The sequence below is a fragment of the Girardinichthys multiradiatus genome, chromosome 22 (assembly GCF_021462225.1).
Source record: "Girardinichthys multiradiatus isolate DD_20200921_A chromosome 22, DD_fGirMul_XY1, whole genome shotgun sequence".
Classification (NCBI taxonomy): Eukaryota; Metazoa; Chordata; class Actinopteri; order Cyprinodontiformes; family Goodeidae; genus Girardinichthys; species Girardinichthys multiradiatus.
In genome coordinates, this window is record NC_061814.1 from 16,108,250 (window position 1) to 16,337,718 (window position 229,469).

A 229,469-nucleotide genomic window follows, 5' to 3' on the forward strand; every position below is an offset into this window, starting at 1 on the left:
CGTGAGCACATGCAGGAGGAACTATTTAATATTTTATTTCCAAGATGACGGGTAAAAATCATCACTTAGTAGAGATGATTCTTAGAGGTATGATGCTTTATTAGAACGCAGGTGCAAAATACACCAAGCTTTCATCAACCTAAAGAGCAATACAGGCACAAAAAAACAACTACAGGTGGGAAAGACTAGAGCAGGGATGTCATTGCTGCTCACCTGGATTACGCTCCGCCACCAGGAGAGAGAGAGAACAGCTGTTCCACTCTATCGATCTAGCAAAGCTTATCAAGGACAAAACTGATATAGTGAACCTGAATATTAGTTTTTTTAAGTGTTCTGTTTCCGATTTTTTAAGTTTACATGTCTGCTTATTGGGGACTTGTTCAAAAGAGCTCCAGTTTTTGTTATAACAAAGGCAGGTTTAACATTTATGTTGATTTTGTATTTATTTAGATTGCTTGATCACCTTCACGGCAACATAGTTATCTTTATGTTTGAGGTGAAAAGAATAAAATGCCTAGGAACTAAATGTTCAAGTTAAGGAGATTAAATTAAATGATAAAATCCCACATTGTTGTTATTGTATATTTTTAATATTTACCAGATGCTCTATTTTTCTCACAACATTCCTACACAACTTGTTTTTGTTTTTGACTAGATATTTCCAAATTTATTTATGTCAGCTGTATGTTTGTTCATGTGTAGCACCTTACCACCAAAGCAACACCCTCGTACATGTGAAACACCACTTGGCAATAAAGTTTTTTTCTGATTCTGATTCTGATAATGGCCAAGAGAAAGGAACGGGACCCACGGCTTTCAGAATGTTCACTAAAGGCCAATCAAACAAGTCTTTTGAGGGTATGTTCCTTCTAATTTATTTTTTACCTGTCCTGTAAGCAGCACTTAGAATTGTTGTCTGAGTGCCAAGAAGAAGCCCAACAGATTCACCTTAACAAGTAGAACGTTTTGGCTTTTGCTATTTTAGGAGCAGGTGGTCTTATCACTGAGCTAAAATAATTAAAACAGAACTCAGAAATATCTCTCTCAAGCAGCAGGGGGGAACTTTTATTCTTTAAAAAGCGCACAGAATCATCTTCATCAAAAATTCCAGAAGTCTCCCTCTTTCAGTCCTTAAAGCGCGGCTTTTTATACAGATACAAAGCATTGGTGTGTATTTGGGTCCTCTTGACCAATTGAAATCATTATACTCATTTACGTAAACCTTCTTGGCACCTACAACATTGCTTTTCTCTGCTTTTCCGGGAATATACTCCTGCCAGACATCTGGAAAACATCAAGTTGGCGTACGTGATAGTTTATAACAACATTCTCATTACTTATCTGGATGCTGAATTCCAATGTCACAGTGACCTGGCTGCAGTCATGAGATTTCCTGGCTGAACTGCACTAACAAGCTCATTAGTCTTTCCTCTCGCCAAGAACGTTTCCCTAATGTAATCTGTTTCCAGACAGGCCTATTTCCTTATGCACAGAACAAAGAATTCACAGAATTCATCTTATAATGGTAAACACAATAATAACACTTTTAATCTATTCAAACACAGCTTTATGCCTCCCCCCTTAATTAGGTTTTTAAGCTAATTAACAGCTAAGAGAGGTCCTACATTCATATTGTAAATATCCTGTGAATATATGGGATGTAGTTAAGTGATTAAAACGAATATAAATGTGAACGATTATGGAAGGTAGTGAAGATACTTTATGTATAAAATTAATAAGCACCTCTAAATGATTGTTCTTGTTTAGGTCTGAAATTTTGGGTTCAACTAATTAATTAAGGTCCTATTTAAAGTTCCTATGCGCACATTATTTTATCTGTGTTAGACTATGATAAACTAAACCTATTCACTAATTAGACCAAATCCAGCTACTCTGTAGCTCTTCCCAAAAGTCTCCTTCAGGAACACATCTCATCAACTCACCCATGGAAAACATCCATGTCTGTCAAACTCACAAAGTATGTGTTGATGAAGGGAACCTTCAGGTCAGCTTAGGACCTCCAGTCAAAAAACCTACCCGTCCTAAAAGGCAGGAAAAAACATCTGGAGGCCTCAGAGAAATCTCATTCTCGGCCAATCTGAACAAGAGATCTCTTTTGAATCTAATACGTATCATTTACATTTATTTTAAGGACCTTTCATGCCAAACAGGTCCTGATTCATCATTCCTATTCACCACAATATTTGTAACAGAAGACATTGACCATGTTGAAACTCTGGAGCTGAATATCACAAGAATGGATGCTCCCATTCTATCAGAGTGCATAAACAGCTTGAAACAATTCAGAACATTAATCCGACATAAAGACAAGCCTAAAGCTATAACAGACATGGAAAAAACATCAGTTAAATTCTCAGCTGAAAAACAGTGTAATTCAGTCTCTGTCCTTGGTCTTCCTGGAACATACTTTAGTCTCTTAGATTGGTTCTTTTCAACTTTATTGTTCTGGCATCGCATTTATCCTGGTTCAGGGTCCCACAAAGTCTTCATGTGTCCATAGGTCTCTGAGTCCAACACTCAAAAAGGTTACTTGTACAGCCAGTCTCTGGATTGGTGTCATCCTGAGAAGACAGAGAATACTGACCAGTATCGTGCTAAGCCATGACATTAAATTACCACATGTCTAATTAAACATCCATCGTCCGTATATAATTGTATTCTTGTTGTATCCATAGTCCGATTCCTGTTTGTGCCCACTTTCACGTCCGATTAACTGCTCCACATATTCACTTCTAAACTATACAAAACTCTAAAAAATTAAAGAATATGAAACCAACTAGTTTATCTAGTATCAAAACTTAAGTTCTGTAAAAAGGACTCGTACTCGTCGTCTTCCGCTTTATCCGGGACCGGGTTGCGGGGGCAGCAGACTCAGCAGAAATGCCCAGACGTCCCTCTCCCTAGACACCTCCTCCAGCTCCTCTGGGGGGAGCCCAAGGCGTTCCCAGGCCAGCCGAGAGACATAGTCCCTCCAGCGTGTCCTGGGTAATCCCCTGGGCCTCCTCCCAGTGGGACGTGCCTGGAACATCTCCCGAGGAAGGCGTCCAGGAGGCATCCGGTATAGATGCCCGAGCCACCTCAACTGGCTCCTCTCGATGTGGAGGAGCAGCGGCTCTACTCCGAGCCCCTCCCGGATGGCCGAGCTCCTCACCCTATCTCTAAGGGAGTGCCCGGTGACCCTACGGAGGAAGTTCATTTCAGCCGCTTGTATCTGGTTCTTTCGGTCATGACCCAAAGTTCATGGCCATAGGTGAGGGTAGGAACGTAGACCGACCGGTAAATCGAGAGCTTTGCTTTTCGGCTCAGCTCTCTCTTCACCACAACGGACCGGCACAGCGCCCCCATTACTGTGGCAGCCACACCGATCCGTCTGTCAATCTCCCACTCCATTCTTCCCTCACTCGTGAACAAGACCCCGAGATACTTAAACTCCTCCACTTGAGGCAGGAACTCCCCTCCAACCTGAAGAGGACAAGCCACCATTTTCTGGTTGAGCCACCTCAACTGGCTCCTCTCAATGTGGAGGAGCAGCGGTTCTACTCCGAGACCCTCCCAGATGGCCGAGCTCCTCACCCTATCTCTAAGGGAGTGCCCGGTGACCCTACGGAGGAAGTTCATTTCAGCCACTTGTATCTGGGATCTGGTTCTTTCGGTCATGACCCAAAGTTCATGGCCATAGGTGAGGGTAGGAACGTAGACCGACCGGTAAATCGAGAGCTTTGCTTTTCGGCTCAGCTCTCTCTTCACCACAACGGACCAGCACAGTGCCCCCATTACTGTGGCAGCCACACCGATCCGTCTGTCAATCTCCCACTCCATTCTTCCCTCACTCGTGAACAAGACCCCGAGATACTTAAACTCCTCCACTTGAGGCAGGAACTCCCCTCCAACCTGAAGAGGACAAGCCACCATTTTCTGGTCGAGCCACCTCAACTGGCTCCTCTCAATGTGGAGGAGCAGCGGTTCTACTCCGAGACCCTCCCAGATGGCCGAGCTCCTCACCCTATCTCTAAGGGAGTGCCCGGTGACCCTACGGAGGAAGCTCATTTCAGCCGCTTGTATCCAGGATCTCGTTTTTTTGGTCATGGCCCTAAGTTCATGGCCATAGGTGACGGTAGGAACGTAGAACGAACGGTAAATAGAGAGCTTCGCTTTTCGCCTCAGCTCTCCACCACAACGGACCGGCACAGTGCCCCCATCACTGCGGCAGCCGAACCGAACCGTCTGTCAATTTCCTGCTCCATTCTTCCCTCACTCGTGACCCGAGATACTTAAACTCCTCCACTTGAGGCAGGAACTCTCCAACCTGATGAGGACAAGCCACCCTTTTCCGGTCGAGTACCATGGCCATGGACTTGGACGAGCTGATCTTCATCCCAGCCGCTTCACACTTGGCTGCGAACCGCCCCAGTGCATGCTGTAGGTCTTCGCTAGATGGGGCCAGCAGCACCACGTCATTTGCAAAAAGAAAAGACAAAATCCTCTGGTCCCCAAACCAGACCCCCTCCGGCCCTTGGCTGCGAACCGCCCCAGTGCATGCTGTAGGTTTTGGCTAGAGGGGGCCAGCAGCACCACGTCATTTGCAAAAAGAAGAGACAAAATCCTCTGGTCCCCAAACCAGACCCCCTCCGGCCCTTGGCTGCGCCTAGAAATCCTGTCCATAAAAGTTATGAACAGGACCGGTGACAAAGGGCAGCTCTGCTGGAGTCCAACATGCACCGGGAACAGGTCCGACTTAGTGCCAGCAATGCAGAGACCGGATGGCCCCTAGTAAAGGGCCCCCGATTCCATACTCCTGGAGCACCCCCCACAGGGCATCACGAGGGACACAGTCGAATGCTTTCTCCAGGTCCACAAAACACACGTGGACCGGTTGGGCAAACTCCCATGAACCCTCGAGTACCCTGTAGAGGGTATAGAGCTGGTCCAGTGTTCCACGGCCGAGACGAAAACCACACTGTTCCTCCTGAAGCCGGGGTTAGACTATCGGCCGGACTCTCCTCTCCAATACCCTGGCGTAGGCCTTACCAGGGAGGCTGAGGAGTGTGATCCCCCTGTAGTTGGAACACACCCTCCGGTCACCCTTCTTATGTAGGGGGACCACCACCCCAGTCTGCCAATCCAAAGGCACTGTCCCCGTCCGCCACGCAATGTTGAAGAGGCATGTCAACCATGACAGCCCCACAACATTCAAAGACTTGAGGTACTCAGGGCGGATCTCATCCAAACCCGAAGCCTTGCCACCGTGGAGCTTTTTAACCACTTCAGTGACTTCAGCCTGGGTGATGAAAGAGTCCAACCCCGAGTCCCCAGCCTCTGTTTCCACCAGGGAATGCGTGATGGCAGGATTGAGGAGATCCTCGAAGTACTCCTTCCACCGCCCGATAATGTCCCCAGTTGGGGTCAGCAGCTCCTCACCCCCACTGTAAACAGTGTTGGCGAAGCACTGCTTCCCCCTCCTGAGTCGCCGGACGGTTTGCCAGGATTGCTTCGGGGCCAACCGGTAGTCCTTCTCCATGGCCTCACTGAACTCCTCCCAGGTCCGAGTTTTTGCCTCTGCCACCGCCCGGGCCGCGGCACGCTTGGCCCCACGGTACCCGTCAGCCGCCTCAGGAGTCCCACAAGCCAACCACAGCTGATAGGACTCCTTCTTCAGCTTGACAGCGTCCCTTACTGCCGGTGTCCACCACTGGGTTCAGGGATTGCCGCCGCGACAGGCACCGCAGACTTTACGGCCGCAGCTACGGGCAGCAGCATCGACAATAGATGCGGAGAACATGGTCCACTCGGACTCTATGTCTCCAACATCCCTCGGAATCTGGTCAAACTCTCCCGGAGGTGAGAGTTGAATACATCCCTGGCCAAGGGGTCAAAAAGGTTACTTGTACAGACAGTCTCTGGATTGGTGTCATCCTGAGAAGACAGAGAATACTGACCAGTATCGTGCTAAGCCATGACATTAAATTACCACATGTCTAATTAAACATCCATCGTCCGTATATAATTGTATTCTTGTTGTCTCCATAGTCCGATTCCTGTTTGTGCCCACCTTCACGTCCGATTAACTGCTCCACATATTCCCTTCTAAACCATACAAAACTCTAAAAAATTAAAGAATATGAAACCAACTAGTTTATCTAGTATCAAAACTTAAGTTGTGTAAAAAGGAGATTGTTGTAACTTCAGGGTCAACCCAGGCCAAAATAACAACCAAAACAGATCTGCCTTTTATGGTTAAAACTTACCTGATAAAAGAAATTTAAACCAAACACATTCATCTTACCTTCCTAAATTAACAGAAACAGGAGAAAACGTTGTTCAACAAAAATGGCAGTTAAACCCTTACTAATCTCCTCTTAGTTATTACATCATACATGTTATCCAAGCATTAGACGTTGGGGGCCTTGTTCAGATCATAGTCGTAACAGAAGTGTCATATGTAAATTGGGTGTCGTTGCATCGGTAGCATCACCTTTTCTGTATTTCCTTATTGTCCTTTTTCCTGTATTTCCTCAATGTCCGCCTTTATCATAGTCCAATGCGATGATGATATGAAACGGGGGTGTGATGACTTTCACAGCAGTGCTCAAACTCCAGCCCCGAGTACTTAGAAATCTCACAAAACAAAATAATTATGAGCAGAAATGAAACTTTGAAACCAAATTCAACAATGTAAATCTTATAGATTAGAATTGTGCTGCAGCAAATATACAATACATGAGGTTCTTAAGAAATAGAATAAATGGTCAAACCATTTTCAATTCAAAAAGAACAGTCTTCTAAAAGCTCTCTTAACGAGAACCCAGCCTCCACTTCAACGAAGGGTAACGTTCTGTAGGGCAATTTGGTTCCCTCTCATCACCTGTACTGATAGAGAAATCTGAACTGCTCCTTTTAGCAGTGATAATCAATTATATTCACTCAAGGTTTTCATGCAAAAGAAAGAAACAGAAGTTAGCAAGGATGGTTCAAGCAATCACCTTTTCCCCCGGAAGCATGCTTAGTGCCATTCTACCTCACCCTATCAGCACAGATATTGTTCTAAACTATGTATTGCTCAGACATTATCCTGAAAAGAAATAGATTGACATTGCTAACTACTGTGTTGTTGTACAGTAAGTCAAAATAAGTTGAACAGTTTTCAATTTGATCCATTGCCTGAAAATGATATTTCTGGTGCACATTTCATTAACATTCAGAAATTAGTCATTTTATAAAACCGTGTGTGACCTCACCTCATGTGTTATTCTATTCTTAAATCGATCTCACAAACTTCTGACTTAACCCCCCTTTGATCAGACAGATATATCCTAACATTTAGATATGCTATTCAGGCTTCCCCGATGAGCTCAGGTTTCCCATCTTATTCGACTGAAGACATGAGCCTTGTCACTTTTTTACTTCAAATGGTCCTCTCACTCACAGTTAAATAACGTTTCTTTTTTTGATATTAGATGGTGTTTTTGTAGATGAGAGATGCATGTTTGAGATGATGCATCCCAGTTTCTGCTATTTTGTTAATTTATCAGATTTCAGCTGATATTCTATGGTAAACTCGTTTCTGTAAGCTTTCAGCTGGAGACGTCAGCTTTCAACACTCAAAGTTTTCTTGTTTATTTACATTCTGTGTCATTGGATGTTTGAATAATATTGTATCTCCATGATACAAACTTAATTTAACCACTGCTTCTCTACTAATATAAAAAAAAAAAGTTTTCTTTCAGTTAAAAGCTGGCAGCCAGTACCAGAGATCACAGCTCTGTTAAGGTTTGTTCCTCCACACATTCTCTTATCTAAAAGACAAGTTTTAACTTCTATGCCAAGTGTTTACCCCTTATTCCTCTGTATTTGGGGTGCGAATACTTAATAGAGTCTGCAATTTTGTGCTTTGTCCAAGGAATGTGATGTTTGGCATTAGAGAGACAACGCCTGGAAGTTCTCAAAACAGAAGATAACCAATTCTAAAGGGAGGCAGTTCATTCCTCCCTCCTATGATATAAACCTCTTAGTTTGCTGACAGTGTGAGACTTTGTTTTATAGCCACGTCAAACACCGCTGCTCCATGATTGGATCTCTGTTTTAACCTAACACCTTTTTATGATCATTATCCTTGAAGAAATCTTATAATCACTAACCCTTTGTTTGATTTTGTGCATAAATCATCGTTCGTTCAGCTTTTTTCCCAGTTCATTAATTTCTCAAAATAAGTTGCATGTTAATCATATTGATTTTGCAGTTAGTTCCAGGTGGTGGTTTGTAAGTAAATCCTCAAAAAACCAAATAAATAAATACTCCTTTGACCAAAGACTCAGAACAGCCAGTTCTGTCGTTTGAAAAACTTTTCTGTTGAATTTTATCCACTAAAAGCGTACTTTTACGCAAGTCACTTCCAATCTAACATCATAAACAACTATCTGAAGTTGTGAAATGTTTCTCAATGTTCCACAATTCTCTTCCTCAACATATTTTTTGATGCCTCTAATCCTTAGGAAAACTAATGTTTGCTAACACTGATGTTTTTCAGCAATCTTACATTCAGCACAAATACTTAAAAGGGAGAAAAAGAAGAATATTCAGAAGTATAATTCTTTGAACCAACTTAGTAAACTGCTCACAATAAGTCCAATATTTCAAGTGATCCATGCCTAGTTTGCTATTTAGTCTGCTTAGCAACTGAAAATTGTTTTTAATTATCCCTTCATTTACTTGTTGTCCTAACTATGTGAATGCTTTACTTTTCAAAAGTAATCGACACATGGATTGTATTGTAGGAATGACTCACCGGTATCCCTATGGCCACCTCCAGTTTCAATTAGATAAATCATGAGGCAACATTACGGTTGTTTCTGGATCTTACCTTCCCCTATGTAACACAGCATTTGATAACATTTGTCTGTCTTCCATTGGAACAAGGTGGGTAGAATGCAAAAGATTAGCAGCTTCTGAAACAAAAAAGAAAAGAGAAAACGTAAAGCAATACAGTTAGTTATTTGTTAGTCAGATTATAAATGCAACTCATGCAATCAAACCCTGGGCCTGTTTGTGTCACCTAATAGTGAGGCTGAATCTGTTCCACCATAAAACATCTCTGGTCCCATAATGTCCATTTGTGTCGCTGCACATAGTTCATAGTTGATAGTTTCAAAGATCATGTTAACGTCGGACTTGTGCCTATTTCTTATGTAGAAAGAACAAAGTAAAGAAATTAATTAACAACGAAGCTTTGCAGAAATTCACATTTCTTTTTATATTAAAAGAAGATTCCCATAAATAAATAAAACATTAAACAAACAATAAAGGATTCAAATTAAAATGAAGATAGTAGTTTAAAATTGAATGCAAAGATATACAGGTCCTTCTCAAAATATTAGCATATTGTGATAAAGTTCATTATTTTCCATAATGTAATGATTAAAATTTAACATTCATATATTTTAGATTCATTGCACACTAACTGAAATATTTCAGGTCTTTTATTGTCTTAATACGGATGATTTTGGCATACAGCTCATGAAAACCCAAAATTCCTATCTCACAAAATTAGCATCTCATTAAAAGGGTCTCTAAACGAGCTATGAACCTAAACATCTGAATCAACAAGTTAACTCTAAACACCTGCAAAAGATTCCTGAGGCCTTTAAAACTCCCAGCCTGGTTCATCACTCAAAACCCCAATCATGGGTAAGACTGCCGACCTGACTGCTGTCCAGAAGGCCACTATTGACACCCTCAAGCAAGAGGGTAAGACACAGAAAGAAATTTCTGAACGAATAGGCTGTTCCCAGAGTGCTGTATCAAGGCACCTCAGTGGGAAGTCTGTGGGAAGGAAAAAGTGTGGCAGAAAACGCTGCACAACGAGAAGAGGTGACCCTGAGGAAGATTGTGGAGAAGGGCCGATTCCAGACCTTGGGGGACCTGCGAAAGCAGTGGACTGAGTCTGGAGTAGAAACATCCAGAGCCACCGTGCACAGGTGTGTGCAGGAAATGGGCTACAGGTGCCGCATTCCCCAGGTCAAGCCACTTTTGAACCAGAAACAGCGGCAGAAGCGCCTGACCTGGGCTACAGAGAAGCAGCACTGGACTGTTGCTCAGTGGTCCAAAGTACTTTTTTCGGATGAAAGCAAATTCTGCATGTCATTCGGAAATCAAGGTGCCAGAGTCTGGAGGAAGACTGGGGAGAAGGAAATGCCAAAATGCCAGAAGTCCAGTGTCAAGTACCCACAGTCAGTGATGGTCTGGGGTGCCGTGTCAGCTGCTGGTGTTGGTCCACTGTGTTTTATCAAGGGCAGGGTCAATGCAGCTAGCTATCAGGAGATTTTGGAGCACTTCATGCTTCCATCTGCTGAAAAGCTTTATGGAGATGAAGATTTCATTTTTCAGCATGACCTGGCACCTGCTCACAGTGCCAAAACCACTGGTAAATGGTTTACTGACCATGGTATCACTGTGCTCAATTGGCCTGCCAACTCTCCTGACTTGAACCCCATAGAGAATCTGTGGGATATTGTGAAGAGAACGTTGAGAGACTCAAGACCCAACACTCTGGATGAGCTAAAGGCCGCTATCGAAGCATCCTGGGCCTCCATAAGACCTCAGCAGTGCCACAGGCTGATTGCCTCCATGCCACGCCACATTGAAGCAGTCATTTCTGCCAAAGGATTCCCGACCAAGTATTGAGTGCATAACTGTACATGATTATTTGAAGGTTGACGTTTTTTGTATTAAAAACACTTTTCTTTTATTGGTTGGATGAAATATGCTAATTTTGTGAGATAGGAAGTTTGGGTTTTCATGAGCTGTATGACACAATCATCCGTATTAAGACAATAAAAGACCTGAAATATTTCAGTTAGTGTGCAATGAATCTAAAATATATGAATGTTAAATTTTCATCATGACATTATGAAAAATAATTAACTTTATCACAATATGCTAATATTTTGAGAAGGACCTGTATATGAAGGTTCCAACCAACAGCTAATCTGCTTCTGAACTCATAGAGACTGTTCTGATATCAGTTCTTCAGCTTTTTAAGGTCAAAGCATCAACAGCGAAACATTTCTGTTAAATACCGAGTGTGTTTCATAGTAGTAATCTAACCTGTCTTTTAACATTATATATATACATCTTCTCAGGCTCTCCTCTGCCCCCCTTTGAATGTGTCTTAGTAAGTGGGCCGTGAGCTATTTTACAACTTTTGACTTTGTTAGACTCTTAATTCCCATTACAGTTTTTGCTAAAATGCGGTATAAATTTGTTTAAAATGTCTGGTTACTCTGAGCTTTTTAATTTGTCCCATTTTAACGTCTTGGATATCTTATATACCTTTATGAAGTGAAATGGTATTTATCATCTAGTTGTAGCTCAAAAGGCAATGAATTCATTGCCTTTTCATTTGCCCACAGACTGCTGGAGATAGGCACCAGCTCCCCCGCGACCCACTATGGAATAAGCGGTAGAAAATGACTGACTGACTGAACCAGTAAAATAAACAGAAACATGATTCAAAACTTGAACAGTGAAAAACATAAGGAAAAAACCCTGAAACCAAAAACCAAACAACCCTACATTTTCATTCAATATATGTGCATCTTATTTATGATGCGCTAATGTGTTTCACTAATGCAATACCACGTTGGCCTCCTCAGCTCATGATTCCTTTATACTATAATAATCATAGGTGTTGGCAACAAACCTCAAGAAGACTCCGTGCACGATGGCAGCTTCTAAGTGATTTTCTATTTTTTATGTGGCGTCCTGAATGTTGTTAAAGATTTAAAGTTCTTCACATAGTGTGTGTGGTGACAGTCTTCCTAATAGAAATATGGGAGGAATATTCACGTCATTATAATGATCAGCACTGAGCTGTAATTGAGCTTAGTGCAGCAGCTAGACAGCGCCGTCTGGATGTGATGCACACATTGTAGAACTAAAGGGGTTCAAGCCGACAACCTTTTTATTTCAAGTCAGGTTTGAGCCACTGATGTCATTGAAGAAGTTGTTGGTTTGCTGTAATTCACTACAAACATCCCTCATGGTGTGTAGACGCAGTCTCTCTTAGCGTTTTTCGACAGGAACCGGTTCTTTGACTGTCACAGCACCGTTGCCATGGTTATTTGGACACGTGATGGGTGACATCCGGCTATTTATACTACTTTGCATATGTATCTAAGGGCGGAGACCAGGCGGTCCAGGTGCCACATGCAGCTACGTCAAATCCACCACAAATTGGGATGTATGAAGGCTTTGAGCACGGTGACATGTCTACGCACAGATTCAAACATCTGATTTTTTTTTGTGCGCAGCAAGTCTCAGAATTTCTCCCTACTGCAAATGTTTTGTAAGCTGCCCTGAGAGATTTCTTGAGTCGCCATGGAGTACAGTCGATGTTGGAAGGCAAATAATAAATAGTTTAGAAATCTTTTTACCAAAAAAATCTTAGAATGGGACCTTGCATATCTACTCAAGCCCCTTTTCTCTGGTACTCCTGAATAAAATTTACTCCAAAAGATGCCATCAGAAGTCGCCTCATTAGCAAATAGAGCCCATACGTTTGTGATTTAATCTTAGAACAAATCCAGCTGTTCTTTGTTACAGTGAACAAACAGCATCATTAAGATCAAAGGGCACACCAGGTCACAGATAACGTTGAAAGAAGTTTAAAGCAGCGCTATATGAAAATTAAGATTATGACACCACTCCAAACCTACCAAGATATGAGCATCAATCTAAACTGTATATTATAGTGATGTCATTTTAGGAAAATGACATCACTCTAACAATCATACAATTATTAATACAGAGATAAGATAAACTTTATCATCTTCTTAAGGGAAAATTAAATAGTTTCAGCAGCAGGACAGTTTAAACGTGCACCTCCAGTAAGGTAATTGTAGGAAGGATGAATAAATAGTATAAAACAATTATGAATAACCATAAATAAAGAGTCACAGGTGTACTGCAATCTCCTCTCCATCTTTTGATTGCAGCAGGTATCAGCGCTGCTCACATTCCAGGCTGGTGCTGAAAGCAGAGGGAGCGATGCACTGATCTGCTTGGCAATGTGCTCCCAAGTCTGCCTCTTTGTTCCCTTTGTGATTCTGGGACCAAATCTACCTTTCAAACCTCCTCTATTCTCCACCACCAGCTGTGCCAGGGGGTGTCTAAAATCAGTCTCTTTAGGTGTTTTATTGCAGTAACAACTATTCAGCTATGAAGAACCAAGAACCGAGTGTTACCTGTTTTTTTGTGCTCTCATTGCATCAATCTGAGGCTCAGTGTACTGTGGGTCTTTGCCTGGATCCTTCATTTCTCTCTGCTCACTAGGGTCTCTGTGAAACCAAGGTTACTCCAATGTATTGAAAACAATTGTGCTCTTTTATACGAGCTAAAACAGAGAAATGTGTTGCTACCTTAGTGGGAAAGACTTGTTTATAGATTTTCTTCCACAGATCTTTTGGGGTTTTTTGCATGTAGAGACATTATGTCCACATCTGTGGTAGGAGGTGACCCTAGATATCAGGAAACATTGTTTTAAACACAGTGTCCCATAATCCTATTTATGCAAACAAACTGTACAGGAGCATCTAAATTAATTAGAATATTATCGAAAAGTTCATTTAATTCAGTAACCTAATTCACTAAATGAAACAAATTATTTACATTAATGACACACAGACTGACGTTTTCAAGCCTTTATTTCTATTAATTATGGTGATTTTCAGCTTACAATTAATGAAAACACATTTAAGATTAAAATATTACATCAGACCAATAACATAAACATTCTATCTACAGAAATGTGGCTTGATGAAAAGTATGTTTAATACCTGCATAAAGGTTGTCATTTTCAAAAGGTACTTTGAGTCTGACAAGCAAGCTTAATTGGAACGCATATTCTAATTTACTCAGATACCTGTGCCGATATTTCTTGAACTTTTTGAATGTTGTCACTTTGCAACCACAAACTTCAATGTATTTGATTGGTTTTTATGTGATAAACCAACACAATGTTCATAAAGGGTAAGAGAAAAGAACAGGATACATGGCTTTCAGAGTGTTCACCTGACACCAATCAGTGACAGCTGCAACATGAACCAATGAATGAATGTTTCTTCTAGCTTTGCACATCTACAGAACCCAATCTTTTTTGCATAATAACTCAAGCTCAGTAAGATTGAATGGAGTCTCTCTACCCAGGCCTCATCAACATCTGCTGATAGTACTTTAAAAACATTCAGTATGTAAAAATAATTAATACTGCCAGAAAAAGGTTATAGACTTCAAACATAAAGAGCTTGTTCTGACCCACTGGGTGTCACTGTATATGATTGTAGTAATTCAAGGAGTAAAAACGTCAGACACAAATATGTTTTGCATGACACCTCAGTATAGTCGTACTCGTCGTCTTCCGCTTTATACAGGACCGGGTCGCGGGGACAGCAGACTCAGCAGAGACGCCCAGACGTCCCTCTCCCTAGACACCCAATCCAGCTCCTCCGGGGGGGAGCCCAAGGCATTCCCAGGCCAGCCAAGAGACATAGTCCCTCCAGCATGTCCTGGGTCGTCCCCTGGGCCTCCTCCCGGTGGGACGTGCCTGGAACACCTCCCGAGGAAGGCGTCCAGAAGGCATCCGGTATAGCTGCCCGGGTCACCTCAACTGGCTCCTCTCAATGTGGAGGAACAGCGGCTCTACTCCGAGCCCCTCCCGGATGGCCAAGCTCCTCACCCTATCTCTAAGGGAGCGCCCGACAACCCTACGGAGGAAGCTCATTTCAGCTGCTTGTATCTGGGATCTCGTTCTTTCGGTCATGACCCAAAGTTCATGGCCATAGGTGAGGGTAGGAACGTAGACCGACCGGTAAATCGAGAGCTTTGCTTTTCGGCTCAGCTCTCTCTTCACCACAACGGACCAGCACAGTGCCCCCATTACTGTGGCAGCTGCACCGATACATCTGTCGATCTCCCGCTCCATTCTTCCCTCACTCGTGAACAAGACCCCGAGATACTTAAACTCCTCCACTTGAGGCAGGAACTCCCCTCCAACCTGAAGAGGACAAGCCACACCTTTTCTGGTTGAGTACCATGGCCTTGGACTTGGAGGAGCTGATCTTCATCCCATTCGCTTCACACTTGGCTGCGAACCACCCCAGCGCATGCTGTAGGTCTTGGCTAGAGGGGGCCAGCAGCACCACGTCATTTGCAAAAAGAAGAGACGAAATCCTCTGGTCCCCAAACCAGACCCCCTCCGGCCCTTGGCTGCGCCTAGAAATCCTGTCCATAAAAGTTATGAACAGGACCGGTGACAAAGGACAGCCCTGCCGGAGTCCAACATGCACCGGGAACAGGTCCGACTGTGTGCTGGCAGTGCGAACCAAACTCCTGCTCCGCTCGTACAGAGACCGGATGGCCCCTAATAAAGGGCCCCAATTCCATACTCCTGGAGCACCCCCCACAGGGCATCACGAGGGACACAGTCAAATGCCTTCTCCAGGTCCACAAAACACATGTGAACCGGTTGGGCAAACTCCCATGAACCCTCGAGCACCCTGTAGAGGGTATAGAGCTGGTCCAGTGTTCCACGGCCGGGACGAAAACCACACTGCTCCTCCTGAAGCCGAGGTTCGACTATCGGCCAGACTCTCCTCTCCAATACCCTGGCGTAGGCCTTACCAGGGAGGCTGAGGAGTGTGATCCCCCTGTAGTTGGAACACACCCTCCGGTCACCCTTCTTATGAAGGGGGACCACCACCCCAGTCTGCCAGTCCACAAGCACTGTCCCCGACATGCAATGTTGAAGAGGCATGTCAACCATGACAGCCCTATAACATCCAGAGACTTGAGGTACTCAGGGCGGATCTCATCCACCCCCAAAGCCCTGCAACCGCTGAGCTTTTAGACCACCTCGGTGTCTTCAGCCTGGGTGATGAAAGAGTCTAACCCCGAGTCCCCATCCTCTGTTTACACCAGGGAATGTGTGATGGCAGGATTGAGGAGATCCTCAAAGTACTCCTTCCACCGGCCGATAATGTCCCCAGTCGAGGTCAGCAGCCTCCCACCCCCACTGTAAACAGTCAACCACAGCCGATAGGACTCCTTCTTCAGCTTGACAGTGTCCCGTTCCAATTCTCCACAAGAATGGGAAAGGAGAAATCCCACAGATCCAGAAGAGATCCCATTTCAGTCAACTTGATGAGTAAAACACCTTCTATAAGAGAAAGAAGGGATCTCTCCTTACAAACATTATTGCAGGGATGTCAAACTCAATAACAGACATTTCATTTTTTCTGAACTTTATAACTTTTGTTTTGGGGAGCATGTTTGGCATCATTTCCAGACTAGCAACACGTTCTTTAATGTTTGTTAAGCTGTGGAAACTCTTACAACACATTAGGATGTACCTCAGTAGGACATCTGGATCATCTGGATGTTTGTGTGTGCTCTCTTCACCTCATAACCAAAGAATTTGGAGATCTTCCTCAGCTTGTCATCATTTGGAAAAGCAGAAAGATTCCTTATTGCATCTGAATCTCCCACAGTCAGCTTGTGTACTCCCATGTTGAGCTGCGGATGTGATGCATTTTGGGATATGTAGTGTGATTGGTCAGGGCCTATACTGGCCGTCCATAAATACTTGAAAATTGTCTCGTGGGTTGGATACTGTTGCATTGTGGGCAGGATGTGGCCCGCGGGCCTTGAGCTGATTTAGAGACCTCAAACATAAAGAGCTTGTTCTGACCCGCTTTGTCTCATAGTGAGGGAATCATTCATGATTGTAAAAACCTCACAAATATTTTTCCATGACACCTCACTATATTTATAACAGTTAATAATGTGTTACATGCTATATGTCAGTGGCTGAATTGTGTGTCGGGTTTCTTTTTTAAAACATAGCATTTTGTATTTTTAGTTATGTTATTTTTTGCTGGTAATCTTTGTGTAGCTGTTCTTTAAATTCTATAATAAATGCTTCATAAACATCTTCAAGCTTAGATATTTTGTTTTACTTCTTGTTGTTTTTGATTGTCCTCCATTTGCCCTCCAGCGGTACTCATCTAATATTTAACGTTCAGAACCTGGATCTTTTAGATTAGATAAATTCTCTAACTCAGCATGAACTTCTCATATTTTGTATAAAGTAGCCTGCTCTATAAAGTACAGAAATCATGCCTGAAAATATTTGGGTCATTGTAAGAAAACTGAACCTGAACAGAAACCAAAATAGACAAGACACAAAACCTTTAATAAACATTACAAGCTAGAAAAGGCCCAGGGCCCGTATTCGCAAAGAATATCAAAACTAAAAGTAGGTCCTAGTGACGTCACTTATTATTTAATAAAGTATTAAAGTATTAATATTAAATAATATATTCATATTCACAATCACAACAATAGCATTTGTATTTTTAGTTATGTTATTTTTTTATGGTAATCTTTGTGTAGCTGTTCTTTTATTTCTATAATAAATGCTTCCTAAATATCGTCCAACTTAAATCTTTTGTTTTACTCCTTGTTGTTTTTGATCGTAGAACTCATCCAATATTTAATGTTCAACTTGGATCTTTTAGATTAGATAAATTCTCTAACTCAGCATGAACTTCTCATATTTGTATAAAGTAGCCTGCTCTAAAAGTCTAAAGAATGGGACCATGCAGATCTATTCAAGCCCATTTTCTCTGGTACTTGTTAATAAAATTCCCTCCAAAAGATGCCATTAGAAGTCGCCTCATTAGCAAATAGAGCCCTTATGCGTGTGATTTAATCTTAGAACAAATCCAGCTGTTCTTTGTTACAGTGAACAAATAGCATCATTAAGATCAAAGGGCACACCAGGTCACAGATAACGTTAAAAGACGTTTAAAGCAGCGCTATATGAAAATTAAGAGTATGACACCACCCCAAACCTACCAAGATATGAGCATCAATCTAAACTGTATATTATAGTGATGTCATTTTAGGAAAATAACATCACTCTAACAATCATACAATTATTAATACAGAGATAAGATAAACTTTATCATCTCCTTAAGGGAAAATGAAATAGTTTCAGCAGCAGGACAGTTTAAACGTGTAAGGTAAGGTAAATTTAGGAAGGATGAATAAATAATATAAAAAATCTGTTGATATTAATTTAAAAACGTTTCATATATAAAAATAATTAATACTGCCGGAAAATGGTTACTGTAAAGGATGTTTTAATAATAAAAATCTTTTGTGATTTGTTTTTAGAAGAACCTGTTTTATTAGCAGGAGAATAAACAATTATTATGGTTAACAAAAAATTCATAAATTCTGAAGATATAAAAGAAAATGTAAACAAATGAAATAAATACAGCAAAATGTTCGATAAATGTACATAACAATGCATGTGTGTAATAAAGTTATTTCTTATGTCTCCAGCTCCAGTTCTTTCCATGACTTTGCTGCATTTCTTTTATACTGCTCCAACTCCTGAAAAACAGATCCAGACAAAAAGGAAATAAAGACATAATGCTCTTGTTGAAGAAAACATGGAGTTAGGCCAATTTCTAAATCATAATTTTTTGCTCATTTCTGACTTTAATAAAAAATAAAACATGTTGTTTAGACCAGCAACATGTGGTTCACTAAATTAAATGCAAATGTTGAAAGGACAAAAAATATCAAACCGATTTTTGACTAAATTAGTTCCTATAATTTTATCCAATATTTTCATATGAATAATCTTTTAATTCTAATAACATCATACCATGGTAGGTTTCATTAACACAACATAACTATGCATCTGTTATATTGCCTTTTATATATTTATATATTATATTGACTTTTTCTAAGTCACATCATATATGGTTCAGTTCCAGAAAATAATGAGTTGTTATCGGGTAAATGTCAGTTGAAGATAGTGATTCTTGCAGATTGCTGTAGTTTAACAGCCACAGCGGAACAATCGCACGTTGACAAGAAGATAGATAATATCAAGTTTCACAGATATAGGAAATTATTAGAGTTATTTCAATGACATCATTATGGAAACACTGTAACAGAGAAGCTACAGCAGGGCAGAAGGTTACTGTAGGGCATTGACAGATGGCGTGATGTATAGTAAAGAGACAAGTCTAAGGCTTATTTCAGTCAACTTGATGAGTAAAACATCTTCTATAAGAGAAAGAAGGGATCTCTCCTTACAAACATTATTGCAGGGATGTCAAACTCAATAACAGACATTTCATTTTTTCTGAACTTTATAACTTTTGTTTAGGGGAGCATGTTTGGCATCATTTCCAGACTAGCAACACGTTCTTTAATGTTTGTTAAGCTGTGGAAACTCTTACAACACATTAGGATGTACCTCAGTAGGACATCTGGATCATCTGGATGTTTGTGTGTGCTCTCTTCACCTCATAACCAAAGAATTTGGAGATCTTCCTCGGCTTGTCATCATTTGGAAAAGCAGAAAGATTCCTTATTGCATCTGAATCTCCCACAGTCAGCTTGTGTACTCCCATGTTGAGCTGCGGATGTGATGCATTTTGGGATATGTAGTGTGATTGGTCAGGGCCTATACTGGCCGTCCATAAATACTTGAAAATTGTCTCGTGGGTTGGATACTATTGCATTGTGGGCAGGATGTGGCCCGCGGGCCTTGAGCTGATTTAGAGACCTCAAACATAAAGAGCTTGTTCTGACCCGCTTTGTCTCATAGTGAGGGAATCATTCATGATTGTAAAAACCTCACAAATATTTTTCCATGACACCTCACTATATTTATAACAGTTATCATCTATTTTTTATTTAAATGCTCTTATTATGTATTGCCTGTTGATGCTTGTTTTCCTTGACATGGAGGACATAGTTCAGGGACACACACCAAAGCTAAGGGAACAGAAATATCTGATGAGTACAGACTGACCCACTTATGACTTAATACATCATCTACAGCTGTACATTGTGTCTAAAAATCAATCTTAGGCTTTTTTTTTTTATCCCTTTAACTGCCTGGTTGACCGCATTTTGAGTCACTAAATTTCAAAGAAGGGAGTGTCTAACTTAATTCAAACTGATCTGTGCCGTTCAGTTGAAGTATGTAATGCTAGGAATATCCACAAGAGAGCGCTGTGGCCGTAAATGGTAGGTTCGTTTTCCCCCACCTCAAATCAGGAAGTCAAAAACAAAAATATTAAGCATGGCATCATCACTGTTTTTGGTTAAACTTTGAAAAGTATGGATACTTTTTTGACATATTTTGGTGATAAAGACATTACTAAACAGAATTAAGTCCCTTGATGCATCACAAAAACTTAAATTATATGCTTTTTGGGGTTTTTTCTAAACGTGCTTGACCACATGGTTGTATTGTCACTTCATGGTATGGGCAACTAAAACTGACAATTTGCAATGAAAACAACTCACTCAAACCAACTAGTTTATCTATTTCTGTAAAAACTCATTAACTGTTAGTACATCATTAATATGACAGAATCTTCATATTCTTTACTTTTGTTGCTTTACAAGTTGATCTAAGTTACTAAGATAAAAATAAAGAAAAAATATAGAAATCCTAATGATTTTGATACCCGTTAAACTCAATAACATCAGCTGGTGTACTAATAATACTGCAGTTGATAAAAGTTGTGAATTATAATTTAATATTTTTAGCAAGTTTCACAAGATGGACACTAAAACGTTCAACTGTGTAAGAACGTTTTCCTCTGGCCCTCGTACCAGTAAATCCTCAAGACTCTGATGCTGACCTGAGTTATAATGATGATGACCCAATACTGGATCCTGATTATCAGCCCACACAAGCAGAAGATTCCAGTGAAAGTTCTGAATGAAGAAAAGGCTCCTTCAACAAACAGATCATCTGTAAAGCCGCCTCGTAAGAAGTGCAAAACAGGCAACCCCCCTAAAAACAATTGTTTTGGAGAAAATAAAGGGCACTTCAAACCCAAGTCCCTCCTCAGGCCCACACCAAAGTATAAGAATAATCTGCAAGCATGAAGACCAGTGCATTGGTACCATATGACCTAACCGCACTGGTGAAGCTCCTTTGATGGCAGACAAAGAACTAACAAAAAAGGGCTGTGGAGCCTATGTTTATCAGTATGCTAAAGGGGTGATGGCAGTAAAATGGTTTCACAACAAATGTGTTAACCTTCTGAGCGATGTTTGTGGGATCATGCCTCTTTCAACTGCCAACTGGTGGAGCAAACAGTCTAGCAGAAAGATCGCTATCCCATACCCATCAGTCATCCCGTCTTACAATCAGCATATGGCAGGAATTGATCTTTCTGACATGCTGGTATACCTGAACAAGACCCCAGCTAAATCCAGTAGAAGGTATATTTCCCTATTTGGATGCATCCTTGAGCTGTCCTTTGCAAATTCCTGGCTGGTCTAAAAGAATGACTGTGGCCTTCTGTGCCAGAAATTGATGTCTCTCAAAAGCTTCTGCCTAGCAGTCGCCCACAGCTTGAAACAAACCAACAAGCCAGTATCCAAAGTTGGGTGACCAATATTCACTTGTTCCCTCTCAGAGAAGAAAGGATACACCCCAAGACCCTCACAACCAAAACCACGACCAGATGTGCACTATGATAATTTGGGACACTGGCCTCTTCATTGTGACAAGCAGGGACGATGCAACCTACACCCTAAGCATGTATCAAGGTGGAAATGTCAGAGGTGCAATATTTTCTTGTGAACACAAACCAGGAATGCTTTGTAGCTTATCACTAAAACTGAATTGTATCTAATGCTCAAAAACAGTAGTGCTATTGAACGCCAATGAGGTGTGTTGAGTTGGAAATGTAATGTTTTAAGATGTTTGGCACTGTTTGTCAAAGTTGAAAAGAAATCCAACACTACTGGTTCAATTCATCTACCACAAATGTGAATCTTGTACCTCAAAAATCTTAATGTTGTTGCCCCACCACGAATGAGACTGAGATTTGGAAGAAAGAAATATAATTGTTTGCCACTACCATGTTTAGTTTTTTATTACAAAAATGAATGTTTAGCACAAGAACACTTAATAAGACCTGGACTGAATGTGATCATTTTGTGCTGTTGCAGTTTGTTACAGATGCAGTCAAGGTGAAAATGTAAAAATGAAAGATTTCATTGTTTTATGCTGTATTTACCTTCGTTGATGTGGAACAAAGCAATGTTCTGTGGCATATTACTACAAATAAAGTATATCCAATGCCGTGGATACTTTTTATTTTTTTATTTATAAATGAGCGTGTTTATGTAACTTTTTCTACTGTTTGTGCTATTTGTTTGTAATTTTGTACTTTAACAATTAAGACACATCTCGACCATTTGTAGAGGGCAATATTTTAAAATGAAAAGGGTATGATATAGAAAACAATCATTGGTTTTTGTTATTAGTCACCCAAGGAAATAAGAAATGCAATAAAATAATTTTTTCAAGGAGTGTTTCTTGGCGGGGTAGTTGAAGGGTAACGACAACCGAGTGTGTTACCTGGTCTTTTTGTGCCCTCATTGCATCAATTTGAGGCTCACTGTACTGTGGGTCTTTGCCTGGATCCTTCAGGTCTCTCTGCTCACCAGAGCTCTGTGAAAACAAGGTAACTCCAATGTATTGATAGAAACTGTGGTTTATTTTAAGAGATGAAACAGAGAAATGTGTTGCTACCTCGCTGGGAAAGACTCGTTCATACACTTTTTTCCACAGATCCTTTGGGTTTTTTGCATGTAGAGACATTATGTCCACGTCTGTTGTAGGAGGCGATCCTAGATATCAGGAAATATTTTAAACACAATGTTGGATGAAGAGTTTCTGTAAACAGCAAGTTTTAGGTTCTGCCACAGATTCTTAATTGGATTTAGGTCTGGAGTTTTACTGGGTCATTCTAACATTGATCTAAACCATTTCTTTGGAGCTCTGTTTGCATCTTTATGGCTGCTAACTTACTGCAAGGTGAACCTCTGCCCCAATCTCAGGTCTTTTGCAGCCTCTAACAGGTGTTGTCCTGTATTTAGCTCCATATAATCAACTTCCCACTAACTCTGACCATATGTCCGGTTCCTGCTGAAGGTAAATATCCATACAGCATTAAGCTGCCGGCACCATGTGGTTCCCATGGGGCTGGTGTGTTTGGTATGTTGTGTGTTGTAGTGTACTCCTAATAGTTGTCCCGCTGGTGGGTTCTCCCACCTAAGTTGGGGATCTTTGCAGCTCCTCCAGAGTCACCAATGGATCCTTGGCTGCTTCTCTGATTATTGCTAACCTTGCTCGGCATGTTGGTTTAGATGCACAGGTGATTTATAAGCCAAACCTGCTTTATATATCATTTTTATTTTACTTTACAATTATGCACTATGTTGTGTTGGTCTACCACATAAAATCAGATGAAATTCTCTTTTTGTTTCAAGAGGTTTGAATACATTTGCAGATGTCTCAACATCTAGTGTTTGTTTTTAACGGCACACAGCTTTTCATGTACCGCAGTTCTTGTTTATTTTAAATGTAATGCATTATTTGGGCAGGAGGTGGTGCTGTGCTCACCTATCTGGCTGAAAGAGTCAGCGCCAGCTGGAATGATGAGAGGTTTACTGTAGTCACAGGACACAGTTTTCCTGACATATTAAAAAAAGAAAGGAAACGCAACTGAACTCAAAACATGTTGCTATTATGATGTTCTCTGCTTTATATAACAGCTGACAGAGCATTACGAAACCTAATATTTGAAAGAACCGAGTCTGAACAAAAACTGAAATGAGAGATTTCATAGAAGCAGGCATATTAGAGCTGCTACATTAGATATTGATACTTGAATAACTTTTGAGTTTATAATTGATTAGAGGCCAGTGAAAAGGGTTATATGCAAGATTTACATGTGAAGAAAGACGACTGGAAAAAGACACTTCTCCATATCCTACAATTTTACATGTGAAATTAATCTTAAATCATAAAACCTTCTTGCACTCATTGGTAATTTGCTCCTCACCCTCTGTCCAGACCAAACGCCAGATCGGAGAAGAAGCTCTTGGTTTTTGACATGAGGCTCTCAGATTTAATGCTAGTAAACTGATGAAAAGATCAGACAGAAAAAAATAGAAAGAAAAACTATTAATTAGCAGATATAAAAAAACAAAAACAAAGTCCTGAAGTCCTGCTGATGGATATACAGTATGCTGAAGTTCACTTACGATCAGAGAGGCTGTGTAATAGTGGGCAAGAAAACGAAGGGTTTTACTAATCACTTTCTTCTTGTCAGATTCAAATTCCTGCAACATAAATTGACTTTCACCTTAACTCTGTCACACAAATTAGATCAGATTGTCATTCATCAAGAGGTAAAACTGACTCCAATTTTTATTTTCACTGTATGCACACGAATCACTTTAACTGAATAGAGTTAAAATAAAACATATTGTTCAGTCACTATAGGACAGTTCACAAGGTTAACACCGAATTGTGTGATTTACCTGAAAGAGGTCATATTTGCTGCCAACGATGAGCAGTGGAACAGGAAAGGGACTGATCAGCTCTCTGTCCTGTTGAAAGAATAAGTTCCATCTTTTGAAGTGAAAAAAATGACTGTATTAAAAATACAAAGACCAAGTGAATAATATGGAAAACCATAAAGATCTCAGGTCGTACTGGGTAATCTCTTGGTAAGACCCGAGCTGCTGAGCGAGCAGCCTTGTACTGTTGGGCTCCAGGTTTGAACATCTGTGCGTTAGAAGAGACTTTTTCCACCTGAGCTTGTGCTGCATGCAGAAGTTTCTCCATGGTTCCCCACAGACCGTTAGGTTTAGACAGGTCCAGAACGAGCACAACAGAAAGAGAGCTGAGAAAAGACACGCATCATACTCCTTTGGGCAGGATACATTAAGGAAGAAGCTCTGTTAAGTACACAGAAATAAGGGACCTACCTTATACTGACTAGAGTAATGGGAATCTGGATGAGGTCTGAAAGAGATGTTCCTCCTCCCAGCTCCCACAGATGGGCTATATCCTTGGGCTGAAAAAGGAAACCATGAGAAGAGATCCAATTTCATAGCATGCAGGTAGCATGTGATTTATATAGGCTCATATGCTTCCTACATTACAGTAGCCGTTGACTACAACTGAGCATACATCATGTTAATGTTAAACCAACCCTTTACTAAAATTATTCCCAGTGAGACAAACCATTTAAAAGGAAATTTTTAAATAACAAAAGTTAAAGACACATTTTTTAGTATTTACACTAAAATCTGCTTTAATTTGTATCATAAATAACTTTAAAAGAAAGAAAGAAAGTTTTTCTGTTGCACTCAGATAAATAGTTTGAACTAAACCTTTAAAAACTTCTAAACTTAGTTAGATTCCAGCTCAGTTTTACATCAGCTTCCTTGTTCATGCTCTAATCACTAGCTGTTTTCAACCCCTCATCACTTTTAAGCAGGCGATACTGAACAGAGAAATACTGTAGCTGCAGACAAATAAACAGCCTGGAGAACAGTGCTTATTATGCCAGGTAACTAAAGGCTAAAGTAAATACAATTTAATTGCGTTACACATAAATTATTATTTGTTTTTTAAGCAAACAAGAAAAACCTTTGGAGCTGAATTATCAATATGCATGCTTCTTTAGGAATCTCATAGAAGAGTCTGAGAGAGTCAAGGAGCAGTGGGCTTGGCTTACAGTGTTGTGTCCCCTGGCCCTTCTGCCAAAAGTATACTCCAGTGCTAGAGTTGGCTTCGGTGGCTCATCCCTTGTGGGGAAAAATAGGAAAATAAAGATATTTTGCAAAAAAGCTGTAGATAGAGTAAAAGGTGTTCAAGATGTTGTTTGTAAAAATAAAAAAATAAAACATTTCATAAAGAAAGCATTTTCTAATTTCCATTCCCTTTTACATTTTACGCACTACTAGTGTTTGTATCTCAAATGAAATACCTCCTGAGCTAGCTAGTAGCTACCATAACATATCTGCACACAGAACACTGATGTTGACCTCTGAGTTGATATTTGACCTCTCACCTCTCCAGACATCTGAGGAGAATGGACGTTTTACCCTGAAAAAGATTCATTTAAACGCTGTAACTTAATTGTTTGGAGGTTTTAAACTTGTCTTCAACATTAGAAAAGCAATGAAATGTTCTGACATGATGCTGTACAAACCCCAGCCTTGCTCCCCATTAGAAACACGCTCCGTTCACAGACAGTCTCGCCTCCGTCCCCATCTCCAGCTCCGCTCTCCTGACTCTGGACCTCCGCCGCTGCCAGCTCCCAAAGCGTGTCTGAGCTGAAAAATATGACGGAATAAACTCAGGCTGTTCCACAGAAATAGTCTGTTATTTCTAGGATAGCTACGCGGAAGAAGGAAATTCACTCTTTGGGATGCTCACCTTATTTTTGCCATCAAACTGAAGAATTAGCCAAGAGACGTAAACGACCACAAGCGTTGCCAGAGCAACACCACTCTTTTTCTTTGCGTTCAAGGCAGATTGGGGAACTACCTTAAGGTGCATACCGCCACCTACCGTGCTGGAGCATGTAAGGCAGCAGTCAACATCCTAAGAAAATCTATACTTTGCAAAAAATAAAAAGATTGTTTTAACTAAAAACTCTTGCCCCATGTGTTTCTCTTAATTCAACAGCATTCGGGACACTGATTGTTTTGATTTAAATCTCTTTCATCTTGCGCTTTAATCTGTTTCTTTCAGTGGAGTATTGGTTAACTACTATGATCTACAGGCATAACAGTGACTGCAGTGGTGGATATGACAGTGTGTAATATTTTACTCATACCCGAATGATTAATGATGTAGTCTATTTAAAAAAATTTGCATTACTAATATTAGATTGTTGTAGGAATGTTTAGATTTATTCGAGATTCATTCTACTTCTATTAACTTTTATTACGTTCTAGAAACAATAGATGAATTAATCCCACAGAAAATCAAGGTTGTTTCACACTTGACTATAAGTTGTGTTACAAGTGCCAAACTGTAAAATTAACCAAAAGAAGGAAAATTGCTAAGCTATTATTAAAAAGTATGTAATCATAAATTATGTATGTTTCTAAATTTGATACTTAGTCTATCCCTTCATGTTTCCCTTAATTGCTATACTGATTGTTTTTTTAATTTACACACAATAAATGCACTCTTTATTTACTGTTTGTGGTAGTTTACTGTCTTGCCTATGACCCAGTCCCTTTAGTTTCATAATGTAAAAACAATATAAAGCATTTGCACTGATTATACTACTTTAAGCTGAGTTTGTTGTCAAGAGCAAGTGGTTCAGCTTGTATTAATACATTAGTTTTAGACCTCTACACTGAACTGTTTTATGTCTGTTAAATATTTAAATTTATATACCAATTCTGTATTGTTGTCAGTGTATGATACATTATAATTTTGCAAATCCAATAACCTATCATTATTAAAAAACATTTCTCCATTGTCCTACTTTGATCTTTCAGGAGAAATCTCACATTTTTAAGCCTTTAAATGTTATAACTAAAAACCAAATAAAATTAGATCTCTTTATTTAGAAAACATATTCCATACAGCTTGTAACAAAGAACCAAGGGTCCAAGCATCAATTGTCTTTTTCCAGAATCAGCAATATAATTTTGCATCAGCCGGCCTTAATTACAAGCAACTAATAGCATCAGCAGAGCACATTTTATAACTGATAAAATACTGTACATAAATTATTGCATCAGGTTTACAGCAGTTTTTTTTTAAGCCAGAATGCTTAAAACGCTGTTTTGTTATATCCATTAAACTGCAGATGGAAGTGATGGATGAATATCTCACACAAAATGAATAAATAAGAATGGTCATGAATTTTTCCTGGGTTCATCACAATAGGGTACATTTTCCAGAAGGAGGCCCTCTCTGGGTCGAAGCACTGTGAGACATGAAAAGGGAAAAAAATGTAGTAAATCAATGGGGAGATCATATCAACATGTCAAACATAAGTTGTCCAGCAACTACGAGGTGCAAAGGCAAGGAGCATCTCATACAGAGCTTGTTTTCTGCAACATGTTCCACTTGAAGCACCGCCTCACGAAGAACAGTTTCCACATCTGAGCCCATTTTAATCATCTGTGAAAAATAACAAAAAGGAGATATATGAATATGAAAGACTAAGGAACTCTATATATGTTTAAATATTTCAGATCATCAAACTAAATATAATTTTAATGATAACCTGATTGATACAGAGTGCAATTTCCAGATGATGACTTCAATTATTAAGGGAAAAAAAGCTTTATAAACCAACTTGGCCCAATGTGAAAAAGTTAATCCTCCCTAACCCTAATAACTCACTGTGCCAATAAATAGTAATACGTTTTTACACCACAGTGGAGGAATTTTTAAGCATGAGCATCCAAACTTTGACTAGGCCACTCTACAACCTCGGTTTTGTTTTAATTGAGCAATTCAGAGGTGGGTGTGTCAATGTTCTTTGGATTAGTGTCCTGGATAACCCAAGTGTGTTTGAACTTAAGGTCACAAACTGATGACTGTACATTGTCCTTTAGGATTTTCTGCTAAAAAAATCATGGTTCCGAGTGGCCCAGTTCCTGAAGCAGCAAAGTAACCCCATACCATAGTATTTCATTTATTTTCCTGAAATGCTGAGGGGAGGCAAACCTCCTAAACAAATCCACTTTTGTCTCCTAAGTATACAGAATATTTTCCTAAAAGTCTTGGAAATCATTTAGATGTTTTCTGTGTTCTTTCTGGCCAACAGTGGTTCCGGTCTTGAAACTGGCCTCTCCTTCTTATTATTAATAACTGATGTAAGTGAGATTTGCAGTGTTTTAGATGTTCTGTTTTTGTGACCTCCTGGATGAGTTATTGATAAGCTTTTAGATTTATTTTGGATAGGCCAGCCACAACTGGGGAAGTTCATCACTGCTACATGTTTTCTCTGTTTGTGAATAATAGCTCTCACTGGGGTTCACTGGATGCTGAAAGCTTAAGAAGAGACTTTGTAACCTTTCCCAGATTGATATTTGTCAGTGTTTGTTCAATTTCTTTTGATCAGGGCATAATGTCTTACTTTTTGAAATATTTTAGCCTACTTCACGTGGTCTGACAGTTTGTATTTAAGTGATATCTTGATTCTTTGGGTCTGGCAAAAAATTAGGCTTCGGTGCGGTTAAAATTTAACTCAACTTTTCAAAAACCATGGTTAATCAAAGCTAATTCATGATTTAACAAGGGTTGCAATTATTTTATCACACAGAGCGACGTCAGTTTGATGAATTATTTCCCTCATGAAAAGAAAATCATCATCTGATGGTATGAGCAGGAAGTCTGTTAAATATCTGACAAAAGGCTGGCTCATCAAGCAGATAGCCTGACTAATTACACAGCTAATATCAGCTTGTTATACTTGTCTTACTCAATAAGCAGCATAATGGAACAATTGTAGAATATTCTGAGCAATAAACAGATGAAAACGAGTAAATTTAGCCCGTGTTTATTCTATGTTTGCTTTATGAAGATAAAAAATAAAAGTTATAACAAACTTAATTAAAACTGCACTAATCAATGTCATAATATCTTCACAGCAGTTGGAAACGATTTGACTTTTTGTTGTAAGGAAAAGTAAAATATCATATAATAATTTGTTGCTGTGGACCTTCTCAATGTTTTCCTCTGACGTCTCGTTTTTGTTTTTTTTGAACTCCTCGTTGATCTTTAATCTCGCAGCTTTGGGGAAGAAAACCGAGAAAGCGTCAAATCATGTGATAACAGGAAAATGCAGCAGAGAGACATGCTATCCTGCTGTGTGACCTCACCTGTCAGAGCTCTTTCATCATCTCTGAATACATCAATTCTTGTTCTGTGCAGCTTTTTAAACACACTTAGGACCTGCATTTGTACACAGAAAATCGTTAACTTATGACACATTTGGCAGCTGTAAATTCAGACATTGTTACAGACGCTTTTAAGCAACTTAATATTTCCTGGTGACATTATTGTGAACCTATCTACATGGCTTAAAGAAAACGCTATTTCGGTATCAGTATGTTTTTAAACAATATTGCTCAACACTCACCTTCAAACGAGTCCCCATGTTCAGTTTTTCTGCCTACTTCCGATGTCTGTACGACGTTGACCAACCAGCGAACGATTTGGGATGACGCAATTTTGTAGCCAATCAGCGTTTAGCGTGCTTTTAGCGAGCTGAAACTGGATATCTGCTCCACCCCCTCTGTTGATCTGCGCCAACATGGCTGATGAAACGGCCAAAGCTCAGGTTGCCCAGCCGGGTGGAGACACAATATTTGGAAAAATCGTGCGCAAAGAAATTCCTGTTAACCTAATTTATGAAGATGATCAGGTATGCAGTTAAAACGCTTATTCACGAAGGATTTTAAATGCAACATAAGCCAGCTGCAGTTCACTTTCACTGCAGGAATGCTTGGTTGTCTGGGCTAGCTTTGCAGAAGGCAGGCTAAGACAAAGCATGGTGGTGGTATTTACAAGTCCTGAAAGTGAGCTGAAGTTTAATATTTGAGAGACTAAGAGATGAGCCAGTTATGAATTGAAAATTAGCGTGAAATCCGACATTTGTACACGTCTCTGTTTTACCGTCGCCCTATTTTTGCTGCAACCTGGTGAGGTTCCAGCTGGCTTTACTTGCCACTCAGTGTGCAATGAGGTCTTCTAGCAGCCTGAAGATCTAGAATGCGATCTTTTGTTATAAAGCACCATGATGCAGGTATTTCGCTGTGTGCCATGGTGTGCTGCGGCGTGTATCATCCTGAAATAATCGCAGATTTATATAAAAGCCATTACAGCTGGATCAACCAGTTTTATAGGTTTTCACTTTCATACATGTCCTTATGTTGTCATGCTATAATTGCTGTATCCATATTTGAAGTTAACCTCAAATTTACAGCTAAAAATAAACTCAAATTCTTGATCTCCCCTCTCTCTTTAGTGTGTTGCCTTCCCCGATATTGCTCCACAAGCTCCCACTCACATCCTGGTCGTCCCAAAGAAACCAATTGTCCAGCTGTCACAAGCCGAGGAAAGTGATGCTGCAGTAAGTTATGATTCTGAATGCTTCAATAGATTAAAATTTAAGTTAAAATATTTTATGACCACTAGAGGGAGGCATTTACAAATTTATATACAATATTTGATTTAAATGTATGAACGAACTTTTTGGCAATAATTTACACAAATATTTAACTGTCTGATAGCATTATTATGTAAATTTATATAAGTTTATTAAATTTTTACTTAAAAGTCTCATATATTTATTTGTCAACTTATTTGCGGAATTGTGGTACATTTTGCCACCTATACATTAGCTTTAGTATTTTTAATTAAGGTTTTGCTCTTGCAGTTGTTGGGCCACATGCTAATAGTTGCAAAAAAGCTCGCTGAAGAGGCAGGCCTATCAAAAGGCTACAGGATCATCATCAACGACGGGCCTGATGGTGGCCAGTCTGTCTACCACATCCACATTCACGTCTTGGGTGGACGTACTATGGGATGGCCCCCCGGCTAACCTTCGTCGTTTTGCACATTGTTCTGCGCCTTGCCGTGTTAACGTCCCTTGTCTGACATGAGTCCTGTTAAACAGTGAAACAAACGTGGCAATACTATGGTGTTAATAAAATACAAAACAATGCTCTTGAGGTTCTTGTCTTTTATACACTGGGCTGCTGGGGTCATTTTTGTTAAATGTTTGCATCTCGGGTCATGCCTTAGAAAACTTATATGTACCAAAAAACAATGGCCAGCTGTTAAAATTATGGAGAAGCTTAAAGCAGGGTTGGGTTATAATAAAGTGGCTCAAGCTTTAAACGTCTCATAGAATATGGAGGGTCAAAGGGGACAAAATTAAAAAAATTAATATATCAAAAATTAATAAATGTTACATTTAATTATTTAATAGAACATTTACCTATTTTGTGGTACATTTATTTATTTTGTAGGACATTCACATTTTATGATATAGTTATTTTCTTTTGGCCCTCCATACAGGGCTCTGTTCATCTATCATTTAAAAGTGGAAATTGTATGGCAAACCTGCCAAGACAGTTGGCCACCTAAATCAACAGTACTGGCAAAAAAGGAGGCAGCCAAGAAGCCAACAGGATCTCTGGTGGTGCTGCAGATTCACATCTCAGGTGGGATAATTTGTTGACAGGACAACTATTAGTTGTGCACTGCTGTCAGCCATAACAAGTCCTATTTGCAGTTTGCCAAAAGATGGGGAAGAAGGTGCTCTGGTCAAAGGAGACCGAGATTGAACTCATTTTGCCTAAATCAGTGGTTCTCAATCCTGGTCCTCAGGGCCCACTGCCCTTTATGTTTTAGGTGTTTCTCTGCTTCCACATGCCTGACTTACATGAATGGGTGATTAACAGGCATCTGCAGCACTCGACTGCATGCTGAGGAGGTAAGGTAAAAGGCTTGTACTTGTATAGTGCTTTATCATGTACTTAGCACACCTGATTCAAATGTAATCATTTAAATCAGGTCTGCTAAAGTAGAGACACCTAAAATATGAGGACAGCAAACCCTGAGAACCAATAGCCTAAATGCAAAATGCTATGTGTGGAGGAAAACTTAACACTACACATCACCCTGACCAAACCATACACATGGTGAAACATGGTGGAGGCAGCATCATCCTGTGGGCATGCTTTATTTCAGTATGGGCATGGAAGCTGGTCAGAGTTGATGGGAAGATGGATGGAGTGTCTTTTTTTTTCAAGGACAATTCTGGAAGACTTTTTTAAAAGAGTGTAAATGGCTTGAGATGGGGGCAGAGGTTCACCTTCCTGCCAGAGAACAATCCGAAACATTTAGCCAGAGCTACAATGCAGTGGTTTACATTAAAGGATATGTATATGTTAAAATGGCCCAGTCAAACACTAAGAATCTTTGGCAAAACTTGTATATTGATGTGTGCAGACAACATCAATCCAATCAGACAAAGTTTGAGCTATTTTGCACAGAAAAATGGGCAAAATGTCAGTCTGTAGATGTGCAAATCTGGTAAAGACATACAGGTCCTTCTCAAAATATTAGCATATTGTGATAAAGTTCATTATTTTCCATAATGTCATGATGAAAATTTAACCTTCATATATTTTAGATTCATTGAACACTAACTGAAATATTTCAGGTCTTTTATTGTCTTAATACGGATGATTTTGGCATACAGCTCATGAAAACCCAAAATTCCTATCTCACGAAATTAGCATATCATTAAAAGGGTCTCTAAACGAGCTATGAACCTAATCATCTGAATCAACGAGTTAACTCTAAACACCTGCAAAAGATTCCTGAGGCCTTTAAAACTCCCAGCCTGGTTTATCACTCAAAACCCCAATCATGGGTAAGACTGCCGACCTGACTGCTGTCCAGAAGGCCACTATTGACACCCTCAAGCAAGAGAGTAAGACACAGAAAGACATTTCTGAACGAATAGGCTGTTCCCAGAGTGCTGTATCAAGGCACCTCAGTTGGAAGTCTGTGGGAAGGAAAAAGTGTGGCAGAAAACGCTGCACAACGAGAAGAGGTGACCGGACCCTGAGGAAGATTGTGGAGAAGGGCCGATTCCAGACCTTGGGGGACCTGCGGAAGCAGTGGACTGAGTCTGGAGTAGAAACATCCAGAGCCACCGTGCACAGGCGTGTGCAGGAAATGGGCTACAGGTGCCGCATTCCCCAGGTCAAGCCACTTTTGAACCAGAAACAGCGGCAGAAGCGCCTGACCTGGGCTACAGAGAAGCAGCACTGGACTGTTGCTCAGTAGTCCAAAGTACTTTTTTCAGATGAAAGCAAATTCTGCATGTCATTCGGAAATCAAGGTGCCAGAGTCTGGAGGAAGACTGGGGAGAAGGAAATGCCAAAATGCCAGAAGTCCAGTGTCAAGTACCCACAGTCAGTGATGGTCTGGGGTGCCGTGTCAGCTGCTGGTGTTGGTCCACTGTGTTTTATCAAGGGCAGGGTCAATGCAGCTAGCTATCAGGAGATTTTGGAGCACTTCATGCTTCCATCTGCTGAAAAGCTTTATGGAGATGAAGATTTCATTTTTCAGCACGACCTGGCACCTGCTCACAGTGCCAAAACCACTGGTAAATGGTTTACTGACCATGGTAGCACTGTGCTCAATTGGCCTGCCAACTCTCCTGACCTGAACCCCATAGAGAATCTGTGGGATATTGTGAAGAGAACGTTGAGAGACTCAAGAACCAACACTCTGGATGAGCTAAAGACCGCTATCGAAGCATCCTGGGCCTCCATAAGACCTCAGCAGTGCCACAGGCTGATTGCCTCCATGCCACGCCACATTGAAGCAGTCATTTCTGTAAAAGGATTCCCGACCAAGTATTGAGTGCATAACTGTACATGATTATTTGATGGTTGACGTTTTTTGTATTAAAAACACTTTTCTTTTATTGGTCGGATGAAATATGCTAATTTTGTGAGATAGGAATTTTGGGTTTTCATGAGCTGTATGCCACAATCATCCGTATTAAGACAATAAAAGACCTGAAATATTTCAGTTAGTGTGCAATGACTCTAAAATATATTAATGTTAAATTTTCATCATGACATTATGGAAAATAATGAACCATATCACAATATGCTAATATTTTGAGAAGGACCTGTACACCAAAAGACTTAAAGGAGCTTCTACAAAGTGCTGACTCAAGGAGCTTGCAAAGCGTTCATATTGAAATCACATTAATTGAGCGGAGCAGGGAGAACACTTCCTGTTAGTCCGCTTTTGCGATCGTTCCTTGTGAAAAAATTAAAAGTCGGGTGTGCAAATGTATGAGAACCCAGGCCACACAAAGGATTTACACTCATTTGCATTTTGAGTTGACACATGATTAATTGCCTCAAGCCTAGAACAGCGTTCAGTCATTTTTCTACCGTTTCCTCCATAGTGGGTCGCGGGGAGCAGAGCCCGCGACCCCGCATGGTACTGAACTATGAAACCAAAATAGTTAAATTCAGTTTAGACTGGAGCAAGATCTCTTCGTAGCCAATAAGACGCCAGCAGAGGGACAAGTGAATATCTCTTTTTTATTAACAGTAAGAATGCAGATAGTTGAACAAATATAAAATGCTTAAAACATACACATAATATAAAAACAAAATAAATAAAATGATTTTCTTTACAAAATAAGAAAAAAAAAATTACAAAGAACACTGATCCAATGACATGAGTAGCATTTACAAAATATATCTAAATGTACCTAGCATTCACAGCCCCTAGGGTTTTTATTTTCTGAACATTAGGAGGGGAGAAAAGGGCAACGAAATAGGTTCAGACAAGCTTGGCAGTCACTTCTGATATCAGGTAGACCGATATCCTTAGTTTGATACAATCTGTCACTTTGTTGATGTGATGTGCACAAAAAAATCATTTTTTAGACAACTGCACCTTTTTTTTTTATTAATCAATGCCCTTCTATCATTTAAAATGGGCACCTTGAGGCATTTGAAATCAGTGTACAGTACAATATAGAAGGAGTGAAACAAACATGTATTCTAGTACCTAAAATCACTTGTTAGAGGTTTCTAAGTACTAATACACTGCTTTAAATTTTAACCTAGTCTACACACAGACTATAAGCTGAAGAGAGGTTCAGAAAAATGTTAAGTAAAGTTCTGCAAAGTATCTCCAAAAGCAGCCAAGTTGTTGAGAAACATCTTCAACTGTCTGAAACAGCTAATTTCTGTTTTTAATAAACAACTAAAAGGCCTTTTTGTGATTATGTGTTATTTCCATGGCACCTTATTAAAAACTAATCCCGTCAGCTTTTTCCCATGAAGATAATGTTTGTACTAGAGAGGCAAAGAAAATTATTATCTAATTGTAACAAAATTTAACATGGGTATCTAAATATATATTTTCTTGAAGCACCGGCTCAATAAAGTAGAAGTCCAGCCACATGTGACAGGACAAAGTAGAAGACAGCCAAATGGAAGAAAATTAGACCCTTGTTAAATCTGCTGCACATTCCACGTCTATTGAGTAAAAAGCTTTAAAATAAATTCACCTTCTACTGCAGGAGCATAACCTCACATAGACCATATTTTTCTGCAATGAAATGATGGACCCAAAGATTTTAATAAGACAAACATGCCACATCCTGTTTTAATTCCCGGTTCTACGATGAGTTACAGATCCTTTTACTACAATTATATAATTATATAATTATTGTGACCCACGGGATGTGGCAACAGGGTCTTGTACCAATGTTTCATAGGAATTGCCGCTCATTCTAGCACTGGTGATTTAGCAAAAAAACTATTATTCAACATTTTTCTTTTGCTTTTCAAATAAAAGGTTAGATTTTTAAAAGATTTTCAGGGTTAATTTATGCTACTGCAATCAAAGATTCATGAATTTTAAGGCTCTTACTTGGCCGCCTCTTTACGTGGCGACTGATACATGTGGAGGAGTCTGTAGGTAAGGACACAGAAACATATAAATTGCAAAAAAAAACAAAAACATTGAGATGAACTGTAATGTTTACCTTCCCAGAAAAGATTGGTTTGAAAATGGCCACATCAATAAAGAGGTAAAAACTTTGGTGAGTACTGAACCAAGCTGATACTTATGGATAAAACCATCTTGTAGTTGTTTCTTTTCATCGCTACTGTCGACACAAACTGTTTCCAGCTACTGGGACAGAAAAAGGGAGGGAAGGAGAGAAACAGGAGATAAGTGAATTCAGACGAGTCAAACCACGACGAGTTGATGGGTGGTTTGAACTTTTTATATGAATAAAATTCTGCCTGATTTCAGACATAATCTCAGTACTTCTAGTACTTCTAGGTTTAAACCATCTGAAGGTGGTTTCTCGTAACTGAGCTGGAATATTCTCTGCAGTCACCAGTGTACCTAAAACATGTTAAAGTCTTATTTTACAGTCCAGTTTGCATTGAATGAACTCATAAAAATGTGCTGGATAGTATTTGGGGGGAAAAGGTTTGATGCTGCTACAGGGGAGGTGTTTTAAGGCATGTCCTTAGAGTAGGAAGGGTCCAGACACATGAAGAAGGCAAGAGGAGTGAAGGAGGCTGTACACTCACAGAAATCTGTCCACTGGTAGCCTGCAGTCCACAAGGATGTCATGTAGGTTACTGGGAGCAAGCAGCTGGTGGCTGAGATGTTGTTATCAGGCTACCTGAATCATTCGTGGGTCAGGTTCTGCTTGAGGGTATAAACTTGATGAATCAGTCAGGAGGTGTAGAGAATCTCTCTTCATTTCTAACCAGGATTTATTTTGCTTATTGATATTATAGCCAGTAAAATGGTCACTGTTGGGTAAAAAGAAGACTGTACATCAGCCAGCCACCTACGCACTAATCAATGCTCATCTTTATTCAGTTCTAATCAGGGAATCCTCCTGTTCATTTCTGTGCAATGGCCTCTTCTCCACTCGGCCGCCTGCGACTGAAGGGCAGCCCTCCAACGCCTGTCAGACCCAAACCCACGATGCTTTCTCTTGTACTGCCCTCTGTGCTGGTGGTGGAGGACTGAACCCTGGTGGAGGCTGCTGGACCTCCAGGCCCAGGAAGGATTTCGGGCAGCAACTCTTTGGCTGGGCTGGTAGCGGAGGGAGACGTTGATTTGGCGGTTTGGGGCTTGGTCGGGGTGGTGGGGCTGCTCAGGCCGAGGCTGGTCAAGGCATCCAAAGTCCCATCTGGGTCTACCATCACGTTAATCACTGAGGCAAAGACAGAGAGACAATGAACATAAGAAACACTTTGTGGAAAAGCTAATGTCTGTGTTCTACTTATGATTTAACCTTTTTAAATGTTGTAATTTTTAGGAAAATAAGGTTTTTATTCAGCATCATCTGTTCTGTGTTACCTTGAAGCTGTTTCTCAACTCTCTTTAGTTCAAGCAAAATCGAAGAGATTTCCTAAAAACAGAAGATGACGACAAACTTTTAACTTCCATTTATATTCGACCCATGTTCTTCTTAAATATTACTGTTGAGATTACAGTTTTCTGTACCTTGTTGGAGGTTTTAAGAAGTGGAACGTCACTCTCTGACTTCAGTTTACTCTCAATTTCATCCCAGTTTCTGTCCTTGTCTTTGAACAAGATCCTGGGAGGAAAAAAGAAAACACAGAACCACACATTTGTATTTACAGTGAATCTTTCTCAACACAGAGCAACCAGATGGCATTATATTATCGCTGCAGTTATACTGATATTAGAATACACAAAGAACTCTGTTTATTAATTATGTCACTTCTAAATGCAATAGTTCACCCTGGATTTTGTTTAGGGATATCAGAGCGAAAGGGACTAAATACAAACATATGCCAAACTTTTCTATACCATGTAACATTTTGCCTTTCGCTTCACAAATGGTAAATGGACTGAACTTATATAGCACCTTTCCAGTCAAACAGACCGCTCAAAGCGCTTCACACTAGAGACACATTCACCCAATCGCACTCACTAACGCTCACACATTCATACACCGATACGCAGATCGGTAGGCTCGCTATTTTGAGTGGATCTGTTGAATGAAAGCTAAATAAAATACAATACATTTTGTGGAAATATAGAAACGTTTAAAGAACATCACAACATTTGCAAGGAACTGTACATAAAAAATAAATACCTGATCTTTCCTGCTGTTCTGTCAACAGAGTGTCTGATCTTGGTTGACAGCTGAGAGACTGAATGAAGGAGCAGGCTGTCCAACACCGCCTAACAAAACCCATAACGTAACAATTAAAGCATGCCATCCTGTCTATTTGGTGTCAGGTTTGTTGTTTGTCTGCTCCTCACCTCCTCTCGGTTCCAGGTGCGCCTCCTCAAGGCCCGTGGCTCCCGGCTGTCAGGAGCTCGGGGTTGGTGCTCCACAGGCTTTCCGTTGATCTCTGGCGGCTTGTTGGATTGGATAACTGGAGGGATCTTTCTGAATTTGAGGCTTTCATCAAACACTCGATCCACCAGCTGGGCAAGAGCAGAGAGAGACATAGAGGAGAGAAAGGAGGGGAATATACATAAAACGTTTTGCTCAGGTTTTTCTCTAGTTATATTTGAATGAGTTGCATAAAGATGTTACAATGTGTGAAACATGGGCTTTCAAATTTGTCAAAAAAAGGCTAAAAATTAGGAGAAACAAATGAACAAATGAAAGTGAGGCAGATAGAAGCGCATTAAGACCTCTCCTGGGAAGTTAAAGTTATGAAGCATAGAGGCAGTCATTTTTCCCCCAGAAAAACATGGGAAGAAATGGGAAAGTTGCAATGGAACCACAAGCAGTAAAGCAATAGAAGAAGAAAACTATGCACCTTTTTCATGCTCTCCTGTATGTCCGGCTGCATGGGACGTGCAGGGCCTACCTCTTCCCGGGTGTCGATGGCCGAGCCTGGGGTGGTGGCAGCTGTGCTGACGGTGGTACTCGGTGCGGTGCCGGTGGAGCTGACTGAATCTATCTCACCCGCCACGTCATGGATCTCACGAGCCAAGATGGCCAAGTCCTTAGCCAGGTCCTGGCTGATCCTGCGCACACAGGGGAATAACCTGTTAATCAGACAGGGTTCTTTAGGAATCAGGATGGATCTACATCAAAACATGCATTAAAGTTTAAAACCTGCAAATAAACCAATTTGAAGTATCAACTAGTGGATCAGTCTTGCTGAGATCAGTGATGATCAGTACCTGGCTATTTCTTCGCTGTGAGCTGTCCAGTCCCTGATGTACTCCTCTTGCTCTTTCATGCGGTGTTTGATGCCCACTCCGCCGGGACTCGGCACCACACCTGGTGCGCCTGAGCTGGTGGTGGAGCTGAGTCTTGAGCCACGGTGTTGGACAAGATGATGAGGCCGGACGTGGGAGCGAACTCCGTGCTTTGCAGTGTTCCGGCTGGAGCCGAACTCTTCCTCAGAGGTGGAGCCGTACTCCGGCGGCAGACGCCTCCACCTGCTGCTGCTGGACACTGGAACGGTAAGGCAAAGGCAGCCTCTAGTCAACTCTGCTTGGATCTGACAAATTCACAATGGTTTTGCTTTGTTTGTAAGCAAGTTCAGTGGAAACAAATTTAAGATTCGAATAATGTTCAGAAGTTTACGAAAGACTCCTCATATTAATACAACAAATAGGTTCAATGTATTTTAAAAACAAGAATTTGGTGCACGTTAGATTCATTATAGATTTAGTCCACTACAAACTGTGGATGTTTAGTTGCTATTTAAACTCCATACTTTATGCAGACACCAACAAGCTTCAGTCATAATTCTGCCAAGATATTTGAGCAGAAACATGTATAATACTGAGCCTGTATATATCGTTTTCCCCATCTGTGTATTACAATAAAATTAAACATGCACCCAGTTCTTGCTTCTAAACATCAGTGAAAATGTTAGCGTAATCCTTCCACCATTAAAAGCTCAAAATGAACATGACACTCAGCCCTATGATGAGTGTATGTAAACCTCTGACCTCCACTGCATGGTACATGCTTGAACTCCAGTTTACCTTGGTTTGTGAAGTGTTTTTGGGGTTGGACAGCATATGTAGCGATGGTAAAAATCACAAAACAAAGCTGCAAAAGATATTTTAAAGGTCTATAAGGCATTCAACAAAATGTAAAAGAAGCTGCATGTTAAGTTGCTTTCAAATGTTCAGACAGCAGCTCTGTTAGTCCAGCTCCAACACAACGAGATGATACCTTGCTCAGTCCATCTCTTCAGTGCAACGTGGGACAAAGTGTTACAGTGTGAGCAAAGCGTTTGGCTTATCAACACAGCATTAACAGGTTTAAGGGTGGGGACACAAAGATAACCATCAAAAGCTTGGTAGAGTTGGGTCATCATAGAGATTTTTGACAGGTACTGAGGCGATGCACTAACAGTAAAAACTGTTCTTTAAATCATATTTTATTTCAAACATATTCATTTTATAACAACGAATATAAATGTATAAACTTCCACTAAAAATGTTTTATGTTTTTGAAGAATTTTTCACAACTCTGATGAGAATTGTTTTGACCCAGGTCTGAGATGTTAAAAATACACACATGCACTGCACACGAGCAGTCCAATTAGACTTCCTGGTTCTGGTACCGTACCCATAAGCTCTTCCTCTGCGTCACCATCTGCAGGTTCCAGCTGGGAACATTCTGAACGATTGAAACCAATGCACAAGGATATGACAAGACAGTCCAAGTGTTTACTGAGAAATGTTTACATTAGAAATGCACAAAGAAATGGGCTGAACAGTGATTGGCTGGTCTGAAACTCAAATATGTGGCTTGTAAAATAAATAAAATCATTTTATTGTGAAATGACGTGTTTTCCCAATCAGTGAACAAACTACAATTAGAGCCAACAGGACACACTCTTTATTGCCGACACAGTAACTGAGTGAACAAGACTGTTAGCTATTTTCAGTATCAGTGAAGTGCTGAAAATAAAGTGTAATGGAAATTCTTTTATTAAGTGCTCCAAAGTGTGTGACCTTTGGGTTACCTCACTCCTGTGAACATCTGTGTTAGAGGAGGAAGCTGTAAAAGTCATTATCAGAAGTTTAATGGTTAAGGGCATTTGTTACGGTGATGCCTCGGGGAGAGTAGATGGTTGTTCCAAGGTGACCTTGTCACCTATGAACCCGAGAAGGGTCTGGGGTCATAAAACACAGACTCTTTGAAGTTGAGATAACACAGTCATGTTCTGGTATAAATACTGTGTGTAAATGTTGATCGGGGCTCTGTTTCACTGACTAACCTCAGTGACAGGGTCTTCAAACGCTGAATGCCTTTGAATAAAACTTATAAAGACAAAGTCCGGATTTTCTCTTGTTATGAGTCAACCTCTACCCACTTTGATAAGAAAATTCCACAACAAAAGTCAATGGAAGCATAGAGCTAGAAAGAGCTTTTTAAAAGGAATCTATTTGTAACGACATTTGGAGATGCATCTGGGGTTTATTCAGGCTGCGAGCGAGAGCAAGACTTTCAACAGAAAACAGGAAGGAAAAATGTTAAAGTAAAGTAGCTCTGTTTATCCTTTTGGAGCTTTCGATCTCTGAATATTATGAAATATGCTGGATTCGAAAATGTTAGCGGCCTTCTTAATGTTTCAGAGCTAATCTGAACATTCTCTAGTGAATACACAAAGAGATGGCTGATTTGCTACGATAGCCATGCTAACCACAAATAAGATACTAAAGACAGTTTAAAACGTCAACTCTGCAACCATTTTGATTTTGTTTCACGACAGCTTTATTATACACACCATGTGAGGTTCCCTCTGCTCAATATAGAAATAATAACCACTCACAGGAGGCAGAGTAGAAAATATATTTCCAATACTTACTGTATAATACTTAAAGAGAAATCGGAATCGGCTTCAATGAATATCTGCCAATCAAAACTTTATATAAACCAGAGATCGGAAATCAGACACAACGGTGTTGATTGGTGCAACTCTAGTTTTCTCACTGACTGAAAATCAACTATGGAACAATGTCATTTCTGGCAATAGACTGATTCAGTTTTTCTCTTTTTTTACTGAAAAGCCTCAGAGTTCAGACACTGAGTTTCTTTGCTCACCTGTGGGAGAACAGTATCCAGATGTAGTGGTTTTGGCTTTGGGCTCGTTGAGTTTTGACACACTGTTGGCTCTCATCCTTGACGTCAGTCGATTCTCTGTGGGTGTTGAAGAGCGCAAGCCGAGACGAAGAGCAGTCTCCGCGGACAGTCGGGTTGAAGAAGTGGAGGACCGGCTTACTGTGCACTCCGAGTCGCTGCGTGCCGAGATGGAGCCCAGACGGGTCCTCCGTGGCTGAGCCAGCATGTCCAGCCGTGACATCCCCTTCCGACCGGTTGGTGGCTTAGAGGTGGAGCTTGTCGTGGACACCTCGGAGGCTACAGAAACCCGGTCTGCATCAGCCAGATCTGTGTCAGATGTATCCCCCAGTCGGGCGCGGCGGAGAAGCGAGGCTCTGGTGGGCCGTGGTTGAGGAAGAGAGGTCTGCTTACTGAGTGAGGAGGCTGTTGCTGCCTGCAGATTTCGGCTGGTTTTGGAGGCACCACTCGTGGGCGTTTTGGAAGATCTGCTATCAAGTTTGGAATGGAGAATATCTTCTGAGCCTTGTCTATGTGCTGAGTTCCCCAAAGGCCCAGAATAGGTCTCCTGGTCTGAAGAAAGAATGTCAGAGATGGGAAAGGAAGAGGTCTGGTCATCGTCGGTGAGATCCAGAGAAGGCTGGCGCACTTTGGAGGAGGCTGAGGAGGGCTGAGTGGAGCGACGTGCATCAGTCCGGGTCGTTGCTTCAGCCGTTCTACCTTTAGCCTTCCTCTCCAAGCGTTCACGAGCACTGGCGTTTCCGGAGGTTGTCTTAGAAGCTGTGCTCATATTGCTCTTTTCTCGGTGCATGCTGCTAAGAGACCTTCGCTTTTGTATGCTGCCAGCTGCAGTCTTTCCCCCTGCTTCTGCAGCAGCATGACTAGCTGTGCTGGCTGTGTCCACATCTGATTCGGGAGATATAGACTCAGTCCGGACTGGGGGGCAAGGGCCCGTACCTAGAGGAGTTTTAGCACTTTTCTGGTCTAGTTTGTTCTCATCTCGGAGCTTAGCCTCTAGAAATGCCATGACAGCCTCCGTGTCCTTAAGCAGAGTAGCTGTATCCATACTACCCACTGAGTCGCTGCGCTCACGCCCATTATTGCCTCTGTCGATACGAGGGATGAGCTCTGTAGGGACACTTGAACTGGGCTTCTCGATGGTAAAGCTACCCTGACGGACAAGAGGCTTCCCAGATTTCTCTCCATCAGCTTCTCCTCCATTCCTCTCTTCTGACCTCTTCCTCCTTTCAGTGGTCCGGACAGGAGCCTTAGACGGAGAGGAGGTGGTTGAGCTTTGTTTCCGTTTGTTGGGCATTTCGCCGCCCTCCATGGGAGGTGGGGACTCCCCGTCTCCCTTGTTCTCTTTTTCCTGGGGCTCGGTGTCCTGTTTCTCCCCTATCTCGGACCTCAGAGCTTTGGGACTAGACTTAGCCCGGGGGTCATCCACTGGGAGCTGGGGGAGGGTCCTGCGTTTACGGTCAGTCAGACTGGAAGTGGATTCACCTTTGCCCAGGGGAGGAGCAGCAGACTCAAAGGCATCAGATCCTAAACAAAAAGAAGATTCAAAACTGGTTGACAAATTTTAAACCTTTTCAAAACTCTGATCCACGCAGTTTTGTTATCGGGTTTGGGTGAATATACCTCTTTCTTTGTGCAGGAATGTCACTGCTTCTGCTCCAGAACCTTCTGGGTCGGTCCTTGCTTGATTAGAAGCTAAACTGGCCCACTGAGAGACCCAGCTAGAGTCGCCAAAAACAGCCTGAGGCAACACAGAGAATAAGGATAAACAAAAAGCGTCCTTCATTCGGACCAAGGAGGTTTCATTCAAGCAATGTATTTTTTAGTTTACTGTAAAAACTACAGTTGTAAATAATTTTGGGTGTTTGCTTTTCCCTCCTACAGTGCTGGGTCAAAGGTTACATACTCTCATCATGGACATGGATAAAATAATAATTGTGGGCTTTGACGCATTACATGAGCTAATTACACAGTTGTTTTTCCAGGGTGGAATAATGATAAATATACAACTTTAATACATTTTCAAAACAAGAATTCAGTGCAGAAGTTGAATTTTTTTTTTTTGGGGGGACTTTCACTTATCTACCCAGGTTGAAAATTATCTATGCACCCTCACCTATTTTTGGATAAATATCACTTGAAAAGCTGCAGGCCCTATCCCACCACTGGTGTTGACAGTTGGTACAGTAGTTTTGAAAGCACAACTTGACTTGTTCCTGTCACCGTGGCCAGATAGATCCATCTTTCTCCAATCTGACCAGACAAATCTTCCTACAGGAGGCCTTTGGTGTGTCCATGTGGTCAATGGCAAATTTAAATTTAGAGCATCCTTAGCACTCAGTTCATGTTGATATTAAACTCAATTTCCTGTGAGCAGAAACACTGGAGTTGCAGCTGTTTCCAGCTCGTGGTCGACTTCAGCCTTGGTGCTTCCTGAACATTATAACATACTTTCTTTTATCTTAGATTAACAGTTTAGGTCAGATGGCTGAAATATGGACACAGTTAACAGGACAATGATCCCAAACACATATCAAAAATGGTTTTAGACGGTTTACATTAAGTAATTTCTTAATTATAATGAGGGCTCTGCCAATTCTGACCAGAAGATCCAACCAGAATTGCGTGAGAAGGTTGTTCATGCTACAAATAAGTGTGTTATTTCTGCAACTGTCTAACCATATATTAGTCAGGACTGTGTGTATATTTGAGCTTGTATTTAGGGGCCTGTGTGGATAAGAGAGAATTGCACATAAAAACAGAAAACATTTGTAATTCATTCAAACTTGTGAAAAACTCACTGATTTTACATGTTTTACAATTATTCCATCCTTGAATATGAACCTATAACTGGCACTATATTAATATACTGTAAATAATTCATCCAAATTAAAATCTCAAATCAAGTTTCCAGTAAAGCTAATTAAGACTTTGTGTATCACCTGGAAAGAAAGGAACCCAGATGCCATAAAAGACCAACTCAACAGACATTTAGGATGTCAGTGCAGATAGACACGGTCCCCTCCCTCTTATGAAACTGCCGGGAGGGTTGAATGTCTTTCCTCATCCCAGTGTGATCTAGGTCACTTACTGAGGATGAACCCTCCTCCCATCTGAGACTCCAGTGGAGTAAAGTCGTTGAGTCACAGGAGTAACGGACTTGCGTTATAAAAACTCCACCATTACACTTTGTCTGCTTCAACTGCAACAAACCTACTAACCCTGAGAAATACCAAAACTCATTTCTTTTAGGTGGATTTGTGTCATGATTCCAGCCCTTCAGCTCCACCTTGACTGTGCTGATTACTCATTGCCTTCACCTGCACTGGGCTGCTCCTATTTAAACAGCTGCTCGTCACCAGCTCAGTGCGAGATCGTCTGTTGCCTCTGTCACAGCTTTCAAGCCTTGATTCATGGTTCAAGAGAGTTTTTTCTGGTTATCTGATACTGCCTGTTTTTTGACCACAGATTTCTGCCAAGTCCTTCTGCTGTTTGGAAAAGTCCTGACCTCACGTTGCTGAAACCTGCCTGTCTCTGACTCTGTCTCTGGATTACTGGACTACCCCTGCCTGAAACCCTCCAGTGCTTTACCTTGGATTGTCTCCCGCTTCTGCATCTGGTTGGTGGAAATATTCTCTGTCCACTGTTTGTTCCTGGAACCCCCAAGACCTCCTGTTGTCCACTTCCCCTTCCTCCCCGGCTGGATTTCAGTTCCCTGATAAGCCTCCATTCCTGTCCTTCCTGTCTGACTGCTTCAGTGGAAGCTCTTCTACACAATTATTATTTTTTTATATTAAAACTTTCTGGCTACGTTTTGGGTTCTGGTTGAGTTGCTTCATCGTTACAGATTTGTACCTCTTTCCCAGTCTCTCCAGAGTCCTTTCCTTTTCCTTTTAGGTCAGACAAAACCAAGGTGCTTGTATTCTCCTGCACCCCGAACACCTACAAATATAAAAACCCTCTATGAATCAAGAAAAATTGGCAGAATATCATTGAATAATTCAAGCAAACCTTGCATTATGTATGACCTATGTGGAATGTAAAGGAAATACAGCAATTTAAAGAAACTTAATACTTTCATTATATTCCCTTTTTGATAAAGTGAACACAAAAAACAACATAAGTTGACATTTTTAAGCTCTCATCCCCGGTTCACTGATTATGTAAATGAAACAAACAGAAACAACACGAGCAGCTTATAAATGAGAGAGGGAGAGTGGGCAGCTGTGAGCGGTGTGCCAATTAGTGTGTCAGCTAATTACAGGAATTAGCGTAACAACACTTCCAGTTTAGAATCTAATGCATGCAGGCTCACACTGACTCAAAATATAGTGCAGTAATTATATGACGGCTTGTCCGAAGATAACACCTGCATTAAAAGCTTGAAAGGAATTGTGATATTATTTACTTTATTCATTCCGAGTGTATTTCTTTGGGTTTAATGGTCCAGAAAATGAATGGTTCAGTGAATGCATCATAACTAAGTGCTACCATGTTGGGGTAAAAACAAAACTCTTTGCTATAGATGCTTTTATCGATGAAAGAAGACTCCAATGTACAGTAGCTATTGTTAGAGAGGTGTTTTAAAATGAACAAAGGATGTCAGGAGATACAAGATGCTTTTTAAAAGGAAATTTCATTTTCGACAATATTTCTAGAGCTGTCTGTGGTTCTTTCAGACTGAGAGCGAGTGAGAGAGCAAGATAATCAGCACATAACAGGAAGGCAGAAAGGAGCAAAGCAAAGTTGCTGTGTTTTTTTATCTTTATAAACTGTCTTCCATGGAACATGCAATATTTCAAAATGTTTCCAGTCTTTTGGAAATCTCAAAGCAAGGCTACTGCTGAGTAATGCTAACTATGCTAATCATTGCTTAGGACACCTTCAAATGTCAGTGGCATAATCATTTTGTCTAGAGTTATTACTACAGATACGTCATCTTTGTTCCTAGTACAAATAAATGAACGCTTACGACAAGGCTGGAAAAACATATTTTGAGTGCTTTTCCTATTTTTACTTGTGTTGGAATTGAAATAGCATAAAATCTCAAATTTGCAGTGTTACAAAAACTACAGATCAGATTCTGTTCATGTGCTGCTTTGTCTCTTTTAGTTATGTTTTCTGTTAAGGGCATTGCTTTTTAAGAAAGGGGCAGCAGTAGGAAACAGATGGTTTTCATCCACCCCGCAGCTTTGCTTAATAAACGGGATGGTGCTCGATGGAGCAAGTCACTGCTGCTGATTACAGAAACATTAGCTGAGCCGATGGGACAGAAAGGAAGAGCGGTGGCCAAGCAAGGCCACAGAGAGATGACGGTGCAGTTTCAGTGGCAACACTAGTTTGTCTCAAGGTACTCACTAAACACAAGAGTGCAAACGAAGCAAGTAAAAGTGACTATTAACTCTGCTGTAGCCTGTTTGCATTTGCTTTAATTTTGCTTTTATAGCTACTGCAGAGTAACTTTAAATTGTGCACTTTTCATTTTACTAGCATACTTACCTTTATTGTCACAGTTTGGCAAAGACCCCTAACTAACCCCTCTAAACAAAAAGTAATTTAGAAGTGGAAAAACAAAACAATCAGAAGGATATAAACTGCGAGTATGTAGGACAGTTTAGCAACATCAGCAAACTGATCTTAAACAAATTATGATGTTATTGTTATCTTTAAAGCACAAAATAAAAAGTGAGATTTGTATCTGTTCCTGGTAAATGTAATTCACGTTATATTCACATCATAAAGCCACTGATGAAGAACATATTTTAATTGGATTCCTAAAACATCACATATAAACATAACTAATACAGGTGATATTTACAAGTACTGTGAAAAGTAAATTGTTCCTACCTTGTCTATCATGCGCCTGGCCTCCTCTTCTTCTGGGTTTTTGTTCTCCAGCTCGATAGTATAGGTCCCCTTATCGCTGTGGTCGTCGTCCGCCTCCCCCCCAGCAGCTCCTGGTCCTCTGCCGAGAACTGATGTGTCCTCGCTGGGAGTGGTGGGGCTGCCCGTCGCCAACCCAGTGCTAGCTGAGCTCCGACCAATACTCTGGTCCTCTGACCTCTGCTTGAGGAGCACGCGGGCAGCAGTTGGAGCGCCCACAGTAATTGTAGCTGGTATTGGAGCTGGAGCTTTACCTAAGGACAGAAAAGGAGGAATTGGCTAAACTCAACTATCTACACGGTGTACTAACTTTTTTTGTTCTTTAGTGTGAATTGAGACTTGCAAAAGTATTCAAAATCCATTAACATTTTTTTTTCCGAGTTACAACCACAAACTTCAGTTTATTTTATTTGGTTTTTATGATACAGACCAACACTAAGTAATGTAAACTGTGAAAATGAGGAAACTAATACATTGTTTTCAACATTTTTACAAATAAATATCTAAAAGTGTGGCATGCATTTGTACAAAATCTGGCCTTTGTGGAGGAGTAGCAGGAGGGAAGCCATTGTTGAAAGACGGCCATAATAAGCCCCATTTGAAGTTTGCCACAAGCCATGAAAGGGACAGAAAAATATATTCTGCTCAGATGAGACCAAAACTGAACTGTTTGGTCTGAATGAAAAATAATAAAACTTTGGTAGTGGAAAGATCATGCTGTTGTTCAACAGGGACAGAGAAGCTGGTCAGAGTTGATAGGAAGATAGATGGAGCTACGAACAGGACAATCCTGAAAGAAAGGCTGTTCAAGGCTTTAAAAGATTTGAGACTGGAAGAGAGGCTCACCTTCCAAAAAGTCCAGGCCTAAATCTAATTAAGAATCTGTAGCAAGACTTGAAACTGAATTGATGTTCAAAGATACTTTCTATCCTGTCAAGCTGGGTTTGAGCTATTTTGTCAAGAAGGGTGGGCTCTAGATTAGCGGGCAGAGACATACCTCCAAAGTCTTTTAGCTGTAATTGCAGCAAAATGCTTGTCAAAAACAGTACTGACTCGGGGGGGATGAATACAAATCCAAGCCCACTATTTATATTTTTCTTTCCACTTCAAGTTGACATTTATGCACTATTTATGTCTTGGTGTCTAACATGAAATCCCATCAAATACATCAGAGTTTGATGTTTTAACATCATAAAATGTGAAAAAGTTCAACGGGTACAAAAACTTTAGCAAGGCACTTTAAGAGGATTTGATTGTATCTGTACACCAGCTTACAATTACCTGAATCTGCAGCTGAGGCGGCAGAAGTTGAAATACTAAACACCTTAGGGTGAGAGGGAGGCTGAGGACACAGTCCTTCTCCACCTACTCCACCCCCCAGTAGGGGAGCAGTTTGGGAAAATGAGTAAGACCGGCGCTTGCGAGGGTTTTCCTCGTCGTAGAACTCGATCATGAAGGCCGTTCGGCTGCCAGTTGTTCTGGTCCCACTGACGGTTGTAGTCGTCCCTGCTGCTCCTCCGCCCAAGTGGTTGTGTGCTGTTTTCAGGCGTTCCTCGAGGGCGTGTCTATGGTTGGCGAAACGCAGACCCAGTCCGTTCTCAGAGTCACTTTGGGTGCCATCTTCATGTTTGCTCCCTACTGAGACACAAAAGAGACCAGATGGTTAATTCCATGTTTGCTTTTGAATAATAACAAATATCTGATTTAAAAAGTATACTTTCACATCGTCTCCCCGGCATTAAAAACACAGGAGGCAATTTTCAAATCTAAATAATGACAATATGAACAACACAAATTGTGTAGACTGGTGCCTGCTTGGATGACTATTTCTTACACGTATCATAAAAAAGAAAACAAAGGCTCCACCTGAGCAACAAGAAACACATGTTTGAAAACCTTCACAGCCAAAGTCAACACTAAACTCTCTCTGTGTCCTGAGGCCAATCACTCAGCCATCATGACAGATCCAAACAGCACAACATCTGGTTTACCTACCACATTACTGCAGCCTCACATGATGATGTGTCCGTGTTGATTCAGCTAGTCCTATCTGTGCTGTGCGGTTACAGCCAGTGTGCCACACTAACCCAGACATGCCACCCACACAACTACTGGCCCTGTCTAATCAGTGGCAGTCCGTGTAAAGAGGGGGAGGGGAGCAGGGAGATATGGAGGAGTCTGGGTGGAGGGTTAGGGATGAAGGAGGATGGGAGGTGAAAGGGGAAAAGGGAGGGTAGAGGAGGAGCTGTGCAGTTGGGGGATGTGTTAAAAGGGACAAGAGTGGATGGGAAAAAGCGCCTGGATTAAGTGAGAAAAAATACAACAAACAGACCCTGAAGGAGGCCCAGAGTTGAACATATTGCTACTTAGGTTTACAGATAACCAGTGCTGCCAACTAAATATTCGACATTCAGTGTATTCAGGGTATTGGAGAAGTACAGGGGTAAAACAAACATCAACTCTTCAAATAGCAAATAATCTATACATTGTTCTACATAACTAAGAATTACTGCTCTCTGTCACAAAATAACAAAAATCCAGTGTGACCATTGATTCAATCTTACAATGAACCTACTCCATCATGTGGAGTTTATTTCTGAAAGTTTTCAGTTATCCTAGAAAAATGGTTGAGTTATTACAAAATGTTACATCCAATCTAACAATAATCTTGATGAACCAGTCTTGTTTTACTGTGATTGGAGCTGGGTTGGAAAGTTTTCCACACACAGCCTTCAAACCTGTTGATCCGTCAAACTTTTATAATTCTGTGGCAGAGCTACACAGTAGATCAAAATGCAATTGTCATCGCAATATCAGTGTGGGCAATATCGCAAATGCAAAAGGCTGCTTGGATGAAATATCAGCTTAGATTTTTAAGCGTCCTGCATTCATGCTCTAAAAGTTGTTTCAATAAAACATATCTTATGTTTTATTCTATCTATATTACAAAAAGTAGATGGTAGCCGACGAGGCGTTGACCCCTGTGAGGTTTTCTCAGCAAGATAAGCTTGAGTAAAGAAACCATGGTCTCACTGTATTGCTTTGTTGACACAAACATTTGAAACCGAAATGTGTAACATGATCTATTTTGCTTTAAAACAAAAATATTTTTATCCATTATTATATCGCAGCCGCCTAACTGATGTTGATTATTACAGATATCAAAATGTTGTGCAGCCAAAGGTATGTAGAAACATCCGGAATGAAACGCTACTTCAGTCACAAGCAGACAATAACATTTAAGCCAGTACCTGCTAAAAACAGCAGGTCATTTGAAAAGATTTCTTTAAGCAGATGTACACAGAGATGGAATAAGCCAATACATAAACCGTGGCAAAAAGCATCTTATTTATTGCAGTAAGGTCAAAAACAACCAACTAGAGCTTTACAGCATACTAAAAGTGTCATTGCAGTATCAATATGTGCAAAATGAAAGAGTGCAATAATTGATAGGAAAGCATGGCACTTTGATAGAGCAATCAGAAGTTTCCCTAATATCATGCAGCTCTGCTTGTTATTTCTACTTATAAAATACGATTAGATTTTTTTGCACAAAATGCATGTAACAGAGAAAAATAACGGTTTTGTGAAATATAAGTCTGTGTAATAAACCTGATGCTACATCATGTGAAAGATATTTGTCTTTCACCTGCCCAATCCTGAACGGAGTTACAGTAATTCCTGTAAGGTTTGTCACCTCTGCAGCTCATTTCTCAAAATTTTACTCTTCCAATTTTATTTTATTTAATCCCTGTTCATGATGCAATAAAGGCTAAATCATCAAAACCATGAAAGCACAGGTGAAAAAACGAGCAAAGAAAACCACACAGAGAGTGTTACAGTAGGTTGAGCAGATCAGCGGACACAGACAGGAGAGGCAGGTCTTTCATTCAGTGTGCTGTGGACAAAGAAGCCCTTTGCAGGGCCAGAGGAGAACAGAGGTGTCTGTGAGAGTCCAGTGTATCGTCCCGGCCGCCCCACCATGAGTCACTCCATACACACACATACTCTGGACATGCAAAACAATGATGCACTTTCTTTACAAGCACAAACAAATGAGCAAGCATGCAACGCCAAACATACAATGTATTGTAGTGGGTCCAAGAATATAATTTAAACCAGGCTTTTACTAGGAAGGAAAATTATATTTTTTTCCTAAAGCGCTCACAGAACCAAACCATAAAAATACTTTGCTAATTAGAGACCACACATTTAACCTGGTGATCATAACAACCTATATATTGTAAGACAAAGGACCTCAAATTATTTAAATATGCTACACTAATGACCACAGCAGCTGATACATCATAGGAAAAACCAAGACAAGATCTTTTTGACAGAGATTAGAAAATAACTTACTTTGAAGGTAAGAAATTTAAAGCTTTGGCTCAGATGCCTGCTCTCTGCTCCCTTGGTGAAACTCTGCCTCTCGTTCTGCCAGGCACCACTAAGACACACCCTAAGCACATCTTACATGCCTGCACTCACACATGCTGCACTGCTTCTCTGCAAATAAGTGCTGAGCATGTCTCAAACATGCTCAAAGAGCAGACACGAAAGCAGAATATTTCAACACATAATTTACACACCTTTGGCAGACGGTAAAAAGCGTTCCTCACACAAGCTACTGCAGCCGCTGCACACCCAGACAGATGCTCACAGCTAGGATCTGCTCTTCCTTGCCATCATTCGCATCACTGTTACTATAACAACTTTCAACCGAAGGCATCTCTCTCTCCCTTTCCTACCTCATCGCCTCCTTTTCTGCGTATACTGCAGCCCAGGCACCAACCATCTCTAGCTCTCTCCTATTTTCTCCCCTCTGATCACTCACCTGTGCTGATATTGCAGCTAATACTGTCATTGCTTTTTTCAGCATAACACACCCCCAGCAAACAGCAAGAAGCACTTTCACTGTCAATTTACACTTTATCAGTCTCTCTCTGTTGTCTCCTTCATCTCTTCATTGCTTCAGTCTTTCTTTTCAACCCCTTATATGCCCCACTTCCATCATATTCTCCGCTTCCTTCAACTCGTCCATGTCTTGAAGTGAAAAAGGGAGTTAATCAGTTAAAAACATCACCACCATCCATCAAGTGAGCCAATCTGTCAGCCAACTGACACACCCGTTAGGTCCTAACTCCATCTAATAAATTAGCTTCCCTGTTGTTTCCTACCACCTCACAAATGTCTATGTTCTTCAGCTCAAATAGACCCCACCCACCCCTAATCTGCTAGGCTAAAAAGAGGCCAGAGACAACCCAATCTTCAATAATACTTGTTGGGTTTAAAAAGGGCTTGAACTAGGCCTCCGCTGTATGAGAGAATAGTGGTTCTGATTTGTATGACTCTTAGGCTAGAAGGGTCTACTAATTATTAGTTGGTGTAACACTAAAATCCAGGGTTCAAATGCTGCGTTCGAGTTGTCTTAGAAAGCACTGCATGGAGCTGGGAATAAAGACGGCGCTTGTAAACTTTGACTTTCCCAGTTGAAATTTTGACTTTAGGGTTGTTCTTGTTTTTCTGACGGAGAACTCAGAAAATCTGACTCCTGAGCACAAAGAGAAAGCAACATAAGTATTAGTAATTACGTATCTGCATGGCCCCAGCCAGAAAAACGTTATCATTAAGCAGTATTCTATAAAATAAACAAACTTGTACAGTAGTGGGAACCACAGTGGAAGAAAAAGCAAAGCTGGATACTATGAAGATTCTGTGAATCATGGAGATGAAGGAAATAAAGCACACACCCTGCACTATAAGCAAACCTTCTGATCGGACCTTCAGCTGGAAAGTTTCCAGTCTGTTGTGTCCTCTACTCAGACCTGGTAAACTTCAAAAACTGGCAGGCTAAATTCTAACTAAAACAACCTTAAGGGATGACATGTTGATTCTGTAACTGAACTGTAATGTTAGAGGTTTTTCTTTGAGCTTAATGGTATTTAAAAGTGGAGGTTTGACACGAGTTTGCTTAAAATCTGGGAAGAAGATGATGCACAAAGAGAGTCTTAGTCTTAATAAAGTGATAATAAAACAAATACTTGCCAAACAGAGCAAATAGCAAAACCAGCAAACTGGCATTAACATTGTGGGACCAGTACAAAGTTTTCCTATTGGTGTTAAAGGGAGTTCAGTCTGAACGTCCACAAAAAACTTGGTCCAATCAAATCAGTATAATGTGGACTGTTCTAGGACAGCAGCAGCACCAACACGGATTTTGACTCAAACATGCTCTCGGTCAAACTAAGTCCCAGGTTGCACTAATCCAAATAGTGGCTACTGAAAAAAGACATGCACACAGTTTACAAAGCTGTCGCACACCGTTTGGAGTTCTTCCACAAAAACCAGCAGAGAGAAACGACTCAGGAAACAAGTGTTGGCAGGTAAAAGCATCAAAAACACACACATGAAAAACAAAATGACAAAACTTGTTCATCTTGCATCAAATATAAATAGCAATGATGCCTTAAACATCACTGACTATTTACCCATGATGGAACAAAAAAAACCCCGAAGACACTTTAAAAGATCTTAAAATGAGGCCTTAGAAGCATTGAAAGAACACAAGTGTGTGCTCAACTTTGGATACAGAGGTCAAATATTGAGGCAAGGCTGTTTCTTACTGAATTGCAGAGACAAATAGAAACAATTCACCAGCTTAAAGTAAATATATATTTTATGATATGACGACTATTCTGGTAAATCAATTATAAAAACTTGATAGATCACAAAGCGGCAATATTGGAGAGAATAAACAAGAACATATTCTTAGTGCAAACAGAATGCAGAGGCCTGTAAAAAGAGAAGGACCTTTACCTTTGAGCCGTTTTAGGTGGACCGGGATGTCGCTCTTGATGGTCTTGCTGTCATCCTCTGTTGACTCGCTGCGCACCAAAGTGGGGTCATTATGAGCCAGCCAATCAGCTACCTTGCTCTCGGATGCCATCATGGCGGCCTGCAGCGTGGTGAGGTCCTTGCTTCCCGCTGTGCCCTTTTTGGTGCGGGATCTGTGGTGGTCCGGTGTGTACTTTGACACATGGTCTTTAATGGTAACCTTCCCTGGAGAGGTGTTGTCAAACTCTATGGTGAAGGAGGCGTGCCCTTGAGCTGCGGAGCAGACAGTGCACTTTTAGTGTCGTGTCCTGTCAACAGTAAAGCAAGGCTGCTAACTTCAGCACTTTTCGAACGTCGATGTGCAGAATAGTTGTTTGTTTTGTCACATAAAGAAGTTTTCTTTAAAGCCATCTTGGTTACAGTAAAATATTGCATGAAAATAAAATCTAATTACTGGTAATGTCACAAAATATTCTTCATTATTATTGCAAGGTTTATAGTAACACTCTCTATTAAGCAAATAGATATAGGACCGTTAAATTAAATATGAAGAAATGTGAATAAACTAAATCTAGATCTTATTTCACCTGCAGCGGTGTGGTTTTGAGTGGGCGAATCCTCGGTGTCCTTGGTGGGAATTTCATGAATGCCATTACTGGCCATGTGACCTTCCTTTGTGGGAATCTCAAAGTAACTGGAATCGAGAGCAGGGGATGCATGAAGGCTCTCCTCTTTAGCTTTCTCTCCTCGGCGGGCCTCTTTACTCTCTGAGTTTAGAAAATAAATAAATGTTTACTTATGACTGTCTTGTATTTGATTAATAATCTACAAAAACTGCAGCTTAAAAATCACTGCAAGGAAATACTACAGAAATGTCTATAAAACTAAGGTAAAAATAGGGGAAGGTCAAGTCAGACTTTGGACTAATTAAATCCAGTCTCATGTCTGGATGGAAAAGAAGGACCGACGGAGCAGGATTCACATCTGTCTCATTTTCACTCACTGTCACTCAAAGCATAAAGTGATGGTGAGGCTCTTTGAAACCTGCTTTGACTCTTGACAATGCAGAGCATTTATTTTCTCTTTTGTTCTCAGCAACAAACAGAACCTCTGATGGGTCTGATTATGATTAACGATACTTTCAGGAATTAAAGGAGCCATCTGCTTCATCTTTAGAAGAAAACACAGGAGCATGTGGCCACTGACAAATAGAGACAAGACACAGAGACTTTATGAAAAATGTAATCATTTGTAAATGTTTGTCTGTGTAATTCATTGTGAATTATACATGCTTATATTAAATTATGACTGGGCTTCTTGAGGACCTTTGAGACAAAACAGGATCCTTTAAAAAAAATGTGTCGTCTGCATGGCCAAGTTCAGATCAGCTTAGCTGAAAAAGAAAGAAAAGCTTTCTGACAAGGTTAGTGGTAGTCAGCATGAACTATTGAGCAATATTAGAAAGATCCAGAACATGGTTGAAACTGAAAGATGGGGGACTCTAATGAAAACAATACAGGAGAAAATATGGACCTTTTTATGACTGCTTTTGGTTACTTCTTGTTCCAAGTATTATAGAAACAAGATATTCATAATAATGCTTGTGGTGCTTTTTGTTTTATGAAGCTGAAAACAAGTTACAAAAATTATATGTAGACAATTAGGATTAAAGACGCAGTGACCAGAATCAGACCAATACTGCTTAAGCGGCCCCGACCAGGGATCAGCAGGTCTGAAACACAGTTTTAACCTTTCAAAACTGTTTGTGGGGTTTGCTGTGTTGTTTTCACTTTTTCTTACAGTGTGTGCTGCAAACATCAGCAAAGAAGCTAAGAGTGGTGGAGACCAGCTCTCTTCCATAGCCTTCATGTTTGTGCAATGCTCCTCTCTGAAGCGCAGGCAGAAGGAAGTGTCTATGGCCCGATTTATTTTTAATGCAAGCAGAGGCAGTGACGTAAGTGCTGTCAGAGCTCCCTGGGCATTTTGTTAGGTGATGGGCCATGGTGGAGAACACCCCATGATATCTTCACTTAAATCACAATGGACTCTTCTTATGCCCCCACCTCTCCATCATATTAAATAAGTACGTGTCCTAAAGAAACTGTCTTCAAAATGTTTTGTTTCTTAACGATTAATACGCTGAAAGTTGGGTGTGGTTGGTTGGAGGTGTGGCTGGAAGTTGGGACCATCATTTTAATGTCCTTTATTAAAAACTTGATTCTACATACAAATATTCAAGTTACCAATTGCCTGTTCAAATAAATTGAATCTGCACTCAAAGGTTACTCTGTATTTTGAATCCTGTTAAAGTATTGCTCTCAAAGAGCAATTTGAATAAACAAAAATTGGTATGGACAGAACAAAGGAAATAGGCTACATTTCTCTGATCGGTGCATCACCAATAGTCTTAATTAGGATTTTAAAACACATTCAAGCAGATTTAGTAGTGTTAAAACAGCACTGACGTTTCTATTTACTCTCTCTGCTTGGAGCATCAGGAATCCAATTAAAATCCTTTACAGGGGCTACATTCTAACACCATTCACCTTGTTCTATGAAATGACAATATCTTAACAAGGATTGCTCTTCATGACATTTGTATGAAGTGTTTCTATGTATGAGGGCCTCCATGAACCTCAAAGCTTATCAGGGAATCACCTCCAGTAGTGGATTTAAGAAGTAGATAAAGTTGAAAACGTTACACAGACCATTCGGGTAGAATTCAAGTTGGATATCTGAAAGAAAAACCATTTTATCTTGTATATAAATTAATTTTACACTGTTCCAGTGTTATCTTCAGCTACATACCAGACGACCAATATAAAATATGTTAAATAACTTCCAACAATAAATTAACCAACAGTGACAACTTCTCTCTTTTTCTAAAATACTTCCTGTTTAAGCAAGTTAAATCTGCTAATAGTTGTCACAGCAGTAACAAGCAGAAAGGCTGTTACAAAGTAAAAAGGGTGTCAGACTCACACTGGAGGAGGATTTTACAAACAAAAGGCATTTGAGCAACTATATGGACTTGAGAGCAATGCTTACCGGAGGATTGACCAATAATTTCCGCAGGGAGGAGAGCAGTCTGTTTAGAAGGGGTCTGTGTGTTTTAGGAGAAAAAATAGAGCCGGTGCTACGTTGTAACCTAATCAGGTTTAGTGACAATACATGGGCGGGTGGGGTGGGGGGAGTTAGGGAGTGGTGACAACAGCCTGCTTTACTCAGAGAGAGAAAAACACACAGTAAACCTAACTGGCGCACACATACTACAAACAAAACACACACTGAAACTGAGTTGTTTCCTGTCCTAAACCTCTCTCACTTCCCCTTCACTCCTAGCTCTGATATGAACTGATGAAAGTCCGGGTTATTTTTGAGACATGCATCATCGGATAAGATCACTTTTTAAAGTTGAGGTTCAAGCCGAATGCACAAATACACCGCCACTCTCCGGACAAATGCTGCTTTCCAGAACCAATCCAACATTTCATCATAAACACAACTGGGATTCTTTAGTGCTGCTAGAAGGCTAAAGAATTTCCACTCACCCGTTTTCAACACTGAAGTAGACAGCCCCATAACACTGAATGTTTGGAAACTTTCAGGGTTTCAAATCCTTCTCGTGTCCGAACATAAATTAACCTTCAATCTGACAGACAAAACTTTACAAAAATAAACAAATAGGACTCTAAAGAGCTAGATAACAAAGTCTTGCTTTTCAGGGCGGCCAAGATGATGCCCGGCTACCCCTGCAGATGTGCAGAGATTTGAGGACGCTTCGGTCTGCTGTCGTGTTTGTGCTATGATTTACCCCCACATTCCATCTCACCACACTGGTCCCCTAACCCAGCCTGGCACAGACTGATTTTGCCCCACCGAGCTGGTGTAGCCTCTAATCCTGATAAGAGGACCCCCCGACACTCTTCCTTCAGTGCTTGGGTCACTTCACACACTCATACGGGCTCTGAAAGAGGCATTGTATTCAGTTGGTTGTAAATGGTTATAAATGCAAGCAAAGCCTTGCTGCCCGTTGCTGCCTGGACACAGTGAAAGCAAAACTCACTGACATGGCAATGGTGAAGCAATCGTTTTACAACCAAAGAAAAACTATGGTACTTTGTAGTTCATGTATCTAATACTGATGAAATACCATCTGGATGGTTCAAAGTAAAATCTGCCAACACAGTGACTCATCTGGCCAAACAGCTGTCAGATTTTATTATTTTCAAATAATCTGACAACAAAAACAGTGCCGAAAAATCTTCACCCAATGATAAGCATGCAATAACATCACAGTGATCAGCTACAGTGCTGTCTAAGTAATCAGACTATAGACTGAATCCTACTAAAAGTAGACATTAAAAACAGTAACACTTTTCTTTGCTTGAACTCAAAAGCTTTGACAGAGCACATATTTGTCACTTTGTAGCTTGATTCTTTGCCATTCAATAAACTGTTCAAATCTGCAGTCTAACTCTCAGAGGTAAAACTCAAGAGTGAAATCATCCAACCCAAACATCTCGATCTCCATCAGCCTTTTGGCATCATGCTGCATTTGTAGCACTTCAGTCATGAAAATAGTGAAATGATTTGATTTGTTGCTTCTTTATAAGCAAATTCTGTTCACCAGTTCTGGTCATCCTAAAAAAGCAGGAACCAATTATACTCTATGAAAGCTTAAGATTCGGACCTACAAATGAAAGATTTTAAGTTGTATTAGAAAATTGCTTCAGAATAGCTACAGCTAGCACTCACATTTTCCATTAGCATGTTTCAAGGTGTATTTTAAAACATATTTTCACACTTGGTTGGTTACAAAAGATGAAAAATTCAGCTTTGTTAAATAGTGACATATTTTATCATGGGACAGAAGGACCATTTTACTATTTACTAATCATAAACCAGCCTGAAGGCTGAAAAACAAAAAGGACACATCAGCTTTCTGAATTACACGCAGGCGGAGCGCTGTATTTAATAAAATCCTAAACCAAGTCATCACACAAAATAAAATCAGCTGTTCAGATGCACAAACATTTCCCTCAAAACACACAAAACAATACCACCATAACCATGAAACAGCGTGTTTGGTTCTCACATTTATTGATGGTCCTGCAGGAGGAGGGAGCAGCTGCCCGTAATCAGACTGTCTGCCTTGGATCAAACGTGAGGAAGTCCCGCTGTATCCGCGGAGCACAAATATCCAATCTAAAACCAACTTTACCGTGATCAAAAGTCCGCAGTTATGCCCTTTAAAGTCCGTGTCCTTATTACTGCCATGACTGAGACCAAAACGTCCTCATAAAATTGGAACTTCTTCAGGCAAACTCTGGAGCTTTATCAGTTCAAACAGCAGCGTCTCTCCTCGCTGCTTCTCCTGCCACACCTCACCTGAGTGGAGCGGAGCCGCAGCTCCTAAAACGAGCCAGTGGAAAAGGGGCGTTATTGTCGCAGTTTGTGCCCGTACTGTCTTATTCAGCAAATAAAGCCAAGCCACTCTCTCGATTGCATCTGTCACTGTACACAAGAGACCACCAAAGAAAAAAATCCAAGGGTAGCTCCTCCCAACACGCGTCTGTCCACACTTTGATCAGACGCGTCTCTAGAGCGTTTTCCACGTGTGTCTACAGCATCTGACTTCAAAGTGCACAAGCGACCCACTTGAGGCGTTGGACGCCTTTTTGACGCTCAACTCGCGTTCGGTCTGAATGCACCATTATTACATGTGTCTCATGAAACAACACAATGCTAAGGTTGATAGTGTAGTAAATGGCACTGGTTTATTTATTTTGTAAATGTTTGACACCTTTATCGTTTGTAAAAGATCAAAAACAAGAAGTTGGCCCTTTTGAACTTTGTATGTATTCAAGCGTTACCTTGCTCAGCAACTGACTCATTAAGGTAACATTTATGGGCCCCATAAAACCAGCGTTTTTCTTTCTTTTTTGTTGTTTTTTTTAACCTAAATTAGTTTTTTACCACTTTTCTGAAGCATTGAACTAAGAAAGTAAAACGGAATTCAGACGTAAAATTCAATAAGACCTGTAATTTGGACTAAAAACTGAGTTGAGACGTGGCAATTGAAAGATAAAGAATGTAAAGGTACAACAAAAACTAAGTGTCAGAAGAAAGTGGTTTAGAAATTCAGCTCTTTTATGTTTCAGAAAACAGAGCCTAGAAATCCAAAAAAAAAATGTTTTTCTTTATTCCATTTTTATGTTTTTTTGGCGGCACTAGTGGCCTTTATTTGCGTTGAGGACTGAAGCTTCTCAATATGGTCTGCGTGTTTTACCACTGTGCCACTGCCACTAAAATCCCCTTTTCACACTTTTTAATATTGCCTACGAGCCCTAAGGGACATTCTTCCCTATTTAGAGGTATTGATCAAAGCATCTTCTGTATTCTGATTGGCATCAGGGTCCCTGACAAAACCCAACTTCCAATACCTGTTGCTGCTCCCCAGCAATCTTGTTAAAAATCATGGTATGTTTCCATGTGCACAAGTTGCAATACCTTATTATACGCTGTTATTTTGTCACACCATCATATCAGATTTTTCCCTTACAAAGTAAGTGTTTTTTCATCAGGAAACAAGAGACTTGTTGGCTGCTGCAGCTCCCAGGCTGTCTGTTATAATGACAATATAACAACCATGTTGGAGCAACATTTCTCCCTGTTGAGAAATGAAAAGAAGAAACTGCAGCATCTGTAATGTCACTGGTTAGTGAGTTAAGTCACTTGTAATACTGAAGGTTTTGTTTTACTGCAGATACGTGCATGTCATTGATCCTAAATGACCTGGATGTTGATACCTTGGCATCAGTATTTAAAATAAAAACAAAACAAAGATCCTGCTTTCTTAAATCACACAAAAATGTTAAAAACTCCTACCAGAAATGGAGCCCTCGTGTTTTTTGGATGAGGAGGACTTGGTTTCCTGTTTGAAGGAATTCTCGTCATCTGCATCTCCATCCCCCCACCATGAGGGCTGGCCATACAGTGGAGTCCCTCGAGGCAGAGCTGTGATGTCCCCTTGGATGAAGACACACACATTTTAACAAAACTGTGCAGACGGTTTGCAATTCATTGAAGATTTATAGAAGACTTTTCATTCTTTCTAAACCATGGTGCCACAAAAATTAACCCAACGAATGTTTGTTTTTCTTCACAATTTACATCTAATTTTTTATTATCAAACACTCTTCTCTCTTTCTCTGTCAGACACAAGTAGTCCAAGTATGAGAGGGATATTGCACTAGTAACGATTCTTTCAGGATGAAGGCTGAGAGGGGACAAACATTCTGTGCAGACTTCTTTAAAGCAGAGTTAAGAATGCGGAGGAAATAACATGATATCATAGGTTGCTTCAGTTCTTCTAACTTTCTTTCTTTAGCCTTCAGTTCTTTTAAGTCCTCCGTTATCTTGAACTGGTATGAGCTAAATCACAGTTGTAAACATAATTACAGATTCTGTTTGCCAAATTAAATGCAGTGAGGAGAACCATTTTGTGTAAAAGCTACAGAATGTGTATCATGAGGAATAATATATGCATGTAGCTTCCAGTAACCGTAAAATGACACATCTGCCTGGCAGACAGAGTAACACACAGATGGGTGTAATTCTGCATGTTTAGGCCCGAATGTGCTGATTGACCTGAATCCCTGCTACTACCCTTGGTGTTATGGGCTGCACCCACAGACCTAAACTTTTTTTATAGCCCCTTATTCCATTTTCCCTCAAGAGGCCCTGCCTTTTCATGGGTCAATATGAAACTGTACTTAAACTATCCTGCCTGCTTAAATTAAAATAAATACAGTGTTGGGGTTAAACAGAATAACTGCATGTTACCGTGGGGATCAAGCCCACCCCATGCTGGTCTAAGATAAAAATCCCATTTCATTTTACAACATTCAGTCTTTAAAAAGAAAACCTCTGGTACTAAAAACAACCTATGTATCACATTTAAAGAAAATTGGGCTCCATGTGTTGGTGTGCCAAAATGAAGCCAATGCTTCTGAGTTACAGTGGAATCCCATTGTCCCTCTACCTCCTGTAGCTCACCTCCTATCCTCTCGTCTGCTTTGTGAGAGTCCACAGGTTTAGCTGACTGATCTCTGGAGGAAGTGACCCCATCGGTTACTCTGCGCTCCACAGACTTCAGAGTGGCGGTGCTGGGTGACTTTGGCGTTTTTGTTGGGGTCTTAGAAGGAGAATTGCTCATGGTTGCTTTGGCAGTGGTTTCCCCGTTGGAAGGCTTCTTGCTGAGCTGGAGGCCACTGGTGAACTTTTCATGCTGAACGGAGATTTCATGTTAATAAATGAGATGCATAAACGTAACACACAACAAAATATGAAAGGGGACAGGTTTGGTGTTCTCACCTTTAAAGCCTCTTCAGGCACAGTGAGCTCTCCTCTCACCACCGTGAAAAGGTTGGTATGTAACACAAAAAGGTTAAGGAAATACTGACCACATTAACAGAGCTATGAAATACTTATTACATATGTAAACAGATTCAATTAATTATGAGTCTGAGTCATAAAATCGTTTGAAATTTGCAGGTGCATTTTAATAACCGTATTTTCCGCACTATAAGGCGCACTTAAAAACCTTAAATTTTTTCAAAAAATGACAGTGCGCCTTGTAATCCGGAGCGCCTTATATATGGATCAATTGGTTAATTGGTTGATCCATACTGGTTGTACACGGCGCTCTGTCAAAATGTTTCAGTACGACTGGTAAACTACAAAGCCGCACCGCTTGCAGCATTACGGCTACCGTAGTCAGGGGTGTCGCCGAACTAATAGCGGTAAACACCTGTACTGTGCTTACTCCTAGTCCAACACCACTTGTGTGTGTATAACGTTTGAATGTACTGTTACAGGAATTGCCTGAACTATATGTGATTAGAAGCTCAGTGTGTGGGGTGTATGTTTCGTGTGTGTATGGAAGATGTTGACATTACTCCTCCGGACAGAGGTGGCGCTGTGTGCTGCCGTAGCTGAGAATCAAGAGTGAAGGAGTGACGTCGGTATTATTGTGTGTGTGGGGTGGGTAGAGACGGCGACCGGAGCAGCGGTGTATGAGTCTGTAAGCCCTGTGTTTTTACGTGCTGCAAAGTCATTAAAAAGAACCCCGAATCTCGTCAACAACTCAGTGTTTTGATGCTGTTTCTTCATGTTCAACTCAGCAACGTATGAGTGAGGGAGTTAACCCCGAGGAAACTAGTAACTTCGGCCCTGGAGAAAGCGTCTCCCCTGTGTCATCAGACTACGGTCAGGGGACAGAAACAGGAAAGGTTAACAGTACTAACGTTTGATTTAGTGCATCAAACTGTTTCTTTTACGTGTTTACTGAATCAGGGAAAAGTTCCCTTTCACGTTTTAACTAACGTTTGATTTCAACTTCATAGACTCCAATGCATTCCTAACGTGCGGTTGGTTCTATTCAATAGAATTCTATGTAGAGGAGACCTTACCATGAGAGTGAATGGAGTTATCAGAACGCTGGTTTGTAGTGTATTAATAAAGTTTGACTGACTGACTTATCTGACATTCTCTTTAGCACAGCTCCATCTAGTGGATGCATAACGCAACCCCAGTCAAACGTTTGACTGCAGTAGCTTCTATTCTATGCGCCTTATAATCCGGTGCGCCCTATATATGAAAAAAGTTCTAAAATAGGCCATTCATTGAAGGTGCGCCTTACAATCCGGTGCGCCTTATAGTGCGGAAAATACGGAAATTACAAAATCTGTCAAAACTTCATTTATTTCAGTAATTGAGTTCAAAGAGTGAAATTAACACATTGTACAGATTTAATAAACACAGTGTCTCATTTTTCTAAGTTTAGATGATTAAGGATTACAGCAATTAAAAACCAAAAATTCACTGTCTCAGAAAATCTGAATATGCCTACGACCAATAAAAAGAAAAAAGGGTTTTAAATATAAAAAATGCTTCTATGGCCTACACAATCATGGAGAAAATTCTTAACTTGACAATTCCAGAAGACGGTCCATGCTAACCTCCACAGGCAGGGTAATCTGCTAAATGTTATTGCTGAGGAAGCTGGCTGTTCACAGAGGGCTGTATGAAACCATGTCAATAGAAGGTTTAGTGGCTGGAAAAAGTTTGGTAGATAAAGGTGCACAAGCAACATGGATAACTGCAGCCCTGAGATGATTGTGAAGCAAAGCTACCACACACAGATGTATCCAGGACATGGGCTACAAGTGGCACATTCCTTGTTTCAAAACATTCCAGAACCACTGACAATGTCAGGAGCATCTTATCTGGGCTAAGGAGAAAAAGTACCAGACTGTTGCTCAGTCGGAGCAAAGGTGGACTACAAAGTCCTCCGTTCAGATAAAGGTAAACTTTCCATTTCATCAAATCAAGGTCCCAAAGTTTGGAGGAAGGCTGGAGAGGCATAGAATCCAAGTCCAGGGTGAAGTTGCCACAGTCAAGTCATTATTTGGGGAGCCATGTCATCCGTTGATGTTGGGCCACTATGTTTTATCAAGTCCAAAGTCAGCACAGTCTTCTACCAGGAGACGTCATGCCTTTCTCTGCAGACACGTTTCATTGAGATGCAGTTTTTATTTTCCTGCAGGACTGAGCACCTGTCCAAACTGCACTTGTCTGGCCTGCAAACTCACCTGACCCAAACCCTAAACCCCTATGGCGCACTGTCAAAGAATATGATGAGAAACACCAGAGGAAACAATGCAGACAAGCTGAAGGCAACCTGTGCTCCCTAGACACCTTAACAGAACCACAGATTGCTCGCCTCCATGCCACGCCGCTCTGATGCATAGGGAGCCCCCTGTACACTGTAAGGTACAGTACATGGACATATTTTGTTCCAATTTACTGAGAAACTGAATTATGATCAACAAAATTTAAAGAAATAAATGCTAGAAATACATCACTTTGTTTAATGAATCTACATAATATAGGAGCTTCCCTTTTTGAATTGAATTACATAAAATAAATGTCAGTTTTTGATGATTTTCTAACTTACTTAGAATCAAGTGTATAGTTTTTAACAGTGTAATAATTGCAGGAATGAACTTGGCTCCCCAATAAATAATCAGAACAATGTGAGGCTCCACAAAGTAGGTGAAAGGATATCATATCCAAACCTCAGCTTGTCCTCCAACTTCAGTGTGATGTACATCTGCTCCTGAATGCGGACATCATTTACAAAGGTCTGGAGAGGATACGTAAGAGCAACAAAAATAACATTTGTGTATATAAACAGAAAAAGATAAACTATGTGGTACTTTACTAGTGATCTGGTCAGTTCACTTCTTTTGCCAATAAAATATTGAAAGAAAAGAAGAACAATGGTGAATATAAATCTCTCAGAGTTTTCAAGTTTGTAAATTTTCTATAAAAAAAACATGTCCTCTCTTTATTTTTCACAACATAATGGAAAATGTTATTTTGTCTTGTATGACTGAATCATTTTTAACCATTATACCAGTGCACTGAATCACTTTTGATTTAAAGAGCAAACGACAATGTATTTGAATCTATCAATGATTCTGGAGTTAGTTTTCAACAAAGCAAACTGTCGACAGGACTAAAGGGCCATGCACAATCTGACATGTTTCTCTTTTTATTTGAAGGTTTAGCTCCAATTTCTCCTTCTCCAGCACGCGTTCAACCTCTTTGTGCTATGCAGGCAGTTCAAATATCACCGACCAGCAAATAAAACTGTAATAAAACATTCCTTTCTTCTCTCTAGTGAAATAAAATCACAGCTTAAGACTTTTGGAGTTGAATAGTTTCAGAAAGAGAGAAACTGGTGATGGAGTCCAAACATTTTGCTGGCTAACCAGTGTGTGGCAAACCTCAGCACACCCACTGACTCAGCAGGGAAAACTTCCTCTGAATCTAGCTGGAGGATGGTTAACGACACAGGAGGAAGTGACTCCGGCTTCCTGTCTGAGAGCTGGAGAGGATGTGAGGGACACTGGTGGGCTCTGACTGAGTACGGATCACAACACATGAATGTGTTTGATACGTCAGCTGTAACCAACTTTTACTGAACTTTACTGTTACAGAGAAAGAAGTGTTTAAGAAGTACCCAACATACTTATTGGCACGCCTGATAAAGTTGTGTAAATAAGTCTTGATATAAAAAATAAAAACACTTAAAATTTTTATTTTGGAGTGGCATAATCTCACACTGAAAAAAAACCTGAAAATCAAACAATTTAACTGGTTGAGGGGAGAAAAAAGAGTCACATCAAAACTAGACACTCCATCAATACCTATTAATTGAGGTTTACCCAAAGCTTTCTTATTTATAAAGTAATCAGAGTATCTAGTGACTAATTAGTGACCCAGGAGTTCCTGATTCTCTGACTTAAAAATATGATGTGTGGTGAATAATGCTACTAAATTCAGCCTACATTTAAGGCCTTTACACATTCACATGTCTTTTATAACCTTCAGTTTGAAGCTCTTCATTTTAGCCTGAATCTCTTTAAGGGTTGACAACTTTAAAAGGCAAAGTCTGCTTTGATTGGCCAGATGACATGGGGTCTTCTCACCACTAGGTTCACTATTTTGCAAATGTATTTATGATTACGTTCTTATTCAAATAAAAGAAACTTATTATTTCTACTGAACTCGTTTTTAGTTCACTCCTGCTTCCCTTGATGAAACTAAGTTCTTTATTATCTGCATATGTTATCAATACTTATCAATATGTTATCAATACAAGGCTTTAAATATTGAACCTACAAACTGGATAAAAACAAGGAAGAACAGAAGGAAGGAAATAAGGAAGGACATAAGGACGGAGGGGTACACACATGGACAGAAAAAAGGATACAAGGGAATAAAGAATAAGGAACAAAAGGACACAAGAAAGGAAAGGCAGACATAACTGATAAAAGAAGGAATGACACAAGAAATGTACGAACAAAGGATACAAGGGAGGGAAGCAGTAAGGACAGATGAACAGACACAAGGAAAGAAGTCAGGTAAGACACAAGGTAGGATGGAGGGACAGAAAGAAGAGAGGCAGAAAAAGGACAGAGGGTAAAAAAAGAGGTGGATGGAGAGAGGTCAAGCCACAAGAAGAAGGGAAATGAAGGAGGTCAATAGGAAGTAAAAACACAAGGAAGAGAAAAATATTATAAAAATGTAGGACATGAAGTGAGGAAGACACAAGAAACTATATGAGGAAGGGAGGAAGTAAGAAGGGAAGGACACAAAGACGGAAAGGAGGACAACTAAAACAAATTGTTTAGAAAACTATGATCTTATTTTTTCTTTTTCCATATTTATTTAGACCTGGAAAATTCCATTAAAAACCTCTTCAGAGTAGCTAGGAACCGCAAATATCCATTCTGCTTCTCTGTGTTCTTTAACCTCAACCTGTGATCGCTTTTTGTTACTTTTATATTCTTTGTACTTTATTATGTTGTCTCTTACCCCGTTCAGGCTTCCCAGGTCCTTCACCTTATGCTCATCAGTCCCCAATTCATAGTTGATGACTGCGTGCTGCTTGTCGACGCTCCGAGACTTTAAACAACCACAGCAAACAGACGTGGAACATTATTAACCCGGTGGACACCGTCAGGAACCTTAATACAACCACAGTTATCCAGTCATGAAAAAAATATCTGTCAAGACATTCAACATACTCTTAATCTTAGCTGTTGTACCATGAAGTAAAAATGAAACGGCTATGACAGACTGAATGGAGCAAAATGTGCTCTGTTCATGTATTGTTCAGTTATTAGGATCTAATCTCAAGAATGTTGCTCTAAATTTAAATCCTAACATAACACCTTCACACATTTGCACATTTTTACACTCAGATAACAGAGATTCACAAAAAGTCCAAGGAAAACAGCAGGAAAATAAAACTGGAGGTGACAGTTTTCAAAACAAACACTGCAGCCTTCTGTTTCTGTGGTATGAGCCTCAGGTAGAAATGTCTTGTGGACTTTGGCAGACATCTGTCTCAGTCTCATCAGTGTCAAATAAGTAAAAAAACAAAAAAAACATAAAGAGGAATCCAATGACCCTGGATGATGAATAAATTTTGGAATATTTTGATGATATTCAAGTCTGCTTTAGGTTTTGTCAGCAAATATTTTGTCAGCAAATATTTTGAGGTGAGTCAAAGCCAAATCTGGGAACTGATTCTCATGTTTAGTTCCCATGTGACTCTTTCCTTTAACTACATTCCTCCCTCAGTCAAGCTAAAGCAAATTATTAAGATAAGGCTGGAGAGGAAAGGAAGCAACTATAGAGCGCAAACATTGACCCAGATAACTTCAGATCAACCGTAACAGAAACCAGCTGAGCAGCCTGTTATATCTCACGTTGTTGACAATGAAGAAATGTAGAGAACAGATGTAGGAGGTTGAAAAGTAAAAAGACTTGACTTGAACATGACCAGAAACCAACCAAATACAGAAAATGCTCTAAAGCATACTCAAAGATAAAAACACACACACACTTGCACTCAGAAATAAACAAACTTGTAACAAGTTAAACTATGAAACAAAGAACCAAAGACACTCAGATGAAAAAAACCTAATAGGTTAGGTACCAAGAAGAAGAAAGATGTGGACATAATTTAGCACAAAGACAAGCAAACTGATCAGCAATAACATACATGATCTGACTTCCAAGCAGCTGGCACGTCAAGAACGGGAACCATTCAGCCTACCTCATGTGGATTTTCCTCATGCTGGATGGGTACTAACTGGGCCTGGTCTTACAATCGCCTTCACTTATGGGACCCAGTTGTGCTCATTCAATTAAGATTGATCGGCAAAACTAGTCGGTCTCGTCTGGGTCTCTAATGGATATTAAGCTAATCAGTTCAACATCAGTAAAACCTCTGAAACCCACATGGGTCCAAATTTGTACCCAGAGTGAAAATTAAGATGGGGCCATTATGTACCCTGTGGACAATCCCATCTGAGGCTCTTAATTCAACCAATTTCTTACCCAAATGGGCTTCATACACAAATACCAGTTGGGGAAAGAGCGTCCAATGGGGTTATCAAGAAGAACAAAAGAAGCCTCCGTTTTCATTGGCCCTGCATGTGTTGTTGAATGGTGGTTTTATTGTGTCTTGAATTTGTTTGAATTTTCTAAGTAGGAGAAATAGGTGGTAGCAAACGCCGCACATTTAGCATCATCCCACTGTGACCTCTGCACTCCACATGACAGGACACAAACTACATGATACAGCCATCCAGCCTTATCCATACTCAAAATCTGACACCTTCCAAACTGCAACAAGTTCTGGTAATGGTGTCCAACGTGTCTCCAAGGAATTCTGTGTCTTATGACTTTAAGTCACTTTTGACAGGCTGCTAGATGGTCCAGCAACTGCCTGACAACACCACGGCTTGACTGGGTGTGCTACTTTTTATGTTATCTGCTGCTTGTTCTTGATGAGCCAGCTCCATGTGAATGGAATCATTTACATACCCATCACCAGTCCTTCTGGGTGCTTTACTTGTTATTTTGTGTATCAGGTGTATTTCATTTTTAAGTGTATTTCTCTCTACCCAGAAGAAACACACTGCATGATTTAGACAGCTCATAAAAACCAAGTCTGTGTATTTATTAAGTCCTTCCCTATTAATTATATGAATAAATCTAATAAATGACCTTAAAACACTGTTATATGTTTTTACAAATGCATGTAGAGAATCCATTGGGTAATCAATGTTAATTCATTTTTAAAATCTGATGCGTTTGTCAGTCTAAGAGTGTGTTTGTGTTTTATTTGGTGCGTGACACGGGGACCTTTTTAGGTTCTGCCATGTGATAAAGCCTTGGCTTACTGAAACGGTCACATGGGTATCAACTGCAAGCTGCTTTAAAAACACACAAAAGGCCAAGAAAATGTTTTATGTTATAAAATCCAAAACAAATTCCTCTCATCCCACGGATTAACTGGGGCTGGCGCAGAAACAGTGATTTTATTTAAAAATCTAAAATATATAAATTCAATAAACAGAAATAAGAGCCTTTTATTATCCTGAATGTTTCGTCGATGATCAGACGTTTCATACAGACACTGGGACCAGTGAAAGCTGTCAAATAGTAACATCCCTGCAGTTGTAAACACTCTCTATGCACAACGAATGGCTCAGTCAGATAAGATCTAACCCAAGAGGTATCTGCCCCACTTTCTATTATTAGGGCAGTGACCAGAGGTACACGAGTGTACACGTGGTCTCTGGATGTATGAATAGCTGCAAAGACATATAAAACACACACACACACACCTGTGTTTTACTATGAGGACTTTTCAGTTACTTCCATTCATTTTCCTTGATTTCTAGGGCCAAACCCTGACCCTCACCCTAACCATAACTCAATTCATACCCTAGTCCTAAACCTAACCCCTGTTTGAAGAACAAAATTTGGAAAAGTGAGGACCAGGAAAATGTCCTCAATTTGTCAAAACATCCTCACTTTGCGATAAAAATACAAAAAATGGTTCTCACTCAGCAGCAAGCACAAGAACACACACACACACACACACACACACACACACACACACACACACACACAGACAGATCAAAGTGCAGATACAGAAACAGACTATTTGCTAGAGCTTTATAAGCACAATGGAGCTGTTTTTAAATTAACTTTGTAAGTCACAAATTAATTCAAGTAGAAGCCTTCTCCGTGAGAAAAGGGGACAGCTAATAAATCATAAACAAAAACAAAAACTGTTGTGCTTTCCTGCCAGCTGCCAGTGAAGTGTCCTCACCTGCAGCATGAGCTCACAGTCATCCCTGCCTACGAAGATCATTTCCCGGGGGAGTCGATGACGAGTTCCCCCGCTGTTCACCAGGAACCAGGAGGTCACGCTCATCTCTGCACCCTGCTGCTGCTTCTTGTACACACCTCCTGGGACAAAGGCAAACAGAATCTGTGGGCCAATAAACATAAAGTTGTCATATACTCCACTGCTACTAAATCTCAACCACAGCAATTAGATTAAAATTTACAATCGCAAAACTTCTGAAATTAAACAGGCTGCAAATATTTGCTTTTGGATTTATTTGGTTTTTGTACAGGACTTAAGAGAGCAAAGATTCAGTGAAATAAAGATGAGCAATATAATATCATTTATGAGATATAAAGGGAAAAAAATTATCCTGCCATAATTCAAGTTAAGCTCAAGCTGATAACATTTGCCATTATCAACAGTATGGTTGGCAAAGTTACTTTTTATGTTTCTTCCTCAATTAAAAAATTCCATTGTCATTTCCATTAAGATAATGAATAAATACTTTGTTTTATATCTTTAAATATTTACTGGAAATAGTCCAGGGTCGGTATTCTTCATATGATCACCTTAATGAAAATCCCCACAGTTTCACAGTATTTACACAAAAAGTTGTATAGCATGCTCTGATTGCTTTTATTTAAAACAAAAAGCAAAAATGATTATTACAGCTGCTAAAAATGATAGCCTTCTTTTAGCCAGTTGACCAGCAGTGTGCAGAAACAGGTGAGGGAAGGGTAGCATTGCGTATATAGCCAAAAACCATCAGGCCAACATTTAGTCTGGCATCCCATATGAAAGGACTTTGAAAAGTCTGTATGAGATCCTAGTAAATTTAATTGTTAGAGCAATATTTTCCTCTTTAAGGCTGTATACTTTATGTATTGATAATAGTCTATCTTGAAAAGAATTATGTTGAAATTTTAAGACTATATTTCTTTTAGAACAAAAACATGTCGAGATTCAATGTATGCTGAACTAAAATGTGAAAAGAAGTTGTAAATATTGGAAATATATTTTCTTATCCGTATGAATTTGTATGAGTTTTAGTAAAAACCTCAGGTCCAGGTGATAGACCACAGCTGATAGACCACTGGCAGTACAACGAAGCTAGGCCATCCTGAAAAAGATGAAAAAAAGAAAACGTTTGAAAAATATATTCTCACAGGGATGAACATGCATGACACTTTTTATCTTATATAGAAAAGCAGCACAATCCAAAGTAAATAGTAAAAACTTGGATAGTTGCATCATAATACTTTCTCTTGCTTCACTTTCTCAGCTGGTTGCTGGAAGTAGGTTAAGTGGGAGAAACAGTTCTGTCTGTGCCTTCACACGAGCATTAGGCCAGCCAGTAAGGTAGATCCTTCCCTTTTCGCTAAACGCTCTGATGACTGCCAGATGTTCAAGGAGGAAGTGATGTAGGAATGTTAGCAGGCCTATATCCATCTGCACGTTTATTTTCCCTCCTCTTCAGACGAGCTGGAAACGAGGTCACAGCCAGCCCCTGTGACTTTCTAACTGCCCAGGCCTGAAACAACTAAAGGAAACAGATCTAACTTGAGCAAATGTTTTCAAACTAAGCCAAATTGTGCCTAGTGCTGTCTGTCTGACTAATTGGGTATAAAATATGGCAGCACTGGCACTTTGTCATAGCTAAACCTTCCATGCAGTCATGAGACAGCAAAAAAAGCGTCAGAGCAGAATGAAGAGGGCATTATACAACTTTCTGCATTTGATTAAACCTCTATGTTGAACTTTGTAAGCAGTTTAGACAAAAAAATCATATTAAAATAGAAATTTTAAAGCTTTTCATGGTCCTTTCTAGTGACAGTAAAATAACAGGAGCTTTTTCGTGAGTATAAAGTGCCAAGAAAAAGCCCATCAGAAGGAGAATTAAAGATTATTGAGCTAAGCTCTTGCTCTCTTGACCTCTTAAGTACTTAGTATACCAACTCAATAATCCCCGAGTGAAATTTTAATCAGCTACACACCTCACTTCCTTGCATGGCAAGGCTAAAAAAACCACAACTGTATCAACAGCTCTATCTAATGTAAAATGGATCAGCTTTTTAGTCCCGGTACCGCTCAGATTATCCAGCAAATTTATTCACCATGTGAAAATCAGATGAACACATTTCAGGAATTTTATGGAAAATTTGATACCACTTAACAATAACGAAAAAGAACATTTGACATTTAGAGATGCACTGATGAAGCTTTGCCTGGCCAATACAGATTTCCAGTTTTCCTTGATACCATTTAAATCAGTTAGATGTTTTTCTAAGGACTATATCCCATAAAGAGAGAAACGCTCAACAAGATCTTGGATGGGGTAGTCATTTCAAATCCAACAGAAAATGAAGGAATTACAAGATAATTCTGATTCATGCATTCAAACATATGTCAATTACCCTTATCTGATTTTTGTTCAACTTAAAAAATCAGAAACAAAATACATGTTGTTGGTTGATTCACATACAGACCATAAACACTGCGAGATCTTAGTTGTTAAACATTTATTGTAAAGGAAAAAAATTATTCTGATTTTGTTAGTATTTGGCCTGCCGATCACCGATCAGAAAATTGGCAGATGCTGATCTCTGGATGAAAGTACAATAATCGTAGAAACCGATTACTGGTATAAAAGTATCCTGAGGTTCAAAAAACCCAATTTCAAAACTGCTAAAATCTAATCAAGCCCAATAAATCAGTGTTCACAAACAAATAGCAAAACTGCAGTCTCTGTAACAATGTGAGATAGATCACAGAAATAGAAGTGGCTGTGCTGGATCCACTCTTCAGGCTGGCATTACACCACAGCTATGTGTGGTTTCCCTCCCAACTGTAAGCAAACCATCAGAGAGCTTGCCGACTAAATCACTGCAGCACACTCGCATGGAGAAGGCAAAGTTATCAAGACTGCGGTAGAGGAACTTCAATATGATACAAACCAGCCATTCAAACAACCTCTGACTGTCACACATGAACGATGTGGCATACATGGAGAAATGCAGAAGTTGGTCTGCAGAAGGAAACACAGCTGTGGGGAAATCTGCTTTAAAAATGCCTCCTACTATTCTCAAAGTGCAGCTCATTTTAAAACAGCTAAAGCCTGTAAACGTTAATGGAAAATTAAAAGTTCAAATGATATATTCTTCCTTTTTAATTTAATATTGGAAAATTACTAACGTTTTACTGGGCATTGGTAAATGGCTGATAAATGCTGCTTTGCTTTCATTCTACAATTAATTGTTTAAATTATAATGCAAGAACTAAATGTTGGCCTCAAATCAGTATTTTAAGATACAGTACTCGCCACAATTATTGGAGACTCTGATAAAGATGTTTAAAACCTTAAAATGAATTTATCTTTGTTGCTGTAGTATAATCTTACACTGTAAGATGTGTATAAAGCTCCAACAATTGAATCTTAGTATTCGCCCTATAACATTTCACAAGGTTTTCTCATACAGATGGAGGGATCTGTCCCCATTCCTCCTAGTGAATTATCTTATTGAGCACCTTTATGTTGATATGGCCCCATGTTTTAGTTCTTTATTGTGCTAAATAGAGCCAATGGCGACCCATTTCTTTAGTTTCATGGTTGGGGGCCACCACATTTTGTTTAAAATGTCCAGGGATTTCAGAGTTCATGATGGCATACAGTCAAGGTTCAACAAGGTCTCAGTTAAAGTCACGGTAGTTTTTGTAGTAGTACGTGACCCTAGGATCCCACACCAAGATTAACATACATCTGCTTTCTTAGATGGTATGTTCTTTTGTATTTCCCATTTTGAACAAAAGCCAGTAGAAATAGGACTCTGCGTCATGGTTAACATCTTATAAATTATTATGTCTAACCAATGCAAAAAAATGAAGTATGAATGTAAAAAATGTTCCAGTTGCATCATTAGAGGTGTTACTAACTGTGTCAAAGATGATTCTGTAAAAAAATATTATTTCTTAATATGGGACTACACGGATATATTCAATTTAAAATTCAAAATATTTCTGTGCGAGATTACGCTACTGAAATAAAAGATTATTTGCACATTTTTATCGGGGAAACCGATAGATGCGAAGAGCTCTACAGCTGCAAAAAGAGTAAAAAAACGTGCATTTAAGGGTCATACTTTTCACTTTGGCTGCTGTTTCAGCAACATTCATGCTGAGGCTAATAAAGAAAAACAATGACCTCACATTATTGGCAGGAATTTCCCAGCCTCCAGAGCTGCACTAATACTATCTCCCCACACAATCAAACTCTCACTGATGAGGAATGAAAGAGCGGGATTATTCCAAGATGACTGAATTCTTTGTGCTAAGGAGATAGCAGCGGAGAGACAGGAAGAATGTAAAACACTTCGAGTTGAGGACACTCATCTTTTTACCCACTGCCTGTGGCCAGAAACTGTTCCTAACTACAGCTAAACATTTATTTAAAAAATGCATCAACTAGAGTAAGGTTGCTCTATTATCACTAAGTGAAAATATAACAAAGCATAAGTCCTAAAATGGTTTGACCACTTGTTACATAGCAAGAGGGAGAGAGGGGATACAAAAGCAGGGGTTATTATAAAGTAGAGAAGAATAATCATTTATCAACCCTATTTAATCACTTTTACAGCCCGTTTAGCGTTAAGTTATATAAAAACCTCTGTTTTTTTTTTTTTTGTCCTTTTCAAATCCTTTCCCTCTATTCTGAAGCAGCCAATCACAACTGCTAACTGAAAAACAGGAAGTGATGTCCATATTTATGGTCATCAACTATAATGTGCTTTGCTGCAACACAGGCTTCTGCTTTCCACGGAGCATCTGGCGGCCGTTGTTATCCCAGCATGATGCAACAGCTGGGTAACGGTCACAAGCGCTCATCTGCTGTTTCCTATTAACTTTCCAGTTGCCACAGCGCTGCTACAACCCTAAAACCTGATTCATGCCACATCACAGACCACGGTGAAGCGTCACACACAGATGCTGAGCAAAACACAGAGAGAAAAAGACAGTGGAAGGGAGTTAACCAGGGAGACGGAGAGGGACGAGCACAGAGAGACGACTCATTCTGTTGTCACACTCATTTCCACAAGGTCTTATGATGAGAGCCATACTCAGCCCCTGTAGGAGTGGGGCTGGCTGTCTACATGGAAAAATGTCATTGTTACTACACTAAAGCTACTTTACAAATTCAGAATTTAAAATAGGTATTTGCAGGGATAATCTGTCTCATTTAACAACTCGTTAAGCAAAAAAAGATAAAAGCCATTGGAACAAAACTCAAGAGCTTACCAATTTTTTTTTTCATAACCGACACTATCAGGTGTTATAAGGTCACAATACACCTTCAACGTTGCAATTTTATTTGAGTGAAAAACATTGAACAGTGAAACAATACAAACTTATTTTCACGACACATAAGATTATGCTCTCAAATATAAACGAAACGTTTAGAGCATTGCTGTCCTAATTACTAAAAAAATCAGTTCCTTTAGTCTTTCATGTTTCACATTTTTAGACCTTCGCTTTCTGTATATATAAAATAGATACAGGTTTTGATCTGTGATTCCCTAAACCTAGGGTTATCTAACCCTATGACCTAGAGAACAAGTCTAAAACCCTCATATAAGAGGCTCTGAAGGCCACAACAGCAGTAAAATGGCCAATTTCTATTTTTTAATTGCTGTGACTAAAAAACTAAAGACATACTCTGATAAAAGAAGACATTCATTCTTCAGAAATTGTGATTTTCCTTTAGATCAGTGGTGTACAAACCTTTTACAGCGTGGGGCAAAAATGGCCATGTTGTAATTACTTAGGGGCCATCATTTTATTGTGAATTATTTTCTTTTTACATTCTCAGCAATAAATGAAACATGCAATGTCTAATGAACCACAGTAGAAAAGAACCAATCTTTGCAGGTTTGAAAAAGTGTCTCAGACATTTGCCTTAATAAAAGAAAGGTGTACAGTTTACTAACGTTTTGGGTCAAATTGTTTCTTGGTATAGAAACAGTTTTTACTCTATTCCCTGTCAGCTTTCCAGTAAAAAGTTGCTGGATATTTGTGGCCCTACTTACTATATTAAAATGAAAGCAAACAACATGACTTATATAAGAAAATAAACCTTACATTTTTCATTTAAAAAAATATACATTTGTTATTAAAATATCTCATCCTAAAGTAATTATAAAAGTGCAATCTGCATTAGTTTTATTTGCCATCGGGCCAGACTTGTGCCATTCTTGAACTCCAGTCGGGGCCCACACAAAATTATTTCAAGGCCCGCAAATGGCCCTCAGACTGCACTTTGGACATCCCTGCTTTAGATAATGGAATAAGGAAATATGTCTGGAAACTCAGAAATATTTCAATATCCTAAATGTTATTTTTTTATACTTATCCAGACTATCCAGACAAACAATGCAGTCTTTTTGCTGGCCGATACAGATTTCCGCTGTGAGATCAGACCAATTGCAATTTTCTCCCTAAGAGCTATAAAACATACAAACTAACTTGTGCTCATTTTGTTTGTAAACTGTAGGGTCTTTGATAGACACAAAACAAAGCGATAACTAGATTAGTCCCATCTATGCATCAAAAAATGTCTCTAACTTTATCTGATTATTACAAAACTCAAAAGCAAAAAAGTGCTAAAACTAACATGCTGTTTGTTGACAAGTTTCTGAAATAAAAAATAGTGGTCGTTCCTAGTTATGCAATTAATGAACTGGAAAACATTTATTTATTTATGGTGTTCTACCTACCCCTCATGGGGAAACTGGCAGAGTTTGGCCAGATGATTGGTCCCTCACCACTAAAAAGCGTAAAGACAAACAGCTCCCCAGCAGTCGGCCTGTTTCCCCCAGTATTACTGATATTACATCAGACAGCATTTTTAGAATAAAGTTGATAAATAATAGGCAAGGGACTCTGAATCAATCCTGTGACCTTACAGGGGGTGCAAGAAAATCTACAAACCCTGAAGATTTACAAAGAACAACAGATTTACAGTAAGACAGTGAACACTGAGCAGAAAGACAGACAGGCAAAGGCTTCACCCATCCCCTGCGGCTCTACAGATTTACAGACATGAAAGTGTACAACACCCATTGTACCTCTTTGAATGAGACAAAGAAATACTGGCCTGAGCTTTTCTATGGTCTGCACCAGGTACCTATCAGGCTACATTTTTTGCTTTAGTTGCTGGTATTGATTCACCCATTAAGGTTTTCATAATCCTGGTTTTAAAAAAAACTATTTCACATAGTTAACAGGAAATATATACTTATACTTTTTGTGACTATGAAATGATACCTGAAGTCTACAAAAGTACCGCCTCAGAATAATCAGATATCAATGTGTGGATTTCAGTGTCCCACACATTGCAGTATGTGTTAGGAATGAGGGTTTTTAATTTATTGAACCCCGAGTATGTAAATTACAAGGTTTTTGTTTGAAAGTGATAACAAAGAGGGCAATACACGTTCTTTGTCTAATTTTAAGAATGCAGAAAGGAGAATGCAATGATTACATTAATGTCCGACAGTCAGATTTAATTTGACATTTAGCGCAAATTAGTCTACTTTACAGTCTTATTAGTAAAGCACAGCAGAGGAGAGAGAGATGATACACCAACCAAAACTTTCTTTGCTGATTTCTGTTTTTCTTTCAAGTCTGACCTGGTGACCTGGCTTTGACCAACTTCTTAAACTACTTTAACACATAAAAGAGAAAGTCTCTTTTATAGAGGTAACCATGTTTAATCCAACAGAAATTTAAGATTAGCCCTATTTATACATCAAAGCAAATGTCCCTAACAATTATCTGATTTTTAATAAACAGACAAATCAACGTACATGAGGTTGGTTGTGTTGACAAGCTTTGCGCAAAGAGTATGGATATCTGTTTGGACACTGTCTTCTTTGCAGTAACTATGTCTGTTTAATTTCCCTTAAATCGTGTCACGTGTCTAAAGAAAATGCATTTGTAGGTGAAGCTGCAGAACTGACTGTGTTAGTTGTGTCCATGAAAAACACATGAAATGTCTGTCTGCCATCACCAAACAGCTTTTGGTGGAGGCAATGTGATGCTGTGGGACAAGTCTTGTCATCATTTCGGACAATCACAAGTCAGGGAGATATCATGTTGAGATTGTGCAGACATTGGCGATATTCTCTAAGATGTCAACAGAGTGAAGTCTTATCAGACACTACCTCTAGAATTTGGGAGTAGAGACAATAGCTATGTTCATGTGCACAAACGTTCCTGATCGGATTCAAATGAATACATCTGAATACACCATTTATATGGGCACAAAATCAAACAATCATGACGTGTGTTTGCATGCACCATCCTTTATTCAGAATAGAAGCACACCGACATCCGCAGAGTTGGGTGTGTGTTGGTTCTGAGTGTTCTGAGCATCCAGAATGGACCCGCGCCAGGTTCTGAGAGCAATTGAGGAGTTATTGCTTTCCATAATTAAGCTACAGGCTTAATGTGGCAACTGACCAGTTGTCTCCCTGTAATTAGGCGTCTTGCCACTAAAGGAGTAAATGTGTCGAGTTGACATGGGACACACATGCACAGTCAGGTCAGTTTCCACCGATCAGAATGACACCATCAGAACGAGTGTTTACATTGACGCCGTTCGTATTGATGATCAGCATTTACTAGCCCTCTCATTCGGAGTACAATTTAATTTCGACTGAACCGAATCAGATCAGAATATTTCAATTGGCGGGTTCACTTGACTTATTTTCATTCCGAATACTTGTCCATGTCCGTGTAAACATGCCTAACGAAACGTTCTGCCAGCAGTCCTGACTACAACCAAACTTAACACCTTTGGGTTCAGAAAGGACGTGCTTTTTGTGCCAGAGTGACCACAGCCATCCCACAGCAGTGTGTAACCAAACTGGTGAGCAACATGAGGAAGACGTTCTAGGCAGCAGTAGCTGTGTACGGTTCTCCCACACAGTGCTGAGGCCCCTGTTTGTTAAATGAATATATTGTTAAATTGCTACTATGTCTTGCTTCTTCAAACTGCAATCCAATTCACAACACATAGTTAGTCAATAGCAAAATAGTCTTTTTGATATTATTAGCGATGAAGATTTAGAAAGAGTTTCCTAGGCACATATCACAAACCTAACTCTGTTGCTCAACGCACAAATGAACTTTTTTAACAAATGTGGCAACATTTAAAGAGAAATAAACAGGTTTTCCAAAGGTATAAGATTCATTGACAAGATGCAGTTTTACCACAAAGAAATAATCAATCAAGAAAAAATTTCCTTACTTGTCATGCGAAGTATAGACTACAATTGGGAGTTCTTAGTTTTGATGTAGTTGATGAAAAGGCAAAAAACATCAGATTTTTCAAAATTTGACCTGATCAAAGCCATTAAAACTGGTGAATCTGTATTGTTTCCCTTTTAAAGCCATAAAATTCCAGTTTATACATACACAATATTTACAGCCCATGAAAATGACGTTTTTTCTTTAAAGTTATCATCATACTGACTCAATAAGCAGTTTAAAACTGATTGCAGTTTGACATCATATATACTGGAGAAGGATCCCATCCAGCTTCCAAATGGAGCTTTAGTATGGGAAGCCAAAGAAGGATTAACCAGAAGCAGATCCATTTTGGAATTTACACATAACATCAGTGGCAGAAAAAACTGCATTGTTTGCCTCTTTCTCTTCAATAAGTTTAATGTCCGAAAACATGACAACAAGTGTCAAGAGCGTCTCAGATGAGGAGCAAACAAGCTGCTTCCTCGGTTGAAGTAGGTCATGTTGCAAGTGCTGTGATTTTCTAAATCTGGATTTAGGAGGAGGCCGAATGTCACCACGCTAAAAAATAAAACCCAGAGGTACCACTTGAAGGTAATCATTGATTCTACAGAGCTTTTATTTCTGAATTCATCCTTATTTCTGCAGCTCCACCATGACTATGCAACATCATTTATCTCCAGCAACAAAACTGAACTACTATGAAAAGAGCTAATAAATTACTATGCTGTCAGGATAACACCACAAGCCTCTTTATACTTGGCTACACAAGGGTATACATAGCTTTTTGTGTGTTAACATGGCTAGTAAATCCAGCATGTTCGTAAAGAAAAAACTATCCAATGCAGCATAACCGAGCATATGGTGCAGGAAAGCGGTCACGCGCATCATATGAACAGTTGATGAGAGAAAACAAACAAGCAAACACCTCCGTTTAGCCAGCATCAGTCCTGTCTGCTCCATTGTTATTACCAAACACAATCCAGCAACCCCCTTCCATCCCTCCCATGGCCTTAGGACATAAACCCAACACATGCTCAGAGATACATGTGTTCAGACTGCCCTGCAGAACCACATTCACAAGCTGGACCATGAGGATTGTACAGGAATATTATTCCAAAATGTAAGAAACATTTAGCCAAAATGAAAGTACATATAAAGGTACTTTCCTTCTACATGTCTAGGAGGAACAACCCACCCTTTAAACAAGTGCTTGTGATGATAAAGAGATCATAAAAATTATATTATTGATAATCCATGGAAATAATAAGGCACATGCCCTGCAGCAAAGTCTCTTTCTCTGCATGTGATTCATTCTCTTCTAAGAGTGCGTGCTTAACATTTCTCCGAAAAATATACCGATAGGATACAATTTCTTTCCTAAAACCAAAGGGTAAAGAATATTAAGCTTAAAAAACACTTGCAAAGTCTTAAACTGAAAAACATTATACAGCTTTTGGCAACCCTTGTTAAAATGTGTAACAAAAATGTTTTTTTTGTTGCACTACCCTATTGTTACACTAAAAATCCAGACAAATCAGCTTTTTATTTAAGTTTATACAGTGACATATATATATATATATATTTTTTAATACCAGTGCCACAACTGCTAGCACTGTTACTAATATAATATAATATAATATAATATAATATATGGGGCTGCACAGTGGTGCAGTTGGTAGCACTGTTGCCTTGCAGCAAGAAGGTCCCAGGTTCAATTCCCGGCCTGGGGTCTTTCTGCATGGAGTTTGCATGTTCTCCCCGTGCATGCGTGGGTACTCCGGCTTCCTCCCACAGTCCAAAGACATGCCTGTTAGGTTAATTGGTAACTCTAAATTGCCCTTGGGTGTACGAATGAGTGTGTGCATGGTTGTTTGTGTGTTGCCCTGTAATGGACTGGCGATCTGTCCAGGGTATACCCCGCCTCTTGCTCATTGACTGCTGGAGATAGGCACCAGCTCCCCGTGACCCACTATGGAATAAGCGGTAGAAAATGACTGACTGATAATATAATATAATAGAAGCATTTTGTATTCAGACTCTGTTTTAAGTTGATCAAATTGTCTGGACACATTTCATTACTGATCCATGATGTCATGTTTACACTGAGATACAAATATAACATGACACAGAGGCCAGTTTCTCTTAACCGCTCTTCAATATGGGAAAGACCAGTCATTCAAGTAAAGCAGAGGTGTGTTAATCTTTCTAAGTCAGTAAATGGCTTCAACAAGATAGCTACTCACCTAAATTTGCCTATATCTGCTGCAGCCAGAGCAATAATATATATATATATATATATATATATATATATATATAAATATATATATATATATATATATATATAAAAAAAATATATATATATATATATATAAATATATATATATATATATATTTATATATATATATATATATATATTTATATATATATATATATATATATTTTTTTTTTTATATATATATATATATATTTATTTATTTAAATTTTTTTTTTTTCCACCGTGTCCTGCCCGGCAGAGTAGCGCTCAAAGTTGTTGTCTGAGTGCCAAGAAAAAACTTAACAGATTTATTTTGTTATTTTGCACTTTTTTATATTTGTGAAACTTGAATAACAGTAAATATGAATCTCTTTGCCTATTATTTGAATTCACTCCATAATTACACAGTTGGTTAATAAATATGGTTAGAATGGAAAAAAGAAGAATTTTCAAAATAATCAAAGGGATTTCACAGGGCCCTATATATTCCATTATTACAGGAAACTAGGCAATACATTTGGACCGATACGGTACTGATGCCTGGGAATCGATACCGGTACCAGTTTTCTGTACATTTGTGTGTGTTTATATTGTGAGGAATGTAAATTCATTTAACAATAAAATCTAAAAAATTTTCAATTTAACATATTTATATGAGAATATATAAACTTTAATGAACATATCAAAACAACCTCCAGCTGTTTGTATTGTAACATCTCAGTTGTTTCAAACAGTTCTTCTCCCATGTTGCTGCAGACGACGAGTCGCTAACGGATGCAGGCGTGCCGACGGTGCCGAATGCAGGAGCTGTAGCCGTAGATCTGAGGCTGATGAAAATTGTGCACTCTTCAGCCTTGAGAAAAATGTGGTGCTTCACCAAGTGCTTCCTCAGATTAGAAGTATTCCTGCCGCTGGCCTTGCACTTCGCCTCACAAATATTGCAGCGAGCGTAATCTGTATCGCATTTTGAAAAGTGGAGCCATGCTTTCGAGCGCTTTATTTCAGCCATGCTTGCTTTGTTGACGGTACCAGCGGCCACTGACGCTCTTGTGCGTGCAATGCTGTGTTCATGTCACGCATGGAAAATCGCCCACTCTTCCATTCCCTCAGTGTCACAATGATGCATTTAGGTACCGACACATGGTACCATTTGATTTTACGTGAACCGGTACTCAGTAGTACCAACCGAATTCGGTCAATACCTTTAAAAGTACTGAATTCATTACCCATCCCTATAGGAAACAGTCAATGTAGACATCTTTCACTATTATACATATGAATCGATGCTTTTTTTAAACACTTCACATGGAGCTTTTCCATAAAATGCTAAATCTGTCAAATAAGGACAGATATTCTGAATGCACAACTATAACTCTACCTGATATTTGTGATAGTAAACTGATTTTGCGTTATATTTAAAATCATGAATAGGATTGTGACGGTTCATTAGATATACATTGGCTGTGCTGAGTGCTCTTGTAGCTTTACAGAGCTCCTGCTGAGTTGATAATGACTGCCCGCTAGCGCTGTAACAGAAACATCAGTCTTTGACCGCCCCAGCCAAGAGTTGATTATGGCTCCAACATTTTTACCACCCAGAGCAATAGCCTTGGCACTAGCTAAAAATAGTGAACTCACTCCTACTGAAAGACACTGCCACTTAGAGAGAAAAAACAAAACAGAAATGTTAGCATAACAGGACAATCAGGGGTTGGCAGAGAGGAACATGGGAACAGAAGCGGCAGAAATTAAGATCAATATCTGCCGTGGAAAGCACAGCACATAATAAAGGAAACTCAGGGGGGGAGTAGAGACTGTTACACCCCGAAACAGATGTGAAAGTTGGTCTGCTTAAATTATTTTTATATTTAGAAAAAAATGAAATCTAGGAAAACAAAACTGTGACACACCCCTGATGTTCCATAACATGGGAGAGGCTGGTGATCATGGATGTAAAGAGTTTAAACTTCTCTTCTTGTTTTCTGATTTACTCATCACTTCTATTTACCCGAGACAAAGACTAATGAGTCTTTGATCTCTCTGTGTGTCTGCACACATCCAGGGGCATCACCAAGCTACCTGACTCCCATAACCTTATCAATGTTTCCACTCTGGCAGATTATAAAATTTACTGATATTTTTAGCCAAGGACTAACTGCTACAACATGTTTAAAAATGCCTTGAACCAAACAGAATCAAAAGAAATAGCAAGTTCCAAGCTAAGTTGTTTTTTAGTCACAAGTAATGCTTCCCTTGCCACTGAAGTAAAATGAACTCACTTCCTAAACTTCCTACTATACACAATAGGCATGGGCAGGCCGGACGACAGTCCCCAAAAACATCCCGGCTACACTGCAGAGCAGTGAATGAAGCTGAAGGAGATGGACGATACATGAATGTGGTCAACAGATCCGAACAAATCAGGACACTGAAAAGACTAGTCACACAATGAAAGCCCAAAGTAAAAAGAGATCGAGTCAAATTTGTTTACCATTAATAATCAGTACATCATCATCATGAGGTTTCTGGTTTTCAGTGGAAACAAGGAGCAGATGTAAAACTTTACATGCATAATAAAACCACATGAGTTCTGAATATTAGCTGGGATTCAGTGTAACTGGCATGTAGAGAAGTAGGCTGAAGTCTAGCTGGGACGAAGCTGCTGCTTCCTCTTTGAGTCCGCAGCAACAGTCCTGTGACACTGACAGTTTTCCTTTCAAATGCAGAGGCCTTTCGAGCCACATTTACACAGAAGGTTCTCAGGAGGAAAAAAGGCAGAGCAAAAGAGAATTTTGAAAGCAGCCTCCATCTGCACCAGGCAGGCTTTGAAAAGCTGCAGTTTCAAAACTTCCGGTCATACCATTCCTATGGTCCAAACTTCTTTAATGAGACGCGAGAAAAGTCACAGAGGGACTGGAGTTTAATCTGGCTGTATCATGGTCTCCAGGTTTCAGTAAGTTACATTTAAAACCTTTTAAGACCATTTTAGAGCAGTATTATTTAAATTTAAGACACTCATGAATTCCAAGAAAAAAAACAAATTTAACTTCACAGCTTAAAATTATTTTACTTATTTTGTTGCTCTATAAAGAACAGGAGGGCAAACGTTGTATATTCTGTAATTGCATTTTGTAAATACAAATTTACATTTACAAAAGAAATTGCAATTAAATTTGGTGCGTGTTTATATTATTGTTTAAGCCTAAGTATAAAAATCTAAATAATACATAAATGTTAAAGATTAACTTAACACTGTAACAATTAGGGCAATATGCATTTCACCAAAGACTGCGATAAATGTTAGCTTGTTGTTTCCTCAGACTTTCTTTGCCTGTATCTTAGTTGGTGACACTTGTTGTTTAATCCACCATAAATAACTTTTAAGAAGGCAAAGAGATGGTAAGGTGGTAAAGATAGAAATAAACATAAACAACATTTCAAAATGCCAAAACAGCAAACATCAGCCAAAACCAACCTTCTTTCAGTACCTAGTTGGACCTCTCATTATCTGGGGTCTATCTTTGCTATGAAGTCAAGGCAGAATTTCATTATTTGGAAGCGATGTCATTCACCAATATTATCGCATATGGCATGTTTTCCTAGTATGCGCAACCCCATGTCAAAATATGTTGTATTATTGTAGTAGCTGAAGAAAAATGATTGATTTTGTTTTTAAAGTAATAGCTATTAGATAATGTTATGGAGTTTTGTTTGAATTCTCGTTTGATACCCTGAAACTGTGATATTGTTGATCGTACTGGAGAATCTGCTACTGGCCCATGCTTCATCTGCACCGTCAACAGCTCACAACCAAAACATCTGACCTCTTGCAGCAGAGAAGGGAGGAGACTGGCCAAACTCTCTGATATGAATAAAGCTCTTTTTGGACACATTGTGCAAACTTTAATGACTTGCTTTAAACATATCCGTTACACAAAAGCTCTTACTATTTAAACTACATGCATAACAATGTGAAAGAAACTAATAAAAAGCATAATTATCTCTTTTTTTAAGTAAACTGTATTTATTAATGTATCATTACAGCTAAATAACCAATTGCAGATCCGATTTTGTTAATATTTCCCAAAGTTTTTTGGGATGTGATGATGGCTGCAAAAACCCAAGCCAACACAAAGAGTGGGGATGTATGTAGGCCATCTACATCTGCCCCACGAAAACAAAGCCTCTACATTAGAGGAGGAGGAGGGGATCCCACACCGGGACACATTCTGCAGTTTATATTACATATTGAACGAACTAATCATAAGATCCCCCCCTCATACACCTCCAAAGTATACGGGCTTGATAGAAAGCTGACTGGTTCCAAAAAGATAAACAAAGCGCTCAGTGTGAACGACCTTCATTGATGTGCATCTTGTCTCGGCTGCCCTCCGAGCGCCTACCGAAGGATGCAACTCATAGCAAAACAGTGGGCTAAGAATATAATATTGATCAGAATAAAACAAACGAGAGAAAATAAACGTGTTCAGGTTTTTTTTATTTTTTTTAACAGATGGAGCAGAGTGACGGAGACCGGGTCGCTTAACAAAGGTGGAGCATGGAGCCATCCAGCCAGTTAGCCGATAGGGAGTCCGAGCAGCATGTTTAACAGGATATTTCTCAGGCTTGCTGATGATATTCGAGCACCCATTTTCATATAGCTTTAAAGTAAGTAACTTTTCAGCGTGTCATCTCGGGAATGTTTCAATTGACACCGATAATCCCCCAAAATCAGGAGATGTGCAGAAGAAAAGCTGAAAACCGACTTTTTTTTCCCTCTCTGCCATTAACTCAACGTGAGCAACGGTCAGCTTTTAAGCTAAAAGCCGTTTTAAAGCTATTTATTGTACTGTTTTCCGAGTAGAAGTTAAGTCTGCGCTCCACTTACCCTTTTCTTTTTAGCTGTGTCGCTGTTGAAGGTGCGAGCAGAGCCCAGCCCTGGGTGCGCTGGCCTTCTCTTCCTCCGTTGCTCAGCAATAAGCTACTCCCCTGAAAATAACGGCGGGCGCGCCAAAGCGCAGGACAGAAGAAATACTGTTTCCGGTCGGTGCCTTTCAAAATAACACTGAAGGGAAATAATGCCGGGATTCTCTGAGCCAAGAGGTGAAGTAACAGGCCTTGTATCTTTATACAAAGCTAGTGGCGGTTCTTGCATTAAGGACCCCTCCTTCCATTGTTTTTACGCTTCTCTCAATCTGGTGATAGCAGTGCCCAGAAACATTTAACATTCAGTTTCTGTCTTTTCACAAATAGAGTAAAGGTTTTCATGAATCTCAAAATGTGTTTTAAACAATCTATGTTTTGTGTACATTATTTTAGTTTGGGTTTAACTATATAAGTCAGTATTTTAAATTTAATGTAGATGTGGTTAAATGTAGTCCAGACTCCTTAAGAAATATTAGAATAACCCTTACATGTAGTACCTAATTGCAAGCTTTAAACCCAGCTGCAATGCACTGTCATATTTTTTTTCTATGGCTTACACTGTGCACAGAAAGATAGGGGCATTCAATCTTCATCCAATTTACATGCAAATGAGCAACAGAAAAGTTGTTTGGGATCCAGCCAACCAATAACTCCTCCCTCCCGAAGTCTTGATGCCGTCTGACAGAATAGCGCCATGGGCAGTGAGCCACAAGGCCCACAAAAAACATTTCTGTGAACGACTAATCATGTCGTCACATCATTCCATACAATCTGTAAAAGTCATCTTAAATCCTATATCATTGTGGGTTTAATATATTGTTTTGGATTGGTAGATACTCATTTGTGAATGCTAATAAATATGACTAAATATATTTTAATTTATTGAGAATAAAAATGCTGTTTCCAGACAATAATAATTGCAATTTATGCTTTGTTGTTATAACAACTGTCCCTGGCTCTGATGCTGCTTCCCCAGCAGATGATGACAGAAGAGATCACACTCTCCACAACAGACTTAAAAAAGATATGCAGCATCTTGCTGGAAACATAGAAAGACCTGAGCTTCATCAAGAAGTACAGTCTGCTGTGTCCCTTCTTGTAGACGGCTTCACAGCATTTCCACTACAGTCTGTTTTCCAGATGAACACCGAGGTATTTATACTCCTCCTCCACCACCTCCACCTCTTCTAAAAAACGTAACCATTATCAAATAGGCTTTTTAACAACAGTAACTACATTAAACAGTCCAAACATGATGTTAAACATAACACAATACTGATTCAAACGAAGAATACCATGTTACATATGCAGAGCATTTATCGCTGCCCTCATTGAATGTACAGTGCCTCAATAGTACTGACAACAAGATGCGTGTCTTAAAACATGATGAGTCTTAAACACAAACAATGCAAATTATGTGGTCCCTTTTTACATTTGCAATCAGTATTAGTTAAAGTTTCTTGTTACTCTACACTCCTGAGAGAATTTCTCAGTCATTTAGTTTATGAGAGGAGAATTTTGCAGGGCTTAAAGAAAACCTATAGGATCTGTGCAGCCAACATAATTAAAAATAAAAAAAGGAAACATTGTATACTATTATTTAAAAGCTATAGAAACTGTTAATCTGCCTTAGAAATGTTTCATCAAGATTGGTTTAACTTCTTTGCCACTTACAAACACACTGTTAACCTTAAAATTTTACATTGTTTTGTACTTCGAGTATAGTTTGCCTTTGTTCAGAGAGGCCATGAATGCACATGCAGAATGTGCCATGATCAATAAAGTGGTCCAGATATGAAACAGCATTTGCACATATGTAACATACGTGATGATTTGAAATCTGTGAAATCTGACATAGATTTATAAGATTCTGGCTCAGAGTTTATCTGTTCTTTCTTTCTAGGTGAACTGACTAAAGGAGCTACATCCATTAACATTTACTTTTCCTTACCATAGAAAGTACTCCTGGATCAGTGCTTCTTTGTTATTTTTGTGTTTCTGCTCTGTTCTCTCAAACCCCCAGTCGGTTGTGGCAGATGGCCGCTCACACTGAGCCTGGTTCTGGAGGTTTCTTCCTGTTAAAAGGGGGTTTTTCCTCTCCACTGTCGCTACATGCGTGCTCAGTATGAGGGATTGCTGCAAAGTCAACTCCAGTGACTGTCCACTGTCTCTACATGCTCATCCAGGAGGAGGGAATGCTGCAAGTCACTGACTGGATGCAATCTGCTGGGTTTCCTTAGACAGAAAAACTTTTTATCCAATTTGAATAAATAACTATCTCTTACTGCACTGTTCAATTGTTAGGATTAACTGGAATGTATGTACCTGACTGTTGTGAAGTGCCTTGAGACAACATGTGTTGTGAATTGGCGCTATATAAATAAAACTGAATTGAACTGAATTGAATTGAAAGATTCAAGCAATTTTTATCAATAATTCTAATGCAATGTCAGTTTCAGCAGAAGATATTTCATAAAGCTAATATCAGCAAAAGCAGTCATGAAAAACTAAATTTTACTGTTGAAAAATAAAATAGATGATTTTAACTTCCTTTAGATGAAGGAATGTTCTAAAGTATATAAAAAATGTATATTTGTTTTCATCAAAATATTTTATGGATAAGGAGGTGGCTGGCCTCCTAAGAACTAAGAACTAAATAATACAAGGATTTTGACTGATGAATTGTGCAGCGTTTGTCTAACAGATGGTAATGTAGCTGACGTCACTGTTTGTACAGGCTGACTCAGAGGATTACAATGTGAGTGCATCCTTTAACTTTTCACACGTAGTCCCTATTTTATTTTGAAGCTAACTGTCACCATTTCCGGTTTGGTGTTTGTCAATACCCAGCTTGACCCAGTTCATCCTCAGCAGCAGTAGCGCCTGCGTCTACATTTCCAACCGTGGATGCTTCCAACTCAACCAGAAGCAATGTCCGCCAGAACCGGGTGGGCGGGTTTCCTGGGCTCAATGCTCACTTTCAGAAGGCTTCTGTGACTACAGCACCACCTTGACTGCACAGCTGGCAGTATGAAGCCAAGATGCTGATGCAGCATGAAGCGCAGGTAAAATTAATAGGCATGCAGAGGTGCTCAACTAACTACAAACGAAAAAGAACAGCTTACGTGACTTTAGAGAAATATTCATATGTAGTATATTTTATTCATAGTACATGGCACTGCAATTGGATCTTTATGATGAACGCATCCAAGAGGATAATATATAATGACACGTATTTTTTATTGAGAAGCATTGAGCCTTGCCAGCATGAATCAGCGGATTGTGAATTACAAAACGTAAATAAATGAAACTCCTGATCTTAAATTTTCTTTTGTGGTTATTTTTTCTTTGGAAATTTATGTAAAACATTGTATAGATGCACGATCGGGGAATATTTTGGTAATTGGATTTTATAATCAAACACCTCAACAATGGAAAAAACAAATGTTTTGGAGAATGGAGTTGGTGTCACGATCGCAATATTTCGCTCCCTAGAGGGCGCTGTTACAAAATGTTTGTGTGTACATTTTCAAAATAATCGTCAGACAATATCTAAATTTTCATTTCAGCAGTTTGATAATTGACATTGAGACGAGAGGACTTAAAGAGTTTTTCCCATCGTAATATAAATTTAGATTTTCTCTGTGTTTAATTTCCATGTACTTTACACAATCGATTTATGATTAGACATTACCATTTAAAGTACCAAGGGAGACCTATAGTTGTCAAAACTGTGATTCAGAAAGTGAGTAAATAATTTACAATAGAGATTTGGGTAGGCCCAATTCTGTTCTGTTATAGAAACATTGATTTCGTTTTTTTGTAATACTGATTTTTGTCAAGTAGCCTAGCCTTTATGTACTGTTATTTCATGGTATATGAGATGTTGTTGCCTCTATAATATGTTGTTTCAACTATGATATGACATTAAACATTGTAAACTGAAAGGTTGTGTTAAAAACTAATATTTTTCAGAAGCCTCTTTTCTAAATTTGTTTCTCATTGAAATGCTGTTGGGACAACCAAACCCGTAGTGTATGACAACAAACCCTTCACAAATGCAGGTTGTATTTGGCAGGAAAGAATTCGCCTTGAGGAGTATGAAGTTACTATATTCCAACCAGACACTTTAGGCTTCTGTTACACATCAAATTGTAATGATGAAGCATAGGATTGTTTTGGAATTTAAATGAATGTAAAAAAAAATGTGGCAACCAAATCTCTTCTACACAATGACATCCGTATAAATGCAGACTGTGGAAGAACCACAGTGCTGGTATTATTGGACCTTAGTGCAGCATTCGACACTGTTGATCACTCCGATTTATTAGAGCGCCTGGAAAACTGGGTTGGCCTTTCTGGTACAGCACTCAATTGGTTTAAATCCTACTTGAAGGACAGGGACGTTTTTGTTTCAGTAGGTAACTTTACATCAGAGACCACAAAAATCACATGTGGCGTTCCCCAAGGATCCATCTTAGGGCCCCTCCTATTCAATATCTACATGCTCCCCCTAACTCAGATTTTAATAAACAAAAACGTAAGTTATCATAACTATGCAGACGACACACAGGTATGTCACGACACACATGATGTCACCAGGTGACTGTGAACCCATTCAAGTGCTAGGTAAATGCTTAGAAGAAATCAATGCATGGATGTGCCAAAATTTTCTTCAGCTGAATCAAAACAAAACTGAAGTAATAATCTTTGGACCAAAGGAAGTGCGTTTAAAAGTTAGCACACAGCTTCAGTTAATACAGCTAGAAACCACCAATCAGGCTCGAAACCTGGGTGTAGTGATGGACTCAGACCTGAACCTTCAGAGGAACATAAAGACAGTAACAAGGTCGGCCTTCTATCACCTAAAGAACATCTCCAGGATTAAAGGACTAATATCTCAGCAGGACCTTGAAAAACTAATTCATGTGTTCATCTTTAGTAGAATAGATTACTGCAACAGTGTCTTCACTAGAACTAAGAAAGTGGAGCACATCACCCCGGTTCTAAAGTCCCTACACTGGCTCCCTGTAGCTCAGAGAATAGACTTTAAAATATTTATGTTAGTCTATAAATCACTGAATAGCTTAGCACCAAAATACATTACAAACTTGTCAGTGGATCAGCCACCCAGACCTCTCAGGTCTTCTGGCTCAAATTTACTCTGCAGAACCAGAACCAGAACAAAACATGGAGAAGCAGCTTTTAGTTCTTATGCTCAACTAATCTGGAATAAACTCCCAGAATACTGTAAAAACGCAGAAACCCTAAATTGCTTTAAATCAAGATTAAAAACTTATTGGTTTAGAGTGGCCTTTGAATGTGTTATCTAAACATTAAGTTTTCAGACCAATTTTCCTTTCATTTTCTTATCCATCATTCTATTCTTTTTTTTTTTTATTACCTCTGTTTGATTTTCTGTATCATTGTAATGTTTTTCCTTATGTACAGCGCCTTGAGTGCCTTGTTGCTGAAAAGCGCTATATAAATTAACGACTTTAGTTTTAAAATACAAAATTATTTGAAATACTGCGTGTTTGTTATTTTGTGTTAAATGGGATGAGCAGAAATGTACATTTGGTTTGATTTAGTTTTTACACTTAAAATAAAAAACATATGCGGCCCATTTTTTAATCATATTCTGACACCCTCCACCCTTCAACATGCCAAGCAAGGTTTATGCTTCACACTGTGATTTCACTGCTCATATATGGTAGGGTTGTGTTATTTTGGCATTAGGCTCACAATCCAGTAAAAATTTGATAATTTAAAAAAAAACTTATTCTCATCCAAACTTATACAAAAATTGGATATGTTTTTCCTTTAAATGCGTTTTTCATCTTTATTTGCTTTGTAGTAGCACTGCAGTCACAGTATACTATGGTTGCAGAAATGGGTGTCTTAAAAAGAATATCTAAAAACATGCAAATTTGTGTTTTTCCTTGCCTGGGATTCTGTTTTTCCTTAAACATGAACAGAAAATCAAACCAAATTAAAATTCTACTGATGTATTTTTTTCAATTATATACTGTGAATTTTGAAAAAAAAAATCTATTTTAAACTGATAAAGACAGGTACATCTTCAAATGTTCAAATCATATAGAGTAGTTTAAAAATATTACATAGTACTATGGTTATGAGGATAGGGTAAGGGGTTGGGTGCGTGTGTGTGTGGGGGAGGGAGGATAATACAGAAGTAAATAATAAAACCTAAAGTAACCTGAAGTAGGGGTCAGTCTGCAGTTATATATTTATAATATACCATTATATTATATTTTTCGATTTTTTTTCCAACTTTCACTATTTGTCACCTTATTTAAATGTTGATAATACAGTTACAAAAACGTTTAAACTCGAACAACGTAAAACTTAGGTTCTTGTTTTTCCATTTAATTTTGTGTATGAACCTCGCGAAATATTAGAATCAGGGGTTTTCATGAAAGAAATTTCAAAACCCTGTTGTTTTTGTCTGGCGCGCTGACGTAATGACGTTTCTTCCTTGTCAGCGTTAGAGCGTTGACTTTCTATCTAAGGACAAGCCGTAGGAGGAGCTGACACCTTTTAATTCGATATTTTAATTAGTATTTTAAACGGGAAGCCACATCTAAATAGTTTATCACTATTTTTCTATTTATGTATTGTTGCATTCTACATAACGAGTCAGTGATTTAATGTGTATTTGCCCCAATGGGTTTTCTGTCTAGAGGAAAACAAATATAGATATAAAAAACAGAACCCGGAACCCGGAAATCTCCGCACCCGACCTTTTGTTATTAGTAGTCCGGTAAATAAATCGAGCCAACCCATGTCCGTTGGAAAGCGGCGTTAGAAATCTGAGCAGGAAGGCGTAACTTCGTGTTTTGAGTAGCGAATGGACAAAAAACATGGAGGATCAGCGGGATGTTCAAACTTCCAAACGACACCACAGCTACAAATCTGTATTATCTGGCGGTTCTGCCATGGCTATGGAGATTAAACGAAAGAAAATACGACAAAGCTCTCTATTCCTACAAAAAGAGGTAAGTCTGAAGAAGCAGAGACACGGCTTTATATGCATCCCGTTAGGGTATTAATTAAATTGACAGTCAGTTGATGCCGGAGGGGGTACAAAGTACAAAGTGCAGTTTTTTAAACTATTCTAATAACGTTCGCATTTCAGCTTTCAGATTTTTTAAATTTAAAACAATATTGCCCTTAATTTCTTGTACTTTTTTTTTCCTTTAGAGAAGCGTTTAACGAAACCAAATCCGTACAGTCTGCTTTTTTTCTACTGCGTTACTTTGTAATGCGGTTCAAACTGATCTGATTTTAAGCTAAAAGGATGAAAAGACGCTCAAGGTTTCTGAATGACACACTGCAGATGGAAGATGACATACATTTAATAAAGAAGCAGATATCTAAACAGGTGCAGGTGCAAATGATCCAGCATCATTATTGATTGAAACACACGATATTTTATTTGACAGAGCATCTGCGAGGCTTTTAAAGGTCTTAAAACATAGTATTGAGAATCTGGACATATTTAGGACGTTTAAGCCTGAAATAAAGATTATTGAAGCCCTTAAGGTCCCAAATATGTCCAGATTCTCAATACTAGGTTTTCAGTTAATTTATTTCTTAAATCTGTGTGCTTGTTCATTGCATTAACAGGTCACATGTCTAATATTAGACCTTTACTGTGTTAACAAGTCAATTATTTGTTGTTCTAGCTACCAGTATAGTGAGGTTTTTATTATTCTGTTGTTGTCAACTCAGAAAACTCCTGCTCTCTTTTTCTTACAGCAAAACTGATGTTACATCTATACGACATTTTCTGTTTGTGGCTCATCCTTAATAAAGTCTGGCACATTCAATGTGAAAAAGATCATTTGAAGGCAACCTTTGTTCATTGTCACCGTGTCTACCTTTTCCACATGTGTTGTACCATATTATCAGAGAACCTCATTGGGTATATCTTGAATTTCATTTCATCCTGTCTGTGGGGAATATCTTGTTGTTTTTCTGTCCATTAAGAATACAAACATACAAGAGAAGCTTGACTTTGAGATGAGAATGCGTGAAGGGGCGTACAAGCTGCTGCTGGCTTGCAGTAAAAGGAAACAAGTTCTGAACGCCTCCAAGAACCTGCTGACCTGCAATGCCAGGATCAAGGCTTATCTCGCCCAGCTGCAGCGGAAAAAAGGGGAGCAGGACATGATGGGAGCAGGAGGAAGGTAAAAAGTTTAGTGAACGCTATGGTTTCTTGTAACGGACATATAAAATACTTAGTTGCACACTTTTAATACAGATTTTTAGGAAATGCAGTTAACTTAAAAAGAACTGAGTTGGGAGAGTTTTCATTTACATATTGTGTTGGAAAACTGCTTCGCAGACTTGCAGATGGTCATTCGCCATGTTCTGGGACCATTGCAGTTACTGGTAAGACTATTTCTGTTTGTTGAATTATTATGTGACACTGATCAAACTCTAGAATATTTAGCATGCCTTTAAGTTTTGACTTACTTTAAGCCATTTTTATGATTAGTTTAAGGGGTCTTCACAGTAAATATCAACTTTTTCCTTTCCTTTAACGTAGGCCTGCGTTTTCCTTTGATGTGGAGGGATTCAGACCATTTTAATAACAGAGGAAGTATGTTCAACTATTGTCTTAATATCCTATATTTTTCATATAATTTTCTCTGTTGTGTGTTTCTTAAATACATCCTGCTGCACCTCCTTTGTGTTTTGGTAGGCTCCCGTCGGGTGGCGGTGTTCTGTCTGATGCAGATCGGCTCTGAGGTGTTTGACACTGACATGGTTGTGGTGGACAGATCTGTCACTGACATCTGCTTTGAGGGACTCATTCACTTGTAAATATGTTTTGCATATTTTATTTCCCTATTTATAAACTTAGAACACAAGCACTTTGTTTTTTACAGGATGTTTAGTTGCAGCAGGAAAAATGTTTTTCAACTTGTTAGTTTTTTTTTGCAGAATTAAAAACCACATTTGTTTAATAATCACTTACCTATTTAATGATAGTATAGATGTGCATAGTTCAAATGTTTTGATGAGATGGTCATTCTTGCTCTGTAGCAATGAGGTAGTTCCTACGTTTGAGCTGAAGGTGGAGCTGTGGAGCTGTTCCCTGGAGGAAGAGCTCATTTTGTCAAACACACCAAAGAAACTTGCAAAGAAGCTCCGTAACTCCTTGGGAAAGAGTGCCGGAAAGAAGCTCTGCTCCCTGCTGGACATTCCAGATCCTGACACCTTCCTGCAGGACTACCCAATACCCTCGTAGGTATTTGTAATATCTAACAAATCCTGCTCCATCTCTGGGGTTTCACATTGAAATTTTTCTTTTGCTCCTTGGAATTAAATGGTTCGTAAGGGATTTTTCAACGGATCACTCCCAAGAATCCAAATAAGGCTTAAATAAATATGTGTGGTAGTGAATGCCTCTATATTTAGCTTTCAGATATTCGTAGATTATTTTGTGGCAGTAAATGGGGTCAAATATTTGTAGTCGGGTGTTCCCACATTAATCTTGTGTAGGTCAGAGGGAAAAAAGTTTACTGAAGTGTACTTGTCGAAATCAGCTTGGAGGGATAAAGTCTTTTTCTTTAAAAAGAAACCGTTTGAGCTATACAGTATGTTTGAAGAGTGCTAAACTCTGTATATGTGTGTTTTCCCATAACCAGAGGAGCCAAGTATAGCCTGCTGGCCTACACAACACTGGGTCTGCCTGATGCTGATAACAGCTTTCAGTCTCATTCCCTCATTGTCTACCAAGACGGTAAGAAGCAAAGACACATATAAGTATGGTGTGCATGTGTTTTCAGATCTTTATACTTCTTTACTGCTAAATAAAATCCTATGCAAACCGTTTCCTTTAAAAATCACCTAATCAATAAAAGGTATGAGTGTAATTTAATCATAGTATAAACACAGCTGCTCTGTTAAGACCTCAGGGGTTTGTTAGAGAAGGACCAGCATCATGAAGACCATGGAACATCAGCAAACAGATCATGGATACATTTTTAGAGATGTTTAAAGCAGGTTTAGATTGAGCACTGTTCAGTCATCATCTGATAATGAAGTGTGACACTGCTGCAAACCTGTCCACCTTACGTTAAGTGACAGACGACGCAAAGCCAGCATTAATCAGAGAAGCAGCCAAGCGGCTCGTGGTACCTCTGGAGGAGCTGCAGGGATCCACTCCTCAAATGGGCAAATTTGGGGACTGGATAGCTATCAGTAGTGTACTTGAAGAAATCTAGGCTTTATTGAAGCATGGCAAGAAGAAAGGCATTAGAGGTCCTTTTTGCAGTTTGCCTCAATTGATGTAGGGGATACAGCAAACATGGAGATAAGGACAAAATTAAACTTTTTGACATTCAAAACTGGCCAGCACTGTGCCATAGGAAACTAACACTGTGCATTATCGTACCTTACCTTAGAGACCAAGAAATGGTTTAGATCAAAGCATATTCATGTGTTAAAATGGCAGTGTCAAAATCCAACAGAGATCTCATCCAATCTGACTGAACTTGAGCTATTTGACAAAGAAGAATTGGCAAAATATTCAGTTTGCAGATCTGCAAAGCAGGTAGAGACATACAGCAAAAAACCTTTTTAGCTGTAGCTGGAGCAAAAGGTAGTTTTATAAAATATTGAATACAAATGCACACCACATATCAGAGTTTTATTCAAAATAGATTTAGAAATCCATGCAACACTTTCCTTCCACTTAATTATGCACCAGTCTGTGTTGGGCTGTCTCATTATATTCTAGTGACAAAAACTGAAGATTGTGTTTGCAACTCGACAAAATGTGAAAAATGCAAGGTATTAGAATACTTTTGTAACACATTATGTATTAAGGAGTGTTTATTACTGTTATTAAATGAAACTACATTACAGGAACAGATCATGTAATACTTTACTAATCATAATGAAATAAATGTTTTTGCCCTCTTTAGATGAGAATGATGCCTGATGTGTGTTATTGTGATGAGAAGCATTCTGTAAGTTAAGCCCAGCAATTACACACCTTTTTATATTTGTTTTCTCTTTTTTTTTTCATCATGCTCACAGCTGAGTGGTCCTCTTGGCTTCCACTTTACGGCAACCTGTGCTGCTGGCTAGTGGCACAGCCGGCCTGCATGACACAGAACACGATGAGCGGCTATTTGAGTCAGAAGGTGTCGTGACAGCTTTCATTATTACATCACGTAGTATGACTGAGTTCTGGTCTGGATTGTGCAGTCACTCTGTTTTTGTTACTCCGTTGATTTTTCAGCACAACGTGGAAGGAGTGAACCGTTGCTGCAATCTTTACTGTGTGCTGAGCGCTGGCTTTTTGTCCTGCTACTTCACCCCAGAAGAAATCGATGCTAAAGTGCAGCCCACTCTTAATGTGCCAATCAATAATGTAAGAAAGGGGAATATAAAACAGATATATGAGTTAAATGAGCTCTACTGTTTCTGTGTGGCCAGAATTATGCCAGGACCTTGTTTATAGGGACACAAACATGTAGTTGGGGTGGAACTTCCTGAGGGAAAGCTAATCAAGCATATATTTGACCCTAAATGTATGTTTTGATTGCGTTCCACAGGAAATTACAACTTGTGCACCCAGTTCTGGTTTATAGAAGTCCTTAAAGTTGTTTGTTGCTTTATTACTCCACATATTAATCTTTAAAAGTCCAAATTATTGACATTCATGCCAGAGATGACTCCATGTAAACTTCTTACAAGTGTTGTATCTCATATAGGAATAAACATTAAATAAAGCTAATTTCAGCCTATTGCAAGTTATGTCCTGTTTCTGCAGGAGACCCGGATTTGTGTGTTGGACAAACAGTCAGGCTGTCGGAAATCCAAGAGTTTGTCCATCGTCAACCCTTCGCCTGAGGGACCTCAGAACGTTGTGTTCACTGCCGACTCCAGGGAGGAGCTGGAGGAATGGATAGACTCCCTCCACCAGCACCTCTATGACCAAAGTAAGTGTATTAATGTGAGCATAAAATGTAAGAATTTATATTTAAATAACGTCAGTAACTTCATTAGACTGTCTGGACCAGAATAGTCTGCTGATACTTGGCTGAAATCTTCTCAGCGTGAAAGAACAGTAACCTTTATCACTGTCTCTCATCTCCTTCCTTGTTCATGACCAGGCCAGTGGCTTCACTGCTGCGACCGGCTAATGAAAATTGAGGTCGCATCACCACGGAAACCATCCCTTTTCCTCGCCAAGCAGGCCGACTCTGTTTACAACGACCTCAGTGAGTATAATAATTTGAGTTAGAGACTGAAGCGAGTTGCAAGGAAGCTGATATTTGGCTGCAGCTTCAACAGGATTTCTATTTCATTAAAATAAAACCTTCTATTGATGCACAAAATGTTTTCATTCCAAAGATGCTGCATGCTAATGAAATCCTTTTACATGCAAATGAGAAAACTAGAATGTGGGCTTCTATGTCCTTTGAGAGTTATTTTGTTCGCACATCAGACATAGAGGGGGGAAAAAAATCACAAATGGTCTATAAATGTTGTTCATTGATTAATTTAATATTTCCTTCAGGTATAAATTCACCCAGTAAGTTTGAGAGCATTACAGACATAATCCACAGTAAAATTGAAGAGACAGATGGCCGCTTCCTTATTGGGCAAGAGGAGAATAAGGAGGCCCCTAACTGGTCCTCTCTGTTTAATGGGTCCCATTCAGTGGTGGTGGAGAAGAGTTTTCTGTCCCAGAGCAAAACCTCCACCCCCTGTTCAAGCCCCAACCCCAACACCAGCTCCACACCCCTCAGCAACAAAAAGCGACGTGCTCCGCCCCCTCCTTCTGATGTAAAGCCTTATGGGGACCTTACCCGTCCAGCCAGACCTCCCCTCCCTCCTTCTCTGCATCATCAGCCTACTCCTTCAAACCAGGAGAAGGAGAACTCCGCTACTTGCATTTCACGTCCAGCTACAAGGTCCAAAACGGGCAGACCATCTCTAGATGCCAAGTTCTCTGCCATCATCCAGCAGCTCCAGCGAAACAACCATGGAGGCGCAGCAGCTCTAAACCGAAAGAATGCTCCCCTGGCCGTCCTCGATGTGCACCCACAGGGTCCGCCTCAGTTTTCACTACGGCAGTCAGATGACCAAAACCACAATCTCCAGATGCCCGAGGATGCAGCTGATCCTGTGTTTGTCCGAGCCTGCAGTGGTCCTGGTACCGGTCCTGTTCCTGCACCGCGCAGCAAACTGAGGAAGTCGTTCAGAGAGAGGATGAATCTCAAAGTTTTGTAATCTCAACCTTTTCCAAATCTTTTGCACACACTCAACATCAGCATGAATGTGATATTGAGTGGTGGTTTTAAACGATTCATTTGAACAGTTCTTTTTTTCCAAGATTAACTTGTAGTGTACAAAACTTGAGTGATTTTTAGGGAAAGAATTGGATTCACAATTGTATATATTATTAGTTTTCTCTACTATATGCAGGCTAAAATATATAGACACCTCACTAATATTTGAATAAATATGCGTAATACGTTGCTGAGAAAACACAAATCATGAGCAATGTTCCAGCATAATTCTGGCTGGAGGTTTGATGATTCCTTATCAGAGGGCCACACGTTGACAAAAGGATTGGGTTTAGGATTTTTTGACCTTTTATGTTAGCTTGGTTTCTCTATTCTAAAACTGGTTTCGACATCTTCCTGCAATCATCGTTGGAACACCCAGCCGTACATTTCATTCTTCTTCATTGTTCATTCCATCCCATGCAAAGCACCCATATCAATTGCAGGGCTACAGTCGCTCAGCATGATGCTGCCTCCATCATGTTTCACAGTTGTCAGTGTTCTTGCATTTTAAAGCCTTACCATAACTCCTCAAAACATTCTTCCTGTCATTGTGGCCAAATATGTCTTTGCCACCTAATATGAAACTTCTCTGAAGGGTTTTCTTGGTCACTACCCTCTCAGTCCATGTTGATGTAAGACTAGATTCGTTGTTAACAGTGACACTAGATTTTTAACATTTTCTAGTTTCTGAGTCTTGGTGGTTGATGAGTTGTTCCTAAACATCCTCCAATTTCTTTTCATCTGAAGGTGACGTTTAGGTCGGATAGTTTTAAATTTGTTGCTTCACAAAAATGTTTTGAGTCGAGATGAAGAGCACTGAAAAATAGAAACTGTCAAGCATGGTGGTGGAAGGATCATGCTGAGGGTTCATATCCCTGCCACTGGTATTGGTGCAGTTCACATAGTGGACACGACTGGATATTCAAACAGGATGATATTCCTAAATACAAATTAAAATTAGATTTAGAAATGAGAAAGTGAGCCAACATTATGCTTTTGGATATAAGCTAAGCTAATCAGCTAAACCAATTCTGCTTTGAAGAGTGGTCAAATATCCTGCCAGAATTATGTCACAAGCTTGTTTAATGGCTACAAAAACAAGTGGTTGAGGTGCAACTTGCTAGCCTTTAACCAGATATTAGTTGGGGTCTATGTATATAGGAGTCTAAATGGACTAGGGGAAGTTTACAATAGATTCCAACTTGTTGGAATGTTCCAATATTGTTTTCAAAAATCATTTAAGTAGTATTTTATATCAATATTTCAGCAAGAACGGTTGAAATGCCTCATGAGTAGTTTAAATTTCTGATCAAATTAATGCCCATGATCACTGCATGTGAACTTGTAGGTAGAAATGTATTTGTTCAAATGTGTGTCTGTAGCTGATCACTAGCACTAATTGTGATGTAACCACTTTATCTGATTCAAGCAACATTGTTGAAATCAGAAACCTTAATTGTATTGATTTGAAAGACTATTTGCTATGATGTGCTCATCACCCATTAACGGTAAACTTGGAAGTACTTTTTCTCAAATAGCATGAGTTAAAACTCCATATGGTGTGTTTACAGTGTACTGTCAAGAATAACCACGTTCATCTTCACAAAACTTAATAAAGAAAGTAGGCTACCCAATTATTTTAGGTAACATTTGAAACAGCTAAAATGGAAAGGCTTGTTTCTTTCCTTCAGCTGTAGAACATGAACTGAAAAAAAAACAAATGTAGTAAATGCACTTAAATTTAAGTCCATCCATTCGGGTAACAGCGGACAAGCCATTGCTTTTAGAGCTATTGACATATTCAATTTACTGTGACGACTTTATGACCACCACTGCTCATTTTAAAGAAACGCAATTGCGAGCCGTAATGTGACTTCTCCATTCCCCCTCAAGGTTTTTAATAGAATAACCTTGTTTTTTAGTGGCTGCCCAGTACATCTAACATAATTTTAACATAGCAGCCAATAAATGCTCTGAATATAATTGAATGAATGGGCATTTTGAGTGGCCTGAATAATGAATGTTCTTGTGTACTTGTTTTGAACATGCCTCATACTGCAAGCCCTTAAGTATTTCAGCCGTTTAATGGCATTGTGCTGAAGAATGGTCATCGTAATTACATGCAGAGTACAAAACATTGCTTTGGCTGAAATTACCTGAAGAGATGGGGCAGTATGAGGAAAGCTACAGTAACTACAGTTCTGTTATCCTACAAGTTCACTTGAATTCTCCAGAAAGCTTTGGAAGAGAAAAGGGAATATTTAATATTTATCAGTGTGCCAGATGTATGTTATGCTTGCTGTAAATCACTTGGTTTCTGGGCCGTACATTCTTGGAAAACAATCATTTTTACATTCCTTCAGAATCTTCTTGGCCATGTTCCCTTGGTACAGAAGAAAGACAGAAAAGTGCAGCTTTGCAGGTTTGTGCAGTGATAGAAATTGTTGCACATGGAACAGGAGTACTGGAACGCTGAATATATGGTTGATTAAGGTGAAAAGGAACACAGCTAATTAAAAAAAGTGTTGAAACATGTTTAATCGCTGCAATAAAAGTGGATATTTTTGTTTTTCTTATTTGACTGAAATGTTTTTTTATAGATGTTATTTTGTCTCTTTTTGTATCAGCATCTAGTAAAACTTTAATCTTGCATTAGTAGTGTATAGTTTTAATGCAATGTAAAATTATATATAAATCTCACTGTTGTCTTTTAAGCTAAAAGTGTTTTTTGTTTTTTTTACTGCTGATCTGCAATAAAATTACCTACGTTCCACCCTGGTGAGGCTGCTTTACTTTTGCTGAGCTCTGGATGTATTACAGAATATTTCTCATGTTAAAAGTTTACCAGAGGGTGGCAATAAAAGTCAAAGCACAGCTTTTATTGCACCCAAATTCACACGCCATAGAGATCCTACATGCATTGGTGCATTTCAATGCAGCAAATGCTCAAGAGGCTTCTCTGGCTTTGAGCCCCGAAATGGCCTGTTGTGAAGATTAAAGCTGGTGGAATCTCAGTGATAGTAATAGACAGTAATAGTGTCACACTAATAAAACCTCATTCTCACTCCATTTACTGAGGGAGAAAAGATGGTGATGTTAGCACACTGGTGTGACATAGTGCTTGCATTTTGTGCTGGTTTGCAAAATAATTTATACCTCTAAAACTTTTCACATTTCTTTTACAGGCACTACAGTGTATTTTGTTGTGTTTAAATGTGATAAACACAAAATAATGCATAATTGTTGAGTGGAAGCAAAATAATGGTTGATCAAGAGCTGGACTCTGGCTGGTCCATTCTTCTGATAAAATACTTCGATCCATACCTCTTCATTGTAGCTCTGGCTGTGTGTTTGGGTTGTTGTCACAGTTTGCACTGTGGTTAGTTCCAGCTAACAGCTTTCATTTATCTGGTGAGGAAAAGCAGCCCCACAGCATGATGCTGCCACTACCATGATTTTCTGAGATTAAAAAAGTAAAAAATAGAGTCCACACAGATGTACTGTATTTACTTATTAGGTGACTTCTGAAGGCAGTTGTTTGCACTGGATTTTATTTCGGGGGTATCGGGGTAAAAGGGGGCTAAATACAAATGTCACACGTCTTAGATTATTTGTAACAATTTTTGAAAAGAATGTATAATTTCCATTCCACTTGACAATTTTGCACTGCATCCTGTCAACATAAGATTCCCCAAATATACATTAAAGATTTGTGGTGGTGGCTTGACAAAATGTGTGTGTAAGAAACTGATGAAACGTGTACTGATAGTAAAATACTTTAATTAAATATACAGGAGGTCATATCATACAAAATGTCTTTATTTTTTGTTTTGCTGCCAGCTGGATGATTGGTAAACAGATGGCTATGGTATCAAAAACAGTTTCAGGATACACAACATAAAAAAAAAAAATCATGGACAACAAATAAAAAACAAAAAGTGTATCTTAAATCTTAATTTGTAGTGTTTCTTTGAGCCTAACATAAATAGCAAAAAAGGAACACGTAGTTTGTGTAACCAACTTTTATACTGTTCATTTTTTTTTTTTTTTTTACTATTTACAGATTATAACAGTTTATATGATAACAACCACGCAGTGATATCTACAGTCATATTTACACAGATAAGACAAAAAGAAGCAGGTTTTCCATGAGTTGTTCCCCGTATGAATGTTCTCTACAGGAGCCAGCAAACACACAGCAATGTACAGTACTAAAATCAGCAATGAATGTCTTTAAGTGTTCAGTAAAATCGTAGATGTTTACAGCTTTTTTTTTTTTTGTTTGTTTTAAACAGAAATGTTCTCCTTGTATTTCAGCCATCCTGCATTGCAATCATAGTGGTTGTAAAAAAGCCAGCGCAGGTGTTATTGTTGCACCTCGGGGCTACAGAGCATGACAGGCATACTTTATGGAGTCTGGTACCTTTTTTTTTAAATCACTGGTAGAGAAGATGTTTTGTTAAAGCACAAAAAAATCTAACATCGGTCTTTAGTTTCCTAATATTTTAAAGCCCTACCCTTTATAGTCTGGTGTCTCAAAGTGAGCCATGTTGTTTGATAATGTCTGCGTACTGCATTTGACACAAGAGTAATATTGACATTCCTACCCTGCTACAGAAGGTATACCTTAATGAGCGTAGTACTAACTCTAATCCAAGACTGTGAAAGGCACAGATATTTGCAAAGCAGTAATATCCTAAGTGACAACATTCCTATCAAACCATATATTAAAAGAGTCTGTTTGTCAAGGAAATGAAGCATTTCAAGTCAGGAACAAAAATATGAAATGCAAGGTTTTTTTTTCTTCTTTGTGGTGAGCATTCCACAGCAGACGGCTGCTTCATTATGCTGTTCCTGCATACGCAAAACAAGCTGCAACAGTACTCATCACAAAAATGTCCCGAGGTCAAATTACTTTCAGCTCAGAAGGTAAAAGTTACACCAGCCGAAGCCAAAAACATCCATGATTTGCAAACAGATCGAACGTGACAAAGGAAGATGTGTAAAAACAACAAAAACGAACCTGAACTTTGTAAAGAGGGACTCTACAGTACATCTGTTACACACAGCACCTCTGAATGTGGTTGCGATGAAGCTGTTCTGTGTTAAGCAGCGCCACAGTGGGTATTAACATTTATCCCAATCAGTCCACTCCAGCTGGATTTACTGTGGCACAAATAAGGAACAGAGTTCAGCTTGGAGACATGTAAACAGACACAACAGCACTGGCTGCCTGAAGAGAAATAAATGATTCAGCTGTTTTATTTTGTTTGCAATTAGGCATGGACTGGTTACTGGGTTTTAAAAGTTATGGTTTCAAAAAAGCAAACATTTTGTTGTACTGCTTCTGCAGTTTAGCGTCTTTTTAATGAGATGCCAAGGTGATCGAAATACTCTGACTTTTGTGTCCTACAGCTCTGGAAAACTTTGAGACAGCTCTGAAAACAGCATTTCTACATGTACAACATTCCATTTCATAAGATACTGATTAGGTGATCACCTGTGCCCCACAGTCATGTGAAAGACTAGTGGAGAGTATACCAAGATCCATAAAGGCTATGATTGAAAATATTGTTTATTGCACCAAATGTTGATTTCTGGACTCTTCCCAAGGCAAAAATATTAGTATGGTGTGGTTTAGAAAAATAAATATGAACGTTAACACTTTACCCTCAGTTAAACATAAGACAAGTTTTCCTGTTTGAAAATGTTTTCCATTATGAAAAATGCAGAACTGCGGTGTGGAAACGCTTATGGTAACACTGCAGTAAAACCATAGTTGCCCAGCTACGAGTGGCATGTCTGTTAATGTGCTGATGGCAGATTCTACCAGAGCAGATAGCCTGGCTAATTAACCAGCTAATATCAGATAGTTATACTTGTGTTACTCTATTTAGAGCAGAATGGCAAAAAAAGTATAATTTTACACTTAAAAACTGGTTCTAAGGTTTTTAAGTATAACCTAGGGTTTGTTGTATATTTTGTGGTAAAATCAAAATTACAAATACATATTACAGGCAAAGGGGAGCGTGCACCAGGTGTGCTAATTAATGCTCATCAAATGACCCCTTAAACACACATTGTGTTGAAGTGCGCAGAGAAAAAACAGATTACTGGACTCCGGCCTTGGATAAGCTTTGACGCTTATGAATAGAAAAGGTTTTAAAGGGATCATTGTGTCATCCTGGAGTGTCCTTCTGGGTTGTTTGATGGACCATAAAAGAGGCATGTTTTTTGACGGACGTTTTGAAGTCACTGATGTGCGTTGCCCTCACCTAATTAAAACTGTCACAATAAATGTAATAATTTAGCAGCAGTAGGAATAATGTTTTGCTTTTCTGTTTAAAATGAAAGAAATTAAATTACTTTTGAGTAAATACCATGAAACTGTGGTATTGTTACTCAAGCTAATCATCCCCTAAGAATGTCATACCGACCCATGCCTGCTTGCAGTTATGAACTCGCCTACAGAGGTTATTTAAGATGTTTTCTATTTCATTGTCATGTTATTCATAGTGTTATTAGGCAACAAAGTTTAGCCCTCAGACACAGTAAACAAACGGCTTTTCTCTGCTTCCCTCCACTTTTCACGTTCCAGAGCAACAAACCTGAATCGTGGTCACTGAGAGCGGCAAGCTGATCTGTGAGCATATACACACGAGCATTGTGCAAATAGGGTTACAAAAGCAACAAGATACAGTAAGTGGTGATAAAAAATAAAGAACAGTGCAAAGTCTATAAACAAAGGCATACACAGAAAAAATAAAAATAAAAAATGGAATTTGCAGTCTGAGTGATATTTAGCAGTTTTTCATCAGTAAAAGGTATGATCTAAGTTTTGCCACGACTTGAGCCACAATGTAAATGAAAATAAGCAGAGACCATTTCAACAATAAGAGTGGAGAAAAAAAGGTGTTCTCCCTCAAAGTCTGGTGCTGGGGTGTACCGAAGACAGCTGAGGTGGTGGGAGGGTCGAGAGAGGGTAGAGGTGGTGCAACAGCTCTCCATACAATGCCGCCCCACCCGGGTACCTGTAGAGGTGGTGGGGGCTGGGGCTGGAGGCTAGCAGCTGCCTGTGGAGCATCATGGAGTGGATGGCGAAGGGGGGCATGAGGGGGGACACGGCCGACTGGCTTTTCAGGTATTGCAGGCCTGGGTGCTGCTGGAGCCCATCCTGAGCGCCTGGTGAAACCAGGGTGCCGTGTGGGTAAATGCCAGCATAGAGTGGTGCAGTGTGGGGTGGGGCAAAGGTGGTTGCAGAGTGGCCCTCAGGGAGATGATTATTGAGGTGAATAGCGTGGGCTGGCTCAGCGGGTTTCAGCTCCTCAGGGTCACTCCGTCGGACCGTACTAGGAGGGTGAATAGGGGTCACCACGCGCACTTTCCTTTCCGGGGGGTCTTCGCTCTCTGCTTCCACCAGGCTCCGCTTACTGGGTCGAATGGGACTGTTGATGGACAGTTCACCTGAAGCTTTGGTGCTGGCAAATGACTGAGAAGTATCTGTTGAGCTCTGTTTGGGGGTAGAGGTTGTCATAGGCGACACTCTGCATGCCTTAGGATGGGAATCCAAACCGTGGTGCATGATAGGATAAGAGATACTACAGAAAGGGGGCTTGGAAAAGGACGAAACCCTCTGAGATAGAGGTTTAGAAATAGAAAAGTCTCTGGGTTCGTCTTCAACCTCTCCATTCTCTCTTTGTGTCTGAGTCCTGTCACTGTAGTGAGATCTGTATGCCAAGCCTTCCTGCTCCAGACCGCCACAAACAAAGCTTTGGCTGCCCTCACGCTCCCTGCTGTAGTGCTCTCTCCGCTCTCCACCAGCAAAGCTAGCCATTCTCTCTTGGCTCAGGCAGCTCTCAGTCTGTCTGTACAAGCTGTGAAGGTGAGGGGATGAGTAGCAGTCCCCTGTATAGCTCCTTGACTGAGCGACTGGACCTTGGAGGATTTTCTCCCCTGCGGTCTCTGCACCGTCCTGGGTTTGGTTTCGGGGGAGGTACGGCTGCCATGGCACACTTGTTTGAGGCAGAAGATGATGGCTCGTCCGGCTGAAAGAGTCTGACATCTCAGCAGCATTGCTCTTCTCTGACTGCCCTCCGGTGGTCTGTTGATGAGCCTTGCTGCTCTGTGCATGCTGGATCACTGACGGCCTGAATATGGGTGAGACTTCAGGGTTGCTGTCTGGTGCACCTTTGTACCTTTGTCCCACCACCTCTTCTTCACTCTTTATTTTCTCCTTTTCTCGATCACCCTGATGGAGAGAAGATGCAGCTGTGGGGGGTGGAGACTGAAGAGAAGAAAAGGAGTAAGTGTTGGACTCACAGACCTGGGAGAGGAGCTTCTTTTTGGCTAAAGGAGACATGACCCCCTGGTTTGCTTTGCAGTAGGCAGCTGTCTGTCCTGTGCCCTGGGTTGACTCTTTCTTAATCGCCCCATAGTCATCCTTCTCTGAGTAAGAATCTGTGCTCAAATCGATACACTGTCCATCCACCTGCTTACACATGGGCAACACCTTCCCCACTCTCCCACCGTGATTCTCAATGCAGTCTTTGACCTTGGAGAAGTGCTCAGGCAGAGCGACATGTCCCACAGCTTTATTCTGATCCCAGCGATGAAGCAGGTAAGAAGTTTTTGGAATGAAATGCCCCTCTGTTTGTTGTTCACCAACAAGCTTTGCTTGGAGGGCATCGCTGATGTGCCTCCATTCCGGTTGGGGAGAAGGCCCCGTGTGGAGGGAAAAACCACTGTGGGGGAGTCTGCAGTCAGATTCTTTGGGGCAGAGCAAGGACGGCTGCTCCACCGCCAATGACTCCTCTTTCTTCAGGGTGACATGTAACTCTTCCTCCTCTATCACAATTGGTTCGTCTTGAAGAGATGCATCATTTTTTATGGCTGTGGAGATTTCATGGTTCTCTTCTTTCACCTTTGACTCCTGCATGTGGGAAAGGTAAGTTAACATTTTATATATTGTCCTAAAATCTGTCAATTTGAAAATAACATTTACAGAAATGAAATAAGACACAGGATTTCTATGTAGTCCTGAAAAGGCTGGAAAAGTACTATCATTAAGTACTATCCAGGTTTGAAAAAGTATGGGAAAACTATTGAGTATGGAACAATAAAAATAGTTTTTTCCATTTTCTAAATAATAATAATACATCTAATATTGCTTAATAAGTACAATAACCTTTACTTTGATTTATTAATCTGTCATGTTTTATCCTTGGTTTGCCAAATCACCTCTTTATTTTAACATTTTACCCATCAGTATTTGCATTTGACTTGAATGAATGAAGACCCATTCAAACTTCAAAAAGGGCCATGGTTCTATCTGTTTTGCCCCAAGACAACTTTAAATTTAGGTTAATCTGTACCTGTGGTTCTTGAACTGGGTCTAAAATTCTAAAAAAAAAAGGAAGGAAACTATTGTTTTTAGGAATCTTAAATACATAAAAGTACCAGAGTTCAGAAACTGTGCTTTCGAGAATCTGCATTTAGTCTATATTCCATATTCTATTTGACAAGTCCAGGAGATCTATATAAAAAAAAAGCTAATCTAAGTTAGTACAGAAGCTACAAAAGGAGGAAAGTGGCCTCTATACGAGACTCCAAAATGCAGACCTGTACATAAAAATCTTTACCTAAAAACTATTCAAGAAGGTAAACAGCAATATCTCATACTCAACATGTTACAAAAATGCAGGAAAAAATATGGAGATGATATGGAACTTTGTAATAAAATGTAGGAATGCAGATACTGACCTGTGTTGGTTCTTGTTTCACCTCTCCTCTCTCCTTTTTACTCTCTAGCTTGGGGTGGTTGGGGCCTTTTAGTTTCTTGGCCCCTACTATTTTCACTTTGGCTCCGGCTCCAGACACCTTCTCTTGGCTGCTCTCCTGCTTCCTGGGCTTGGTCAACGGGAGGGGCTTGTCCTGTTCGCCTTTAAGGTGCCTCTCATAAGAAAGGAGGAGCCTGAAAAAGAATGCAGGAGATATGATAAAAATGGGTTATTCCACATTTATAGAGCATAGTTAGTAAATGATAATGTATTTAAGTATTAATGAAGCTGGTTTAAATGTAATTGCTAACCAAATACAGGGCATTACAAAGCATTCTCAATTAACTTTTCCACATTTTGGTGCAGTATGACAAAAGACTTTAATGTATTTTATTGTGATTTTATGTGACAGACTAACACAAAGTAGTGCATAATTATAAAGTAGAAGGAAAATGACACATTTTGTTTTGTTTGTTTTTCCAAATGAAAAGTTTAACTCTGATACCCCTAAACAAAATCCAGTGCAACAAATGGAGTAGTAATAGTTTATCTGCACGTAACCGCAGAAAGGTCAGGGATAAGGTGGTGGGGCCGTTTACAGCTTACAGGGTAAACTTATAAAACAATATCACAATCTTTACATCTCACTGTTGAACCAATAATCTGAAAACGAAAATGTCTGGCACAACTGCAAACCTGGCAAGATATGACCGTCTATTTGAATGGTGACGAAGTAATCATAGCAGCCGCTAAATGGTTCATAGTAAGAGGAGCAGCAGAGATCCACAGCTTAGGGGGTAGATTTTGTCAACAGGGCAACTATTAGCCAGGCAAGCCTTTAGCAAAAAGTCGAAAGAAAAAAGCAGTTCAAAGAAAGTTGGTGTAAAACTAACACTGAGTCTATCTGAACATATCATCCCCAGCATGAAACATGGTGGTGGCAGCATCATGTAGTGAGAAACCATTTCTTTAATGGAAACAAGGAAGCTGGCCAGAGCCGATGGGAAGATGGATGGAGCTAAATATTGGGCTACCGTGGAAGAAAACCTGTTGAACGCTGTAAAAGACTTGAGGCTGGGGTAGAGGTTCATATTACAGCAACAAAATAACATACAGCTAAAAAAGAATGGTTTAGATCAAAGCATATTAATATGTTAGAATGACCCTGTCAAAGTCCAGGCCTAAATCCAGTTGAAAAACAGTGACAAAGCTTGACAATTAATCCCATATGACTGAGCTTGAGCTATTTGGCCAAGAAAAATGGGCCAACATTTTAGTCTCTAAATGTACAAAGGTAGGAGAGGCAAACTCCCCAAAACATGCAACCTAATTGTGGAAAAATGTGTTTCTACAGTGTGGACTTGGGGTGCAGAACATGGATATATACCAGCCTAATCAGATTTTTATTTGTAAATAAAGTTAAAAAAAAAGAAGAAAAAAAACAATGTGTCTTTTTCTTTCTACTAAACAACTATGAGCTACTAAACGCTAGAGTAAATAGTTCTGCATGGCACTGTTACTAACTTACTGCTGCCTAAATATAGATTTTTAAATCACAACACCCCCCCACCCCCACCCCAAAAAAACAGCTGCAAGCTGGTGGTGCATTATATAGCTTGTTTTAAACCCCCCATGTTTTAATACCTGGAAAGCATTAACAGTTCTATTGTAATTAAGCTGGGCTAAGGGGAAACCCAGACGCAGATTGGAGCCAGTATGTGTGTGTGTGTTTGTGTTTCGTGTGTGTGTGTGTGTGAGTGTGAGAGAGAGAATGTGAATAATGAGTTATCCCCTGCTGAGAAAGATCACATTTGGTATTACTTTAACCTTGAAGGAACATTGAATGTGAGCGTGGGTAAGTAAAGTTACTGCGCATGGAAATGAAAAAAAGAAGAAAATATCTGCAAGAATTGAAATCAAATGTTTAAAGAAAGCTAACGGCACTTAATATCTCCTTCAGCATGCTAAAATGATTAGAGACAGGAGCCATTAAATTAGCCAAAACGATGAAAATATTTTCAGATGGAAGCAATATGCTTGGGTACTTAAGAAATACAATGGCTTCGTATGCTCACGTTTATTTAAATTTATACTAAATGATGGAGAACGCTATGCAGAATAAACATTTAACAATTTAAATGTTGTTATTCCTCTTTTAAATACATCCTAAGTCAAATTTCCTTGTGCCATGTTGTAACAAATGGGAACATTAGGATCTGGATAACTTAACACCCATGTGTAAAAAAACTGACATGAAAAAGCAGCAAGGGAAACTTTTAGACTTTTATTGCTCCGGGAACAAAATGGGAGTTGGCACAGAACCAGAAATAAGAAACACTGCAAAAGAACAAACCACGAGAGCTGAAGAGCTACAACGCTATAAAACATGAGTGAGTTGCTATCAAAAATCTTTTAAAATCCTCTGTCACGTTTTATGGAATAATCCATGAAAGTCACACAAGAACAGGACTTTTTCAGTCTCCTGAAAAGGAATAAGCCCTTGTAGTGTAACAGCAAGAGACAGTTGCACTATTCCTTTAAAGGGACATTCCAATAAAACAAACAATGAATCAAGAACTGTTTCACCTCTTCAAATGTGGAAAAAAAAAAAAGCCTCAGAGAGTTCAAGAGGCTCTGTGGGATTTTTTTTTGTTTTTGTTTTTTTTCTTCCTCTGAACAAAACTGCTGGCAGCAAAAGCGGTGAAACTACATTTCATACAGCTGGTCTGGCACCAGGCCTCAGGCCAAGAAAGGAAATGTACTATTAAATGTGACTTATTGGAGAGACAGAGAGCAAAAAGGTTGTGGAAGAGAAGAGAGGAGGAAAACAGACCAAACAGAGAAAGGAAAAGAGGGGAAAGGGGGAGTAAAGGGGAGGGGGGAGGGTGGGGGGGTGGATGAAGGCATGTTAATGAGTAGTAAGGATTACTGTGACAAAATCCTGAAACAGAGAAAAACATCTTGTCTTTTTAACTGAAGATTACACACAAAATGAACCTATAATAAAGTTTTTTTTATTCTGGAAAAGCTGGTATTGCTTAGAAGATAAACATACAAATCTGACTTGGTCCTAGGAAGGCTATTAAGTGTATATATAACTGGCCCCATTGTTAGCAATCTGCATAATCTGTGGGAACGAGATGGTTGTTTCGGCCCGGGTCAACTTTAAGGAATGTCAATAAGAACGCCTTTTATTACGCTGGCTCGGATAATGTAAGAACCTATCCTGGGGAAATTACCGGGGCCTTTAAATAGTTTCAAATGGAAACTTAAACTTAGCCAGAAAACCAGCTGCAGAAAGATCCTGTCATTGTTGTAAGCACTTTCTTTGCTAACAAACACTAGATTAAGAACTCTAGCTTGTAACTTGATTCATATGAGAGGCACTATTTATCTGCCAGTAATCAGAACCACCCAATCTACCCTTCGATCGGCTCTGATCTGCGATTGGCTGGTTAAATACTGAAAATTTAAATTTTCTGTTCATTGAATGCGTCAAATATTTTAGGTCTGCACAAAACATCTACTAAAAACAATGTGTAAATTGTTAATTGATATCCATCCTATCTTTTCCAGTTTGGTTGTTGACTCCGTTATAAATAACTGCTTATAGTATGCGTCTAAATATTGATTGCCAAATGTGCCACAATGTAATAAACAAATCATTTGATTATTATAAATTTAACTGTTTCACATCTATTGTAATTAAAATAAAAGTGAATAAATATATTTAATAAGTACATTTACCTGTAAATAATTTAATGTATCAGTAATTTATTAAATAGATAAACAATCAAGGTAATAAGATGGTTAATCAAAATTTGAAGCCATATGTTGAAATGAAATATATTTTTTCTCTATATGTATGTACAGTTCCTGTGCAATAGGGTACTAAGAAATAATTGAAACTGTCACTGACTCAACAAATCGATGATAAATTATAACTGGTAACTTTATATCAGTTATATTGAACATGTGTACAAGCCGTGCCCACTAATGTAAAGTTAATTAATCCATAAACCCCTGCAGCATGTGACCAAAACAAGTGAAATAAATATAAATGCTTTTTATAAATAAATGACATATTTACATAATATTATATTTATTTATTTGTTTAAAATTGTGGCACTTTTGGACTTATATATTTGCCTACCTATTTGATTTTTGTTTTTATTTAAATAAATAAAAAGTAACAGAAAACAAAGTAACAAGAACCAATAAGCCTTAATACAGCCCTCAGTGTGACAGATTGGAGTACTTTCAAGCCTTTCAAATATAAGCTAAGTCATGATTGTGCAACGTGATATAATAAGTGCTTGTGATACAAGACCACTGTGACTAGCAATTTCCTCCAAGGCTGAGCTTGGCAGCCAGCGAATAGGCTGAGGGAGCCAGGTGTAGCTAATCATTTGAGCCACTTGGGGGCGTACGGGGCCCTGACGGATTCCAGGAAAGAATTCATCAGAGCAGGAGGGGCCACTATTTTTATGAGGTCAATAAATGCTTAACTTTTCCTCCTGCTAATTTATTACCTGGTTGTTGTTTAAGCGACTTTTTTCCTCATGTTAATCAAAGGCAAATAAAACATGCAACAATAAGCTTAAACTGAATAAGACTTGTGTAATGAAGCTAAAAAGAAGTTTCTTCATATATATGTGATGCATTAGATCCAGATATTCACAAACTGTGCAGTTTATCAAAACACAACCGTCAGCAAATGAGATCAGCATAGCTGAAATAATAAATTACACATACACACACGGCACCTCCCCACACTGTAAAAAAAAAACTTGGCAAAAACAAGGTGACTTTACCAGTAATGTGCTCTCATCTGAGTTTTGTGTGACAGGAACAAGCTGTGCACTAAAGTCCACAAAATACCCAAGTCACCAAATAAGTGGAAAAAGCCTGCAGGCTGTTCCATTTCAACAGTTTTCCCTCCCATCCAAGCTGAAATTAATTTTAGCTGGTGTTGTGTTAAGATCACAACAGCTACTTCATGCATTACAAAAAGGGGCAAATAAACTATTTAAGGAGCTGCTGGACGATCTCCCGGGGCTGTAAGAAAGGCTCGGAGGAAAGAAAATAACTTACTTTTTACGAGCCTGTACGACACAAGAGTTTTACAAAAAGTCACATTCTGGTTCAACATGAAAGTATACAGAAAACAAACTGTTTCAGTGAAAGAGCAGAGCGATAAACAGACATTGTATTTGCTCCTTCTGCTCAGGATTCGTGCCTTGGAGCTCCTCTTTTGTCTCGGAGCCAAACCACTCGAGGTGACCCTCATTCATGCAGTTAAAACAGGAGGGCAGCCCAGGAATGTATGAAAACTTAAGTCCTTTGTCAAGACTGAAAATACCAGATTTAAAATGACCTCTACTGTTCCCCTGGGGTTTGCTCTCATTAGCTGCGGCTGCGGCAGTATGCAGTAAACGTTCGCCCTGGCAGGTGTGAGCCCAGAGCACCAACAGTGTAAAATAAATGTCCACTGATCTGCATAAAGGAACATTTTCAGTAATTCAACTATTAAAGCCCAATAATGTACAGAACCTGTCTCCTTTTGCTCTTTAAAGTGGACTTAAGCATTATCTGGAATGCTTGAACTAGAGTTTAATCTCAGTGGACTTCTCATACAGACTGCCACTGATACAATTTGTCCTTTCTCATTGCCATTAGGGATCAAAAATTAAAACAGACCATTTGATTTAATTCCACTGAAAGCTCATTGAAGTATTTTTCATACATGAAAGGCCTCCTACACATTTGTGTTTCAACATTTTACAGTTCCCTGTACTTTTTTAAGTATTAATACAAAACTTCACTGTGTATTTGTGGCAAATATTTTAAGGTGGGATGGATGGATGGATCAAAGGATTGAACTTATGTAAAGGGCAGGGAGTGAAATCTGGGAATTGAAAAATGTTTCCATACTTATTCACTGATGGAAAATATTTAAATCAAATTCCATAGTTTCCATAGTGAAGAATAAGCAGCTCTTTGGTTGCATTCCCAACGCAGTTGAAGTCCAGATTCATATCCAGTGATAGTCACAACAAAGCTACAACAAATTTGGCCGGGGGTTTGATCCGGACAACATGTCGAGACACTGTTTGTAGTGTTAAGGAATGTGGTCAGTCAGCACACAACAACCTGATTGCAACCTTTCTCTCTCCTTTCATTTTGCACAAGTGTACTCTTTATTATCGACACGTTTTTGCTTGTTTAATAAAATCCATCACTGTTTCTGCCTGTCCTCCTCCTGCTTGTAACGCAGAGGACATGAAAGTGATACTCTCACAACACTGCAATCCAACTATCGCCCTCTGCTTTTACCAGAATAATTGAAATCTGGGTTGGAGCTGATGCATTAAAAAAAAAGGCAAGCCAAAGTGTAATGGAGCATGTTTGATGTTTCTACAATACAGTAAGGGCAGTGCAGGGAGATGCTTAGTATAGCAGAAAAACCTACAGTCTCTTTCTGTTACAAATGTTCTAGAACTGACTCAAGGTTCCCCAACAATGTATTTTTATATGTGGAGAGCAGCTTTAGTGAATGCGGAGGTACATCGATAGCAAGAGGAATGAATAAAGGCTGAATCAATAAAACATTTAGTCAACTAAAATTGGAACAAGCATGCTTCTGTCTTGACTAGAAACACATATCTGTATGATCTGAGATGGGGAATATTTCACAAGCTTCAGTCCCGTACGTACAGTACATCTGGCGAATGTCTCATGCTTTTAAGACAAAATGATTTAATCCACAAACCCCCTCTCATCTGCTCGCTCTGCTGTTGCTCAAAACCTCTGCGTTTTTAAATAGCAAATTATTCTAAATTGCTTCTCAGTTGCCATGGATACCCCCCACATCACCACCACCGCCATCCCCACCCTGATGCCAACCCCGTTGTGCAATTACATTAGTGCCAAGGCATGGTGAGGTATTAAAAATCTGTAACTGGCAAAAAGGAACAGAGATAGTAGAATGTGATGTTTCTGTAACAAGAGATCACGTAGGAAACCGGGAAGATTAAATATGTAGGAGCTTTAAAAAGGCGCTGACCTGTATAATGAAAGAAACAGCATGAAGTGCGAGGCGGGGAACAGGGAGAGAGAGTGAGGCAGGGTGAGAGGGAGGGGGGTAACACAGAGAAAATGGCACAGCACAGAAGCAAAAGGCAGTCTATTTCAAGGTTATTGATGCCATCTTTTTTGTGACCTCATTTTTAATTCAGAGCGCTGGGCCCTGACAGCTAATCTCGGGAAACAGTTTAAATAAATATCATTAAAGCTTCCCCGTAGCTGCAGTAGCAGACCTTGGCTTGGACATTTCTATACTGATTTTTCTTTTTTCTTCCTCCCTCCTGTGTACTAATGAACGGCACACTGCGGCTAAACAACAGTAACTTTGAAAATGACAATTAACTGAGGTTATCTCCTGCTCAATTCCAGCAATGCAACTCAATTTCCACTGGTGATTACTGGCTGCTCCTGGACGGCATGAATATAGTGATTATGCCCTTGGCTCCATCTTTCACTATAACATCTCCTAGGAAACCATTTCATGTGATTTTACCATTAGGGCTGTAAAGGGATAATGTGTGTAATTTTAAATGGGAGCTGAATGCTTGTTGATACTCGCAGTCTTTAACCCAAATAACACCAAGACAGCCAAGAATATCCTGCTCTACCCTACTTTGCAATGCAAGTCAAACATGATGCTTTAAAGTCAGACCTCAAAAGCATGGTTCAAATTATACGGGAAAGGATGTTTTTCACCCCCAAATAAGGCTTAAATACCCATAAAAAAGGTAAAAACAAAACATGTTCAAGTTCTATGAAACATTTACGCTAACAAGTCACTTTATTAGGTACACCTGCTCAAATGTTTGTTAACAAAAATAGAAATCAGCCAGTTATATTGCAACAATTTCAGACCCCCACAGTACTCAACCTGCCGTCAGTCACATTTACTGAAACATTAACCTCCCTACCATAAGCCAAATAAAGTAGATAAATAAATTTGTTCACTTTCAGGTTTTCTTTTCAGTTTTTAACACAACATTGTGCAAAGTGTCTTCTTCCGCATGCTAGCCTTTGTAGCAATTACCCTCAGTTCTGGTTTGGCTAAATATCGTTAGCAAGCGTAATCCTTTTTCTTTACGTACTAAAGTTGGCCTACAATTTGTAGCCTCATATTAAGAAGCTTATAAAGCTGGTTTCATTTATTTCACTGCTGATTAGAAGGCTTAAATCAACTAACAAGCTAACTTTAATTTTGATTTTCCACCTGAAAGAGTTTAAAAGTCAATAAGGACAGCCTTTTAGGAAGCTACCAGGTGAATGCGGGTTGTACAACAAATTTTGGTTTCAAATAGTCCAAATAAATATAAAAACGTTTATTTACTAGAGATCCTTTATTATTGTTTTCATTTTTTGGCCTCTAGAAACCATAACAACCAAAAGATTGTACTATTTATAACTATTATTTCCTGTGGATTTGTTAAGTAGCAACAGAGTGTGATTCTATTGGATTTTACTGTAATTTAGTCATGCTAATAACCCTCATCTATATAAAAAAAAAGGTTAGTGATTAAGAACTCCTAAACACTGTCAAAAGAAAGGAAACACTTGAGCTGTATTGTTGTTTGAAATTATTGTAATTAAAAGGATACTCCGTATTAAGATTTTCTTCATTCCAAGTGTAACCTTAACACATACAATATTTTTAGTAAATCAATCTTTTTATCCATTCATCACTTTTTACTGGTAGTAACTTGAAACTGTGAAATTGTGAACTTGAAATTGTGAAGAATGTTGATTTGTACCCATATTTACTAATTTTTTTAAGAAACCAGACACATTATTGGACCGTGTCTTTACTAACAGTGCGCAACAGAGCTGCTGTAAATGCTGTGAACATTTTTCAAACAGAAATACATCTTAACAAGGTCTAAATGTTTCACAGGCATCTAGGCTCATGATATCTGGTTTAAAACAGAATGTTTTTTTAGACATCTAGCACTGATTTTAGACATTTATTAGAAGTCTAAATTTGGATCTGCTTTAGAGGAGATTAACTTGGCTTTAAACAAAAAAAGACTCAAACTCTGGACCTCTCAATTATCATCCAATCATTTTTTCCAGACATTAATTCAGTGAAGTACACACCTGTATTCTATGGGTCTGCCAACCCCCTGTCCACCTTCATCACAGTTTATTTTACATCCTGCTTAAAGAAAAAGAGTTGTACCAATTTGTATATTGTAAACTCTTAGGTGTGAATTATATTTCTGTAGCACATTGACTGATGATTAAAGGTGGAAACAAAGATGCCTCTGGGGAGCAAACACACACTTCAGTGGGCCTCCAAACAGCCTCATTCATCATGCAGAGAGAATGGTCGCGTTTGCTGAGTTAATACATAGAAGCTAATTGCCCTCCGAGCAGCCCAAACACTAAGCCTCAGCTAAAATTAATCCCCTGAATGGAAACTTGCTCAGCTTCAGCTGATCTTGTCCCCCCTCCCCACACACCTTCCTCTCTATGTCAGCCCGATATTCACTGCAGTGTGTGGATATTATTGCTTTGTATTGATTCAGCATTATTTTTCTCTCCGCTGCTTCACGGTGGCTGGAGAGGGAAAGGCCAGCGCAGCAGCAGTCACACTTCAGCACGTCCCATGTGAATTTGCCCGACTTTGCCTGAGTTCCTACAACTCCTTTTTACAACTTACAGCCTGATGAACAATGCAGCTTTTCAACCATGTCCTATGAGTGATTTATAAGCTCTACAAAAACAGAAAATACTCCAGCTTTTTGTAGTCATTTAAATCTTTTGGTCAAAATATGTTTGTGACATTTAGGATTACCAGACTGTCTAAAAAAAACGCAACAAACTAAACAGTTCTGCAGATTTCTGAGAGAAGCCACTCCAGCCTGCTTGCGGATTCGCTTACAGCATGCAATCTTGACACAATTTGAAACTGCCTCGCTCCCTCATATGGCACTGCTGGCATCTTTGCTGTATTACTGACAGGTGTGTGTGTGTGTGTGTGTGTGTGTCAGGGCTAGCTGTGCTGATGCATGAACCTGCAACAGCTACAGGGATGTGAGGAGGGTCGGCAGCCCAGAGGAACAGCCCGCTCCAAGAGCAACTGGTCATCTCTTGCAGTAAAAGATTGTGTTTGGCATTTGTCTAACCTTGGGAAAGTGGCTGTGTTGTGTTGTTAAGTTTACGAGTTGGTGTATGCGTGTGCAGCATAATACCCAAGCAGCTACCTCAGAATTGTATCCATATGCTTTGCTTTGGTTTGTTAATACCATCTGATTGATTAAAATGTGGAGGCTAAAAATGCTGCATTATCTGACCGAATGATTAAATGAGTACATTACAGTTATGCTTTCTGCTTGCAGCTCTCTGTGCTTGGAGAGCGTGTTTCACTGGAAGCACAGCTACTGTATGTTTATCCATGTAGGTCAGTTAATAATTCAAAACACTGCTGTTATTTAGAGATGCTTAATCCTCTTTGGTTGGCGTGTGGATAAAAATGAAGTAAAATTACAGCATTTTCTTTTCTATAGCGCAACAAAACAGATGGATTAATTCCAAGATAACAACTGAATCTCATCCTCGGTTCACTTAATATAGCTTAATTGAGAAAAACATTTCTTATATAATAAATATAGCATTCATCTTTTCAAATGTATTGGTGGCATGGGGTTTAGTATTTTAAATCAAGGTTAATTTTATGCAGACAACCTGAAGGACACCCAGGCAACCTCCTGAACCCATAAATAATAACGCATTCAGAACTCCATGCAATATCAGCCCACTGACACATTTGAAGCACTGCTCTTCATGTTTTTAAGCGGATTGACTTCCCTTGAACAAAATCAATAGTTGTCTTGTGATGTTGAATAAAGCTCTGCGAAATCATCCTAGAAGCAACTGTAAGAGAGCTCACCACCCTTAAGGGAATGCAAACTGTGCAGTGTGGGCATACTGTAGCAATAACACGAGGTTTTTTTTTCAGATTAAGTCAAGAACACCACATTACACTAGGGTTATTTGTATTTGACACATTAAATACAGATGGTTTTCCGTTCTTGTTAGATTCTCCTGATTAAAATGTGAAGATTGGAGGTTTTAAAGATTGTGAAATTATGGAGTGAGTTTGGTCTTTTTTGTGTTGCAGGTTTCCAGGGAGGATGTTTTTAAAGGTGTGGGACAGGCTTTGGCTTCAGGATATTTCTTTGTTTTGATTGTTTAGTTTAGCACAAGAAACTGAATATTTAAAGAAGTGAAATAATATTGTTCGTTTATTTTAGAGATGTATCCTCCATGCAAACTGGCATCCAAGATAAAGATGTGTAAAAAATAAATTATCTTTTGCAACAGTGGCAAAATCTCAATGTGGAAAATGTTAATTTGGTTAAAGCATATAGAGAGAGGAATCTTTGGTCATTTCTCATTGGACAATCTCCATAAATACTACAGAGTCCTCGTTCCTGTCTTATGTTCTCCTTTCTTCAGCTTAACCCAAAGGTTTTCTAAAGGATTTTGATCTGAGAACTGAGATGTTCCCAAAAGAAGGTTGATTTCGTGTCTGGTAAACTATATAAAGCACATAAATAGTCCAGATAAATAAATGAAACACTCAAGCCTAATCTTATAAATACCTAAACTTTCTGACCAATTATAACCTGTGTTTCTTGTAATACAAACAACATTTTCTCAGAATAATGCTTTCGAACACAACAATCTAAACAAAATAGTTATAAGTCAGACAGATTTCTCTTATGTTTTCAAACCTTCATTCTACAGACGCAGACAGAGTTCTACAAATTACGTAAAAATACAGAATTAAATCATAATATTCTACAACCTTTCCATTAACTTAAATATTCATCTTAGATCATAATCCTACCAAAAAACCTAATTGAGATTCACTCTCAGTTGTGTTGTGGCTTCAGTCTTTAATGCTATGCATATGGACTCTCCCCAATTGCAGAGAACCTTTGGAACATAAACAGGCCCGCAGCATTACAGATCCCCCACTGTACGTAACAGTGGACATTATGTCTTTTGTCACATATTCATCCTTTATTTCATGCCAAACCTACCTGGAGTGTTTGTTGCTGAAAACCTGAATCATAGTCTCATCTGACCCAAACACATCGTTCTACTCCAGATTGAGTTGAAAAAGTGCACATTGTTATGTTTGCGATGGTAGGACAGAAAAGGCTTTTTTCTGTCTTCACACCCAAACAACCAGACATGTTGCATCTAACGGTTGTTATGGAGAGACTTTAGAGAGCCCAAGATGGCACTCGTTTCTGCAGGTTTTTAACAAGGAGCTTAGGAGATATTTTTACTTCTCTTACCATCCTGCTCATAGTGTATGGTGGCAAGATAAACTTAGATACTCGTACAGCCTTGTGGCCAGTAGCTAAAGAACATGGAATCAGAAAGCCATAGATTACATGTAATTTCCCAAATGTTCAAATCAGCCTTAAAAAGTAAAGAATAAATTAATTAAAACTTAAATGACATTCCTATTATAGATATTATTAGATAAGAATGGATTACAATGATTGTGGCACTTGTGATTTTGTTTTTTCTGCACTGAATGAATGTAATCCAATTTTCCTGGCCAGATTATGCTGCTGCAATAAAGAATGAATTTATTTCTAGTTCTTTCAAATCTTTACCAATAGGTGTGGAGAGTGCTGTAACTCCAGGACTACCTTTCATAGTGTCTTCGCGTACACGTGGCGGCGCTTGTGCTGCTGGGGTTTCCGCCCAATTCATCATATACGTGCTTCCACTGTCTGCGGACTGTGATCTGGAACAACAGATGAGAGGAAAAACTTATCAACAGGCAAAGAATTTCACAAGTCTTAAACAAAAAGTGGAAGAGAAAATATTTAGCAGAATAAACACAAATAGCCGACATCATTTTAAGATCTTGGGGAGTTACTGAGCCACATTGTTCCAGTTATTAAATACTCAACACTCACAATAAGCCCAGTTAACAACCTGCTGTCAGTTGTTCCTGCTATAATCCCATATCCCGCAACAGATGGGAATAACGGGCAGGCTCCGTCATAAAACCAAAACCAAAGCTGCCTCTGAGCTAACAAAGCCTCAACATGAAACAAAAAATAATCAGAGGCAGATATGATGGTATTAAAAGGATATGAGCGCAGATTATATGAGCTGTATCCTATTTAGGGCCTGCTTTGGCTATTTGTTTGGACAACAGTATACAGCTAGCTAATGAAGAAACAAGCATGAGCAACACATTTGATGAGTGAACATCAAACAAGTTGCACATGAGCAGTGAATGAACAAACAGTGAGCCATCCTGCCAAGTTAACTGCCTCATTCAACCTTATTTCAGGCTCGCTTTGCTTCTCTTTTACACGTGCACACTTGTGGCTGTGTGTGCGCTCTTCACTTGATCTCCAACGTGGGAAAAAGTGAGCGATTTATCCCATTTCCTTCTGCTCCGTGCAGAACAGAGGAACATGTGTTTTCCACACCAAGGGGGTTTTGAAACAACAGCACCATTTCGGCTAAAAGTGGCTCTGAGCAATACTTTCTTCTCGGGGAAAAATAGGGACTGACCTCACGGGGGTGAAAGGAGGCCAGAGAGAGAGTGAGAGAGAGAAACGATGAGGAGAAGAAGGAGGGGGACAGGTAGGGGATGGCATCAGAGTGAAAGATGTGTCAGAAACAGAACAAAAGAAGGCGATTATCAGGGAGTAAAACAGAATGAGAGGAGGATAAGAGGGAGGAGAGGGGAATATCTTGCCACATATGTGAATACTTACCAACTCATATCCTCCGAGTTTCTGAGCAGCTTGAAACATAGTCCAAAGGTTGACTGCGGGAGACAGAAGACAAACAAGGCAGTTAGGAACTCTGGGAAAGCTGAAACAAATGATATCATATACAGTCATTACACCAGGGGGAAGGAAATTACTTTTAAGATCCTTCAGTCAAGAAAAAGCAATAACACCACAATGTAAAAACACACACCATTACAAATTCGAGCCTTTACTAATTATCAGCAATTATATCCTCATCCTGAAGATTTAATTTTAAACAGAGGGACAGACAGAAATATTAGAAGAATGAAGGAATGAACTGGTTATGGCTGTCAAGGTACACTAAGGTTTCTTAAATTTACGGTTAAATACTGCTTAAACGTTCTATCATCTGATTCTTGTGGTTCAAAGTCCTTTTAAAAAAGAGTCATAAAAAGGATCAGAGTGATGGAGGTTTTCTCTGCTGTGGACTTTTGGTCAGCTTGTTGAAAGACCTTTATAAAAAAAAAAAAAAAACATTGTAAAGATTTGCAAAACAAATTTAGATACTTTTTGTGTAGAACCTAAAATAAGAGCATGGTGGTGGCAGCATCATGCGAGAAGATACTACCCATCGCTTTTATCAGGGTAACAAACACTGTTTTAAAACCACAGCTAGGAAGCTGTGAGCAAAGCAGTGTGTTGAGTAGCCTATAGTTCTGCAAAATAGCAACAAGAGGCATACATGCCTTTTTAAGTCAATTTTCCATAATAACCTACTTACTTAACACCATATATTTAATTTTCTGAAAAACCTAAGAGGGCTAAATACAACTTTGCCAGTTTCAGTAGACACAGTGATATTAACTTGGGGTGTTTGGTATTCAACTAATGCCAATTCACACCTCATTAAATACACACGTTCCCATAATAAAAAGAGTTAAAAGTGGAAAAAGCCACAAGAAAAAATTTTTTTTTCCCTAAACATGCATTAAGTTTGAGGAGCAGAAAGTCCACAGTAATTGTAAGATGATAAATTCCCTCTGTTTGACACCTACATTCTTTAGCCAGAGCTCCAACACAAATGAATGCCACCAGTGCCTTTTTAAAATTTAAAACAAAAATAGTCATCGGAAGAACTAATGAATCAACAAATGCGTTAGTTTAGAACTTAATTAAATGGACCTTGAATGGAATATCTGGACATACTAAGATTGATATTAAATTTAAACCCCTGCTAAACCTTCATAGAACTGTAATTGGGTGGTTCTTAGTTTTGATATATGTAACGAATAGGGGAAAAGAATGATATATTTTTAGTATTTGACCTGCCAGTCACTGATCCGAGTGATCAAGGCATAAACTGTCCTATTTTGATTTCTATCCGATTGATTGGTGCATCTCAAAATAATGTATTCCTGCTGGAAGAGTATAAATGAACACTTGGACAAATACCGCAGTCTGCTAAAATAAAGCACATGCCTCACCCTGACATTTGTTAACCCTCAGCTGCAGCCTGCAGGTATGAATGAAACCCATTAAAAGCATCAAAGACTTGGCAAAATCCTCAAACTTCTGTTTGAACTAATGCTAATTAATTTGCATTAAGTTTCCCACCAAACAAACCCTGACAAGCCACATTATAAATACACAATATTTTTGCCTAAAAATAGCCTTTAGAAAGACTTCTAATGACTGTCTCTATCTCTCTCTTTTTAAAGGAAATACTTCCCACAAACAAAGAATCACAAGTTCATTGAGGGACGTTTTGTGCCAGTGACATTTGTATTTGCTTTCTGTAACATCATTGTTTAACATTTTTATATGAAGGCCTATAAATAAGAAAAGGGAGGCTTCGCCCAGGGAAAAATCCATCAAAATTCAATCTGTGCGTACACAAAGCCTTGCATTTGTCAAAATGACATTTTCCTATCTCCGCATTTGACAGCATTGATTTTTTTTTCTCTTCCCTCCTCTCTGCGACCGTTGTCAATGCTCGGGTGGAATAACAAAGGGAGCTGGATAGGTTTTTCTGTTTGAACTGAGCATGCTGGCGCATTGTACTCTCTGACTGTGGAAACAGAAAGATGGTCTATTTAACTTGCTTGTTACGCATCGACTGTAATTACCGCAGCCGCACGCAGGATTGGGAGGGGACAAAAACACAAAGGCAATGAGGGAACATGCCTTTTCTTAGATGTCTTGTCATTAGTAATTTCTTTTCTTAATTCCCCACTGTTTGGCAGGGGCAATTATCACTGAGATAAGGATGACAAAACAGGAACACAATGCAGCCTCGGTGACACACCAATGGCACAGCAATTAGACAACAAGGCTGAAAGAGGTAGACAAATTGGAACTGATGTTCACAATCACATGCTGATGTCCAAGCCCAGAAACACACACACACACACACACACACACACACACACACACACACCCTCTGGAAACTCACAGACACGCACACACACTACACACTAACCGGTTAACTCATAGAATACACAATATAACCGCAACAGCTTTTGTGTTACTGCTCTAATTCACAGTCTCTTGTTACCTTTCACCACTTCATCTGCACGCATGTGACTTAAAAGGCAGCAGCTGTTCAGCAAAACCAATGAGTGATGATAATAAAGGCACATTGACTTACAGACTTAATGAACTGCAGCCACAGTTGTCCAATTTATGTTAGCTTGCTGAACACTTTAAAAAGGCGGCAATAGAGCTTAATAGAATCAACAATTGTTTTGGGAATTAATTTTAAAACAGAAACTGATAGGCATTCTCCCATTTAGGCATTGGTCGCTTCCTGGTAGCAAGGTTTTAAAAAACAGCTTAAAAATTCTATCATATCATTCCTGTGGTTTAAGTCCTTTTAAGGAGATGCAAGCGGAGGTGCTGGAGTGACAAGAGTTTTTTCAGCTTTGTGGATCATAGAGTCCCCCTTCCCAACCTGTTAGTGTGCACTGTTGGTCAGCAGTCTGAAAGAAGGCTGCTACACTTTCTTTCTATTCTGGCAATATTTTTCAGCACAAAAACAAAATCAAGTCTGTTTTTAAACTATAGCTGGCAAGCTAAAACAGCATGTCTGTTGGTGACTGTTTTCTCAACTTGAGCAGATAGATCAACAATTTAACCAGCTAATATCAGCTTGTTATATTGGCTCAACTCTATAAAGAGCAGAATTGGAATAATGGTATTCTCCTTTTCTTGTTATCAGGGTGTATGGAATTGGAATAGCATTTAAGGTAACATTTACTTGCCAGGATTATAATTTCATTTAATAAATTTTTGTAAAGTTTGTACGTTTTTATTGGGAAAGTATTCTCGTCTACAAAACTTGTTATATGTTATCAGTCAATAAAGGTTACTGCAATATTCTGCTAAATCTTTCTAGCAAAACCCGGAATGCAAGTCAGACATACAAACTCTGCAGATACAGTTCAGTGCAAAATTATTCACACACCTGGCAGATTCATAGCTTTAAGTAATCTTAAGTAATGTTAAAAATGTACTTCTGACCGGAAGTAAAATTAATGTTTTATATTTATATATATATTATACTATTTCTATGGTTGGACAAAGTGACAGGATGACTGGAGTTTTCTCTGGCTGTTTGAAGCACAGAGTAACAAGAAGTCGCCCCTCCTTCACCTGCTGCTACACACTGCTGGTCCGTGGGCTGAAATAAAGCTATTACACGTTTCCCTAACTCACAAGAAAGTCTAATTTGGCTGTTTGGAAATATTTTCAACCACAAAAAAAACTTTGTGATTGGAAATAATAAAAAAAAAACCAATTCACCCATCACTTCTGTGAAGCCAATGCTGTTTTAAAGCTACAGTTATGGCAACCAAAGCAGATAGACCGGTTATTTACCCAGTTAATCTTAGGTTGTTGTACTTATGTTTCCCTAAAGTGAGTCAGAGCAAAAAAGTATAATAGTCTGTCCAACATAACCATTAAAACTAAAAAAAATTTCGCCACTATTCTAAATCTTTGCTTACTTATTTGTCATTACCCAAATAACAAATAAATGTAATAGATAACAATGTACCTGTAATAATCAATATGCTGCAATTATTTACCTGCAGTGGGAATGATTGTTGCTTTTCTATTTTGAATAAAAGAAATTAGCTGATTTCATCCATTTTTGTTTGAAATATTCTGGTAATGCCATGATACAGTGAGGCAGTGGTATTTTTCACTCAAGGATGTATTGAGAGAATATCATACAGACCCACGGCTATGCTGCACTAGCATTTCTGAGTCTAAAAAGCTGCAGTGTACACATATTCACTTTTTCTCCCCATTTTTTCTTCTAACTGGAAAGAAAACAACATTTTAATCTCCAGGAGGCAGAAATAATTAGCCTCAGCTGAAAGTGCTGATAATAGAGCTGTTGTTTACTGCAATTTTCAAGAGAAAAATATAAATGGAAAAACTAACTACAGCATGTATCCAATCCCTCTGCTTCTTTTTTTTTCTTTTCAGCTTTTAATACTTTCATTTTGGTTTATTTTCTAGACCAACCGGTCTCACATAAGCACCTCTACTTGAAAATGTTTAATGCATACAAACCCAGGAGTGAAATATAAATTCAGTGTGAGCATGAGGCAAGGGAAAACAGGCAGGTATTGTGTTGAGTCAGCAATATTCATATTACAAGGTTTTACACTAAGTAACAAGCCATTTGTGGTAAAAGTAGATTGTAGTGAATTATGCTGGGCTCTACATGAACAAGATTGCAGCTATTAGTCCAGCTTCAGCCTCATATTTGAATTGATATATGAGTAATTCTGGTAAAATAATTTAACCATCTGTTGCTTTGTTAAAACTCCAAGAAACATTCGTAAAAAAGATTAATGCTCAAAAGCAACAAAATAGCTGAATTTCAGTTTCCATTACATAAAAGAGACCTCTTTCATCCTTGAGTGCATTTGTAGCGAGCTGAAAGAGGAAAATATGAAACTGGCAGCTGATTACATCTGAGACTTTGCATTAATTGTGATATGTTCTCCCCCCCTCTTTACATGTGCTGATGTGTGCTCGCTGCCAAGGACGACGTTTAAACAGCATGATTTTCCCATTTAATGAGAGCTCTTGCTTATATGTGTCTGCTTTTGAGATTCAAAGCATGCGCTGTATGTAAAACAGTTGGCAAGCGGACCTCGACTTTATTCTGAGCTCAAACAGCTGAAAGTAAAGAGTGTCGGGTTTGTAGTCGCTCTACCAATGCACTACGTCTTCATCTCTCTTTCTCCTGCGAAACCGCCACCACCTATTAAGCTACAACATGTTGGCAGCCAGCTTGACAGGATTGTCAAAATACTGTGGTGGTCTTAGCTGAGACCAAAGCTTACCTTCATCTAATAGTTTAGAGTAATTAGTTATACAATGCTACACTGATACAATGTTAGAACTGAATTTATAATTTTTTTCTATTAAATATCTCTGAGTAGAAATTAAAGACAGCTGAATTTGTCAAACTGATTTTGGAAATGTACTTACACAGCTAAATCAGTTAAATACTGACTAATTATAAAGATCATTTTACTCATCTGGATTGTTTTCTATGTTTGAAAGAAACAAATAAAAATCCAGTTGTGGTTAAAGCATAAAACATTACTAAGACAGTAACAGACATTTAAAACCTATTATAACCAGGTTGCATATAAATTGTTACCCTGACAACCAAAGCTAAGATCCTCCTTTCGTTGTCAACAACTCCCTTTGAGAAAGCTCAAGTTGTCAACATGTTGGGCTTTAGCAACAGCTTGACACTTAACTAGTTATGGCATAAAATGGGACTAAACCAGAAATAAACATACAAAATCTATTTTAATGATGTAGCATTAAATTGTTTCCATGACAGCCAAAGCTAAGATGTGCTGTTTGTTAGCAGCAACGCCTGAGGGTTAACAAGCTGAGCTTGATACTAAGTTTGATTTCAGTGAGACTGTTCTGCTAAACTAGTTAAGGGATAAAATGTTGCTAAAGCAGAAACAAACATTTAAAATGTATTACAATTAGGTGGTATAAAACAATTCCATTACAAGTACATCTTAGCTGAAGTTAATGCTAAACACTAGTTGACCTTAATGCTGATTCTAAAGTCAACCTTGTTTACAAGCTGTAAGCAATGTTGACTTTAGCATCAGTGCTGTTGCTAAGTTAGTAAAGGCATAACATGTTACTGAGTAATAAACTTTTTTATCTATTTAAACAAAGTGGTGTGTAAGCTTTTTCCCTGACAATCAGTAGAACCGACTACCTCAGGGTTAAGAAGCTAAATATTAGCAAGTTTGACTTTAGCATTAGCTTTGTTGCTAAATGAGTTTGGCTTAAAATGTTACTAAAAGAACAAAACACAGTTAAAATCTATTATAGGTGGCATGAAAAGTTTCTATAACAGCCACAGATAAGATGGGCTGTTATCTGCAGTGATGGCCTCAAGGTTGATAAGCTGAGCTTGCTAGCAAGTTTAACTTTAGCATTAGTTCTGTCACTAAACTAGTTAAAATTGGATACAAACATGCATACTTAAAATTCTTGTTTCAGTACACAAACATCCTTTACCACAAGTCTAACAGTTCTTAACTTTTACTAAATTATACATTCATTCATAATGCAACCCCTATAAGCTTAAGACTTAACTACACCACAAATGAATGAGAAGACTACTGATCCAACATCTTCAGATTAATTCTAATCAAAATCGTGTTTAGATAAGATCTGTTATCAAACTAAAGCAGTCAACAACAAGCTGATATTAGCTGTCACAAGTTGTGGTTTTTACAAGTTGAAATATTTTCAAATTGCCAAATCTGTCTTACATACAAATAAGGGAAAAGTCTAGTAGTTTTTTCATCCTGCTGATCAGCTGTGTGCAGCAAAAAGTGGGTGAGAGGCAGCACTGCATTGTTGCCTCTTTAAAAGGACTTAAAACTGTAGAAATGGTATGATGGAAGATTTGATCAGTTTGGAAGTTGTAATTGGTTAAAACCTTTCTTGCCTTGATGCCGGTAAATGACCCTTTCCTAGCCAATACACATGACTCTTCCTTTCCCGCCCCTTATTCATTTGCAAGAGCCGTTCCATTGTGATCTTAGCAGTTAAATCCTACATGGTTCCCTTGGCATTAGCGCTAATGTGCATTACTGCCTTGAATGAAGACTCAGAAAACAGCAAATATGAAAAAAAACTGTCTGAAATGAGAGATGTCATTCTCAAGTGCCCTTCCTCAAGATCAAATGCCTTAAACACTTTTTTTCTACAGTTTCAAGAGACCAGAGAGAACGTGCTTATTATGATGTTTACGTGCAGGTTTTTTCCTCTCTGCCCCTCTGCACTTCAAGTGCAAGCTAAGCATCCGACCTCTATTAGAGATCTTTCATCTTGGCCAGACGTGTTTCCCATACATGTGATGTTCTTCTAATACAGCTTAAAGGGCGTTCTTGGCCTTCACAGGAAAACCTTTTGACAAGAGTGAGGAGATGTTCTGTCTTACATGAAAGCTGGATAAAATATGTCCTGACAGAAAGACTCTTGAGTTTGTTTTTCTTTTCTTTACAAGCTGTTGTATGCTGTGTTTCTCTTCTAAGATTTTTATTCCCTCAGTTTATAATTGCAACAAAGGTTTTTTTCCTTTACCTCAACAGTCATGAATCTTTCTCATTTTTGCCGTAACCTCTGGACTATTCTTTATTTTCTCTTCTAAAGCTACAAACCTCTGTGCAGGATAAAATGTGACTAGCAGGACTAAGAAGCAAATGTTTGTGTGGGGTTAATTTAGTTAACATGTTGTAAGAGAAGTTGATTAAAATCCACACAAGGTTTCCCCCCTTGTCTGTTTACCACCATGTTTCACTTTCATATTTAAATTGTAATGTAAAACATATTATTTGGTTTTTTCACTCAAAGTTGTGAGATATTTTCTGGTTGTGTGACATGTTTTCTGGTACTTTTATTCTTGTTTCTTTCTTAGAGGTGTTGTTCTGACTGTTTCTAATCGACTTTCAGCTCACTAACCTTCCCCACAGGCAATGTTATGACCTAAATTTTCAAAATAAACCCATTAAAAATCTACCCACATATACTTTACCTCTACTTCTACAGTGAGAGTGCTCCTTTGTTTAAACGCTACTAGGGAGGGAATAAGAGAATAAGTTGTGCTACTCACTCTGTTTGAAGCCAAGGAAGGGGATCCTCTCTATGGGCGTGTCTCGTTCTTTCATGTACTTGTAGAGATCTACCAAGAAAGCCTGCTCTTTGGCCCGGCTCTCCTCTGAAGTTTCCTCATCTTTCTTCTGTTCCTTTTTCTCGCTCTTCTCCTCCTTTTCCTTCTCCTTTCCTCTCTCCTTCTCATCAGGTGAGGACTTCTTATTGAGCCCGGTGGGCTTTTGTTTGCCCGGTGTGGTTAGTTTTCCGTTGGGTACCGTTTTACAGCCAGGCTTGACCTGCGCAGACAGAGCACACAGAGTCCAAAGATGCGATTAAAGGAAAACTGTAAACCATAATGAGAGGGTTGTTTGAACAAGATCAGACAGCTGTATGTAAGATGTGTTGGGATGAAAGCAAAAACAAATATTCTTAGTGCCCACAAAGCTCTTGTTCTCATCACTGAAAAACCATACATGAGTTTAGCTGGATAATACTGGTTGTAAATGTAACAAGTAAAGATGTACCAAAAATCAGCTGCTTACCGGAATTGGACGGTTTTTAGCTTGACTAGACTCAAAATATCCTGTCAGCCCAGTTCCTCTAAACACTGAACATCCTTGGACATATAGCTATTTGACGTAAGCCAGTCAATGTTTTTATCCCCAAAACCCCCCCAAAAATACATAGTTGGTTTTTTTAGCCAACATGTTCTATCCAAATTCAGTCTAAATGCAGACGCTGAAAGCTACTTTTCAACCAGATTTAGATATCTGATTTTATGTAGATGTTTTTGCACCTTATTTTAACTCCAATTTCACATTGAGTAGACAACGGTGGGGTCATCTTTTCTATGTTTGTTCCTCAACAATTTGCCTGCGGAGGATCAGGTTGTCCGATCACTAATATTCTTCTGCATGGAAGTTGTTATTGTGTGAAGAAGACTCAAAGATAGCTGCTTTCAGTGTCGGTGAGATTTTTAAAACAATGGCAGAGGAAGCTAGGAGATTTAAGATGATATTTAAAAGGTGACTATTTCCCATTGAACTGTCAGTTGTTCATTTAGGCCACAACATGAGAGAGCAATATTTAAGTAGATAACAGGAAGACTGACAATCTGCTCTGTATTATCCTCTGTCTGTCACGGATTTGTAAATGTTGGCCTTTAAGGATCTACATTTTATAGAGCATACAAGAACACACACAGAGACTGTTGTTTACCATTAGCAACGGTATCCATGCTAATCCTGCTAATTTCTAATATACATTGCTAAAGTGGGTTTAAAATGTAAATTCAGTAATTATTCTCTTTGTTTTAAAACAAATATTGCTCATGGCAGAAAAATACTTTAAATACTAATACTTTAATTACTCATAGTTCTTAAAAAAAAATCTGATTTGGCTAAAATTGGTATCTGCTGGTTAGAAGTTTAGAAAAAGGAAATTAGCCACAACACTGATTGGTGCATCTCTTCCAAGAAGTGTAGCAGGCTTACTTGCTTAGTTAAATTCAAAAATGGTACAGAAAAATTCAAATACAGCTTTTCTACTATACATAGGCAACAATTGCTTTCAACAAAATCTGGGTCTTTAGTTTAGCAATTGATCTTTATTTACAACACTATTTCCTTCTAATGGAAACTCGTAAAAAAAAGATACACATCTTGTTCCTGTGCAGGATGTTGTTGTGCTTGTTTTAAAGACTATTATGCGTTTTGGAGAAGGAGAAAAAACACAAAAGAAAGGAGTGCTGCTCTGTAACAGATGCTATCAAATCTAATAAAACAATGGAAAAACATATGTTGTCCTAAAGGCTATTTTGCAGATGAGATAACAAAAAAAACAGCAAATATTTTAATAATGATCAATTAATCACTTCAAACTTAAAAATACAAAACATTCCCTAGCTACAAATCATTACTTGCACTTCTCAAATGCAAATCATCACTTGCACTTCTCGCATGACAGATTATGTCATTGCTTTTGTGTAACAAGTGGCCTTCAGAGTCACATGTTTCCCTGTGAGCGCTGGTTGTTGTTACAGTGCACTGCTGCTGTGAGGGTCACAGAGGGTTGTTTGGAAAAACTGAAACGCAATGGCCTCATTTCGCAGCCCAAGATAAAAAATCATCACCTGGAAAACACTATGCTGGCAACTTGAGTTAAGACTTTAATGCAGAGCCAGAGGACAAACATTACTACATCATAATAATCCTCGTAAGCTGTATGTAATTGTGTTGATAACATTTATGACTTCTGGCCTTCCTGGCCAAACATATGATTGATGGACCTTTATATAATACGGTGCAAATGGGTTAAGTCTTCCTTAATTTTTATTATATTTTGCTGTAATCTTTGCTGTAAGGTTTTCGGAGGGACTTTTTTCAATTTATTTTTTGCTAATTTTCTTTTCAGTACCTCATCAATTTGGACTGTCAAATGATAGTAGCCTATAAGTCATTCAGATATAGAAAGGCTCCTAAGCTCAAGAGATAATTTATTGCTGCGTCATCGTATAGAAGTTTTCAAAGTTTAAAAAGGCATCTTTGGACATTTTATTATTAGCAGCCAGAGACAAAGAGATGTTGGTCACATTTTTAATACATACATACATACAATCTATAAAAACACATGCAGAAGATGATCAGCTGAAAGATGATGCATCTCTCAGGTCCTGTCTCAAGGCTTTGAATCATTTTACGTTTAAAGCAGATTGCACAATTTATAGTAATGATCAGACACAAGATGACTGAGAAAGTCAAAACATAGATCCTTAAAAAAAACTTTAAAATGTTTGAAGCTCTTTGCATTGCATAGATGTATTGCAGAAAGAACTTATTGGTGGTTTAAACCTTAAGCACATATCTTTCGTTTGTTTAATTTTATCCAAAGACATGCTTTGGGGTGTTAACCTGCATCTCTGCATTGACACAGAGTCCACTAGGCAATCAGTAATGTCTTATCACAGGTTACTCTATGTAACTTATCTTATCTCACCTTGGTTGTAGCCTTGCTTTCTGGGCTTGAGGGGTCCTGAGCTGGCACAGCTGCTGAACCTAGGGTCGACCCTAACGAGCCCTGACCCAGAGCCTGACCCTGGGAGTCCCTCCTCTGAGAGATGGAGAGCTTCTTCTTTCGAGGTCGCCCCTTCAGGTTGGGAGCTGAGGGAGAGCAGAAAGACAAGATGTGATGTATCTATTTAGGCTGGAAATAAATCACACCACCAAGTGTTTTTTCCACCACAGCGTAGCAACACCCCTATTGTTTTTCTCTGGTGTGAAAAAGCAGTTTTTGTTTTTTTGTCAGACTTAAATGTTTCAGATTATCATAGAAATGTTATTAGGAGACAAAGATAACCCAAGCAAATACAAAAAGCTGTTTTCAAGTTATGATTTGTTTTATTTTGGAAAAAGCTATTTAGACCAAGCCTTGTCCTACGGGATATAGTAATTGCTCCCTAAACATCATAATAGCACGTGTGACCCTTGGCTGCAACAATTACCATCTAGCATAGAGGCAATTTTACCTCGCATTGGAGTAATTTTGGCACAAACTGTTTGCAGAAATATTTCAGTTCTGTCAAATTAGAGGCTTTTAAGGTCGTGACAAAGCATCTCAATCAGATTTAAGTCTGGAATTTGACTAGGCAACTCTGAAATCTTCACTTTTTTCCAGAGCCATTCGGAGGTGGAATTGCTAGCGCACTTGTGGTTTAGGTAATGAACTGATGAACATTGTCCTTCATGGTTTCAGCAAGTATGGCAGGTTATAAAAATATATTTACCTCCCTTTCATTTCTGAGAAAAAAACTAAACAAAAAACGCCCTCATTGAGAACAAATGGAATGGGAGCCAAATTCCTTGTTTGTGTGCACAAATTTGGCAAATAAAGCTGAATCCAGTTCTTGTTATTGCTAAATCATGAAGTCTGACATTAACTGAGGAAAGTGAGGTCTGCAGGGCTCTATATGTTTTCTCCACTTGTAGATGATGGCTCTCACTGGATTCCAAAAGTCTTAGAAATCACTTCATAACCATTTTTAGACTTTGAAATATCACCTTTAGATAGCTTTGTTTTTCATCTATTCGTGAATTTTATGATGGTGCATGATGTGTTGCTTTTTGAGATTTATTACCCTACTTTGTGTTGACAGACAGGTTCTATTGAAGTTGATTGTACAGGTCTGGTAGAAATCTGGCTTTGTAGGGCGAGTAAAATTTAAACAACAGAGAAATACATTTCCTGAAAGGGTGGGTTGACTTCAAGCTGAAAAAAACAAGGCTATGACAGGAACATTTACAACCAGAAAAAAGGAATTTCACAGGCCTGCTAGCCCATAGCTAATTATATTTAAACTGGATTAGTGCTGAATGGGGTAACAGGCTGCCAGATCGCTCCAATGTGCAAGTAAACGTGATGCTCAAGTTTAATTTGATTAAAAAAGAGAAAATGCATTCATAATGAAAGTTTTAAAGCATAGATGCTGAGCGAGGGCGTGAAAACAGTCAAGCAGTTAGCAGAATAATGCAAATGACAGCCGCTGGTTAACCAACATCCCACAAAAGGGAAGAAATATCCAACATATTCTCCAAAGAGGATTATTTCATAAAGAAGCCAAATTCTTACCACAACATATATAACACGACAACACTGTGCTTTGTCCTTTCTTATCATCTCATCATAAAACATCAGTCTGAACTGCAGCACTTTAGAAGCTCTGATGATTGCGTCTCTATATTTGGTTTTCTCTGATTAGTCTCCCCAACACAGTTAATTAAAAACACATGAACCTGCCTGATAGGAGCTCTTTGTTTGAAAAGCTGGCAGACATAATTGCTCAGTTCACATTACACACACAATAAAGTATTTAAACCCTCCAAGTCCTTTGAACACCCACGTTTATGTCAACCAGCAATAGTAATGTAACTTCTTGGCAGAGAGCCTCGCTAGAATGCAACAACGCCAGCAGAGATAAGCGCCATGGAGAGAAACGGAAAAAAAAAGAGGCAAACTTCAAATGATCTAAGTTCAGTCACGTATTTCTCTCTGTCAACACCCCCCTCCCCCACCACCACTACCTTTTTTTTGTATGCTCAATGACGGCTTTACCCCATTCCAAGGTTGTTCTCTGCCAAAACGGCTCTGATTATTTTTGTCTGAGCAAATTCTCGTCAAGAAAAATGCTACAATAACAGCAGAGCCAAATAAAATGCTAGAGTTATTAAAAGGGTAAAAGGCTTTGGACTCAGCAGCCCTATCGCTTCATGTTGTTATTATCAGAACCATGAACACTGTGGAAAAACAGTGCAGGGAAAATTCCAAGGACATTTGTTGTGCATTTGTCATCTCTCTGGCACTGTAAAAACAAGTTTTCAGCACTGTAATCTTCACTTTGAAAGCACTGGGCGTGTTCCTCCCTTTGCTGTTTTCTCATCTCGCTGTCTCCTTTATTTAGCCAATTATTCATTAGTGCTCACAAATAGCATAAATCACACTGTTAAATCATGTACTCATTTAATTTAAAGAGACAAGACACAGTACATTATTTTGTAGCCTAATTGTCCTGCAGATTTTTGTCTCTAGCACAAACATCAGATAAAATCCGAAAATATCTGCTAACTAGACAGCACATAGACAGAAAACATCTGCATCTGCAAAAACAAACATTAATGACCAAATTTGCTGGCAGGTTTTGAATAGAGATGTTCATCAGAGTAAGGTCACGTACTGAATGCGGCTCTGTTTTTAGACCAATAACAGCCCTTCCGACATCCTACACTCGCTTACATAACCTGCCGGTCTGTTTACATTTTTCATCAGGTCAAATACTGCTGCGCAAGAAAATGCTGCAATTACAGCAAAAAAACCCTGCTGCATAACATAAAAAGCACACAGAGAACCTGGGAAACAGAATGAGCTTAATAGCATTGACTCGGTGACAGGGGAAAGCCTGAGCACATTCACACAAAACGGGTTGATTATTAGAGTGAACTGGGGTCTAAAAGGTGTGTTAATGTATTTTTATAAGAGGTCAAGGGGAGTCAGTCTGGTTGTGCATTGGGAAACATGCTGATCTGTTCTTGAAATGGCAGAGTTGCATAAGGGAGGAGTCATCTGCTTAACAATAACACCAAGACCATCAAACCAGCTCTGTAAATTGATTTTCTTAAATGGAAACAGACTTTTATAGTCTGTAGGAGAACAATATTAACATCACAAGACAATGACTTTACAGCATCCAGGAAGACGTGGTATTTTTACTAGTCTGTGGGGATCAAGTGTTTTATTTTTTGTCGCTTTATTAAAAAAAAAAACAGGCATGCATGATACTTCCCTCTTAGAGCTAAAAACTCAATGAGCTGCCTATTGCTCAGTCTGTGGCTTTCTGCTTATCTGGGACACTAGCATGGCTCGAAGACATGCCTTGAAGTGGCCAGAGGGCATCACAAAGCCCCAAAGGCACACCGCTCACACACAGAAACATGCACAAATCAAAATTTACTGGTGTTACAGTGTCTGGCAAAAGTTTTCATTCCGCTGGACCTTCTTTTCACATTTTGTCACGATATAACCACAAGTTTTGATGTATTTTATTAGGAATTTATCTGATACTAAAACATAAAGTAGTGCATTTGTAAAGTGGAAGGAAAGTAATATTTAATTTAAAAAATATTTTACCTACAAAAATCTGAAAATGTGGCATACATTTTTATTCAGACCCATTATCCCTGATAAAGTAGTAAATAAAAGTAGTAAATAGGGTCCACCTGTGTGTAATTTAGTCGCTGTATAAATGCAGCTGGTCTGTGAAGGCCTCAGAGGTTTCTTGGAGAACATTAGTGGAGAAACAGCATCATGAAGACCAAGGGACACAGCAGACAGGTCAAGAAAGGTAAGAACATCTCAAGCTTTGAACATCTCTAAGGAGCAGTGTCACAATACATGGCTGTCCACCTAAACTGACACGCTGGGTAAGGACAGCATTAATCAGAGAAACAGCTAAAAGGCCCGTGGTAACTCCGGAAGGGAGGAGCTGCAAAAACCCACAGCTCAGGTGGGAGAGTCTGTCAACAGGACATCTATTAGTCATGCACTCCACAAACCTGGCCCTTAAGGAAAGAGTGGCAAGAAGAAAGTCATTGTTGAAAGAAATCCACAAGAAGCCCTGTTTACAGTTTGCCATGGTAGGGATAGTAGCAAACATGTGGAAAAAGGTGCTCTGGTCAGATGAGATCAAATTTAGATATTTATTCATATGAATGCAAAACTCTATTTGTGGCAGAAAACTAGCACAGCACATCACCCTGAACACATCTTCCCCAATGAACAAGCATGGTGGTGGTAGCATGTTGAATGCTTTTCTTAAGTATGGCCAGGGAAGCTTTTTAGAGTTGATGGGGAGATGGATGGAGCTAAATACAGACCAATCTGGGAATAAATCATGTTAGAGGCCACAAAAGTCTTGAGACTGGGCCATAGGTTCAGCTTCCAACACTAAACGCACAGCCAACGATACAATAAAACCGTTAAGATCTAACCGTAGTCATGTGTTTGTGTGCTCCAGAACTAAATCCTGAATCTGAATCTGCAGCAAAGCTTTAAAATAGTTTTTCAAAGAGACTATAAATCCAGTCTAACTGAGTCTGAGCTATGTTTCCAAGATAATGATTAAATATGGCAGATGCATGCCCCAAAAGACTTGCAGCTGTATTTGCAGAGAAAGGTGACTTTATAAATTACTGAGTCAGTGAGGGCTGAATCCAAATGAGTATCAGTTTCCAGATTTTTCCAAAAAAAAAATGTAAACAGTGTCTTCATTTTCATCCACCTAACAATTATGCACTACTTTGTGCTGACCTAGTGCAGAAACGTCCAATAAAATGAAAGTTTTTGCATGTAATTGATAAAATGTAACAAAGCTAAAGCAGAACGATGCTTTAGCAAGGCACTGCTTCCTGTTGAAAATGTAAGCAAAATAAATATTGTGGCTTTTTGCATAGAAGTAATGATGCACCCAAACGTAAATACAGAAGCCATGAACTTCAGAAGTCACAACCACTTCAGGGAGATGCGCAGAACGTCGAATCTCTGTGACGTCAAACGCCCTCAGCTCCTTTTGGCTTTAAAACAAGTCTCCTTTGTCATACACCACCTCCCCTCCCCCAGCATCAATTAAATATAGAAGTAGTGCCATTCCGATGATGTCAGTGATAATAGAAAAACTCATTAGAGACAGCTCAGGGATGGTTCTGATAGCTGTCTGGTCCAACAGAGAAGAGCCAAGGGGAACCATCAAAATGGGCCTGACCTGGAGGCAGCTGGGAATACGGCATCACATAAGAGACTTCCACTGATGGATGCCATAGATGATAAAACTCAATATCTATGTAAATGTTTAACTTAATGAAAAGTAAAGCAGCTTCAAAAAAACCCTTCAAGTGAGAACATGATTATGCTGATAGCAGGCATGTTTTTTTGCATTTGCCTGAGAAACTGAAATAATATTTTAAAAAAACCTCAGGGATCTGAAATACTTTGATGTACTTAAGCAGATTAGAACTCAGCTCATCTCTTCATTTTGGCACTTTTGGCACAATAACACTCATGACTGAAATAATGAGTCAGGAGAAAGGAAGTCTGCTGTAGGTTCCTAATTTTTCAGCCATATCAACAACATGGATCAAAGGTAAACTGAACTGGTCAGACGATCACGTCACTCGTTAGGAGTAGAAGAGAAAAAATGTACAAGAACTACAAGACATACTGATAGTTAATTCAGAAAATGTATCCTGTTGAACTGTTCATAAATTATTACAGTTTGAGGTGCTAATAAGCACAGCACTAGTTATTTTGTTAAAATTAATATTTCTTACGGGTGGATTAAGAATAAATGTACTGAAACTGAAGGTTGGATTTTTGTTGATTACACTACAGCAATAAAATACCAACTTATTAAGACTTTCATCACATCTTTACCAGGAGTCCCAACCATACTGTTTACATGTTCTCAAAAACTAAAACAGCCAGCAGCCGAGGTGACACGACAGAAAACGAGGTCAAAACTCTTGAAAGCTTTAATCTTTAACATCTAACTTTGTAGAGTGGGCACATTCATATACTCGCAGATTCTATCAAAGTTTTTTTTGTTTTGTTCTAAACACATCTCTGTGACCTCAAAAAGGAGAAAAACCTACGATGTGGAAAATTTTTAGTCGCTCTGCAAGAATAAAACTAACTACTTCAATTATAAACCACTATATACAGAATAACAGATATATTAACTTGTTTATTCTTATGTTATGTGGCCTATAAAACATGAAAAATACAGTGAAATCTGCTTTAATACAAACAAATTCCAACAAATAATTACATCCATATTGTCCTCAGCTCTATCTGATTTGAATCTGAAAATAGGTGAATGTTGCTTTAACTTGTGCAGGTGCAGGTGATTATTAGACTATCATCTTTTTGTGCATTTATTTTTAAAAAAAATCACCAGCTCTTATAATGACTTTTTCTTTAATACTTTTAGGTCATTTAACACAGGATTTTTTTTTTTGTTAGAAAAAACTGTTTTTGTTTGGCATTACAACCAAAAACCACAAAGTAAAGACTTGTCCGCCTGTTTTGTTTAACTTAAACATCCCAGTGTATTTAGTAATAACATGAAAGCATTTAACTTTCAGACCCAAAGGATTCTCTTAAAGCTTGAAAAGAAACTGGCACCTACCAAACAGGAAGTGAGATCGCATCTCTGCACCTTTTTTATGTGTTGACAGCAAACTTTTGAAAATAAAACGGAGATTGTCTACAGGAGAGCGCTGCAGTATTGATGCATCATTATATGAAACCATAGAGATTAAATTGTCATGGTGACAGTGCCCTAGTGAACTGCTTAGCCCTTTCAATTTCCACTTTAAGCTATATTTATCTGCTGTAATTCTGCCAACATGGTAAAAAAATGATTGGATTAGTAAAAAAAAAAAAAGAATGACTGGGATTGGACTTTAGGTCTTGTAAAATACACAAAAATACGATGATTATTCTACATGTTATGGGGACACCAGAGGTCGGCCTGAAATAAATCACATGTTGAGAAATACTGACGAAAAAGGATAAGCCCTCAAGTCACAAAACTGCTGAGCTCAATAAATGTCACAATTCTGCAGCTCAGTTGTTTCAACAAATGAAACAACAGATCTGACTTGTCAGATCTGAAGCAACATCCAGCCAAAGTGTGACCGACTGACGGACTGATTGACTGAAAGCCCCAGGAGGAAAAGTCACATCTGTGATTTTTATGAAACAAAATTCCCACTCAAGCTCTTAATTCTACATCTCAGCGTTAACTTCCTCTCCACAAAACAAGGTCCAAGTTCAAACACAGAGGTGAAGGAAGAATGAGCAAGGTATGAATGTAAGAAGCAGTGGTTGATGAGAAACATGTTTTGACATATTTTGTTGTCTCACTTGGTTGCAAATTCACCAAAGGCCTAACTCCCACTCAGCAACTATAAGCATAGCTCACAACCAAAGGTAACAGTCGTGTTGCAATGCTTTGCCTTGTTTGAACAGCACGGTGTGTCCCTCAGGAAAGGAGACAATACTATGCAATACATAACGTTGGAAATTAAAATGATAACTTTTGTCTAAATAAAATAAAATATCTCTCAGATTAGAAGAAAAAAGATCAGCAAAGTAAAAACCAAATATAGTGATGTAGCAAACAGCTGACACCCAGAGCAGCACCAAGAGATCGGCTGGTGACTGAAAACAGTTGATTTTTGCTCGGCTAGCCTTTACCACTGATTCCATCCTTTTTCGACCATATTGATGCATTTGATTCCTCTCAGCAGTTGAGTTTTGAGCTGCTACTGACGTCACGTCGGAGCCGAGAGGATTCTAGTTGCAAGTAGAAAAACTTGATTTGCTGTTGGGATTGGTGCCATCTAGCAATAAAAGCAAAAAACAATATATTTATATTTTGGAGAGCAGCTGTAAAACCGGTTTTAAAAGTTATTTAAAAAGAAATGCAAAATGATTACAGAGTTGAAATTTCAAAGATGTTAGAGCCAGCTGAATGTTTCAACTCTAATAATTTTGTCTTAGTTTTAAATAATATTTAAAACCAGTTTAACAGCTGCTCTTTTATTTCCTCCTTTTAGTTATTAAAGGGCAATCAGCAAAATCCGTGTAGGCAGGTCAAATCTTTACAAAATGATCGTAAATGGGCCATAAACTTCTGATCGTTGCATCTCTGTTGATTACACAAATAAAATCATTGAAACCACCATTACGTCACTGTTTGAGTGACTCAGAGTACAGGGATATTAAAAACTGTGATTACAATCCAGCTCTGTTTCAATAAAAGCACATTCTATCGACAGAAAACTGCCTAACAGGTCAGAGGGTGAAAAACAGAGAGGACATAAAAGATGTTTAAGCAAACACGAGGTAAAGTCATCTGTAAAACATCCCGCGCCCACCATCCCCTTAGGAGAAATGTGTCAGCGTATGCATCTGTGCAAGTAAGAAGGAATACTAACCCCCACCCCTACCTGGGGACAGATTTGTAAATGAAACTGTGTCTGTGACTCTAACACAAAGAAAGCCATTCAGCTCTGACATACAGTACAAGGTTACAACACTGGAAATTTACAGCAAATCATAAAACATAAAGCACCTTTGCAAACAATGGCCGACCCCGTCATGCTGTGATCACGATGACGTAAAACCTAACTTAAAATAGTAAAACTAATTGTGATTCCTAAAAAAATAACACCTGCCAGACACAAACAAAATAACTGATAAATAATGAATACATCATAACTTTATCATAACTGATAAATAATAATACATCACCAATCACGATACCAAACACCCTATGAAGCAGCTCCTGAGGCACAGGCTTTAATCTGCAGAGCAGTGGAGCATTAAATGTGTGATCAGTGGAGTGATATTACACTTTGGTGGAACATTTTTACTCAACTGGAGGCACAATGAAGTGACAAGATGAGCTCCAAAGCAGAGAGGCAACAATACCAGAGAGAAAATATTAAAGCAAATAAAAAAGAAGAAAGCAATGACTTATTTCTCAGCCAGCCATGACAGGCATCAGTGTGTGTTCACTTTACATAAAAAGAAAGCCAAGAGGTTGGAGGGATTTCAAGTGTTTCAGCTTGGGGATTGCACAGATCTGACCACAGTTTCAGCATGCGGTTGTTTTAAGAAGCTCGTCTGAGGTGACATTTCTTTCTTGGTGTCTTTTCTGAAGAAACACACAGTGTTCTCAGTTCAGTTCAGGAGATTTTATTTTTCTAATCCTAAACACTTTCAGACCAAATCAAAATGTCAAAATAAATCAAATGTGAAAATACCTTTGTTAACTTAGTAATGAATCAGGACACATCAGAGATTATTTTACACAAAGAATAAGATTGCACTTAGTATTCAAATCTGCAACGCTTCAATCTCTTTCAAATGTGTCCTTCAGCGCTTCATCTTTTTAAAATTAGATGAAGGACAAGAGATCAAAAAAAATGTTCAATCAGCAGTCAAACACAACTATCTGTAATTATTAACACACAATCTAAACAATATAACATGGAGATTTTTAGATTATTTTATTGGTTTTGTGGCCAAGATGCGAGTCGGGGCAAAAAATTTAATGATAAGTGATGTTTATTTATGACTGAAAATTCAAAACTCATAAGACAGTGTGTGGACGAATAATAAATATGATTTATGTTTACACAGATCTGCATCACTTTCTTTAAAAAGAGATTCAAAACATCAAACATAGAAAGAAATATTCATTTGATCTATGCATGGATGGATTTCTGGTATCAAGGTATATCAAGTCTTCAGTTTCAAATTTGTAACAATTTTCCATCATACTGTTACTGCACTATTATCAAGATAATGCAATTTAAAAACTACATTTGCCAAGCTACAAGCAGATGACTGCAGGCTAGCTTCCAGGACCAGCAGCCTGACTAATTGACTAGTCAATTAATGAGTTTGTTACTCTATAAAAATCAGAACAGAAGAGGCTATAATATTCTGTGCAATAAGCACGCTTACTTGAACTATCACTAAATGTAGCGGGTGTTTTCTATATTGAGGTTTAATCTTTTTTTGTTGTTGTTGCTTTATTTTGGTCCTGAGCCTCGTTTGGACCGATTAACCTCTAGAAAAGATGTCAGATTTTGACCCCTGATCAATACCAAATGGATCTAAATGATCAATTGATTGTAGACGTTATTTACTGGAGTCATGTAACCATATTTCATTGGAATAAACTTTGAGTAAAATATAGAAAATAACTTTACATCATCACCTGTCAAAACAAGTATGAAACGTCCTTCTGCATGATGGGTATGACCTGATGTAGATGGAGCCCCCCACCCCCTAAAAAAGTTAAGTACAAAGCGTCCAAATCTACAAAAGCACAAAGTGGTACGTAGGCGAAATGACAACAATTGACAACAAATTTCCTTTGAAGGAACTTAACAAGACAATGGATCAGATCCATTGATGGGAAAAATATAATCAAGTCCATCCAATCATAAAAATGGCTTCAAATTTAATTACATAAATTCCAAGTTTAACCGTGTTATAGTAAAATGCATTAAAATTTAGTTTATAATGCCAATTGGTAAAATATTTCTATCTAAGAAAACTCAGCTAATTGCATTGAGTCACAAACTTTACAGCAACCCCTCATCCTGAGCAACCACATGTCGACAGTGGAAACCATTATTTTCTTTCAAATAAAAGCATTTACTTCATATTATACATTTCTGTGTTAGAAAACGTGGGGAAATATCACAATCGGTGGTAGTTTTACTTAAGATTGATTTCTGTGTGGGGAAAAATGGTTTCAGTAGACCAGATATTGCCAGACTCCACTCTAACTCCCATGACTAAACAACACCTACACCATATATTTCTTTCTCTCCATTTTTGTGGCAGAAATGAGTCGGTCTTTTTGTTGAGAGAGATGGCATTGCCACCTTTTACACGTTAGAATGATTCATTCTGGACGTACTTACTATTTCTTTGTTCCTCCTTTGGACGCAAATTCCAGCAAAGAGTAATTTAAGACACACTGACAGCAGAAAACACAACAATACAGTCATACTTCAAGCAGCTCTTTCCATGCAATCAACCAAAATTACACAATGTGCCCACAGAGAGCGTGGGCGAAAACAGTACACTGTTTTTTATTAATCATCAAATTCTCCGTAGCTTGATAGATGATACAAGTGTTAATTAATTTCACATAAACACACAGACGAAGATTACCACTGATTAAATTGGAAAACAATTCACAGCAAGGACCGAAAGCACAGCGAGTCCCAACCTCAGATGGGATTTCACATCAATGATACTGACATATTTATTTTCGCCCGATTGCAACACAGGAACAGATTTTTATACAGCAGTGACTGATAGCTATTCTCGATTTAATGATGGCGAATATATTTAACCGCTTCCTCAATCCTATAATTGATGCTTACTGTTATTAACCAACAGCAGACAAGTTAAGGAGCCTTAACATGACTCTGAATCAAACAATTCTCTTTAATTTAGAGTATAATTAAAATACCGACAAACTCCCTTATTGGAAATATGTCTTCTGATCACTGACAAAGAAAATGTACTGTAACAGAAGCCTGTTTGAACACGTGCCTGAGTGAAAAGACAGGGATTAGTGGAGCCTGTTGCTAAAAGAGTTCTAACAACAATCCCCTGAGGTGCAGCCAACTCATCCACAGGTCCTCAGCAGCTTCTTGCAAACAGGCCTTTCTTCATATCTGCGCAGCACCCTGGACTGACTTATCCCCTACCTTTAAAAAGAGCAACTTCACCCAAAGCACAGACACACACACACAAAAAAAGATAAGCCAATTATTGGTAATTTCGGTAAATAACTTATTTTTAAGATTTCTGTAACCCGGAGCAGCTATGTTGAATTGAAGTTTTTCCTGCTGAACAGTGAAAAGAAAAATTGCAGTACCTGTTTTTCTAGGGATAGTGGAAAACGTACAACATGTTATGAGTGTAAAATTGCTCAAGCAAAATGGAGAAGAAAAACAGCTTCCTTTGTATGCACTGATGATGCTATATCAGCATTAAATCAGGGTCACCTTTATTGTAGACTATGTCAAATATTGATTCTTCCAGGAAAATGTCTGATGCATTAAATGCAGCAAGTTGTTTTATCGGTCTAGAGCTGAACTTGAATTGAAAAGTGGCTTTCTGAGGTTTTCAACCAAGAAAGCACACTTTCATAATGACTTGTGAAGTTAACTGACAGTCTGTTCTTAAAAGTAATCTCTTTTTATATAGATGTGGAATAATTTATTGATACCACGAATGCTCATTAAAACAATAATTTATCTTAAAAAGAGACTCATTTCCAGGGTTATTTCCGAGTCACTTTCTGTGCCAATGCATGTGTATAAAATACATATGACTGACTCTGCAAAGATGATAATCCATTAGATTTTTGTGTTTCTTGTAACTCTCTACACATCCCCGTCTCCTTGTTTGCAACAACTATGACATCCTGTTCCACTATTTCCCGAACCCATCATATCCTGTACAAATGCTCGCATTATATCGGCTCCGGTCTGTTTTTATTCTCCTCAAAGACGATTCCCTTCAGCTGGCTGACTGACAGCAGAGTGTGTGTGCATCATTATCTCTTTCACAGGGTCTGTCTGTTGCCGTATAGCCTGTGGCAGGCCTCGATCGCTCGTCATTAGAAGTGACTTCGGTTCCCAACTGGATGCAGGTGAAGGAGACGATGCAGAACTACAGACGTGTAAAGTTAGACACTCAGGGCTGATAAATTTGTTTGATTAGCTCGCAGATGCTGAGGCATAACAAGTGGGAGGATATTCTTCTAACTGAAAGCAGAGGTCAAGCAAGCCATTATAGCGCTTGGACAGATAAAGAGAAAATTAAAAAAATAAATAAAAACTGACAGCAACGCTTAAAGCTTCCCACACAAATAACATTGCCCTTTAAAGCTTTTACAATCTGGTGTTTTTTCTCAATTTTGGTGCCTTAATTATGTTCTATATGCAGATCTAACTTCAATGTGTGCACCAAATAGGAATATTGATTCACTGGATTTAATTTGAGCTTTAAAATGCTGATCAGGTCTACAGCTTTAGTCTGATGTTGCAGCTTGCATGTAATAGGATCCACCACTAAGGGTCTGCATAATAATGTCTCAGCTGATGGTGCACACTAGATAAATCAGGCATATGGATTGATGTCTTTCTTTATGGCCCCTATGAATATAACAAGAATGCCTTTAACAGCAGCTAAATAAAAGCCTTTTTGCACGCCGAAAAGCTGTGTGTAGATATGCATTCATGGACCAGAGATGTATTGTCCTAGTTGATGCTTTAACCAATCTGGCTATTATCATGTGTTCATGGTGTGAATTATATGGTAGATTTAGCTTTGGAGCCCCATAGAAAAGGTAAAAAAATACCAGTTTGGTTATTTATTGTAGGGCTGCACGTCACAACATCAGGAAAACATGTTATTGTGATGCAATTGAGGAATATTGCGATGATAATATTACCATAAACTCATGTTCTCTGACTTGTTTTCCTAGTTTTTCCTGTGTACAATGTCTCCGCCAGCATCTAGGGCACTATAAGTATTCATCAAGCGCGGGCAATGAGGATAATGAAAGTCTGTCAAACAGGTCAAACATATTATTGGCATGCAGAATTAGGATTCACGGCTTGTAATATAATTTTCTACTAAAAACTGGATCTAGACAGTCCTTTGTAAATGTGATATTGCACACATTGATATTGTGATTATGTCTGCAATTCAATATATTTGTGCAGCTCTAATTATGTTTCTTAAAAAACATATTGTATTAGCATTTTAGACCCCTTTAAAGTAGGCCATGCCATTTAGGAACCTGCTGTTAATTTAACTTCAAATTTGCTTAAAACGGAACCTCCCTACTGATACGCCACGATGAGTTAATCTAAAGTAAGTATATGAATATATGTTTAAATTAATGAACACCAGCAAGTTGCTGTTGTCCTTATGATGCTGAAGTTAGCATTGGATTTGTTACTTCTGATTAGGCAGCTTTTCTTACTGAACAGCTGAATTAGAAGCGTGCAATAACATGCTAGCTTCACTAGCATGACTGTGCTTTTACTGTTATTAGTGGAACAGAAATTTTAATGAAATTGTGAAAATTGTTTTTACCTCTAGAAGAAAACAGCTGAAAAGTTAAATCATTGGACCCTGCTGCTGCTAGCAGAGCCGGTAGCTTTAGAGCCCCTCTTTGTCGTGTTCATTGTGATTTCAGGAAGCTGCACATTGTGTAGATCTGATCTTTGTATATTTGTGACCTCTGACTTGGTTTATCGTGTGGCACACATTCTGTGAAGTAAAGGACTGGATGTGATTCCCTACAATCTAAACTCACAGGTCACTTTATTAGGTACATCTCTATAGTTGCTTGTTAAAACAAGCAGTGGATCAGCTAACCACATGGCAGCAATTGGCATTTAGGCATCTAGATGTGGTAAAGGTGACTTGCTGAAGTTCAAACCAGCCATCAAAATGGGAAAGAAAGGAGATTTAATAGACTTTAGATGTGACATGATTTCTGGTACCAGCCAGGCTGCTCTGAGAATGTCAGAAACTGCTGAACTGCTGGGATTTACATGTGCAAACATCTTGAATGGTCAGAAAGAGAGAACATATCCAGTGAGAAACAAGGAGCAGCAAGGTGTACTTAATGAAGTGGCTGGTGCGTGCATATGGACAGTAGAGATTATAAAAGACAAGAAAACGGATGCAGGATTAGAAAACTCCATATTACTGAAGAACACTGTTTATTATGTAGGTCTGCTTTGACATTCTATAGGGAAAGTAGAAACCTCCCTCTGGACAATGTTTAAAAAATACACTAGTTTTGTGTTTAATCATGATAACTTGTTAAATACCAAACAAGCAACACTACAAAAACTCACCCCAATTCCAAGAGAAATCAATTCTCTTCCCTCTCCCTCCATCGGCATGTTTTTTGGCTCTCTCCTGTTTCTCTTTTCCATTTCTCTTTCCTTTCTGTAATAACTATGTGAGTGGCTGCAAATGTAATTACAAAGAGGCGGGGTTTGTGCGTGTTGTGTGTGTGATTGAAGAGCATGCACAACAAAACTCAACATTAAAAAGCTATTATCAGAAAAGGGAACATTTAGGCAGATATACGGCGGCGGGCAGCTCCCGCCATATGTTTGCAGAGACGGGGACAACAAGTCAGGTAGTAATTATCAATCATCATCAGGAGAAACTGTCGGCGAGGCGCTCGGCCTGGCACGCTCTGACTGCCGCTGCCATGGAGACAACCGCCACATAGCAGCAAATGTGTGTTTACCACGACGTTAAAATACTTGCTCTTATTTTTATTTAGCACCTACAAAATAAACCGTTCCTATGTGTTAAGTGTTTCCTGCCAACAACAAAAAAACTAGGAAAAAAGGAGGATAATAATTAGCAGATGGATATGTAGATGGAATAAAGTAATATAACAAGATAAATGTGCATATGTGTGCACATACATAATGCATTCGCCAGTAATGAGCTCATTTCTGTGGTCGTACGTACACAGACCCTCCATTCAGTCTGTCGCCGTTAATATTCCTCAGCTGAGTAAAGAGGACATTCTCCCAAGCCGTCATGACTTTGTCAATTACAGTTTTACATATTTCTTTCTCTTTTTTTCAGTTTTTTTTTTTTTTTTTTGCATACTTTTGCATATACCGCATGCATTTGAATCAATGATCTCTCCTTCCCGTATTCAGAGCAGTGTGCACTGTGAGAGGCATTTTACACAGAATCAGACACTAGGAATGTTTCTGGAATGTTTCCAGAGGTTTTTCTGCTGACAATGGCGCTTTCAGATAACAATCAATTTCCATGTGACCTTAATCCATTACCCTTCCCAGGATTATTTTCACTTAAAAACAATTTCTGCAAATTGGATACATACAGCAAGCTTTTAAACAGGAAAATGGTTTATTAAAAGTGGGATGATGCATATGTGCAATATGAGTTTTCCTGCCTTATTAAGGCAACCATCTGGAAACAAAAGAGGGAAAAAGACTAGTGTTCTTAATTTGTTATTTGTGCGCCATCGTGCACGCTCCCCCTGGGGAGCAGCAACATTACTCTTTCATCAGATCAAATGAAGCAAAGCTGTGTCGTTCCAGGAAGAGCCAATTAAACAGTTCAAAGAAGTTTATTATTGCGATGGATTATGAAATCCTTCTCGGATTCACCGGGAGTGTGCATTTCTTCAGGAGGAGTGGTGAATGTGTGTACTTTTTAGCACACAGAGCAAACTCGTGAAGGCTGTCGACTCAAGCTCTGCATTTGCAGAGTAAATAGGAAATTATGTTCCATGCTTTACAAGTTTAATTTACAGCCAAAATGAGCTGAAATCACATTCTCAGATGCCTTTTTTTTTTTACTTCTCTCTCACCTCTTTTGTTCTGCCCACCTCATGTGATCGCCTCATGATGGTAGCGCTGCCGCCTGTTAAGCACTTATTAACACGCATCACATTTGAGACATGTTTAATCTTAACCCAGTTTCACCGAGGAATGCAATCACCTCTGACCCTGACAAACTGAATAATATCACCCGGCATTTATCTCTCTCACAGAGTGGATAATTCCTCGTAATTATACGAGGAACAGAGGAAAGAAACAACACTTTAGCACTGGCAGGAGTCCAGCGAGGCTTCATGTTTCTGTTTTTAAACCGTAATAATTCACAATGCTATTTAACAGCTGGGGTAAAAATAAAGCAGCCACACAATGAGGTGAAAACGCTGGCGAGGAGCTTTTAACGGCCTTTGTTCCAGGAGAGGAAATTAAAAAACAAATCCCATTTTGTAAAGAAATGCTAAGAGCACACACACACACACACACACACACACACACAACGTGGGACTGTCCTGCATACACAAACAAACGCATTCGCCATTCTTTCCAAGAGTGCCACATGTAAAACAGAGTCACAGTTACATAATGTGAAGGATTTGCTAAAAACGGGATAACCTTCAAACGCTTCCACATCATTTGTACTGACAGACGGCTGCAACAACTCAGTGGGACTGTAGCTCTAAAAAAAAAATGAATACAGTATTTCAATTTAGCTTTTGGAGGAGGGGGGTAGGAGTGGGGGAGGAAAGAGGGAGGGAGAGATGAAAGAGAGCAGTGGATAAGCTTCAAGGCTTAGCCTATTCATTACTGGAGGGGGAAAAAAAAAAAAAAATCACAGCGTCGACCTATAAATAAATGAATGCCAGGATAAACACGGAGCCCATACATCAATAAAACATATGTATTCTAATAGATCATGCTCTAGTTACACTTGATGGGATTGAGTCAGTCAATGAGCCCAATCATAGGGACTTTATCATCAAAAGGTACAAAGCACTGAGCCATGTTGATTATAAATAATTGCCATTCTCCTCATAAAATAGACCAATGGTTACTTTTATGTTTGGTCAGTATTTTCATGTTTATAACCTAAATTACTGAATTTAAGAAGTTCATTCCCAATTCTACAAATAAGGGCTGCCTTATATTTGTCACCACATAAAAAAATAGCCATATATTTCAAGATAAAACAACCAGATTTGTAAATCAAAGCAGCTGTCAGCGATGTCACAACATCCCTTTGGAAAAAGAACAAAACTGGGAGCATTAATCACAGCCTTTACACATAGCATAATCCTCCCTGCGCTACTACCATTGTGTGGGAGCAGCACAACAAGGACTTTTGACGTCATGTAAAGTTACACAAGCTCTTTTCAGGAACAATAATTTGCAGCAGGCCCCTACCTGCATAACGACAGAGCAGCAAGCCAGGAGACCATCCTGAAAAAGGGGCTGCATTCATGAGGTGTCTCTGCGCCAGACTCACTGCCAGAGGCGCACTTTGTAAACAGCGTTTACTGTTACACAGATGACTCAGACAGGCTCACTCCAGGTTGCAACATGCTGTTCTGTAAAGTTGATTAGGGACATTCAGGACTTGCATTACGATTCATGCCTGATTTGTCAAAAAGTCTTAATATTATATGACATGTAAGCCTTGGTTGATTTAAAACCCCACTCATGCACATTTGTTCTTGAATGTTTGACAGGTAAATTAAAGATATAACCATAGAAACCTTATGAATGAGGTCAAGCTGGCCTTTTTAAAACAAAGTTTAAATATGTAATGACATCAGCTGCAGTTTATCAGTTTTTTTGGTAAGACAAAAGTGCAACTTTCACATTCTGTTCTTTGCTTTTATCTGCAAGTCTAATAATAACCTTGAACAAAAGGCCGAAATAGTTCATCTCATGCATCAGTTGTGTTAATAATGTTTGCCGTCTCATGGCGCTCAGGTGGCATGCAGGAGCCAGTTTTACATCATTCTTCAATGATGCCTTTACAACCGTCTTTTGAATATCATAAACTACTGCACACTATTCTGAGAAAAAACTCTCACTAGAAAAAACAAAATACAATAAAATATTGAAAATGATTTAAAGCACCTTCTGTTTGGCAGGCAACTCCGAAATCTTGGATGTTGGCATTTCAATAAATGCAGCCACAGGGAGAAGCCGTCACTACTCACAGCTGCAATAACATGTGATGACAGCATGACAATAAAATGGTGACTGAATGTTTCACAGTGCTGGATAACCTGCATAAAGTTGATTTTTATGCTGTTGGATAGTGATTTACACAGCTAAGTGAAAAGACAAAGAGTGAATGAAGGATTAGAGCATGTTGAGAGTTTTACAGTACAGTTGATGTTTAACCACCCAGAAATGAAAGATAATTTTTATTCATTTATATTATATTATATATATTGCTAGGAACTATAACAAAAACCATTACTATTCTTACTGCCTTAGAAATAATATCACATGATGATGTTATCTGAGCATCACTTGATGCTCCATACACCTGCAATCAAAGAAACGTTTTTTTTTTTTTGTCAAAATTATTTTCTGTCTTTTGACCTCTACGACTTTCCACGTTTTTGTGACTGCTAGGATTTCTCAACATCTTTTCCTAAGTGACAGAAAAAGTGTAGGAGTCTTCTTTCAGCCAGCTGACCAGGGGTACCCAACTAACGGATCAGGAAGGGGAAGCCTTGAGCTACTCTTTATTCCATACATCCATACATCCAGAGAAACCCGGCATCTGAAACCATAGCAACAGTACAACCTAAACAGCTGTCTTTCAACTACTCAATTTCTATCTGTGATTACATTTATATCATGGTGAAAGACAGATAAATAATATTCTTCCACTAAAATGGAAAAATCTGAAACCTAATATTGACCTGTTAGTGTATTATTATCTTGATGAGAATTAGTTGACTTAAACTAAACATGATGAGCTAAAATTGATTCTACTGTTTTAATTTAATAAACTAATCTGATAAATTAGCTTAAGTAAATCTACACATTTTTCCCTTTATTCCCCATTTGTCAACTACCATTAATCAGCTGTTGCAAGAAAGCCCTGCACAGGTCTCTGAAATGCTACTTACCTATAATGAGATGTGCAATTTATCCATCAGTGCTGTTTGCTAAAAATAGATAAAGAAGCATCATAAAGCAATACGTTCAGAGCTGAAGAATTGGTGATGATGTAATAGGGATAAACAGAAGGAATGTGCTTTTTTCAGCAGTCATGCTAATGTTCCTGAAGCCAAGTGCTTCTAGTTAAAACAGCACTGTGGCATTGATTCTGCCTCCACACACCAGGTACATTAGGGCAACGAAAGAGATAGAAAGCAAACAGGGCCATATTTGCCTGTTTGTTTTGTGTAGCAACTGAAAATACAGGGAATTAATGTGATGCCACGTGTGCATTAAATAATCTTAGAGCAGATGATCCGGCTGTATATATGTCCTGATTACAAAATATTACCATGCAGCCACAGCATGTGCTCTATTCTCCTCTAAAATCCTCGTCCATACCCTCTGCACTGCACAACATATGGACAATGAAATATTCATGGGCTGTTGGTTAACACAAATCTGCACATGAGATGAGAAAACATGAGCTTAGCAAGCAATTTGCCTATTGCATTAACAGACGGGCCTGTCATGAGACGATACTGGCATATGCATATTTCCTCTAATCAAATTTCTTGTTTAAAGACCACAGGGGGAAAGTGGTTCAAGTTGTGGAAACAATGACCTCATGCTGTATGTTCATGCGGGGATCCAACCCAATCAAGCGGGTGAGATATTAGCTCCATAAGCAGGCTTGAGATTTTAACACATTTGCTGCTTTTACATTTTTCTTTTCCTCATTTCGTCTCTTCTGCAGCACATTTTGGTATCAGTTTCAGTTAGATGATGTACAAAAGCTCTTTATCTTCCTTTAACACCCTCACAAATACACATTCAGCCAAACCAAATTAAGCTAAAGATGTGTAAAAACATGCATGTGAACACAACAGCATAAAACAGACTTTAAATCTCTGCATCTGGAGAGCGTTGATATAAAGAAGCAATAAACTCCTTTTTATTTTTCTTCTTCTCGAGAGGCTTACTTGAAAGGATTGCACAAAAAAAATGTATATTTATTTCAAAGAATGCCAAGCTGACCATGAATTATAGTTCAGGATTTTATTTAAGTGAGGTTCTGTTTAAAGGTTTTAAAACAGAACCTCACTTAAAGGTTAGAAGTTAATATCTTCACTGCAGTACATAACTCTAATTGTGTCTTTATTTAGTATAAATAAAGATCAGTTGGCCATGGAGGCTGAATCTAATGGCTAGTTTAATAGGGAACCAGACCAAAGAATCCTAAGACAACTCCAATCTTATCAATGCCATAACCCTAAACAACTGTCACGTTTGCATTGAGGGTGAAACAGAGGTAAATATTATTTACACTGGAGGAAGAAACATGTAGTCAGAACTGAACATGTCAATTGTTTCCTGTTAAGAGTAATGTCTTTCAACAAAACTACGCAAAAAAAGTTTATGTGCACTCTAAATCATTTTCATCCACCATGTTGCATTGTTGAACATACACCATGTCTGTATGTCTGACTGTGGTTGTAGAAGATGTCCTGTTAAAGGTGCTGCACAACAGTTTCCAGAAAATGAAAAAACAAAGTATCTTTGTTCTTATAACTAGAGGACGACTGATAAGGCATCATTCGACAGCAATGTGTTTTTCTTGTAGAATAGGAGAAAGAAGATGTCCAACACGCTCTTTATGCATCACTGTGTCACGTGAGGCGAGGAACTCGGCACGCCCTTGGTTCCTGCAATGCCGACTTGGATTTACATGTGCGAGAAATTTTGACAGCTTGATTATTCTTTATGAACGACCCAAGCAGCTCAGAGAGAGGTTCATCTTTGTGGGTTTGTAATGCAACAATTTTGTTAAAGAGGGCATTGACTAACTAATAGAAAAGTAAAGCTTGTAATAATAATAAAAACGTTTTTCTTGAACTGTTATAATCCTTTACATTGTTAGACTAAAACTTTATATCAGATTTTTATATCCCAGTTGAACTACTCCTTATCTCCCTTTTGTTTCATGGTGTGGAAAAATACAATACCATAGGAATACAACACTCCTCCTCACTTTACTAAGTAACTAACATGTAACTAGCGTGTAACAAGCTTACGCTTAATTGATCACCACCTAAGCATACATTTTTCGAACATTGTGATAAATTCAGCATAATTAGCATCACAGCTCTAACATGCGATGTACTCTGCACATGTGCACCACTGTTACAGATTCGGCACAAATGGGACTGAAATGGAAAAAGCCTAACGATGAAAAGCTTTGCTCACCTCGGGATGCTGGAAGCTTAAACTGAAAGTGAAACTGTAGGCAACACTTACTTTCTCATTTATTTGGTTAATAATTAACAGACAACTTGGAGGCACTCATAGGGCATTGAAATTTCATTCTCAAACAGACAGTTGATCTTTAGATAAAATAAAGTGAAACTGATATGTCCCTTCAGGAGTTACATACTCTGTCCTGCTGGAGCAGACCACTGGATTTCCAAGTCTTTTTACCAATAAACACACAAATAGAGGTGCATCCAAGGAGACACACATACTCTAAAGACATGACAGGACTTTAAGTTCCATAAATTCTAATTTATTTCCGTATGTTTTGACCCACGTTGCACATATTTTTCAATGCTCCAGTACACATGCTGATATGGAAAGCTCTTTACATGTTCTGTTCTTTTCTTGTGCTTTACACTGCAACACCTTTTGTGGCCCACTCCCTCCTCCCTCCATGCTGAATTCAAATGTAACATCTATGTAAAAGTTCATAAAATAGCTTTCTCTAGGACAGCTTTGGTTGTATACTGCATGTAAAACTACGATTTAAGAAAGTAGGAGAATAGAGTGAGAGCAAAAGAAAGAGGAGGGTTAACTTTCCCTCCAACATGATTGTGTCAGTAACTTTAAAAACACAGTTATTTTAAACTGTATGCAAGAGTATTAGGTTTCCTACAGCGTGGAGTTGAGGGCCAGGGGTCTAAGAAAAAAATGAAAAAATATACCCTTAACAGCTTGTTTAAATATAGTCATCGGCTTTATGTTTAAAAGCGCTCGGCTGTGTTTACATGTTTCAGGCATTTCGGTGCAGCACAGTCTCCCTGCCAGATTAATGTGAGTAATACTCAACAAGCAGCTTTTAACAAAAAATGGATGTTGTGATCATTCAGTCATTCAGCATTGCAAGGTTCTGGCCCACTCAAAACTATTTCTGGCTTTTATCACTGCAGAGAGGCTCAGTAATGCCAATATTATTACAGTGCAGTATGTCACACCTTTGTTATTCTTAGGTTTATATAAGAGATAGATTTTCATTCCTCTTGTCAGCGAGAATGCAATAAGTGAAAAAATATTTGTACCCATGCTGTGTGAAAACACAATTCATATATATCTCTCATTAGATGTTTCACACTGCTGTAATATTAAGTTCCTGCTGGCAAAGAAAAGAAATTCAGGACACAAAGTAGCAAGGGTATAATCAATCCACCTTTGGCAGAGAATGTGTGATAATTATAAACAAAAACTGTTTCATTCCCCGTGAGGAAAGCAACTGCTTGGGGGTGACAGGCGAGGCTGAACATGAATATGGATCACAGGACTTGATGCAAAAGCAGTTTTATTCAAAGCTAGTTCAAAGGAAAGGACAATAGTGACACCAGAGGCTTACAATAAAACAAATACAAAAAGTCATAAAGAAAAGAGAGGCCAGCAAGACAGCCCTCGATGATTTCATCAGATTTCAGCCTAGCTTGGCTGCTGTGTCAAGAATAAACCGGATTTCACAACTAGGCTTTTAATCTGTTGGCTAAGTTTTTCACAATACTGAGCACTGGGCCTGCTGACACTCAGAAATAGTCCTTTTTATGTATGATCCTCCTTTTCTGGAACCCCTAGGGTAACCTGACAGACTTTATAACTTAGTCTGGAGAAGATGGATGACCATTACAGCTGCCAGCACAGATCTTACTGGATCCAAAAGGTCAGAATAACTATAAGAGGGGGGGCATTTAATCAGATTTTATACTGCTGTAAGAAAGTATGACGCCCTTAACAGATTTAATCTGTTTTTGCATTTTAAGTCACATTCAATGTTTCAGACCATATAATGTTAATGGCAAACAAAGAAAGTTTGGGTAACTAAAAAAATGCAGTTCTCAAATGATAATTGCCTTTAATAAAAAGGAAAACAAAAAAACAATCAAACTGCATTTACAAAATAATTGCTCCCCCCTCCCTACATACAATCAAGAAATCACCTAACTAGAACCTGGCCTGAATTTTATAACCCTAGCAAAACCAGAAGAAATCTGTCAGGAGGTAAATACTTTTTCACAGCACCGTAGCTTTAAATATTTCACTGTTGCATAGTGTTGCTTCTAGTGTTTGTGTTTATTGTAATAAAGGTGGATTTAGCTGTTGTTTTAATAGAGTCTTTAAATAGCGGGATAACTGCTCAGCAGTCATGTCTGTCTCTAAGTGCGGATGTGTAAACATTCATGTGTGTTTGTGGCTGTAAGTAAGACACCCTCGAGGCCTTATTCACCTGCCAGCGTCATGTAAATTACTTAGCTCTGCTGTTTTAAAACAAATCACAATCAAGTCTCCGAGCAGCAATTCCAGCAGAAATAAAAAGCCTGCTCAGAGCCGAGTAAACCTTCATGTGAAAAACATTAGAGATCCTGGCTGCCTCAGCAAGGAGAAAAAGCAGAATCCCCTTTGGCTATGAAAATAAACCTTTAGCTTAAATGTGGCTCACAGAGGAATGGCATCGGCGAGCCAAGAGAATGAGCAACAGCAGCCACAGGATGTTAGAGTTACTATTCATAACTTATTTTCCTATGCCTAAAACCGTTTTCCCTTCTGGTCTCACCTCTGTTGCTCTCTTAAAATGCAATTACCTCGTGGCAAATTTACAGGAAAAAGAGAAACAATGACTTTTGACCAGAGGGGCCATTACAGTGAATGACACACTAATGCCTACTGAGGTACCAGGGAAAGGAAATATACAGAGAGAGATTGGTCACATTAGCCTTTTGTTTTAGCTCAGGCTTAATAAAACCTGTGGATTCTTGAGCAGCAGGGACGGTGCAGTGAATGACAGATAAACACGTTCCAGCGCTTCACAACTCCTCGGTGGAGCCACAAAATGCTTTTCAAATGTGTGACTGAGGACTGTGTTCCAGCAGCAGTCGCTGGTGTCTGTCAACATAAACACTCCTCTGGACATTTTTTAAGAAAATCAGAAACTGTGCTGAACCTTCTTTGAGTCCTAATTATCAAAACATGGAAAGATCAAAAACATGTTTTGCACTAATTCATTTGGCAAACAGGAGCAACAGAATTAATCAACACAGAAATCACAGAAATTTATAATCTTCACTCAATATGCTTCTTTTGTTTCTTGATTGTCTTTCAATGTGGTGACAAATTAGAACCTCTAAATTTAGAGATATTTATAATTTACAAGGCAACATTCTTTATGGCAGCGTAGGCAAGCCAGTCTATCTGCAACCTTTGTTGTTCAATACTGACAGATGAAGCAGCTAAAATAAAGCTGAAGCATAGTTAGACACTGTTTTACTTTTCCTCATTAATTGATGTTGTTTAAACTGCAGACATTATGCATAACAATGTGGACTGACATAGCAGCTATTTAAAAACTCTGTGACACTTTTCCCCTTTGCCTATTTCGAAACCGTAAAACAATTTCATACACTTTTATAGATAAAATCACAAGTTTAAATAGATTGCTTAAGAAGCAAAGTGTGCAAATGAGCTGCACCCACATCCAACCAATTCTATGTACTTAATACTTCTGCTTTACATTTGTTTCTTTCATGATACTTAATACTCTAAAGTAAGTAAATAAGATTTATTAGGGCTGCAGAATTAGAGGAATGCATGACATTGCAATTTGAATGTTTAGCATTTTAATGGCAATTTAACATTTAACTTACATTTTCCTCCGTTTTCTTTTTCTTATCTATCACCACTTTCCATTAGCTTTAGAATTTTGGTCTCTAAAATCTGTGGGCTTCAAGGGCAGTGAAAGTAAGCGCCACCTGACCACATACAAAAAGCAGTCATAGCAATATGACCGGCACAAGCTGATCAGGGTGCCCATAGCAACAAATTGCCTTGGATTGTGCATTCTGACCCCTCTCAGAGCCATGACCAAGTTAGAAATTTGAGCTACAGTGGGTTATCCGTTGAATCAGACCGAATGGGGTTCTTTGATCCCCTGATGCATCAATGAGCCTTGGTTCACCACTGCAGATACTGGCCACTGTCAGTGGTGGTTTTAAATATGACCCATATGGGCAGTTGCCCAGGGGACATTACAACACCCCACATGTGTATTTGTAAACATGCAGCCTTCAGCCCGAGTCAGATAGTGACTCAAAGACTGAGAGAATTTAAAGCACTTCCTTTTATAAACCTACCACAGGGGTAGAAAAATCCCCTGTCAGAAAACTATGAGATGGGCTGTCTTGTTTTCCTTATATAGACATGGTTTTTATTGGCAAGGCAGGGATTTTTACTGTAAGTTTTGCACTCAGGTACTTTTATCCTCAAATTGTCCACACACTAAATCAATTGTCTCCCCCAAGTCATCAATTTTCTAGTTAAAGCAGGCTCAGAATGGGTGTGGGTAACTGTAATTGAAAGTTTGAGGTCAACACTGTTAAGAATGATTCCCAAGAGTATAATATTGTTGCTACAGATCAAGAATAAAATAATTCAGATGTTTCGGGCAGCCTTTCAAACACCATTACTTCCACAAGCTGTTGGTGTTACAGATGATGTCATGCTTCAACCTTTCCTCCAGCTGCAAAACTCACCAAACTCGTCACAGATGCTCTCATTCTGTAGCAGGGCGGGGTGTTCAAAGGTGTCGCGGCAGTACAGGATCCTGGTGCTTCCGCCCAGCGCAGCGATGCCGCCCAGCGCCAGCACCGTGTGGTCTATGAGCAGAGAGGACGGCTGCTCCCGGAGCCGGGCCAGAACCGAGCGGTAGCGGCAATACTGGGGGTAGCTGAGGACTAAAACCTTCCGTCCGTCCTCTTCTTGGCCTGAAAAACATGCAAAATACAGCAAATTCTATTGATCACTTTATTTATTAAAAAACTAGATTAGAAAAAAATACACAAATAAGTAGTTTATTACTACTAATAAATTGTAATAAATAGTAATAACAGTAACAGCATCAGTAATAATTTTACTGATTATTAATTTAAAATATTTATATATAAATTACCATATATATATATATATATATATATATATATATATATATATATATATATATTACCATATATATATATATAAATTAAACTATTTACTATCTACAAACACAAAAACAGCAAATATGAAAGAATTAATGTATTTGTGAATAAATACAGTAATAAAAGTAATGACAATGATACAATTTTATAGGTAATGCCAGTTTTCACGAGTGTTGTTAACTAAATGGAAAAAAATAAAACAATGGAACAAATAAATACTTGATAAAAGTGAGTTTTAGTTTTCAGTTTTCAATCAACAAAAGTCTGTTTCTAGAAGGCGTGAAGAATGTGAAAGGCCCATATGATAAAAGCAAATCTGGCAGAAATGTGACTGTTTATACTTTTAAATACCAGTAAAAGTACTTTAAACTTCAATACATGAATAGGAAACACATTTCTTTAAGGGTTCTAGCAAGATTTGTAGAGAGCAGCACTTAATTTTGCAGGACACATCTATTCCTCCATCTCTCTTTAGGTTTTATGGCGTCAGTCGCCCGTATACATCGTTGGCTACTGTTGCTACCCAGCACATCCACTGATACTGTGCTGCCAGTTTTACCTCCTAATGATTGCGACCTTTATTCAGAACACACACAGATTTATGATTCAAAACAAACTACCTTTTAGGAATTCCTGGAAACGTATTTTCCGTTTAGACCCAAGATTCCCCCTAACTTGACTTCTAACAACCTTATCTTATTTTACACACACAACTATTTGAAGTCACATTCAGGAAGTGAGATCCTTCTACGCTGTATCAATGTAACTTTAAATACCTTTCTCAAAAGTTTCACATCCTTTCTTGTAGTCTCAGAGAACGCCTTTTCATGTGTGTCAATAAACAGTATTTCATTGTCTGGGTGCGTGTTTGAAATGCATGACGGTGTGCAGAGCTTTCTGGGACGGGAGGAATGTGAAAGCAGCTCAAAAAGCGTTGCTATTTTGTTCAACCAGTTTGGTGAAAAGATCATTCTTGATGGGAAATCCTCAGAGTAGTTTAATGAGCGGGTGTGTGCAAACACGTTGTGTGTGTGTGTGTGTTTGTGTGTGTGGTGGGTTATGCTTACTGACCAACACCACTAAAAAGCAAACACTGACTGCACATTACTCTTTTATATCTCGCTCTATAATCAACCCTCACTGTTTATCTCAGGCTATTGTGCTTCTGTTAAAGCCAGCCCACCTCCAACTCTATTATTGGTAAGTAATTAGACCGATATCCCACTGACATGTATATGTGACTAATAAACAATCAGGTGTAGCTTACTGGCAATGTCTTTGTGTATTTAACCAACTTTAGGACAGGAAGTACAGCCTGATCCAACGAGCTACACCTTCACAAAAGTTAAGAGAATAATCCGATAGACAATTATACTGTTAATGTTACACTGAGGGCACAAATACACAGTTACAATGACAGGACTAAAATGGAGTGTGGGTGAATCCGTCTGGTGGTGTTAGGCTGCTCAAATTTCCTAAAAAGGACTAAATGCAAAGAGCAGCCTGAGCCTGATGGGGAGCGTTATTAAATTTTCAAGGTATTTGGCCATAAACCCAAGCGCAGAGACGAAGGGATCACAACAGTTTTCACAGCTCATCCCCAAGGAGGCATAATTGTGTCTTTAAAAATTGCGAACAGTCCATCCAAATAGCTGTTTAGATATTTCAGTCTGGGCCAAAGTGGTGGTCTGCCTGATGGGCTGCCATCCCCTGCCTTATAAAAATACCGTAAAGTTAAAGGCCTTGCAACTGGGAGTTTATTATTCTATGTAAAAAAAAAAAAACGTGACATAAAAAGCAGGATATAGAGATGTCCCATGTTGCTACAGAAAAGTTATGTTATATAATATATAGCAGAAACATGCAGATAAACTGTTTTAGTCATTTTATTTATGACATATTGATGAACGTTTCACTCAAAAAAATCCTAACATCAACACTTTGATGTTTAAACTAAAAGTAAGGTGGATTTTTAATTACCAGAACACATCCCTAACATCAGAGAAATTCTATACATTTCATGTGAATAAAATATTTACTGGCATCAGTAAATAGTTAAGTAACATATTTTATGGCAGGACATATAAATGAGGCTCTTCGATCGAGTATAAGGTGGTACGTTTCTCATGTCCACAACTCTGGTCTACATATCTGCTAAGTTTTATTAGCTGATAAGCATTACTACTACATTGAGAGATTTTTTGTTGCACATTAGTCATGGCATTCTGAATTTGCAGATATATAAACAGAAATAAAAGTCCTTCTGATCAGATGCCAAAGAAGGTTCCAGAGTGACTGAAGTTTTCTACATCTATATGAAGATGCTGGTAGTGTATTATAAGGTGATTTCTTTCTGAAGAAAACCATGAACCTGTTAATACAAATTGTTTTAATAGGGACTTTTGAGTTCTTACTTCTATGAAAAAGATAAAGGGGATGCAGCAACATCTAAAGCTGGAACTAAGTGGAAATAAAAACCAGGATGATAAGAGTTTCCAGTCTTAGCTGAGGTGCATGTATAAATCTACTGCTAAGTTGAACCATTCCTTGAAACAGACATTAATAAACTTAAGGAGACCCACTTAAATCTACCGTACTCATTCTTCCCATCCCATCTCATGCTTTTTATTTGGATCTTACTTAAATACCCAATACCTCAATACCAAGTAGTACATAACACCAAGGAAAGGGAGCAATACATAATGGTTAGGCATGAGCCTGGTATCAATGAATACCGATTTGTGGAATAGACAGCCTGACTGATCAACCAGTTAAAACATACTTGTAATACTCTTAGTGTTTCTCTATAAAGAGTAGAACAGCAAAAAGGTCTAATATTCTGTACAATAAACATGCTTATTTGACAACTATAAGTAAATTTATTACGTTTTTACTGTACATTTGAGCTTTAGTCCTTGTTAAAAGCAAGAGCCATAGATATACTGCTGAACCCCGCTAAAACACGCCTGAGAACGTTTGAGATATGTTGTAGTGTGAATACTATTGCTCGACTTTTATATATACAAATAAAAATAAACAAATAACAAAATAAAGGAAATAAAAAAATACTATTTATAATTACAGTAAAATTTGTATAAATCTATTAATGACTAGATTGAATATTGGTCCTTACTGGCTTGTATAATGGATAAATGATGTGCACTTGAATGTAGATATTTAATAAAAAAGGTAACACCAATTGATGTTTGACTGCACTTTGCCTCTTGTGTCACTACCTGTGCTGTTAGCTGCAGTCAATAACTAAAAGATGCTGCTTTCGTAACTGGAATACAAATGGAAAGCAGGTAGTCTTGGTTGGGTAAATTCTTGTCTGTTTGTAAACAGCTGTTTACATATATCAGGATTCAGTGATATCAGTTTATCTTTGCATGTCTCAAATCTTATCACATTGTAATAATATGGCGGTAAAGCAACACATCACAACAAAAACCACTGCTGCACAGTGATTTCATGTGAGCCATTTCACTGCACAGATTGCCTGTGCGTTGTTTCAGCTATACTCATATTTTGAATTCTGTTCACTCTGAAAGTCGTAATATTTTGTTGCCGTACAAAGTCGACTGCATGGTTCAACAGTTGATGAAGCGGAGTCAGGCAGTTTCAAGTGCAGTTTTACATAATTTATTCACAATCCTGTCTGCTTTTACAAAGCTCCTAGACATGACATTCAGGAGTGTTTCTCATGGTAACTTAATTTTTCAGGGATGGCTAATCAGCAAGTTTCTGCTTTGCTTTTTTAAAGACACAGGGTGTTAACAGATTTGCAAATAGTATATTCTTTCCTTCTCTGTGTTCTTTTCTGAGGCCTGAGGCTCATAAAAAGCACTGAAATGTGCAGCAGGAAAAGGACAGGAGGGACACCATTCACAGCATATTTACAGCAGCTGCATTCCCAACAATCAGTGTAATTATTCCACCGTGCTTCGGTATGAAGACCACTTCAAAAGAATGATTAAAACCATTGCATAAAGACACATATAGAGACACCCTGAACCAAGGAGGTGCCACAAAGCCTACAGATGCATCAGCACACACATTCTTGCACAGATACACGTACACCTTGCACTGCAGAGACACATTTATCCGAGATTGCGACATTTGTCATACGCAATTACAGCTCAGAGGTATAGAGCGGCTTTGTTTCCAAATGTCACGTATTTTATTGTAAGCGGTCACCGTCAGACCTGCTCTTTCTCCCAAGGACCCTCACAGCATTTCTCTTGATTAGATTCAATTTGGAGAGTTTGCCGCAGGGCATTAATAACTGTACAAAGGCGTTGGTAAAGTATGCATGTCAGCATGTGGGTGCCTGTGCATGTAATGTACGTTGAGTGTGTGTACAATTTACAACGTCCTTTTGTTCTTGCAGCATGACGTTTCAAAATAGTGGACAGCCATATCTGTAAAAAGCTTTCTGATTGTTCGGGTGAGGCTGTGTTACTACAGAGTGTTATGAAATTTGTTTTCTCTCTCTGGATCTCTTTTTCTCTTCACACCTGTCTACCTGTGATGTTGTAGAGGTAAATGTAGCATGTTGCTCAAACAGTGGTAGTGTGGCACATTATTTGAAGAACATGTTGTTAAGCTCCTGACCTCATAAACTACAACAGTGTAAGGGTCATGATGAACTACAGGACAGCTGACATTGGGCCCATTCAGCTTCTACACTGCTAAGTAAATTGCTAACATATTTCGAACTGGGCTAAAAACATCAACAATTCAATGAAATAAATATGAATGTACAGTTGACAGCAGATATTTATATACACTACATTAAAAAGACACACAAGCTTTTTGTATTCTCACTGTCTGACATGAAATCAGACTAAAGGTTTTCTGGTTTGGGTCGGTTAGGGTTACCAAAATTACTTCTAGGTGCTAAATGCCACAAAAATGAGCAAGATTATTTCTTAAAAACATTTTCAAAAAGTAAGAAATAAGGTGTGACCTGGGTCAAACATTTTTGGTACCCTTTCACAAGCTTCTGACAGTAGTTTGCTTAAGGTTTGGCCCATTCCTCCAGACAGAAATGGTGGAACTGAGTCAGCTCAGGTTCACATACTGTTTTGTCTGTGGGGCTGAGATTAGGCTTTTTTTTATCCTTAAGTCACTTTTTAACTAATTTGGCCTTATGCTTAGGGCCATTATCTATTTGGACATATTTGTGTCCAAGCTTTGCACCTTCTGCCTCAAATCATGAGATGTTGCAGCAATATTTCAACGTAATGTTCCTTCCTCATGATTCCATCAGTTCTGTGAAGTGCACCAGTCCCTCTGGCAGTAAAACACCCACACATCATGATGCTAACCTGTAATTTACAGTTGGCATTGCGTTCTCAGGCTTGTCAACTTCCTTCTTCTACTCCAATTATTAATGGTTATTATGGCCAAACACTTCAGTAACATTTTATCAGACCACAAGTCTCTGAAAATTAAGGTGTTTGTCCTTAAGTGCATCTGCAAACTGTAAACTGACTTGTAAGATGCTGCTGGAGTAATGGCTTCTTCCTCTCTGAGTGGAGTTTAAACAGTATTCCTCTTTTTTTGGAAATCAGATCCTATCCATTTCTCTCCTTTACTCTTAGCTACAAACTGCTTACCTTCAGCTGCTTGACCGCTAATTTCAATTCAAATCAGTTTATTAATATAGCGCCAATTCACAACACATGTCGTCTCAAGGCACTTCACAAAAGTCAGGTTAACGTCAATGTTAGCCAACCCTGTTTTAATGAAGATTATGACTATGATTGAACCTGTGTATGAAAGCTCTGTGGCCCATTTTGAAGTGTTGTATTTGCATACTTCTGTAAATGCTTTTTTCATTATTATTCTTTGAAAACCTTGATTTCTAAACTAAAATCCTCATGATAATTTCTTTCTTCTACTTTGTGTTAAATAAAGACGTTCACCATTAAATAAAACACTAAGGTTTGCAGTTTAATGTCTAAAGACTGTCATGACTCATTAAACCAATTTTTGAAGCAAATAAAAAACACCTCCACACGTATTCCAACCCCTGGTAAAGATAAATAAAAATATGTGTTTGCAGCAGCAAAATCACACCTTTTTATTCGAGTTAAGAAATACGTACTTCTTAAAAGACCACCAGTAGCACATTTACTAGCACCCCTGCTGTAAATACTTCGCACTTTGCCAAAAGGACAGAACTGACTTTTCACCTTTAACATGGTTGGTGCATGAAGAGAGAGAGATCTTTGACCATACATTTTTGCACAATCTTCACAGGTTTCCAACAGAGTTCAGGTTAGGGAACTGAGATGGCCATGGGAGAAGATTGATCTGTCCGGTGAAGCATTTATGTTTTCTTGGCGTCATGCTTTGCACTAGTATCTTGCTGAAAGACCCAATGACAACCTATTTCAGGTTGTTGGCAGAGGATACCAAATTTTTACAGTTTATATTGCCACAAATACTAACAAGCTTCCCAGGGCCTTTGGAAGAAAAACAGACCCACAGCATTACAGATACTCCACCATACTTGGACATGAGGTGCTTTCCAACATATCCATTTGTTGAGACTAACCTGGAGTGTTTATTTCCAAAAAGCACACAGTTCCAGTTAAACTTCCAGCAACGTTGAGTAATTTTATATTTACGTTTGTGATGGTAGGATCCAAAAGACCTGGGATCACCAGTTGGAATATAAACATGGTCTAATGGTTACTATAGCAAATATGTGGCCTCAAGATGCCCCTTTTTGCTGCAGATATCTAACAGTTTTATCTCCTTTAGCATCCTGTAATTGGTGGCAAAATGAATATGGGTACTCATCCAGTGTAGTGGCTAGTTGCTGGGAGTAATGGGCCTGTATACTGTGTAATATTTATACCCAAGGAAAACAGGAATACAACTAAATGTTCATAGAAAATTTAAACTTAGAAAATGTGCTTCAGTGATATTTATATTTGAGAGATTGTTTGGAGCACCAGTGAATGACGCAGTCACTATATATAGTGTTCTACAAACAGCATTTATTTATCATTTTATTTGTCTCTTAGCAGAACTTTGTTTATCTGGAGATATGTCCAAGATATGAGCTGCCCAAGTTAAAAGTGAATTATATTAATGTAATCAGGATGTGAGGAAGGCGCAGACGAGTCCCGCTGCGTCCTGAGCTGACGAGATGTGGCTGATTTTACTAACGTTCCACAGTTGAGTTGGGCATCAGTGAAACATATTTTGTTGTGTGCATACTTAAATGCAGCAGAAAACCTGTGCAGCTTGTGCAACAGGGCTCAGAGAAGGGATTAGGTTTCAACTTAACATTAAAGCTGTTGAACCTCTGATGACAGGAAGACGGTTATCAGGTGGTCAGCATGCAAAACTTTTATCCGGAGCAAAAATACCTCCCAAACAACAATAACCATGAGGAATAGCACCAGCTAGAGTAGATTGACCTTAACTTAAACTCAAAAGAGGGAACAAAGTGAGAACATGTACCATTTCTGACATTTGGACTAGAGGGAACATAAAAACCATACAATGATGTATTTTACCTTCCATGTCTAATGCAACATGAGCATCATCATTTATTGTTAAGACACAATGGTATTTTTAAGCATTCAAATGGGTCATTTACAATGTAGATAAATAATATTTCAAATACTTTTCTTTTTATGAGTCATACAACTGCCCCGGTAAGACATTTTTTAAACAAATGGCTGGTATTCAATGGGTTAAAATAACATATTGCTCCAGTTGATTGCAGAGATTTCCTGACCTCCAGGCAGTCTTTGATCTCCGCAAAAGTATGAAAATCAACTCGGAAACATTTTAAAGTTGCTAATAATACACATGGAAATCCATCACACAGAGGAAATGCAAAACAAATGCAAGCTTTAATGTAAAACATGATGAAATGTAGATCTTTCTTTCTGCAACTTCACTCTCTCCATCCTGTTTATATTCCAAAATTTTATTTTGCCTCCAAGTTTTTTTGGCAGCTGAACCCTCTGCCTTTGACATTAACATATTTTCTTACCCAGCCTACTACAACAATATACACAAACATATATATGTATATATATATATATATATATATATATATATATATATATATATACAAACATATATATATATATATATATATATATATATATATATATACATATACACACACAAACATATATACATATATATACACACACATATATATATATACACATATATACTCGTACTCGTTGTCTTCCGCTTTATCCGGGACCGGGTCGCGGGGGCAGCAGACTCAGCAGAGAGACGCCCAGACGTCCCTCTCCCCAGACACCTCCTCCAGCTCCTCCGGGGGGAGCCCAAGGCGTTCCCAGGCCAGCCAAGAGACATAGTCCCTCCAGCATGTCCTGGGCCGTTCCCTGGGCCTCCTTCCGGTGGGACATGCCTGGAACACCTCCCGAGGAAGGCGTCCAGGAGGCATCCGGTATAGATGCCCGAGCCACCTCAACTGGCTCCTCTCGATGTGGAGGAACAGCGGCTCTACTCCGAGCCCCTCCCGGATGGCCGAGCTCCTCACCCTATCTCTAAGGGAGTGCCCGGCCACCCTACAGAGGAAGCTCATTTCAGGCGCTTGTATCTGGGATCTCGTTCTTTCGGTCATGACCCAAAGTTTATGGCCATAGGTGAGGGTAGGAACGTAGACCGACCGGTAAATCGAGAGCTTCACTTTTCGGCTCAGCTCTCTCTTCACCACAACGGACCGGCACAGCGCCCCCATTACTGTGGTAGCCGCACCGATCCGTCTGTCAATCTCCCGCTCCATTCTTCCCTCACTCGTGAACAAGACCCCAAGATACTTAAACTCCTCCACTTGAGGCAGAAACTCCCCTCCAACCTGAAGAGGACAAGCCACCCTTTTCCGGTCGAGTACCATGGCCTCGGATTTGGAGGAGCTGATCTTCATCCCAGCCGCTTCACACTCGGCTGCGAACCGCCCCAGTGCGTGCTGTAGGTCTTGGCTAGAGGGGGCCAGCAGGACCACGTCATCCGCAAAAAGAAGAGACGAAATCCTCTGGTCCCCAAACCAGACCCCCTCCAGCCCTTGGCTGCGCCTAGAAATCCTGTCCATAAAAGTTATGAACAGGACCGATGACAAAGGGCAGCCCTGCTGGAGTCCAACATGCACCGGGAACAGGTCCGACTTAGTGCCGGCAATGCGGACCAAACTCCTGCTCCGCTTGTACAGAGACCAGATGGCCCCTAATAAAGGGACCCAATTCCATACTCCTGGAGCACCCCCCACAGGGCATCACGAGGGACACAGTCGAATGCTTTCTCCAGGTCCACAAAACACATGTGGACCAGTTGGGCGGATTCCCATGAACCCTCGAGCCCCCTGTAGAGGGTATAGAGCTGATCCAGTGTTCCATAGCCAGGACGAAAACCACACTGCTCCTCCTGAAGCCGGGGTTCGACTATCGGCCGGACTCTCCTCTCCAATACCCTGGCGTAGGCCTTACCAGGGAGGCTGAGGAGTGTGATCCCCCTGTAGTTGGAACACACCCTCCGGTCCCCCTTCTTATGTAGGGAGACCACCACCCCAGTCTGCCAGTCCAGAGGCAGACTCCTCCACTTATATGTATATATATATATATATATATATATATATATATATATATACACACACACACATGTACATAAATCTATACACACAGTACAGACCAAATGTTTGGGCACACCTTCTCATTTAAAGAGTTTTCTTTATTTTCATGACTATGAATATTGTAGCTTCACACTGAAGGCATCAAAACTATGAATTAACACATGTGGAACAAAAAAGTGTGAAACAACTGAAAATAGGTCTTATTCTAGGTTGTTCAAAGTAGCCACCTTTTGCTCTGATTACTGCTACGCACACTCTTGGTATTCTGTTGATGAGCTTCAAGAGGTAGTCCCAGGAAAGGAAGACCAAGAGTCACCTCTGCTGCGGACGATAAGTTCATCTGAGTCACCAGCCTCAGAAATCGCAGGTTAACAGCAGCTCAGATTAGAGAACAGGTCAATGCCACACAGAGTTCTAGCAGCAGACACATCTCTAGAACAACTGTTAAGAGGAGACTGTGTGAATCAGGCCTTCGTGGTAAAATAGCTGCTAGGAAACCACTGCTGAGGACAGGCAACAAGCAGAAGAGACTTGTTTGGGCTAAAGAACACAAGGAATGGACATTAGACCAGTGGAAATCTGTGCTTTGGTCTGATGAGTCCAAGTTTGAGATCTTTGGTTCCAACCACCGTGTATTTGTGCGGTGCAGAAGAGGTGAACGGATGGACTCTACATGCCTGGTTCCCACCGTGAAGCATGGAGGAGGAGGTGTGATGGTGTGGGGGTGCTTTGCTGGTGACACTGTTGGGGATTTATTCAAAATTGAAGGCATACTGAACCAGCATGGCTACCACAGCATCTTGCAGCGGCACGCTATTCCATCCGGTTTGCATTTAGTTGGACCATCATTTATTTTTCAACAGGACAATGACCCCAAACACACCTTCAGGCTGTGTAAGGGCTATTTGACCAAGAAGGAGAGTGATGGGGTGCTGCGCCAGATGACCTGGCCTCCACAGTCACCGGACCTGAACCCAATCGAGATGGTTTGGGGTGAGCTGGACCGCAGAGTGAAGGCAAAAGGGCCAACAAGTGCTAAGCATCTCTGGGAACTCCTTCAAGACTGTTGGAAAACCATTTCAGGTGACTACCTCTTGAAGGTCATCAACAGAATGCCAAGAGTGTGTGGAGCAGTAATCAAAGCAAAAGGTGCCTACTTTGAAGAACCTAGAATATAAGACATATTTTCAGTTGTTTCACACTTTGTTGTTCAGTATATAATTCCATATGTGTTAATTCATAGTTTTGATGCCTTCAGTGTGAAGCTACAATATTCATAGTCATGAAAATAAAGAAAACTCTTTGAATGAGAAGGTGTGTCCAAACTTTTGGTCTGTACTCTATATCTATCTATAAATATATAGATATAGATATCTATATATCTCACAACTAAAATCCTGAACATTAAGGGCAAATTATATTTTAGCTTGTTCATGTTACTTTAAAGCAGAGGGAAGGTATATATTTATGAGTTAGTGGGATCGTAGATAACATGCATTCCATTCCTGCAAAGACACACTCAAATAAAATTATTTCCCTCTCTGTACGCGACAGGGCAGCGGTCCACCTCAGCCTGCTAAAGTCATTAGTTATGTCTGCTGTCAGGAGACACTAACATAAGGATCTTAGTCTACTCCAACATAGTAAAAAGCTGCTGGCTGCAACACGTGTGCAAAAGTCTGGATCATAAGTATGGCAAAAATGCTATTTAACCACATAAGATGAATCTGATACTCAATGAGGGAAATGTTGAAGCCAGCCAATTCCTCCTTTGATTAAGTGACTGTAGTCATAGTGCAATGTGAGTGGAAATAATGAGAACATGCTCCGATTCTATATGACACCGAAGAGAATTAAATATTTTTGCTAATTACACCAAAGGAATAATTTCTCTTTCATAACAAGCATGACGAATTACTCGTCATAATCAAAATCTCAGAAATGCGACAGGCGACATGAAACCCATTAGCTGGGGTTAAAACAGAAGCTCTGCTGAATGAAAAGCTACATTAGATGATTAGATAAAACATTAGTGATATCATTAAATTTCAGAACCGGAATATTTCAAGAGAGTTTATCTGCTACTGCATATCTGAGATCATCTGCTCTAAAACCTCTGTCGCATTTGAAATTTAGGACAAAATCTACTGGTAATATGGAGCTGCTGACATTTAAAAGCAAGTCCTTGCTGGCTAATTAAAAAAAATCCAACTTGATTCATCCAAACTGTGTCATTTTATGTTTAAAAATATTCCCACTGCCCACAAGCCCCGACAAGATCACCCCAGCACAGGAAAAAGCTGAAAACCATTTCTCCCATGCTCTCTGTCACCCGCTGTAGTCCTTAAATCACTCATTCGGCTCAATTTTGCTGTTGTCAACATTTCAACATTATCTTCTCGGCCAAGGAATTTACTGGATTCCCCCTGCTGCTTTAGTGGGGCTGGAGAGAAATAGCAGGGCAATGTAAAACTCACGGCCAATGATGCCACTTTCATATTTGGTTCTTACAGCGCTGTAAAAAAAAAGTGTATACCCCAACAGATTTTTATTTATATGTCAGATTATGAAACTTATTTTAATATCAGACAATGATAACCTTTACTATTTTAATAAGCAGTTTTAAGGTCATGCCCCAGCATCTCAATTGAGTTTAAGTTCAGACTTTGACTAGGCCACTTCCAAGACTTCCTTTTTAGTTTTTTGCCAAATGATGTGTTGGTTTTTGAGATCTTTTAGGCTGCTTCTTGTTGTCAAAAAGGTACTGTTTAAATGATTTATTGATCTTACTGGACAGGCAGTAATCAGGCCTGGATGTGGCTCATGAAATTTAACTCAGGTGTTGGAAAAAACACTGAGTGGCGCTAATTACGTTTACCCACAGGGCCGGGCTGGTTCGGAATGTTTTCTCTTGTTTAATAAATAAAATCATAATTTCAAAACTGATTTTTGTATCTACTCGGTTCATTTTGTCTGATAATAAAAAAATTATTATCTGAACCATTTAAGTGTGACAACAGCCTTAACAAAAGAAATCTGTAAGGAGACAAATACTTCAGAGATCTTTATTTTAGCTTTTACTTCAGCGGTAACACAAAAAAGAAGCTTTAAAGACAGCTTTTCATTCACGTAAAAAAAAAAAGGAGAATTGAAGCAAAAAAGGGTCAGATCTTGATTGGTATTCTTCCTCTGTTCCACTGGCTCTCTACTTCATGCTCTGTATTGATCTCTGAGGCTACCGTGTTTCCATTTAGTCTCTTCTTATAATATATAACACATCTCCGATTCACCCTTTTCTTCTCTTTCTCACTTTCCAATGACAGAGTGAAGGGGGGGAATATAAGCAGCTCCAATTCAGCTATTGGTTTCATGTTGTTGAAACCTGACCAAATAAAAACATTAAATGGGAGTGGATGGGGGGCAACGGCACCTGTCAGTGACATCACAGAAAAAAGATCTGTGGGCATTGAGGGAGAATTACATGAAACAATATAATATGTTCCTGGGATTTGCATGATTCAGTGCTCATACAATCTGTGAATGACTACACGGCCTTGGATGAAACAGAATGTGCTGGAACATTTCGCTAATTGCAACCAAGCCAGCGCAGTAAACAAAAATGCATTAATCACGGCGATGGGCGCAGCGTCGATAAATCAGTGGCACTCTGTAGTGAAACAAAGCGACGTGATTACACAAGCACAAATGCTCCGGTTTATTCAGTTCAGACTGAGTAAAACTGGAATAATATTTCAGATTCGTTCAATTGATCTGCATTAAAATAGCATATTGTGTTTGTAAATGACTCAGAGGGCCATCAGTCATCGACATCGCATCAGTCACACATGCCGCCTCGCCTCCCCCCTGCTCATTATATCAGCAGCAAGCTGTGCTCTCAATAACACACACCCTGCCCTTCGGAGACCATCCAAAAGCTAGACATCAAAATAAAATCACCATCAAAATAAAGAAAAATAAATGTTTCTTTCATTTCTGTATGTTCTAGGACTATAAACCATATATTATTAAAAATTTTAAATAAACAAAACGCCCTACAAGCGTAAAATGCCTACATGTTAAAACCTTAGTGTAGAATGTTTAATTACAATAAAGTATTTTGTCATCTCCTATTTCTTCATATGTTCTTTCCATAAGTAAAACTGTGTTGTAATATTTTAATGTGGTCCTGATCAGGGCTTTCCCAGCTTTTTTATGGTGTTTTAAAGTTTTTCCTTTGATTTCAGCTGATTTACACTCATTTTCTTATAATATTTATTTTCTGAAAATTATACTGGAATAAAAGAGGATCCTAAACGCAATGGTAGAACCAGACAAAAAAAAAAGACAACAAATAACATAATAAATAAACTGATCTCTTTAGGTATACAGCTTGTCTTAAGAATACAGATACACCAATCAATCAAAGATCAGGATCAGCTACTTTACCCTTTATTGACTTTAAATACCGAGTAATGAATACTTCCCCATCCATTAAATGCAAGGACTCATTATTCCTGGACTTCAAATGTATAAACTTACAATATGAACTTTGATGCACTTTCGTTTATTAGAAGCAGACGTGAATCTTGTAGTTCCTTCATTTTCTTTTAGATTCAAACAATCTCTATGAAAGGAACTTGCAGCCCATTTTCTTGTCTTTTAGGTGTTTCAGTTCCTTAAAGAAAATCTGAATCGGCAGGTCAGACCGCAAAGAAAACTGGAAAATGATAATAGCCAGAAAAGGCCTGATTGGTGCATCTCTAATAAAGAAACAATCTGACTTGCATTACTACTTTAGCAGTAACAAGGTGACTCTCAGTGAGCTATGAGATACTTAACAAACAGAAGAAAGTAAACTGAATGATAATGCATCACTAGCGGCACGTCTCGCCTTTGATTTTTCTTTCTCTGTTATTCGAAGATGTGACTGTCAGATGTTTTTTTAGGGCTGACCCTTCTTCAGATGTCTTCCAGAGTCATACTTTTTAAGCATGCTCTGCAGAATATGGTCCAGTACGAGAACTGGACCAAAATAGAATCCTTGCTTTTAGCATCTTTGCATGTATAGTTTTGGTTTCAGGATCTGCATGTTCTTATCTTGTGAAAGAGCATGTAGCCCAGAAAGCACACAGAAAATCACTATTCAGATTACAACCCCCACCCCCCCACACTCAGTTTACAACATTGTTTTTTAAATTGTGGGGTATTTTTCCAGGTATAGAGCTACACTAACACCAGGGTGTGGATACCAGCATTGAGAGAAAAACAAGTAGTGTTACCCCTGTAAAACTGTGCACAAAAGGCTGTAAATAAACTCATTGTTATGAAGACTGGGTAAACCCCCAGAAAATCAAATGCTTCAGTTGTTTTAAACTTTTTTTCCCTAAATGCAGGTTTGGGCAAGTTAAGGGGGGTAAATATTTTCTTCTACCTATCTTCTAGCGTGTTCTCTTGTCTTTCAAGGTTATAAGTGTCTAAGAGGAATGGGCCTCTGCATCACACTATTTATACCCCAGGAAAACAGGATGTCATGCATTAATAATCAAAATAACTAATTAATGTTATGAATAACTAATTTATAGTTTTGAAAAGGATACTGTAAATTAAAAATAAATATTTCAGTTACATTTCTGTTTAGGGGTAGACTACCAATAATCATAGATTTTCTCCTCCCAACTGAAAATATACTCTCACGTTAAAAGTTGGGTCCAAAATTGTCAGTGTGAGAATAATGCAGTAAAATATGAATTCCTTTTTTTTTTTACACATTTTTATCAGGGGTATCAGTAATTGTGTAGGGTGCTATACAAAACTGGATAAAATAAACGTAAAATAGACAAAGAGAAGTATATTAAAACAAATAATAAAGCAATGCTACTAAATAAAAAAAAAACATGACAAACAGAAAGGTAGGTTTTAAACATTTCAATTATTGCGAAGATTGAAGATTTCTGCATGGTTATCCAAGTGCCTTTTTTCTATTCTTAATTATTTCCTGACTTGTGACAATTGACACACATCTGCCTTGCTTGAATGGCATGATTGCCTGTATCTAACTGGAATGAGACTTTGCGTCACATCCTAGTTTTACCCCAGGGAAAGCAAGAAACCAGGGATGACTAAAGAGGAACCTTTAAAACATGGTTCTGTTCTATTTATTTTGAAGGAATTGTTAGGGGTGGAGCAGCAGTATTAGCATTGCCTTGTTGCAAGAATGTCCTGGATTTAAATTTCTAGCCTGAGGTCTTTCTGTGTGGAGTTTACATGTTCTCCACATGCATGCATGGGTTCTCTCCTGGTATTCAACAGTTGTCGGCTTCCTAACATCAGAAAAAGCCGGAAACTGTTAGGATAATTATTTCTTAAATTGCTCTAAGGTATCAGTGTGTGTGTGCATGGTTGTGTGTCTCTATGTTGCCCTGTGATGGACTGGCGACCTGTCCAGGGTGTAGCATGCCTCTCGCCCAATGACAGGCACCAGGCCTAAATGCAAACCCTTCAGGGATAAGTAGATAATGGCTGCACGAGTGGCACTGATTTTCTAAAAAAAACTATTCCTTAAAATTTTTACCTCTAATTAAATGCACTCAAACATTGCTTTTTTTCTCAAATGTTTCAGTGTGACATGCTGCTACAATTTAATAATAACTCATATTAAAGATTTTTTTTATTTATTTTTGCAAAGGGGTGCACTGACAAGACATGCCTGTGGCAGCATATTCACCACACTACTGTTATTGAGGTCATAATATATCAGTAACTGTTTCCCTTGATTATTCAGTGAACCGCAAGCAGCCATGAAAAAAAACATTTTTCCACACTACCAATGTGGCGGCAACTCTTTTCAGTTATATAAGTTTTCCCATGAACTTCTCAGCAGCATGTTCCACTTCTTTTTCGTAAACACACAATGTTGCAAACATTCTTAATTTCTCCACGATGCTTAAAATTTTAACCAACTTTGTTTGGGGTTTCTGTCCAGCGAGAGGTCTCATGTTTTGTCTACCGGAATACCAAAACGGAGAAAAAAAAGAAAAGAATTGAAGCGAACAATTCAAAACAAACAACCTGGAGACGGGTTTGTCAGAAGGGGGAACCTGAGGGAGAAGCAGTGACTTGTTTTGTTTTTAAATGTGGCTGTGGTTGACTGCTTGGAGCTTACAGATGGTCAGGTGAGAGCTGCTGTGTGCTTAGGACATCAGCTCGACTCGCCTGGAATTCAAACTAATCTCATCTGCCGTCCTGTATAGAGGCGACCAACTTAAAGAAATGCACAACATAACCAAAGTGACTCTGACAGATAAGTGGCTTTTACATTCATATTCCTAATTGTTCCAAGAGAGTCAGTGCCACATAAAGAGTACACCCAGAGGAAACTTTGCAGTGAAACTGTAAAAGAAAACCGAAAGCAAATAGTGAGAAACACTCCTCAATGCATGCTGGCTCCTGTTCTTAATTATAGTAAAGCATAAAAGTGTCCCATTCATTTCAGCAGGGTGGGGCAAGGGGAAAAACAGGGAACAGTTTATACAATTTTCACCTCGATTAATTCAACTGTGAAGCACAAGGATTAAGGACCCTAACGCGAAGCTGTATATGCTCGTTAAATACAAGAGAAAAATTTTTATTCCCACATTACAGTTTCAACCCAGATGTTTTTAATGTTGTCTGTGTTAGCTGAAGGAGTGGGGTGGGCTACCCAACATTTTCAAAAACACACCCTCCCTTATAATAAATGTCAGATAAACAAAAGAAGAGAGGATACAAAAACAACACAAGCGCTTTCCTCTGGTTGATTTATGTGATTCTATTACATTAAACATTCTTTCCCCCTAGCAGGCTCAGCTTCCAAGCAACCATTGCTTGCAGCTCTAATGTGCCTGGCAGTGAGCCAGGAAAGGCTGCCTGTCTTATTGATAGCCAAATTGAAAAGTTTGCGTCTAATAGGCCCTGTAATACATGAAGGATTTATTCAGAGGGCTTCCTTGTCAAAAACCTAAATTGGTCCTTTTGAGTATAGAAAAAGGGAAGACAAAACAGGATCGTTGTAACAAATGAGCTCCAGAGAGTCTCTATAGTGCCGGAGACAAAACTACTTTGCTGCTTCTCAGAATGATCAAGAAGAAGTTAACTTAAAGGAAGAGTAGAGGATTTTTAAAGTTAGGTTCTGTTAAAGGGTTGCTAGCAGGTAATGTCTTACCTGATAACTCTCTTGGAATCTTCACATAGTATAACTCCAGACTGGTAGGTAGTGGAGGATGAAGCTAACAGGTTCCAGAGTTGTAAAGTGGACTTCTCCGGTTTAAAAACAACAGCAATCTCAAACAAACATAGCGGTTTGTGTAAATGTTATGTTATGAGCCTAGTTATGTACATGTAAACCATGATTATTTACACTATAAAGGAAGTTGGAGGAGGTGCCCACAACAAAATTAACCAACAGAATAAATGCTAATTTAAATCATTGGAATGGTGTAATGGACAATTCTGGCAGTTTTGAATGCACAACTTTTTAAAATGCTAAAATGGCAGTTTAGTGTCAAGCTGCACGATAACTGGAAAATATTTACTGCAATGCTATTGCTGAAAATTGTGAGAACCATATGAGTAACCCCTCATTTTCAATACACTTTTGTATCTTTACAATTTCAAAATGCCCTCACTAGTCTACATGAGCTCAAGCATCGCAGTCCCTCAACAAATACTCCTGGAGTGGACATTAAAGCTTGTTTGAATCCTTTCAATTAGCCAAATATATTACAAATTTGCACAGAGTGAGTGCATGACACTAGAAATATTACATTCTATTGCACCTAAGCAGTTCCTTCTGATGTGCTGATGCACACACTGATTACAATTTGATATATTGTGCAGCTCTCGTTTAGTGGTTCATAAACAAACATTTGTGCAAACACCATGCTAGTTTTGGGATTGAAGCACCTCTCGTACTAGGATAGATTCAGCTTCCAGTAGCTTCTAATCTGGATTTACCCAAACAAAGACACCAAGAAATCTACTGCAAGTAAGATATTTACTGCTTATAACCTTTTAACAGATCCTCATTCCAAAAGCAATGCATTTGCCCTTTAAACCTGTAACTCTTGGCATGTTAGACTAGGACACGTTTTGCCTTGACAATCTAATTTTATGCATTGATGGATTGGCCCTAAACGCTGTTTGCAGTCTGGTCTCCGACTATATCCTGACTAATGAAAGGCTTCTGCTGGGTTTTTGGGGGTCAATCCACTTATAGCTCAGTAAATTCTGAGAGCCAGAAAAAAAAAAAGAAAACAGAACAGAACAGAATGTGCAAATACCACAGGGAGCAAATTTAATCAACTATCTTTGGTTGCAGAAATACAGCTGCCTTTAGACTAAACAAACAACCTATAAGCTCCTCTGTGTCCGACCTCCCCCTGCTTAAACAGGTTTAAAAAGCTGCTACACCCAGGTGATGATACTTTATCTGCTATGATGGCCACTCTCATTTGTCCAACTCAAACGCGATTGAGCAGCTGTGATCAGGGATCTCAGATGCTGTCGGTGACAGAGGGAGAAGGAGGAATACACTGGGAGCGTCTTTGGCTCAGGCTGAAACCGACAGCGTTTTCAACCTCACATATCCTTCTCCTGCAGAGTGAAATGGATGACATGTTAGTTCTTAAATGTGTCTTTAATGGGACAAGTTCCCATTTAAGTGAGTTCTGCAGGAAGGTTGGAGCAAAGGAGGGAGAGGGGAAAAAACATCTTATCAGGAGATTGGGAATTGGGTCAGGCAAGGAATTACATGCCATTCTAGATCAAAGTTGCTGTGTGTATTTCCTCAAAGAAGGGTCCCTCATTATCAACTCAGACTTATTTCTCAGGGCATATTCGGCGTAATAGGAAACATGATTTAATGTGTTTTCAGAAGAATGAAGCAAAGAGGAAAAAAAAAAAAAACAGAGTAGTAGGGGGTGCGAAAGAACATTTCTAGAGGCTATTTGGAACATGCATGTTTCCCCAGTGGTAAAACAGTAAAAATGAAGAAAAATAAGTGTTTTCTGTTTAGAAATTTTAAAGTAAAGAGGGTGACTTGTTTTCTTTGTTTAAACTCAACTTTGATTCTTGTTATTTTATAAAACAGAGATACACTGTTATTACAGTTATTCCTTAGTTTTCTGTTGGATTTGAAACTACTACCTCCGTCATAGAAACTGGAGCATGTTCTTCCTATAGTCCTTAAATAAAAATCAGAATTGGTCAAAATCAGAATCGGCAGATCAGGTTCTGATTACTTTTTCAAATCTATGACAGCATCAGATACCACAATCTGACATGCATAAAATACTATTTTAGTACCACAAAAGTTAATTCCCAAAGAGCTATGTGCTGAAAACTTGGCATACATGACTTCAGACATGATTCATCTAGATATTTGTCTAGGCCTGACACTTATGCTTGTCTTCCAAGTTCTGCAACCAGATATCGATATCAAATAGGAGAAGGCTGATCGGTGCTTTTCTAACATAAAACCTTCTCACTTCCTATCTATAATCGGTCCTTCATGGCACATATTAAATCTACACTCCACTCTTTTCATTAATTACTTCCAGCCCGATACTCATATTATTGTAGCATTTATTTGACTGGAGGATGTGACAGTGCGGCAAGAGAAGATCGACATTAGCAGCAGACAATAACAACTAGAGCAGTCGGCTCCCCAAGGGGAGACATTTCAGTCTGAGGCTTCAAGGCAGACTTTAGAGATAGCAATATGTCATTAAAAAACACCACCATCTGTTCAGATTCCTTGTTTATGTGTTGAGGACACAAAAGCGAACCCCTGAAATTCAATCTGTTGATTTTTTTCCCACTTGCAATTAGTTGTAATTATACATTTTAACAGCACAACAAAGAGAAAAAGAAACTGTTTTCCTTCCACCATCGGTAACGATCTTCATTTGAAGTTGGGTCCAGCAGAAGCACTTTCAACAAGGCTGCAGTCTATTTCAGGCGACACATTAAACAAGCAGGTAATTTCTGACAAACTGCAGCCGGCTTGGTTTAAAACGCATTCGTTCCTGATTACAAAATATGACCTCTGATGTGGTGAACCTCCATCTGCTGCTGTGCTAACAGAGCTGTAATCATTGTAACACAGCAAACACACACACACACACACACACACACACACACAGAGAGAGAGGCTGTAGCTGCTTAACTCTCTTTGTATGAGAAAGATAAGGAGTTCAGTGGAGAATAACTCCCAGCTGAGATAAGTTTATATGCACAAGTCATTCATGCAAAAGCCTGTCTTATTGGTCTAATTAATTGCGTTGCTAACAAATAAACTGATTCAATGAGTCAAAGGTGGAAAAACTTTTGTGAATGAGTTTTAGCTGAGTTCCAGTGCCGTATGAACTTTTTATATACAGTCACGTTAACACCACAAGCTTCAATTAGGTTTATTGAGATTGTATTTGATAGACCAACACAAATAGGATTGCTACACATTTGATATTTAAAATTTTCTTATTTCTTGGGTTAATCACAGATTTTTAATAGGATATTAAAGTATAAAATGGTGGTATTGTCATAGAATATTTTGATATTGTAATTTACAGTGTAATGTACAGAAATTTTTCCAGATCACTGTGCTTAAGCTTTAGCATTGATGTCAGTAAAATCTAGATCAGGAATGGATATAACAGGCTGTTGTCAACATTTTTTACAAATAAAAATCTGAAAAGTGTGACATGCAAAAAATACAGTGTATCCATTTGCCTTCAGAAGTCACCTTATTAGTAAATGGACTCCACTTGTGTGTAATTACTGCTCAGTAAAACTTCAAAGTTTAAATAAATTGGAGGTTGTGGTTGAAAATGGAAAGAGATTTGATAAGTTCAAGCGGTACGAGAACTTTTGGCAAGGCACTTTATTTGGTTGTCCTTTTATGGAATAATTTAATTTGTTTGACTGTTGTACTTTACAGATTTACATGTTGCTACAGCATAAAAAATAAAGCAGGAATCTAAGAAATGATTTATTAATGGCAGTTCTTTTCTCACACCGAGTAATTATTTTGAGCAAAAAACAAAAATACATTTGTATCTGTACCTAAACAACATGATTCTGTGGCTGAGCCATTGTTACATTTAAAGAACCCTCTCTGACACACTGAATAAAACAACTGCTTTCACCGAGTTATGGCTGACAGAAAAATCAGAGAAAGAAGGAAAAAAAAAAGAAAAAATGAGACTGGCTGAATGCCTCTCATTTTACCAAGTGCTCCTCGGGCCACCACATAACAAGGAAACAGACTGACAGGTTGAGAGAGAGAGAGTACGGAGAAGCATCAATGATCCACTGTTTGCAGCGAGGACTCTCTGTCCAACTCCTCTGGCAGTCAATAGATCAAAGAAACCCTAAATGCATTAAAGCAACTGTACCAAGATGTCTTCTAAACACAAATTACGTCATTTGTACGTCTTTGGCTTCATCAAACACATTAAGAGCAGCTATGGATCCAAGCAAGTGTGTCTGAGCAATCATATAAACACACAGAGATACTCGCACAAAAAACACACCAAAAAGTCTGGAATCTATCATAGCCTCCATTGCAATTACCTCTAAATGTGGGAAAAATGCAGTACCTCTGTGCTGGGAAACAAACCCTGTTATTCCTACTAGGCTGAAAGTCCTCAATTTATATTGTTTACTGCAGCTGATATGCTGCAGCCTGCCTCTGTATCTGCGCTCTGTTATTATTTACTGATGAGGAAAGATATGATGTGAACGTTGAGAAGATAATCTATTTATCTTGGCACAAATCTGAATAGATGTGTTGATTAAAAACAACATTAGGCAAAAATAAATTTGTTTTATTTAAATTTTAGTACTGTGAATATAGTTTTTAGCTCAAGTAAAGTCTAATTTAGAAATACAGGACTGGATCAATTCAGCATTGAAGTTATTTTTTGTTTATAAATTAACATATCTTTAAATTTTAATATCCAAATGCAATGCAAAAACAAGCACAACAGATTATAATGATCTATTATTGATATGAAAATTTAATTAGATACAACTTCATTGGCGTCTCCAAGACATAACATAATAATGTAAATCATGTTTATCTAATTTACCCAGAAATAGACACGTCTGTGCTAATATTATTCAGTATCAAGGTAAGTAATTCAGTTATACAGAAGCAACAAAAGGGCTTTCAATGTAAGCAAATTACAAATAACTTACAAAAGCTGGAGTAATATTTGGTCCACAATTGTTTGGACATTTATTTTTATTTTAGAGACTTTTATCATTCTATTGTTGCATCCTTTAATGGTTTTTAAATTAGTTTTTCTGAACTGTGCTAAAGAAAAGGCATCGATTAACATGTCTTGTATTCTATTCTTCGCCAAAAATAAAGAAACATTTCTCCACAATGCACTGCATCACTACATCAAGGTAGAAATACGCCGACTGAAGACTTGTGGCTTTTTTCCAATCTTTAGTTTTTCATCAATTTTACCTGATTCCAATTTTTATATAAGAATGGCTTTCAAAGTACATTTCTTTAACCTTCCTGCCGTGAGCAGTCATTAATTATTTATATTAGCAGCAGAGGTGATGTAATGCCTTGTGGGTAAGAGACGCTGCAAACGAAGTGTTGCAAATATTTAAAAATGAAGAGAAAGTGAATACAAAACTGACTCTTTGAAGCACCTTTGGCTTCCTAATTTAGTGATTAGCAAGGCTAGCATGGCTAGCATGGAAACATTCCCTAGACCCTTACCTTAAATCTGATTCCAAAATGTGCAAACATTTTTAAATCCAACATGGTCAATCCCAGAAAGATGTGGAAAGCTCAAAATGATTAAAAGTGAAAAAAGGAGTATCGGAAAACTGAACACAGGTGGCGAAAGACTGGACTCCAGGTTCACTATATTATCTATAAAGAGAGACTATACAGATATAACCTACAACTGAAAAATGCAAGGGAATCTTTCTTTTCTGAGATCATCAGCAAAAATATTAACAATGCTCTTGCATTATTTGCCACTGCACTCTACCAGGGCCTGCAATGAATTTGCTAACTTCTTCACTGAAAAAATCCAAAAAGATCAGAGGGGCATTCAGTATATCCACATCAACCCCAGTACCAATGTTGTCTCCAACTAGAACTGATTTTGACAAAATTTCCCAATTTCACCAAATAAACTACAAAAAACTTTGAAGAAATCGTACAGCAACTAAGCTCTTCTTCCTGCTGTCTCGATCTTTTACCCACAGCTTTCCTTAAGAAAGCTTTGCCTGTAATAACATCAGATTTAACTCAAATAATAAACACGTCCCTTTTATCAGGTGTTTTCACCCAGGCCTTGAAAAACAAAAATTTTTAAACCTCTATTGACAAAGAGCAACTTGGACAAGCTGCTACTACAGAACTACAAGCCTATCTCTAACCTCCCCTTCATCAGCAAGATTATTGAAAAAGCTGTGTTTCAACAATTAAACAACTTCCTAACAATGACCAACCGCTTCGATGTCTTCCAGTCAGGCTTCCTGCTCACCACAGTACAGAGACTGCTCTTGTCAAGGTGTTTCTGGTACAGCACTCAATTGGTTTAAATCCTACTTGAAGGACAGGGACTTTTTTGTGTCAGTAGGTAACTTTACATCAGAGACCACAAAATCACATGTGGCGTTCCCCAAGGGTCCATCTTAGGGCCCCTCCTATTCAATATCTACATGCTCCCCCTAACTCAGATTTTAATAAACAACAACGTAAGTTATCATAACTATGCAGACGACACACAGCTATACGTTACGATGTCACCAGGTAACCCATTCAAGTGCTGGGTAAATGCTTAGAAGAAATCAATGCATGGATGTCCCAAAATTTTCTTCAGCTGAATAAAAACAAAACTGAAGTAATAATCTTTGGACCAACGGAAGAGCGTTTAAAAGTTAGCACACAGCTTCAGTTAATACTAGAAACCACCAGTCAGGTTCGAAATCTGCGTGTGGTGATGGACTCAGACCTGAACCTTCAGAGGCACCTAAAGGTAGTAACTAGGTCGGCCTTCTATCACCTTAAAAAAGATCTCCAGGATTAAAGGACTACTGTCTCAGCAGGACCTTGAAAAACGAATTCATGCGTTCATCTTTAGTAGAATTGATTACTGCAACAGTGTCTTCACAGGTCTGCCTAAAAAGTCAATCAGACAGCTGCAGTTGATTCAGAACGCTGCTGCCCGCGTCCTCAGTAAGTAAAGTGGAGCACATCACCCCAGTTCTAAAGTCCCTACACTGGCTCCCTGTAGCTCAGAGAATAGACATTAAAATACTTCTGTTAGTCTATAAATCACTGAATGGCTTAGCACCAAAATACATTACAGACTTGTTGTCAGTGTATCAACCAATCAGACCTCTCAGGTCTTCTGGCTCAAATCTACTCTGCATCCCCAGAACCAGAACCAAAAATGGAGAAGCAGCTTTTAGTTCTTATGCCCAATTAATCTGGAATAAACTCCCAGAATACTGTAAAAGCGCCGAAACCCTAAGTTGCTTTAAATCAAGGTTAAAAACTTATTTGTTAAGAGTAGTCTTTGAATGTGTTATCTAAACATTGTTAGTTACGTTTTCAGTCCAATTTTCCTTTTGTTTTCTTATCCATCATTCTATTCTCTATTTTTTTTAATTACCTCTGTTTCATTTTCTGTATCATTGTAATGTTTTTCCTTATGTAAAGCGCCTTGAATGCCTTGTTGCTGAAAAGCGCGATATAAATATACTTGACTTGACTTAAAAGCAACTTTTCTATTTAAACCTTCCTGTTGTGTGCTTTAAGTCTTGTTCTCTCTCCCTCTCTTGCAGCCTAAATGAACCACATACATGTCCCAACAGGTAACAGAAAATCAGTTTTGCTTTTAAATAACTTCCTTCATCTCTCTCTGCTTTATCTGCCTGTATTTTAAACAACCTACTGCTATTGAAAAAAAAAAAAAACTTTGAGTATTCTTCACTTGTTAACGCCATCAACACGGAACAGTGATTTTTTTTGTGCAACATTGTAGTGCCTAATGTGATGTGCATAGCTGTAAATTATTTTTCAGGTTCCAACTGGTCGGTCACTGGTCGGGGCCAATCAGGCTTGAAGCAAACAGACAGCTGTGGTTACTACCCAGTTTCTCAGTAAATCTCTACAACATATCAGGTGAAGAAAATGTGTCACTACGAGACAAGCCAATTTCAAGTTTGACTAGAATGTCACACAATACTAAATGTAGGCATGTCACAATTTAGATTTAAGGTGATATTTTAATGTGACCAACATGTTTCTCTGACTGGACGTTTCTTCCCTAAATATTGAGAAGGGTATAAATTAATTAGGACTTGACATTTTTAATAAGACCTGAATTAAAAAAGGATTTTCTTCTTCCAAAATTTATTATTTGACCTTGTTTTATTATCTTCTGATATATTCCTATCAGAAACTCACTTGTTGGTTGGACTGAAAATAAACATTAAATCTGGAGGACTTTGGGCTCAAATTTAGGAAAGCAACCATAGATCATAAAACTGTTTTAAACCCAACAAAAGAAAGCACTATTATATGATTTTATTTTGACGTGAACACTCTCCCCAACTTCAAATTCTGACTTGGATATTCAGCAGCAGGGTGTAAAAATCTATCATGGCTCTCAAGGATTTGTGACAGCTGCAGTGATTTACAAATTATTTAAAAAGTCTTCCGCAACGTCTGTTTGGATCACATTAAATCAATACAAAAACACTGTAAAACCTTTTGTGAGTGAATGTATTGCTGCGGTCTTTCAATGAATAAAATGTAGAGATGTGCATTCTTGTTGGCTAATGATATTAATATAAGTAGTCAGCCATGTTCCTCAGTAAACCCACTGGTTTTCTGACTTGTAACTGCAACACAGTTACAGTGGAAATAACATTGTTCCCAGAATCTTCTTCTAACTTCCTAAGTAGTTGTAAAACACCAAATTTTAAAAGAACAACATTTAACAGCATCAAATCAATAAGAACTATAAGTGCATTGACTTTGTAAACACCTGCATTATATCAGCACTCTCTGCACAAGTTATCTGATCAGAGGCTATCTACAACCTAACAGAAAACAGAAAGAAACAAAAAGCAGCTTAATGCCACAATTAAAATGGATTCATGAAGCAGATGGACTCTCAATTTCCTAAAATATGCACAGTTATAAACTGTACAATCTGTGATGTCTCAAGTGTTGACTGACTAAGACAGAATCATTCATATCTATCTGTGTGAAGCTGCCATGCAGGAAGAAACATATCAGGGGAGATGTACAAAACACTGAGAACGGCTTCTGAAAAAGACACAAATAGAAATCAGTTAAAAAAAAAAAAAAGAAAAAAAGACTCTTGCTTTGGTAAGACATAAGTATGAGTCAGACTAACTGGAACAGACAGTCCATTTATTTAAAAGAGAGCAAATGTTCCTTATTTAACTTGGATAAAACATCATTATCCATGGGTTTTGTAGCTTTGTCCTAACTAGAAACAGTTACAAATATAAATTTATTTAAAAAGTAGATGAGTTAGTGTCTTCTAGACCTCATGCATGTCTGCAAATTTAAAATGTGTTGCAGAGGACACATCAATAGTGTCTCTGTTGCTTCAGACCTGACTAATCGAGAGAAGAGAGACACAACTGTTGTTTCAGCCCTCCTTAATGGAGAGACGGAGCTCTTTATTTCCTCTGAGGCATTTCTCATTGTTTAACCATCCACCAGGCTGCACCCCTCCTCTCTCTGCAGTTAAAAAAAAAACACATTATGTGACATTCCAGAAATAAAATAATACAAATAATTGATGAATACAGCGATCCAAGAAAAACCAAATTTGATTATAGCATTCACTGTAACAGGATATAGGGTGGGCTCTCTCACTCTCATGCAATGTGTCTTTCTCTCTCTTTCTCCTATTCAAATTCAAAGCATGCTCAAACATCTAATAGATTTTTCCACCCCAGCACACAATTTACTGCTTACAGATTTAGAATTCGCTGGCTTCTGGCCAGGCCACAGTCAGAGGGGAATTAATGATATGAGAGCATCAGTGAGGAAAAACAGCCTATGATTCTCTCTCCTACAGATCTAAGCATAATGAAGAAGCCATAAACTCCAAAACCTTGATAAAAAAAAAACATGCCAGGGAAGAGGAGAGGGGTGGGAGAGGCACATAATCAATACAAACACTCCATTAAATTACTTCAAAGGGGATTTTGGACAGTTTCTTGAATTAGTTCAGCAGGGAAGGAAGGAAAAAACAGAAGGAGAAGCAAATATGTCTGAGGGGAGGAAAGCAAACAAGTGCAAATGGTACAATCTGCTCCATAGTCTGCATGGAGGAGTACAGTGGAAGTGAATTTGCAAAAACGTATCTTTCTTTCTTTGTCAGAGTCACAACATGGCATTGCTCTCGTAACACCACAGAGCGTTATCTTTACCTATTCCAAGAAAGCACTCAGCTCCTCCTCACGTTTGCAGCAAAAACAAACAAAATAACTGCCTCACGTTATAGTGGCTTTAAAAGTCCTGAATATTGTTCTGTACTGTCACCCAGACAAACCAACCAGCAAAAGGTGCCATCTGTCTGTTTTACTTATCACAAATTTCTGCCCACATAAACATTTCTACGGCACTGGGAACAACCTCTGAGGAGGGACAGGATCTACCCGCCACATCAAATCGAAATGTTCCAACTGAAATAATGTCAGGATATCAACGTTGCACCGTCTGGCACAGAGATCAGATGTTGCATCAGAGAGGAAAATACTGTGGTTTTCTTCCTAAGCGAGCAAGGTTGGGAAGAATCTGAAGAGGGAGCGTTTTGGCTCAATGATCTGTTGTGGCTTCAAGCTCCAATGAATTTAAGTTTAAATGGCTGTGGAAGTAAACAACTGACTCTCAAAGCAAAGAACAAAGGTGCTAACAAGTGAATTTCTGCTGCCCCTGCCTTTCTTACCCATAAACCCTGAACAGGTACCAACAGGTGCATCTTAAAAAATTAGATCATCATCAAAAAGTTCATTTCTTTCAGAAATTCAATTGATAAAAAGAAACTCCTGTATTCTACAGATTTCTTAAACACTATATTTATTTCTGTCTATTCTGGTGACAATGGCTAACAGCCTATAGAAACCCAATATATTGTTTCTCAGAAACTTAAAATATCATATCAACTAAATTATTTTTTTTAATACAGATTTGTTGTGTTATGACTATGCTATGACCAACACAACCATGAGGAAGACTGTTGTTGTGAAACAGACAATTACTGAAATGCTCCACAGGGAAGGTAAACTACTAAGAGTCTTCGCTAAAGAAGCTGGCTGTTCACAGAGAGCTGTATCCAATTATTTTAATGGGAAGTTGAGTGGAGGGAAAAACTGTGGTAGAAAAGGTTCTACAAGAAACAAGAATAAGTTCAGCCCACAGAAGATTCTGAAGAAAAGCCCATTCAATACTTTTTTTAATGGTTTAATGTGATATTCTGTTTGGATTTGGGGTTTTTGTCTCTCTAACACACAACCATAAATATTAAAAGAACATAAAAATGTGTGTAATGAGTTAATATTATTTGGGATTTTTACTTTCTAAATCAAAATACTGAAATAAATAACATTTTTAATTATCTAATTACAATTACCAGTATGAGTTTCATAATTGTCTCTTAAGCAAATACAGGCTTAAATTACAAGCTTTTCACATTTTTATATCATGCGTTGTAATGAATACAAAGAACAAGTATAACTGCAAACCACCGTGTAAACACTGTAATTAAAAAAGTAATTAAAAAAGTACCACTAGCTATACGTTCTTTCTAAAGGTAGCCACAGAAATGATTAAAACCTAAAAAAAAGAAAATATAAAAGGCATTATTTTCATATGAAATTCTTTCCGTGTTTTCCTATCAGTCTACTAAAGCAACATAACAGAATAAAGCCTGGTGAAGCCAAACACTGGCACCCCCTCAAAGGTTAAATAAGGAGATCCATACGATGGATTGATGACCTGTTCAGGGTGTAGGACACCTCTCAACTACTACCGCTGGAGATGGGCACCACCACTCCCTGTAACCGTGCACAGGGTTAAGCAGGTATAGATGGAGCAGCTACACTGATCTTGGATTGCTTTTATTGTAATTTGACGAACAAAACTGAGTAGGAGTAAATCATGCATTATGAAACAATTTGTTAATTTTGGTCAATCTGAATCATAAAAATGAATAATTATAAAACGTTCTATGATACAATGTATGAATTCAGTGATTAAAATACCAACCTTCCAACAAATATCACAACACCAGATAGCTTTGCAATTTTATTGCTTTATTTTACAATCACCAGTATAAAACGCAGGCTTTTTGCAATTCACTGATTTTTCCGTTTTTTGCTCTCAGCACAGATGCTTTTTACGGTGTCAGTATTTTCTCAGAAACCACTGATCCTTGCAGCACTGAGCAATGAGCCAGCTACAAACGATACCTCAGGTGAGGGCAGAAGTCAACACCATCTATGTTGCTGAACACAGGAGTCAAAAACTACGACCTTTTATGATGCCTCTACATCATGACAAGCTCACCATACATTCGCTGGTCTGCACAATAAAGGCTTGAACTGAAGAAGCAAAAACGAGGAAAAAAAGAATAAATCATTGAAACGTTTTTGGAGGACCAGCCATCCTTTGTGTTTTTTTATTTTCATCAGCTCTATTTCTCCCACCACACATCAACAAACTGCATCTGAAGATGCGGCTCTCAAACGCTCAGCCTAGCAGTATACAACCAGAAACCAATTTCAGCAGGCAGCAATGAAAGAAAAAGAATCAGGCCAGTCCTCTGGGGAGAGATAGAGGGGCAGAATGTAAACTTCCCTGGCAAACCATCCCTGCTGAATTGAGCTGTAAAAAGCTCTGAAGCTCACTACACGACAAGATAAACTGAGAGGACAGTTTGCATTACCTGATTAAGTGAATTACATTACAAATTACGCAAGGAGTGCAAAATACAATGCAGCACACACTGTGCTCTTGCGAAACAAAGTTATCTTTGAGTTGTTGGACAGGAATTTGCTGGATACTTATTAAGTTTATTCAATTAGGATATAATGAAATGAAGTGTACTTTGTTTTATTGGCTGAACTACCAGAACTTGAATATTGAAAATAATGCTAGATTTCTAGCCTTACACATACTTTATGGTTTTAGTATTACATCTAGTTAATAAATGCTAGTCAGTGTAAAGTTGGATTCTCCATTATCACATTTTACCTAAAAAGGATTTAATAGAAATCCGTCTTTTCTGCTTTGGAGTTGCACTCTGAATAAGCTGGGGCTTACTTCTATTTATTTTCACTTCAATCTCAAGTTTTTTAACTTGTAAATGCATAAAATTTAATGACTTTGTTATATTTCTATTTTTGCCATACTTGAGCTGGCAATTTACACATATAATCATGCTTTAAAATGCAAAAGTTTGTTTAGATTTTATTTTATGGTGTGCAAAAAACACAAAACATGTTTATTTTAAAATGAATAAATAATTAAAATAGCTTTTTTCTGTAGGAAAAATAATTGTCCAGCATAATCAGTTAATTAAAAGAACACGTCAATAGATTACCTGGGAAAACAAATCACGAGTGGCAGCGCTACGCCACGTAAAAGTTCAAATAAAACTACTAGCAGCAGCATAATCTCACAGCGTAACATTTAAAACAATTCAGCTTTCAATTTCAGCCTCTTTATTTAGTGAGTAATAAATCTCAGGTTATGTTCTAAATGTTTTTTTTGTCTTCGATTAAAATCACATTACACTTATCGGTACCCCCCTGTAGATGCTTTGCACAGCTCCATTTGGCCAATATAACACTGCGACTTCTCCTGCAACATTTCACAAAGATGGAGCAGATATGGACTTCTCCCTCCTGGGGACGTCAATGAACAAGTATGGAGCCTTGAGATCCTCTTCAGAATTTAAATACCAAAAACTTTTGACGATTAGGCAATATTTATTATTATTTAGTTATTATTATTATTAAGTGTTAGAATAGATAAAATCAGCACTGAAAAACAAATCAAGTCAACATGTTGACTGTTGGTGCTGTTTGACTGTCAGGGTTGCAAATCTCTCCAGCTGTTATTTGTTTGTGGGTTGGAAGTTAAAAAAGTTTTGGGATCCATTGCTATAGATTGCCCAGAGTCCTTCCTCCTGTCTTATCTCCCCAACTAACCACACGTTTCTGTTCTGGATCATTATTCTGCTAAAAGACCCAACATTTGTTTCTTAATAGAAGATTGCATTTTTACCACCAAATAACTGTCCTCAAATTCAAGATGAGATTGTTCTAATACCGTCACTGTGACATGATACTACTGCAATAAAAAATAGGAATTTATTTTAGAGGTGCACTTTACAGGTGTTGCTGACAAATTTGTCAGTGTCTGTATTTTAAGAAGCCAAGATTATTTCAGGTACACCACTGAAACCATCCACACACTTAGAGCTGCAATTTGAGTTATGACACTAACTATTTCTGCACCTCAGAGGCTTTAGGGAGCTGCGAATGGTGCAGGACTGCAGTGAAGGTCACTCCAATTAAACATTTTAAACAGCCATTAATTTCTGAAGGCAACACACAGCAGAGCTTTGCTCATCTACTAAACCATTATCCCTCCATGTTCCGAAGAACAAAAAAAAAAAAAAGTCTTCCTTCGCTTTTTAAAGCATTTGGCTTATATCTTTAAAAATGCTGAAACACATGCACAAGAAGGCATTTCAATCACAATGGCAAAAAGCCAGGAAAACGTACGACACACTTGGAAAAAAAAACTTACAAAACACTGTTTCCCTCAATAACAATGGCACACTTTATTGCTCTTTAGCACACAATGGTTATCTGTATAGATTGTGGTTTTGCTGCAGTATCCTGTTATGGGGAACAATCAAATTCTTCTTACATAGCTACACATCAGCCCAAGAATAACAATCAGCAAATGCATCACTCAAGGAATAGAGCCTCTTCAGGCTAAAACAAGAAACAAAGAGAGCGAGAGAGACTGAGAGAGTACGGATCTATCATAAAAATCAGTTTAGAGAATGAGCCAAAATATTACACAGAATTAGCCATTCAGCGACAAAATGCTTTAAGGCTACCTTTCTATCTGATCTGCTCCTGCTGCAGCATAAATATTTCATCTCAGAACTCAGCAGCATTGCAGTGGTATATTTCATATTTCTATGCAAAACACAGCGCGCAGAGTAACACTCATTTGCTTTGATGAATAAGTGATCGCTTCCCAAAAACTCTCCAACACTCCTCTCATATTGTTACACTGTCAACAAGCGACGCGTGCCAAAGACGCAGCGAGCAAACAAACAAATGAGTGCACACAACTGATTGTCTGCATGTCACATGTGTGCATCTGCTCCTATCAAATAGTGTGTGTGTGTGGTGTGTGTGTGTGTCTCAAGTGCCCCAGCCAGAATCCAAGCCTGTTCTGCTGAGTGGGCATATTTTCTGGCGGAGTGTCCCATCGGAGTGACAAGTGCATTTAGAAACAGCCTGATGGAGTCATTAGCAGCAGCACTGCTCATTAGCAACATAGACACACACACACACACACACACACACGCACACACACACACACACACACACACACACACACACACACACACACACACACACACACACACACACACACACACACACACAGCAACAATAGCGTTCTCATCAGGTTACTGCATCGATGATGGTAAAATCCATACAATCTAGCAAAACATTTATAGAAGGCCAAGATATGGAACATAATACTGCTTAAAAAGCAAGCTGACAAATCTATGTATGTGATCAAGCAATCATAAACACACACACACGCACAAGCAGATTCACGTTGAATTGATTACTGGAATAACAAAGCATTCATTATTGATCGTCTTGTCCTTTTTCAGTATGAGATTCATGCAGTGTTGGGTAATCAAGGGCATTACAGCGTCACCCAGAAGCACACTGTTTTAACAAGTCATCAATAAATCAACAGTTTTTACAAAGTAAGCCAATCATTTATTTCTAAACCCTACAAAAATGAGGATCATGAGGCAGAAATTCTGTTTTGAATCTGTAGGGTAACATCTATTTCACCTGACAAAAAGCAGTATAATCAATATGTCTTTTTAGCACGTTTGATAAGTTACATTACACCATCTCAGTGAGCATAAGGCTTTACATACCTGCCATGAGACAGGGAGTGGCAAACAGCTTCAAAGAGAACATAATGTTCTTTCTGATTATTAGACTTAAATGTCAGAGTTTCCTATTTGCATTGGATGAGTCATCTCTAGCTTTATGATGAGACTGATTCATGGCTAAAACTACAGTCAGAGCCCAAGAGGCAAGAATCAAGCGTTAACAGGCACTTAATGGCACAGTGTATGTGATGAATACACCAGACAACCATTCAGATGCACACAGCAATGATCCTCTTGTCCCCTGTGCTGCCTAGATAATTATCACACCTGAACTGATGATATCAAAGGTGCTTTAAACTGTAGTTTGATGTGACTACTTTATTAAATAGGGTTTCTATGTTTTCCAGTCAGAAAACAAAGTAGCTGCACTGTATATGATGGTAACATGTTAGCAAACATTTACCGCCAGCCTGGTGCTATTAGTGTAATTCTCAGCTCATTACAACAGAAGTTACAACCTGATGAATTACTCCAGTCAAGACAGCACTTGTTAAACCAAGCAAAGAACAATAAACATGATGTGATTTATAGAGAGCAAAGAAAACAATGCATAAACATACAACATAACGACACAAGGAATAAATGAGTGCATTGCAGCACACTTCTGGGTCTGAGGAGAACGGAAACTGCTGGTGCTCACCTAGATGTGCCCGCTCCCTCTGGACATCCTTGAAGTTGAGCCCGCTGGTCAGGGTGCTCTCCCTGTAGCGGTGGAGGGCCTCGCGCCTCCCGTTGGTCCCCAGCTCGCGGAGCACCGAGGATTTGAGAGGCTCCACCTTCAGACCGTTGGCCCATCCTGAGAGGTCCGGTACCGTCCACTTCACAAGGTCCTGAAGCCGCACAATCACCTTCTCGGACACGGCGATTACCTCGTGCTGAAATTAAGTTTAGCCATTATTTGAATTTGTTTTCCACACATCTCAAATTATGACGTAGCTATAGTTGAAGTTATTTTCAATGTACAGAGCTATGGTAAAGATTTGCTGGAAAAAAAAACTGAACCCATCATTTATTGCGGTGGCATAATCTCGCACACAAAAAAAAAAATGACAATAAACCTTTAATTTGAGCATTTTTATTCAGTGGAGAAAGAAATCCCATTTTAGGAAATAATTTATCATAATTTTCAATAACCACATCCCCAACAATAAATATGAAGAAATATGTCATTAATAAAGAAATAAAATAATAATGTATAAAAAAAATAGATATAAATACATTATATACTAATAAATAAATATAAGAGAAAAGTAACTGATGCATTTTATTTACACTTCAGTTGATCAGAGTACTAAGTAACATGTGATTAGTAATCCATGACTTCCTTTTTCAATATGACACGTCAAAGAGCCCATTTCTCTGAGTTCCTCTTCAAACTGGGAAAGACAGCAGAGCATACTATTTAAGGAAGCAGATGTATGTTGCCCCTCATATGTTAAGAAATGGCAACAAAGAAAATAGCTAACCACCTAAACCTGCCACTATCTACAGTCAGAGCAATAATTAAAATGGTTTAAATATTGGAAACTGTGAAAAACAAGGCATGCTTATCTTGTCACTGTGTTCAGCATAGAGAGGGAAAGGTAAGTAAGAAATCTCCAAACCTTAATAGAATCTTGGGGTCAAAAGTCTCCATTATGACTCTTTGCGGCTATCTACACCTCAATAGAAATGGGAGAAATGCAACAAGAAGCCTTTCCTGTCCTACCATCACAAACATTAAGAGCGGTGAAGGGTGTGTGATGCAGCAAATGTTTCAGAGTGAGTTTACACTACTGAAATAAAAGATACATTGATTGTAAGGCATTTTATGCATCTTAACCATGTGTGTTAATATCTGTAGATGACACTATTCTTAAACAATTGCAAATAAAATTAAAGTATTTTTAACAAAATACTTTAAAGGATACACTGTAGCTCATAGCTTAATTTTTCAGACAAAACATTGTTGTCAATATTTTTACAGTATGCATGATACTCTCTTTTCACATACAAGTCAGAATATCATGATATTAATTGAAATATTACTTATTCCAGATGATGAAATGATTAGGTGTGCCATTTAAATTAATGTATCTTAGAGAGATTACTGCATCTTATAGTATTTAGTTACAGAGATTAAGCTGTAGACTGTAAGGTGGAAATAATTAGAGTCAAAAGTTGGGTAAAACGGGGCATAACATCAGGACATCATCAGTAAACGAAAGACAACAAACGGACCGTCGCTGTTTATCAACTAAATTAGCAAGAGCACCGAGCGGCAAACGCAACCGGCTGTGGATGCACATTAATGTAAGTAAATTACAGCAGCATGAATATGGATGATGTGGATGATTGCTGAATTGGATTTATGTTGGGGAGTCAAATCAATGTCAATGAGGACGCTGCTGTTTTGAGACTTTATGATTAGCATTTAGGAAGTTGGGCTCCTGATGTTCGCCGTGAATGCTGAGACGTAGCGCTTTTCATCTCGCACTAAATACGCTTTCAGAGTTTAGAGGAACAGATGAAGTGCAAGCTTATTAGAGTGGAAGTGTAATGAATAGACAGCCGTATTGTGTAAACATGGGGTCTCTGATGCAAGGTAGAACCTTTACAAAATGGATATAAATGTGTCTGTCAGGCACTGAGAAATGACTTTAAGCACAGAACTTCAGTCAGTCAAGTTGGCTTACTAAATAAGATTTGCTCTCTCTTCACTGTGTGGGTTTAACTCCTTTTTTTCCTGAGGTAGATTCAGCTCCTTTTAATAACTCTCAAACTCAAACAACATCAAGACCAACGAAGTGGGGAGGGAGCAAAGACTCTTAAATGTGTTTCCATTTGAAGGACTAATGGCTGAAGTGTTACCAACAGAATGGAGTGGTTTTGCTGTAAGATGGCTATTACAGAAACAGAGAAATCTGGGGGACAGATGTCTGAAAAGGCTAAAACACACAGAGCAGGTCTCTGATGCTTACCTTGGTTATCTCCAATTTACCAGGCATCTGTCTGGTTTTGTGTATTTCCCCTCAAAGAGCTTGTGTACGGCTGACATTAAAATAACACTCATTATGTTATATTTATATGTGTAAGTAGAGGGTGTGCACTCAATAAAGCCACATTTAAGCAGTCTTCTGTAATCAAAATGAACAACTCTGCTGTAAATCCTTCATTTGTTTAGTCCTAAAATGCTAGGATCAGCCTTATTTTACTGCTTTTGTTCTTTGTTTTGATTGAAATATTTCAAAGTGTTCCTGTTTTTTTTCCCCCAACAATATTCTAAAAACAAACACATGTCTTTTCAGCATTTCATATTCTCTCTGAGTGCTCCGTCTATACAATTACCCATATTCAGTTCTCACATCATCTCCAACTACAGGCATATCAAATCCCAACCAGTTGGAGACAGTATTTCCTTATAAAGACAAAGCCTGCGAGGGATAGCTTGATATAGCTGTGCCTCCCTCACTAAGTAAAAACATCAAACATGGGTTTTTGGTCGTCTTATAATGAGCTGTCTTCAGCTGTCAAGTGGTGGCGGGTGGTTGTAACTGGCTTTCCGTGCAGTAAAAAACTGACTGCAGAAAAAGCAGGCTGTTTGAATAATGCAGAACAACAGTAAATAGCATTCAGCCAGCAGCCAAAAAAGCCACATTGCTCTGTTTCTCAACAGAATTTACCCACTGTACTTTGATGCAATCTGTTGACTGCGCATAAAGAAACCAAATGTTTCAGCCGAATCTATTTAAAGCAGAGATAATTAGACTGAGTGAGCTGCAACATCAAACCCTGAATAAAAATTGAAAAAAATGTAATTACTTTTATATTAATCTGCTGAAAGATGCAATGATTTGTGAGCATGTCAACAGATCTTTTTTGGGGACTTGTTTGGCTTGAGAGCAAAAAACACAACAGGTGAGCACAATTCAGCAGCTGTCAACACAGTCCCCAATATAATCAGTAAGCTGCAGCAATGAAAAAGCAGCTACCATAAAACAATTCCTTCTTTTCTGAGACTACTTTCTATTTTTTACTTTACAAGCCAAACTCCAACTGGTTCCAGCCTGCAAGCTGGAGTAGGAAGATGATGAATGATTTGTGGTTTGCATAAGACATGAGATTTGGTTGAGAAATTTGTAAATAGTGGAGAATTAAGAAATATTTCTGTGCACAGTTTCTGAGAACAAGGCCGGCCAAGTTGGTTATTGAGAAATAATTATAGTAACATCATTGCACCAATCTAGGTTGCCACCGCGCAGACAAAAGCACTACAGTGTACAACCAGATGATTTTTATTATATCTCCACAATCTTCTTGGGTTGAAGTCCGTAACAACTTTTCAAAGTCAAAATGGGTTACATTTGAAAACAATGAAGCTAAGAGATGAGAACTGCAAATATTTAGATCTAAAAGACTTTCAGTAAAGTATTTTCAGATGTCAAAAGGTTTGTTTTCTTATTTCATTTAGATCAACCTAAAAATATACACTCTAAAAAACGTCTGGGTAAAAATAGCAGTATTTGGATGGGTTTAACAACATGTGTGGGTTATGGGTTTAACTCAGCATACTGGGTTTGGTTAGTAATAAAAAAAAAACATCTGCCTATCTTTGGGGGGAACTAGGCAGACTATGCCTGTTCCTTTGCTGCTGCCCATATATGTATAACTAAGCAAATATAATATGGTTATTTATTGTTTAATTGTGCATTTAAATGATCAGATGAATGAGAACATAAATATGGCAGCCTCATAATATGTAAAAAGCCCTTTATTAACAACATTTCAAACTCTATATAAAACAGTATAAATATTGCCTGTCTTTACCGACTAATTCTTTGGTCAAAGTGGAGCTAAACTAGAGCTAGCTTGCACCAACTATTAGCAGATAGAAGGCTCATTATATCTTAAGTGAACTAACCAGTTCTCTAGTGTTACATAATGCTATTAACTGACGTCAATATAAATCATACAGCATATTTTTTTTACCTTCATATTAACTTTTTATTTCACTGATTTAGCTCAAGATGGTCGTCTGTGAAAAATGAGGAAGCTCCTAAATCTCTTCTATAACACAACAAATTAGGTCATAATTTTGACCCAATGTTTGATTGAAATTTGCCAACTTCTTTCCCAACAGCATAAACCCAGTTCTAGGTTATATATACATCCCAGCAATTTTTTGTGTCTTGGCTATCTAGGTAATAGGGGAAGTAATAAGCAAGTAAGACCAAAATGTCATCAACAACTCCAAGGAAATCACTCTCATTCTGCTGAATTTATCAGCTGACTAAATGTCTCAGCTCTAGATTTTCTGTGTTCTATCCAAAATGCATCGTTCCAGCAGTATTTCAGCATGCACTGCATGGGTTTGCAACTCACTTCTTGGATTTTGAGCTTCAAAGATGCAGCTTAGAAACTACGGGCCAATGCTCTATGTGTATGCCGTCCCTCCACACTGCGCTGTCATTTCGAGTTAGGCAGCTGGTAGTTTAGCAAAGAGGCGTCCGTTACACACAGCCAGCGGGTTCGTTTGATAACATAGGTCAAAGGACTGCAACCTCGCAGCCAAGAGGTGACACTACACATCAGCAACACACTAAACACAAGTGTACCAATTCAGTAACCCTCCGAACGCAGACACATCGTAAGGATTTGTACACTACAGACCCTAAATACATAATGTGTTAGAGTAATGTGTGAGTAATTTTGCCTCAGGTACAGAAATAAAACAGATGCACTGATTATCTACCTTTATGGCTGAGTTAAAATGCAAGGCAACACAAACAGCTAAATGTAACATCCTGTATGCATCCTTCTATCAATATTTCACAACTTTACTGCAGCATGATATCTCCACAATCACCACTTTAATGTGTTGTGTTGGTGGTACTTAAGGGACTGTAAGTTGAAACAGACGGACCTTTACTGTAAAACTGGTCCTAACTCCAGAGCAATGCCATTGAAATTCAACAAAATAAATCTATATCTTTTAGCAGAGCTGTGAAGAAATTACCATTGTCATTAGGAGCCGGGTGCTTATTGGAGAACTTTGATCTTTTTTTTTTTTACACGCCGAAGTTAAATCTACGTTCCATTTCAATTAATTAAGTTCAAGTTTAACCAGTCATGGTATTTGACATTTTGAACTAGTGATTGTCAAATGCAGTCCAGACTCCTTGAAAGTAGTAAAATAGCCCTTTTATATGGCATCAAATCGGAAGGTGTAATTCAGCTACCAACTTCAGCATTATTGGCCCGTCATGATGAATAGTCACCTTTTTCTCCACTGCTCAAACTGCACAAGAAAACACAGGATTATGCAAATAAACAATACAAAAATTATTTGGCATGCAACTGAAAAATAACTTTCCCCATGTGACAGTTTTGTCACCCGGCGTGTTAAAAGAAAAACAGGACATTGGCCGCAATTTACAATATAGTCCGCTTTCTGACAATGAAAGCAGGGAACTCTGTAAATAATTAAAATGCTATAAAAAGAGCTAATCAATATGCCAATTGCTTCAAGTTTTTAGGTTATGTCTGCGTAGCGAACTTTGAACATGAACTAGGTCACATTTAATGAGGTACACTGAACTTAGAACATATTTGTGTTAAGGGTGAACTTTCATAACTCTGGCCTTCATTTTACATGACTCTGGTATATTGGTGGCAATACGACACAAAAAGTGACAATTTGCACATTTTTACCTGTACCGATCCAATTTCAAAAATCCTGAAATATTCAATATTGAGCAAACATTCCCAACTGACAAGACATTCAGTTGTGTGAGTCATGGGGTGCTGAAGCTCACTGGGTGGGTGCCTTTCTATACTGTGGGCACATAAATGCTGAGGAATCCTGACACGCTGCGTAGGTTTCAGGCTGCTGCCTCTGAGAGGTCAGCACAGGAATTCCTAAGGCCATAGGAGATTAGTAATTGAGTAATGGACATGGTGACATGGATAATGTAGACAGGACAGGATAACTAAAGAGAAGGAAGGAGGGAAGAGAAATCGAAGCTATGAAACACAATATGAGTTCATTATTTGTCTCCACTCCCTATGGCTGACCTTGGCTGCAGTGTCCCAAAACAAACCTATCTGGAAATTAAAAAAGAAGCTCTAGAAACTATGCCAGGGACAATCAAATCAGAATAGATTTGGCTGAGACTGCTCTCAGATTCCAAGGAGTTCAAGGTGCACCATTTAAAAAGGTGAGAATGATTCTAACCCACGATGCACTGCTTAATTTGAGCAGTTTATTCATTTATGGATAAAAGTTGCTGCATATCGACGGGGCGTTACCGAGCTCATCTTTTATTCACCGATTCCATTAAGAGATTGCTGTTACACAACCCATGGTGATATATGAACTTAGCATTCTTTCACAGCATTAGCAACGGCAAAAAACGGCGAGATAAGAGGAGTTTTCAAAGCCATCCTGAAAGTGGGTGAGGCATTCATCATGTAAGGTGACACCGCAGCTAAAAACTGTGTCAGCCCTGCTTGAATCACTGCAGCCTTATATGCTTCCATTTTAGCAAGATGCAATGAAAATAAAGGGAAAGGCACTGATGCTTTGCCCAAGGATCCGTAAGTAAAGAATTTAAAATGTTGACTAGATTACTGGGCAGGGGTTTCCCATCTGTGGCTGCATCAGAGGTTATAATAATGATAAACTGTAGCTGGAGGCACTGGAGTCATGCATCAAGGCAAATATTTGCCTGTTCAAGAGGTTAGTGAATGACAAAGTGGAACAAACAAAGCTAAGGAACGCCAAAATCTCCAGTGTGTTAACAAACACGCAATGCTAGAAACATATTATTTAGACAGCGAGACACAACAACAAAAAAGTAAAATCTTAATGTTTGTGGGACTTCTTTTTATGGCCTTTGAAGTCTCTGCTGTTATATTTTAAAGGCTTTAAATTACACTATTCAAAATAGCTGGTAATAATTTACATGCTATTTCAGCAATGGTGAGGAATTCACTGGAGGGCAGTGTGCACAGTTAACGGCTTGTTCTGCAGCATGAGGAGGCATGCACGCGCACATGCCTGCATACATGCCCAGTAAAAAAAAAACACCTCCGTTCCACTTCTACGCCACGAAATTCCTGCCATGGTTATCTGAATGGGGAGATTTGTTTTAATGCACAAACTGGACATGGTAAAAAGATCTGTAAATATCTACCATATCACATTTACCCTCCAGCTATTCTGTAGAACGACCTAATCCATCAAAATGCTGCATATCACAGCCACTTACACTTAACTCAACAGTATCCCAGATGTCCCGAATTATTTGTTTGGTGTTTTTTCCCTTAGGAAAAAAACAAAATCAAAGAAGCAGCAAATGAATACAATCTAATTTCCCCTACAAGCTGGTTTTGCAAGCACCAGAACACATGCATGGACTCCTGCCATGTGCTGAAGAAATGGCTCTGGATGCATGCCAAAGTGTTTTCCACAGCAATCAATACCGGGCCTACTGCTGCAGTCCCCCTGCCTGTCAGTGTGCCTGTGCATATGTGCCAAAGCCTTGTCAGCTACAGGGACAGAACAGAGGAGAGGAGAGGTCAGATGAAATCAGAGGTGATGATAATAGCACATTAATATAACATGATCCAGGAATATTCTCCGCAGATACAGAATTCCCATTACGAGAGCGGCCCTCTTTTTATGCTGCATATGCAGTAAAAGTAGGATATGCAGTAAAAAAGATAAGAATAAGTAATTATGAGAGCCTGAAGGAGGAGTGTACAATAAGTGGGTGTTGTGTGTGGTGAGCTGTTATCTACAACAGTTCTATCCAAAAACAGAAAGAGTATTACAGGCAGGCAGGAAAGCACGCAGAGGAGAGGAGAGGAGAGGAGAGGAGAGGAGAGGAGAGGAGAGGAGAGGAGAGGAGAGGAGAGGAGAGGAGAGGAGAGGAGAGGAGAGGAGAGGAGAGGAGAGGAGAGGAGAGGAGAGGAGAGGAGAGGAGAGGAGAGGCCATTTGGTGTGAGAAGAAAATTGTGTCACTCAGTGAGCTTTAAAACACATGACTGTTTAGTCAGTGGCAGTTTGCAGGCAGGCAAATAGGCAAATAGAGCGAAGGGCCCCAAAAGAGGGTTTGTCATAATGGGTGAGCAACTCAACACAAAGCCTGTATAAAGAGCAAGTTGGCCTCAACTTGTGGTGGTAAACACTGCTTGTCAGGCTGGGATACAGTTAAAAAAAATAGAGCTTCCTTCACACATGGACCTAATAATTAACTCTGTATAAATAGATTCATAAATTCACTCCTGATCTGTTTATCATCTAATCAGCAAAACACAGGCGCAGAGAGTTTGCATGCACTCCCCCGAATCAGTACTTTTATTTCCAGTCTAAAGCTGGCTGGTTCTTATAAAAAATTAAAATTAAAATAAATACCTGTGTTTAAAAGGAATTGACCTTCCAACCCTTTTGACAGAAGAAAAACAAGCACAGTAGGTCATAGGTCGGTTCCTCCCGTCACTGCACAGCACAGCAAAAAAACTGCAAACAAGCTGCAGGAGAGGCTAGAGGCAAACAAATACCTGAGAAATAATCAGGAAATTACATCATACCTCAGAGCTCCAGAGCATAAGTGAATCTGTAATCCACTTCCAGTAAGTTTAATAAAAGGCTTAAAGATGTTTTTGGTATTTGGAGGATATTGGCCTCAAGCTTGAGATGAAAGCAAAGTACTACCAGCTGTTTACATTTCACATTAGACACTGTTTTAAACTGTGTGAACATATTCAAGTAACATCCAACATAATCTATGAATATATGGTATAAACTACAATTATAGCAGGTTTGAAACTTTATCTCATGGGACTATATGTTCTCATTTAGCACCTAGACCTTGTGAAAACAGCACACCTCCTGAGAACTGCAAGTTATCATTTTCATATCTGAGTGACTCACCAGGACAAATTAAACTGCTGATCTTTAATCAATTACAGATTTAAAGCTTCAGTGATGCCGGCGGCCATGACTGACTTCACTGAAGGAAACCAGGTAATGTGAGGTTATATATATATATATATATATATATATATATATATATATATATATATATATATATATATATATGTGTATATATATATGTATATATATATATATATATAGTCACTCATCATATATATATATGTGTATTTATATATATATAAATAAAAATATACACACACATATACATACATATATATATATATATATACATATATATATATATATATATATATACATATATATGTATGTATATGTGTGTATATTTTTGTATATTTGTATTTATATATATATACACATATATATATGATGACTGACTGACTATATATATATATATATACACACATATCGTATCATGTATATATATATATATATATATACATATCGTATCATGTATATATATATATATATATATATATATATATATATATATATAGAGAGAGAGAGAGAGAGAGAGAGAGAGAGAGAGAGAGAGAGAGAGAGAGTGGAACATTTTTGGGCATCAGTTTCTCCTTCCTGTTTGTGTTTTTTGTATTACGGATTGCATCTGCAAGCGCTCCTGCTGTATAGCTGACTCATGCAGCGCAGATTAGTGTGTTATAGGGCAAAGTCAGCGAGAATCTGAATGGGCTCAGTGAAGGTCATAAACTGATTCCAAGTTGTCAGGCCAATTTCCACAGCTGTAATATGCAGTCAGTGTTTAGATTTGCTGAGAGAAAACGAGCCCTTTAATTGAGGCCAAGCTACATAGCACTTACAACATTTGATCCTCTAAATTATACAATCCCAGTGTCTGATCAGTGCAGCATCAAAGGAAAATAATTTATTCTAGAAGTGTGTGCCAAAATTCATAATCCAAGCAGAAAAATTGCTTTGATTAAAATGTTGATTTTGGCTTATTTATTTGGTGTACAAAATGTGTCAAATGTGTACTATAAAACTGAATTTTAGAGGGTGGTAAACATCAGTCATTAAAATGACTTAATTTTATTGAAACAAATTACGTATTTAAATATAATGCTTAATAATAGTTCAATTCAACAGATCTAATATTAAGAAATTAGTTAAAGATGCTGGTTCAACATTAAATCAACCACTATTCTTATCAATTGTACGCAATGACTAGCAGAAAACTGTCAGGCTGATATGGTTATAGGAAATGTATTGCTAAAGTTAAGAACAATCAAAAGATTGTGGTTAAAAAAGTTCCAGTGTTGGAACGACAATTTTAAATTGTATCCAGTTTTGCCTTGATTAGTGACAGCACTAAAGCTAAAGACAAGCTTGCTAGCAAACTGAGCTTCTTATTTTAAATTTGGTTTTTTTTTTTTTTTTTTTGCAGCACTAGAGGCCTTTATTTTTTCATTTGTCCAACAGTAGCTAGAAAGGAAGGAGGGCAAAGAGAGGGGGAGACATTCGGCAAAGGTCACCGGGTCCAGGATTCAAACCCGGGACAGCCGCATCAAGGACTATAGCCTCTGCACATGGTCTCGTGCTTAACCACTACACCACCAGCACCGCGCCCCTGGGCTTTTTAACTCTTGGGCAGTTGTTGGCAAAGAAGACACATTAGCTCTGGTTGTAAGAAAAATACTTTACCTGCCACCTTGTTCTAAATGGATTTAAACAGTTTATTATTTTTTTAATATTTATGCCCTAAATAGTTAAGCGACAATGCTAATGCTAAGGTTGTCATTGCTAATAAAAGGCACATTATAGCTGTGGTTATCAGGGATATACACTACCTTAACAGAATATGTGTAACAGTTTGCCACAATTTCATTAATAATTCATGCCTTAAATAGTTTAGCAACAGCACTAACGCTAAAATTAAGCTTGCTTAGCAAGCTGGGCCTCTTAACTCTGAGGCAATTGTTGCTAATGAATGGTACATCTTAGCTAAGGTTGACATGCCACTTTATTAGAATAGAACAAAAGTTTATTATTTCAGTAACATTTCATCCCTTTAATAGTTTGGCAATGGTGCTAACAGTTATGACAAACAGGTTAGCAAGTTAAACTTCCCAACCTGGCTGCTGTCTTTGCCAATGAATGGCTCACTATTCAAATATTTACATGCGTTTTACATACATTAAAAAAAGATGTATTACTATTTCAGTTGCGTTTTATACCTTAGGTAGTTTAGCAACACTCATGCTAAAGTCTAACATACTAACACGGTGAATATTACTCTCAGTCAGTCAATGACAATGAATGGCACATCTTAGCTGTGGCTTTTAGAGAAAATATTTACATGTTATCGTGTTAAAATAGATGTAAAAATTTTACATTTTATGGCTTGATCACAAACCAATTTTTATTTCACATGACAGGATGGTCAACTAGATAACTTCCTGAAATAGTTAAGGTTCTGGTTAGTCATGATGCTAGTGCCACAGAGTAACCAGCAGGTGTCTGTTCTGATAGAAGGGGTCCTCTGCAATAAAGCTGCACAATATTAGAAATTTATACGATGGACAAATTAATGTTGCAATGAATCCACTGTTTCCTCAGTTCTCTTTGTCATCTGTAATTGGATGGCTTCCAACATTCTGTGACATTTGGTTTTTAGTGCACTGTCATCTGTGTCAGGTGTGGATTTCAGCTGGAGTAAGACTCCATCCAACAAGCTGAATATACTATTGCTTTGCAAGGTGTCTATTCCCTGCATTTGTTATCTAATAGTAAACCAGTATTGCATATCAAACCGTTATTTGTGGTAATATTGTATACACTAACATTATATATTTGCAGTATACTGTTGTGCACTACTATATTAATCCTACTGTTATTCTTCTGCATTAGTATCCGTTCATTAAATATTAATATGAACTTATAGGTTTTAAAATCTATATGAACTAACCAATTGATTTTAGAAGAAAACCTATTTTAAAATCAGTTGAGAGATAGTGTTTCAGCAGTTAAACTTACTCTAGTCCTACAGAAATGTATAAATTACACTCTACCCAAAAAAAGTACACAAAGTTTATTAGTTAACTTTTTACAGTTTGTTTTATCAGTGTAAAAGCAACAATCAATGAAGGAAAATTGCTTGCCTCTTTTTGGAACCATGTGCCTTGGTGCTTTACAGCATGTGGCAAATATGTGTGACTCCATTTGGCAGACCCTATGTTATTGAATATATAATATTTTCCAGATATGGTCAATAGACTGGAATGTGAACATTTTGCAATGCAAATTAGTCTATGGGAATAAAGGGGGTGGAGCTGACATGTCTTGTGCAAGTCTGGTCTTTAGGACGAGGGCAATACATGCACTCAGAGTAATTACTAAATAATTGCAGTGTGTTAAATACTAACGCCAAGGGGGTTTCAGCAGGAGAAACCCCTGCTCTGAGGAAGAATTCACAGGGATGATAGCTTGTCTAAGCTGCTGGCCATAAATAGCCACCTTTCTCATGAAAGGGTAATGTGATAGCTGCTCTTATTACTCAAGAGGAAAGAATGTAAGTAAACCATCGGCGGAAGAGTCAAGTACAAACACGGCTTTGTCCGCCCCTATAAACAATATAACAGCAACATGGAATAATCTCCATGCAGCCGCAAAGTGATCCAAGGCAAGAAGGCAGCAATTAAAGTGTTGCTGTCATTATATCAGAAAGAAAAACCACACATATTGTTTGTTTCACAGCTCATAATCTGGGAACACTGATTAAACAAACAGTTAAAATGTCACCAATAAAACAGGTTTAACAATTTGTATTCATCTTCTTTGAGTAAATGTAAATCAAGACTTTAGAGTAAAAACTATGCAAGTTTAACAGCTCAAATACCCTTGAATAACTTCAAACTAATAATTAAGATCATTTTATAAAACACTTTTGTTGTCCAAATGTTACTTATTATTACAAATGATAATAATTGGTATGTATTTAAGCTATAGAGTCTTTCTAAAATAGTTAGAAACTTTTTGAATCTATTCTAAGGTGGAAAGTAAATCTATTTGCAACAACCAAAGCTAAGATGCACCGTTCATTGGCAACTACTCCCAGAGTAAAGAATCTTAGTTTGCTAGCAAATTTGAAATTAACATTAGCGCTGTACCTAAACCAGCTAGTAATAAACAATAATAAACAAACTTTTCCATGAATGTAAACTTTTTTCCTGACAAACACACCAAAGACATGTCATTTGTTGCCCAACGACTAGCATGGTTGACTTTAGCATTAGCTGTAGTTACTTAATAAAGTGACATTCCTGCTCCAACATTTGGCCACAGTCTAAGGAGAGTTCAGAACTTTCACTGGGTTGACATATTCTGTCACAATACAACCCACATTAACATATACGATGACTGAACTGGAATATGTGGCCAAATTTCAATCAAACTGTTAATGCAGGAATTGTTACCAACATAAAGTAGCTATTTAGTTTACAAACTAATATGCTTGTATCAATTTAAAAACATTTTAATGCCTCCCTCCCAAATTTCCTTTTTTAATAGTGCATTGCAATTCAGCGTAATCGGATCACAAGCGCCACATTTGGCCATAGTCAATCATAACCATTGCATGTCTGTGCCAACAACAGCGAGGCAGGCGCGGCTAAATGAAATGTGAACCAACAATATCATTGTTTGAAGACAGAAACGTTCGCTGGGGAAAATTATGCAAAGCGAGGAGAACATATAGTTAAGACGTGTAAGCACTGGCTTGGCTCGCCTCTGACTCGCACTGCCTCTTTCAACATCAAGCAGCGTTACAAAATATCTAATCACTATCGTACGGAGCTGCATCTGATCCTATCCTGCATTCAATACTATATAGCGTTTCGCAATTTCCGCTTTGTATGTCAGCATATCTGACACGCTTTTAACCAGAAATGAAATCGACAGAGCACAGGCAGGCAGAGGATTGTTGCATTTTTAACCCCCCCCCCCCCCCCCCTCCCCGCTCCTTTTATTTTATTATGACACAATTAACCCCACGGAGCGCAGCGGCTGCAGTCTCTTATTGAGCGCAGCTGGACAAGTGCACATTCAGCATGTTGACACCACATTAGGCAAACAAGGCTGAAGTCTACAACTATAAAGAGCAAATTCCGTAGTAGGTCAGTTTTACCAATCGATACATCAATGTCATAATAAATGCATGGGTTCCACAATACCTCTGAGAGACCCACAACCAGTAAACAAAAGAGATGCGGCTCAATATGTAAAATTCCTCGTAATAAACAGCGAATCAGACATTCCTACCTCTCCGTGAGCGACGGATCGTCCCCGGGGAGTATCCTCGGGTAGGAAATAAAGTTTGGAGCTGGATAAAAGTTGCTTGCTTGTTCTTTCCTCCCAGAGAAGCTGGAGTTCCGCTATGCATATAGGATCCTCGGGTTTGCATCTCACGAAGAAAAAGTCTCCGAGAGCGAGGATTCTCGCTTTGCCATCCCCAGTAAATTTAAAGGCTTTATAGAATATATATGGTCCATGTAAACCGCAAGACGAGCCCACCCACTGTGGAAAAAAACATAAAGAAGATTGAAGACATGTAAAGACATTAATGTATCAAAACAAGTCAGACATCCTTGTTTCTTTACGCACGGCTTGCAAATATCACGCATGATACACCTCTTGTTTTCTGCGCATAATTACTACAATGAAACTATTTTGCATGTTCAACATATCAAACAGATGCAGTCAATTCAGCGTGTGAAAGTTTTGCGGATCATGGCCAAGCTTACAGAAAGGCAGGGATTAATTAAAGTAGGCAGAAAGGAACTGAAATAAATCGACGCATGAAAACAAACGTTACCTTCAGTGAGTTCGGCTCCATCTCGACGTTATGAATTGATTAAACTCTACACGCTCTCCAAACTTGCTGGCTTGAATGGATTGTCGAAGGTCCTGCAAGGAGCGTAGCAATATGGAGTTTCAAACATGATATTTTAAGCGTATAATAGGTGTGAAAAATGTGTTTTAGCGTAAGAAATGTGTTTAAGGCGTTTCACTTAATTTGATGAAAAAGATGAGCGAAATAAATATTTTTAGTGCTGTTCTTTTACAAATGAATGTGTGATTCCGGCAGATATTTTGACGCAATTAATATAAGATGAATACTTTTTTATTTTTAGTTGTATATTCTTCTAACTAAAAATATTAAACGCGCACAGGTGTGTTATTTACACCAATTTCAGCTCAAAATGCGTGTTTAATCTGCGTGTACAGTTTTCACGGAGTTATGTCTCTTCCAGGACCTTCGTAAAAGACGTTCAATATGAAAGCACATTTCTCACAGTAATGACACTGAGGCGCTTGCTGTGGATGCCTTCAAGAAACAATGTTACATAAAAGTTAATAGGGCTATCAAATGATTCCTCAAAAGGTAAACCGTGAGGCGCTTCGCTTTGACTGTGGTCGCAGTTAAGGCTTGGAAGGTTGATTTTTAATGGTTAAAAAAGACAAATATTTGTGTTTATTTATTTTGTGGCGAGTGTGAAAATAAAAAAAAAAAAAAAAAAAAATGTCCGAAAGAGAAAGCAGAGATGTCACGGGACAGAAATCACGATGCGCTCACATAAATCTTGTTAAGATGACATTGTGAGGACAGAGGGGTTTGTATTTGACACGCTTAAATACCTTTACACGATCAAAGCCTCTAATAAAACAGTATTTCATATTTATTATTTTAACCAGACGGCACTTATATTTGTGTAGGAACCCGATATTTACGCATAAATAACTCAATCCAGCTATCTTCTTTACGTAGAGTCTCTCCAACTTTGTGGTTTTTATTTACATCTATTGTTCTCCGATGGCACTATATGTCCGCTGCATTTTATCAAAGACTGACTGGGATTATTCATGTTTACAGCAGTACCTATTTAGTCCACAGGGTGTCGCTGTTTCCCCACCCTCTGCACCCTATGCCCTGCGTTTATCCAGCAGTGAGATCTCAAAGCTTGCTACAGCGACACAGGTCTACTTCTGACACAAGCTATTTAAAGCACACTAGTATTACGCAATGCGCCTTTTTCTCTAAAATAAAAACATTAAAGTGAGGGGCCAGGGGGAACAGTGGCGGACCCTTTAAATAAACAGTAGGCCTATATTTATAGTTTATTTCATAAATAGGATTTTAAATAAGGAGAGGACAAATTTGAATTTGTTTCAAACGTTTGCAAATGATCATATCACATATTTTGTGTATGTAACTCCTGGCCCAGCCCCCTCACCTTCATATAATGACAACAAGCTATTATAAAGATCCTCTGTCTGTTTTCTGTATGTATACCTGTCTATACAGTGGATATAAAAATGTACCGCTGTTAAAAAGATAGATTTTTCTGATGTTGTTAATTGTGACCATGATAAATCATTTTAAAACCTTTTACATCTTTAGTGTGGCATATATGATCTGCAATTCAACTGACTGTTTGCAAGGGTGTGGACACTTTTAAACTAATACTTTAATTTCTGATTCAGTCTTCTTTGTTAGACGTTTTTCAGCATCCAACATCTTTAATTGGCAATATTTCTCTACCTCCCAAAGGTTCTCCAAATCTCATAATCTCTGGGCATCTCTTGTTCACAGCCCTCTTCAGTTTAGGGCTGCCAGACATATTTATGGACTCTATTTAGGCTACTTGAATATTCTTATTGTGAATCTATTCTTTTGTTGATTCGAATGTATGCTTGTATGCTCCCTGAAAAATGAAATTTCTCACCATCTTCAGCTTTCTAACTGACACTTGAAGATTTTGAGTCAAAACAGACTGTTCATAACTTCGTTCACATTTACAAAACGTCTAGTCTATAAAAAGTAACCCCAGAGCATAATGCTGCCACCACCATATTTTACTGTGGGTATCGTGTATTTATGTTGATGTGCTACATTGTTTTCAGTTAAAGTGTCCAAGTTTGGATCCATCAGACTATAACATTCTGACATTCTGTCATATATGCTGTACATGATTAGGTTTTATTCATTTGAATTTTATGAAATTTACATTTTATTGAGTTGCAACAGCTATTTATTGCTTTAATAGGCTTCCGTCAATTTCTTTACTTTTAGTGCACACTACTTTTAGAAGTCTGTCACTTCCACGCCCTCATTTCCCTATACAGGATAACTGCCTGTGCCTATGTTAGCACATGCTAACATATTTGATGTTTTTGTTGATATTTGAAAACATAAAGTGACATAGGATCAAGCTTTTTTAATTAGATCCAATTTTTAAAGTGCAGTCAGCAACTTAAGCAATAAAACTACATAAAGTCTGTTATGGCTTTTAGCTTTGGTGTGCTATCCCAACATGAATAGCGGCTTCCATCTGACCACACTTTACAAAACAGTCTGCAAGTGCCCATGCAGAGCGTGCATTGTTTCACAGCCTGTAAAATGTATTTCTGTTCTGCAAACTGACACATTTTCCTCCTGCTGTTAGATAAATGTCTGTCTGATATTCATCTTAGAGGCGTATAGAGACAGATGAGTCAGGTCTAAATATAGTAATTTCCTCCTATTATAGCTTATCTCTCCTCTTCCCCTCTATTCAAGCCTGGTATTATATATTAATTCAAAGAAAATAGTTGAGGTAATGCTGTGTGACACTTTGATATTTTCAGTTGCAGTTGAGAAAACTGGGACAGGGCAAAAGGTGGATCACACAGAGACTCATTGTCTGGCATGAGGCTACAGCAGTGTTGGGATTCCTGCAGTGAATCCAATATAAACCACAGCTCCCAGTGTTATCTTTCCCTGATTTCTCCCACAGTCACTTCAGTGGCTGAATCAATGGGGATGCATTGTTAATGGCTGCCAGCCACTATAATGAAGTTGCTGGTTAATCAATGGCTCCGATCCAGCTCTTATCTGCCAGTTGCAAAGTGTTTGCGTGTCAACAGGTAGAACCCAGCACGAGCCTAACATTAAGATGCAGATATTGATGAGAATGAGGTCTCACACAGAGATATGATAATTGAAAAACAAAAGACAAAAGTGCGGTTTGAAAGAGAATGAGGTAATAATATGATAACTAAATACCAATATATTTAGAGCATCTTAAAATACAGTCATATTCAATAAATTCGAATAAAATTGAAAAGTTTATTTATTTCAGTAACATTTCATTAAATTAAACACATTATATCCATTAACTACACAGAGACTGATGTCTTCAATCTTTTATTTCTGTTAATTATGGCCATTTTCTGCTCACAGCTAATGAAAACACGACATTTAAGTTAAGAATATTACATCAGACCAATAAAAGACGTTTTATACAGAAATGTGGGCTTAATGAAAGGTTTTACAGTTTAATACCTGCTTTAAGGTTGGTATTTTGAAAAGGTACTTTTAATCTGAACAAGCCTCTTCAGCACATTTATTCTAATTTGTTGAATATGACTGTATATAAGGTAATGTTAACATGATTTTCTATTATTTGAATGACATTCGTTTTCATATTTCTATTCCAATGAAAATACAAGAATAGAGTACCTTAGTACATTGATGTAACCTTATTTTCTTTGAAATTGATGTGATATGCCACTTGCAATTTTACTTTTACATAGGACCAAGTTGGTTTGAACAGCTGATTTGGTTTCTGAACATAACATACAGCAAATCTAACCCCTTTCCCAAACTGCAACATGGTGGATTTTTGTTGCATCATTCTCAGATCCAAGATCTGACACTGGAGATAAACAGAGCACAGCATAAATGCAGCATGATTTGCCCTAAAAGAGAGGGATCAAGAGGAGGAGACAGGAATTGTTCTTCGCGTTGCAAAGTAAAACAAGAATAAAGTATATTAAAACCTTGGGTTTCAATGTACCTTGGGGTTTTCTGAGTTGGTGGAGATTTTAAACTCCCAAATGACCTATTAACAGAAAAAATATATTAAAAATTATATCAAAAAAGGAAAAACTACTTCATAAGTAAACTTGAATGACAGCAGGGGTTCTACATATTCTGAACATTTTGTACACCAGTCTGCATATACATGCATGCACAAAATGTGAAGCTTCGATCAATAAGCTGCCGCAGATGTAAATGCATGAGTGAATTCACCCACTGGCATTTAGAAATCTCAGTGTGGAAAGCAGAGAGACATGAAGGATAAAAATGTTTTGACAGACACTAACCTTTTTTTCCTTGCTGTTGAATGTGAAGGTGAGGCGATAAAAAACTCATTCTCAACACAGCTGTTAAACATCCAACCTAATGAAGCAGCACCAGAGCCACAGATGGGAAATGGAGAGCTGATGTTACAGTTTCGACCAGCTCAAAGTCATAAAATTTAAACCACACGCGGGTACACCAAATTAGGAATTTCTGTTAAAATCTTAGTTAAAATCGTAGTTTGTGAAATCACGGATTACAGAAGTCAGATGAAGATGGCAAATTCAAACCTGCTCTATTTCTATGTGTAATGTAGTATAATAGGATGGGAAAATAGATAAAAATGGGAACTGTATGTAAAAATGAATCAGTTCAATTTTGTTCTTCTACTTGATTTCAGTGAGTTTGTTTAGCCTTGGTGTTCTCTGTAATAAAAATTGATTTTTAAAATGCATATTATAGTATAGACCTGATGAGAGACAGTTATAATGGTGCTTGATTGTTTTTAATTTAGACAACAAATTCAATTTTATTTATTTAACAGTAAGAAAACATCATTTAGACCAAGATCTTATGTTAATTGCACAGCAATATGGTAGTTTTTTGTTGATTTGATGTAAATGTAACATTTTTATAGCAAATAAATGTCTTTTTAAGAAATACAAGCTGTAAAAAAATATTAAACTGTTTCTTCATAATAGTAATATATTTCTTTGATTCAACAGTCTTATATGTTGCCATTCTACAGTATGTATAGTGATTTTTACACAGTGTAATGTTTTACAACAAGATAACACAGAAAGTATGTGCTTTATAGAAGTATGATAGATAAATAGTGTAAAATAGACGCCTACACTTTTTTTGGTGAAATAGTCATTCAACAAAATGTGGGTGGCATCCTGAAAGCCAGCCAGAGTTATTCACGGAGATGCATGGGTGTTCTTTTTAATTTATATCTACATGGACATACATCCTTTTTACTAAAGTAAAGGCTCTCAGTGTGATATTAGGACTCACATTTCTAATTATGCTGCCAAGGGGATCATGGAAATCTACAAATGACTAAAACAAGAAAGCTTCTCAGAAATTAGGCCACTACATCTCCTACTTATTCCACATGCACAATCGCATTTCCCAGAGGATACCCATCTATCTTCAGTGGAAAGCCTTGGGACATTAAAAATCCATCAAGTAAATTTGTCCAAGGGAGCACATGTCAACAGTAACTTTACACTTGTATCTTTGTGCCACTGTAATCACACAACAATGCTCCCCCCGTCTGCAGCATGACTTTGGGAAAGGTAACAGGAGATCTGAGAGATGTCGCAGGGCTAATTTTAACCTTACAGACTCATTATAACACGGTGTTACATTTCTCTCCACTCTATAACAAGTGAGCCAAGAGCACATTCAAGAAGCTCAATTAGTTTATTGCCAGGGTCATTTTTAATCAGGAGCATATTTCAATAGGTTTATCCAGGGCAGCTATTTAACATGATGTATAACTAGCAGATATATACAGAAATTTCTGGACTGAAAGGTCACTCAGAGAAGAAGGGGCCTTTACTGCATATGCAACACCGTAAGCTGGAAAACTATTAGAAAATGATTTCAGGACCAAAGACCTACATTTTTCAGGCATGTTTTGTGGTCTGGCGAAACTAAAATCAAAGCATTTCACCATAATGTCCATTGTTACATTTGGAGTAAAAAGTCTAAAACTGGTAAGTCTGAAAACACCATCCCAGCTCTGAAGTACAGGGGTGGCAGCATCATGTGGTATGATTGTTTTGCGGCAGGAGGGACTAGTGCACTTCACAGAACAGATGGCATCATGAGGAAAGAAGATTATGTGCAAATATTGAAGAAACAACTTCAGACAAGACGTTATAGCTGTCACACAAATGGGTCGTTCAAATGTACAATGAGCCTAAGCATTTCGCCAAATCAATGTGGTTTAAGGACAATAAAGTCAACAAATCCCTGATCTGAGTCTCAAATAAAATTTGTGGGCAGAGCCAAAAAGGTGAGTCCGAGTAAGGCAGCCAATAAACCTGACCCAGTTACACCAGTTCAATCAGGTGGGCTGCAACTACAGCAAACTATTGGGAGAAGCTTGTGGAAAGCGACCCAATATGTTTGATGCAAGTCATACAGTTTAAAGAACATTTCTTCCACATACAAAGAAAATATACTTACATTTAAAAAATGTAAGTCTAACCAGAAACAAGAAAAGATTCTGCCTGACTTAATGTCAAACTGTGAGAAAGCTGTCTTAGTATAAAGTCTATATAAGTATTTGGTTTCAACTATATCTGTGATGAAGCGAGTATCAAAGGAGCAACTGCAAGCAGTGAACTGATATTTCCATTCACAGCTGAATAAATAAACTCTTGAAAAAACGACACCCTGCTTTCTTTTATTTCTCACATATGATCACTCTTGTTTGTTTAAAGCAACATAGCTGATATGATTTATGCATAGTTCATATTCTTTTCAGCTTCTTCAATCCTTTTGTTCCCAACAAATCAATTAGTGCATCCTTCATCAATGCATGTGATCACTTTTAATGCCATATATTTACACTCTACATGGGTAATTGTAATTCACAAGGCAAACTTTGACTGGCTCAGTCTGTTTGACTGCCATGACAATGAACTAATTGCCTGAAAAACATAATTTCACATTCTCTGGCAGCTATTACGGCTGAATTGTTTGATAATGTCAAGTGAGTCGTTTTATTAAGAGGCGCACAAATTTAATCATGTGGCAGGACAACGTGAATTTGAGTGCACATGCATGTTAACATTAGTATGGGTTTTATGTCATTACTGCCTCGGCAAATGTAAATTCACTTCATTGACGGAGAGCGCTCCGCTGAATTACAAATGCGCAAAATACAAACAAAATAGGCAGCTCCAGTCCCCCTGCCAGCTGCATACACATCAGAACGCACGGACTCATTTTCATATATCCCCATCTGAAACCAGGATTAGCACTATGAATAATGTATTTATGTAAATGTGTGTTGGGCATAACTATAAAGGATGAGAGTTATTGAAAAGCCATTTTGTTAGATTGAGTTACACCTGCCTGTGAGTTATGGATCTATTCAGTTCGGGCAGCGAGGTGAACACCACTAAGGCTGAAAAGAAAAACAAAAAACAAGCCCTGTTTTTTAAAACAAAGAGGTCAAAGGGTCTGCCTCACTTCACATTAAAAACTGTTGGGTAATTTCTTGAACCTGAATGCTGGCTTTAGGCTGTTGGGATGGAAGATGGGTAGTTTTACACTACAAACACTGGGTCAAATACTGTGACCCGGTTTGTTGGGTTAGAAAGGACGCTAGAAAGTGCCATATACAGTGACCTGATGAGACTTCACTAAAATGATGGACAGACAGACGAACAGACAAACGGACATTACAGACAAGGATACATGAAATAATGTTCGGTAATCCGAACATATTCACTTCTTACTACTTTTTTCACACGTATGCAGTGTTGAAACATTTCTAAATCGATTTATTGTGTAATACGATTTAAGTGAACAAAGTCATTTGGTAATGTGAACTAAAATCATTACGCAACCCAATGACATCACCATTATCATAAAGCGTCACTTTACCATTTTATTATTGCCTATTTCATCCTAAGAAAGAGGTTTAGTCAGGCCTGAGCATGTTGTTAAATAATGAAGCTCCTTCTTCGTCTCTGCTGTTTGGTTAAAACTACAAACCACTTTTGTTAGCAACATAAAGCCAGCATCTTGGTTAAATAAACAGTCAGGAGTTTATTGTGTGTACTGATCAAGCCCATTTAAAAGAAGTCTGCCTCTTTGGAACCAAGACACATAAAATAGGGGACATTTAAAACATTTACACAGTGTGGGGATGAAAGATTTAGACATTTGCCTTACAGCTGCTGATTATTTTCAGCAGAGTACACATACTTAAAAAAGACCCACTTAACATTAAAAATTCATCTTATGTTATGAGGCCATTTAGCAGTTAGTTGAAGTTGCTATGGTGACCGAGTGTTATTTTGAGACAGCTAATGACCAATGCAAAACCCACTCACTGTAAACTTCACTCAGGGTAAATGAGATTGCTCTCTGTGGTGTGTGTGTGTGTGTGTGTGTGTGAGTGAAACATGACTGAGAACTTAATCCCCACACTGTGCTGTGCTGTTTTTATTCTGTGCAGGACAAATTAGGGTTGTTAATATCAATGTAAAACATCTGTGGGCTGTTTACTGTACAGGGAATATGAGCCAAGCAACAGCCAGCGGGCCAGCGCTGTGCTCCATAATAGCCATTTGTTTTGATTGCTAATGCAGACTTTATAAGTGTTGTCAGGTTGAAGCTTAAAAAGTGCCCAGAAAGAGAAAGGAAAATGAATCTGTTTTAAGCGTAACTCAATATGTTGCGCACTAAGTCCCTCTCAATATCTCTTTATTTTTCGGCTTACATCAGAGATTCCACACTGGGAAAGGTTTTTGAAGAGCTGCTCTGCTCTGAGGCGAGTCATATTTGTCCAATAATGGCCTGGCCTGTTGCAGCTGTCAGGGCTGAGATGGAGGGAGTCATGTGGTACCCATTTAGGTTCAATTTCTCCCATGCAAAAAGCCTGGCTTGTATGACTCTTCGGGATTCTTGGTTGAAATTGTATTTTTGAGAGAACTGAGAGCAGATCTGACACCTGTCTCATTCGTGACCTGGGGTATTTGAAGAAAGCTTATTTCTGGGAAATAATTTACTTGTGTTTTTTTGTTTTTTGTTCAGCTGCAATGTAAATGGATAAGCAATTTTATTCTATATGCAATTTAAGGAGGTCCTATCTGAAAAATAAAAAATATACTCCATGAAGTATGCAGGAAAAAATATGGTTAAAACAAACTAACAAAGTGGTTGTTTTCATTAGGTAGACTGTTTCTGTTAACAAATTGGTATACATGGGTTCTACATTCATGCTTCACTTTACTCCTCCGGAAGCCTTGGTGTTGAGCGCCACCTGCTGGCTGACAGTAGGAACGACAAAACGGTGTAATTACTAACAAATAATAAAAGCTGCACTATTAATTGTTTTTGCACCATTATAAAAATGTTAACCTTGATTTCAAGGAAAAGTGTTGTTGTGATTACTTTATAATTGTACTCATATCATTGTGTGTCTTCAGCCTCAGCAATGTAGACATAAAATATATTTGGTGTTTTCATTTTAATTTCCTCAAACTAGGGTAGCAGACTTTTCCAACAGCTGCTGAATATTAAACAAATGCAAATCACTAAAGGGACAATACAATGCTATTATAATCTCTCTATATATAGATATTATGGAAATTATTATTATTGAAATCTGGTGGAGCCTCGCTGTATAGAGAATTTGCGGAAATGTTTTCAGGATGTCAAAACATGGATGGAGCTGAACCTCCTGTGCTTAAATGAAAATAAAATGGAGGTCATTGAGTTTGGGAAAACTGACCTGCTGACAGGCTGTTGGCTTCTTGGACTCATCTGACTATCCTGTTATTAAGAATCTTGGTGGAGATTTTTAATAATAACCTGAAATTTGACAGGTCAAAGTTTTGAATGATATCTAGCTTCCACATGCATCTTGCAGATGTGACCAGTTCACAAAACTGCACACAAGAAAAATAATTTTTTCACCATAATAATAAAGTCAGTATGAAGACTGTACATAGATGGAGACATCAGAATTAGAAATGTATTGAAGGTCTTGAGTTTATTTGTCTGATTTGAGCCGAAATAGGTACGGAGACCCCTAATGAAAGTAATGAAGATGAAAGGGTTGGTGATGAAAGTAATAAAATGGAAAATAATTATGTGTTGTGTCTATAGTATTTTATTTTATTGCACTTGGATAATGGTTCAATATTAAACCACAGAATAGGTTTTTAGTATCTGATTTTAAATTTGTTTTGTTGCCTCATCATGATGCTATGAATGTAATTCCTTTCTGAGACAAGGTCATTTAACAAAAGCCTTGTAGCTGAGCTTATTGAGAGATCAATGCTAAGAGCCCTTTAGCCATTTCTCTCATTTTCATCTCTTCACAGCCAAGAGCTGAATGTTGAACAACAACCTCACTCAGGCCTGGGTTATGACGTGGGATAACCCTCTGTGCCCCACCCAACAGAGAAGAGTTTGTCTCTGTTTATAGACTCTCTCTCAGTCTGTGACAGAATGAGCTGCTGTGCTCAACAAGGAACTCGCTTCAGTGAAATTTGTTTGATGTTTCTTTTTATATTCCTTATTATGGTCTGTATTTCGCCTTCCAGGAGCCTGTAGTTTATGAAACTACAGTGTTTCTAAGACTCCCCCTTCTTGCTGCCAGCCTGTATTCTGTCTTTCTAAAGTCAAATTCCATCTGAATTGCTCCTTTTAGTTTTAAGTATATGTAATACAGACTGCAGTATGATTACAGGCAATTTAGAACAAAGACAGGAAAAAGTCGGTCTCCTTTCCAAGGTCACACATCTTCCTGCTTTTCTTCCTCTCTGCTGCACGGAATGGCCAGATTGATTTCCACAAAAAAATAAGTCAGCATGCAGCCAACTAGAGCAAAATGAAATGCGTGTGTGTTTTTGTCAATGCGGTGGTGTGTGTGTTTTAATTTTAGAAAGCCAACAATGCTAGACGTGCTGCTTTCTGCATGGTGAAAGAAAAAGATGCTTATCAGGCTAAACAGTGCATTGCATAATATCAATATTGCTGGATTATTTTTACATTTTCTCACAATACAGTAATCAATTTCAATGTATTTTCTTGGGAGATTTGGGGATTTTATTTTCTTACACAAAGTATGTACTGTATATAACATAATGAAAGGAAAACTATAAATGGCTTTCAACATGTTTAACAAATAAAAAAAATGTGGTGTGCATATGCAATCCCCGTTTCTATGATACCCCTAAATAAAATCCAGGCAACCAAGTGCCTTCAGACTAATCTAATTAGTGAATGGTTGTCCTGCTGTTGGAAAGTTTCTGGTTCAATTTCAGCTTCCTCCCCTGCCACATGTCAATGCGCACCTGGGAAAGGGACTTAATAAGTTGCCTACTGATCTGCATGTATGAATGCGTACGTGTTTGAAAGTGTGACTAAAAGAACCTAAATCTAGTGTGAAAGCACTTTGAGTAGTCTGTACAACTAGAAAAGCACTTTTTAAATTCAGTCCACTTACCATTAGCTATTTATTATTGTGAAATTTAGTCTCAGGATAAATCCAGCTGTTCTGTTAAGGCCTCTGAGGTTTGGTAGAGAACATCAGTGAGCTAACATCATCATGGGGACCAGGGAACACAACAGGTGCCTGATCAGAGAAGAAATGCTCTGCGGGGCTGTGATCAAACACTTTGTTTTCTCAGAGTGCAGGTAAAGAAAGTTTTAGTTTGCTATTTTGGGCACTCAATTCACACATGTCCAAGAATTCAGAATCACTAAAGGAGACGTACAGCTGGATTTCATCTGCATAAGAATAGTAGGAGAAATTATCACATTTATTTTGGTTTGTCTAAGAGAGCATCTATGGCAAAAAAAGAAGTGGACTCATAACAGAGCATTGGGGTACCCCACATATTAGATCAGTAAAGTCTGACACGATGACGCTTCTGATAAGATCCAAGCCTCTCTAGTGGACCCTAGTGGGAAAGTCCAAATTATTACATTTACTTCCCACAGGCTTCGCAGTTGAGCGGACAGGAGATATGAAACACTCTTTAGAGGCTGAAAAAGAATACAAATGCCAACCACACTTTTCAGATTTTCATTTATAAAAAAGAAAATTGAAAACCATGTATGACTTGTGTCTATCACATAAAATTCCAATAAAATACTTTGAAGTTTGCGGTTGTAATGAGACAAAAAGTGAATACTTTTGCAAAGCACTGCATCACTCTTTTATCTTTGACCAACACTAATGAGATAAATGATGAAATAATCAGTATTTTGTTAAAACCAGGATTTAAATTGTGTGCTGCTAAAATAACGTTCTAAGTGATATTTTTTGCTCTTAACTGATATAGTTTATTTTATTTTACTGCCTCGTGGGTATGTTTTGCTGACATCCTGCTGAAAATAAAAATAGGAGTTAAAAGGAACTGGTCTGAACAACAAAGGAAGCACAAAGCTCTGATCACAGCATTAACTCATTCTGGTGGGAGACAGAAAAAGCTGGCACAGCAAAATCCCACAGAAGAACTCAAAGAAAAAGTCAGCATAATTAATTTTCAATTGCAGCCATATTAGATAAATATCAAGTATTTTGTCATTTTAGAAGGTCACTCTTTAAGAAGAACCTTTACTCTCAGGTTTTACATAAAAAATAAACATTGACTGATTATATTTTGTGATGCATTTTTAAATTTCTGCATTGCACAACAATATATACTAGCAATTATTTACTTTATAAAGCGCTCAGGAAAACATTAACCCCAATGTTAAATGAAATTTAAAAATCATTCTGTGTTTGCATGTCAGAATTGTAAATTACCTACAAGCTTAGAAAAGTATTTATATAGATTCTGAAGTAAACCTTAATTAATTTATTCTGTAAGATTGGCTTGAAGCGTTTCACAAGTTTCTACAAATTCATACAGAGAGAGGCATGTGGAGGTCATATTGGCCACCTTCCAAATAAAATCAACATATAATTTGACTGCAGTCTGCCCTTTGTTCTTCCCATGCTCTGATTTCCTTGTACGCCTTAAAACAAGCGTGAGCATGAGTTTGACTGAATGGTTGTTTTTTTTATTCTGTTTGTTTACTAAAAGACCGCCAACTATTCCAAAGTGCATGTTGGTTCTCAGGGAATGTCTGCTGAGATCCAGAGCTCCATGGTCAGGGTTTGACTTTTGTTTTTGTTATAAACATAAAAATACAGTTTACCACAAGAAACATTATTCACACCAAGGGATTAAAAGTGTTAAGTTCAACTTCATGTTGCTGACAAAGTTGAGCTCCAAGTTAGGCATCCAAAAGAAATTACTTCAGTGCATTACAGATGCAGACCAGTGATAGGTATGTAAATTGGTTTGTAAGGAGCTGGCACATCTGGATTACCAAGACCCAAATGTTTCTGGCACAACTTCACCAACTACCAAGGTGCATGGAGAGGGTCACAAATCTAGTGAGGTGAAGACTCCTTCATCACCCTGATGAAGGACAAGCACCAAAATATTGAGTGGAGATCCACAGATTCAGATGATCTCCAATGGAGGGACAGCATTTCCAGCACTTGAGGAGGTTTGATGGGGCTTCAGTAGAAAGGTGTTAATAAAACCTGGCACTAGTCTAGCATGACAGGCTTACCTGATACAGAAGGACATTATGTGCGTGCCCTCACATGCCCAGTGGATCCAACATCAGGCCTCTGTAGTAAATGTCATCTGGGACCATATGCCCTCATACAACCCAACAAAGCGGCCCCTATCAAACTTTTTCAATACTCTCCAATATTTCAGCTACTGTTGGAGGCTCAGATAACTCCCTGTAACAAGTCACTATACTATACCTATACCTATCTCAAACATAATAGAAAAAGCCCCACCTTAGTAAATACCAAGTTTTTTAACAAAACTGGGAGACATTTAAAACATTTCAATCCCCTTTTTGCATATAGAAAAAAGTTTGTACTTACTACAACTTAGCATCACTGCACAATTATTCAGTCTATATTTCATTTCCAGGGGCCTTGGACAGAAGTCTGGGCCCTACAGTATATATAAACTATCTTGGCGTGCCCCCATGCTCACTTGATTGATAGCGTTCATGCATATTTTGGTATAAATCAAAGATAATAAAAATAAGTTGAACCTCTATTATTATATATAAAGAGTTTAACCTCTATACTATGAAAGTACTTAACTGCCAGCACTGTTAAGCCTTTACTGCCTTCCCCTTCCTGATCTCTCCTCAACTTCCTCACTGCTGTTAAAGCTACTTAACCTTCCCTTTCCCCCACTAATCAATTTTTATCCTCTTTGACATCTTTGATCTCGCCCTCTGCTACAAGGAGGTCAGACATAATTTAAGCAAAATGAATACAGGATTAGCTAAACCTGCTTAAACCTAAACATTGACTACAAAGCTACCAGGTATAGGTGTTGCTAAGACCCTTTCATTTCAATCAGCTATAGCTGATCAGCTGTAAACTGGATAATTTAACTGCCTACATGAGCTCACCTTGTCTCACATCCGTAGTGCCACCATCTGAACATGATGAGGGACCTGTTGCTCCTGTTGTGTCTGAAATTAAGGCCCATGTGGTTCATTATGTAAAGTTTTGCTTTTTCTGCTAATTCTGATATATTACAATGGCAATGAAGGGATAACTATATGTTTGCTATGCAATAAGCCATTTGTTAATGCTATGTCTGCAAAGGCACAAGACATGTTTTGTATTGGACTGCCTGTATTACTGTGAACCTATTCTACTTTTCATCTAATAATCCTGTGTAGGCTGGGTGCCCTTCGATGCATGGCACTCATAATTAGTTTTTCAAATCTATGCATATAGTTAAGTAATTAATTTAGTCATAATGCTTTATAACATTTTCCTTGTTCCTTGTTGTTCAAAATCAAAAAGTTTTTAAGGCTTTAAATCGGACTCATTGCAACAACAGTCATGTAATAATTAGACTCTCTCGTATTTATCTTCCATTATGGCTTATTATAACAATAATTAATAAATTCATTAGAAATGTAACACATATAACATTTTCATTGCAGGTTTTTGGAGGGCCCGTCCGCTGTTTTGGGTACCCTGGTACCCTTCAAGTACAGCGCAACAGTACAGGTCCTTCTCAAAATATTAGCATATTGTGATAAAGTTCATTATTTTCCATAATGTCATGATGAAAATTTAACATTCATATATTTTAGATTCATTGCACACTAACTGAAATATTTCAGGTCTTTTATTGTCTTAATACGGATGATTTTGGCATACAGCTCATGAAAACCCAAAATTCCTATCTCACAAAATTAGCATATCATTAAAAGGGTCTCTAAACGAGCTATGAACCTAATCATCTGAATCAACGAGTTAACTCTAAACACCTGCAAAAGATTCCTGAGGCCTTTAAAACTCCCAGCCTGGTTCATCACTCAAAACCCCAATCATGGGTAAGACTGCCGACCTGACTGCTGTCCAGAAGGCCACTATTGACACCCTCAAGCAAGAGGGTAAGACACAGAAAGAAATTTCTGAACAAATAGGCTGTTCCCAGAGTGCTGTATCAAGACACCTCAGTGGGAAGTCTGTGGGAAGGAAAAAGTGTGGCAGAAAACGCTGCACAACGAGAAGAGGTGACCGGACCCTGAGGAAGATTGTGGAGAAGGGCCGATTCCAGACCTTGGGGGACCTGTGGAAGCAGTGGACTGATTCTGGAGTAGAAACATCCAGAGCCACCGTGCACAGGCGTGTGCAGGAAATGGGCTACAGGTGCCGCATTCCCCAGGTCAAGCCACTTTTGAACCAGAAACAGCAGCAGAAGCGCCTGACCTGGGCTACAGAGAAGCCACGCCGCATTGAAGCAGTCATTTCTGCAAAAGGATTCCCGACCAAGTATTGAATGCATAACTGTACATGATTATTTGAAGGTTGACGTTTTTTGTATTAAAAACACTTTTCTTTTATTGGTCGGATGAAATATGCTAATTTTGTGAGATAGGAATTTTGGGTTTTCATGAGCTGTATGCCAAAATCATCCGTATTAAGACAATAAAAGACCTGAAATATTTCAGTTAGTGTGCAATGAATCTAAAATATATGAATGTTAAATTTTAATCATGACATTGTGGAAAATAATGAACTTTATCACAATATGCAAATATTTTGAGAAGGACCTGTAAGTATTA

The 229,469-nt window shown here is 38.6% G+C and overlaps 6 protein-coding genes and 1 long non-coding RNA gene across 17 annotated transcripts; 2 read left to right on the forward strand and 5 right to left on the reverse strand.

The window, feature by feature from the left end:
* Nucleotides 1-5,797: 5,797 nt before the first annotated feature.
* On the reverse strand, nucleotides 5,798-13,528 carry LOC124859444. The gene is made up of 4 exons (XR_007036102.1): nucleotides 13,434-13,528; nucleotides 13,260-13,352; nucleotides 9,071-9,198; nucleotides 5,798-8,963 (listed from the first exon to the last, which is right to left on the reverse strand). It is a non-coding gene; the product is annotated as an uncharacterized LOC124859444 (long non-coding RNA).
* Nucleotides 13,529-18,238: 4,710 nt separating this feature from the next.
* Nucleotides 18,239-26,644, reverse strand: dync2li1 (dynein, cytoplasmic 2, light intermediate chain 1). The gene is made up of 13 exons (XM_047352365.1): nucleotides 26,366-26,644; nucleotides 26,139-26,262; nucleotides 25,998-26,032; nucleotides 25,662-25,731; nucleotides 24,907-24,995; nucleotides 24,632-24,821; nucleotides 24,457-24,525; nucleotides 24,178-24,255; nucleotides 23,976-24,055; nucleotides 23,534-23,604; nucleotides 22,661-22,758; nucleotides 22,487-22,579; nucleotides 18,239-18,471 (listed from the first exon to the last, which is right to left on the reverse strand). The coding sequence occupies exons 1-13, from the start codon at nucleotides 26,377-26,379 to the stop codon at nucleotides 18,409-18,411; spliced, it is 1,074 nt and encodes a 357-aa protein (XP_047208321.1). The 5' UTR covers nucleotides 26,380-26,644; the 3' UTR covers nucleotides 18,239-18,408.
* An 849-nt stretch (nucleotides 26,645-27,493) lies between these two features.
* lyrm7 (LYR motif containing 7) lies at nucleotides 27,494-30,132 on the reverse strand. The gene is made up of 5 exons (XM_047352367.1): nucleotides 30,045-30,132; nucleotides 29,785-29,857; nucleotides 29,625-29,695; nucleotides 27,994-28,075; nucleotides 27,494-27,878 (listed from the first exon to the last, which is right to left on the reverse strand). The coding sequence occupies exons 1-5, from the start codon at nucleotides 30,060-30,062 to the stop codon at nucleotides 27,808-27,810; spliced, it is 315 nt and encodes a 104-aa protein (XP_047208323.1). The 5' UTR covers nucleotides 30,063-30,132; the 3' UTR covers nucleotides 27,494-27,807.
* A 39-nt stretch (nucleotides 30,133-30,171) lies between these two features.
* On the forward strand, nucleotides 30,172-31,631 carry hint1 (histidine triad nucleotide binding protein 1). Its single transcript, XM_047352366.1, has 3 exons — nucleotides 30,172-30,329; nucleotides 30,933-31,037; nucleotides 31,344-31,631. Exons 1-3 carry the CDS (start codon nucleotides 30,219-30,221, stop codon nucleotides 31,506-31,508), a joined length of 381 nt encoding a protein of 126 aa, XP_047208322.1. The 5' UTR covers nucleotides 30,172-30,218; the 3' UTR covers nucleotides 31,509-31,631.
* Nucleotides 31,632-35,035: 3,404 nt separating this feature from the next.
* Nucleotides 35,036-88,666, reverse strand: cep170aa (centrosomal protein 170Aa). Of its 10 annotated transcripts, none has more exons than XM_047351435.1 (23): nucleotides 88,546-88,666; nucleotides 73,157-73,219; nucleotides 72,079-72,215; nucleotides 68,760-68,849; nucleotides 66,441-66,519; nucleotides 63,687-63,745; nucleotides 63,369-63,600; nucleotides 62,199-62,339; nucleotides 55,895-56,074; nucleotides 55,290-55,580; nucleotides 49,755-50,111; nucleotides 48,438-48,727; nucleotides 46,446-46,532; nucleotides 44,214-44,331; nucleotides 42,558-44,117; nucleotides 41,076-41,126; nucleotides 39,668-39,944; nucleotides 39,298-39,529; nucleotides 38,789-38,956; nucleotides 38,619-38,707; nucleotides 38,000-38,093; nucleotides 37,853-37,904; nucleotides 35,036-37,706 (listed from the first exon to the last, which is right to left on the reverse strand). In XM_047351435.1, exons 3-23 carry the CDS (start codon nucleotides 72,181-72,183, stop codon nucleotides 37,390-37,392), a joined length of 4,869 nt encoding a protein of 1,622 aa, XP_047207391.1. In that variant the 5' UTR covers nucleotides 72,184-72,215; nucleotides 73,157-73,219; nucleotides 88,546-88,666; the 3' UTR covers nucleotides 35,036-37,389. The 10 variants fall into 10 exon arrangements, with proteins under 10 accessions (XP_047207391.1, XP_047207390.1, XP_047207393.1 ...); XM_047351434.1 differs by having other exon boundaries at nucleotides 72,079-72,218; XM_047351437.1 differs by having other exon boundaries at nucleotides 39,298-39,508; nucleotides 72,079-72,240.
* Nucleotides 88,667-91,341: 2,675 nt separating this feature from the next.
* rtkn2 (rhotekin 2) lies at nucleotides 91,342-104,701 on the forward strand. Of its 2 annotated transcripts, none has more exons than XM_047352562.1 (12): nucleotides 91,342-91,648; nucleotides 96,597-96,796; nucleotides 96,955-97,001; nucleotides 97,159-97,212; nucleotides 97,315-97,432; nucleotides 97,659-97,859; nucleotides 98,264-98,358; nucleotides 99,660-99,766; nucleotides 99,865-99,996; nucleotides 100,399-100,567; nucleotides 100,742-100,849; nucleotides 101,149-104,701. In XM_047352562.1, the coding sequence occupies exons 1-12, from the start codon at nucleotides 91,625-91,627 to the stop codon at nucleotides 101,862-101,864; spliced, it is 1,971 nt and encodes a 656-aa protein (XP_047208518.1). In that variant the 5' UTR covers nucleotides 91,342-91,624; the 3' UTR covers nucleotides 101,865-104,701. The 2 variants fall into 2 exon arrangements, with proteins under 2 accessions (XP_047208518.1, XP_047208517.1); XM_047352561.1 differs by lacking the exon at nucleotides 91,342-91,648 and adding an exon at nucleotides 95,209-95,602.
* Nucleotides 104,702-105,686: 985 nt separating this feature from the next.
* Nucleotides 105,687-213,368, reverse strand: arid5b (AT-rich interaction domain 5B). The gene is made up of 10 exons (XM_047351687.1): nucleotides 213,279-213,368; nucleotides 212,726-212,980; nucleotides 198,155-198,389; nucleotides 163,144-163,374; nucleotides 136,674-136,837; nucleotides 133,699-133,975; nucleotides 125,541-125,593; nucleotides 124,452-124,549; nucleotides 111,683-111,893; nucleotides 105,687-110,852 (listed from the first exon to the last, which is right to left on the reverse strand). Exons 1-10 carry the CDS (start codon nucleotides 213,297-213,299, stop codon nucleotides 108,846-108,848), a joined length of 3,552 nt encoding a protein of 1,183 aa, XP_047207643.1. The 5' UTR covers nucleotides 213,300-213,368; the 3' UTR covers nucleotides 105,687-108,845.
* Between the last annotated feature and the right edge of the window lie 16,101 nt (nucleotides 213,369-229,469).

Excerpts from the sequence above, each read along its gene's own strand:
- hint1 (XM_047352366.1), top strand. The coding sequence starts at position 30,219 with ATGGCTGATGAAACGGCCAAAGCTCAGGTTGCCCAGCCGGGTGGAGAC. Across the intron at positions 30,330-30,932 it reads TAATTTATGAAGATGATCAG|TGTGTTGCCTTCCCCGATAT; the intron begins GTATGCAGTTAA and ends CTCTCTCTTTAG. Across the intron at positions 31,038-31,343 it reads CCGAGGAAAGTGATGCTGCA|TTGTTGGGCCACATGCTAAT; the intron begins GTAAGTTATGAT and ends TTGCTCTTGCAG.
- dync2li1 (XM_047352365.1), bottom strand. Across the intron at positions 24,822-24,906 it reads ATTACTCTAGTCAGTATAAG|CTCTCTTTCTGTTGTGCTCG; the intron begins GTAGGTCCCTTA and ends GTCTTTTCTCAG. Across the intron at positions 22,580-22,660 it reads AACGAGTCTTTCCCAGCGAG|AGCTCTGGTGAGCAGAGAGA; the intron begins GTAGCAACACAT and ends TTGTTTTCACAG.
- arid5b (XM_047351687.1), bottom strand. The coding sequence starts at position 213,299 with ATGGAGCCGAACTCACTGAAG. Across the intron at positions 212,981-213,278 it reads TGGAGCCGAACTCACTGAAG|TGGGTGGGCTCGTCTTGCGG; the intron begins GTAACGTTTGTT and ends TTTTTTCCACAG. Across the intron at positions 163,375-198,154 it reads GAGGGAGCGGGCACATCTAG|GCCAAGAAGAGGACGGACGG; the intron begins GTGAGCACCAGC and ends CATGTTTTTCAG.
- lyrm7 (XM_047352367.1), bottom strand. Across the intron at positions 29,696-29,784 it reads TGATGAAAGAGCTCTGACAG|CTGCGAGATTAAAGATCAAC; the intron begins GTGAGGTCACAC and ends TCTTCCCCAAAG. Across the intron at positions 27,879-27,993 it reads TGTTGCAGAAAACAAGCTCT|TGCTTCGACCCAGAGAGGGC; the intron begins GTATGAGATGCT and ends CATGTCTCACAG.
- cep170aa (XM_047351435.1), bottom strand. The coding sequence starts at position 72,183 with ATGAGCGTGACCTCCTGGTTCCTGGTGAACAGCGGGGGAACTCGTCAT. Across the intron at positions 56,075-62,198 it reads ACACGAGGGCTCCATTTCTG|AGAGTAAAGAGGCCCGCCGA; the intron begins GTAGGAGTTTTT and ends TTCTAAACTCAG. Across the intron at positions 48,728-49,754 it reads CGCCTCAGCTGCAGATTCAG|GTAAAGCTCCAGCTCCAATA; the intron begins GTAATTGTAAGC and ends TTCTGTCCTTAG.
- rtkn2 (XM_047352561.1), top strand. The coding sequence starts at position 95,468 with ATGGAGGATCAGCGGGATGTTCAAACTTCCAAACGACACCACAGCTAC. Across the intron at positions 97,213-97,314 it reads CCATTTTAATAACAGAGGAA|GCTCCCGTCGGGTGGCGGTG; the intron begins GTATGTTCAACT and ends GTGTTTTGGTAG. Across the intron at positions 98,359-99,659 it reads CCTCATTGTCTACCAAGACG|CTGAGTGGTCCTCTTGGCTT; the intron begins GTAAGAAGCAAA and ends TCATGCTCACAG.